This window comes from Tinamus guttatus, unplaced genomic scaffold, assembly GCF_059628265.1.
Source record: "Tinamus guttatus ecotype Peru unplaced genomic scaffold, ASM5962826v1 Tinamus_guttatus_pri_ptg000060l, whole genome shotgun sequence".
Lineage (NCBI taxonomy): Eukaryota > Metazoa > Chordata > Aves > Tinamiformes > Tinamidae > Tinamus > Tinamus guttatus.
This window is the reverse complement of record NW_028288594.1, coordinates 3,882,202-4,122,535: the sequence shown is the minus strand read 5'-3', so window position 1 is coordinate 4,122,535 and position 240,334 is coordinate 3,882,202. Positions and strand designations below refer to the sequence as shown.

Here is a 240,334-nt window from a genome sequence, read left to right as displayed (position 1 = left end):
CAGCAGACAGACTGCACTGCACTGGGAGTGAATGGGAAATAGTCATCAGATGGCCCCAGCCAAAACTGAGGCAAATCAGAGAAGATAACAGACAAGTGAGGTGCTTTCCTTACTATTCAGGACAAATTAGTCATATCCCTAAATTTAATACTCTCTCCCTTTCCTCTTGGTAAAGGCAACCTTTTGGTTCTACAGCAGACAGGGACATATTTGCACAAAGGGAGCTTTGGTCACTCACGAGCTCTCTTGGAATCCTCCCAGGTACTGGAGGTGGGGTCCAAATGCTCTGCCTGCTGTGTAGTGCAAGCAAAATCCCTAAATATCTTGGCATTTGTTACTTTTAATAGCCAAGACAGAGCAATTACCAAACCTTATTAACTGTCATTCCATGCTTCTGCTACGTTTGACCTCTCACAAAATATGTGATAAAACTGCTGTCTCTAGGTGACCAGTTAGTCCCTCTTTGGTCTCTTCAGCACATTTCTTCACAAAAAAGAAGACCTACAACCCACATGTCCTATAATCTTAGCAACAACAAACTCCAGACCCTTCACTAACTTAAAAACATTCATCCCTACCAAACCTGCCTTGAGGGTGCTTGGTGTTTACCTAAAAAGTAAAGGTGCTTTCCACGCTCAAAAGATTAATAGCTAAGACAGCTAATGTAGCTAACAGCTGAACAGTTTAAACACAAAGAGTTTCTATATACAATCACTTCTTGCTTTGCTCCAATAAATACAAGGAAAAAAAAATGCCTTACCTCATGTTCCCTGCTCCACTTGAGCATCCTCCGAGTGTGAAGCTGCCTTCCCTGAGTGCACAACAGCCCTCACACGATGGCTCAGCTTTCCACTATGTCTCAGAGAGCCTCTCTGCTTGGCGTCAGCTGCCTTCCCCTTGCCAGCCCCCGGCTGAGCCCCCTCTGTAAAGGCACACCGTTGCCTTGCTTCTCCTAACTCAGGTTTCCAAACGCTCCAAATCCACCTGGTATTTCAGGTGTCCGTGTTTCAGAGATTAACGCCTTGACTCCTGCCTTTCTTTACAAGCTCTCCACTCTCCACATGCTCTCTTCTGTAGAGAATTTTAAGAAAACTGTCCTAAAATGCCATTTTTCAAAAGTCCTATTCTTCCCAAGGAGAACAGTAATAGTCCTTAATAAGCAGCTAGGCTATTTATAGCAATGGTGACTTTATGTCTATCTCTAGTACAATGAGGCAGTCCACATGAGACATCGGAACAGAGGCTGTTCATAAAAATCAAAACTGCAATTCATATGCTGTATATGAATAATGATTTAAGTAACCACTTTCTTCCCTCATTCCAGAGAGCAGAAATAAGGGCACTGTTAGCAAAGGACACAGCACAAAGCCAAGCCAAAGCCAGCAACAGCAAGAAGGCAAGATCAGCTGACACTGCCAACAAGCAAGAGTCAGTATCAACAGGTTGTGAGTCAGAAGAGCAATGTACGAACCTCATCTAATGTCCCAGTACATCTAGATTATATTGCTCTTGTGTGCTGGAAATTGAAGGAGCACAGTAAGAAATAGGAAAACAAGGAGAAAGAAGGCAGGAATGAGACTGGAGACCTACCCTGGGGTCAGAGACAGAGGCAAAGCAGAAAGGCCTGAAGAGGAACAAAAGGGCATTTCTAGGAGCTGCAACACAAGCAGCAGTAACCAAGCAACATATGGACACACCACAGGACAGGCAGCCACCCTTCATCCTGACTGGAGACCTCTCATTTTCCCCTCTACCACAAAGAGGGATAAAAACACCACCCTGTCTCTACACTAAGGAGGTAACACCCACCTCAAATACCCTCACCCTTCTCCATCTCCCCATCACCAGGCACTTGGCCACAGGCACACAGGTGGGTGGGTAACGGGGCCTGCATTAGCCCCACCTGGCTGACACCACCAGGACACTTTGTCACAGCCAAAACATGTTATATGGGTCTTCCTCCCTTCCTGCCTTAGGGGAGATAGCAGTGCTGGAGGGGTCCTATTTGCCTGGTGCTTGTGCATGGTGTTCCAGGGTGGGATTTTTTTTTTAACATTGATGTTTGAATGACTTCTGCAAAGAAGTGGGGAGTTGTGGGAAGTGTTTTAGAGGGGAGGGAAATTGGGAAAAATAACAAAGAGGAAAGTTCTAAGGAACTGGGCACAAGCGCAGCAGGAATTCAGCAGAACAATACAAAGGTGAAGGCAGGAGTAATGAATAACAGAGTAAGAGTGGAGTCCATTAGAAGTGGATAGAAGAGCCACCAAAGGACAAATTTTGCAGAGGAGGAACAGGAAAACATGTTACCCCCTATAAGCCTGCATCATGGCTTTTTATTGTAGCAGTTATTGACGTGTCCCTGGGACCTCATTAAGGAGTGAATCGCTTATGAGTGCAGAAGCGCTCAGAGGACTCAGATGTGGCAGGAGGCAGCATGGCTCCCCAGGTCCTGAGGACCTGGGCCATGGCAGCGTGGTGGCACCTTGCTGCGCAGCTCCTCCCTGCCCGTTGCGCCGTTACTCAGAGGCCGTGAGTCACCAGGAGCCTCAGCAAGTGTGTGGGTGGCCGGGCAGCATGCCCACCACGGTCCTGCACTAAGGTGTCCAGGAGTGACAGGAGTGGAGGCTCCGCGCCTCTGCCCTGTGGGAGCACTCCCTCAACAGCACAGAGCTACGCATGGTCGCAGCCACATGAGTCTGCGTGACAGGACCCGGGTGTCGGGTGCTGCGGCAAGCGGGAACAGGAGTTGCTTTTAGCCCAGGAGCGCGTCTCCTTTCACGCACTCACCACTTAAATATAACCAGGAATCTGGCACGCTCCTGCCCACGCTTGCACAACATTCAGCCTTACATCTACAGTTTTGCTTGGAAAGTCACTGGGCATTAAATAAAGCAACTTTCAGAACAGACAAGTGTGCTTTCTGACCTGTGCAGCTGCTAAAGAGAAATCTGGTAAATGCTATACAGTTGATTTGCACTTTGACTTCACTGAAAACTAAGGTTGTCAGAATTGGTCTCCTGCACCAGAACAGGACACGAATAATAGCAAAATAACTTATATATATACATATACATGTATGTATATGTACGTATCTGTATAAAAATACACACACATATACACACATGTATAGACATATATACATGTATAGACATATACAATGTTTATATTTATATTTAAACTGTGAAACATTAGGAAATTTATTAGGTGTCTTTGAAAATCAAATTTAAGGGCATACAGAATGTAATTTCTTCCCAAGTACAACTCTGCAAATCTCCTTTCACTAGAATGTTTCTAGCTACGTTTTAGCACATGATTTTTTTAGTAATGTTTTGATGTTAGAATAGGTATTGAAACCCTGGTAACCTGGGATGCTAGACACATTCTAGGGAGAACAGAATATCCACAGTTCTCATTAGTATTCAGAGGGGGCATAAATTTGTGCAGTTCAGGCTGACAGTACCTTATTATGATGCTTATATTTTCTGCCTCAAATTAATATAAATATTGTTGCGGATGATAACCATGAGCTTTATTTGTTGCTGGCACACATCTGGCAAGCACTCAACACAGATGAGTTTATTCCACAGACATAGCAATAAATTTTTGGTGAACACCATGTACAGATGTTGCTAAGGAAGGGACAGTGAGACAGACTGAACGCATGATGAAGTCTGTTTGTAAACAGAAGCACAGAGGGCACGGACTGAGGAGGGATTTGCATGGTGCTATAGGAGAGAATATGCTTCATTTCTAGTCTTTGGTGAATGGACTCTTAGGCCATGTGGGAGAAACTCAGGTACCTTTTAGTATATGCTTCTGATCAGGCTCAATGTCATGAATCATTATTTGGAACAACGTCTAATATATGTAGTTTTATTTTATTATTCATGTGCTTGAGTGAAAAGTAATGTAGTGTAATAATCTCAGAGTATTAATAGGGAAGATTTAGATAAATCAAACTCTAGTTTTCCTAATTGTTTAGCAGTTAACTATTTTACAATGCATCGAGTGATTACAGGTGTTGTGTGGGACTGAATTTTAGCAGATGCCACAGATCATTTCATCGCAAGTTAACAATTGCATTTTTCAAACATCCTTAAGGCAGTAACATATCTTAAAGAGCCAGAATGCGTTTAGGCTGTATAAATGGACTATGACCTAATTCATTTCATTTTTTTTAAGATATTAAAGTGATGCATAGTTACAGCAACCCTGACAAACAGATAAAACTGCAATTTCAAACATACTATTTTCATAGCCAAATCAATTTCTGCAAAAGCAACAAAGGACATGACAGTAAACCTTTCATGTTCATTACACAAATTATCAAAGGAAATGAACATTCACAAACTTACTTGTATTTCAGAACGAAATACATTCTCTTTTGCAGTTGTCTGTAACGAATATGCAATTATTTATAAATACATTTTAAATTCATAAACTGTGTGTGCTTTTTGGATACCTAATTGCAAATTACAGCAATAATAAGAACAGACCCAGACTTTGTGCTATCTTTTAGGCGTGCGTTGTACCGCTTACGGTTCAGGACAGACATTTCAAATCAGAAAATGCTGAATACATTACCAAAGTCACTGACACAAAATTCTGCTAGGCATATCATTTATCACTGTTGTGTTAAAAAAAGAGATTCCTGACATTCTGGTATTAAGAAACCAGAAGTAATAGTTTTAATTTTCCTCTGCAACTTAAAAATGAACACATATGATAGAGCACACAGTTTAGAAGACTATGAAGAAAGTGCCCTATTGAATGACAGACTGTCTAGTTGATTTACATGAAATACCAAGTGCTTGTATGAGAAAAGGTTAAAATTAGATTGACGAGCAAATGTGCTACCAGACTGCTGGCTGACAAATGGCAAAGTTATGCCAACGTATTACTTATTCTGGAGGCGCTCAAGAAGTAAGCAGGAGGATAGTAATTCATGTGCTAGAATACATTCACATTTAGCATAAACAAAGAGTGTGCAGGGTCTACAACAGGGACATATTAGATATATGTAATTTATGTCAACAAATAAATTAGTGATACAGTTTGATTCCTAGATATGGAATTTGAAGTACTCATGTCTTTCTAAGTCAAGAATAGGTTGTTGTACTATCGTTCAAGTTAGTTCACGATAATGCCCTGCTGAATGACTACATTGTTCTTCCCATAAAGTGACTACTGAGGCCAAATCCTCTTTCCACCTAACAATTGGACCATGCAAATGCAGATTAGTCATATAACTTCAAACAGCAGCCTTTAGATGATAGCCTGATTGCTTCTCAGTCACTCACTGTAAAAAGTAGTCTAGTCAAGCAGTGGTAACTCCTTTGTTCTTCCTCCTTTCTGTTAAACAAATTCTGCTGATCTATGGAATCAGCTATATCAAGGCTAGTTAATTAAGAAGTGCTAATTAACCTTTTTTTATTATTATTATTATCTTGCCCAAACAAAGGCACTTTGGATCTTAAAAGTGAACAAGGTCTGAAAATAAAATTCTAAGGGAGCAAGGTGCTCAAATCAATATATTAGCAATGCAGGCTATAAGCTTTACTGATTAGCAGCTGGATAATGGGGATTACCAGTCAGATGTGTCTCAATTTTGCTTCTTAACTGAGAATGCAATACTGAAAGAAATGGAAGCACATTATTGAAGGCTGCTACTTTTAACTCATTCTCCATGACTTAATTAGTTCCTGCTTAAAATGTATTTTTTATTTGTCACTAATATAATCTGCATAATGCCCATAACCTGTTACAGATCCATGCAAGCTGTTATTTTATCCAGCAGACAATACTGGATCTTTCTCCCTCTGGAACTAATGGAAATACTACAGCTCATTCCTGTGGGATTACAGGTTGGCTGTAGTGTGAATTTTTCAATGGGAATTTACACAGTAGGCAGCATGGGCTTGATCCTGCCCTTCACAGGGACAACCTTTTGACATTCTGTTAATACAAGCTACCCTAAAGCCTTAACAGTCCTAAACCCATTTGCCAAAACGTTTCCTTAGGGAAAAGAAAAATCTTATTCCCTTTCAAATGGCCAAAACAGACCACATGGTAGGGGAGGGAGCCAGTTGTCCCCATTAGTCATCACCCTGTCAGAATGACTGGCAGTCAGTAGACTTCAGACTTGCTTAAAAAGCTAGAACGGGTGCAGACCTTCCTAAGCATGGACTGGAGCGACACCATTCACCCCCCTGACCCTCAGTGTTGCCTTAAAATCTGGTCCAATAATTTATGCCAGGCTTTTAATATGTCTGTTAGATTGTTATTCTTCAGAAACTACTGTCAAGGAACAGGGGTAAAGAAAAAAAACATTCAAGGTTTGAATTGCATCAAGGTCTCCTCCTAAGGTCTCCTATAATTCTTGCAAATGATTGATGACCAGGAATAGGCAAGAACAATTTGTTACTAACTAAAATAATCCAATAGAGTGCAAAATAGCCTCTGTAAAAAGAGTAAGTAGCAATTGCTGGAAAAATCTATGCTTTTTAAAGCTATGCTTTGTGGAATGGAATTTACCATCAGAGCCTTCAAAAGGAGCTGTTGGAATCAGTTATTATAGTAGGTATTGGGCTAGATTCAGATCTCGTGCAAACAGCTGTAGCTCTCACAAGTATGATCACACTAACAGGCTGGTTTCAGTCCTTTAGGCGAAAGAGAGGCAGAAAGTGAGAGACGCTGACAGAGCATCTGCTGGTTAGATCAAAAAAAAGTCTGTCTTGTTGGCAGAGCTATTGTCCTTTGGTCACACCAATCCTAATTTGAGTCCTGCTTGCAGCAGCACTTGAAACCTGTGACAAACACAGTCATGCTTATACTGAGGTGGATGCCAAAAGAGATAATGACATGTAAGCAATACTGCAAAGAATGAACCACAAAAAACAGTGTCAGGTCTAAAATCTCCTTTTTTTTTTTTTTTCCCCGGATTTTTGTCGTTTTTTCCCCAGTCCTCACTCAATATAAAAAGCAATCCTCAAAAATTACAAACACACGCCTGGACCAGATCCCTGCCCAGAAATTCAGGTTTGTGTCAGATACTGTTTAGCCTAAAGGTAAGCATGTGCAAAACAGAGAATATTTTGTATTTCAACGAGGTACAGTCATTTGTATTTGTTATTCATGAATGTCAATGAACTGTCCTATTTTGGGTCTTTTATTGTGCCTGATGCAGCAATATGGCTTGGTCTAGAAGTGATTGATCTCATTCTTATCAAGACTGACAAAAACACCAGCAGAGATTAACTGATACTTCTTGCTGAAAACATCTAAGAATAAGATTGTGTAGGTCAAAAAATCGTGGGTCTCACGCTGAGCCTTAATGCTGCCGTATAAGGCAGAGTCACAGGTGTATACAACTGTCAGAAAAGTGGATGCAAGCTGCTTTCTCTTGACAAAAGGGATGCTGAAAATGGATTCACAGACTTGAGGTGCTAATGTCCGGGATGGATTATTGTCAGTTTAGCCATTAGAGTCAAACTGTACTGCAGATGATGACAAGGAAGCTGCCCCCCTCACCTTCCTAATTCTAGTACGAATCTGGACAAACATGTAAGAATTCATCTTTGCTGACTGCTGGAAGGTCTTCTTGAGTGAACTTTGCAAAAATGAGCAGCTTTTCCTGTTTAGCCCCACATATTTTGCATAGTTTTGTTCTGTGGTGTAGGTGCCTCATTTGGCCCACAGTATCCCAATATATTTTATGAGCTTTATTTCTTTCCAGTGAAGATGTTGACTTTACACTATATTTTGAATGAATGGATTTTTAAATCGTCTTAGCTATTGGGATGATGAAATAAAGTAATTTTAAAAGGATGCTCCCGAGAGTATATGGAAATAGACTGGCTTTGAATTAATAGGAAAAAGGTTTCTAGGTCTGGTCTGGGTTGAATCTTTCGATTTTTTGCCTGGCTTCTCCAGAACAGCCTTGCCGTTTCGAGCCCGTTGTGGTGATGCTGGTATCTGCCACGTAGAAGCTATTTGCTGTTTATTTATTTGCTATTTGCTGCCTAGAGCAATTTTCTTTGTGGTTTTGATTAGATATTTTTTCTTCCTTTTTTTTCTTTTTTTTTTCCTGCTGCAGTGAAAGACACCCTTATGTATTTAATTTCCCACTAGAAAATTACAGCTTTTCTTTCTGTGATAAAGACAAACCCTTTCTTGGCTGGTGATGAATAAAAATACATTACTGGAACTGTAAGTTCCTGTGTCTTGCAATGGCCGAGTAAGGTTTTATTTTTAATAATAGATAACTATAAATACGTCATAATTAAACACTGTGAACGGGGAGTTCACCTTTCTTATTATTTCATTTCATAACGAAGATGCCCTCTGGTGGCTGCAGGGATGAGATGTTACTTCATGTCTTAGGCATGAGCAGCAGCACCGGCATAGATGTTGGGGGGGTCTCCCCAGGCTACTCCCTTGACTCCACTAGTAGTCAAAGGCAGATGCTGTGGGGAGAGACTGAGATCAAGGCCAGCACAGAGGGGTCCTCTGAGCCCAGGGCTCTGTACCACCCTCATACACCTGTGGGAGTCCTGCTTTTTTTAGGAGATTCCCAAGGGTTGGGTTCATTGATAAGACTCCTGCCCAGTGTTGCTGAGCAAATTAATTGCAGCCTTTAAGCAGAGCAAGCATGCACACTGCGAAGCTGATGACATGATCACCATCTGGAATAGATGAGCCTCGCATACCCTTACTGTAATACACGCAGTGGTATGTTTTGCCCTGAATTGTTTTCCCAGAGATGACTGGTTAGTTTCATCTGCAAAATATTTTCAGGAGAGGAATTCCTGGAACTGCTTGACTCATTTTTTTATAACTGAAACCTGGATTTTCTTCTACACTTCGGTAACAAAAAAATTGCCTTAACATTCAAGGTAAAGTTTTGCTATTTCCAGAGACATTACAGTGCAGATACAGCTCACTCTCAAATACAAATATAATTTACTAAGATGCAACTTAAAAAACAAAGGCATAACACGGGCTTGCTTTTTGAGATTTTATTTAATGCAAAATTACTTCCCTTGCTGAATTTTGTTCAGCAATTTCTGTGTTCTAGAACACACAGAAGAGTGACTTTGTACAGGGAACAACGTGCTTGCTACTACACAGATCCCGCAACTTGCTTATGAGCTGACTCCCTCCTACTCACATGTGAACCATCTTCCTATCGACAGCTGGAACTCGTTGAAGTATGGAAAGTGAGCAGAGCATGGCTGAAGGAAGTCATGAACTTAAGACACACACACAGCTGGTGATTTCTTGAACATTTTTTTCTTCCAGGCTAGCTTGGCCCCTCCTAAAGCTGTTTAAAAGTGATTTTCATTCTCTCCTGGCAAAGAATAGCAACATTTGGAGCTCTTTGACTACCCACTCCTCTGATTGCACTTGAATAATGTTTCTTTACGCAGGCAAGAGCTGGAGTATGTAGCCCTCCCTCTCTGTAGCCCCTGCTACAAGCCTCCCTCCCACTCCTAGGGGTTCAGCAGCCTGTGTACCAAGGATGCAAAGGCCAGGTCTGATATGGTCCAGCTGTGTAACCTTGACTCAGACTGCTGAGAAAGAACTGTGAGAAAATCTGTAGGGAGATAAGAAAGGTAAAGTTACAGACAGAGGTAGAGCTGTTGAGATTGCTAAAGGCTCAAGGATTCGAGAGGGAAAGCAACAACAGGGGAAGGTATAAAACTACAAGGAAGAAAAAGGCAGGGCTAGTTGGGAATTGTGGAGTTTGTAGGTTGGGGCAAGGTGTCGGTGTTGGTGTTACTGGAGCCTGCTGGAAGAGGGAAACTTGGCAGCACTGAGGGTCCGTTTGAGGGAGCTGCGGGACTGACTCCCCTCCTGCTTGGCCAGCAAAGATGCTTCGATACCGCGCTGGGATGGTGAGCGCACTAATGCTTAACCTAATAGCTCATGAAATCCTCCCTTAGTCAATAAATATCTGCTTTATACTCCTAGTCGTGTATATCCTGCTTACAGATTATCTTTGAGCCTGGCTGAAGATGATTGAACAAACTGACAGAAAGGAAAGGCTGTTAATGAATACCAGTAAATACACTTTGATACTATCTCCATTTGCTAGAATCCCAATAGAATTAGCAGAGTATTTTCCTATCAGTAGAAAAGTATTTTCCATTCCGGAGAGGCTGAAGCATGCAAAGGAAAAGTCATTTCCTATTGCTGCTTGCTAAGAGTTAAAAATATTTGTCAAAAACATCCTATTTAATGGAAAAATTTCTACCTTCTTTTGATTTTTTTTTTAAATTCCATTACCTTTTAGTGATTTCCAAGTGTTGCTTGCAAACATCAACCCTAAATGTGACAGTTCCAGGAATTGGCAAAAATTTCTACTACAAGTGACTTCCTTAGCAATAGAGTTGTACTTACAGAAATAATTCTCCAAAATCTTTTTCTCTCAGTAACCCAACCATAATGCTCTCTAAAACAATAAAGCTACTTGCTGAGCTGTCTGAACAAGCTGATCTGAACACCTGTAGTGTGCATGTGGGAAGTCTTTAGGGTGTCACATACCTTCACTTTTTAAATTCTTAAAAATCACTTTCCATCCCAGTGAAGTTGTTGAAAGAAATCAAATTAATTGGCTGAAGGCAGACTGATGAAATACAGCAGAATTCAGAACAGCATTGCTGTAGGTATCAAGTGAAGGGATACTGCTGAGAAAGGCAAGATGAATAACGCAGAGTTACAGCCTGCATGCTGACAAGTCTGTCTTTTCTTCTGTGGCAGGAAAAAAATCCAATAGTATTTTCCTGTGATGTGATTTCTTCTTTATTAGAGAAATGGGTTTCTCTAATACACAGGTTTCTCACATGGTAGATGTGGTTAGAGCTGTCTTGAAAAGGAAAGACTTACTCATTCTGCATACAGGCTTTTACAAACTCCCTCTGGTCACTCTGCATTGTAAATCTTTGCTGTTCTGACATCAGTTTGGCTTTTCTTAGGAGTTGGAGGAGAACTTGCCAAACAGAATAGGTTTTGTATATTCTAACCCTTATTCTGGATAAAATTAATGGACTAACTGTGAAAGCCAAAAACTTCAGCTTTGTTTGGGTTAATCAGTGCCAGAATTTGCTGGCTAGGAAATGACACAGATGATCTCCCACAGTTGAAAGACTATGTCAGCATTGCAAGTGTCTGGAAGGTAACAGCGTACATATCTTAAGTGCCATCAAATAACACATTTGGCTTTCACAATAAAACATTGCTGGACAGGATCGGATTGAATATCTTATTCCAAAGCATGTGAAGGTTTTCAAATACTTTTGGAATGGTTGATCAAAGCAAAAGGAACAAGTGCAGTGAAGTGTGCATGTGAGAAGTAAGAGCATCAAACTCACATAAGTATTCCGGCACGTAAGATGGATTTCTCAAGATGATCTGAGCTGTTCCTGCAGAAAGCGAGGGGCACAGTTTGGTTTATCATCCAGTTTGTCTTTTATGGTGGAGGTATCTGAACATGACAGAACTTCAAGAGAGATGAGAACAGCCCTTTTACTGAGAAAATCTGCCAGAGGACCAGGAAAGTGCTTTAGGCTACTTTGACTTACTGCACAATTAATGTAGACAGATATATGCAAGCAGTCCTGAGCTCAACTTCGCTAAGCTGCAGTCATTGCCTTGCTTGCAATTTACTGTATCTGTCTGGTTAAATTAATTTAGAAATTAGGGTGAGCTAAAATAGTATTTTGTAATCACTGACAACCAAGGAATAATAAGGCAACAATAAAGTTGCATAAAATATTTACACTAGTTTAAAATTCTTACAATATGATAGTTATCATTATTTGCTAGTATGTAAAACATTTTATTAACAGCATCTTTACAAGTAGGCTTTAAAACAAAACAAACTGCATGCTCAAGAGTGGAATCAAGGTTTGAACAAGCCAGCTGGTAATAAATAAGTTTTATTGTATGTCATAAAGTATACTGCACAAAGACATTATATTACTGCAGGTTGGCTGATAGAAATGATACACATAACCTTATTATACCTGGCAAAAGGTACTAATCTCTAAGTATTCATTCTTATCAAATATATTTGGCATTATGTTAAGAAAACTAAGTTTATCAAAACACTAATTAGAAAAGCAAATAGATAGCAAAAAGCCCTTCTAATTTGCGTTATGTTACAATTTTATTATATGTTGATTATGTAAGGTATTATTCATACTTAATTCAAAGACTTAATTTGAGATTATTTCAGTATGACAATGGAGGACAGGAATAACATAAAACTCTAAAAATTGTCTATCGATTTTCTCATCTGTTGCATTCCATAAAAGCAACATACAGAGGCAGTGTTTCAATTACCACAAAATTGTAAAATGGTGTTTTCACTTACAGGCATCCAAATGTGATTTAGTAGCACACAGCATAATCTCTTGTCTTCATTAATATAGAAAAACATTGCTGCAGACATCATTACTGCAGAAGCAAATGTAAACCAAGACTTTCCTTGCCTCTCTCTTCCGTTTCACTACCTCCCCATGGGTGTCCCATAGCAAATCAGGACCTGTCCCCAATCTGAGTTAACAGATGCTGCATTGCAGGGCATGTGAGTGCCTAAGCATTTAGCTGATATTTGCCCGACTTGTTTTCTAAGCCTTGTTCTGGGCAGGGCAGTCCTTTATCTGATACACAGCATCAATGATCTTGCCAAAAAGGATAATAAAATCAGAGCAGATTATCTTTAGAGAATCCAGGTGTTTAGGGAGTGCAGCTGGAAGATGAACACTCTGGATAACTCTGAATTCCAGTGTAATATTGCTGCTGCTCTTCAGGGTTGGGTATTTCCCTATAGCTAGGGAGACTAAAGCACTTCCATGCAGCTCTTCAGTGCTAGCAATTACCAAAATGCCCCTGCACCTCCACCCGTATTTCCAAAAAAACTAAACCTGCTTTTACAGCTACAAGGTTTTGGGCTTGGTTATATGCAGCTCTTGGGGAGGGCTGAAACAGGGAAGACTAGAGCTCTTGTGTTCAAATCTGATATGTTTGAGGGTATGTTTTTCATAAGTATTTTCCTTTGTCTGAAGTTTGCCTGAAAGAATAAGTGACTTATAATGTTGTCTGAAATAATTAAAATTTCATTTTAATGAAAGACAGAAGTGGGGGGAAAAAGACGGACGGTAAAGCAGAAAGCAGCTCTGAGCACTTCAAAATGAACATGTAAGTTTTATCATAACCGGTTTAGGGCTTTCCCCAGTGAAGGAATAACTGAAGAAAAAAGACAATGCATTTTCCTTTTTTTGGATCTTTTTTATTCAAAAGTTTTCAAAGAAATAAAACAGAAAAAAGCTAACAATCTAATCAAATTTACAGTTCAAAAATGTCTTTTGGCGTTTAACAACAAGTCCTAGGAAACAAAACTACAGAGTTATCTTGAACCGGACAAATAAGTTACCACTGGCAAGTTTGTGGCACTAGTAAAACAAAAATAAAAAATTAACTCTCTTGATCATATAGATATCTCTATGAAAATCTTTTTTTTTTCAATCTGTACAAAAGGTCTTTCTTCATAAATTAATTTTTTATAATTTAATGGCTGTCTACTATGTGATGTTTAAGTAACTGATTATTTCTTTATGTACAGAGGTTAAATTTCCCAAATCTTACCCAGACAATGAGTATGGCACTTAGTTCAGACATTTCTGGCAGCAGCTCTTCCCTCCCTCTAGCACAGCTATCATACTGCAGTTTTGACTAATGCAGAAATATCAAGTAGTGAGAGATCTAGGCTTGGAATACCACCAGATCCAGGAAAGGTGCTGCGGGAAGTCTGGACTTTTACAAAGCAGTAATATTCCAGGGAGCATAGAACCAATAATACCACAACTTTTTTAAAAAAGAAAAAACAAAAACACATCTCTTATGACTATGTATTTCACTAGAATCTACACTTCTCAGAGCAGCAATTTACTTTTGAAACTATGAAATGTCACCGACATCTATACTCCAATACTCACACAAAATTTAAAAACTAAAAAATACTTGAAAGAAACAACTGCTTAGCCCTAGCTCCTGAGCTAGGATGATTTGGTCTGTGGAAACAGGGAGGGCCAGCAACCTGTCCCAATACAAAAGGAAATAAACTTTGAGGTAGATAACTGATCATATACAGCTGACCAGAGAAGTACACAGTTTTGGAAGACAACTTAATTTATCATTTGATTTAAAACATATGCAATTGTAATAAAGAGCTTTATTAGCAGTGAATTATCTAATATGTGAAGTACAAATAACTGTGTATTTATGAATCAGGAATTTCATAGTTTCAAAACTGGTTTTCTTTACACTTAACACTTGTAGTGATGATGTAAAGTGTGGCACTGCTTGGATCCAAGTCTTCCTTCATGCTTTTGTGTCCATACATCAATTAAAATTATAAAACCTAAATGCAAATGTACAAAAAAGGCACATTCTCCTAACCGCAAACTGGTCCGGCAAAAATAAAGAGTACAGAAGACGTAATGCTGAGACAAATCAGAATTATTGGTTACTGGCTCTTTGTTCTTTGGTAAAGTTACCTTTTAAAAGTGCCAAGTCTTTTTATTTTTATTCACCTACTATAGAGAGCTAGTACCCAATCAATCATGCTTCTACTTACATCTCAGCTTATGTTTGAAAACGAGTCCTTTAGCTTTTGCCATTTTGCTGCAATAGCAACTTTTCTGTTTGCTAAGTCTCAGCACAATCCTCATTCTAAAGCACTATCATTAGTATAAAGGAAGGACAAAAACATTCGGTGATATCCCCTCCCCAAACTCCCTATTCTACCCAGGCTAAAACTAGAACATCAAGTTAGTTTCTGAAAAAAAGGCAAAAAAAGATTTTACATTGCATCATACAGCAGAGTTCCTAAATCATTCAAACTACCAGAGGGAACTATTGGCATATGGCCTTACAAACAATTTATCCTATTAAAATTTCCCCAGTCAGAAAATGTGTTTCACACAAAACATTTTTCCCCCTCTTGCATTTCACTACCTTACATATTATGTGAAAAAATCATTAAAAACACTTACTACACATTAAAAAAGCCAAATTTTCAGCAATTTTTATTGACTACCTTTAAAAGCCCTATGCTGCTGTTTTACAAGGCATAATAGACCAGCTCATTTGGTCAAAGCATTCTATACCATTAGTTTGGACTACTTACTGAAACAGCTACAGCATTGAAAGATTTAAGGCAAATTGGAATTTATAGAAAAAGATAAGACACTTCACACTACATTAAAAGAAAAACAGAAAGCTAAAAGACCAGACACTATAACTGCAACACTGCACTAAAGCAACACTCACACACTGCAAGCACAGAATATCGTCTTAGATGTTTTACTATTTTAAACTTCAGAAAATCCATTTCATACAATTAAAAAAAATAACAAAAAAAACAAAAACTGAAAGAAATAAACAAAATAAAAATAAACCAAAACACAAATTCCGTCATGCACGTGAATAAGTCTTCGTGGTCATCTGTGCATACCCAGAAATTTGAATTTTCTTTTTTTTTTTTTTTTTTGCGCCATAACACTTGATAAAATTTTTTTTTTTTTACTAAAATAAACCTGTTCATGGGAACAGCTACTAGATGAATTTAAGGTTTTTTTATGCACCTTATAGAACTTATAGCAAAAATAGTTTTAGTTGATTTCATTATAAATAACATTTTCAAGAACCTGTGCAAAACTGTCAATAATTCCTAAAGCACAATTGATCAGTAAAATCCATGATTGTTTCAGCCTTCGCACCCTTCTCCAGGCCAGGTCAACACTTGACATCTGTAACATAAAAAGGTCAGAGCTAGAGGAGAGTTACAATTGCATTTGCTTTTCTATCTAATGTAGCTGTCCATAAACTAAATCATTTCCTGTTTTAGACAGCTGTGAGAAAAGTAAGTGAATATAAGTATAAATTTGAGAAGGAAACTGAGGCGGCCAACCATCCCCAGGTGGTTGGCACTTTCCAGGATAAGCCTCTGCTAGAACAGAGTCTTCTGTTGTATTTTCCCGCTTTATCTCTAGTACATGTTCAGCATGCAGAATTCCCACTTAGGAGCAGTGAGACTGCATTCAAAGCCATAAGTGTTGTTTTCTTCTGATTGACCTAAACTAGACAAGTGTGTGAGCTTAGTCCTGTTGCATCTCCAAGGCTTTTAATCTCTGCAAAAGGCACACATGTTTGTTTTGGTGCAGTCCTAGGCAGGCTGTGTGCAAGTTATGACAGCGATGCAAAGGCAGACAGTGTGCCTCTGTGACAGTTAATATTTAACAGCAAATCAGGGCTCATTAAGTTTGAAAGAAAGCTTTTCATTTTACTTTGTATGACAAAGGAGAAGCATTGCTAACGAAAAAAGTCAATTTTTGAATCTCTGAAAGTGAGACAAAATCTGTTATTTTCAAGTTTGTACATTTCTCTAGATTATGGCCAAACAAATATAACAGTGCTTTTTGAAGTCCTTCTATTTTTGCATATTAGCAGCATTTTGAAAAGAGCTAAAAGATTATTAAATTGACCTGCTAAAGTAAAGAACCAGTAGGTTTTTCTGATTGACTGCATCAGCTTGTGTGAATGTGGTTGCTGTCATTTACCACTTACTAATGGCAACAGGGACACTAACTTTTAATAGGACATTCTCCAAAGCACTGTGTGAACATTTAGAAGCATCAGTTTGACAACAGTAACAAAGGCACAACAATTAGGAGACTGTAGCATGCCCTGTATTTAGGGCAAGGAATAACTGCATGCCAATTTCCTGCCCTTCACCTGTCTTTAAAATGGCAAGTACCAACATGTTCTATGGACAAAAATACCAAATGCCATACTCCGAGACTGAAATCAGTTGAGTAATATTAACCTTCCCCATGTGTCCTCTCCCTCTACTGTAGCCATTGCTTATAGAACTCATTGGCTCCTATTGCATGTAAGTACAAGTAACACTGCTTCTGCAAAGGGTGAAATGCAGAGAGGCTTACAAAAAGTGCACAGAGGTGCTCACAGAGCTCAGCATGCTACAGAGAATAGATTTATAAAACATGTCTCTGACGGCAACACATTTCATCCTTTCAAGAGACCAAATACTTTCCCTTCTGCCTGGCCCTGGTCTATGGGGAAGATCCTCACGCACTGGTAGAGGCAGGATGCGGAGAAGACATGAAGGATTCTGCTCCCCCGTCTACCACAGATAGCACTGGTAAGCAGGTTCTACACGCCCAGAGAGGACTTAAGGCAAAGCAAAGGATTCCTTGGAAACTGATCGACTCCAGCCTTGGCTGCTTGATTGACTCCCTTATATATATGCCTTGGCTTAGGGAACATGCAGAAGCCATTATTTTTATGCTTGGATATGGAGAAAAGTCTGTAACTTTGCTTTCTCCCTATGCTAGAAAAAAAAAAAGTGGAGATGTGGGCTTTCTGCAGATGCCAGCATTTGGTCAGACTAAAATAATAAATACAGGTCATATGTTGTGCTATGCAGGCTGTGCCATCAGTTGAATGTACAAAGTTTCCTGACTGGTTTGTTTCTATCTTTATATTCTTGAACATATAAGTTCTTATCTCAATACTGGGGAGGAGAGCAATGTTATCAAATAACACACTTGACCTACAAAACCAAAGATAATAGCAAAATGTGTGTATTGTTAGATCTATGTATTTAGAGAGAGAACCATATAAACAGAAATTCCAAGCACATAACCGTTTATGATTTTTGAGTATCTAATAAATGCATTCCATGGGAATTGTGGGAAAACACTTCTGTAAAGGCCTCTATGCAGCAGGGAAAGCATAGTATTGCATCCAAATGGAATTTTTCATAATAATGTCTTAAAAAATTTTGATAAAAATTTATGCAGTAAATTTGCCTGGGTTACAAAGTACCCAGACAAAGATTGAGTTAGAGAAGAACTAAATTTCAGAATTGAAAATAGAATGATTTGGTTAGCACGAACAATATTTTCAGACTGCTAGTCTACAGAAAGCAAAATAGTGCATGAACAGACAGAGTTTCAGTAAAAATAATGAATGCCTGGTCAGGAAAGGCCATGCAAACAGAAACACAGGAACTTTGCATTAGGAAAGTAAATAAATAAGTCTGGAATCGGTTCCAATGTGAGACTAGAATTAAAAATGGACAGAATTCTGAACCAGATTGCTGCTTCCTAGAATGAAGGATGAACAAGGGCATCTTAAGGAGAAATGTTCTGCAAGTATTTCTCACCTCCTTTCCCACAGTCTCAATAGCAATGACAAAGTGTTTCCAAACCCTGCATATTACACAGGACCAGAGAATATAAATATGTGTAATTCCTTTTATCATTGTGATTATAGCTTTTTCAACCAATTCACTTTGATTCTCATGTGCAACCAAATAAAATAGGTTATAATTCAGTTATGCAGTTATGCTATAGAGAAATTAATACTACATTATTACTTGTAATTCATTAACTCTCTTCTGGAACTCATTTTTTCCTGACTTCTAACTCTGGCCAAATTCAAACTAACTTCAGTGTCTGGCCCCAGCTATTACCCATGTTATTTATATGACATAAATAACATGTTTCTAAAGAGAGTACTGTAAATTATGAAATAAAATATCTTTAAATTCACATCTTTTGCATAACAGGACCAGCTCCTACCTCACAGTTACTTATTTGGCTGATATGTATATGGAGAATGGTCACTGGATGTCTCCACTGTAACCTGCTGTTGACCACTGGCTTCCTGCAATGTAGATTAAAAAAGACCAAAAAAAAAAAAAAAAAGAGAGAGAGAGACAAAATCAGGGAGCATTATCTGCAATTTGTATTTTCACGTAATTAGTGTTTTCCAAATCTAAGGCCTTTCTAAGATTTGTCAGGTGAGGTATTCCAGATTTGAGTCATCAGCTTGGCAACGAATTATGTTTAAGTAAATAGAGAAACAAAATGATCAAACACTATTTCTTCAGCTGTTTTGATGATAATTACAAGCTTCAGTATTATAGAAATACATAACCAAAATGAGCAAATAAATGCTAGTGTATTTCCTATCTGCAACTGCAAACCAGCCTCTTGTTCTCACAAGCAGTGAATATTTTCTATACGTATAAACACTGTCTCAGTACTGTGGTGTGATCAGCATTATACAACACAATGAATTTTAGTTGGGACTTTGCACATGAACCCTCAGAAAGCAGGAAATTAATTCAGCTGATAGTGCTCTGAAGAACAGTACAATCAGTTAATTCCTGCAAGTTTTTTTCTGACCCGCATGGGGAGATGCATAATATGAACCAAGCAAGTTCTGACATTTCTGTAAAAATAGATTTTGAAATGAATAACATCATTTATGGGCCATGGCAGAGACAGTCTAGCACTCATTCTGAATAAAAAGGATGCAGCGTGCCTTATCCAACTCCACTATTAAAGGAGTACGACCAAGAAAAAGCTACAGGGTAACAAACATTAGACAAACTACTGTCAAGCATTCAATTAGGCTCTCCAGTTGGACTCCTAGAGGGGTCTATTAAGAAATAGGTATAGTACCCTGAGATCCCAGCGTAAAATCAGGATTCTTTCCAAAGAGTTACAATCATGGTCTGTTACTGGAAAAGTCTGTCCACAGGAAAACTAAACAAAAGACCAAAACTACAGTTCATCCTGTCATTTTTTCTATTGGAAGTTACATTTAACAAAATTCAAAGCTAGACTGAGCTATACTTTGCATAAATGCATGTCATTTTTTGATATAAGCTAGCTATTTCTCCTGAAAATGATGACATCAACATGGTCTTAACACACATTGCATTCACAGGTCAGATGTTAGGCTTTACTGATACTTTTTCCTAGCAAAAACTATCATATTCATGACTCTTATTTCTGTGTTTCATAATGTATACTGACCTCAACAGGAACCGCTGCTGTCTGAACATGTGTATACTGGGGTATGTAGGCTCCTTGCATAGCTGTTGTGGCTGGCATGTACTAAAGAGACAGATATTTCATTACAGTGAGTTAAAGCTCAATGTAAATTTAAGTGCATTCAAAATACATCAGAACCCATCATGATATTTTTAATAGGTATCATTTTTTTCCCTAATGCAATAAACACACGAATAAGCTTTCTCTCTCCAAAATCAATAGCCGTTTCAGAAAGATGTTTCATATAGTGTTATTACAGAATATAAATTAGACTTTCAAACACAAGGAAAAGGATTTTTCTGTCTGTTAATTCCATTGTTTCTGTTTTTAAAAATACTATATGCTCAGAAAAGAAGAATCTTTCAGTTTAGAAGCTAGCCATATTCTTCTGCTCTAGCTTCTGTTCCACCACACTATGCATAGCTTTCAGCAACGCTTATCCTCTGATTTCTTCAAGAGTAAAAACAATTATTTTTTTTCAGCCCAGTTCCAGAGTTACTTCCTAGATTCTTTTCATTTCCTTTAACCTATTTTATTAACTCTTAATTTCCCATCTCTGGGCAGTTTATAGATTGAATACAAGCTATTGAACACAGTCATTTGATTCATATATGGAGACAGTATTTAAGACTTTATTGGATGGAAAAAAATAAAAAAATAATTAAAAAAAGGACTTTTTACCATTAAGCTATACATACATACTGTGATCTACATGCAATATTTTCCACTTGCATAAGTTATATTTTGTATTAAATTGCTACATACTGTTCCAGTACTGCCTAAAGAAAGATGACTCATCTGCTGTGTCAGGGGGCTTATCATGGAAGCAGGCTGTAGTGACATAGTGTGGTCCATGGAGGGAGTCAGTACAGCACCCTATTAAGAGAGAGGAAGGAAGAAAAGGTTAGGCAATATTCAGACTTTAATTATACTTGTGATTTGAGAATTTAAGTATGAGCTTTCCCTCCAAGAGGATATACCGCAAGAATTCTCCTTAAGCCAAGGCACTCAAGAACACTATCAGTCTTAGGCATTGGACTCCATTACCAAACTGTGTAAGCCCATCTGCTTGGGTAAATACTGCACTGACTTCCTCCTGATCATGCAACCGCTACATAGTTCGTTAGTAGACACCCACTGAAAACACTTTAAAAAACATCACGTTAAGCAGGTGCTAATTTGAAAGTAAAAATTTGCACATTAGCAGGTAGAGAGTCACTTAGCTTAAGCTTTGTAATCTCAGGCTTTAAGAAGAAATGTATGTTTCTTATCTTTAAGAATATGAATATTTGTGATGAGGGAATTCTACCTGCACATATGCTATATTCACACTCAAGACAGAGCTACCCTACCTTATGGCTGGTTTCAAATTTTACAAGAGTGGGTTACCAGAACTTTGTAAAAAGATTTGTTTTTTATCAAAATGCTAGCTACCATTTTGGTCTTTCTAACACATTTGTAACACTTTATTCTTTTTATTTGTCTTAAAGAGTAGATGCAGAATTTTTAAGCACTTCAGATTGCTAAACATGCAGAGCACAGTCTTAAAGTTTTTAGGGTTATCTAAAATGAAAGGCTTTCAACAGAACTCATTTTACCAATCATGTTCTGCAAAAACACATTTTCAAACTCATCATATATATTGTCATACTTGCAGAAGTGTTGATTAAAATTGATGGAGGTTTGAAGCTAACAGAAATAATTGCAGCTTATTGAAAACCAGTGTTTTGAATCAATAACCATTCCTTAAAAAGGAGAGGAGAAAAAAAAAAAAAAAAAAAAACTACAGAATGTAGTTGGAAAAACAACCACGTGACCAGGGTAGATGAAATGAGTCATAAGCACATCAAACACTAAAAGAATTTCCTGTCTGTAGACTGCAGCCTTCTCTGCAAAGCAAATGAGTAAGACAGGCCTTTTCACAGGCCAAAACTCAAGTCAGGAATCTAGATCTTTACTTTCAGGTATGAAATAATCTCATACTCTGTATCTGTGAAATTAATATGCCATACAGCATTATAGCATATTTATGGGCATCACAGCATAATTTGCAAGATGTTTCTATGAAAATCAGTGTTGACAGCGAACAAAATTAAAATCAGTTGTGTTTAGCAGTAAAAACAAAAATACAACAAATATGTATGTGAGAGGGTGCTCAGATTCAGTACCACCTTCTCTTCATGGACAGAAAGAAAATGTTCTGCCAAGAAGATTTACATTCTATAATCTGCATGGAGAGGTTAATTAAAGTCAAGCCAATATCCTTTCTTTATCTGGAAACAGACTTGTTTGTTAGCTACAGTGGTGCATATATTAAAATGCTTGTCATTATTTACAATGCTCATAACCAAGAAACCTAGTAATTCTCAGGTATAGTGGTAACTCAATTGACAAATGAAGTAGATGAAAAGGAAAATACGATTATAGACGAGAATACTTGTCAGTCTGGTATAAAGATGTTCCAGCCAAAGTGTAGGGAGACTACCATTACTCCTGAGTGTGGAAGCCACAAGTTATGCAGGTTTTCTTAAGTGGGTGTCCATAATGCCATTTATACCATATATCCTTCTGGCTTTCATAAGTCATCTGATATGAACTGTTCTAGACCCATACTAATATGCTAATAATTATATATATACTTTTTATTTCAGCTGTTGTTCCAAACACAGTATGTAATATATTTGTATTTGCAGAGTTTGTTTTTTTTTTTCTTTTTTCCCATTTTTTTCCCAAATAAACTGGGGCCCCAATTTAAGTTAAAATCTTTGTTTGCCTTTTCTTTTTGATCCATGGTTTAATCATCATGATGTAATTATCAAAAGTCTAGAAGTGCAAACTGGGTGCACTAATTGGGTGCAAACTGATCTATTTTCTGCTGTTTAAAATATGTAAAGTGTTTATACAAGCAGTAACACAATGATGAGGAAGCATAAAAACTTACAGGGTGCTGCATTATATATGGTTGAGGCTGCATCCAAGAAGGACTCTGAACCTAGAACAAAATTGGCAATTTATTTTTCATTTTAATCATTTCTTTTGTGAATACTCCAACTGAAATACTGTAGCATTTTAGTAAATCATATTAATAAGCCCCTTTCCTTGTTTACTTGTTTTCTATTGAAACTGGTCACCGTGGAACCACACTGATTTATATGATTTGTTTTTTATCGTATCTGTATCTGGAGGAGTACCATCAGAAACAAAACTTGGAGACAAGGTATTATTACATGTACCTTTCACAGCAGTACCCTACGGTTCCTAAAGCAGGTCTCAGAAAATTTATCAACTATATCCAGAGGGTTCAAATGAACAAAAGTGACAGATTTCTGGCTCATTGAAAAGAGAGGCACCTATCTGTCTTTGAAATTCCCTTGGTAAAAAAGTAATTAGGGGCAACATATATAGCATGATTTGCCTCTTGAGATTAGAATTTTAAAAATTACTAGATTTGCAAAAGAAACAAAAATCCCAGGAATTCTGCTGTATTCTTGCTACAAGCGTACTGATAGGACTCAGGAGAATTGCAAAGTGTTATTCCCAAAGTACAGAGAGAGGAAGAGCTCCAAGTTCATTCCTCCTCTCACAGTCAACATGTTTTCTCTGAAAAAAAAAAGAAAAAAGAAAGAAAAAAAAAAGAAAAGGGTTGCCTAAGTACTTACTTAAATTGAGGCAGGATGCCTAACTTTGTATGACAAGATAAATTAAAAAGATTGAAAGATACACTAATAGGTTATATGGTTATCTTTGTTTGAAAGAGATGGTGTAACAGCTCTTTGAAAAATTGTGCTGTACAAAATATTAAAGCTCAGATGGAAATGTTCCATCTCCTGTAGGTGCTGTATGTGTTGGACAAGGCAGGACAAGGCAGGACCTACCCTGTGCCTGCAGAACAGACTCATTACTGCTGCCAGATGTTTAACACCTCGTAGATGCCTCCACCATCGTTCCCAGAGTCCTGTGAACGGCACCAGTAGACAGACCTTGACAATCAAGGTATTTTCTGCAAGAAGGAAATACTTCTTCCCTCCTTTTGGAACTGCCTTTCAAACGAGATTTCTTTTTTCTTTTTCACTCAGAAAAAGAATAGCAGTTGGGAGTTCAAAATGGGATTGTTAAAAAAAAAAAAATTAAAAAAAAAAGGGGGGGGGATGGGGGTGGGGGGAGCTTTAACCCTCCCTTCCCCCAGGCAAAAGCTTAATGGCAAAAATACTGGTACAGCCTGACTAAAGCCTTGGCTAATCTACTTCTACCATGATAGTAACTGGCTTAGTATTGTCACCTGGGTACATAGGAGCTGCAGAAACAAACACTAGCCTAGACTTTATTAAATTTATTTACATTTACTAAGCATAAATCTAGGAACAGGTTATACCGTGCCTTAAAGAAGACAAAATAAATCACGCTCATGATCCATGCTGTTGTGTAGATGACAATGCTGCAAGTTTCAATCAGAACAGATCAGTAATGAAGATGTGACTAATGCTCAAATGGTGAAACTGCTGGCCAAGAACCTCCTCCCTCTCTGATGTTGAATATTTCATTTGATTTGAAAATCAAATGTTTGATTTTTATTTCCTATTACTGTGACACATAAAGCCTTGCGATGTTAGTAACACCAACTTCAACAATTCCATGATATATAAGTTCCATGATATATAAGTTAAAACACTGCTAACAACATTTTTGGAAACATGTAATATTGTGGCCTACATATTTCGATTAACTCAAAATTGGTTCTGTGCTCATAAGCAATGTGTTTCCAAGCCAACTTCCAACTTTTACTTGTTGTCTGAATATTTGACAGTCTAAATGGATTCATAATTTATATGTTAATAAAGAATAGCAGTACTGGAATATTTTTCCAGGTAAGAACTTCCTGTATTTTTTGTAATATTAATGTACAAAGCAAAATAAGACTATACTCTGAAAAATATAGTTCAAGCACTGTCTGCAGACAACACACATTTTGCTGCATAAGTCACCTCCAAGAATAATATAAATTAATTCAGGTGCCCTTTACACCAGAGTACCCTTTTTCACATTCCGCCTAATACTTTTTTCACACAAGAAATTATTAGACTTCCAAACTAATATTAAACAATTTTTCATTGTTCTCACCTGGAATGAGAAATTTCATGGAAATTTCAGTGTTGACCAAATTTCTCACAGTGTTGCTTATTTGTCATCTACATGCAAATGATTTTCACCTTCATAAGGCAGGAATCTTAGCACTTCCTTCTTACCAAAAAACAAAAAGCCTCCTCTCTTCCTCCTCCTGAGTACAGCAGTAAAAACTTTCAACATTTAATTGTTTATGATTACTTGCTATCTGACCTGAATCACTGATATTTACTCTGTCCATGTGTAAAATGCCCAGAATAAGCAATCATTCAGCTTACCTTGTGACAACTGGCATGTTTCAAGTACTATTTACTATGCGTACACTCAAGACTGCAAAATCAGTTACATTAAATGCAAGTTATTTGAAATGTGCAATGACCTAAAATTGAGCATACCTAAGAGATTTATACCAAAGTGCAAAAACATTTTATATTATTTCTCAAAATGTTGAATTCTTTGGCAATCTCCTGTAGTGGGAGGCCCAACACGAGGCATATTAAAATGAAGAAAGATTCCTGCTCTGAAAGATTTCAGTCAGGCCCTACGAACTCAAAATGTGTACGATGAATGCTCTAATTTTTGTCCATAATAAAGTAAATTTTGAATTAAAAATGAATATCTAGATTGCCAAATGCTTTACTCCTAATGTAAAAATACTGAATTTGAATGCTAATTTAATTTCAAGTCTGAACTCTCTTTTAAATTCCCTATATTTCTATATTCTTAGTACACCTACATAATATGTTATTCCTGGGATTTTTTTTTGCACTGAAATAACCTGGGGAAAACTCCAAAAACTATTGAATTTGAAATAGAATTCAGTTAATTCACGAAGGGTTTAGATAAAGAAGTGTTATCTTAAAGATGTATTATTACTGTATAAAGAATTCTACCAAGAGGAAAAAAAATCATACATGCAGAACTGGCTATAAATACCTTAGGCATCACCACAAATTAGAGACTTCCTTTCACAAGACACTATATATCTCATTAAATTCCTGTGCTTCTTGAAACAAGCACCCTTTTAGGAGCCTGTGAGACTTTCACTTTTATGCTTTTGTGCTGACATGATTTAGATGTTTCTGCATTAAAAAAATAGCATTTTTGCAGAATTCATAAACTTAGATGTAGCAATTAATCATTTCAGTTATTAAGTGCTAAATACAAACCTGGTATGTGGAAACCGGAGAAGCAATATATGGCGTAATAGATGTTTGAGTGATCATTCTGTTTGCTGTAATACTATAGGGTGATGGATAAAATCTAGAAGATACAGAAATATTTATTAAATGCCAGATATAATAGTTCATCTGCCATAATGCAAAGGACTGTTCTAGTGTGCCATTATTTCACATACCCATTTTGCAAAGCAGCTGTGGTTGGATCATAAGTGAGTGTCATTCCAGCCTAAAAAAGAAAAAAAGAAAGAAAAAAAAAAAGAAAAGTGGAAATAAAAAGTTGAAAAAAAATAATTTCACTTCTCTTACTCTTTCTTTAGTTGTATTACTTTTAACTAAAATTTCATCTAGAGATAGCTTATTATTCTACAGGGAAAGTTAATCAACAGAAAAAAATTACTTAGTGAAGAGAGTCAGTGATGTTGACTAGGAATACAAGTTTCCAAGTTCCAGTATGAAGAAACAAATGCATCCATGATGTAACCAGCTTTGAGAACGTGTGTGTTTGTGAGAGGCTGGGCATGAACATGATTATATTAGGGTGTTGCCTATAACATATTAACTATAAAAATGAATGGGGAGTGCCATTTTTCAGAAGACACGTGAATTCTGTTGTCTTAAATATAAGAAGTGTCTAGACTTGCTTACCACAGTAAATGTATAAAAGCATTACTTTGAACATTAAGGTTTTAAAAAAACAACTGTGGCATTGTTCCTATAGAAAAAAAAATACTGCACTGCATTTGTATACTGTTTAAATCTTATAAAGCATCACCAATTCAGTGTTGCATAAACAAAAGGATTACTACATGTAAATAAAATACTGGCTTCTGTTCTGACTATGAAAGATATACTTCAGGTATATTCCTGACCAATTTGCAGGAGATTTGCTTTAATTAAGTAGGATTTAGTCTTTCCATTTTTATCTTTTTTTTTTTTTTTAAAGACACAGTTGTACAGATTTGCAAACTGTCAGGTAAGAGTTTCTGGTACATACTTAATATGCCAAAGGGCCAAGCCAAGAAGTCTCAGTACTTATCATTTTCATAAGTATTCATTACTATACACCCACACTAAAGCTTGAAGGGAGGACTTACAAGTCTCACCTCGCCTTCTCTGTGCCATGCTCTTCCATTTTGTATATATTTATTCTGATTCTGTCTCTTTTTCTGTCCTCCATCTGCAAACTTGCACAATAAAGGTTCTGCAGGAACTGAGAAGAAAGAAGGAATATTATTTGAGGTAGTCTTTTACATACAAATGTTCAGCATACCAAATGAGGTTTTTTTTTTTTTTTAATTTGTATTCCTAATAATACAGTTAAATAACACAGGGCATCAATGACTGTTCTGCACAGAACAGAAATAGCTGCCACATACACAGTGAACACCAAGAATGTCTTATATGTCTGATTTTAAAGTACCACTCTAAAACCTGTTGGAAAGAAACATGACCTGAATATCCTGCCTGTATATCTGTTGTTCTATGGATTAATGAGACTGTTATTTCAGTGCTGAGCTTTGCCTTTTAGGAGGAACATCTAAAGAAGGTGGAGAATAAATCTGGCAAAAGGGCTTTAGTATGTTTTTGAATTTTCCCTTGGAGTTTCAGTAATATCCCAAAACATCAACTGCTCTGCTCATCCAGAATAGACAGAACTGGCACACTACTTCCCTCCACTTAACTCTGATCTGGAAGGTAGGCCCTTTATCTCCTACCACATCCTACACATATTTCCATTCCCTTTTTATATCTGATTTATAAAGAACACACTATAAAACCAGAAATTCTTCAAGACTTTTCTTTTACCTTGTTATTTGCATCGTGTCATGAAATGGGATCACTATATATTCTTTCCAAGATTTTGCCTAATGTAATCCTGACCATGACTTCAATTTCTAATGTCAAAATTCAAGCAACCAGAAGGAAAAATTTGCAGAGTATTTTTCCCTATTACTAGCTTAAATTATAATAGTTTAAGTATCTACGGCCGAAGCTCCGCCAACCCACACCCTCCCTAATCACAGGGTGGAAGCACTGTTGTGACTTGGATGCAGATGGGTCTCTGCCAGTAATTCCTGACACATGAGCTGTCTAAGCTTTTGCATGGCACTCCTCTAGTCTTTCTCAAGTCAGGAACACCTGAATGCGGCAAGACTGGAGCTGAAAACATACACATTTCCAAGTGCATATTAAACACATGGGATTAGGAAGAAAAAGAAAACAAAACAAAGCAACAACCAGGAGTAAAATAGTAGCATATCTATATCATGCACCAAAATCTTCAGAATAGCACTAAGTATTAGAAACCTCGGGAGACTGATAACATGGCAAAGCGCCCTGCCTTTTAAATTATCAGCAGAAATCTGACATCGCTGATACTGATCCACTCATCACTGGTTTTGGCTGGCATATAAAAAAATACTAGTTCCAGCTCTGCTGGGAAAACACCTACTTCATACATGCTACATTTCTTAACAGTCTTCTGTATGAATGGGCTTGGAGAGAGAACTTGGAGGTGGGCCCTAGACTTGTCTCCCAATATTGACCACACATCTGTCAGGGACGTGCACAGCTGTTACTGCTGCTGTTATTTGATAGCCAAATAACCTTATAATTGCTGAGAATCAGGCTTGAGTACTAAACATGGCAACAAAATTAACTTAAATGGAGTACCTTACACAGAGGGTTAATTAAACTCCTATACTCAGAAAATAACTAAGGAAAGTTTAGGGAAAGTTTTGGAAAAATAATGGAGACCTATGAAACAGTGGAGTAAACCTACCAAAAATAACAGCATTACAAGGCAGAAACTGGAGAACATTATTTTGAGTCTTGATTTTACTTGACAAGAAGAAAAAAATATATAAAGCAAAAAGGGAAATTTGATATCCAAATATTTAAGTAACTACCTAAAATGAAAAAAAAAGCTACTCTCCAAATTGTGTATTTATCTTTCGTTAATTATGACTTATTTCAAATAATCTGTGGGAAGAAGATGCAACTTCCAAAATACATAGTATAACATTTGGATTATGTCAGAAGTAATTGGCTTGAAAATGGCATTTAAAGGTATTACAAAATCAGATGGCTAGAATCATGTTAAGCATTTTCTATTACAGCACTCACAGGTAGTAAATACTTTAAATAGAGTTGTATTATGGTTTCATTAAAAACCACCATCGAGAGTTGTACAGAACTTTTTTGAAAGAGTTACTGTGGGCTTACATTTTCCACCATTGTCTCAACATAAAGATAATTTGTTTTAAAAAGTCAGAGCAAGCCTGTTCAACTGCTTGGATAAAACGATTGAGAAAAAAATCTAGAATCTTTTAAATAACAAACCATCTTCTGTGGTGCACTGGAAACACTCTCCTAGCAAGTTTAAAAAGCAGGAAACATGGAAGAAAAATTAACCCCCATGTATTGACTGTGTATATACAATATCTACTATCTGCAGTAATGAAAAACAACACGCATCAGTTTGTGATCTGCCATAAGTTTGTGCTCCCTGTTACTGAACACACATCTGGTCATGGACCTCCTGCATTTCTGACCTTCCAGCTTCTCTTGCTTGTATCTGTGGCTCTAAATGAAGCCAAGTGCTGGGGAGCTTCCAGCTCGCATCAAAGTCTCCGCAAGGCCACATCACAGGGTGAGCTGTCTGGCACTCCATTGCCACGTCCCTGCTCCCCATCCAAACACCAAGGGTGAGCGCTGCCTGCATTCAAAAGCCTACCTCTGATTTTTGACTGTTCTTTCATGCTTGTGACCTGAGTACAACTACGTTTCATTGTACTGAGAACACAACAACTGATAGCCATCAGGGAGAGGTTCAGAAGAAGGAGATAAAACATGGGAGTTGAACACGATCTCTCGGATCCCCCTCCCACTGAAGAAGGAACGTAGCCCTTACTATATTCAAATTTACGGCTGAAATTCAGATCAGCTTTCCTCATCTTTTTCCACAACTACTTATTTCTGTCTTGCATATACAAATGTATATGTTGGATAGATAAAAAACAAACAAACAAAAACTCAACAAATCCTACAGACCAGCCAAGGAATCTTTTTTTATGGTCCAGGAAGGAAGGGAGAGTCATTTTTATTGTGGAACTGTTGGACGTGTGCAGGCCCAGTGAGGCAGGGGACCATTAATCACTCAACGATTTGCCTGGATGTACGAGGCAGAGGGAGGCTCAGTACAGCAGTCCTGAGCCCTAGTTAGGAGAGAATAATAACGCAACTGATTTAAAAGGCTACATTTCACAGTGGTTTTATACTTCTACAGCTACGACAACATGTTGAAAATGCCCACTCTACTGACGTTTAACGCAAACCAACAAAACCCCTTAGTGGTATGTAGACGTCTGTCCAGCTACTGCCACCAAGGTTCTCTATCTGTGCTCCCTTCGGGGGCTTGCAACCAATTCAGTGTTTTAAAACTTGACTGTAAAGCGCTGAGCATCTCCACTTTTTCTGGATCATCCTCCTCTAAAGCTAATGTTTTAACAGAAGAAAGATGTATGTGATGTTAATCTAGAGAGTAAAACGACAGGCTTTGACAGGAACGTAAATAATTCCCTGCTGTAGGCACACACACCCATATTGTACACACATGTACAGCAGGATTCAGTCTTGGTTTGCTTGTGTTTATCCAAATACATAATGAATGATGCTGTGAAATACAAGAACAAAACTGATGTTCCTGTATTGGATTGAATGTTTGGATTCTGGACTCTCTGTGGCTAATTTCACCAACGTTTCATAGTCTCTGCTTTTAATATATTCATATGACAAAATTGTTTAAAATAGTATTCTTCTAATCAGTTTTCAGCTAAACTGCGTCTTTTAGTGATTTTCATTGTCTATTTCTGAATGACAAAGCATACAGTACTGATGAAAGTGACATTAAAACATCACTTTAATGATCCAACAAGCCTGTATGGCTAGAAGCTTTTGCCAAAAGCTCTGCAGATTAAAGAAGTTATGCAACCCAAGATCTCAAGTATCAGTAGTTATACATGTTTAAAGAGAAACAAAATAATTTCTCCTCACCATCCTAGTCCTCAGTTAAATGCATTGCTCAGGGTTACATTTCATTAATAATTTTAAGGGTGTCATAGGAGTACACTTTAAGTAGCTGAAAGGAGGATTATTTTTTCTGTTCCAACATTTCTCGTTATAAATAAGCAGCAGTTGTGAGCAGTCTTGAGAATTAAAGCACTGGGAACTTCAGATTTTTGATTTAATGGTTAAAATCTTGGCTCTGCTGACGTCAATGAAGCAATAAGGACTAACACAAACACTTTGACCTCTTGGTACCCTTTAGGTTTTCAAACTGTAGTTCATGGTTAATTTCTAAAGGGTCTGTGAAAAAGACTAAGAGAAGCTAGCTCACTGCCCAGAGGTTTAAATTCACTATACAGTGTTCGGTAGTGCTGGACCCTTTTTATAGGTTAGCAGATAGCACAGGCTCAGAAACGACAGTCACAGGATAGCTATTTCATTTTCATTCCTCTTCTGTAGTAGATGTCCAAGAGAAGAATCATTTCAACCAGCAGTGTCTACTGCAGCTAGTACCTCTTTCTAATCTACAGAGCAGAGGGGCATGGCTCTCACAAGGGCCTTTAGTTTCTTCACAGAAACAGAATCAGTGATCAGTCTTTGCTGCAAGTGGGAAGAGAAGGGTGAGTCATGTATAAACTACCACTATTGGGTCATCACCATAACCCACAAGTATTACAGCAAAAGTAAAAAGGCTACAGGATGCTCAGCCAAAATGCTCTCTACTTTGCACCTATTGAAATGAAAAAACCACAGAAGTTATTTTTCACTAAACTAAGTATGACAGAATCCATAAAACTTTTATAACAGGCATAAAAGCTTTCATAGCTTTGTAACTTCTATATCATTTATTTTAAAGGTAAAATGCTGCAAGACAAATACCCTTATTTTTCCCACACATTGGGGCTTTTTGCTCCCCAAAATCTTGGAGAGTCCTCATATATTCTACAGTACAATTGCTAATGCCACTTCAATTTCTTTATGTTCTTCTTTTTCTCATTTTTTCTCCTTGTTACTTTTTAAATTTCCTTACACATTAATTGTTTATGTAATTATTCTCATGTATTATCATGTAGCCACAAATAACTGTGATAGGGAGGAAGATGCCTTTCATGACTTTACCCAGCAAGTCATTTACACAATTGCTACGAGTCCAACCCAAAATATAATCATAGTGAACATGACATGAATTTTTAATGGGAGGGAGCCTAAGTATACTCTTTTGTCCTCACTGCCCATGCTCCATGTACTGGCTCCTTACACCAGCCTCTGCTTCCTCCAATTCACCTCATGAGGTTCATATTTCACAAGACAATTGAAAAGCTTTAAATATCAACCTATTCAGTAAAGACAATAGTTTTTCAAAGAGAAAAGCGAAACTAAATGCAAATGTTATTTCAAGATTATAAAAGTAATGCATTATTATTATTTTATAATTATTAATATTACTATTATTAAAAACCATGCAGCTAAAAAGGGTAGGAAATACAAAAATCAAAGTTTTGAGAGAAACAAACAAAATGTTGTATTCCACATAACAAAATCAGCATTAAAATAACTTCCATAACAAAACACAAAACCCAGGACTAGAACAAACAGTGAAACTAATATACTGTTCCTACAAGTTTCAGGATTACACTAAGTTGCAGAGGGTTTGGTATTGCTCTCCGAGCTAACCTTCTTTTTGCAGATTGAAAACAAACAAGGACCCATTAATTTTTGAATATATTTTTCATTAGGCTAATATGGAGTGTGGAAATAAAGTCCGAGTAGCTTGGCACATCTGGGTTCAGTTTCATCAACACTCAGGGCAAGCCATCCGTTACTCAAAAATTCAACAACTGGCAGATTTGTGAATCCTGCGTGCTGCCTTAGCCCTCCCAGGTTCCTAGAATGTGGGAACTGTTCTCTGTTGTCACACTTCCCAGGTTTTACCTGGGTTTTCTATAACTCTGTTTAACCCCTTCTTCCATTTAAATCCCAACTTTGTTAAAATAACAAAGCTGCATTACGAAAGCATGTTTTTGTTAAACAGATGTTCTTTCTCCCACACCTATTTCATTACAAGCCCTTCTCTCCTACCCTCCTCATCCTGATAACAATGTTTTCATAGCCAGCTCCCTTTGCTGATTTTAGCCAAGTTTCTAGGACACAATGTTTCGATTTAAGCACAGTTCCATTTCTACGGTTTTACTTTGCACGTATTTGAAATTGCTCCTCTATAGCCCCAAAAGATGCTAATCTATTTCAAAACATTCTCCCAGCCTTTGTTTATGCAAGCGCTTTCCAACTACCTCCCCTTTCTGCATGCAGGTAGCCTAACATTGCAGTTGCCTCATGCCTCTGCCCCAGCGCCTGGCAGCCTGCAGGGTCTTATCATGCACAAACCGTAGGCTCCTGCAAGGCTGTGTTGCTGGAAACATGCCTGCTCTGGGCTGAGTGATTCCCGCGAGCACCAGAAAGACCATGGCAAGGCAGGTCCACAGCCCGGGCTCTCCAAAGCACAACTCAGGCTGTAAGCAATACAAGAAAACCAAGGGTCTTTAATGAACTCATTCCTCACAACAACTCCATGCGCCCACTCATTTGTGTAATGCACAGTATAATGCAGAGGTGTTTTTTTAGCCTCATGGAGGGTGCGACTCATCTCATTTAACTGACTTTCAGACATTTAGGGTTATCTGTTTCTGAGCTACTCATCTAGACGCTCTCTGTAACCGCTGGTGAGAGATAGCTACCTTCAGACATGATTCATCCCCTTCTAAGACAGCTGTCGGCAGATACATTGGTGGCCAGAGGTGTGTGCGTCTTTACATTTTTTATACAGAGAGTCTAGATGACTGCTTCGACGTGGGTAGGTAGGCATTAAAAGGTAAAGTCAGGGAGGAGGATTACGCCCAGACATCCTGCTTTATTTTCACCTTTGGGACATTCACCAGTTCTGGGTAAATTACTTTTACTTTAGTTTCTTTCCTGCACACTTTCTGCAGAAATTATTCTTGTAATTCCGCACAGCAATTTGTTATTTTTACCTGCTAGAACCTGATAATACAATGGTGTAAGACCAGCCTCAGCAACAGCCGATCAATGACAGAGCAAGAGCAGCCACGACGCGCCTGGCAGCTTGCTCACCGAGGCTGGGGTAATGCACAGGTGGGAACACAAATTAGTAAAAAAAACATTAATAGGAGCTTCTGTTACAGTTTTTTTTTACTGTCTCTAATTGAATTTGAACCCCTATATGTTAATTTGGGCTCTTGGTTTCCCCATACTTTTTACTTGCAATTATGTCTAGGGCATAAAAACACTAAAAAATAATCACCAAGGGTGGATCACAGCACAAGCAGCATTCAGTGGAAATCATTCCATGATCTCCTTACCCCTAAAGGGATTTTCCATCTCATAAAAACAGAGATTGCTAAATACATGAAATAGGAAAATAAATGCCACAGTCTCTATCTATAACATTCAAAGTTTTAACTAAATAATCACAGTCTCAGCAATCCATCCCAGTTCAAGGGAACTGCAAGAGCCAAGGAAGTCAAAGCCCTGTGTTAGATTAGCGCGGGTGAAGGGAGTGGTTTCCTGCGCTCTGAAGCTGCCTTCGATCCCTGCCGCAGCCCGGAGCGGCCTTCCAGGGACACGGCAGCATGCCGTTTGAACAAAACGGGCTACATTCTTTTCTGCCTGCTGATTGCTGCTTTTCTTTTCCTACGTTTTTTGGGTCGGGGATCTGACTACGGAGAACGTGTCACCAGTGGGATAAAGATGGCTTCAGTAAACACATCAATTATGTACACTGCAAAATTCCCACTTGAGATTCTTAATAGTTACCAAAAGAGGCCTGGATTCGTTGGCATGTATTCTTCGCTTGTTTGCTATCCTTTCTATTCTCTATTTTACTCTGCTGCTCTGAATTTCTTTTCCTGACTTTTGAGGGTTTCTAGGACATGCTTTTTGTCTCTTAAGAATAGTGCTGACAAAATGGGCAAACTGATAAGGAGGTGGTGCAGTGACAAAATTGCACTATGAAGTGTCTCTTTCTTTTGCCTAGCACATTTCTAGAATCAGCATTCTTTATCTATCTCTTTTCATCTTCCCAAAGAACCTCAAAGTCTATTTAGTCATGAGAGCAAAATATCCCAAAGAACAAAAGGTCTGACATAAAGGCTGCCGCAGAATCTAATTTGCCATTTTCAAAAGGATACTGGAAAAATAATCAGTAGATGGCAAAAGTGTCTTTTATTTTCCACTTTTTTTTTTTTTTTTTTTAAAGAGAGTTGTCTGTGGACAATCAGCCAAATTCTGTTCTGATGCATATTCAACAAATACTTGTCTCCTGACTTCAACTGGGATTATGTGTGATGTACATTTGTGCATAGCTGTCTTAAAGCAGCTGAACTTGTGCAGGGGGGTCAGACTAGATGATCTCAAAGGTCCCTTCCAACCTTAACCAATCTGTGATTCTGGGTGAACTGCTTGTCCATTTCCTAGAGGAGAATAGCACTAGAGTCCTAGAAAAGATTCACTGTTGGAAAACAATATACTGTATTCCAAAGGAGCAAGTGTTACTATCATCCAACATGACAACTCAATTTTAATAAACCTACCTTGGAATGAGAAGTCAGGCACAACAATCAGCATGACAGGCTTTCACTATATATATAGGCAGTAACCCATCCACACATTGTTACAAATATATACAACATACCAGAAACTCCTGCTGGTGTCTTTATGAATTTTCCATTAAAGTGGGCAATCACTGCTTCACATTTCTCTGTTGATTCCATCCTATGAAAATAAAGAATAATTTACATATATTAAGTGCTGATCTAGATTCCATGCTTACAATTTTTTAGCACATTTCTTGCTTTATATTTCTTCACCTTTGCACCTTGCTTTTCCTTGTGCAAGCAATAGATGTTTTTAAGAACACACAACTTCAAAAAAGCAAAATTAAACTGCATGAACTTTTTACGCAATCCAAGGCCAAAGTCAATACCAATCTGCAAATACAGTACTCATTTATTTAAAGACTAGGTAGAGGATAATTTGCACAGCTGTATTTCAAAGTCCTATGCGGTCCTGAAGAAAGCAGAAAAAAATGATACATAGTCACTCATAATTCAATCCTTGGCTTCTGTGACACATAGCAAAAATGCTAATGCCAAGTTGATAGAGGATTCTGAAGTATCTGTAAGATATGAAAGCAATAAACTGAAGCATAAACCTGCCTGACTACCCAAACTGCCTTTGTAGCTTTTAATTTATATCTTACACAATCACAACTAAAATATCACAGCTAAGTGATGCAACCGTTCCTTATTTTATCATCTCTGCGTTAACTTTAAACAGCAGTTGCTAACTGAGTAGCTGTGATGGCTTCCAAGAACCTATCCAGCATCCTGGACAGGTTAGTACACTTATCAAAACTTGGCTTAATGGATAGGTGAAGCACTATTGAACTGCGTGAACAACTACCACCCTCAGCTGACTGTGGCTACGCAGGCGACGGCTGCATCCTTGCCGTGCCACAGAATAACTTCCAGCTAAGACTAAACTGGAACTCCTGACCGGAAGAAAAACAAAACAAAAAAACTTATTTTGAAAGATCTGTATTTTACAGCTCTCTGCAAAATGATGTTTTTATAATGATAACACTAACACAGATTTTCTTTTCATGCGCTCATGAGTTTCTATAATGCAGATCCACAAATTAGACCCAATGAGCTCAGCAGCAAAGAAGCTATTCTAAAAAGGAACAAGTCTTGGCACTTTTTAATTCTGATAGGGGCTTTTCTGCACAGGCCCCAGACAGCAAGCTAAATCAGCAAAATGGCAGACTGACCGGGACGTGTGGGATTTGAATCAAAGAAATTATTTTTTCCTCTTTCTCTCAAAATAATGTAATATAGCCTCAGACTCAAGACTGGACTTGATAAAATATACTACCCCTTATTAACCTAATAAAATGCTCCTGAAGGCAAGAAACGAAAATCTATATTTCATGTCTGCATGTTTCATGGACGATCTTAACTAACTTTCATACAACAATGTTCCAATATCTGTCTTGCAGAAGAGCAGGAGTAGGTATCATATTAATAGCTTATTCTAAAAAGAATAGTAGTATGATACAGACTCAAGACTGGATACAACAAACTGATCTTTTTTGCTTTTACAGAGAATTTATCAACTCTCTGGGCCGAACAGGAATAAAGCTTTCCTAAAAATTGCTCATTCCAGGAAGAGTCAGTAAGCAAGTCTGGGAGTAGGTGGGGGGAAGAGAAGGGGAAGAGAGAGAGAGAGAGAGTGTGTAAGTTTGTAATGTCTACAGAATTTTAGGCTCAGTTGCTACTGGACTCTATCCTTCCTAGCACCAAAAAGTGAATGCTGCATTTGAGTGAAAACAGCAGCCTTTTCAAAATTAGTAAATATAACATGTGGGTATATACTCACTTTGTAAGTCATTCAAATACATATGCACAGTTGAGGAGCTAACACTCAAATATTTGTACATATAGTCACATAAAAATAAAAACTACATGTATATGAATGAAATAAAAATGCCAAATTAACCTTTCACCAAAAGTACTGCAAACATTTATTATTTATTTAAATGGAAGAGGAAGAAATCTGGGTAGAAATCAAGCTCACTACTTTTGTAGTCTTAAATAATTAAAGACATATCTTCGTACTGCTTCTAATTTTATTCCTTTATTGTGTTTCTTTGTCTCCCAAGCAAATAAATGATTTTGAGGAAAAAAAAAAATCGCAGTCCTGTGAACTTCCCATAGCCAACTCACAGTGAAATCAATCCCTAAAATTTTTGGCTTCATTGGGAGATATAATTTGTTCAGTTTTTCTTTGTGCACTATTTTTAGATTTTTTTTTTTTTTTTTTTTTGCAAAAACAGAGCTACAGTCATATTGACTGAGTATCTAAATTACTGGAACTCGATCATTGGCAGAGATTCTATAAAATATTTTTGAGAATCTCAAATCTGAATTGCTCAAAGCATGTCTCTATTTTTGATATTAGAAATATCCAAACTAAATTTGATTATTGTGCCATTCAAGGTTTAAAACAGGACTTAATCAGACATGACAAAATATTAAAAATATGCAGAAAAAGCCTTTGGTGAAGAAACCCCAGAGCAAAGCTGATATTAACTAGAGAATAGGTAGACTTGCATGGATAGTGTATTTGGGAGATGTCTATTTGTTTATGGAAGACACTTTTTCATTGATTTTGGAGAAACACTCGACTGAGCTGTACAATATTTTAAGGTGAGATTTACTGTGAATGAATAAAAATATTTTCATTCCCAAATGCCAACATGTTAATGGGCCAGAAAATTCAAAGGACTTATGTTTGAAGAGTGACGATGAGCTGATTTTCTTAGAAGAACTAAGGAAATTAAAAGTTCTTCCTTATGGTCATCTGTCTGCAATTCAAGCCTCAAAAGCCAGAAATGCCACAGCAGATGTTTCTTCCTCTCCTTGGGAAAGTTAATTCCCCCATGTGCATTGTACACATTTAGCAAAAAATAAAAATCAGTTAACCCAGCCTTAACTGGTGGCATGGGCGATGGGCTTGAATCCCAGCTACAGATTTAGACCATGATGAAGCCCTGCATGACTCTTGCCTACTCATTCAGGGACAGAGGAGAAAAGAGAAATACAATGAAGTAGGGGAAGCTGTGGAGAGAGAACTCTTAACCTAGATGGTTTTTCAATAAGAGTAATAAATTCAGATTTAGCCATATAAGTCAGCTGGGACACAGCCATATTAACTTCAGTAAAGGACAAATTAACAAAGCCCTGCTGGTATCTCTATTTAGATCCCTTTTTCTTTAAAATATTGGTCACTTTCTATAATTTCTGGATGAAATTCTTGGTAAGTTTTTTTTGTTGTTTATTTTTCTGTTTTAATAAAGAGCACATTCTTCTATTAAAAAGTGGAAAAAAACAGCATGGCTAATGACACTGAAGTACCTTGCAAAGCCAACTCCACGGCTTGTCCCACTTGAATCACGCAGTATCCTCGTAGATATAACCTGCCCAAACGGTTTAAGCATGTTCTCGAGCTCCTGCTCATCCATTGAAAGTGGCAAATTGGAAATGTATAAGTTAGTTGGGTCTTGCTCTTGTTGCTGAAACAGAATTAAAAACAACTGTTATTGTTTCAGCTTTATATATTGGAAAGGCATTTTGAGCACAAAGGAAAGCAAGCATTACACAACTCCTGCATTTTGACTTCCCAGACCCCTTTCTAAGGGGCTGCGATTCCCTACTATTAGCAGTCTCCATCTTCTGTCGTCGTTCACAGCCTTCCAAGCAGAAGTTCTCCTCTTCCTTATACACTCTGACCAATTACATTAAGTGGAGAAAATCAGGAATATTTAACCAACTTATATACTACAACTTTATGCCTTGTTTTTTTTTCCTGAAAAGAAGAAAAGCAACACAAAGGAAAGAACTTAACAGGCTGCAAACATAACACTGATAGAAAAAGAGCTAAAAGAAAAGATGGATGTAAATTAGAGAAAAAACTGGAATGCAAATATGAAAATAATAGGGAAAAAGGAGAAAATGCATTTAAAAGTATGTACATTGCCAAAATATTACCATAAGAATAGGTTGATATAGAAGAATAGGCAAAAGTATGTGGGACACCATTTCTTCTCCTACACATGAATATTTTTGATTTTCATCCAACTTTTATAGAACGTATTGAGACAAAACAAAAACCTTCCAAAAACTTTCGCTAGTAACAGACAAAAACACAAAGGAACAGAGCCAGCAGATGAGTGATCTTATTAGATGCTGAGACAAATGTAGCAAAACCTTTGTAATTCCTCTAACCATATATCTAGGCATTTTTTTGTGATCCGTGTATTTAACAAGAAACCCCATCCTTGACCCAGGAAATGCTTCTGTTGAGATTAGTCATTTCCAGTGTTTTTCTCTGGATTCTCCAGCTCTAATTTGGGATGCACCGCAGACACCTCTCTTCTCCTGCTAATTGTTAACTATATTCTCTGTTGATACATCTTAAACTACAAAAATTATCCAGCTTGGCCCTATCATTGTGCAAAATACTGATGACTATCAGCATAGACCCTGTATAGATCTAAGTCTCTGCAGGATGCACTAAACTCTAGAGGAAAACTTTTCTCATGTTATGTACTGAAACAAGTCAAATTTTGTTGGCATAGTCCTCAGTATATTTTCTTTCCGCACAAGAGGGCTAACTTTATTCAGAAAACAAATACAAACCACAACCCTTTCCACTGGGATCAAAGCATACATTAAAGAGATTACAGCTATATAACTGGTGATATTCTTTTATGCAAATTAGACATCAATTTGTCCTTAAATTACTCTTATATTAATAATATCCCAGTATCTTCTGTAGCATATTGTGCAATTCTATAATTTTCTATCCTAGATATCACCTTCTGGTTGTTGCTGGTTTTTGCTAGCAGCAAGGGGGCTCCCTTAGGCACAGGATGAAATTCTCACATTCCCAAAGAGACTGAAGCCAAAAACATTCAAGTAAATTGTATTTTGTGTGTGCTTAAGGCTCTTCCCTATTTGCTTTTTCACAGTCTCACATGCAGCTAGAAAGGGCTGATGTCTTGAAGTTTCCTGTCTTTTTTTTTTTTTTTAAGAAATTTCAATATCAAAGGATATAGTATATTCAGTATAAAAGGGAAACATTCTCAGCAACCCGTTCTTCATGTGCACACAATGCCACTGATACAGTGGTAACTGCTAGCCACACTCCATTCCCCTACACCTTGGGAAACACAACCTTTCCCCAGGTGCGGTCCTGCTCAGGCCCTTTCAAGTTCCTTAGCAATGGTGTCTGACTGCTGCACATTTTCCTACACAGTTACCCAATGTGAGGCCAATCAGAGCGCAACATGAAGAAAATACAGTTTTAGGAAAAACAATAAATAAAATTTTAAAAAATCCTCCCCAATACTGAATCCACACAATGCACAGAGAAGTTTGGGCTTTCAGTTATCTTAGAACATCTAATTTCTCCTTCAAATTAGAAAAAATAAGCAGAAAAATAAGATGAGAAAATAGCTTCACTGAGAGCCCAGATTCAACACTCCTTGCTGGAGAGTGTTAATCCATGAGAGTAAAGGCTCTATGTTACAATAACTACATTTTTGACATACAGTTCATATTTTCTTAGCTAGGAATCTGAGGAAAATAAAACAGCTTTAATGTTTTTAGAATTGATTTGTTACTTAGATTATGTTTGACAATTCCATTTGGTATCTTTAGATATGTAGGCTTGGTTTCTTTTTTTAATGTTATCAGCAAAAGTTTTACTGGTAATTTTAGATAAGGGCACATCACAAAATTACATTTCTAGCTATACATTTTAAACTTATTTTTCTGAAATTTAAAGCAGACTTTAAAAATTTAGTATTTTTTAAATTTTATCAAAAACTGTAAAATATACTGCACACAAGTATGCTAAGATTTCTCCAAGAAAACTAAAAAGCAGCATGCAAGTAGGTAACTAGGCCCTTACAATATTTTAATCTACTTTGCTAATATTTTTATTCTATAATAATATGAAGCCTAAATTGTATTTTTAAAATGTTCTCATTAAGAAAGCCTGACAAGGTTTGGAAAGATGAAAAAAATAAATGACATCCTGTTCACACCAATAAAAAATGAATTTACATGCAAAAAAGAAAAGCTTACATGCAGAAACAAGGAAAAGAAATTCACTTTAGATGCAGAATAGCAAGGGAGGAAACTTTATTTGGATAACCGTGGAGATCAGATTTCCCTTGTCTGGGGTTTCTGTTCCAACCTGTGGCACTACCACATTCCCATTATACATGAGGTGTATTTGGGACAGGAGACCACAGGTCTTCATAGCAGAAAGGGATGGAAAAGTTGATTGGGATTCACTATGAGACACAAAGGTTTTCCTCCATACTCTCTGAGGAACATAATTCTTGTGCCTACCACCTCTCAAGAGAGAAGCCACAAATTCATGTTATCAGAAAAAGAGACAGCAAAGCTCAAGTCTTTAGAGTATCAGCAACATTAGCACTAGCCAATTTGGAAGTTCCTTTGGGAACGGGGGAAGGAAAAAAATGAGAGACAACAGCATCTGAGGAAATTGCTCTCTTTAAGGAAATTGCTTTTCTGAACAGAAAATACATTGTGAAAGAGAAATTTGAGGATTGTTTCCCATGATACAATCGTTACTTTGCATTAGTAACTCGATTGGATTTCCGTCAGGCGAGTGCTGAATGGGTGACCGGACAGGATTTAGCTCTGGCCCCTGCTTTCTTGACACTTTCTCTATGGCAGCGTATTACGACCAGAATACTCCCAGGAATTCAGTTATTTCTGCTTTTGACAGAAATTTTCAACAGAAAATACGGACCACAGTGGAAATAGGGAACTTGAAGTTATTTCTGCATACATCTATAGCCAGAAGCAGTAAATAGAGGGATAGGTATAGGAATAGTAAAGAGAGATAATAGGAGAGGAAGGGCAAAAAGAAGGGCAAAGGATCAGGTTACCACTGGCAATTTCGGGAATGCTTGTTGAGATTTCATTCCTTTGTAATTCTCCCAGAACAAAATAGTTTAGATGCCAACAAACACATTCCAAAGCATGCAAAGATTATATCTACACTGCAGATGTTTAGGTAGTGCCCCAAACCCTTGGGCACTGGCAGCAGCTCAACCATAAGAAGAAACAGATCAGGATAGATTAATTTAATCATTTCTTCATTTTGTAGGAAAAAAAAAGACTACTTCTGTTTCCCAAGTTAGTTGCTTTACAATGCTAAGATAATGTTGTTAGTAGAGTACACCTATTGCCCAATAAAGACAAAACTAGCACATACTTGGAATTTTAGAGAGTTTGGCAGTGGAAAAAAAATGCCTAGTAAAACAGGCAAAACATCCCCTTGCCTGCTCCTTTATTACTTATGACATCAGGCAGCCTCTATCATCTCCATTAGATTATTAATCCTTAAAGCAGTGATTTGGGTAGGCTCTGAGAGATTCTAAGATTCTAACATGCAAGTAATTTACTTCTTCTTGGAACACACTAGATTTCCAAGCTGACTTCCAAATGGCAATCACAGTTAGGACTCCCCGTCCATCTTTGTCCTGTCTTGCACAAAAGGCACTGTACAAACAGATGTTTGCTTTTATGTAAAGTTTTGGCACTGAAAATGGCTGAACAGTTAAAAATTCAGGAAGTTAGGAAAAAGAAACTTTTCAATTTGTCCCTATTCCTCTCTCTGGCAAACAGCAATTTAATACATTAACTTCTGTGACTTCCTTCCTTACTGAGAGCAATCTCCTCATAGTTTGGTTTGCATAATTATTGCAGCTCTGTTTCAGAAGGGAAAATTAATTCCTTTGATATAAGTTTCTATTTTGTAATAAAGCAAGTGAGTGAGACTGTATCAAAAATATCTCCCAACATGAACAACTTGCCTGTAAGATTGTAAAAATTCTAAATGCACTCCACGGTAGATTTTTCTGTGTTTAAAATCCCATGAACCCATGTAAACTGTTCAATTAAACTGCTCATATAGAGTGTTCTTAAATTTTATTTAAGAAATCCTAAATTCCTTTAAATTATTTGGATCATTTTATGGGAATAATTTAAAAAAATCCAAAAAACTAAAGTCAGTGGAAAGATTCAGGCTAAAAAAGAAAAAGAAAAAGAAAATTTAGATTATTGAACTACTGACATTTCTTCCCTCCCCTCCCCCCAACCTTTTTTTGTTTGTTTTGTTTCTCATCTAACTAATCTGGGAAAACTGTTTAATTTGAGAGCCTGCATATTATCTTTGCATCTAGGATCTCCTCAGTTTCCATGACCTTCAGCAGATGCTGGAAGTGCTCAGGACTTTGCAGGTTATGGGCAAATATCAGGGAATTTTTGGGCTAAAGTAAGTATTTGTACTACTGAGGCAACGAGGAAGTCTTAGTTTTAGCAATTCATGTGAGCAATTTTCTCTTCGTCTTTTCTCACCAAACACCTTTCTTTGCTTGTCCAGAACTTCTCCACCTGGACACAATAAAAGAGCCGTTCAGAGCAGCGCTCCCTCATGTTATTGCACTTCCTGTTCCTTAAAAGTGCTGACATCACTAACTTAATAATCTGAATAGAAGATGCAATATTTCCCCTAAAAGGGATACGAATAATCAATTGGTAACATTCATTTCAGTGGAAAAGTGGCAATCGGGAGTCCTACGTAACATGAAATGCTCTACCAGCATCTGAAAGAAATTAACAGAAACCTCCCTGTGCGTGTGGAACCGTTCCTAAAATTCAAGCAAGAAACTTGGCAAAATGATAAGACATCTGTTTTCTCTTGCTCTGTAGAAGGTCACAGTTAACAGATAGCCATTCAGAAACATGTGATGAGGCACTGCTCACAGCATGGAAGATCCTCTGGCTGATAGGGATGGAATTAAATGCTTGTCTGCTTTCATATAGACACTATTTTAAAATAGTGTCTCCCTGAAATATGGCTGTTTTAGCCACAGTTTAAGACTGGCTGACCAGGGGTTGTTAACAAAGCAATTCAGTGGAAAAATCACTACCATAATCACCACTTGTTGCCAGAAGCCTCAAAATACCATATATGATTAATAAGCTAAACATTTTAATTCATTTTCTTAGGCTCATCTGTATTATAAAGAAGACTAAGAATCATTTAAAAGGAATTGTAAACCATATAAAAAGATTTAACTAAAATAAGCATGATGTTCAAGTTGGCAATCGGAGTATCAATGCAATCACACCCTTCTTTTATTCCTTGGCATTCTCACCTGCTCGTTACTACGAGGGCCCAGAAGTGCAGCTGTGGAGTTGTAATGTTGTCCACAGGTGACACCATTTTCAAGAGAAAATGCAGAGTTCACACCAAGGCATAATAGGGCATGCTACCCTTGCCTGGAAAGCCACAGCATTGCTTAGCAACTGAGATAAGACTTCTGTGGGCTGAAGCTGTGTACACAAGGGAAGTGGTTGTTAACTGTCTTATTTTATGCAAATGTAATTCCTGCAAAAATGGTCATTTAGCCCTCAGGTAAGCAAAGTTTGGCTTACCTTCAATTTATTGTATAACGAATTCTAAGAACTTGGTTTTGCAGCAGTATGCACTACTGCAATGATCTGCAACATGCAGTTTTAAAATAACCATCTTCTAGCTTTGTTATAGCTAATTAAAAAGTATGTATGAAAATGAAGGAAAAATGATTAACTTTTTAAAATATTTTACCACAGTTGTATCAAAACACTTAATGCTATTAACTACAAAAAGAACCACAAACTGGGTAAAAAAGAAAACTTTCAAGATAGTTTCTAAAAACTGCTGCAAAAAAAAAAAATTGTTTGAGTTAACTCCTGTTTGCCTATCATCTGTTCTTTGGCATTCAGAAGCCCAGATGCAGAATAAAAAAATATTGCAATATGCCTACCTTCTCTAGTTAGATTAAGTGTGCTAGCTACCATGGTAACCTAAAATCATTTACTTACTTTACTCTGTAGGAATGAAATCTAGTTTAATTCTCCAGGAGGTTGCCACAGTGAAGACAAGTAAAAAAGCAATGCATTGTTGAAAGTCATAGAAGTTAGCTGTTTCTCAGAGTTGCTAACCTCGTCATGTTCTTCAGCCTTCAGTACCTTATGTTTAAAAGAGATGGAACAGCCCTGACTTCTGCTAAGTTGTAGACCTTCCCCTCCCCAAAAAAACTTCCCTCCCATGCAATTCAGACTTGTGTCATAGTGCGACAGTTCATCTCTCCCAAATACATTTGAAGAAAAGGGTTGTCTATAATAACTTTAGAATATGAAAAATGCTCCTGCAATGGACTTAACTGGAAAGATAATGGGAGTGCTTCACAGTTCTGCCTTCCCAACCATCAGTAACATATAAAGAATGCAAGTTTAAAACATTTCTGATTCTAGAGGATCAATCTTTCTGAACCCAAACAAGAGTCTAATATTTAAAATAAAGTTAATAAGTTTAATAGTTGATCTACAGCTTTGGAAGCCAATAGATTGCTCCAGAACTCAGTCTGAATTGGGGAGTAATCGTTGTAGGTTGGTAAAACGCACTTTGCAGTGTTATCACAAACATCCCTTGATGCAACTTGCATGAGAAACAGTTCTAAAGACATTCATAATTTTGTGCACAAGCCTGAAGGTGGTGAAAATATTTTGTGAATTGTTAATATAAGATTCAGCACAAGAAGTAGGAATATATTTAATTGCTACAGCCCAAGTAGATGACTATTTTGAAAGGGAGAAAAGTACTGTGAATATTATGTCCTAAGTCCTAAAGAACAAAGTGCTACTGTGGAAAAATCTTTGAACAGATAAACAATGAGTCTTCCCCCAAAAATGCACACTGGTACATAGAACAACATTCCTTGGCTCAAAATAATGTCCACAGATCTCCAAGGCAGGGAATTATTTTTATGGGTTCTATTATAAATAGCATACATTTACTAAAGTTTTCATGGAGAAAAAAAAAAAAGAAATAAAAAGGCAACGCAAATGGTAAAAGAATGAATATCATTTGTTTAAACTGTAAATGGTCTGTCACTGACAAACTTACAGCATAGTTAAGTGGTGCCTAGACTAGAAATAAAAAAAAAAATCACGAACAGAGAAAGGAGGAGCAGAGGAGGAGTTGGGAAAGAAGCCAAAGTCTTCAAAAACATAAAAGCTGGAGGATCAGGCTCATTGAGCCTTCTGCAATTGCATTGGATTTGGGTGTTAAGTCACTTTAAAATGAGGGCACCCTGCCAGTTTTAAAGCTGGGACTGAAATACACTTGTGAGAGCACTGGACGTGTGCTCAACATGGCCTTTCTTGGGATGCCCAAAGCGCACTACAAGATCTTTACAAAAAGGAGTAACTCAGTATGCAGGACAGTTGTAAAATCTATAAGCCTTTCACTGTATTACCTTAGAAATCTGTATACTTGCTGCCATGAGCTGGCTAACAGGCCTATACAGCTGTCACCACCATGCCAAGAAGACCGAGTTAAACAGCACTCAGCCAGCTCTGAGCTCAGCCAGGTAGTCTGACTTAGATATCTCTACCTGGCAGGAAGACACCATATAGATATTCTCTACTTTGCTTTATTTACAATCATACTTCTCTTGGTTTAAATTTGCCAGATAGAAGGATGAAAAGAGATATTCTTATGCGGCTTTTTTTTTTTTTTTTTTTTTTTACCTTTTCTATTTACATATCAGTTTACACAGAGGAGTAAGAATTAAACCCAGTTTTACAGTCATCTGAAAAAGCTACTTCTGGAGCAGTGAGAAAACAACAGACCAGTACCATTCAAAAAGAGAATTTTATCTGAACATCAACTCAAACTTCTCATATTAAAATCAATGTCAAAAACTTAGGAGGATTTAAGCTACTCGTATCACCATAGCATTCAAGCTTTACCATCTCTTATATGCCCCTTAGAGAGTCTCAGTTTTTTAAGATCCCCATTCAAAATGCCAATATACAGCAGATTTCCTGTATGAAACTGGCTTCAGACAGTCAGACATTTATCTGTGCTGAACAGTGTTGAATCACAGCTATCACAGCAATTTTACCTTTGGGTGGGTGAAGGAGAGAGAAATCACTCAGACAATAAAAAACCATCCTGACAACAGAAATGACAACTTTTGTAACAGAGATAAAAAGTATTTTTTTATTGACCATACTGCTCCTACAGAAATTCATTTTATTTAAGAAACAATGTAAGGTATGACAAAATTTAAGCTCAATAAACATTGAGAAAACAGTATTTCATATCCTGCTATATGTTTTTTTAGCCCTATATCCCAGAATTATAATGAGCTGGGATTCAGGCAAAGGTTTCCAGGCACCAAATCTTTCCTCACTGCTATTTAAAATATGATTTGTTATTTTAATGGTCTTAAAGTACTGTTTCTACAAAATATTTACAACCTACAAAACAATGACTTTTTATTTTAATGGTCTCATCTTAAAATATGGTTTCTAAAAAACTCTACAAATCTACCATTTTCTACAAAATTTAAGCAATACCATAACCTCTTGAGAGTCACCTTGTGCCTAAACTCCATTGAGCCAGAAAGCTGCAATATTTAAACAGCTATAGAAGCATCAAAAAGGCATCTTTATTCTTTGTCATTCCTTAGTAAGGGAAAGCTACTGAGCAAATCTTACATCCCATTTCTCATCAAGCCATAGAAACAGAGATATTCAAAGTACATCTCTAATGAAATGACAAAGTTTAGCATGAGGCCAAGTAGAGCTTTGTAAGAACACTACTAATCTGATCTAGGAATGCATAGCTCTGCAAAACCATGTTTTTGAACTTTTCATCAATAGGTTATTATTAAAGCACTTTTCTAAGAGAAAGGACAATAAAATAATCAAATGGAGAAACATCAAGAAAAAATTAACATAAAAAAAACCACCAAAATTCAACATTCAGACTGCCATTAACTAGTTTTAAAGTAACAGTACTCTTACAAAACAAATACTTGTTCTTTCTCTACTTCATACCCTGAAACAAAGCGGTTACCAACAGAGCTCACTGCATCTCCTCATTCCTTTCCACAGCCACATAAATGCTCTGGAAAATACACCTCACAGGACGAAATGCTGGAAATGCACAAAGGAAATGGAGAAGATGGGCAATAGCCCAATATCTCCTTTTTACTTTTCAGTGAAAAAGCTTCCCCTCTCCACCAGAAGTGAGCTGAGGGCTGCTGGTAAAGTTTCCATCAGCATGAGCTGACAGAACAGCAAGCATCAGCAGGGGCATTTCAATTTAGCTGTCAACCGAAGATGCTCTTAACCAGCACAAAGCAACAACTTCTGAAGTTGCTTCAGAAGCAATCATCTTAGTAAAGTTTTCCAAATTCAAACTTCTGAAAGAGCAGGATAATTGAAGACATAACGTTTCTTGAGCAATTGTCCAGTGTTTGGCTCTTTAACTGACACTACCATCATGACAGCCCTCAGGATGTTGCCACTTCTCTGCAAAGACCCCAACTGGAACAGCCTGGCCACGATGTGGCCCAAAGCTCAGTCTCAGGCCCCAGGCCTTCCCAGTCCGCTTGACAATAGCTGAAACGTAGCAGATAAGCCTGTTTTTTTCTGGAGTTGGATGAACTTGCGAACAGCCAGCTGAGTACTGAAAGATCTTACCCGTTGGATGGAAAAGTGCACAATGCCAAGTATTTGATGTCTATCAAATAAATAACTTTACTATGTCTAATTGAAATATTTCTACTGACTAGGATTTTTTGATTATCTTGATAAAGTTCCTTAATCGCCCTATGTGAAGCTCTTGTGTGGCAACAGAAAAACTAGTTTATGGCAGTCAGATTTAGAGCACAGTTCCAACTACAAAACTTTTCCCTCAACTTCATCTGCTACCGGTTATGGGACAGCCATAGTGATGTGGGAGAAGGAGGAGCACACTTTGGAGTCACACTGCTGTGAGACACAGACAGGCGGCATAACACCATCTTCCACAACAGGTCCAGCCAATTAGTATTTCTCCTTGAGGGACGTAGTTGTACTAGCCAACAAGGGCACCCATCAGCAAGACAGCTAACTCTCTTACAAATCTTTCAGTGTGAAATTCAGGCTAAGATCACACTAAATAGTTCCTCTGTAACAAGACTGCTTTATAGACAGATGGTCACGTTCAAAAAGATAAAGGTAGTAAATACACAAATGCAGGCAGACTTCTATACAGATTCCTATGTGCAAAGAGGCTAATCTTACCAAAAGAAGTGACTTGTGATTCTCATTTTGGAGCATTCAACTGGAGATGTGGTATTTTAAAGAAAAGGAGAGTAGCACTGAAAAAAGTTCCATGCCTCAAATCAGATAGAGAAAAACCAAAGCACCCTGGCCTCCGTCACTCCTGAAATCTTTGGTATTCTTTTCTTTTGGAAATAATTCAAATACTCCTACCATGGTAAGCAGAATAACATGTTTCAGTCTAATGCAAATTTTAGATCTACTGAGTACCCTCAAGTCACCAGGCCAGATGAACACACACTGGTAGAAAACCTATAACAACTACCCAGTATTCTGATGCACATATTTAAATTAACGCCAGGAGAAAGAAATAGGAGCAATATAATCTATGGCCTCTTTTTGCCACTAACTGGTAGAGGAAAGGGCCTGGAAAAATACACTATGGAAAAATACGAAGAAACTATTTATTAGATTAATATAGAAAAGTATTAGAGCTTTTCTGTCTACAGGAGTCAAGAAGACAATTAAATCAGACAGCTAAACTTGTTCATTAGTAAAATGAGTGCACATGAGTTGCAGCCTCCCTTCTTTTGCCTCCTATTTAGATGTCATATACATAAGGTGGTGGATAGAGACTTGGAAAAATCTGGTCTATTTTTTTATTTAATTACCTAAAAAGTTAAAATAGTAATCCTGCTTTGAAGGAATGTCTTCTCATAAAACACAATATTTATTTTTTAAAATATATTAGTTATATAAAATCTCAAAACTAAAGTAAATTGAAAGGTCTTTATTAAACTATATAAAATATGACATATATTAAAAAAGAAAGCCAGTGTTTCCCAGTAAGCATGTATGTTTTTGTCATGGCTGTAATGAAACATGCATTAAGTATGAAACATATGGTTTCCATTTTGTTGCCCTGGAACCCATCCAAAGACATTTTATGTTGTTAGCTTAACTGTTCTCTTCAGCTGAGAAGCTGTGGAAAATATCTCATATGAAAAAAATCTGTACCTAATGGATAACTATAAAAGATTTTCTAAATCTGCTGCAGGCTGTGCTTTATTAAAAAAAAAAAAAAGTTTCCGAGATTACTATTTAATTACTGGATTGTTTTTTAATTAAATCTAATTTTCAAATTTAAAAAAATCCTTAGAAGATACCACAATTATATGAACAGATTATGCTTAAATCAACAGATTATGCTATATTATAAAGAATATTTTCTTTATAGTAAACAATAGTAATAAATTTACAGTGGTGTCTACGGAATTCTACTGGAATTGAGACATCTGACTATTCAGTCAGCTGTCTTATTCAAGAACCCGTTCTGGAATAAGAATCCATTCATGAATTCTTATTCGAGAATTCATGACAAAATCACTAGTCTACAAAAGTTACTTAGTCTTCTGGGTCTGCAAAACTTACTTTTTGTTGAAAGGACAATGCTCTAAAAATAACTGTTAACTAGTAACCGAACTCAGAAGCAAGAATCAGTAAAAATGAGACAAAAGGAAAGATTATATTTCTTTCCCTTTAATAATGCTTGTTTTGTCCTGATGCAGAAATAGATTGTCAAAGAGGTGACTGAAATCTCATCTATCATGAGATTTCAGATCTAAATATTTTTAGCACAAAAAAATAGCCATTTTTTTAGCACAAAATATGATAGAGAATATGAAGACAAAATTTTTGAAGACAGAAATTTTGCCATGCATGTCTAAAAATTCATCCCCAGATTGTGAGACTGCCATTCACTTTTGTCCAGAAATAAATATATTGAATTTACTCTGTGAAGCTTTTTTTAGTCTGGGTTCTTATAAATTCCTGTTAATTATTCACTTCATAAGGTCATTGACCTTATTATTGGGAAAATAATATCATGAATAAAATGAAAAATGCGAGCAGAGCAGTTTGGAAATATTACTAGACTGTGTTTCATTACCGCAGTAGTGGAGTTGATTTGGGATGCACCAGTTGAAAGCACCCATGTTGTCACCTTAATGTCTCGTGCTGCATGCGGTCTGTGCTCTCTGTAAAAGGCCTGCAATGCGAGAATTCACCTTGCCAGTGCTCTGCCAATGTATGAGCTTGCTCATCTTCAGAAGTCTTTGCAAGAATTAGCCAATTATTTAACTCACCTTTGCCATCTGCGCTTGGACTCCGCTAGCCTTTAAAGCAGAAACTGCCTTCTGAGCAGCTGCTGGGCTGTCAAAGTCTACAAAACCATAACCTGAAAAATAAAACATTGTCCATGAACAAGACGACCAGTTATAATGAAAGAGTTCACATACTACAAGCATGGGTATCTAATGCAATTTTCTTATTAGTGAAAAGAGCCGATTTGAGCTCCAAAGATCTTCATGTAGTCCCAAAGCCAGCAGCCTCCCAAAGTGCTCCAACTTGGAGCCGGTGGAAGGGGGAAGAATCAGTTTCTGTGCTCACTATCAGACTTGTGTCCAAATTCCAGTGACTGGTATGGTGCTTTGTATTAACTATGTTTCCACTCAAAGTGACTACAACATAATCAGTTTATTTTCCAGAGATCACTAAGAAAACCATAATCTCTCTTTTTTTATTTATTTATTTTTAACTAAAGTCCTAGTCCATCTTGAGTAAACAAATAAGTCTTTGAATTAGAGGCCATTTATTGAAAATTGAGATAGGAATTTTGTTTAAAAGATACAGACCTATCATAGCACAATCCAGTTTCTCATAAACTAGTTACTTCCTTGTATATACATAATAACAGCAATTAAGCTAAAAGATGAGTGAATACATAGGTCCTTTCAAATCAAGTTTTTCCTATTTAATGCCAGAATGTAGAAAATTGTCCCTAAAGCATTCTAATAATGTAAAATATTATTTTTGAATGTTAGTGTAAAAACAAATTAAATTATAATAATTTTCTATATTATACGTATCCTTTCCTAAGGCAATATATACAATAGTTTTTTGTTTTGTTTTCTCTTCAATGTCTACATTATGTTTAAAAATAAATAAATAAAATAAACAAGAAAAATAAAAGCCCTCTGGGGAAGCCAGAACCTGGAATTATTTTCTCGGATAGTAGTAGTATTGTTTCAGAATATGTCTACATGCAGGACAAAAAAGCTGTGATATATCTGAACAAGCTTAATTCACACAGAGCCACCAGAGCAGCCTTGTGCATCAGTGTCAACTTACTTAAAAGCCAAAGAAAGCACCATATTTTTCAGTGTAACATGTGGTGTTATGGAGTGTTACATATTGACATGAAACAGAGTGAATTAGCTCACATGAGCTTTGTGCTGCCAGGGCAAGACTAGCTTTGTCCGGTAGCAGAGGCTACCTACCCCACCACAGCCTGGGCTCAAGATAGATGAAGTTATATACTGAGAGCAAGGATGCCATCAAGGCTGGCATAGCCATCTTTAAGATCATATGTAAATTCAATCCCACACGGATTCAGTTTTTTCAAATCCTATGGCATGTTTTTTTGGCATGAGCCAGAGATGCTGTCAAGGTTTTGGTTATATTCCAGTTTAGAAATCTGCATTCTGCCTACTTTGGTTCCCACTGTAATTTCAGTGACATGCCCCCAACTTCCCTGTAGCCTCAGTCTGCTGCATATCATTACAAAAGACTGTGAGCTGCTGCCTTTCACCTGTGAGGTTTAAAAGTTATAAAATTGATACTGAAAAAATTATTGTGATAAATTCTGTGCTTAAGTCTTTGAAGCATCAGGATAATAACTGATATTACTGACAGAGCTATTAAAGTCTTTGGGAATTGGGGGAAGGAAGACTAAAAGTACTAATGTACTAATGAATAAAAATACTAGAAAAAGGCATCTACTCTTTCCTAGTCACATTACATGCAGGTAAAATCTGCAATACAAGCTGGAAAAAAAGCTCTCTGGAATGTTCAGAAACTGAACTTTCAGAATCAGTTTAATTGCTTGGATTGCAGTGCTGAGAGCAAACCCAGGGTCCTGCACTTCTTCCAGGTTTCCCCCAAAACTCCGACTTGATTAATGATAAACTCTCTTCTTTTGCTTCCTCCTATCAACTTTGCACTTATTCAAGCAGTCACCTGGAGTAATGTTAATCCTAATGCTAAATCACCTGACTCAAATTTTTTAGCTTTGCTTAGAAGCTAACCTCTTAATCGTAACAAAAAAAAAAAAAAAAAAAAAAAAGCCTGAAACCTGGTATTTCCAGAGTCTGCTACCACACCTTCCCCCACCACACATGTTGCTGGGATATGATCTCACTGTAATTGCAATGAGTGCTCTGGATCAGTGAACCAAACTGATGTATCCAATTTATTTAAAGGAGTTTTATTTTTTTTTCCAGCTGCAATTACTTTGGTGAAAATGAACCCCTTCTTTTCTTCCAATACATTGAATAGCATAGAACAAAACGTAATTAGAGTACTGGAACATGTAATTAAATACTGCCTTAAACTGTTCTAATTAATAGAGCTGATTTCCACAATATGTAATTTTTTCAGATGATTAGTACAGTTGAATGGTCTTCTGTAAGCTTCCCTAATTTCTGCAGGCAAAGGGGGAAAAGCTGATTTCGAGTCCATTTTCGTTTTTGAAGTAGAGGCCAACTGCCAAACAGTATTTTGTACATTAGCTTCGCTCAGGTTTGCCTGCATCGCCACTGCAAACAAATACAGTGAATATGCTGACTATGGACAAGAATAAGACTGGCTCAGGAATGAGAATTGAATAATTTCTTAAAATCACTTAAAATACACCATGAGTATATTTTAGAAAATCAGGTAAGACCCTCAAGTGAAAGTAATTTAAACGCAAACATACCTTTGCATTTGTTTGTTGTCTTATCCAAAATAGCCTTTGTGGATACAATTTTCCCATACCTAAAATGCATGCATATATATGCAAAGAAAAAAAAAGAAGAAAACATCCTGTTAGAACAGATACCAAATTCACATTGTTTTACATTCCATTACCTACATACTTTTAATAAGTTGGAATCATACGTAGACTGTATAACTGTATAACGAAAACTCATATGTGGAGAGAAGTAACAAAAAAAATACAATAATTTCATATATAATTATGCTCTGTTCTCCCTACATTACCAGTGACACAGCAGAATCACAAAATAAGCCAGAAGAAAAGTGCTTTACACAGACAAAGATATGACACTACTAAAATGCTGATACATGAAAGAAGACATGTAAGCATAAGCCTGGACTCTGCCTGTCAATATATTTACCAGATAAGGCAGACAAGAAACTGTCTTGTCTATGCTGGGCTTGCTAACTGAAATGCTACGACAAAACAACAACCATAGACATCTTTTTCCTTTCACTGACAAAACCAAAGATGAAAACCGCTATGCTGGAAGGTGACAAGTGTGAGTCAGCTAATCCCCAAAGCTGGTAAAGAATTTTCTGACCCTCCCTACCCCCTTCTATTTTTAATGGAAAATTGAAATGGAAATGAAATGGAAAATCTCAACAAAAAGAAAATTCTCTCTGTAAACTTTCAATTTTCTTTTGTAAAATGAAACAAAATGCATTCATTGTCTGTGCGATAGCTTCTGAACATCTGAAGGCACCCAGTTGCTATGCAGTCCAAAGGTGAGAGCATCCAACATCTGAGAAAGACAATCAACTTGGGAAATGAGCAAAAATCCCAGTTACTGGAATGATGGTTGTTTCTCGAATGTGGCATTAGCGTTTTGATCTCAATTTGGAGTTGCATTTATTGCTGTGGGTGAAAATTTTAAGTCTTCCTGGAAACCAAATGTTACTTTTTAGACTGTTCAAAACTAAGAGCAAGCAGCTCCCCTAGCATGTAAGTGCTTGAGGGCTGCAGATATGTAGGGAATCAGCAGCAGATTCAGAAACAGAACTTGAGACTCAAGGCTCTCACCACAACCTCCCATTTTTGCTTTTGAATTACATTTGATACAATTTGTATTCACAAAAAAGGAGTCACAACTTGGTAGTGTTTGTTTTTGTCATAAAAAACATATTAACATGTACACACAAACCCTACAGGCCAAGGGGTGAACTGGCCCAAGAATTAAAACTGAAAAAGTATTATTAACAATATTATTATCAAAAGAAAGTGAAATTTGGGAAGAGCAAGTTTTTTCCAGCCTAGTTGCTAAATTAAACTTTAATAGAAAGTTACTGAGAATCATTTTAAAATCGTATCATTTTAATATAACTAACTCAATTTCTGAAGCCCCAGCAGTCTTAACATTTCTTCAGAATAGCTGAGAAGACTAATCAAGTTAGGCTTAGTTAGTTAAAAGTGCTCAAAACTTTCTCGTAAAGCAATAATTATTCAAGGGTGAAGTCTATTTGTGAAGTATTTTCCCTCCAAAACATTTAAATACATTTTTTTTTCAGTGCAGTTACCAATCTCTGTGATGAGTTTCAAGCTCCCTCTTTGTTTCAGCAAGTTCTTGTGTAGCCTCAAATATTATAAAGGTAAATTTGCAGCAATCAAAGCCACCAGTTATTGACTTCCTTGCCTATGTGGAATTGTGAACATCTGCCTTTATATTCTAAAGATAAAACTATCTCTCTATAGCCTAAAAATGTCAAGAACCTATGAAAATTTATGTATACTTAAATATGTCATGCCAGAAGTTGTAATAAAGCAATATAGTTCCAAATAGCTGGAGTATGTGCTTCCTCATTAGTGTCAATTATTCTCCAAGTAAGTCATTCACATATAGAAAGCTGTATATTGCATAAGTTAAACCTCTGAACTTTCTCTAAAGTTTTTCTGGGTAATGTACATATCATATTTACATGTTAGGTACATGTTATAACTTTGGGAAAGGCCAGCTCTTTAGGGATAAAAACCCATAAAGCTCCAGTGTCACTTTAATCCAGTATTATATTGGTATTTTATACCTGCCATCTTTTATCAATCTCTAAGCTTTTTAAAGTGACAAGCTACATAATCTTTTGAGAAAAAGGAGAAAAAAAAAAGGGGGAGAAGGAATGATGATCTTCTCTCCAGCACTCTTGCAGGTCAAGGGTGAAGGAAGGTAAAAAATACAGCTCTGAATAACTATGTGAACAAAATGAACATGACTGTCAGGCTGCTTTTGGTGACAGAGAAATCAGGGCCTGACCCTGGACTAGGCTGGCCCACAGATGCTGACGCACACCAGCCAACGGCGCAGAACGTACGTCTGCATGTCTGTCCTTTACAACCATTTCACTGACCCTCTTCCGATGTGCAAAACGACTAGTGATTCAATTCCCTGTCCTAGATAGCACAGCTCCTGTGGAGAACCAGCTGCCATGAAAGACTGCCAAGAAATTTCAACAGTGTGAGCCTAAGAAGGATCAGAGGACCAGTTTAAGAATAGCAAGCTATTCCCATTTATTCTACAATTTTCCCTATAAATATTCTTCTAACGACAGACTTGACCAGCATGAAAAATCACCTCCTTGTTCATGCTATCATGTGGCATGATTTTGGGGGCAGATACCCTTTGCATTTCCTCAAAAGTCCTCCCTTCAAATGGCGGCAAACATGAAATTGGCTGCTTTCCTCCTGAAGTCCCTGCATTGCTGCTGAAGCAGGTTTCTGTATTCAACTGCTAGCTTGGTAGGTGAAACTGCATTCAGAAATCAATGACCTACCTAAAGGCTGTCAAAACCATGGCCTAAACTAACACACAGTACCTGCTATAGCAAGCAAGAGGAAGGGCTGTATTGTTGACTGCTTGTTCCCTCTCCTCTAAAGCAATTAAAAGAAGTATTATCAATTTAGGACTAATCTTGAGAAGTATGCTCAGAAATAGCCTATGCACCAAAAAAAAAAAAAAAAAAAAGGTATTAGAAAGTACTGCTACTTAATGAGACAGCGTTTACCTCTAACGGTTACATAAACTTTGCGCAAAAAGAGAAAGGTAACTCCAGCTACTCAGCTGTCCTAAGATGATGCCCTGCCAGGCAACATGCATATCAGAAGGGAGCAGTTTTGTTTTAGCATCTTTTCAAGTAGAAAGTTTGAAGCAAAACATCAAAAATCACATTGTTCAGGAAGATGGTCAAACCCAGTGCAACTAACCACACTGACAGATTTAAAACATCTCTGAAGCCTAATTTTGGTGCCCCATGTGATGAAAGGAAAGGGTTCTCTAAAAGACTAAGCTCATTGATCAAAACGAACCAATGTTTATTTTCCTTTCTTCGTACATTTGCTATTATAACGAACATGCTTGCAAATGTGAGGATGATAAGGTGCCATCCTTTGTCACAAGTGTGACAAGCAATGGCAACAGAGTAGCTTGAAGTCTCTGGCACGAGTGCTATTTTGAGTGCTAAAGGAACTTATCTGGGTGCAATACAGGAGGCACAATAGGAAAGGCAGCAAGAAGTTTGATTCTCATTGGAATGAGATGTTTAAATCTTTGTCTACAGATTAATGTAACATACCTCACACTACCAAGCTAACAGCGTTTCCATTTTGCAATAATTTCAAGCTGTCATTCAACTTCTATTTTGAAGGGTTTTTGTACCACCTGGCTTGCTTTGACTCACAGACTAACATGGCAAGCCTGCCTTTGCTGACACAGTCCTTGCTCTGGATGGCTGCTTTGGTCCTCCACTCTGGACTTTCCAGAACTTCATGTCGATGATTGACAGAGATTTCTCTCTGATCAACTCCAATCCAGTTGTCCTATCCTATCCCGGTCCCTTAGGGGACTGATGTCAGAACTCTTTTGCTATGTAGAAACAGTGCTGTGTATCTTCTGTGTTTATTCTAGTTTTTTTTTTTTTTTTTTTTTTTTTTTTTAATCTTAGTATTTTAATGCTCCCTTTCATGGAATGTTCTTCACTTTTAAGACCCAGAATCTCGCTGCAAAGCTGAGCATAAATTTCATAATGCACAAGTGGCTCTGGATATGTGACCTCAGTACAAGGGGGAATTGCGAAAGGAAAGAGCACTTGGCTGAACACAAAATTTCAGTAAGGACCGCTGTTCTCCCCAGGTAACCCACAGGAAATAGAGAATGAAAATTAAACAAGCTGATCCAGTCAGGAGGGCCATATAGGAGAGCAGGTTGCTGGATCTTAAAAAACTTGCAGTTGCTGAATGCATCCACATCAAACTAAAAGTTTTTTTAGACTAAGTAAATAACTAGAACAAATGGGTAAAGCAAATGGAGGAAATACTTCCAGAGTGATTAATGTATACTAATTGTAACACTAAAATAAAAAAAAAATGTGCAGGTGTAGCTATTTTGTCTGTAAATTAGCTTAAAAAGAAATATTTCTTGTTCAGACATGGCCTTACTCAAATGTATGATATAGTCAGTCTCTGCATCTTGCATGCACTCTAAATGTGCTACTTCCCTGTTTGAAAGTGAATACTACTACCCTTCAGTATCACCCTGAATACATGCATGCTACAAAACAGAACACATAATCACTTCTGAAAATCAGGAATTCGTGATTTGCAATAATTGTTTTCTCTCCCGTGCTTCAGAAAAAATGGCATTTTCAAAGTATACAAATATCCAACTCTCCTTATTGTTTTGATTTTACCTGGGGGATAAATGCTCCTAACCAAGTAAATTAGAATGAGATTATGTACTATGATGCAAAACAAATATTTTTTTTTCATCTTGCAAAATGATGGAAATTACATTTTTTTCTGCTAATGAAAAGAATTTCATTAAAATTCATTAAAAATAATTTTTGATGAGTTCTGATCTATGTACACAATACAAATCTTTGGCTTTAGTCTCTGTTCAGTAGTTACTAATCTCCTGTGCTGCAATTGTATATTCTTTGCAAGAAAGCTTCTTTCATGTCCTCTCCACCTTTAATTCTTCTTTTAAATTTTGTGTATTTTTATTTTGGATAAGAATTAGTGTAGATGTAGTCTACATCATCATTACTGATGACAGTACCAACAGAGTTACCAACATTAGCATACTATAAAGTAGTATTTCTTTGATATCAACAATCTATCCTTCAGGACCTGAAAGTTGCAATTATGCAATCCACTAAGAACAAAATAAGAAAGGCAAAATCAGATGCAAAATCAGGTATCTTATCAGTTTTTACAATTATTCATCCTTGTTTGACTTAGAAGAGCAGATATGTAGTATAATGAGTGTATAATTCTAATTTCTTAGGTATAAACAGATAGCTTCTTTTTTTTTTTTTTTTTTTTTTTCCCAAGGTGGGGACAGTATTGATTGCAATGGTTAAAAAAACACAATATTTTATGAATATATATATTTGTTATATAGTATTCTTCTTCTATGCATATGTATAGAAGCCAGGAGTTCAGAACTCTAATGAATTGTAAGAGGTATACAGGAAGAAATTAGATTTGGGAGATTATTATTACAAAATGGATATCCAATATCAACTATCCATTTTGTTTTTTTTTAAACAGTAGTTATTTCCTGGTATAGCAGAAGATGATGTGTAGGGGTAGGGAAGAAATGTATTTAGAATCAGGAAATGTTTCCTTCCTCTTGCTTTATGGAGATGCATATAATCTCTATCTATTCTTTAGCAGCTGACTGAAAGATTAGGAAAAAATAAGTTCTGCTAGCATCCTACAGCCTTTTTTGGTTTGTTTGTTTTTAGACAGGATTTTGCAAGAGTTTTTTGATTACTATGCTCATTTCTGCACAACAAAGAGATTATTTTAAAAGTGTGAGTTCAAAGAGTTCAATGCTCTTTCATTTGCCGCAGCTCTTTTAGTATCTCTAAATAGTTTAAACACTTAAGACATATTACAGCTGGCATTTGCAACAGCAATCCTAATGTGGCTTTCTAGTCTGTGATATATATCCAACTATTCCCTGCAAAGGTGTTTTCTCCATCAATCTTAAATAAAAAATAATAATAAAAAAGAGCATGTATGTTTAGGACTTTTTAATAGGTTAAGAATGTTGCAACATGTATATAGGGAATAAAGCCATTATTCTTCAGTATTATGACAATACAATCATGGTAAACAAAATCCATGAGTCCCCCCCTCTGATAGCTTTTGGAGTTGGAAGGAAAAGCTCTAATATTATTCTTTAGCAGTAACAAGTCAACTGAAGTTACTGCAAGGAGAAAAAAAAAGCATCAAAATGGAAATAATGAAAGATGAAAAATCCTGGCCATAAAATTTTGATTATAGATTTTTTGTTATTATTAATAAAGCAAATTCTGGAGTAAGAATCTCTGACTCTTGTTCTAGGCTTTGGCACATTTACAGGCATCTTTTGCATCAATCTCATCACAAAAGACTTGAATATAGCTATTTAGCAGAACTGTGATTAATAATCACCCACACTTCAGGGTGAGATTTTTCAAAGTCCTGAGGGCTGGCCTATCTTTGCTCAGCTGCAGCATGATTTTTACCACCAAAGAGTGTTTTCGTTGGAGATAAGGACACCCTGACTTCTGCTATTCCTTCCCAGCAGGATGCCATCCTTGGCCAGCATTTCAAGGGGGCCACTCATGATAGTCAGTTTTTAAAATTACATTCCTCAACCTGTGCATAACCTCAAAGCAAACAAAAAATCATGCAGCTATGATGTTCAACATGAGGATAGCAGCAAATTGCTCACCTTCATTTACTCTGCTCGTATTTAATTCCCATTTAATCCTTGACAAACTAAAGAGATATTAATGTTCAACTAGATGATAGGGAGAGATTGCAACAAAAGCCCCAGACAAAGAAAAAGGAGAAAGCAATACCATAAATTCACAGAGCAAACCTCTTGCCTTGCCAGGTACCTACAGGTTCTCTTGATTCTTATGAAAATCTGGATACCAACAGGCTGGTCCTAAATTTGCCAATTACCTACTCATTTTAGCTACAGTCAAAGTGTTTGTAACAGAAAAACCTAGGAGGAAGCTGTCACTTCCTTGAAGGAAAATACAATTTCAAGTATCAAACCCAAGACATTGATTCCAGGCAGTGTCTCTCAGAGCTGCTCTGCCATAGCCCACCCCAATTTCTGAGAATCTGACTAGTTAGCATAATCTCTGAACCATCTGCTAGGCTGCCTACCAACTCAGTAGCCTTGTTACTTTACAGTTTATAGGTTAAGCAGGATAAACAAGCCATCAGGAGCATAGAAGGATTTGCCCTTTTAACACCTTTGCCCTCTGATGTACAAGTACTGTATGAGCTTTATTTCTCCTAAACTCAGAAAAAAAAACAGTAACATGTTAATGAAAGTATCGATTCTTAAGGAAAATGAAATTGTTTATGCTTATCTTCTTTATAGTCTGTGAAATCTGCGGTTTAGCAGAGGTGTATAAATACTTCGTAGCTTATTTGAGTCTATAGTTTTAATTTTCCTATTTGACCATCTTAAGGTTCAAATGCTAAGCATTTTAAAAGATGTAAACTGTGCGGATTGAACTATGTTCAGTTTTCAAATATCAACATACATAGATACAAATCATGGTTAATATTAAAGATATTGCTTCCTGACAACATTCTACTGGGTTAAATAACCAGGTTAGTAAAAGATTTGTTTTTTCCTGAATTAAGCAGCATTGTTTCCTGAGAAAACAGTTTTAGCATATAGAAAATGAAATATGAACTGATGTGTGTAAATCATGAGTGATTTCAGAGCTGATTTACTACTATTCTACTTCTAGCGTTGTATACTGTAATCAATAAGTAGTACTCTTATACTGAAAGCATTACAGAAACTTCTCATACAAGACACCGAACTGAGGGTCATTTAACTTACAGGAATGGTTTGTGCAGCTATTCAGCAGCACTTACAGATAATCACAAACAATATATCTCAAAATTGTCATAAATCAAATAACATATGTTAAAACATTCATACAAGAAATGATCAGTAAGTACTTTATCTCTATGAAAACCAAAATGCCTACCTCTAAAAATCCTTTCTCATGAAAAAGGCTGGACTAATCCACATCATTTAGTGTCCAGTTCAGATAATAATAATAATAATAATAATAATAATAAAAAGCTACAAGCATTCATACTTAAATAAAAAGACAATTACATTTTCCACAGAAATTTGCTGCACGATGGCCATACTTATACTAACTGATGCAATGAGGAGTATACAGTTTCATATATGGGAGGGGTATACAGTTTCATACAGCTTCAAGGTGGAAGAAAAAAAATATGATTTTAAGAAAGCAAAATGGTCTCACCCTGTTGTTCTCCTGCCTTAACACTATGCAATGGACAGGAAGTGTATGCTTGGACTAAGAGTAAAGCTCTAGAAGTAAGAAAAGTATTTCGAACAGTCAAACAGACCCCATCAAAAAACTCAAAAACTGAAGCAATATGCTTTGAAAATATAAATCATAGATTCATAGTTCGTGTGGCTCACTGAAAGAATACATACAGTGAGAAGCAAGGAGTTTCAAATAAGCATGAAAGATATTTTTAAAACTCATAGTTATAATTCAATTGCAAGCAGAATACTGAAGTACCAAACAGGTTCAAATTACAAGTCTGGAATATTGTTTCTAGTAAGCTAAGCTCATGGCAGCTCTGCAGGCTTGCATATATTGATTTAGCACTGCCAGCTCGCCTAATCTGAAAATAAGGCAGCTTTTCTACATCCAGGCATAAATCTTGGCAAATTTCAGCTTCGCCAATTTTGCACAGCCCACACTAACAGCTCTAAGGAATAAAACTATAAAGACGTAAGAGAATGCAGTTCTTGTTATTCTTATAACTCATTTCTCTTCCCTGTGCTAAGCAGTACAGATCAGCTTGGGAGCATAAACTAGTCTCTAGACAGTATACCTGAAGACTGACTATTTTTCTTTTCATTCGATTCCTTTTTCATCCAAAGAAACCAAATTCACTCATTTTCAGTGCATGATACATTGCCCTTTATTTTGGCTCTGAGTGTATTTCTTCTTGTGAAAGAAGATGAAGGACAAGGAAAGAAGAAAACAACATTATTTATTACCAGTTCCCAACATCTTCCCTGCTTTGTCCTAGTGAGAACAGTATAAATCAATGATGCTATTCTAGCTACTACCCTAGTTAGTGTGAACCTACCTCCTGTGCGTACATGCATTAATGCTACCAGCCTACTTACGTGCAGGAGATTTTGGTTTTGTTTATTTTTCCTATTAATATCACTTGTAATATCACTTAATATCACATTAATATACTTGTTAACTAAAGTATTACACCCTTCAAAGTGCAAGACCACCTAAATGGACTTGAAAGCCAGGGTGTCAGAAAATGACTGACAAAGTGCAAGGACACTTTCAGCCACATCTCACTTCCCTCCAACTCTGAATTGTTTCATACAGTTGGTGTGGGAGGAACATTTTTGATATATCAAAAATATATATTATATATGCATATATACTGTCAAAAGACAAAATATATAACACAATTCTTGCACTTATCTTGCACAAAAGTTGCTTGACCACTAAAATTACACCTGTCTTTGTTTTAATGAAATATTACAGCATATCTTATATGTTTTCCTTGTGTTTTTGTAATACTAAGACAAGAGCCAAAGACCTGACCTACTGGGCACAGATACCTGCTAGGCAAATATACCTATTTGTTCTTACCTGCATCTTGCACTGATTTAAGTCTTGAAAAATGCTGATTGCTCCTCTTCTGTCTGGAGGCATAAGAGAAACAAAACCCAGAGCCCTTCCATATATTTAAATAACCTTCAGTCTCTCTGAATTGCATTTCAAAAGTGGCAGTAGTTCTTTTATGAAATATTCATAATAACATCCTGCTTTCAATAGATATTATATGCTGGAATTAACACCTCATTATGAAACAACTACAGAATTATTATTACAAGTCAAATCTTTAATTTCTGGTAACCTAATGTCACTCACCCTAAAACAGCATTAAATAGCTGAATTATTCAAAATCACTGTTAGACCTTCCAGAGTCCTTGCCCCCTTAATAACATGGCATGTGGATTTGATCCCTATTTGAATCTGCTTCTCTAGTCTCAAGACCCAGCTGTGCTGAATAGCAAATATCTCCATTTCAATAGGGAAAATGGTTGTACTAAAGTAGTTCTCTCCAGGGGTCAAAATACTTCAGAAGGGCATTTAAGTGGCTGTATGTTATTGAGCGGAAACATCAGCTCACATATTATTGATCAGAATTGTAGGGCTCTGTTGAAAAGATGTCTGCAGCAGTATTAAGTGCTGAGATAGGGACCAAGTGCGATGCATTAAAAAAATACTATCCATCTGTTGCCAAATTTTAGATACATGAGCAATCACAAGCTGTAGCACAAAATCTAAAGTGCAACCTTTGTGGCGGATGCATCAGGGTCATACGCAGTGACACTTCCTCAGTTTCACACTGCTTAAGATAGACAGTTTTTTGAATATTGATTGAAGTAAGCAGGAGACAGTTTGCTTTCTGCAGTTTTGCACAGAGAATGTAATAGATACTTATCTGGAAATTTGCTTTTGGAAGTTTAAATATACTTTTTTTTTTCTTCAAAAATACCATTAACCTGTTCCAATCTCATCATTAAAGTAGGTAGCCAAGTACAACTGAAATCGCTACACCTTCAGCCTACTTTTACTTCTGAGTTGTAAGCAGATATGCAGTCACAGCACACTGTGCATTACCGGCTTATAATGTTGAATATATGTGAACTAGCTGAAACTAATACAGTTCCCTAGACCTTCAATTCCATTAATTTTTCCTACAATGACTAAATCAAATGCCACCATGGAAGAAGTCTAGCAGCCCAGGCCGCCCTTCTGCTAGCGTGCTTGAGGAAGGGTTTGGATTGATGGGCCTAAGAGAGGCAGTTTAATACTGGCCCAACATGGCAAACCCCAAACCAGCACAAAGACATGACTCAAGACTGGCCCAACCACCTGCATGTTCCAATGGCTCTGCCTCTGCAAGCCAGGATGGCATCTGCATTAAACACGCTAGATTCAATATTGCTTAAAAGGAGCAGTCACGGCAGCTTCATGAACCCAAAGCACCAGCCATCACAAAAGGGACTATTCAAAAACACATTCTGGTATAGTGCCAGGAAAATCAATCAACCAGTGCACCAGAGAAAAGCTGGCAGATAATTTCAAAGTCAGAAGAGTTAGTTCTGTATCACACATATCATGACAACTTTTCTTGAACAGATTCAAAAACACATGCCAAAGGAGGAGTTTGTATGGCATGGTCACGCATTTCTGGGCTTAACTGACCTCTAGATGCTTTGTTTTGTTTTGTTTTGTCTGTCAATAGCCCAAGATGACTATTTCGTTGCCTGTAAGAGGACAACAGAAAGAACTTTTCTTTAAAAGAAATAATACACTGTAAGAAAGAAACCAAAATTCTACCTGAGGATGAATCCCAATGCCTACACTTAAATTTCTTTCATTTGTTAATTTCCCAAAATGAAAATTGAAATTTAACAGAAATACCTTGATATTTCTGATGAAAATTACTTGGCAGAAAGAAAATGTAGCAGATAGAACTCTTTCACAGTAAAGGATTAAAAACCCAGAGAAGCGATATCGTATCCAGTGTCAAAAAACTCTCATTAGCGAAGAGTTAAACAGTATCTAGGTCAGCCTACAGTCTTTCCTGCACACCCTCAGCACTGGATATCGGAAATGCTGTGTGGGAAGGCCAAGGAACTAAACTCACAGACCAAATGACTCAGACTGCAGCAGTTTAATGATACTTCTCTCTCTCAAATTATCCCTGGGATTAAAAGAATCCACGCCCTCAACATGAAATCAAATCATAGCAAAAGGAAGAAACCACAAATCCAGAGATCACTGGTTTAAAAAAAAAAAGAAAGAAAGAAAGAAAGAAAACGTACTATGTGGTCAGAACAGCAGAAGGTGAAGAATTTGAGCCTCAATCAGATGTCCTTCTGAAAGCCCTAGTGGGGATGAGCTCAGCAACAAGAATGTCAGAACTGTCTGCTAAAAAAATACAGGAGAGCTGTCACAGCCAAATGTTGACCTCTACAACTACAGGAAAGCAGCTTGAGGAAAACAGCCTCTTATTTCTTCCATCACTGAAGAAGTTAAACACTGTGTTGTCAGACAACTATGGAATAAACTTGACCAAAAGGAAACTAAAAGGTGCTGGAGAAAGCAGAACCAGTGACCCAGGCCCAAACAAAAATCCAGCTAAATTTCTGAAGAAAAATTAAAATTTTGGCAAATTCTGTCAGACTGAACAAAATGAAAGTTTGGAAAGGACACGAATGAAGAAAACACTGCCCGCAAATACTCCCTCCTGACTGCAAAGTTAAATTATAACAATTCACTCGCTCTGCACATAAATATTCCCTCCCTGCTCCCTTACTTAAGAAAAAGCAAAAAAGAGCATCCTAAGTATCACAAAAACAAAAAAGAGCAAAGCTGAAACACCGTAAGGGCACTAAGAAGTCAATACAGGAAATCATAAGTTGCATTCAAAGAAACAGAAACTGAGTTTGTTTCACGACAAAAATTTAACTTGAGTTGATGTGGTGAGATCTGATAAATAGCATCAGATTGTTTTTATTATTTTTATTAGTACTTTGTAAGATTGATTTTTGGTTGAATTGATAAGTGTTTTGAAAAGTTATATGTGGCATACAAACATCAATGAGATGCTTGGGCAGCAACCAGCTACCCTGGAAAGTAAATTCCCATAGCTACTCAAATTTCAGCTACAACCTTGGAGCTGTGTGAAGCCTCACTCCAGATCTACACTCCAGTAGAATTTTAAATTCTGTGCTCCATCTTTATCATTTTCTTGGGCACTTTCTGAAAGCAGGTGAAACATCAGCCTCCACCTATAGCTTGCCATAAAGAAGCTGTGTACCACAGTCTTCTATCCAGAATCCCACTGCTTACAGCTTCCTGGTGATTATATCTTGTAACAAAGGAGTAGTAAGTCCAAATAAATTATTTCCTCTAAGTAGGAGAAAAATTTGGACCTAGTGAGTTCAGAGGAAAGGCTCCGTGTAGAGAATACAAAGACTTCCTCTGGATCAATATATTTTTAAGCAGCATATACAAAGTGCACCATCTCAAATGGAGAAGACCAAAAGACCCATGACAAATTAAGTAGCAGTCCAGTGTTTCGTATTGATCAACATGAGGTCTGCTTCAGGTTTTTGCCTCAGAGCGCAATTTGTTGGTTAAATGGAAACACAGAGGGGAAAAAAAATATAAAGTTTATTCTTCTTCTCAAAAAGGAACAAGTCAAAAACTTTACCTACTCTTCCTATCTTAACAGCTTAGGCTTCTTCTGGGACCACTGAAACTTATCTGCTTTTTGTACCTTACCAGTTCAACCAAAAATCAATCATCCAAAACACTCCCTACTATCTGAATGCCAATTCCAGAGTATTAGGTGGGAAAGAGGTGATTAGTGATTAGTGCTGATTAGCTGATAGATAAGGCTGTCCCATCTTCCACTGAAAGCCATTCTTTTCAAACCATTTTACAATATTTGCAAAAATATATAATTCAGAGTGGGTTTCCCAGACTTCAAAGAGAATTAACAAGTATTTAACAGAACAAGCCATTAAGGAAATGGGTGGAAAAAGCTTTGGAATTTCTCATGGAACAAAGTTGCACACAATTCACTGGGGAAGAAACACAAGACTGAGACAGACTATTGTATATTTTTATAATGTCATAGCTGTGAGTCTTTGGAAGATCTTCAAAAAGAATCGATCCTGATTCACATCAAAATCATAAAGAGCACATTCATGCTGAGGCCATGGTATGATGACAGATTGTTTTCAGCGGCAGCACTGGCTAATGGCATCTTACTCCTACTACTTGGTATTGCAACATGAAAACCCTGTAAGCTCCTGCTGCCACTGAGAAAAGGGAACATGGAACAATACTTTCTGTCTCAATAGTTAAGATCTTTAAAGTATAGCAAATATACTTTGGCAACAAATAAGCAAGCCTTAAAAATGAAGTTAAGACAAAGCCCACCATCATTCTGCAACACAATAAAAACCATAGAGCATGAAGTGTGGGAAGCACAGGGTGTCAGATACGGGCTATCTGAAAAAAATGCCACTGGTTTACAAGCATTCCTTTTGAAATCACAGCTTTGCAAACAGCAACATGAGGAAGGAAGCAGAGATAACTGCGTCATCTCCGCTGGATAACCCACCCTGCTGATACCCTCAGGACTTTTACGAGGAAGAGATGCTCTTCTCCCTATCAAACAGATCCTCCGTCACTAAGCCTCCTTGTTCTGACCTAATGCTTTAGAGATTCCTGCTGTTGCATACGGTGCTGCTATGCGTCTGGAAGAAGGGGAAGGGGAAAAAAAGAGAGAGAGACACAGAGTAGAAAAAAGCTAGAGACCACAGAGTTTATTTGCAGTGTGTTCTTTAGTAGTATTTATATACTACATGAGTTCAGCCTTCACCAAATACTGTGAAGTCCATGCTATAAAGTGTGAAATACTAACCCTAATGCTGTCTGTTGGAGCAGCAAACACATGGCAAACTAAGAGAAATTAAGCTTGCTGTTGTCTTCGGGGCATATGTAAGCTGCCTTTTTTCCTCCCCCCCGCCCCCTTTTATTCTTCATGTTTTTGTTGATTCAAAGTGAGGAATCAAGAGATATCAGTTCCTTCATTATTTTAAATACACACTTAAATAAACAAATACCCACACACCAAACTGCAGAATTCTGTGGTTTCCAGAGTCCAAAAGCTCTCTAGTTACTACACCAGCAGTAGAGAGAGAGTCCTTCACACCAGAAATATTTTGGATCTTTTTATGTTGATGGGATAATTTCATTTGTGATATTTAGGGTTGGAAAGTAAAGAACCTTGGATTTCTCCAGTATTTGTATTATCCTTTATGAAGCAAATAATTTTGCTTGCTTTTGTATCTTCTATTAACACTGTATACTATTCTATTACTATTTTATTACTATTCTTTCTATTTTTCTATTACTACTGCATTTACACCCACATTAAAGGCAAAAAAGAAAGTCCATAAAGTTTTTTAATGACTATGCATTTGAAACATGCATAATGTGTAAAGCTAAGTGAACAATGTCCTTCTAGGCAAAAACATTCAACCACTACACTATCTTTTAGAGACAGCATGTACAATTACGATTACACAGCTTCATAAGAGATAGAAAAATATTTTAAAAGAATATGGATTTGGGGCTAATATGAGTATATTTATATCAATGAAAAAAATTCAATTAATGACAGAAATTATGAAGTAATTAAAAATAATTATTAAGTTAATATATAAGTGAAATGGCACAAAATGTCTCCCTTGGGGGATTTTTCTTATAGGAATAAATCAACAGATCTCAAGTTTTAATTCTTTTGAGAAATTCAGATTCTAATATGAAAATGAAAGGAAATGGAAAGGACATGATAGGCATACAATTAAAAATACTTTACTAAAATTGTGATCCTGTATATGATTAACTCTTACAGGCAATTTCAAATGACCATTTGTACCACTAACAGCATCTAAACAGACCCTAAATGAAATTTTTCTTTGATTTATTTCTACTTACCACAACAATATCCACATTCAAATTAAGAATTGCCTTTTTGTCCCCATTTACTGAGCAGGTATCTGAAAAGATTAGATTTTTAAATGATGAAATGTTAATTCTTCTCCTAGCAGTGCTTTAGAAATTTAATTTTCTATAGGATTCGTTTGAGTCCTGAGTAAAGCACTGTTCAAACAGAACTGAGGCAGGTGACATTTTTTGAATGTCAGAACAGGAGAGATTTTAGAAATGGTGGGAAAACAATTGAGGAGCTAGGATTATTTTATATATAAATATGTATATTATTTTTTAAGATAAACACTGATTTTTCTCTCTCTATCATCAATTACATGTTTAATTGTCTTACTTGTTCACTTACATTTGCTACTGCTTTTATTTTCCAGGTAAAATATGGATATTTGTCTGGTTTTCCTGCAATCCGATGGTGTTACTTTTTCAGCTCTAACAGTAACTTGGCATGCCTTGAAGTAGGAAAAAAAAATATTACTGCTCTCTTGAAAGGTTACTGAGAAGATGACTGATCTTCCAATGTGTCAACATCAGATGGCTCTTTTTTTCATTTTAAAGAGTTAACATTGCATAATTCGGAGCTGAGTAGAGCTAACTTTTACAAACAAGCTCAACATTTGCAAGATTTCCCAGTTGTGTGTAACTACATTAGATATTAGCCATCGGACACATGAATCTGTTTGCAAATACTGTTGCTGCTTCCTTCTCAGCACGGTACCCAGAGAGAAAGAAAAGTTTTGTGCAAGCGTGCTAGGGCAGAAACCAGTGTAGACTCTAGGCTGATTCAGCTCTGAAATGGTTTCTGACTTGGGGTTGTGTATGCGAATCTGCTGCTTCAACTGTCTGTTATTAACAGAAGGGACGGTTTCTGGCATCGGCATCATGGAACTCCCTGGAAAACCTGATTAGTTCTTTTAAACATTTACAGAAGTCCACTGACAACTAAACAAGCCCCTTCAAAACCTTCCTGGAGCACGGGTTATGCTGAAGAGCGCTCTTCGATGGCGGTAGTTTTCCAGTGCGTTTTCCTAGTGCCTCTTTTACAAGCAGCTGCGGATGAAGCATTCCTTCCCCGCCCCTCTCCTCCCTCGCCCCCACTTCCTAAAGGAAATTCCATGGGATCACCTCTCTGGGGGCCTTGCGCTGCAGCAAAGCTCTCATCTCCCAGGAGAGCTGGGGCTTGGGCAAGCAGCCGGTCCCTGCAGCTGGGACCAAAGTGCAAAGGGAGCTCCCAACTGCGCCTGTGTTCACATTTCTGGCTTTTAAAAGAGATTTTGCCGAAGGGGAATAGCTGCTTAAAATTGGGCTCTTGCCACTAAAGGAAAACTTCAGTTGCAATGTCAAAAACAATTTTATTTTGATTACATTTGAAGTTTCATCACATAACAGGAAGGACATTAAAACTATTACATTTGTTTTAAACTCAAAGCTTCTCAAGAGATTTTCTGCATCCAGAGGTTAGGACACTAAAAGGCAACTTTTTCTTAAGTTGCAGTTTTCCAATAAACACATCTCCTTAAAGAAAATCTACAAAAACATATTTTTGTGCAAAAAATACCCTGGAGTGCATTTCATTTGCGCATGAATGCAAAGCTCGTGAACCTCACTTCTGGAAATGTTTGGGAGAAGACAGAGTCTTTCCTTTACACCACATCAGACTAGGTGCTTCATAATATAATCCAGGCTGAAAGTAGTCACTAAAAAATAAATATATAAAGGAAATTACTACTTAGCCAAATATTAAACCTCCAGGCCAACTGCAGTTCCCACGGCATACCATGCAAATGCCTCAGCGTTGACTACGGGAGCCAAGCCCTAACAACAAAAAGTATTTCAGTCCTCCAATCTGATCTACATCTCTCCTGTGGAACTGGCAAAAAAGGCTTTACAAACCTGAACGCTATTTCATTTCTGCTGCAGAATAGCGTGTGTCCGCACAGGCACACAGCACTGCCACCATCAGCTACCGCCCCTGCCATAGCCATCGTCACCACTTTTCATGTACCACCTCTGAAGAGCAAAACTGGATGAGAGGGTGTAATTAAGTGAGTTTCTGGTGCAGATTGCACATACCGAGTAAAACCCATATCATTTAATGGTCCTTGAAGAAGGAATAAAGAAAAAGATGGTGCTGGTACCATATGGCGCAGAGCTGCCCAGTAAATCACTCACTGCTGAACTGCTGAAGTATCTACCTCCTCCTACAGCCACATGACAGGCAGCAAACCAGGTGTTCTTTATTTAGAGATGTTTGCAATACTACTACTAACAAAAATAAACATATACATGAACCGCATAAAGAATTGATTTGTTGGGAGTGTTCTTCCCATTATAAAAAAAGATAAGAACAATGGATGTGATCTTGCTCCAGTATAACTAGTATTAATATTCATACTGACACAAAGGGAACAGGATCTTGGACACCAATATATCTCATTTCATCATGTGATATGAAATGGTATTCCACGTAATTATGAACATTTCACTGCAGCTGGCAGACAAACCATGGAAGAGCAAAAGAAAATGGAGAATAATGGAGAAAGGTTAGAAGAGGGGGAAAAAAAATAAAAAAATAAAAAAATAAAAAAATAAAATAAAATCTCAAGATAATAGAGAGGCAGAAGAGTTAACTGCTTGGAAATCTCCAGCTCAGCTTTCTCTGACCTGCACTGCCCATTCTTAACCAAGTCTTAACCAGGAGCTACAGACCTCCCCTTAGCACGTGGACCAAACAGCAGTGACCCCCGCTCCAGTCCCTTTTCCCAGAGGTGTGCACAAGGCCATGGATAAAGCCATTTGCAAAAGCCCAGTCACTTCTGATTTCTAATAAGATACACTGAGTAAAATCAGAGGATTTTTTTTTGCTCTTCAGTGACAACAGTGATGACAGCTCCCTGCTACAGTAAATCCTGGAGCTCCAGTTCACAACTTCTCAATATGGAGTGTATCTGAAGGGAATGAGAAATGGTAGTGCAGGGAGGGGTCACAATTACACAGAGAGTGAAGAGCAGGGAAACATCACTGTGCTAATGGTTGTCACACAACTGAAGAATCTAAGTATTTTATTAAGAGCAGGCAGTTTCAGATTGAAGCATTTTGGGGGTATTCTTACCCCAAAGGTAGGGTATGCAAAGCTCTAAGGAAACTTTTCATGCTGTGTGAACAAAGTGACATTGCAGATCCAACTCAGATGTTTTAAAATGACCATTAGCCTGTCAGTGAAGCGATTTTACTTATGCATGTGTTTATTATGCTGGAGATTTAATGCTCTGCAATTACTCCTCAACCGAAAGAAAGCCTAAAGAAACACCTCCCTCTCTCCACACGATTTCCCAAGTGCCTGTGAACCAAAGCCGGCCACTACACGACTCTGTTTTAATGTTCTGGCCATCCTGGAGCAGCCCAATAGTCTGTCCGGGCAATTATATCACTAACTTTGTTACCTTAAACCAGCTGCTTTCCTAACTGTAATCCCATTAAATGCTTGCATTATAACCCTACAGCAATAATTTAAGGGAGAAGGCTTGAGTGAAACTGTCCAGAACAAAAACATATTTCAAAAAAAATATGATGTGGGCTGTGAACAGCTTGGGGCACACAGCACAAATCGAGCAAACAGCCCGGCACTGCACAACCCACAGCGGCCCAGCTTGATGATTTATGTTCGGCTCAATGTGGGAGCCCTGAGTTAAACCTCAAAGCTCGAAATCTCACCCCGGGCCTGGGGACTGTCAAGGGTGATGAAGGCTCTGCTGCAGCACCCTGGCTCAGCCATGCAGATGGTCTCTGAAGAAATTTGGCATTGTAAGGATGCCACGCTGCAGGCTACTAAGAAGTAAATCACAAGCAAGAAGAAAGTAGAAACCACTGGGCTCTCCAATCATGTGGTCTGAGTGTAAAGGTCACACACAGTGAAGTACAGCACTTAGTGGGAATCTGGAAAGCACCTAGAAAATGTGTCAAAGCAAGTTACCAACTCAAGGCTGAATCTTATAACCCCCAATCCCTAAATCCGCAATCACAGGGGCAGTCTGTAGGACTGCAGGGAAATAACTGGAACGAATTATACCTTGCAATTTCTGATCCTCAGGTACTTAGCTAAACTACAGGAAACAATTGTCCAACAACAACAAAACAGCTTAAAACATGCAAAAAGATCTCTAAATCACACATTCAAGAACAAAATGCCAGCACAACAGCTGAAGGAGGGAGGCATGGCAAGCAAGCAGAGCAAGTATCAATAGCTGCCCTGGGGGTAGGCATGGCCAAGGCTACCATCAACCCTGTACAAGTGACACTTTCCAGCCGGGCTCGCTCAAGACAGTGGGCATCCGGCAACAACACTGCACAAATTGGAAAAAATCAGTGCGAGAGAGCAAAGCAGAGCAGAAAGCGGCTGCAGAGAGCGCTCAGAGCACCACGGACACTGCCAAGGTTGGCTGCTTCCCGCAGGCTTCCCCAAACCAATCTCATCGGCTGTTCACTCCAATTTCTCCTTTTCTCTGCCTTTTTTCACCATTTCTATTTAGCTAATTTCTCCTGCATAGACTCCTCCTGGCATCTGTGGCCCACAGTGTCTGTGGCTTTGCCTGCTCTTGTATACCTAATGGAAAGCTCTTGGGGACAGAACTGACTCATACGACATCCCACAACAAGCAGAGCTCTGTTCTGAGCTGGCTGTTATGACAGTCTTGCAATAAGCAAAATACGTATCTTATTCTTCACCACACTCCTGCCTCTGGCACAACTGATATGAAGAAATCAGTTTTCCAAGCACAAAACTGGAGTAACAGGCTGGAGTTCAAATGGATTGTTCAGAAACATGTCGGCTTCATTTCCCCCACAAAAGCCAATAATGCAATAAGAAAATATCTGTGTTCCCAGGTGAGCCTTCTTAAGAAAAATATAATATGCTGTTTTAATCTTGAAGGAGAGGAGAGAGTTTCTCCAAAGAGAGCACTGTAAAAAGAACCACGCAGATGCAGGTAGAGAAAAGATTTGTAGAGACATATATTGGCAAAATTGCTCTCTTGCCAGGAAAGCACGTTTCACAAAAACAGTGAACATTTGTTAACTGCATTCATAAATACTGCACGGCTGTGCCACAACAGGAAAGCAAGCGCAACATTTTGATAATTTGGTAAGAGGTTTCTCTAATGATTCACCAAAAATAATTAATCAAAATAAAAACATTTGAAAAAAAAAACAGTCCTGCTAGCTGTTGTAAGAACTGAAGCAAACAGATTGACTTAAGCAAATAAAAGTCACTATATAACCAGACAAGAATTCTGTGGATTTATCTGCACGGTATTTAGATGGAATAAATTTTGAAAATAACATTTCTCTACAATAACCATAATTTCTTACAAGTTTTAGTACACTATATGATACAAGTCCATGTTGTCATTTGAAAGGGAAAATAAGCAAACATTTATGCTGTTTAATTCAAATGCCCTTGTCATGTGTATAATTTCACACATAATTGTTTATATTCCCTGGACAAAATAAACTTTTTCCCCTACAAGGAGAAATGACACAAGTAGCTACACATCTGAGATCACCAAAATTACATCATTTGAAGTTAGAGGGATGTCGGGGGTGCATAGGGGATGTTAAGTTCTGGAACAAATTGGGAGCTGGTAAAAATGCATTAGACGCTGTCTTCAAATTCATATGAATGAAACCAGATTTGGTAAGAGGAAAAATCTGTATAAAGGGGACGTTTCTAGGATGTGCCGCAATAATGATGTTTTTTTTTTTTTTTTTTTTTTAACTACCCAGAGTTTTAACAACCCTCTATCTTGTCTGACAACAGCCAAAGAGTTCACGAGTGAAATTCCCAAACTAAGAAACAACAGAATAACCCTTCTCCAGTCCTCAGGCGTGCTGTATAAATACCAAAGATATCAAAAGTAATGCCAGTGACCTCTTTCCAAACACCCAGTGAAACCAGTCATCTAGATCTAGCAAGACTGTTTCTGCAACACACAAAGCAGCCTTTCTGTAGCAGTTCAGTATCAGGGACTCTAGTGGGTGCTACCTTTTAGTAGGGCATGAGTCGGTATAAATCAAAATTACCCTAAAGCCTTCTAGTAAATAAAACACATTTTATATTTTAGGCAACTTCAAAGAACCAAATGAGGTATTTTAGAGATTTTGAATAAACATCATTTTTTTTTCATTATCTTCTCAGACTCCAAGATTTTATCCTTCATTTATTTTGCATTAACTCATCTTACAGAATGAAAACGAACAATGAGTTTCACTTTCTCATTTCTGATAGTTTAAAATTCTGTATTTTTTATTAGAAAACATTGCAAATAAATGTGCACAACTAAAATCAATCTGTTGATGAGCTGGTGGTATTAATTCAAAAAAATGAGACAGAAAAAGGCAAGAAGACTGCACAGTTAATTGATAACAATAAACACAGAAAATATCCGCAGTTCTCTTCAGTGACATGTTTATTTAAGATTTTTTTTTTTTAAATATAAGCATCTCAAGCAGGAAAGGATGTTCCAGGGAAGCAGCCAGATATTACTACCAGGTTCACTTACAAGAATGTCTTGCTCTCTATTTCCAGGAAGTTTAGGCAAAATTGTAGGAGGGAAAAGAAAATTGCATCTGAAATTCTCTAGAGTTTATAGAAGTGGATTACTGCTCTTCTTTGAAAAGGGAGAGAGTGCTGTCATCTCTGCCTTGCTGAAACATTAACCCAGTTGCTAAGGGGCTATGCTGGCTGTGAAGTCTAAAGCTCTTAATAGATTACCCAGGTTTTTGAAAGATCTTCCAAGCCTAAAAATCCTGGATATCTCTCTTGGTTCCTCAGCAGAAATGGAGAATTTTGATACAGGACTTCTCTCAACATTGAGGAGAGAACAATACCTTATAGAAAGGTCTGGTGATGATCCAGAAAGTGTTGTGCATTTGCTCATCTCAGAAGTACTAAGTATCTTTCTATAAACAGTATCTTTCTAGTAAAACATTCAAGAACTGTGACTTTTAAGCAGTGTATAAACAACATAATGACACACATTTTCCAGGTATTTAGCCCATATTTAAAATTAACAAAAGATATGTACTGTTTAAAAAAAAAAAAACAAAACAGCAACAACAACAGCAAAACAGAAAACATATGCTCAGTCGCATTCACAACTGTCTGAGAGCCTCCTGAGGCTCCCCAGCATCCTGGCCTTTAGCAAGTGTTCCTACATGGGTGCCAGCCCTATGGTGCCGGTGCAAATTAGCCTGAAACCAGGGTAAGCTTTGCAACACAACTTATCATTCACACTGACAGGGAGCACTTACTTGAGGAGTTGACACTGGCAGATCTATGTTAGTGGTGAACAGAGAGGGGCCTTAAAGATCCCCATCTGGGTGCTAACTTCTACCTTTTGCAATTTCAGCAGCCCCAGGAAGAAGCAGGACTTTGAGGAACCATAGCTATTTCTTCAGAAATGGGTTGTACCTGTCCACAGCTATATTTAAGGCATCCTTTGCTTCTCCGAAGGACCAAGCACAATCTCCTCTCCCTGATTTCGGCGAAAAACCCTCCTCACAGCACAGAAGGAGAGTTCTTACACAAGGATCTCCCTTTTTTTCCCCCCTCATAATCCAAACACTCCCACTGCACATCCACTATGAGTTCTTAAGGCATTATGTTGTAATCTATATTGAAGAACAGTACTTACGGTTGGCATAGTTTTACCAGGTCCTGATCAGTGGTGCTTGGAGGCAGTGCTCTGATGTACAGGTTCGTTTTACTTAATTGATCCCATCCTGAGTTGCTGCTGCTACTACTGTTGTTGTTACTGCTGGTGGTGCTGGGACTAGGAGGAGCCATCGGGTGGGCCGGTACGATGGACTGCTGCAAAGGGAAAGCGGGGCAGAGTTACCACAGAGAGCAATCGCAACAGCACCTTGTCTCAGTGCTGCTCACCCTGAGCTGCACTACGTTAAAACCGTGCATCATAGACTCGCTTTCACAGCAAGTCCAGGACAGGATGCATGGACATGTTCTAATGCGCCGAACTATCATCCTGAACACTCTCGACATGTGACAGATTCAAATTACATGTAACCTCTGCTCTGTATTACTTCTGGGATTTTTAACTCTTCATTTAGGCAACTAATGGGAAAACAAAATAAGAGATAGTGTAGCCCTACACTTTAATGGGTATGAACTAAGTTTACTTCACTAAGACAATTCCACATGTCATAAAGGAATTTTTATGGGCCTCATTAAGATTATGACATTTCTTTGATCTATCCAGAAATATAAAAATAATTGTTAAGATAGAAAGAGAGCTTAGACAGCTCTTACAGACCAGATTTTTAAAATTAATTTTGTCCCTTAGTATTATTTTCAAACTGCCGCTGATGTCGGTATTTGTAAATTATTTCAAGAAATAATTAAAGTTTCAAAAGGAAACAAGCACATAAACACTCCTATATATTCCTTAGTAATACTGTTTTTATTAAAACCTGACCCTAATGGAACTTTAAAGTGTCCTACAGAAAATTCTCAATAGAGCTGTCAATCTTTTGCCTTAACCACAGAATAACAAAACACAGCCTAGACAGCATGAAAACCAGGTCTGTGGTGTTGTAAGCGAGGACTGTTTTAATGAATACAGAGTGTTAAAGCTGCCAGTGAAAACCTATGGACTTCAAGGTTTTCACTGAGAAGTGTTTACTGCACGAAGTCCCTTTCTTGTAAGGGCCTGAGCCTTCGTGACTCAAGAAGTTGCTAGAGATGCAGTTTATGGCCCTTACAAGGATGCTGGAAAGTAGAAGAAGAAGAAGAAATATATATATATACACACACACACGGCCTTAGTGCATGAGAAAAGTGAAACTCTTCTGAAGACACATTGGGAAATGGGAACAAAATGGTGGGTGGGAGAAAAGCCCAAAGGCGGGCCTTTCATCAGATACCTCATGGCAATTACATGCTTCTCTTCTGCATTTCCCAGGAGAGGTTTGGAAATCTTGCAATATGGAATATTGCAAAGTTTACTACACAGCAGTGAAAACACCAAACTGCAACACTCAGATAAATAAAACCAATTTTGATATGTAGAAACAACATTGTTGCCCAACTGAACTGTCACCAAAAAGAGAATGAAATATATTCGTGGTCAATTAGATGTTCAAAAGTGACTATGAAAAATCTTATTTCTCTGTAGTTTTTCTAAGATGATCTTCAGAAACTTCAGCTCTCCCAAAAGATTTATACCCTGAGCTGAAACTCCACTCCTGAATTTTTTCCAGGCATGATTCAAAATGGGAAAAAGATTAAACCCTCCCTCCAGTCTGTAATGGAAACACTGACAGATTTTAACTCTCGCGGTGCAAGCCGGGCATGGGACCACGCTGCTTCCAGGAAGGGGGGGCAGGATTTTTCAGGCCGCGAGCAGCACGCAGCATCGGGTTTCAAAACATTTTCATAAAGAACGGAACAAACAGGCTGACCCAATGCTATTCTTTTCTTCAGAGAGCCTTTGGCACAGTCCTCAAAAAGGCATACAATGATCAAAAATACAGTGGTTCTGTTTAAGGTTTACAAATGAATGCTTTTCTCAGGCGCATACATACAGTCTCTATAAGAGTCAATGTAAAAAGTCCAGTCTGAACCTTAACTGGTAATTACTACTGGAGGAAAGAGCACTTCTATTCTGGTTTGCAGTATTTTTGGTTTTGTTTTTACTTCTTACAAAGCCTTGTGCCCAAAATTATTCATTTTGAGATGTCACGAGCAGAGTTGTGTAAAATCATGTCCTTGTCTTGCTCAAGGCCCAATGAGAAGGAGCACTAGCGCACGCAGACAGCAGGAGCCACAAGTCCGCCTTCCTGCACACGGTAAACACGGTGTTGGGAGGAATCTAAACTTCTGTTTAAACACAAAGATGCTCCAGTGTGAGTGGTCACATCAAATATGATGGGAATGTAAATGTGATTACAGCCACCATCTTAAGTTTACAGAGAGAGAGTTTTTGGCTGCTCCCACAGAAACTTGTACCTCTGCGTCCGCCCAAGGCTGCTTCTGCTCTGTTCTTAGCTATAACCTTCACACAAAACGTTACTGAGGGAGGCCCCTATTCTGCTCAGGGCTTTTTCTTGCACTTCCAATAGCTGCTTGGGAGCTCAATCAAGCTGAGCACGACTGCTGGAGCCTCTCTGGCAGAGCCTCCCCCGCCGGCCGCGTATGCCAAGAGAAGAGTTTTTCTGCTGGCGCAGTTGCATCACCTCCCCAAACAACATAAGCTGAGCTCGGAGCAGCGCTCCTCTGCCGGCACAGCTGCATCCACGCCTGGGGTTTTGCCAGCATAGCGATGTCAGCGAGCATGTATGAGTTCTTTCCACACCCCTGGCTGATACAGCTCTTGCTGGCAAGACTTTTAGAAGTGGAGACATGGCCAAAGTTTGGGCTTGTTTGTTTAAAAACAGCTTTCGTGAACATTAGCTGTAAACTCAATTCAGGCTTTTCAAAAAGTTTTGTTTCACAGACCATAGTCTCGGCAGCAAACTTCCATCAAAAGCAGTTCCCTAGGCATTTTTTTCATATGGACTGCACAACCACTTGCAACACTATGACATACATAAAAATAGATTTTTTTTCTTTTAAATTAAATTACAACTTCAAATTAAGTCAAATTAATAATTATTAAATTACAATTTTAAATTAAATTAAAAAATTGAAAAAGAATAGAGGAGGAATCAGTCTACATAACAGACTAACAGACCACTCTCCTTGTGACAATACTTCTTTGTTCACAGGAAATGTAATTCCCACACTAGTTTCCCATTTCTTCGTTTCTCTTCCTTCTCAGAGCTAAGCAGAAATTGGACTTTCTCCACAACAGTGTCTTCTCTTCCTATCAACTTTAACAAGCAGCTTCTAAACAAGAAAGGATGGCATTAAAATGTCATACACGATCCCTGTTGTGTGATCCCTTCATCCAAATTCGTGAGGAGCTCTCAGGCTGGTCTCCGAGACCTTCGCTCTACTAGCACCCTGTCATACTAGTAAGAAAACCACCGTTCTGTTATGAAAAGGAAATGCTCAATGAGAGAACTGTACTTGTGGAATGCCTTAAACCAAAGCAAGGTCCCTGCCAGCGTTTTCCTCTAGATGTAAAAGTTAAATACACAAATAAATATTCAAAAATGATTGGAACATATACTCATACTTACATGACCAACTTTTTATTTATTGTAAGCTATACTGTTCTTAAAGATTGGAAATGAGTCACAGAAGGATTTTGCTTGCCAAGGAAAAGAATCTTCTTTTCACCATCAACAGGAAGGGAAAAAAAATGCACAAAAATCCGAACAAAACACAACTGAACACCCCTAACCAGTGCTCTGAGCAATTCCTGGGATCCTAGGAGTTGATCCTTACCACTACCAGACTACAAAAGTCCAAGGCAACTCCAAAACAGACAATATAAACTTGGACAACCAGGGTCCCAAAACATAGCACTGCCATGACAGTGGCAAGCAATTTAAATCTCTAACTTAAATGGCACTTTAAAAGCATATTTAAGGAGTTGAATAACAGGCTAGCATTGAATTATAAGTTCCTTTGCTCAGCTAAAATTCTTGATAGGAAAGTTACTGTGATTGTCTTTTATTTTTTAAAACCGACAGAGTTATGTCTCACATATCTGCTCTTATGTTCAATCTGTAAATTACAGCAACCATTAATGATCTGATTTAGCCTGAACTACTACTTGGATCTCCTGGTAATTTCAAAATTGTGTGCCTGGTACTCACGTAGTTTATACGGACTAAGATTAAGCTTTGTATACCTGTTTAACCAGCCTGACTTTGCTTAATTTCCCAAATTTCATTGAACAGTATTTTGAAATAGCATCTTTGGTCACCGGTGTTAACACAAAAATTATAATGCATTTCTGTGCACATGTACGAAGGAGATTGTTATTTAATAACAACACACACCTGAAAAGTTTCTGGATTTAACTGGGGAGTGAAACATTTTTTATCAAGTTAGCACAAAGCATATATAATGAAAACTAGAGTTCAGGAAAATGTAAGATATCATATGTTTAGCAACTTCAGGAACAGGAGGTTGTCTGGAGTAAAACCATGGCCTGGACTGAAAGAAGAAGTCTAAATGTTAAACGGAAATGATGTCTCACTGATAAAGACAGTTGTTTTATCAACCTCTTAAATCAGCAAACACCAATGGTCAGAGCTAACCTACGCCAACAAGCAGATGGCTATAAGGGAAACGCCACTTTGAGTGTCCTACATCTATCCCATGGTTTCCACCATCACATCTGAAATGTTATGGCAGGTAATCGAATTTCTGGAGGTCTTTCCAAAGTCCAGCTCTCAATGGACAACAGTCATCCATTAGACAGAGGGAGATCTGCTGCAGCATTTACATCCCCTGCCTAAAGGTAGTTTCTCCGACTGTTGTTGTTCAGTCTGTCAGCACTTGTGGCAGAAAGACTCAGCAAGTCAGCTGCTTTCCAGGCATTTTCAGGGTAATACCAATATAAAACACAGAGAGACTCTGAAAAGATGAATCCTCAAGACTTTTGTTGAGAACTTCTTCAGGAAAAATAATCCCAGAAACTCCTTTTTCCTCCCTTAAGCCACTAACTTTAAGACTCTTAAATGAGTGAAGATCAGAGCCTTGTGATGATGCTGTAAGAGTCAGTGGGACAGTTCCAGCAGGAGCTGGTTTCCAGCATGAGGCCAGGAGTATCGATAACGCTTTTGGGTACACAGGAACTAAATCTATTGCGTTCTCTTCATTCCCCAGGCACTCAGCGACCGGAGGTGTTGGTTGGTACCACAGTTGCAACAAGCAGAGACAACTTGCTGCTGGGAAGAAGCAGGTCCTGGGGGGTGGAGACTGTTGCCATACAGAGACACTTCCTGCTTTGAAATACCACTAATCACCTGCAACCTCAGCCCAAAGATGCTCTCTGCACCTTGCACATTTTGACAAGAAAGAATTGCATTCGAAATATTTTGGCTGAAATTTAAGATAAAGATGGATTTTATGAATAAAGAAGTTGAGAATTGAGTACTCAAAAGGAAAAAAAGAAAAAAAAATCAAAAAGCTGACTAAGAGTAAGAAAAAGAAAAAACACCCATGCAAAAAAAAAAAAAAAAAAAAAAAGTCTGCTTTAATTCCATTCCTTAGCACACACATTTTGCAAGATAAATAAAGGAGGGTAATGCCCTTCATCTTGTCCCTGTGTTATGTTCAAGATAAGTAAGAACTATAAAGTTTCCAGCAAGACCCAATAAAGCACTTAATACACCTTTTATTTCCCTGAATCATTTCAGAAGCCCTCCACTAATACAAATTTTCACAGGAAGTGGCTTTATTAATACTGAAGTAGACTAGACAAAACGTAGCATAAGCCCTTAGCCACAGACGGTCTGATGCATCTTAACCTCTAGACTGTTGTGTTTGTAGCCCAGTGTTTCTCCTCACACACAGCTGTTTTCTTCCGTGTGCTCTGGGTGGTGAGGGGAAGAAAAGCCATCCTTAGCAGGACTAAATTTGGTCTCACCAGAAGGCAACAATTACTAACCATGACTAACAACAGGAGGCAGAAAACCCAACTATTTCAGCATGTTACAAAATATCAGGTACCCATATTTTCATAAGAGCATAGTTTAATTTACACATATGAAAGTTTAATACAACAGCAACTCCTAGTAAGGAAACAAATTTCCAAACCTATGCATTTTCTTCTTATGAAGCTCCCAGGAGCTCACCTACTCCATCAGGGATTTTTGAGTGCTCCACTGACTGACTTTCCTTGCCCAGGAACAAGGAAAAGGTCCTTGGTACACACACAGCTTCCAGCAACCAGAGCACAAAAATTTCCACCAAGGGAGAGCTGAGGGAGCTAAAACCCTGTTCCTTTGCAGAAACCATTAATACTTCTCCTCTAAGCTCTCTCGTCATGACACCTTTTTCACACTCAGTTTTACACCTAAATTTCCTGGACAATCCTCTGAGACATAGTACATGCTACAACACAGAATTGCAGACACATCTAAAGCAAAATGATATCAGAGTTTGGGGTTTCAAACTTTGAGTAGGCTCCAGCAATCCAAGAGTTAACCTAGGTTAAAACAGTAGAAAGTCATGATGCTGAAGTACCTGAAGAAAGAGAGCTTGATACTTAGAGCCAGTGGACCAAAAGGCATGTACGTGTTTTTGTGGTCAGCCCTTCATTGAGCAATAGACACAAGAGAATTCACTGCCAACTTCCTTCTTGACTCTAGTAAATACACAGACTTATTTCCTTCAGCAAAACAAGCCACGGATTTTGCTCAGGATGCAGAGAGAATAAAATACTGAATCCCTAGAGCATGTTAAAGTCTTTGTCCATGTCTGAGGATTCGAGTTGCAGTTGGAAGAAAACACATTCCTTTTTAGAGAGGCTTAACTCACATACTGATAGGTTTAGGCAAGGCTCTGGAAGGTAGCAAGTCCAGGATATGACAGTGAATACAAATAAGAAAAACAACTCCTCCTTCGCATTACACATCTGTTGGTAGACATTACAAGCAGAGTATAAAAAATCTTGCAATGTTCTCCAACTCAGGAAACATTAAGTCAAGATTTTTGGGGGTAGGAGAAATGCTTTAAGTTAGACTACAATTTCCTTAGCAAATTCCTTTGTCTTATAGAAGACAAGATTAGACCAAGAATGGTCAAAAGAAAGCTGGAAATCAGGTTCAGCTCATGAGCACTTCAGATGCAGCTCAGTGGACAGTACTTCTGGACTCTAGGTTTCCCAACAAGCATTTTATGCCTCAGATTAAAAGATGAGTGAAAGGCCAGAGTAGGTCATATGCTGGCCGAAAGATCCGACATCGTGGCAAGGGTCAAATTTCCAAGGGAGCCTGGGGAATGCCAGTGATGAACATACGGAGGGTTTCTTAGAGCATTGAAGGCCACAAGTATGAGTTTTATGGGGTTAAAGCCCAGAAACAGCCTTTTCACATGCCTCACTAGCAGATCAGCGCTCACAGCATTAGGAGGTTCTAAGACGCCTAGACTAAATGGTCACAGTGGTCCCATGTTAATTTTGTTCAAGTAGTCATGCAGCAGAAAACCACTTGCTTCGACCATTTAAGAACTCTAAAGAACAAGTTTTCAGGGAGTTCTACTTGATTAAAGTAGCCAAATCCCAAAACGTGAAAATAAGGTCCAGCCAAATTGTAGCTGGCATATGTAGAAATCCCACAAATAGTTTCACTTCTCTGCCAAGCATGAAATGTCTTGCTTTTTTTTTTTCTTTTTTGTTTTTTTCCCTTCTTTTTTATTTCTTGGGGCGAGCTAGGGAAGAAGAGACGAGAGAGGAGGAAACAGGGAATTTCAGAGCAGTCAGGCCTAACTTCAACTCCCAGAAATATTCTAGAAAAAAATATTAAACAATCAGTTTACAAGAACCTAGAAGATAATAAAATGACAGAAAAGCAGGCAGAATGGATCTGTCAAAAACAGATTGCATCAAACAAATCTAATTTTCTTCACTGCCAGTGTAACTAGCTCAGCAGATAACATAGAAGCATCTCTCAACTGAGACTTTTAACACTGTCTCCATGGTATTTTCATTAGCAAAATAAGGAAATAGGGTCTATGTCAGAAGTTCCCTTTTGGAGGCTCTCTGCAGCAGAGGGTGAGGTGTGGACGGGAGGGGACAGGAGCTCACGAGCTTTTCCGTTTGCGCTGTCGAGGGAGGGCAGGAAGCGGCGCAGGGGCAGCTGCATCCCCGAGCCGAGATGGGCACTCCGGCCTCCCGCCAGCCCTGCCAATCCTGCTGCCACCCAGCCTCCTGCATGTTACACACTGCTTAGCAAGTGGCATTGAAGATGACGCACTAATTCCTCAAAATAAGAAATAGCTGCCCTAACAACAATATATTCCTATCATATTATATCCTATTCCTATTTTATAAAAGAAATAAAAATTTAAAACCTTTTCCATAATCAAAAATGGCTTTCTAAAGCTGGACAAATGTAAACTATGCATTTAGGAACTTTAACACTTAACCTTGGCAGTCCAAGGAGCACTTGACCGCCAGAGAACTCACCTCGGCTTATTCAGAGAATCACTTGCATATTTGCATTATGAAGAGTGGCAGTACAGTAAAAAGTATGAGGACAACCTCTATTTCTTAAAAAAAAAAAAAAGTTTTCTTTTAAATAAAGGCTCTGCAGAAAATTCAAGTTTCATTTACCGCTGTTACGTATTCTGCTAGAACTAAAAAGAAACAAATGAGTAAGTGCTTATAAATTTTGTCTTTTAAGAAGTGTCCCTGATTTCACCAGGCACATAGATGAATGCTGCAGTTGTGGATTTCAGTCTTTGTTTTGTCTGCACAGTGCATCTCTTTTTTCAGTTATTATTTCTTAAATTTGTGTTTTTTTCCCCCCGCAAAGTCCAACTTCACCCCCTCCTCAGCTGGCTGTCCTGCCCTCCCCTCCATCCCCAGACAGCAATTACAGGACAGCAACAGCACAGCATTAAAGATGTATGTCAAAAGAAGCATCTGCTTTTTTGGCAAACTCCGCGCTGTTGGTGGCACTGGAATTATTGCTATACTGTTTGTCACAGGGTTAGACCGCAGATGGCTCTCTTGGCTGACACAGGATCTGCTATGTCATTTTCTGTTTTTTCTTTCAGATTAAAAATTAAATTGAAGAACTTGTGTCTGACTCTGTATGAGAGTCAATTCCTCTTGAGCCCCCTTTGCCCACGATTACTATGGTCTGAAAAGGCAGTACACTTCCCCAGCATAGCAGTATCATCCTAACAGTGTCTCCTCTCCTCTGTTTTAAAGAGCAGAATTCAAGCTCTTTTTTTGGCAAGGACCATCCTTCTGTTATGGCAGGGTTTAATATCTAGCACAATATGGTATATCCCAGGCTATTCCTGCCTCTCCTGCTGCGTTCTTTCAAAACTCGCAGAGGATTGTGCAGGCACCTGGCTCTGGTCCTTCTTGGTACTTTCCTAAATCTTCACCTTCATTTAACAGACTCTCCTGCCTCGCTGTGGCCAGCGCATCCAGCAGAGGAAGAGGTGGCTGACCGGAGGGCAAGGGAAGACAGCTTTGTGATACATCCTCATCAAGACTGAATCCTGACAGCCAGCAGCCCATGAACGTTTTATTTAGTGCTCTACAACATATGCTTTAGAGCACAGACCAATACTATCCATTCAATTTGTAAATGTTTTTCCTTTTCTAAAGGTCTTATGCATTTTTGTTCCATGATAGATGTTCACAAGTGTCACAAAAATCAGCAAAGAACAAGCCAGTGTAGGTGCAATGCACAAGCACAACCCAAAGTTGCTTTAACACTGGCACCAAGATGCTCCTCTTGCCTTGCCTGGCAGCTTGTTAGGTACCTAGGCCAAAAACAATTAAAGCTGCTCAAGGATAGCAGCATCTTATACCATTTTCCATGGGAAGGAATGACTTGTGAAATACGGGACAACTGAAATATGTATTTTGAGCTTCACTGCACTTCTCTATTGCTCTATTGCAAGTACTTCCATAACATTTCCATGGAATTCAATTGCATAGATTATACCAAGATTATACTTTTCATATCCTAGTCACTTTATAATTCAAAAAGTTCCTTGTGATTCTTATGTTTTGCAACATAAAATGAACCAGCATTTGAGAAAAAATGAAGTAGCTGTAATTAATACAGCTTCATGAATCAGTATACTGGACATATACAACATTCCTAGTGAGGTATTAAAGCAAGTCTTAGTTTAGGTACAACTGCCAGAAAAGCACATACCTACTGCACATACTGATAACAGTATAACTAACTCTCTATTAAAGATAATTAAAAGTAGTCCTGGTGATATTAATGTACAACACCACCATAAAACGTAAGATACATCTAACCTCAACACAAATCAACATTTACAGAAAATAGGAGAAAACAGCCTACACAAGATTCTCTCTACATTTGAAAGTTGGCTGTTAGCTCTTCTAATTTTTAATAATGATTTAGGAGAAGAATGAAGACACACAATACACACATGCACAAAAAAAAATAGAATACTTTCTTTCTCAATAAAAGCCAAAAAACAAAGTCTTTCTTTCTTTATAACTGTTATGCCAGTAAATTAAATTTACTACTTTTTCTATAAGAAATTAACAAAGTTTTTAAGAACATCTCAAAGACCACAGCCGACCACTGACATAATTTACACATAGAGGAAACTCAAGCCTTCCAACTTAACATTAACTGCAGTCCATTCAGTGTAATGATATACTAGATATTTTATCTATTTCCCAAATGTTGCAGTGCCGCCCACCAATCTAAGAACATATAATATATAAATATGCTTATATATAATATATAAATATTATTTCCAGACTTCCTACATGCCTACCTTGTATCTTTCACAGTTATTTAAAAGGGAAATGGCACTTTTACAAATCTTTTAGCACACATTGAGGTGACTATTAACTAAATAACAGCAGAAATAATTCTTAGGGTTTAACTCTTAAAACTTGCAATAGCCAATATTTTAATATTTCAGACCACCACATTCTGGACCATGTTGCTGCACCAGAGTACAGTCACACACTGAACTTCCAGTTATCTACAGCAAAAAGGTGATCTTTACAAAAAGACAAAATAAAACAAAAACACCATGGTAGAAGAAATTTACTGAACAGAAGTAGCCTAGTGTTATTAAATCAGCAATGTCGCACTTGCTAGACTAAGAGGGACATTAGTAACAACTTAAAAAAAAAATCAGATTCATTATGTAAGCAGTTGCCAACTGTATTTATATACATCTGTTTAGTTCCGCTTTTACCACTGGTTCTGCATTCATTTACACATGCTGAAAGTCTGTCCAAGAGTTTTTATAAATTTCAACATTGTATAAAACTGACAGACCAGAAAAGACAAGTGCATAATGTTGGCAAAACTTGGAACACAGGGCTTCACTATTGAGGACCAGTGAACAAACTCTGGTTTTCACACCACTCAGTTTGTTCTATTTTTTCTTTGCATTTTAATTAGACTGATTGTAGCACTTAAAAAAAAAATAAAGAAAAAAAAAAGAAAAAAAGAAAAAGGACATTCCCAAAGTTCTCCAAGGCTAGTGTCGCAATCCCCCATGCAAATCTCAGCACAGATCCCTGGCAGGTTGGCCCACAGAGCAGGTGTGATATTGAACTTGTACTGCCTGAAGATTTTGATTAACGCATCTATCAGGACACTTGATCTGTGCTGAAAACTCCAGCATGGACAAGGTGTTAGTCACAGTCTCATGAAAGGCAATGGAAGCTGCAGCACTGTACCGTAGTTTTGCTCAGACAACTTGGAAGAGCTGGGAGAGAACTGAGTGTAAGGAGACCTGGAATCCTTAGTGCCAAGGACAACTTTCTAAATTTTGGAACCAGTGGATATCTGGAAACCTTGGACATTTCACAGAGACAGCCTTGCACTGTTACAAATAGAGCTATAATAAAGCCTGTCACATCAAACCTTTCAACTCTTTTGGCCACCTGTTCACGACAGCTTATTCTATTGGCATAAAATGCCCAACTTGACACATATCCACATTTATACACAGAATCCCTCACCTCCAAAGATCAGAAGAAAGAAGGTACCATCCAAGTATTTACTTTGTTTCATTTAAGACAGTTTAAGATGTTACAGTTACATACATCCATACCTTCCTCTCATTATAAAAAGAGTCAAAAGACTTTAACATCTGTGGTTAGGACCTCTGCAAATTTGTTTTGGTAGAAAACCAAGTAAAGAACAAAGTAGACTGCTGGTGGATTGGCCTTAGAATCAGACTTGGCCTGCGTTGGCTCAGAAGAAGAACCGAAGTGCAAGGAAGGCAAGCGCTAGCCTGGGCTGTGGGGCCCCATCGCGCTGGGAACTGGATTGCCCCAGAGCCAGGCACATGATGAAAGGCAGGGGAGTTTCCCAGAGAGGAGCTCAGGACAAATGTGACCAACAACAAACCTATTGGGGGGACGGGGGAGGCTCAGGGTGCAGCTCAGCGAGGAGGTGAGGCTGGCACTGCGGCCAAAAGAAGCAGCCTTGCCCTCGCAGCCCTTCCTTTCCTCTTGCAGGGCTTGCAGGAATGGGCAGCCTCTCTGACTCACAGGAAGGAAGGAAAGAAAAAAAAAAGAAAAAAGAGTCAAAAGAAAAATGGAAGCTCAGCCTGCACCTCCTAGCATCAATGCTGACTAATCAAAGCAGCAGCAGGGCTCACTACTTATTAGAGCTCTCTTGATAATGACTGCAGAAAATACTGTATTTTCATTTTACAAATAACAATTTTCCAAAATCCTTGCGCACACACACCCTCCAAAAGCCTTGTGCACTCACACCTGTTTTATTGATCATTTCCTGTTCTTCCTGAAGTCTGGAAATTATATGCAAATACTACAAAGAGAACACCAATTTTAACACACACTTTCGAGACAAAATTTCCCTTACATTTTGCCTTCAAATTCAAAATGTAATTGTTGATTTCAACAGAGAAATAAACTTAAAATTATTTTTTGCAAAGTTCAGTGATAATTCATGCAGCTATTTTTAATTCTTCAAGACAGTGTTAAGCAGTTAAGAGGTTAGAAATTCAAGCAACTCAATATTGCTTATCTTAAAATTAAAACATTGGAGAATTCAGTGAATGACAATTAATGATTTTGATATAAAGAAACTTAGGTTTTAAGTTAAATTATAAGTGTTTAGCAACAATATACTGAGAAAATGCAGGATGATGTTCTTTGGTGCATCCTAAAAGTTGAAAGAATCAATATTCCAAAGAGCTACTGGAATGAATGTCTGTATAATGAGCCATTTTCATAGCCACTACAGATCATCAGCAGCAGCTCTGAAATGAAAATAAAATAAAACAAAGTTAAACACCACCTAGGAAGGCTTCTAGAATCACTACACAACATGAGGAATGAAAGGGCCAAGATCATCATCTACCCCTGGCTGTACGGAGGGGTGCTTAACTCAGACAGACAAAAGGTGACACCAAAATCACAGCAATCATTCGGAGGTCAGAGTCCTCAGCAGCTATGAACAGGTCAAGAAATTATAGATAAAAGCAAACACTTCACAAATATGCTCTGCCTTTAAAACATCCCAGTTAAGGAGAATCTGCCCAAAGATACCCTGTGAGTATAACATCTAAAATTTTAAGATAAACTAATCACTTGCCTCTAGTTATTACATAATTACAGTCCTGAGCAACAGCTTTCAGGCTTGCTCTATATTGTGGGCAAATCTCAATTTCAAGAAATTACTCCTTCAGCAAAAATACTCACAGCCCTGCCGCCTCTTTCTTTTTCTTTCTTTTTTTTTTTTTTTTTTTTCTTTTTTTTTAAGCATCTGTCTTTATAGCATATCAGTCTGTTGAATGTTTAACATCTATAACAAACTGACTTCCAGGATCATACAATACAACAGTCACAATAAACTGAAGGACTGTGTTACACATTTTAAGAATAAATCAAGCATTTAAGTAATGTGAAAATGTGAAATATACATGGATTAGAATATAGATAGATAAATATAGATAGATGGGAGACTTTTCAAAGGCGGGTGGGGAGGGGAGATAGAGAGTTAATCTAGCAGGAGAGATAAAGTCACAAAATATGTAGCTATCTAGATAAAACTCTGCAAAATCAAGACCATGGAAATAAATGGAATTATTCCTGATCTGAAGAATGTTTTAATAGCCGAAATACACATTTTCTGCAAACTAAACTTCTGCTTAGGAAAAAAAAAAAAAAAAGAGAGAGAGAGACTATAATTGCCAGTACACCTTTAAAGAAACCAATCTAAACAATTGGCTAAGATTACCAACAAAAATCTTTGACAGGACATTGAAATAGAGCTTCTTCATGTTAGTCCCTTATTTTCTGTACTATCCTTGAAAAAAAAAAAAAAACTTTATAAGAGTATTGGACTTTTCTAATGGCACTAGACTAGTGGCATTTCTAATATTACTCCAAGTCTAGGTGGAAAAACAACAGTAGCTCTGAGCTTTTAGTAATCTTGGAAGGATTTCACCCAAGAAGCATCATCCCAAAGAACCATCTTACAAAAAGGACACAGATGGAATGAAGATATTTCATTCAACCATCTTACATACTGGAATATAAAATCATATTTCAATAATACCAAAGCAATGACAAGAAAGTTGTTAGGGAGACGTGAATGCTGAGAGCACAACATGATCAGGCCTTCAGAGCAGGAAATTCCCAACATCTGATCACAACACAGAAAAGAATGGGTGCATGAAAAGCCAAGATGCCTTAAATAACAACTGACCCACTCTGCTGCTCTTAGTGACTTCCCAGGGACCACCCTGCCCCAACAGATCCAAGAACAGTATGTTTATTGGCAAAGCCTGGTTCAAGAGTTACCCTGATTTTGTCACTATAGCAATAAAAATATCAGCCTACCACTGAAACAATGAATGACTTCCTTAACCATTTCCATCTTGCATTAACCTCTTAGGGGCTGTGGAATATTGTAACACCCAAAGGAAGCAACTCCTAAGACATCTCAGACAACTGAAAAAACAACACACCCTTTTCTCAGGGCCACGATGCACCCTGAATTTCACTAGCATTTTTAGCCAACATAAATGCTATGTAGTAAATCACAGCTTGGTATTCTTCACCATAAATGTTGCTCTAACTTAAAAATGCTCTTTATCTCTGCAGTACCCATAGGATACTATTGTTTTCCTCCTTTAAAAGGTTATCTCCAATTCTAGAATACATAGGCAAATACATATATGTCAGAGCTGTTGTACTAAGGTACTAAAGTACTAGTTATCACTTATTTTCTCAAGTTAAATACTGCTGGAAAGCTTTTTATTAAAAGAGCTTTTATTAAAATGGGCTAAGCCTTTCTTGTAAATAGTGTATTTACAAGATACAGTTCTGGGTATTTAAGTTGCTCTTGGAATTCTGGAAAAAGTCCAGAATTAGCTTCTGCTTCTGGGGTTAGTAGCCGAGCAGTTGTATTAGATACCTTGCTTAAGTCTTTTTCCCAAATTATCCAGAACTATTTTTAAATAAGTGCAAGTCCTACTGTAATGATGATCATGTAAGCAAGTACATTAGATAGAATAATATTAATGCAATTAAAGCACCATCTGATTCTGCTGAATGTCAGTCTAACACCAACACAGGGATACACCAACTACTCATCTCAGGTTTCTCATAAGGCAGACTCAAAGGTCTCCTGATTCCCTGGCTCAATGAGCACTCATTCACATCAGTCATCTTGCCACAGCCAGCAGCACCACCGGGTAGGTAAATACTGCAGGGCACAAGCAAGAGCCTCAACATCCAGCCCCACATTTTCAGAACTCTGCTTGAATCCCTTGGCAGGAGAGACCACTACGTACTTCAAAGGACCTCCTCGTCCTGGCGGCTGCTTTTATGCTGGGCACAAGTCCGCAGAGCTGTTTGCCCAGCTCTCCTAGTGTGCAGGTTTATGTGGAGTGGGCGCTGCCCGCCCCGGCTCGCGAGAGGCACCTTCCCCATCGTGCGATGCAGCTGCACCACGTACTGACTCCATCCCTCCTCACCCGCAGCACGGCTGCAACTGGCCAGGTCAACACAACTGCCATGCTTTATGTTACTTTTACTGAAACGTAACCTTTAAGGTAGGTAGTGTAAAGTTTTGAATTAATTTGGCTACCTTAGAACAATAAAAATGCATATGTAGCAGTGCAAATGTATCAGCTTCAAGATACCAATCCCTAAAACAAGCGGCAGGCCGTGACCATCTCCCCCTGCCTCCACAGCGCACAGCCACCAGTCACCTGAGTGACTGAACATGGTCTCCTCTCTTCAACAACAGCCAGGAGAAATAATCTCAGTTACACAACTGCAGAAAGTCATTTGTATAGGGGGAAGAGAGAAAAACACCACTCTTCATCCATTATAGCATGGAAGCACAGTCTCCTTTGCAACACACCAAACACTTCTTTAGCACTAAAGAGCCCTCCAAAGCTTGAGTGGGCAATATTGCACCTCATGGTGTCCAAGAGTGCTATCGGGCTATTAGTGCTATCGAAGTGGAAAATCACAACCTATGGGCTGGTGAGAGATAGGTGATTATATTTAAGCACATTGCTTCAGAGTTTCAAGGATAACTGGATATTCTTCCACTAAAATGCAGCCACCAGCAGATTGATGGTAACACTTCAAGCTTCGGGGCAGAAGTGCCCTGTAGTTACTAACCACCACCAGCAAAGCTCCCTCTAACAGTCACCTAAACCCATATCCAAACTTCAAGTTCACTGCTCAAGCACACTTATATTTGTTTCACACAAGTACCCTGGATATCTTGAAGGGCTGAATTTTAACATCATTATGCTGTAGGATCCAGATGACAGAATATATGAGCTGCAGTTAACCTAAGGAGTTATGTCTCCCCTTTCTTGAAGCAAGGTACCATATGGCAGAGGAGATTCAGATATTGTCAGGGAAAGCAATAGAAGCTAAGAAATAAATCCCCTTCTCGTTCAGCTGAAGAAGCAGGAAACCTCCATTTAGACTAACGTGTCAAAGTATCATTGCCAACAAGAGGCACTGTCAAGAAATAGAATCAAGGGGAAAAAAAAGTCATGTAATTTAGTCACTGTAAATAAACATTTCATTCCACAAACAGGTAAAAGTCAGGCAAGACTTCAGATTTGATGTTCATCTGGCACTGCTGTTTCTGCTGTTCTTCAAACAAGGAAAATTCGGCCCGGATTGGGCTCCACAGAGCCAAGCATTATTTGTTTTCCCTCAACTTCACCCAAGTTCTACAGTCCTATCAACTAAGTAAAACCAAAATATCCACTCTATTTAGCACATCATTTTTCAAAAGCAGAATACTTTAAACAAATAAGACACAGACCAATGATTTCCTAAACTATTATGGCTTAGTGAACAATGCTGCTTTTATGAGTGCAGATTAACAATGAAATATTTTTGTTCATATTATAGATTTGAATGTATTTGCAATTATTACTTTTTACTTTGCAGCAGACCAGAGAGCCAAAGTACCATCATATTTCAGTGTCAATTCAGGGAAATAAATTTTTCAAGAGTCATAACTATATTTCTGTCCTGAAGAGCTTATCATATTTCAAAACATTTGCTAAGTAATTTTAAGCACTACATCTTAGTGCATGGGTGAGTCTATAAAATCGGTATAATTTGGCTGTACTGTTAAATCAGTTTACAAAAACTGTAATGAAGGTTAATAAATTTAAAGTGCCTTAAATAAACTAACTCAAAATGACTCAATCCTCATATATCTTGAATCTGCTTAAGGCAATCCCTTACCAATATTCAATTAGTCTAACTGAAGTTTAAAACTATTTTGTGTGTCAATACAGTCAGCTACACTGGTTTACCTACAATCTTTCAAGAAAAAAGAATAAGAAGGAAAAAAAAAAGAGCTAAATCACAGTTAGCAGCCCTCTTACCCTATGATATTTTTGTTATGTGTGTGCTTTGTGTGGGTTTTTTTTTTTTTTTTTTTTTTTTTTTTTTTAAGTTGCTGGGTTATGAGGTTTGTGCTTATTTCACACACGGCTCTCCCCAGCGTGTTCCTCCTCTCTGTTTGTAACTCATCCCTTCCCTTTCCTGTTGCATCAGGAAGCTGCAAATGCCGTGGCTTCTGCAGGGCTGTTATAATTACCGCAGCACGCTGCCATTCCGAAACGTATGCAAAGGAAGCGGCAATTACTTCAGTGAGGCTTTTGAAAGCACTGAAATGTGGTTCTGTTGGCTTTCTAGAAATCTTCGACCAACATCCTTCATCCAAGATCAAAATACCCCGTCACCTTTTCACTAGGCCTGCAACTTTATAAACCATAAAGTTTTCCCCCTAAATAAGCTGTTTTATAAATATTTCTCATGTGGAAATAGAGAAAAGCATTCGTAAGAAGCCAGAAGCAGAGCTGAGGGAAAAAGACAGTAAAAAGTTTCTATTCTCCACAGACTTCTTTTGTTACAGCCTCTCTCATAAAACAAGTAAAAATCAAGTTTAATGAAGACTTTGGAGATGCAAAATAGGCAGATGGAAACAGCCATCATTTCTTGTTAGCTACCAAGAGAAAACACAAATCAAGCTACCACTTTTTTTTTTTTTTTTTTTTTTTAAATTTACTCGTTTGCAGTAATATGCCGATATTTTAGCAGCCATGTCAAGCTCTTGGGAAAAGGTTTTTCTCCTCTCTTCCTTCCCTTCTCCTTCCCCCACTAAAGCCTCCTAGTTTAAAGGATCTAACCCTTCTGAAATGTGTTAGTTCAAGCATTTTCAGTCGAAAGTTTCAGAAAAAGAAAAAAAAAAAAGAACTCAAAACAAAACAGCAGATGTTCAAGACACAGGCTCCTATTTTCTCTTCCATATGAAGCTTCATGACAAAGATACTTTAAACAATAAAACTTCCAACTGACTAGAGGAATACTGTTTACCCTGCTAGAAATACCGAACAAAAACTTTAAATTGTTAAACACAGCAAGACAATCATATCACTGTTGATAATCTATAACATCATGTCTGACAAGATAAGGTGCTTCCTTTTATTTCTTTCATTCAAGTCTGTGCTTTAAGGATAGAAACCCACTGACAGAGCAGTTTTGCTCCCTCAAGAATAAATGAGCACTTCACAAACTGCCTTGTAAGTGCACTTAAAACAAAATAGCTGCAGCTTAACAGAAGGGCCAGGTGCTGTTAATTAACATTGTATGTAATTTAAAAGTCAACAGAGCTGGTCAGTGCACAGCAGTGATACAAAATGTTTCAACTGTTGCAATTCTGAAAGAAACACAAACTAAAGCAATTCGAAATACTTAGATGCCCAACACAAACCCTGCTTTCCCCAGCTCCCCTTGCTAGCCCTCCGGCCTCTCCCTAGCACGCTGTAAACGGGCACACGGGGCAATGCGGGGCACCCACGCCGCAGACAGGCAGTGGAGCTGCACGTTTTGAACCAGCTCATGCCAGGATCTTACAAGCGTCATGAGGTAACTTCTCACACACACACATAGGGTGGCCTGTAAGACTGTGAAATAACCCCTAGGATCACATGCTCTAAACCTACGGAAAATCTCCCATGGGAAATCTCATCTATATTTTTAGCACAAGACTGGCAGAAGTCCTGCCCATCTAACCAGCCTTAGAAACCCACTTTCATCTCCAGCCTTTAGCAAGGGCCAGCGTGAGGCCCAGCGGCTGATGTTAACAGAGCGGCAGGAAAAGATTAACCGGCAGCTTTGTACGGCAGCCCTTAAACAGGCCAAGCGCCGAATCAGTGCTAAATTCCTCACGTGCAGCTACGCCCAGTTAATCTGCTTGAAAGCAGCAAACTATGTAAATCTACTTACACTGGCGAGATAAACATTACACTCATCAAAATGTAACGAGAGCTGCGGTCGCGGGGCCAGGCTGGGAAGAGGCGCAGAGGGCACGAGGGCAGCGGGGAGGTGGGCGCTGTGCCGGCCCCCCTCCATGCCCAGGGTGCTGCAGGGCCTCCAAGGAAGCTGGGCCAGGCGCAACCGCACTGCACGGAGTGATTTAAAATCCCTAATCAAATATCTCCCCTGGCTCTGTAGATTCAAGGAGCAGATGGCTGGAGAAAGCCTAATTTCCCATTTAGGATAATTTTACAGTGCGTAGAAATATTTACTCCAGAGGAGCTCCTCCTCATTTACATGAGGATAATGGAAGTGGGAGGAGGGACAGAGACTCATCAGGTTCCCAGCACACACAAACTGAGAGCTTAAAGAGCTTGCATTGAAGCAGGATATCGTATGTCATTTCTGTTCCTTTAGCACTCCGGATGCACACGTGTATTCTTTGCATAACTCGAGTAACGTTGTTAGCAGAAATATTAGATTACGCCTACCTTTTTCAGCTATGACACACAGCCATGGCTATTTCGATAGATTACTAGTGCAGACACTGCACCGTCTTCACTCCTTAACTGGCCTTGAATTTGCATTTCAAGAAAAGCAGCAGATAAGTTGCTACCCGTTTCAGCAAAACTTGGCTTCAACATAGAGCTGGTAGGAATCTTATGCACTGGCCTGCTTGTGGTGCAGGAAACCCTGTTGAAAATATGTTCAGAGACCATATCATAGCACTCTTTCTTACAAGTGCTCTAAAACACAGCAAAAGATTAAGCACCACCCAATCAAATCTGACCTGAAACCGAGGGCGACGACTGGCTCCTACATGCCTGAGCTACACACCGAAATAGATAGAACAGATAATGAGCACAACACAAGAAGTGCAGATTCTTTTATAAAAGAAAATATAGTACTTTGAGTAAAACTGTGACCCTACTGCAGCTAACTGGAGTTTGGCCAATGTTTTAAGTGAAGCCAGAATTTCGGGTTATATTACAATGCCTTTAAAATAAGTCATGAACATATATTTTTGCCTTTAACCAACAGGCATACATCTTTTCACCATACTACCTAGCTCTAAGCTACTGGGACTTTTTATAGATGTGAAAAATAAACCAGGAAAGTGTAAAAAAATTGAGTACTCTTACACCATTCTGATATCATACATGGCACAGCACAAACACAGAGATATACAAACTCTTCAGGACATTTTAGTTTCATTTTTAAGTTATTTTACTCTCGGGTTCATAAAGTAGGTGCTGTTAAAATAGGAAGTCTAATGTCTCCTTTCACCGACATAGAATAAAATGTAACTACAGTTAAATTGTGTGAACGTGGGTAACATGGAACATGCAGAGACTTAATCCTGGCTATTTTTAATTACCAACAGAAGTTGAAAAATTAGGCTCATGACACTCTTCAGTGTTTTTTTGACACCAGTTAACCCCTGCAGGTGAGGTCTGAGTGCAAGGGAGATCAGAAAGTCAATCTTTAAATGACCTTAGCCTACATGAATGAAGTTAATAGTTTTCCATGGACTTACACAGAGAATGGCCCAGGCCGAGGCTCCTTATGTAGGAAGTGTTTGAATGCAGAATGGCTACACACTAACAAAAGAAACCTTTGGTACCCAGGGTCTTAAGACCACATAATACCCCCACATTCATTTCTTTCTCTGCCTATTGAAGGGAAGAAAAAAAAAGAAAGAAAGAAAAGAAAGACAGAAGAAAGAAAAGGGGTCTGTTTGTTTTTCCGATTCAGCCAGCCCTTTTAGCTCTTTGAATCTAAGGAGTGCACTGTGAAAAGGAGAGCATCTTATCAGCGTGCTCCAGACCAGCAGGCTACCCCGCATCCGCACACAGCCGCCTCGCCCTGGGCTGCCGCCCGCCCGCCCTGCCGGTACCGCCGGCAAAGGGCATCTGGGGAACTGGCTTCGCCTACAAAGTATGCGGGAGCCCCAGACAAGATCAGCAGCGTGGGTGTAGCCGGGGCATTTATTAAAAACAAACCCAGACCGGTGCACACAATAAGCATGTTTTATTATGTATGGACTTGAACACTTCAAGTAGCAGATAGAAAGATAACTCGGCACACTGCTATGCAGCATCTGCAGAGTGGTGCTGAGATACTGCACAAGTGATTTCTATCAAAAAGATGCTTCTATAAAATGGGGGAGGAGGGGAAAGGAAGTAGCATTTCTTGAAGCTGGAGTGAAAACTTCAAGAAAATATAACCCCCCCTCAGTATGGCACAGGTTAGTAACACAAATAGTGATTGCTCAGAGGTGTACACCAGCAGCTCAAAACTGAAACTCATTTAACCAGTATTGTTCTGAAACTCATCACCAAGGTCCCTATGTGTGTTATGAGTGAGATCCGATCTGTAGTTTCCGCCCCTAATGTCTTCTGACCCCGAGGAGAGAGAAAGAAAAATAAATAAATAAATAAAAAATAAAAAGGGCATTTTCTCCGATGCTGCTAATGGAGCACATTAAATTATTTGTTTCAGCTGCTAAAAGCGTTTTTCTTCACCTGGGAGAAGGGGAAAAAAAAAACAACTGCGAAAGTATTTTGGTGCTTTGTCAACTCAGGATCTTGTCAGTGACCTCTACTCCATTTGCCCTTTCCTATACAAACACAGCGAATATCATCTGTCGCACTTTAAAGCGTGGGATTTCTTTAGATCAAATATTCATTGAAAAATGGCCCATTTTACAGTAAACATTTCAACATTAACAGTAATGTTTTCAGGGAAAGAAGTAAAAGTGCAGCCGAGGAGGAAGCGACCCAAGAAGGCTTCAGCCCAAGTGCTTCCACTATTTTATTTTCAGCGATTAAACAAAGAAGAAGAAAAAAGCCTCTTTCAGCACAGCTCCATAGATTCGAGTGCTTCGAGCTTATCAGGGCAATCTGCCTGCCCATAAAATGTCACAGGATTTCCCTTGTGCACTTCAAGGGGGAGAGAAGGGGAAAGTCTGCAGCGCAGCCAGGGCAGAGGGATTTAGGAGGGTAACTTGAAAAATAAAAAATAAAAAAAAAAAAAGAAGAAGAAAGGCACCTTGCTCTCTCTCTTTTTTTTTTTTTTTTTTTTTTTTTTTTGGTGTGTGTGTGTGTCATTTCACGCGAAAATCCTTCAGCCCGAAGTTTCGCTTTGCAGCCCTGGTTGCGACACGGGCGCGTTTGTAACTTGTTGCCGAGCCCAGCAGGGCCGGCGGCCGCACGCGCCGCTCCGCGCCGCTAAGGTCACCCGGCCGCACCGCGGCGGCTCCGCGCAAGGTCACCGCGCAGCTCCGGGCGGCCGGGCCGGGGACAAGAGCCGCTCCGCGCAAACCCCGGCCCTCGGGAGCCAGCCCGGACTGCGAGCCGCAACTCACCGCTTAAGAAAGAAAAATGGGGAAGGGGGGAGGGGGAGCATGGAGACCCCCCCACCCCCGCTGCTCTTACCGGCTTCCGATACGGGGTGCGGCTGCCGCCCGCCGCGCTGCTGTTGCCGCTGGGGAAGATCATCGCCCCGCCTGATCCGCGGCCGCCCCGCGCGCTGGGCAGCAACTTCGGCGGGCGCCGGGCTGCGGCGCGGCGGGGCTGCGGGGCGCTGCCCGCCTCCGTGCCTGCCCGCCGCCTGCGGCGCCGCCGCCGCTCCGCGCTGCTCCGCGCCGCTCCGCGCCTAGCCCACCGCAGCCGCGCAGCCGGCCATCAACGGGCGCTCATTGACCGGCCGCTTCCCCGGCCGGTCCCACCTCCCGCCGGCCGCAACCACCGCCCAGGAGGAGGGAGCGAGAGAAGGGGCGAGCGGCGAGGCGCGGCGGGACGCGCGGAGCGGGCGCGGTGCCCGCCCCCGCCCCCAGGCTGCGCGGGCTGCGCGGGCGGCGCGTTCCCGGGGCCCCGGCGCTGCGCGGGGCGCGGCACGGAGCTGCGCGGAGGGCGGCGCGCGCCCCCGCGGCGCGCAGTGGTTGCGCCTGGGGGCGCGGCGGAATGCGCGGCACGCGGCGGGGTCGGACGCAAGTGCCGCGCGTTCCGCCGCGGGGCTCCCGGACGGGGCGGCCGCCCCGCGGAGAGCGCTGCGCGGGGGAGCAGCGCCCGCGCCCGCCCGCGGGGTAATCTGGAGAAAACGGATCGAGCAGTTTTTGTCCTCCCCCACGAAGCGCTTAGGAGTTTTGCCCGAAGCGAGGAGGAGTTTTCCTGGCGGCAGGACGTGGCTCAGGGCACTGCGTGGGCCGCATAGGGGGAGCTGGGGCTCCCCTTGCCCCTGGAGCTGCTGTGGATGTATCAGGAATGATCGTTTTTAATCCTGGTTCTTTTTTACCAGAGATGGGAATGCAGTCTAGGGGAGGGGTGCTGGGGGCGGGGTGAGCATCATCTGCTCCAGGGCTGCACTAATGCTCCAAGGCAGTACTGGGGAAGCAGAGGAAAATTCTGATTTTCTTCCCAAAGTTTGGGGCCTACGCAAGCCTAGCTGCCAGGCTATGAGGGGCGAGCCACAGGAGACAAGTCTGCAGAAGAGAGCCCCGAGTTACTCGCTGTCAGCGCTCTGTGATGTTTACATTAAACGCTCTGTGATACCTGGAATCTCGCCTTTCAGAGATGTGCAATGACACTTATGCCAAGCCTACCGAGTCTCTGACTGGTGACAGTGCAGGAGACCTTCTGGTACTGACGTGCAGCATCAGGCATCTTTTGTTTTTTTTCTTCCTCATTCTTGTCATAATGTGGCCCTAACCTCGCGCACACAGTGACAAAGGCAAACAGGTGGGAAGAAACAAGAAATTGCCAGATAGTTTAATCCCGAATGTCTGAGAAGCATCCTGCAAACGCTCTGCCAATGCCAGGATGTACAAACCCCTCTTCTGCTACTCTCAACTATAAACGATCACTAAATATTTATAGGGCCACTGCAGATCAGAGCTTGCCTGAGCACGGTCAATAGTAACAAAGTAACTACATTCTGCATAACTGTTTTCTTTCGCTTCCTTTCTCTTTCTTTCTCTTCCTTTCTCTTTCACTCTCCTTTTCTCTCTTTCTCTCTCTCTTTCTTTTGTCTTGAAATGCAACTCATTTAGTTATGCCTTGATTTGATAAAACAAGTTTCAGGGCTGCTAGTACTGGATCCAGAGCGCTGCAGTCCCATGACACCGAGTGCTGATCACTGTCACTGAGAAATGTTTCACAGAATAAGTCGGTAGTGGCAGACTTAATGCCTGATCAGGTATCGCCTGTCTGTACTACTCTTAACTTCATGCTGGATCACGGAGCATTTGTATTCCCACAGCTGGCATTAAGTTAGCACACAGGTTTAAAGCTAGGATAAATTCATATTCCCTGGGCTGCTTGAGGCAGTAGGTTCACGCACACTTTATGACAACATCAGTTCACATTGCTGTGGAAAAAGGCAAGGGCAGGGCCATTGATTCTGGGTGAAACTATTTTTTTTTCCTTCTCTGATCAAATTTTCTTGCAGATCATTTCCTTTGTCTGGTTCTGTGCTAGCCTGTGCTAGTATGGAGGAGGCAGCAGGGCAGCACAAGCAAGCAGGAGCACAAAGGTGGCTATGACTGCTTGTTTTGGCAGCATTATCAGATTATATTTGTTTTATATATTAATATACCTGTGCTTTAATTTGATAGGAATGTAACAGCATTTGTGTCTTCCCTGGAAGAAATGTGCACTACAGCAGGCAACCTGTGCCCCAATCTCATTATGCACTCACAGAAAACAAGATTTGATATGGAAATACTATCCTAAAGCAGTAGGAACAGCAACAGGAAAAGGCTATTTTTGTTGCTAAAATTTGTGTTCCCAAATGAAAAATATGAACAATATTTTCTCTATCACATTCTGGTCAGCTAAGGGGTGATGCAAAGCTTAAACTTGCTACACCACAAGAGAGGTTGGTGACTGGAGATGCATAGAATGACCATGTTTTCCCCTGTCTGGGAAAAGCTTTTTAAAAAATGGCAATCATTCCTTGCTTCCTTCCTTCTGCTCTTCCTGTCCCATCCCCCTCACCACAGGCTGGAGGGGTGGAACCACTATATGCTTGGCTGGGTTTATTCCTAGTCCCTATTGCACCCCGGAATATTGCAAAGCAGCACAGCTTCCCCGGTTCTGACACAGATTTCCCTGTGTTGGATTCAGTGTGTGACATTTCCTTCAGTTACCATTATTCCATTTTATAGCATATTTCAAAAACACATAAAATCAAATATAATGTGTAAACACAGATCACTATCACCATGCTGACACCTTCCCTAGATGAGGTATCTGCTTATTAATTTTTCTTTAAGGAAGTTGCGTTACAATATTATTTACGAAGAAAACTTGGAGGTCCTGTACTAAGTACGAATCTACCTACTGAAAATTTGTGCTTATTTTCAAATGGCTATAATAATATTTTCCCATTTTTTCTTTAATTAGGAAATAAAACTTGCAATGAGTTTATCAGGAAGACAGAGCCAGGCTATTCGCAGCAGTGCATGGCTGGAGAAAGAGACAGCAGACATAAATTTAAACAAGAGAGGTTCCAGCTGGACATCAGGACAGGCGAGATGTGCCTGGGGACGTCTTCAGGCCCAGACTGAGCAACCCAATCTGATCTCTTAGCTGACATCACTTTGAGCTGGAAGTTGGGCTAGAGAACTCCTGAGGTTTCTTCTGACCTGAATTATTTCATGCTCTTATGAAAACTCTTCTATTTTATTTTTTTCACTCCAGAACATAGGTGAAGGGATTTCTGTGTAATCCCTTTGTTTAAGCTGATAAGGCTCTATATCCAAGCATTTCCGTATATAGAGGGACTGTGACATATCAATCCAAGATTTTGATAATTTGTTCCCATAAACATTTCCTGAGATGAAAGAAGCATGCCTTGTTTGCAAATAAGAGTTCTCTGCTAGCAAACCAAAATAGAAGTATCTATGAAATTTATACAGATGTGATAATTTACATCATATTTTCAAGGACATTAAAATCAACTGTGTTATAACAAGTGTGAATAGACTTGCAGGTAAGCAGACATCTTGCTGGTTATGCTTATAAATGAGCAATTCATTTCATCCTTGAGAGAAACAGATGATCATGGGGGTCTAACAAAATTTATGTTAATTGCCCATATAAATTACGCTAATAGTTTCTTTAAATTACCCAAAGTCACTCAGAAATAATGAAAACTTGATGCACCCATGATCTGGTGCATTTTGGAGCTACAATGCTGTGCTTACATGTCCTTTGCTTTGCGCACTGTTTAGAAGTTCAGGTTTGCAGACAGGATGGGCAAATAGAGAAATAAAATTCCTCTGAAAACCTCAGCTCAACTGGAAATGCTCAAGAATCTTTCAAGAAAGATTTGTCAACCTTAACAAACTCTGTAAAACTCAGCTATGGCTTTACAAACAGTTCTACACATGGAAATTGCTGCTTTATCATCCCTATTCTAAATCAAATCCATGATTTCCCTTATTTTTCTCGAAGTTTGATTGGTGCAGTTAGCTCCCCTCAGGGCATTCTGTGCCTCTGTGGGACAGATGGTCCCTCCACCGTGGAGGTCTGCTTTAAAAGGGCAGCTTTTGTTGCAAAGTCCTACACAGAATCTATACTGAGTCTACATTGAATGTCCTGAATTTTCTTATAACCTTTCTCTCTTGCCAGGGTAAGTCAGGAAAGCGGCTTTGGGGCCTCCTGAAGACCCATTAGTGGAGGAGTTGTTGTGGGCACTTTGTTTCCCCATTTTGGCAGGACTTAAAAGACTTATCAGCTTTCCACCACCATGCTCATTTGCTTGAATATCCATCAGCTCACTGAACCCAGTCACATGTGAAAAGATACAAAACAGAGTAGGCAGGAGACTGAGCCACAACAGTGTAAAAATACTTGGAAATGCCCTAGACAAGCTAAGGAAAAAGTAAGCAGGGCTGAACTTTGAGAGATACTAAGTATTTCCCAGAAGGTGTTAATAAAGGAGTATGGAAAGCTATGGATCATACAGAAAAAAGTTTTTACTTTTAGCATTAAAATAACTATTAAGAAATGAAAACAAGAAAGGCATTTATGGTAATAACTGATAGAATAAAATAAACTTCATTACAAGGGAAGCTACTTCAGAAATAAATAACCTCCTCAGTAATTGTTTAAATATTCCAAACTAAGTACGCGTCTCATAAAAAAGAACAACCAAAAAAAAAAAAGGAAAAAAAAAGAAAAATCCCTACCTTGCTAAGTCAAAAAGAGAAGGACAGGTGAGGAAAAATGCAAAAATGTCTAAAGCACATTTTATATAAAAACCTTAGTCATTTTTTTTCCTAGAAAATGAAGATTCTAAAGAAGCTTCTGCTTCTGCAGAAGAATATGCTCTAGCAAAAACTAGGTATTACACACACAATAAGAAGCTCTTGCTTAAGCATATGGTCTTAACAGTATAAAAATTACCATAGAGATATATTCAATAATAAGAACAGGATCTTCATGACAATCAGAACCAAAATGGGAAGATAAACGATCTTTTCCAGATGTGCTGTTTCAAGTGTTGGTAACAAGCTACTGACTTATATATCTTCTAATTAGAATACAAAAAAAAAAAAAAGACTTTTTATCACTAATTATAAAATACTCATTCGGAGTCACTATTACGAATTTCTGTTGAAAACCTACGATTAGAACCCGTCAGCTTATTCTGTCTGGGAATCCCCTAACCTAAATCTCTGATTATCCTTTTTGCCTGTAATGTGGCTTTTTTTTCTTTCTTAAATCCAGCAGTTCTCTGTGAGAAAAACAACCCTGCCCTCCAAGGAGTGCTGCTCCATTTGGTGCACAGAGGACGCCTCTTCCGCTTTGGCCCTGGGCTCGTGCCTCTCAGGAAATGCTTGGACTCCTCCTATCCATTTGAGCTTGCAATTCATTCCTTCTACACTCCCTTAAATCTTCTTGCAAGGATACTTTCTAACTTTATAAATTGCACAATTATAAGTAATTGTTCTCATTCGTTCACTGATTACTAGTGTAAAAGAATACGAACATAGAGAGCAATACAGTCTATTGTCAATGCCAGTGCCAGCATTTTATATTATGGAATGCATTATTTATTCTTTGAAAGCCAAGATATTACCTTGTAGAAGTACTTGCACTGTCAAACAAACACTCCCTTCCTAAATACACTTTGTCTGGGAAGCACAAGCATGAAAGAGAATTACTGTAAGGGGCTATTCTATAACAGGAATTTAAGGAAGCTGCTCGTATTCGATAATTACAGCACAGGGCAAAATCCAATCTTGACTTATAGAATTAAGTAAAGCAATTCAGAAATATCTGAATTCTGCCTTTAGTATGATAATGTTGCCAGACATTTGTTTGAAATTACAAAGCAATCAAAATTCTGTAAACAGTTTCCAGATTATTGTAAAAGAAAATAATAAAGCCTGTCTGATATGAAAAATGTGATGACTGCCATTTTCTGCTTTATTGTTAACAATGTTCATCATTACATAGAATATACTTATGCATTAAGTGAGGTTACTTAGAAGAGCTCACTTTTTGATATACATTCTTGTCTGCATATTTTTTACATTATACATGAAAGAAATTTATGGAGCAATATGGGAAGCAAGAGAAAAATCTTTACAAGTGAACAATTCTATGCAGCTTTTTGCTTTTATTCATATATTACATATTTACATTTTGAATATCAGTATTAATAAAAGATGAAGATAAATCTGTAAATGCACAAATATTTTCCCTAAACTTCAGAATTAATATGATTCAAAGTGGGATTATATTTGCTGATGCTCATACAGAAGGGAGGCTCTTTCTATTACAGCTTATTCAATTTTCATGTGTTGGTTTTTAAAATTAGATTTTTCAGGGTATGGACTAGGCTTGAATGGTTACTTTTTTACCTTTTTTTTTCAGAATCTTAGAAATACAGAAGAAATGAAAAGATTTCTACAATTAAAGTATGTTTTAAGACTGAGAACAGGTAACAACAGTAAAAAGATAAATCCTTGCTCAGTGGTTAAAGTCAAAGGTTTGACTGAAAACCAGCCAGATATAAGTTTTATTCCTTTGTGTGTCATTGACTTGATACACAGGAGTGTGAAATAGCTTTAGCAGGATTTCTCAGTGCTTTGGATTTCTGGAAAAAATAATTTAAGACCCTTACCTTTCCTTCCACATCCTTAAAATGGGACAAACTGAAAGAAGCACACACCATAGACATTATTATCTGACATTATAACAGAAGAATGAGGAGCAGGCTGTCATGGCAGCACATGCTTTGTCCAAAATCGGTCATTATGAAAAAAGGAAAAAGGCAGAAAAAGCGAGTTAAATCTGATATGCCAAGAAGTCTGGAGTTATTGCCACTAATCCAACACCAGGCTCTCACACAAAAGCTACATGCTTGAAGAATGTTTGGGGAAAAAGTAGACCAAATGCTGCTCTGCAAACCTCTGCTGCAGAGAGGAGTCAGTGTTCCATACCGGCAGGAGAGAGGAGCCAGATTGCGGGTTGTGTGTAGTAGGTGTGCTCATATCGTATCTTGGAACAGAAACAAAAAACACGGCTCTCTCCCAACAATGTTGTTGTCCTAAGATGACTCTTCTTGCCTTTTTTTTTCCCCCCCCCCCCCCATTCCCTGCAGTGAAGCACTGTTGTATTTATTTGACAAATACTAGTGGTCAAGTAAAGAAATGACAGCTGTACCTCCTGACAAGAACTGTGCAAATTTTCTCTGTCCTCACACACATCCCTGTCAATTAACCTCATTTCTGACCTGCAAACGTCTTTAGTGCTGGAACTCCCCTGGGAACACTGACAACCCTGGACCGGTTCTGTGGTGTTGATTTATATCCTCTCAGTTGGACTGTGACAAACTCATTTCCATATAGGTTTCAAGGGGGCCTATAAATTTTATCTGTATCAAAATTATAGCCCTTACCCTCCAAGTTTGTTTTATAATCATATATAAACAGAAAGACATTTGTTTATAGGACACAATCTGATTATAATGACCTAATTTAGAGTAAGAAGGAAAGAAACGAGATCATGTGGCAGAAGTTAAGCAAATATTCAATAATGAGTCTGAATGTTATCTCATTTTCAGTATCTTTAAAATAAAACTATCTACATAAACCTTGATAGACTTGTTCCTGAGGTACACTGGTGTAGCCTGGATCTCTGACAAGCAGTATGTTTTCTACTCTTCTGTAGAAATTATCAACTTTAGCTCTCCTCAAAATGCATGTTCCCCCTTCCTCAACTTCTGAAATCACATATATCACAAGATATTTGGCATCTGCTGTAAAAGGTTCCCTGCTCCTTTCCAATACTTTATGGCCTGCACAGAGCACTCTTGGGGATGGAAGAACAATTTAGCTGCTGGCTGATGCAACCCTTCCTTTCCTGACACTATGGTGAAGGTACAAGACATGGTTGATGTATCACAGACAGTGAAAGCAGGAGCAGGACAGCAAAGCCCCATCTCCATCCACTGTACAGACATCAGCTGCAAATGGCTTGTAGCCACCACCATTCTCCTGAGCCAAAGTTGCGCCAGTCTTCATGGCTATCCAAGGTCTGTGCCTTCACCTTCCAGACTACGAATGCAGTTAACATTGCATTTTTAGCACTTGTCACTACCTTCAAAGATTTGTTTTTATTCTGAGATACATTTTATAGAACTATCCCCCAGGTAAGACTGTCTTCCCTTTGTGCTCAGTATTTGCAGTGTTCGTGCTTAATGCAATCATTTCAGTTCCTGTAATTTTACATTCAGCAATGATCTGCATATTTATGTTCAGTAATCAGTAAATTAATCAAGATGGCTAGGAACAATTTATTTCAGTGACTAAATCACTGAGTTATTTACTAATTGTTCTATGCTAAGTATCTTGGGCTGGCAGGAGCACAAATCATGGTGGGAAAATATTTCATTGCCTCATAATTAAGTTTTATATTTATTTTAGTAAATAGATTCTTCGAGGTTTTTTTTTCTCCAACAAATTCTCTCAAGTTGGATTCAAAGTATCTATCACATCCTGTGAAACCATATTTCTCAGGTCTGTTCCCTGCTGCCAATGCACATAAATCAAAGATAAAACATGCAGTGAAATCCTGGCCTTAAAAGAGTCAATAAGAGCTTTACCAAGGGGTCCCAGGTCTCACCCAGAGCTCTCAGGCTGTGCTTTTATGAACTACAGAGAGGATTTAACTGCTCAGAGAGGCTGAAAGGAAGGAAATCTTGTGCTCTGTTTCCCCTAACTGTTCAGAGCGTCACAGTTTCAAGCCCTTTCCTTGACCCTTTGGTTTTTCTATTGCTGATTCAACTCACTGACCCGATAGAAAACTCTGCATTTTCCTGCTGCCACGACAGTGACACCGAGGTGTCCAAGAGGATGGGAGTGGCGGGAGCAGGCGGACAGGGAGGACAAGAAGGGGAAGGCAGGCGGGAGGAGGTGCTGCAGTGCAGGGCCACCTCTGGGGCCTTTCTCACCAGTAACCAGTCCTGCAACCGCATCTTTCCAGCCAGATTCCAGAAAAGTGGGGACATTTTGAAGGGGTTATTGCAACAAGCAGAACCCGGGCATCTGGGGCGGATGGACCGCAGTGGAATTGGTGAGCTGCTCCGGGTAGTGCAAGAATTAGGTCAAACTTTCGCCCCTGGCTTGAACAGTCTTTGAAGTCCTTCCCTGCCTTGGCAACTCCTTGGTCTGTCTTACCCTAGGACAGCTTCTGTTGGAGCCTCTGCAGAGCCAGGATTTTCTCAGCTGTGGGATCTTCAAAAAAGAATTTTTCACTAAGCTCCCCAGGGACAAAGTCTTCTCAGTGTTTCCCTACAACTCGCTACACTTATTTCTGAGCAAAGCTGTACATCACATCCATGGAGTTCAGTGGAGTGACAGCCCAGAAGTGCGGGCCAAGGGGAGGCAGCTCTGAGGCAAAAAAGATTTCGACAAAGGATTGCAGGATCCATTTAGGACTAGTTAGTAAGAGGAAGTAGTCTGAGATTTGCATTATTTCTAGCAGTTTAGTGTGTATCTATGTGAAGGTTTGCCCTTGCATGGCCTTCCATTACCTATTTCCCAAAACAACTAAACAAGCAGCTTCCCACTTCAGGGCCCGATGCAGTCCTCATCTAATGTAATTCAGTAGTACATCAATAAAGACAACTGTGTACTATTGTAATACTGCTTCCAGCCTGAGACACAGAAAATTTACCCTTCACTATTCTAAACATAGTGGAAAAAAAATAACGTGAATGCTTGTTTACATAATTATACATTGAGTTTTGTTGTATTTCTCACTTTTATCAGTCAGGCACATTATCTTACCTGATTGGCTGAAATCTAGGCCAAAATACCATCCAATTATCTTTGGTAAAGCACCCACAAAATTATGTTTGGAGAAACAGATGGATTTTATACACCTGCAGAAAACATTACTGCAGAACACAGACTTATGTGCTCTAGAAGCTAGGAGAGGTTAATGGCTTTGAAAGGCAAACATGCTTCTTATACCTTCACTGTAATCAGTTACTTTATAGTAGACAGTCTCATTATTATAAATTGCAACTAGAGGCATTTTTGCCTTGCAAAGGAATTCATAAAAACATGTCAGATCATGTCAGCTGAGACGTTATATAAATCACATTCTACACAAAGTGAAAAAATACACTTTGCATCCAAGAAATTTCAGGTTGCTTTATGAGTAGAGCCCACTGTTTCGCAACTCAGGGAAGAATTTTTATCAGGATTATAGGCTCCATTTAAAACAAATGAAACCAAAGTTAAAACGATTCATGTTTGCATCTTCTAATCCTCTTGTTTGTTATATTTCCACTGAAATTGTTACTCCATTCCACAGAAGGGTTGTTCCTAGCACTGCCTCAGTCCCTTAAGCATAAACATAACGATATACATACATACACATATGGACTTGCATAACTGTGTCCACATAAGCAATTCAGTGATGTTACTCAGAAAAAAAAGTGTGTTCTTAAATCTAAAAAAAAAAAATCCTTCTGTGGTATTACTAATTCCAGGCAAATTAGAGGCTCTCAACACTAATTACTAACACATAAGAAAACTACTAACTTTTTTTACATTACTAGGATTTTACCTTGTTTTATGTAGCACACACTGAGTAACTTAGGAAAGAACAAACCCTTTTTCCTACAATATGAAGGCTCATGTGAGTAAATCATGTAGGGACATGATTTTGCAGGAACTGGGCCAGTGTACAAAGAAAAAGCAAGAGCTGAAAGAATCCCTTGGTAACTATATTACGTGGGCTATGCATTGGCTAAACCAAAAAATTCAGCCAAACTGCTTTACAATGGCACTGTAAGCTACTGCGAAAAGCTGTTTATTTTCCTAAAAAATTAAGTCTCTAAAATGTCACCAATGTAGACTTTTTTTTAATAAAACAAATTGCATGTTTTACTTATTTAACAAAATGTTAGTTTAAAAAAGTATTACTGTAACATTTATATTTAAAATAATACATTGATTTATAATCTAGAGTCTATAATTTAGATTTCTCAGTTACAGCTATCTTAATTGATTGAAACTAATTACTGATTTTCTATTGCATCTGTCTGATAAGATTCAAGAACTGAATTTAAACTGTGCTAGAAGCCCTTTGTTAAAATGTTAAACCGCTGGGTAATCTGCCAGTCATTAACTACCAGCTACTTCTTGATTGTCAGTGTTGATTGCCTGTTAGGCAGTTCACTCCATGATGGAAATTATTTTATGATACCAACCTACAGATCTCAGTTTGTGCTGAACTACTAAGTTGTTTCTTGCTCCTTTTAAGAACTCTAAACCATAAAATAAACATAATGAAAAGGAAAAAAGGGGAAAAAAAGGAGAAGGAAGGAAGGAAAAGGAAGGAAGGAAAAGGAAGGAAGGAAAAGAAGGAGCCATGCCTTTCCACACTGATAAAACTCCAGGCTTCAGATGATACAGAGTTTCAGATGATGCATAGTACTTAATAGTATTTACTGTACTACTCACATTATTTGGGAGCTGATCAAACTAATAAACATGGAATTTGGCAGGGTGTACTCTCCAGCCATGAGCAGATATGAGCTCCTCCTTCACTGCAAGAGCACTTCCAAGCAGATACTCCTTCCGCATGGGAGCTGATGTAAGGGATGCCTATGCCCATCACCGCCTCCCCTCTCACCTCCACTTCTTTCAGCCTTTGGAGCAGACATTACCACACTCCTTAGCTGCATGCAGCCAGCTGCTCATATGGGTGTGCTATGCAGTAAACCAATATAGTTTCAATCTACACATGCAAAATAATAAAAAAAAAGGTGGTGGTGGTTATTGCACAGTTCGGCTATAGAGAAGGGTTATAGGAGAACAGCAATCTTGGCCAGGCTTGGCCACGAAGGCAGCGACTTCTGAACCAAGCCTGACCACCAAGGGAACAGTGATTTGGAGATACTGCCTGATTTCAAAGCCTTGATCAGAGCCAAAACTGAAAGTAAAAATGCTGCTCTGAGTTTTAAGTAATAGATCATAAGGTATTTTAATTTAAAGAGACATTATCTGACAGTGTATGTCCTCATGTCTGTCTTCAAATCTCAGTTAAATTTGCAAATGAAATCATCTGTATTTAAAACCCACTAGAAGGAAAAATGGGGCTTTATATTCTTGGGTTGTAAATAAACTGATAAAGATACCTAAAGAGAAAAAAAAAAAATGATGTGTTTTATCCAGTTGAGTTTATCTGAATATGAGTGGTTTGGAGAAAAAAAAAAAAAAAAAAACAGATGCTACACATTAACAAAAAAATCTTAAGCCGACAAATTTCCTCACGTGCATGGCCAATCTTTCTTTAAAAGCTGAAATCATGGTTACAGTAACTTCCTATTCAGTCATTTCCTTAATTAAACCATTGAACTTTAATGTGAAATACAGCCATTACAAAACCAGAAAGGAATCTGAACAATAACAGATCTACTCAAATGGGCAGTGCAATAACCATAAGTGATGTAAAGGCTGCTACTTTTTGGTCTGAATAAACTATGTTGGGATTCTCAGAGATACTAAATCAAGCTTTAGGGAACTCTGCACTGCATCAAAGATGCGCTGGCCATATGACGTGATCCTGTGAATACTCAGCACAGACTTCCTTTCCTTGGTAAAAGTTATTTTAAAAAAATGTGCATTAATTTTTTGTTTCCAATATTTTTGAAGGTGATATTTTTAGTAGTACGCAGGCTAAATCACAGTCTCAAGCAGCTGCACGGCTCTCTAACTAAAGATCACCCAGACACGGGCATTTTTTGCATCGCTTCTTGTCTCCTTTCTACACCAACACCGGAGTGCCCAGAGATCCCCCAGATCAGTGTTCACACCCCAAACAGGCTCCTTGGACCGTCCCCCCTTTCACACCTTCATTTGTCTCCTGCAAAAGACCTGAACTTCCAAAGAGCCAACACCTCTGCGGGAGTTTGTCACCACTAATCAACCAGGGGCACAGACCAGTGCACCAGGGGTGGAGGTCTGTTGCCAGTGCTGCCAGCACCCCAAACTGACCCAGGAACTGCTAAAAATTTAGCAGAGGAAGAGGCAGCGGCGCAGGCCGATTCCAGGGGACTTGAGATCCCACTGCCTGCGGGTATCACAGGTGCTGCTCCATGGGGATGAGCCCTGTGCTGGTCTACCAGATCCTTAAGTAACCATCACGTTACCCTGCCGGGGTAACACTTAAACTTGAAATCTGGCTGAACAGACAGTGCTTAATTGGAAAGCGTAGGCCTTGTTGCAGAAGAAGAAAAAAAAAAAAGACAACAGTAACACAGACAGATATTCAGAGAAATGGGCCTACTGCAACTTTTATAACAAATTCCATAATATTAGCATTTTAAAGTGCCTGTTGCTTGCACTTTGATCTAGCTCCCAGACAGGGGGATTTTTTTTTTCCCATTCTCTATGCAACAGGAACAATGTTGCTTACTTCAATCCTGCAATCTGATGTACATGGGCCAACCTGAGTGCAGAGCTACTGAAATGGGTACAAGATAAAGCCGCACGGATATGGCCGCAGATTGAGCATCGGAGCTAGATACGGATGAGCTGGTACCCACCTGGCTGCACGAAGGTGCCACCCAAAGCCTCCCACCTGCACAAGGGCAGCCTGTCCCTCCACTGGGAGTGTGAATGCCCCCGAGCAGAATTCTGTGGATAAACACCTAACTGTCTTTCACAGCTGTAAATCCAACATGATGGCTCTTTTGTCCAGTTTACAGCACGCAATCTGGAACAAATCCTGATTTTCTCTGTTGCTAGGTGTTCATAAAGACCAGATGTACTGATAGCATAATAATTGAGTAATAATAGCTATAATAATATTATAAAATTCATATGCATTAGATCACATCTTAATCCTACTGGATCATACCGTGCTAACTACTCTTCTCCTGAAACTGAAGACAAAGGACGTGATATTCATGAATACATTATTATATCAGTACTGCTTTTACTTACAAACTCTATTAAGAGAAATATTTCTCAGTTGCAGTGATGAAAAAATGGTACTTGGACAATAACCCTGTCAAACATCACACTGACACACAGAGATATAGACGCTTTGTTGCTAATGAAGATACTTTATTAGAAGGAAAATAAATCTGCTTCTGCCCCAAATCTCCAAATCTATAGGGTTTTCAGGTGATGGAAGTAAGTATTGTGCTAGGTCTCAGGCCTGATTGCTTCCTGCAGGGATGGTTTTGTCATTGCGCCACCACCCCTCCCCTGTGACTTCTAAACAATCCAGGGTCACAGTGTCCTCTCTTTAATTAGTATCTCACTGCTGGAGGGAGGGGAGAATGTCAAGGAAAAAAAGAATGAGAAGACACTGTAAACAAAAGTCCTCAGGGGCATCTTAACAATTTGGACAAGGAATGGAAAAAATGCTCAGTTGCTCAGTCCTTTTGTTGGAAGTCAAAAAAAAGAAAAAAAGAAAATGGCTAGGGTGGGCCGAACTTTAATTTTAGCTATATGGATTTGGATAAACTAAAGAGAAACCATGTTAAAAAAGAAACACATTTTTTTCCCAGAAAGGTTTTATCATCCAACAGATGAGTATATAATCGACATTTTACAAGAAAGCCAACAAAAATACGTTCCAACTATAAAGCAGCTGAAGCCCTGAGGTGTACACTGCAAGAGCCATAACCAAGCTCAACTGAGGTGAAAGCAATTATTTTTATTTAGGTTAAATGAAAACTTCAATGTATATTTCTTGTTCAACAATATTTCTACCACAGTAGTTTGCTGAATTACTGTGATTTAAATCTGTATCTTTCAGAGAAAAATTCAGAAAATCTAAAAGGAAAATAAAGCAGCATATAAAGCAATGATATAAGAACCCATCCACTTTACATTTAAGCAGTTAACCTTCCCTGAAAAAACTTTAGATGACAAATGAGAAAAATAAGAAATATTACTGATGATAAAGATTGATCTTATCAAACGGGGAACTTGTGCATGTGGATATAGCATTTAAGAGTTAAAACATTTATCTTTTTATAGAAAAAAAAAGTTTTCTGAACTCGTAAGACAACACATAGGAAAAATCTTTGCATGCGTTCTGTTAGCTAATCGCAGCCACAAGCCCAGTTCTGTTACAGAACAGTTCACTCTTTTTTTAGATTTTCCAATATTTTCCCATATTTAAAAGAACTGTTTTCTGCCTACTCCTGTTATATCAAGAAGATAAACTTGATTTTTAAGCAATACTGCTGCGGAAAGCAGAGTTTATCTATCTTGAAAGTTGCCTGTGTGAGAAGTTAGAGAGTAGTTTGTCGGTCCCTGGCTAGCTATTGTAGCCCGTGGTAGGTGGCCTTCCCGCCTCTTGGAATTTCCTGCTCAAAGGTAACCCCTAAGGTTACTCATGCCATGCATAAGAGGAAAGGGAAGGGAAGAGAAATGACACACATTTCGGGGACGGGGAGCAGGGGGAAAGCCATGTGTTTTGGAAGAATCACACAGAACATAGCAGGGAAAATGAGGACCCCAAATTCAGCCTGGAGCTGGTTGTGCCCCATCCGAGCCCCTGCTGTAATCACTGCCACAAGCATGCTCAAGTCTCCATTTCTTCTACCAAAGTCATCACAGCTTTATAGAAAACAATGAAACACTAATAAGAAACATGGGGAACAGACTCTATAACCTAGTTACTATGGAACTTTTGAATCTTTTCCATGAGATTCTGATTCCAGACGACTGAATGCAGAACCGGCTTAAGAGTTTGGGCAAAATATCCACAGATGCTTAAAGACTTAAGTATCCGTAGAATTAAGTATCAGCTAAGACAGGATTTTAAGAATCACTTGAGTGCCTAGAAGATTGACTTAGCTGCTGAATACCAGTAAGGATTTAAGCACTCTGTTCCTCTCTTTGAAATTTAAATACAACCAAGTAATTTGGGCTTGTTTGTTTTCTTTACTTTAAGTCTCCGATCATGAAGATGATAGATGGATGATAAGAAATTGATAAGAATCATGTCAACATAGCAATTCTAATGTGCAGCTGATTTTGTTTGCTTTATTTAAAAAAGGCTCGGGTACCCTGAGCAGTCTAGTCACAGTAAGGTAGGTTCCAGCTTTGATGGCAAAAGTCTGGCTGGGAGTCGAGGTCAGATGGGTGGTTTAATCTACGCCACGAGAGTGACACCACTGCTCAAGGTAACTCAACCTTTTGACTGCAGTTTAAATATACGCAGAAGCTCACATTTCACTTTAAATATATATTAAAAATACAAAATACTTCCCACCCCACATTGTTAGGCCGAAGAACAGTCTGGAAAATACATATATATATATATTTAGGTATAAGAGTCATTTATATGACATAAGATGTCATTTTCTAATACTTTTTTTCTTTCTTTCCTTTTTTTTTTTTTTTCATGGCTGGTCTCATGATGCTCAGCATTCAGGCTAGGTAGCAGTGCCATTCCTCATGCCCAAGCTCCTCTCCTCCTCCACCTCACATAACCGCACCAAATGCAAAACCAAACCCAGCAAACGAATGCACTATCAGGGCGAGGGAAAATAAAAAGCACATTTGAAACGTATGAATTCTATCTTTAAAAACATTGACATTGATTAAAGATTTCCATAGTGAACAATTTGCAAGAAATTACCTCAGTGGGGTGAACGTATTTGGTTTCATAATCACAAAGTTCCCTAACTCCATGGTATTATATTCCAAGCAAGCTTGTATATTAAGTTTAATTTCACTTTTTTCAGGAAGTGATTTTACTCAAGATTGAATACAGCTGTTAGTGCAGTTCACTGCTTCAAAAATGTTTCTATGCAAACTGAAAAAAAAATAGAAAGAAATGTTTCTCTAAGAAATGCTTCACATGCTAATTCTGAAAGTACTTTGGAGAAGCCAAGCTGCATTTTCAGAAAATATTAGTGAAGAAATACAGCCTTCAAATATTTAAATATTAAAGGATGGAAGAAATGCCTGTGTAGCATTTTTGATGACTTACTTAAATTTGTCTGGTGTTCTTTTTGACTACACAAAGCCAGCCTACTTGTAGTTTTCACAAAAAGAAACATGAGGATAAATAGCCTTCACGTTTTTTTTTCAAGCATTAGTATTAAAAAGCGACTTACAGGGGGTTGTTTCATTTACTATTTCATCTCGATTCTGTTCTTTTAATATACACAGAAATGTATGCTGGCATCGAGAACAGGGCCTCTGCAGAGGAAACGCTGCCAGCTAAAAACACAGGATGTAATCGAGACCACAAGAGACACATACTCAGTTATAAATGTAACTATGCTGGAGGTATGGGAAAGAGAGAGAGAGAGAAAAAAAGAAAGTCTTATTTTTCACTGCCAGTTTTAATTGTTTCAGTGACATTCTCCCACTCTTATTTTGTGCAGATATAACGAGAAGAAAAACAATCAAATTTAATTACATTTGCAGTGAAGGTAATTTCGGGATTCAGCAGCCTAGGCAGCCCATGCCTCCTTGAGGCAACTCACCGCTTGTTTTACACACACCTCCCATGACAGGGGCATATTCCTTATAAAATATAATGTTTTCTTTAGCAGGATACTATCTGGTCAAATTAGCCCAAAACGCATATTTAGAAAAGCCACAGGAACATCCTCAATTAAAAAAATAAAAAAAGAAACCCTCACAAACTTAAAAAAGTAACAATAAGTAGATGAAGTTGTCAGACCAGTAGAAGTAAATACTACTACTCAAGCTTTCACTCGTGTTTCTGTCCCAGAGCAGCTTTGCATTAGGTCAGAGAAACAGGAAGTACAACAGACTTTCTAAAATAAATAAATAAAGAAGAAAAATGAAATAAAAGCAAAACCAATCCGTCTCTTTTCTGCAATAAAATATTTTCCGTGATGCAAATAAGAGCAAATGAGGTTTCCACAGCGCTTCCAGTTTTTAATAACAAACACCACTCAACGTCACATGGATAAGGACTTTTTTAATTCGCGTTCAATAGATGTCCCGGGCCACCCCGCCGTGGGCCAGACCGGGGAGGTCGGGGGGGAAGCGGGAAGCGCCGAGGGGGAGCCCGGGCCGCCCTTTCCTTCCGGCCGCGGGGGCAGCACGGCCGGAGAGCTCCCCCCTCCCCGGGCCGCTGCGAGCCCCGGAGGCGGCGGCGCCCGCGGCCCTCGGGGGAGCGCGGCCCGAGCTGCCCCTCGGCCGCGGTGCCCCCAGCGCCGCCGGGCCCGGTGCGAGCGGCGGGCCGAGCTGAGGCCCGCGGCGGGAGGGGGAGGCGGGGGGGCGCCTCGCACCGCGCAGCCATCTTGTGTGCAACCACTCGCAGAACGGGCAGGGGAGAAAAAGCGCAGAGGAAAAGCGCAGATGCCAGAAACACCCGCTAGAGGGAGCTCAAAAATCCCTGGGATAGGGAGACTGAAGAGCACATTCAATTAAGGAATGTACTTATTAATTTATTTATTCTAAAAGTCTGTGTATGATGCATCCAGAAGGCCACCCACCCCAGGCTCTGCTGTGTTGCGCGCTGCCGGCAGCCTCACTGCCTCCTTGCGGCACTGAGGGAAACCTTTACAGTCTGGCGCTATCGCTGTTACAGATATTTATATAAATTAATCAGTTCATTAATCAGTCCGACGCTCTTTAATAATAATGCAGAACTCAAGACTCTATCCTCAAAATACTTTCCATACATGTACGCGGAGTCTGACAGATACACATGCAGGGAGACACACACGTATGCTTGGACGTAACACATAGTATAATCACACAACCGTTTTTTCAACCCTAGAAACGCTCTCCTGCAAGATATGCTGGAACAGGGAATAAACTCAAGGCACTAGGCATTTTGCTCTGAGTTCTGTAGCCCACCTGCTCCAGAGGCGGTTCCAGTGCTCGCAGCCTTGGGATATATTTGTCGGATAACTTCCTTCCCTCCATCTGTGCCTGCACAAAGCAGTTTTTGTACTGGAGAAGAGAACTTCGCCTTTATCAAATGAACCAATAACATAGCCAGAAGTTTCTGGTTTTCCCATTAAACACTTCTCCTTAGGATATTTAGTTCCTGTAGGTAGAAGAGAGCCACTTTGCACAAAAACTTGAGATAAACATTTGAGCAATTATAAGGCACTATCCATGACAACAGACTGGATTCCATTCATATAGAGTTTGTTCCTTCATTTCCATATACACTTTTATTTAGACACCTAAGAAGCAGCACTGAAAACCATGGTATTACCCATATGCTTGAAACTCTAGAGAAAGATTGTTGAAACACTTGGAAGAACATTTATCAATTTAATCAGGTATTTATTACCTCATCCTTACAGTTTACTACTCCTCGGATACTAACCCATATACTAATTTTGTTTCAGCCAAAGGGCTACAGTACAAATAACTCCACATCGGAGGTTAATATAAAGTGGAGATGAAAGCGTACCTAAACTTCTGTGCACCTTAGCAAATAAGGACATTCATAGTAAAAGGCTCTAATGACTAATACTGTGCTAGGATGCAACAGAATTATATTCTCGTCTACTGCTGCCATTGAGTGATTCTAAACTGTACATTCATTCCCCCACAACAAAATACACTGATAATCCTGGGATCTCCTTTTAAAGCTGTTTTGCACCTATCAGTGTAAAAGGATGTATCCTTATTACAAAAATGCTACGGTTGTTCTTTATCAACTGCTATCTTTCCGTTCATATTTTCACATTTAAAAATGTTATTGAATACAGATCTAGCACTCTTTTATCCTTAGAATTTAAAATAAATTTGATGAATTTGGGCTTTTTATTAAATGCAATATTGGTTATCAAATATTGACTTTACAACAGTTCTGCTTGTAATAGTAATAGTTTTGCCTTTTGTCCCTGTAATATGCTACCTGTTTGGAATCTTGGTGTTTATGCCTTTTTTTTTTCTTTAAGTATTTGACTTATACAACATCTGAGTAACCCAATTCGATTTTCTCAAACTAGTCTTGATTTTGACCCTTTCTTTAGCTAAACATTAAAGAGTAGAACATCTACAGTATTTCAAAAATATTACTTACTATTCCAGAAAATGAAATCTATTCAAAATAAAATGCGATTGAAATGTGCAAAGAATACTTGATTGACAAGTGGTTCCAGTACTAGTTTAGACAGCATCAAGAAAGCTGCCGTGCAGAATGATGCTTCAATTCTTTTATTGACCTCAGGGTTTTGCTATGTTTATATTCAAAGATCTTCCAAATAAAGTAATTCAGTAAAGATCATCCATTAAAATTAATATTCAGAGTTAATATTCAGAACTAGGTGAATAACTGTTCTTGTGATCACTTCCAAATATAGGTTACCCCTGACTACCATCAGCTAATCATTACTGTAGCGTCTTAAGACCCCCACAGTCAGAGTGGGAGACACGTAAGATAACTTGAATGGAACAGTGAAAAGAGTTGAGAAAAAACTCAAAAACTGGAAATAATTAACACAGGTTATCATTCAGACTTACATACACACTGAAAATCAGAGTCAACAGAAAAGTATAAAAGATCCAAGATCATATATGACCAAATGAAAGCAGTGGTGATCTATTACCTTGCTAATGCTTAACTGATGCTGGTTTTAAGTGGTACAAATAAGTTAAGTGGAGATTACAAAAGGGAAACAGTGAGAGTGACAGGGAAAGTGTTATTTTCCATCTGCTTTGCTGAAGTGATCTGGCAGGCCACTATTACAAGCAGTTTCTTCACAATCACAAAACTTTGCATTAGCCCATGTATTTGCTTTGATAGATATCAATAGAAATAACCAATTTTAGAGATAACTCTTTTACTGTATCACTCTCTTCCAGATCTGGAGGCAGTGCACAGCATAAAATAATGCTGACTCTCCTGATCTATGTATAGATCCCATGCTCACTTAGTCATAAAGAGCAGAAGTTGGGTCACGGAGGAGGCGACTGATGGGAACAATTCAATACTGAATTGGAAATGGTGGCTGAACAGCAGAGAGTGATTGGATTTAAAATCCTACAGTGGCTGCTAGCCCAGACAGCTCTAGGGTGCACTTGTCTCCTCTTTGAGAAGAAAACGGTGCCTTCAGTTGCAGATACACAGCTTCCCTGAGAGGAGACAGGAGCTTAGCCCCATGCAAGCAAAAATGGTGACTTGGATCCATACAAAAAGACAACTCCAGCAGCTACCAGTTCTTTTCTCACTCTCTCTCTTTTTTTTTTTTTCTACCCTCTTAGTCTGTGTCTCCACTATCACTGAGGAGCAGAACTGGGATCCCTCTTGGGGAGGAAGAGATTGTTGCTGGAGTCAGACATGGTATTTCCTAAATTCACTGTTTTTAAATACAAAGTTCTGAAAGCCTGTTGACTGCTATTTCAAACAACAGTTTGTGTCCTCTGTCTTTGAAACGTCAGACCTCACCATGAAACTAGAAGTAGCACTGTCCTCACACAACAGCAATCAAATACAAAAGTACATGAACAGTTCAGAAAAAATAGAATATATTGTAGTAATATATGGTATACAGTAGTTCCATAAGTATGTGCTAATGAACACAACGTGTTGATATTTTACTATAAAGCATCTATTAATTCTTAATCAGTTTGCACAGTGTATAAAAAAAGCAATCATAAATTTCACTTTCCCACAAAAGATGGATCAAAGAGAGAATCATTCTAGCTAATCATTTTCCAGTCTAATTCTCTAAGCATATTTTTCTCATACACGCATATACTCTAAATAGCAATAAGAAAGAAGTTCTGCATTTGGCCTGGGCCCTCTGCTATTGAGCCACAGCCAGGTTTGCATGATATTCACATTAAACTCAAGGGTTTGCTATTTCAGTTAAATTTGGATTAAGACCTTAATCTTAAAGTTAAAACTTTAATTCACTGTGAAGTTAAACATCAAATCCCTTCCCTCCTCTCTGCTTCAAAGCTAGTTTAGTAGCTGTGGAACTGATACAATATTCCATTTTCCACAAAAGAGAAGCAGTGTTGGCATAGGAGAGCAGTGTCGCTCCCTGTGTTGCCCTGCTTCCATCCTGCTCTTGGAAGTTTGCCTTCAAAGAGCAACGAGTAGGCAATCTTTGCTTTTTATAACTCTCTGCCGAGAGTGCACGCAGGGTGACAACTGAGACAATAGCCCGTGTAACTACAGCAAATGCATAATGAGACCAGCATCTCATTTCACATTACAACAAAAAGCCATTGAATGCTGACAATTTGGTTCACTTCCTACTAGCTATGACTTCAGACAGTAAGATCAGATTGGAAATCATGCATGTTTGGGGGAAATAGAGGACTTTTTAAGCAGCTGCAAATGGAATGAGGAGGTGTCAACATCATTTATGCCTTCATAAATTACACCCTCATTCTAAATAAAATCTTAAACCTTATCAACGAGGACCCCATTTATTGGATGTAAAATAAGTGAAAACTGAAGCTTGTCTTCCTTATTCAGCAGACAGTAAATCTTTGGTAGCTTTCCAGAGAAAGCGGGAGGGACCCTAACAAGGCCTATTCTGCAGTCTATAGTTCAGCTCAGAAACCACACGACTTTTGCTGAAGTTACTTGCAAAATCCATGAAAACAAAGGCATAGAGGAGCCCACCACAGAGGCAGGAATGGATTACAAAAACTGCAATATGGTTCAATCAACCTTGCATTAGCTGGAAGAATACAAAGAATATCCCCCTATTTTCTAGAATCAGGGCATGGAAATAAGGACAGTTTTAACTATCTGAGACATTTGCTATGGAAGACAGGAGCCCAAGGAGGCTCCAGAGAATGCACTGATGACTCTGAGCTAATACGTCCCCCATTAAAGTGATGTCAGAGTTGACAATCATGCAACAACAACAAGTCTCACAAAGGTTGACCATAACCATACATCAATTTATTTCATTCCAACCTTTTTCTTATCAGATGACTGAATACAGCATTTGAAAGAATTCCTAATTTATTTTTAAATGTGCTTTTAATATCTTGAAAATGAACTGTGTCAAACAAACACATAATTCAATCTGAAACAAAATGTTTTCAACGGCTTGCTTCACTAAAAGTCTCAGTTCAGGTGAATTCTAAATGTATCTCCCACTTCTTAAATTTCAGCAACTCAAAAATGATTTATTTGGATAGATCTTATTTTATCAGATGTTTGATGCCACTGTTAGCTCCCTAACTTTAGCCCCTTGTTCCACTTTGTGAGGCACTAAAGGTACACAGCTAAAATACGGACTCTGAAAACTATTTAACACCATCTCTGCTTTAAGGGAAAACAGCCTCCTTCAAGGTGTTGCAAGGAGGCTGGCAGAGCTCCTTGGGTGAGGAAAGACTCTGCTACTGGCCTAATGTTTCTCACCCAGCAAATGCCAACATCTCCACGTCCATACACTCCATCACATGCTGCTGTGTCTTGCTTGTTCGCTTTAACCAACCACAGATATGAAACAGAAGGTGCCATGCTTTGTTTCCCTGAATCAGAAGCCTGTCAATAAATACACCAGAAAGGCTGTCCTAGGCTTTGTGAATCTGATTTTTCCCCAAGTGTAGCATGCATTGCTCATTCTGTTTTCACTTATGGACTTACCTTGGGTCCTGGTGAATCAAGATTATTCCACCAGTGAGATCTGACTGACTGGGTTGTTTTTGACTGACTGACTATGTTTTTGATGCAGTCACTAATGTTTACTCAGAAAAGGTAGCTTATTTCCAAACTTCATGATTAAACTCCATAAATTGTTCACTTTTCTCATTTCACTCATTATAAAGAAAATAAGTATCTACTTTTTTCCATACCTCGAGTAGCCTTTTGTCATGACTGTTGGCTACTTTGTAGCAAAAACTGCAAATATCCAGCATTGGAAGCCCAGGACTTTCTCCAGAAACTCCCTAATTTTAGTCCTGGTTTCACCAACCACTTTTTTCCCCACTGTACCACAAAAGTAATTTTTAAGAGTTAATTTCTGTAAATCCTCTGTACTTTTAGATTATGGTAGGGCCTGACTGGGCCATATTCTCCATGGCAATAGCATTTATGTAGCTGATGAATACCAGCTCACATTTGTATAATCCTTTTCATAAGAAATAAAGGTCTAGCTAGACAACAATCATGATTGCTCTTCTCAGACTGGCAGTACATAGACCATAGATATTTTACTTTGCAGGTCATTAGTTGCCTTCTCCAACAGTAAATGAGACTTTGCTAGAGCAAAGTTTCTTATACATTTCTTGCAGCAACAATGCTAGCATAAACATTTCCCCTGCCTTATCCTGCTTGTTCCTGGTATTCATTTTTGCTGGTTATTTTTAACCTGGACTGGTTCCCAGATCTATTTCATTATATGGCCCCTCTAGCAGCTATGCTGGCATTGTTTGTGGGGTAATGTGGGGAGAAGGAACGGCTGGAGACAAAGAGGGATGCTTGAAGTTGGTACTGCTGCAAAAGAACACATCTGAAAACACAGCTTTAGTATTACAATGAATCTTTTATGCTATAGGATGTGAATCTGAATCGAGTTGCAGACCTCAGAGCACAAATTATGAGTACTTATGTTTGTCTCCTTTAGACCCTGTCCCTTGCACCAGCTGCTTCTATTGTTACCATACAGCAAAAAACTTTGTTTGTTGACTACTGGAGAGCAGTGAATGTTCTTACTACAAGTTAGGTTTTGACAGATGAGCATTTGCAAATGTTGCTTTAGTAGTTTGAGGTATTACTGCCTCCAGGTGTCCTTTTTGCTCTTCTGCCAAAAACGACTGCGGCAGTAGCAGAGTGAGCAGAAGGAAATGCTTAAGCCTCAGCTGCTCCGAGCACAGTGTGGCATCTTCACTCAGCAACCCTTAAGTTTTTTTTTTTGCCTCATCTCCCCACTCTCACACACCATCAGGGTTGCTTTCTAGCCTTCGCCTCCTTACTATGAAAATCATTTCATTCCCACAGGACAGGGTGAGGAGGAGGCTGGAAGTTGAGCTTTCTTATGCCAGCAAAGCACTCTGTGTCTGCTCTCCTGGTCCCTTGGCAGCTGGGTCCCCTGCAACAAAATTTCCTCTTTGCTCCCAGTTAATCCCCTGTATTCATCAAGGTGGAGGCACTTTCAGTCAAGAAGGCATATTTTAGCCTACCAAGAAAATGAATCTGAGTGTGTCAAACTGCAACTGCACAAGGAGAGCAGAGGCATGGGCAGATGTCCCCTTGTTCTTTCCACTGAGAACACGGGTGAGCAGGGAAGAGTTCAGCAATGCAGGGACTGTGGGTAGCTGGGGAAAGTGCTGACTGGGTGGCCAGACTCACTGGAGTTAATTTATAAAACCTTTAAATTATTGCTTGCATTGGAGAAGTTTAGAAATGCATTTTTCTTGTGTTTTCCCATTCTTTTACTGATCCAGAATCAGAGGTTTGCGGTAAGAATTAGAAACAAAGAGGCACAGCCCATAGCTGCTTCAATGTTAACGCCATTTGTGACACATTCTGAGTCACTTTCTTCTAGCAGAAGAAAATGTCTTATGACCAGAGTTATTTGGGTGGAGACTTTAGCTAAATAAAAACTGAAAACCAGCTGATCAATGCTTTCTCTTGATGAATTTAAGTTGTAATCTTATTATGAAAATTAGCCTTAGGAATTTCCAGATGAGGACTGTTGCTAAGGATTTATATGGTCTGGCAGTTATATGCAGCAGTTTGTAATAACCCATTTCCTACTGTTGATTATATCATATTTAATACATAGTACTCCATAGATTCCTATGTTATTCATAACACTAATACAAAGTTCTCTATGGACTCTTGTATTATTTGTAAGACTTTGGGGGAAAAAATCCAAAGTTATTAAATGAGAATAGCTACAAAGAAAATGTCTTTTACGGAGAGGCTTTCTGACAATATTGATCTGAGATATGTTTCCACCAGATGCGTAAAGCAGAAAATCTTCCAGAATAAGAAATCAAAAAACAAATTATGGTTAAACAAGAGGAAACAAATAAGCCTTTTGTACAGCTGCTCTGATCAGGAGCTTACAAATCTGCTAGCAGCTCCAACTGCTGCTCCTGTAACGCCCCCTCCACCAGGAGGTTTCTATTGGCTTTTGGGCCATGGGGAGAGGATGTCTGCATAACAGGGTCAGCCCCACAGGGAGACTTCAAGCACCTAAACTAGGTATCCAGACTTCCTATATAGTCAGCACAAGAGTTAAAAAGCTCTAAAAGCAATTCTAAAATCTCACCTGCTGGGTAGAGAGCCTCCAAGATCTAGCCAAAGGATTCACCAGATACAGACTGCCAGTTTAGTCTGGAATATGGAGAAGTATCTTTTATTCCTCTTCCTGATAAAAGCCAGGCTTCTTTGCAGTTCAAATATAAGACTCATAGATTCACAGGGAAAAAAAAAAAAAGAATAAGCATAAGGCTGTCTCTTTTGATGCCCTGCAAAAGATACTCAGTGAGGAGTGGAAATATCCTTGTTCCAGTCCATGCTCATTACTTTCTATTTTCTACTATCCAGTAATTACATAATACAAAATGGTGCCCACATGTAAAATTTTCCAGGAACCCTTGCTACTGCATTTTTCCTCTTTGCTGATGGCCAAAGGATTGCAATATGCCTTTCACACTGGAAAGCCCTAATTTTGCATGTATTTCCATGGACTTTCCCATAGCTGCTCCACACAGCACCAGAAAGAACCACAGTGACAGTGCAGGACAGCCGCCTCTGGGTCTTGCTGCGCACTCGCTAGCAGCCACTTAGCTGGCACCTCAGCATGACTTTCTGGCTCAAGTTAAGTACTGCCCTTACATGGTTTCCCTTCACCTCTGAGTGCAAAGTGAATTTGTGACAGCCTAAAAAAAAAAAAAAAAAGTAAAGATACTTGCAGGTATTCCTCAGGGGTATTTCAGCAGCTGCCCGGCTGATGAAGGAACATTAGGGCAGCTGAGGAAATTTGAGAAAATTTTAATTGTCTACCAAGAACTGCAAAATATTTCCAGCTTATCCTCTGTGTGCTCTGAGGGCAGCAGGCACCAGTCTCTTTCCATATTTTTTTCTGCCGTGAAGCAGAAACTCATCACCTAGGTTGCTGGGGAAAGGGAAGAACACTCCTGCTAAATTACAGAGTAGCAAACAAAGGACGAATTGCAGTTACTCCAAGAGGAACATGCCCCAAGAAAATAAAAGAGAAGGAAAAGAAAATTAGAATTAACTTTTCTAGGCTATACTTCTCCCGTTTGGATCACACTAACAGCTCAGTTAATTTCAGAAAAAAAAAAAACTTTAGAACTTTAAAAAAAAGAACTTTAAGTCTTCACTGCATCCCTTCATTCGCCACTGAAACTTTCCCAAATGGCCACGGGCATTTCATTTTCTTTTAAACCCTTTTGCAACGTGCATCAGCACAATGCGAGAGCCGAGGACACGGGGAACGCGCGTCCATCCCCAGGCTCCAGGCCCTGGTTTCAGCAGCAGCTCCTGCCAGCTGGAGACACATTTAACATTCCCGGCATGACTTCGACGCTTCAGCCGCTTTCCCACATTCCACAGCTGGCCTCCCACCACCGCTCGGCCCACAGACACACAGCCCAGGGGCTCCTCTTCTTGCCATCGGTTCTCAAGCAGAGCTCGCTATTGAAAGCACCAGAGAATTCTGCTTCCAGTGTGGTGCTACCCTAAGGCCCAAAGGTCCCGGTGTCTCCAAAGTGCCATGATTCTGTATAAAAAGTAGTACTTTCCATTTGTTCTTCGGCTCCTCTCTGTTTTGTAAAAGGTCTGCATATCTTGGGAACCACAAAATGGTTGGGTGGCAACCCTGTAAAGTCCCAGAACAAACCCGTACTCCGATGAGTAATCCCAGCACTTTACAGCAGGGCGCATTTGGAAGGAAAGTCTTTCAGGACTGCATCCTTGGAGGTTCATTGTTAATAGCCCTTTTTGCAGACTGCAGATTCATGTTGCTTCTCAAGGACGCCACATCCATTTTTGTCTTTGTGCTTTAGTTAAAAAAGGAGGCTTGGAGTCTGGAAATGTTCTTTTCTAATACCATAATTAGTTTAATGGGTTATACTGGTTTATATTTTATGTCTACAAACTGAACTGGTTTGTACCTTTTTTATCATGCTTTTTGTTTTAAGAAACGACTACAATGAATTTCTGAGAGAATGAGTGAAAACATTTACATTTAGTAAAATAGTGAGATTTTATGGCAGCTGCTTTTCATAGCATCATAAGACAGAATTTGTCTTCAAAAAGATCAGTTCAAGCAATTTAAAAGTTAAGCATCCAGATTTTATAGGGACAATTTTATAGGGAGAGAAATCTATTGTATAACCTGCATCTGCAGCCCTCATTTATCCAAGTGCAGTCACATCAGTGGTTACAAACTGTGCAAATACAGACTGCTTGCATGAAATTAATCCTGCGCATCTGGATGTATGGGACATTAAGATCTACAAATGCACATTAGTTTTCACTGGAAGCAGTAAACAACACCAAGTGGACATGTCATTGACTTTCTGACATATCAAGTAGGACTATTAATTGCTTTGAAATAGTGTGTTTGCTTACCTGAAGTGAGCATGATGTAAATATATATCAACTATGTCTATCGAGACAATCACCATGATAGTGACACTGATTTGTGGATCAGGACAGAGGACCAAGGCAATGTCTGGGTATCATTTGTGTCATTTGAGACCTGCTCTGGAACATAAAGCACACCTAATGTTTTGTGTAGCAAAACATTGTGTAGTTTGGTATGATTTGGATTTACACATACACAGAAAATAGCTGCCCAAAGATGCAGATTAATAGTTTTATTTTATATTTTTTTATGTTTGTTCTTTATGATGTTTACTTAATATTTGTGAATGCTTTTTAAAAAAAATCAAACCACCATATTATCATTGCAACGTAAAGACATTTGGCCCACATTTTGAAATGTCAGGAAACATCCTTTTCCTTTCCTTGAAAATTTAGTCTTAAGTCAAAATTGAAAGAAAAGCATCACTTAAATATGCTATCTTCCTTTCACAGTTTAAAAATCTGAGAAACATACAAACTATTTTCTATAAATTAGTTTTGAGTTAAGTCGCTGTTTATGGGTTAACATGAGAAATAATAGCCAGGTTTAGAGGTATATTGCATAAAACAGATTTACCCGGAGAGCCTGGACAACCCTGTATCTATATAGCAATGACTGGCACCAGTACACAGATGAGCTAGCTATAAAAACATGCTATTAGCTATTACTAAAGGCATTATTAAATGTGATGCCAGTAAATGTAGATTTATATTGGAAGACATGAAAGCTTTATTAAGACAAAATTATTTACAGTTGTAAGACCTGTAGTCTAGTACAATCTTTTTACTACCTTAAAGTAAGTGTGACAATTGCAATTCTAAATGAACTAGTTATATTGGCTTTCAGAGTTTCTCTGTTCATTTGGTACGAACCTATTCAAATTGATGGCATCACCCTGGATTGAACCTGATGTAGTTAGATACCAACAGATTACCCGCAGACCATGGAGGGGCATCTAACTCTGTGTGGTGCTTCATGATCTCTGCCTTTTCAAGGTTTCAAAACAATTGAACATAAAAATTTGAGATGTCTGGCCTCTACCAAGATAAGGATATCCTATGGTTAATATTTAAATATTTTTAAGTCTATTTCATGCTGTTTTTTTAAGCTCCTGAACTCCTGGATGGAATATATTTTGATGTAAAAATATTTAAGTTCAGCATATGCCACGTTAGTTGATTAAAAACGAATCAGTGTATGTCAGCTTAAAAATTTAAGAGTTTTATCACTGTGAGAGTTGTCACTGGTCTCGCACCAGCACTTAAACCCATTTTCCAATACTCCGCTAGCTCACAGCGATCCAGCAGGGCTCTGACCTGCTGCCTGGACCTCCACTAGTTGGGAGATGCAAAGTTCCCCAGGGAGGAGCTCATGACAAACCATAGCTTTAGTTCACACTGAACAACAGCAACAAAAATGATCACTCTGTGCACTAGCAAGCAGCCTCTGCAATGCACAGCGGGTCCAAGCTGTCACAGAAGGGACTGGCAGCAGCCACGTGCCTTCAAGTTTATCATTTCCTCTTCACTCACCTCAGCCTACACATCTGAATACCAATCACACCAAGCCGCAGCCCTCTCCGGTCTCCTCCTAGCATAAGGCTGTGCACTGAGCAGGTTTTAAGATACAGTGAATTCCTCGCACAACCTACACTCTTGCTATGCATTAACATATTAATTTCACTTTGCAAGACAGCAACTTTCTTTAGATTTTCAGACCACAGAAAGAATGATATTTAAAACGCAAGAACTTAGGTACTTCAAGAACATTTTCCAATAGTTGTTAATAACATTTGCTTTTTATTAATAATCTTATTACAATGATTATATAATGAATGGTTTCTTATTATTGAATAATTAATTTTTAATATTATTTCACCAACAAAAAGCCTTCCTGATAGGACTGCTGGCAAGAGCGACATCTGACGCTGTTAGTAAACATGCAGAATTGCTTAGTTGAGTTTATGTACACAATAGTCTGCGCACCATCTCAAATTCCCCATGTAAAGTAATACTACTAGCATGCCGCTGCTTTCCAGCTGAATATCTGTCCCAACAGAAAATGGAAAGCACAAGATGCCATTTTCTCAAAACGGAAAAGAATTATTGCAGAGTAGACACCACTGAGGGACTGAGGGGTTGACAGCATAAAGGGATTATTATTTCTCTTGTTATCAGCTCTAGTATGGAATAGAATATAATTATTCTATCATAACTGTAATAAACTGCAATTTCAGACAATAGCATGAATAATATTTGGTCAATGAGCAGTAAAAACTGCTCAGTGAAAAGAACCTACAGTTAAAACATGCCAGCTTCAAGTGCCTAAATGTTACAAAAAAACATTTTATTATCTGATGAGCGAGTGTTATGATTATCTGAAATTACACAAGATTAACAGTATTCCTACAGAAAGCAGAGGTCAAGAAGTCTAAATTAGGAAAGAGAAAATTTGAAAAAAAGAGACTGTATATTTCAAGCACATCTGTTTATAATTTATTCATAACCCTTGAACTGTTCTTCATCTCCTTTGGATGCTGCTGAAAGTTCAGAGCATTTTCAAGTTTCAGAGCATACAATACAAAAATACAATTAGTGTCCATCTTTCTGCAGTGTCATCGTTACCTGCATACAACCTAGTTAATTGTCCCAGATTTAAACAACTCACACTGCATGTGTAAACTCATATCCTACAATACCTTGGACCATTTTTACCAACTATATTAACAGTTCTTCTTTAAAAATGTTCACTGCAAAAAGAAAACCTATCAATATTAATTCTGCAATATGTTAAATTAGTCCATCCTTGCAGCTCACAAATTCAGATACACATTTAAAACTCTGATGCAAGTTTACATCTAGTTATGCCCATTCCATCATTTTCACACATCCAATTTACTTCTAAGTTCCATAGGCAAAAATGTAGAGTTATAGCCTTTGATGCACTCGGACATCATGGGATAGAATTACAAATGAACGTTCTCTGTTCCTGTTTATATTAAGAGTTCCAAGAATGACGATCATATGAGTACAATGGCGGTCTTTTAGCAGTATGCTGACATGAAAGAAAAGTTCAGCTATGTTGTTTAATTGTGTATACTCCAGTGCTAGGCAACTCTCCAAACCTTACTGTAAACATTGTTTAAGGTTCGTCCAGACCAGCACGATTATGAAGCCCATGGTTTTTTATACTCAACTTTAAACAACAATTGATTTTCTTTATGTTTCTATATTCACCAGCACTGAACCACAGTTAAAGACATCATCCCAGGCTCACATTTCCCTTTTACAGGATAATGAGTTGCCTGCTAACACCCTGTTTTAATATTGTGTTTATATGGGGACATTTTCCTAGAGAGAGCAACCGGTCCTTTATTTTTTACTAACTTGGCTCTTTAGCATCGGTGAGCATATTCAGCACTACCTAACAAACGGTAACATTAAACTAATAAAAAAAGAAAGTGCATATTCAATAAATGTGTTTTTGAATGTTTTTAATTGAGCCAAAAACACTTAATATTTCCATAAGCTGTACAGTTAGACTGAAAATATCATTCATGTCCTAACAAGTAAGCATGCACATAATAAGGTAAAACTGGCACCATTAACTATAATGTGTAATCATTATGATTTTTTTTTATGTAAAAATATCTCCCAACTACAAAAATATACAGTTGAGGCCAAAAATATAGGACATTTGTGTTCCCTCAGCAGAGAGCTGTTATTAGAGCAGCAGACTGGGTGTGTGTAGGCAGACAATTATGAGACAAAGAACACTACATTCCTAAACTGCAGCTCAGTATAAGAAGAAAGTTCATTTATTGTTCAAAGGACATCATTTACTGTGTTCCAAGTTGCTATTATATGTGTGCTTCTCTATTTTATGCTCAACAAGGCAGTGAAATTTCACCAAAGAAACAGCCACTATATCTGATACAAGTGTATAGTCTTCATGTAAAAACCTTTTTAGAGGCGAGTACTGAAAGATGCACTTTCTGTAATCAGCTTTTACATTTCAATATAACAAGATAACCAATATGGTATTATTTCACTAATTCCAACTATATATCCTTAAAAAGGCATGTACAGTTCAATACAACCTTTTATCAACCTGTTTTTCATAATCAGACTAAGAGCCATGGTAAAAGAGAGGCAAATTACTTAAGACTTGACCTGCAGAGGCCAGATAACTTCAAATTTTGTAATCATGTGAGTATTCTTAGCTACATGAATTGTTCCAAATGCTGTTCCCATGATTAAGCATTTTAAGGATTGTGCCACAAAACTGATGGTCATTAAAACTGATATAAATGAAGTATTAGCAAAACAATATGTCATTTTGTTGGAACTAAGGTGTGTCTCTATATATATATGTATACATATATATGTATATTTAAATGAGTGTGTTGCTTCATTTTTTATCAGGTTCCTAACTATTCTGAGAGTATCTCTGACTAGTGAGATTTCCTTAATGGTCCTCAAGCAACAACCCTGTTGCTAGCCCTTTAGTGCTTGGATATTGAATGAAAACTTTGCAACAAAGTTTTCAAACAGGTTTATCTTAAAATTGAGAATTATCACACAAAACACTGCAGGATTTTCACGCCTTACCTCTCTCATGTGTAAGCCTTTGCAGCTGAGACAGTCATGCAACTCATGCAAGACATACCTGACCTGTGAGAAGGGCTGGCAAGTGCTACATAATATAAACTATAGCAAGCAATAAGCTAAGTCACTTTGCAAAGTACCTTGCAGTTTATCCCATACAGCAGCAAATCCACCTTCTGAGAAAATTCCTCTGACCACCCGGGCTCACATGGCATAACCTCGGGTAGAATAACAACTGTAAGAAATTGCATTTCCTTCACTATTTCCTTTCATGTCAGATAAATATCCATCTCTATCACACACAAATGGTCCTCTGCAGATTTGGCTACATCCTTAGGTTTTCCTTGCGTTGAGAAAAGGCAACATTTCCTCCCACTGCCTTCCCCACAGGGGCCGGGAAGGTCGAGGAGGGCGCTGAGGGCAGGAGGATGCATCGGGCATGGCGATGCACTGGGCGAGGAGGGCGAGCTGGACGGAGAGCAACAGGAAAAGCGAGGGATGCTGACACCACACAACATGCATCCCCATAAGGCCAAAACACAGCCTGTCTGCTCCTACAAGGACCAAGGACACTGAGAAAATGAACAGTCAAGTAATTCTTGTGGAGCCTAGATGCACTGAACAGAGATAACAAAGTTCACCAATTTACGTTTTCAGCATTTTTTAAAATAAAAAAAGCACTCCGAGAGCTTCAGTGGATGCTACCCTGTTGGCATCAATGATAATTTAGGGGTATTTTCTCCTTTCTTGCAGAAATATCTCTGAATATTTGGAAATACACTGCTTAACATTGGGAATCTTGAATTTAATTGAAGAACTTCAGTAAATGCAGGAAGTACAAATACATTTAAACACTTTATGCTCCCTAAGGAAAAAAAACATATATTGCCTGCCCAGTGTAATACTCTCTTTTATTAGGAAAATATTCCATTTCAGCTCTTTCTAACGTGTAATTTGATTGTCAATCCCTAGCTACATGTCAGTCATGGGATACATTCCAGAGTTATGAAGTATTACCTTGAGAGATTTCATGCTTCCAAGCACACAGACAGTTTCTGTCCTGGGATGCAAGTGTACACTTCTCTTTGAAGTTTACGAGAGTCACATAAGTAGAAGGTGCCAGAGACTTCACCAGAGGGTTTTTTTTTCCTGTTTATTTAGAATCAAATTCAACTATTTAAGTCCATTCCCTTCCAATTACAGAGGTATAACTGAGCAAACTGGGTATCTCATTCTAACACTCACTGTAATTAAATTAATGTGTATATGTCATTGTAAACATGAATGTTATACAACTATGTACTAATTTGTATTTTGCACTGCCACTTATTCTAAAAACCTTTCAAAATAAAATTCAGGGACCTATATAACTTTAATATTTATAATTTTCAAAAACAGACTTATCAAAAAAAAGAAAAGGGCAAAGAAACCTCATCTATGTTCTGCAAAATACCCAGGAATCCAATCTGAATCCTGCGTGCTGGCAAAATTCTCGCTTAGAAATATGAATGTGTTTACTTTCGGTATTACTGAATTTAGCCATGTAATTAAAACAATTAAAATCATTAATTATAGGACAATAAAGTCAATGAAGTTTGAGTTTACATGATGAATTTAGCACACCAAGTTTTCTTAATTAAATTCCATCTACATTTGGAAATTCACCGGAACTACTCCAAAATAATTCTGACGGGGGCATGAAGACATGTGAACATTTGTAAAGAAACAATGCCTAAAACAGTATCTTTGATTTTATTTTAAATCTGGAAGGAAGTGTCTATATGGGAACACTCAATAATTCCAGTGAAGTATTTCCTTAAAGCTTTCATTACATTTTTAATTTAGACAGTCCCTAAATCTTTGCAGCCTCAATATTCTGCATCTTTGATAACTCTTTTTTCTCTAATGTCCCAATGTATTTACCTCAGTGTCACCAGACCTTAAAGGCTCTGTCCTTAAATGTACAAGGAACTGAAGGCTTACATGTGAATAAAAATTATATCAGATTAACAGAGGGATAGTTTAAAACATACCAACATTTATAAGTAGCTCCATGAGAAGGCAAACACTTTTCAAAGTAAGAATGGCTTTTCTTATGCAGCTGGCTTTGAAAGTGGATTAAGCTCTTTTGTATAATGGCGCTCTTATTCAAGAAGAAAGCCCTGCACACTTGAAATTATTTGGGGATAATTATTCCAGAATACCTAATAAATCCTTCTACCTGGCCTTCCACCAACGCTTGCTGTGCTAGTATTGTGCACAGTGCTTGCAAAGCACTTACCACTCAAAGCTCCCTGCTGTCAGAGTAAAGCAGCTAGGTGCCAAATCCCATTCTCGGAGGATCATGGCACATGAGGGAGATGCAGGACAAGGCTCTTTGCCACAAAACACTGGGGCTTTATCAGTTTTTGAGAACTACCATCAGCAACACAAACAAAGATGAAAAAAAAAAGCAATAAAAAGCATTATTAAATCTTAACAAAATTTAAAGTATTTTATTTTGGTCAGGTATATTTACAGCTTTAGGATAGCATAGTCGAAGCATGAAATTACTATTTATTGTTTGTGCTGAATAAGTAACAAAGTCCATTTTGTGTGAGCCCATTTAGGCAGGGCTGCTGAAGTGATGCAGTAAGCAATGCATTGCACTGGCAAAACATTCTCCAGAAGGTGAAATACCTTCTTCTGGATGTGATGTCCCACTGTGGCAGAACACAACAGGCAAATCCAATTTCTGCGCTCCCTCTTTGCAAAACCATGATTTCTACCCCCTCCAATGGCTACAGCAGAAGTTGAGACTGGTTCTGGAAATTTCACAAAAACTGTGAATTGAAATTACGCAAGTGGCTCCTATCTCCCTTATAAGAACTGAAAACGTTACTCCCTGGTGCTGACCTTAGTATTTCCAAATTTTCTTTATTCCTGCCTTTCTCTCCAAGTGATCTTAACCAAAATGGAAAGCCTGGCTCTCAGCTCACTGGAGCAGTCTGGAATGGTATTTCAAGTTCAAGCAGTGTACTGGCTCAGGCTGCCGGGTAGAGACTCTATCTTATTTTCTCTCTGACACATGACCAGAAGGACATGCTTCTACAGTACATTCATACATGCATTAACACTAGATAAAAGTAAACAGGTAAGTATTCTGGGGTAGTACAAACAGCACAAATGAATAATGAAAACTTTAATATAAAAAAGCATGTTTTTATACGTGTATGTCTAAAGACAAAAAATACCTGGTTATAAACTCAATGTTTTATTCTGGCTAATGTATTATATAATTTCAACAGCACTCTGTTTCCCACACGCTTTGTAGCTAGACAAAGACCAAGACAGATGCCTTCTAAATTTTTCCTCTGCTTAGCCACTGGTGCTTGGAATAGCACCTGATATGGTAATACTGATATTCTGGCTGCTAAGCGGATTGTGTTTATTTTTTTAATATATTGTAAATTTTCTTGGATTCACAGTTGTACCAGATAAGAGAATTTCAAAGCATATAAAATACTAAAAAGAATAGTAAAATCATCACATTGCTTGTGAAGAGCATGTTCTTAAACTTACTCTAGTTTCAGTGCAGTAGACAAACAGGTGTATAGACTGCAAGAAATAAAGAAACACCGAAGCCTTCAAGTGTGAAGAGCTGAGACATGTTTATGACACCACAGGATGGCTGCAGCAGGTTAGGCACAGCGGTAAGTGCCAGATTTGTCCTGGGAGTATCTTTTGTCCTCTCCCAATCTATATCAAACAAGACCTCTCCCAGTGGTCTTGCCTGAGCGCTCATCCTGAGTCGCCCTCCTCTCTGTAAAATAACCTTTAATTCCTGATGAACTTTCCCAGTGCCCCAAAGGAGCTCTTGCAGAATAGTGCCTTCTGTCTGCTTTTGTGGGAAGCACAACTCCTCCTGGACAGCCTGGCAGCTCGAGATGTGCTCTCATGCCATGTGCTGGCATGGGGGCCACGGCCCTCCACTGAACTGTGCCTTTTCTCTTTTCTGCCTTTTTTTTTTTTTCCCCTTATCTTTTCTCTGCAGTTATTTTCCTCTTTCAAAATCAGTTTTCCTTGCATTTTCCACCTGTGCATCTTTTGTATTTTTCACTTACCTTTGCCTTTTCTCTTCAAATGTAATCTCAAACAATGATGTAAGGCTCTAGAGACAGGTCTATTACCAGCTTTGTGGGACTTTAGCCCTCTCTTGGAGATAAGCTCAATGTAGAGGGGTAAAGAAAGCACAGCTCATCAGCCACAGAGAATACCAACAACTCTGTGTGACCGTCCCTTCTGGGGCAGCTGCTCTGGGTCTTGTGGAGGCAGCAACTAACAGCAGGTAGCTCTCCCAGACATGTCACGTTCAGGAAAGTCAAGAGCACATAAAGTTACAGAAATGTAACTGTACTGCGGCTGTTCCTTTATGTTGTTGGTATCTTGATTCATCCTTTCCTTCCCTCTTTTCCAGATGCTATTCCTAAAAACACTGATTATTGAAGAGATTCTCACTAAAACTGCAGAACGGGTGTTCTTCCTAGACGTGGCTCCCAGCTTTCTGCTCCCAGAAATCAAAGTTTACTCTCCTGATATCTTTCGGGAATCAGGTAACCCAGTGTTGCCCCGACTCGTACACCATTTTTACTGGATACCCTTGATGTCAGACAGAGCCTTCTCTGCCCTGTCCCCAAGTGACCCACAGAGAGCAGCACTTGAATTCTGCTTAGGATCTACAGAAATTCAGTGGCCGGCTCCTTTAAATTGAAAAATGGAGGGCTAATGAAAACACAGGAAAACAGTACTTTTTTTTTTCCTCATTTCTAAAATGAAAATGAAAGGTAAAATTCCAGTGCATGATTTTTCTGCGCAAACTGGATTCTATGGCCATGAAAATACAGAACATGTGGAGCTTAGAAGGACTAATGTCTAAATTTATGAAAAAAACACAAAGTGCCCATTTTATGGATGGATGACTTCATTATATACAGACAGCAACCCAGGATATTTTGTAAATAATACACTCATGTACATACATACTTCACTAAATTGCCCAAGTGACCTGAAGCACAGACTATCCTACAGAGAGAACACTACACTGTAAAGTATCAAACAGCCATGATAACCAGTCAAATCAAAGAAATTAATCAACAGTGATTTTTTCTACCAATTAACAGATGAATCATGAATCTGAAGTAAAATATACATTCAATAGATATTTAAAAGCATGCATATAAGCATTAGTTTCCACTACTATAGCACAGAGATCTGCAGCATCTTCCCTAGATGATTATAGCAATCAGGCAATATGCAGCAGATTTTCAGTCAGTGAGAAAGAAGGATAAAAATTTGTGAAGATGACACTCAGATCAGTGAGGGAAAGACCCCTGCTCTTTCAAAATGTCCACTGCAGAAATGCTAAAAGCTCCATTGTTCAATATATATGTTTCTAGACTTTATATGAAAATCAGTAAGAGAAGCCATTTATTCTAGCTTTGGCAAAGTTGAATAGGGTGCAAGTAGGCATGGAAAATGGCCTGTTACATTTCATATGAGTAAATAATAAGCATCCATTATTCATTTGATCATTATTCAATTATTCATTTGACATAGAATTATAGTCTACGGTTTTAAAAGAAGGGACATGGTAGCAGATATCCTATAAGCCTCTTTTTAAAGGGCAACATGTTTTTGTGGTTTCTGAAAAGATGCATGGCTACTACATAAATGTTAGACAATGCTCCTGCTTATTCCCAGGCCCCCGACTAAATAAAAGCCCAAGATCAGCATTTAAATTTTCTGAGAGCAGAAATACCCGCTATGCACAAATATCACCTCATTTATTCACAGCCTTGTGCTTTTGTAAAAATCTTCACTTTTACTTATGTTCAGATACAGCCACCATCAAAGTAAGTATTCTAAGATAAAGAAGGAAATAAAGAAGTGTTCAGTTAGGTAGTTTTATTTCTCTGATAATGACTTTCAGTCTTTGATAATTCTGCTGAGTGAGCAACTTTCTGACCATAAGTAAGTCATCTTAAAGACAACATTATCCCATCTCAGGTACCTAAATACACAACTTGGCATCTAATCAGAAACCTAATTTTCTGAATTACTTAGGAGGCACAATCACATTATTTAGTTAGCTGTGGAAAAAAAAATAAAAACTGTCATTTGATGGGGTTAAATATGTGACAAGAAAAAGACTGGCAAGAAGTGCTAGTACAAGTAGAACAGGCTCAAGACACTGGGTGGATAGGTTTGGAAAGAAATTTACTTGAGTGACCACAGAACTGTCAATGAAAGCCAAGAGAAGCACTAAAACCCTGCCCTTCTAAACATTCATTCCTGTTCCTCCAAATGATGTCTGCTTGTAAAGAAACAAAATTTAATTTGGGGTTAATTATTCTTTATTTAATTTTTAATCCACATCCAAGACAAAATAGCTTATCCAAAAAAATCATATTTTATGCAAGAACAGGAAATGTCAACCTAAAGAAGTGATTTGGTAGAAGAATGTTACAATGTGCAGCAGTTCTGTAGCATTAGTTTTGTGCCTGGAGGAAAACAAACAGACAAACCTAATTCTTAAATTTTAAGTAGCTTAAACGGGATAAGGGAATTCACATGCTGAAGAGATTATTGCAATGTCATTTGCCTCTTTCTACAATGCATATTCTGTCAAAGAGAGAAATGGAATCTCCTCAGTATCTGTCCTTTGCAAATGCTGCATCTCTACTTACAATGATGAAATACAGAAGGAATGATAACAGATACTTCAAAGCCCCTTAATATGACGATACACTTATCAGAGTCTACTGTACAGAATCACAGATTAATTTAGGCTGGAAGAGATCCCTGGAGGTCATCAGTTTCAACTACTGCCTCTCTGGGCACCTGTTCATCTACTTGGACATAGCTTATGAGAAAAAGGGTTTTCCTCATATCTCATTAGAATTTTTTCATGTCACATCTTGTGTCCATTGTCTTGCATCCTATTGCACATCGCCTTCTATGATAAAATTACTAGATCTGTACAGAGGGGGAAAGAAATGAATCTCCTTGACCTAGACTTCAGGAAAGGTTTTTACATTGTCTCCTAGAGTATTCAAAACAGGATATTACAAGATGGGCAAGAAACCAACTGGATGGCCAGGCTCAGAGAATTGTAGTTAATAGCTCTAACTGAAGACCAGTAACAAGTGGAGCATCCTAGGGATCTACTAGAATATATGCTCTACTGAAAAGAAACTGAGAAAAATGAGCTTGTTCAAGCGAGAGAAGGTTTTTATGGTACTTTATAGCAACTTTCTGCTACCTGTGATCTATCAGAAAGGCAGTGATTTAAACTGAAACAAGAGAGGTTCAGATGGGAAATAAGGAAAAAATTGTTCACCATGAGGAGAGCCAGGCATTGGAATTAGTCGCACAAAGATGCTGCGCAGTTTCTACCCTTGGAACCTTCCAAAACCAGACTGGTAAAGCCCTGAGCAAACTGATCTGATCTTCTAGCTAACCTTACTTTGACAGAAATTTGGATTAGAGAGATCTTGAAGTTCCTTCCAACCTGATTTACCCTGTGATCCTACCTCCGTGCACCTCTGAGAAGGCTCCATCTTCTCTACATTCCTTTTCTACAGATGTAGACAGCAGCAAAAACTTCCCTTAGCCTTATCTTAATATGGACCAAAGTCATTTTCCACTGCCTCTCCTTAAATAACATGTCCCCTAGCCATGATGGTGGCCCTCCATAGCCCTTGCACCAGTATGTCAATGTCCTTCTTGTGCTGAGGAGCTTGCATTCATTGAAACTGAAGTTTGACCATTTCCTGTCAATAACTCAGCTGCATCAAAGAAACAACTGCCAATCACCATTTTTTTTTAGAACAATCCAAGAATCTGAATTCTTAGCTAACTGACCAAGTCAGAAAGAAATAAGAGGCATTCTGGAGTCTTTGATCCTGTTAAAGACATGTCTCCCCTGAGAAAATGTCCTCATTCACAATTATTGTCCTCATCTCCTTAAAAACACAATTTTAAAAACAAATGGCCACTAATCTAAAAAGCTACCTGGAGGAAACCAGAAGGTCACAAACACTACAGATGAAATTCAAAGTTTATATCATAATCCCTTCCTAAATGTGATTTTTCTTGGAGACAGAATGTTTTAGCTAGTACTTTTCCAAATGAGTCACTAACACTCTTGTCTTAATTCTGCAGCTGCCACTAATTTGAAGTGCCAGCCTTCTCCCCTCTCTCCCCAGGATGAAATAAAATATCAATGTTGCCGTATGCTGAAAATGGAAAGTTAACTGTAACATTCTGCTACAGTTAGGCCTCTCTAAGTCCCATTCCCCTCAGATTTTCTTTTCCCTCACAGACCTCTACCTACCTTAAGCCTTCTCAGCATGCATTAAGGCAACAAATTACACACTTTCTTTCACATTCATTGGTCATAAGAATAAAAGACAGCCTCAAACAATTTTTTCAAACACTTAGGGCATTGATAATTTTAAATAGTAAAATTTAAACCTTACTATACAAATTTAGATACAATTTAAAATAGTAAAAGTGAAATAATCATAGGAAAATCATGCTGTCAGTTATCGGCATTTATACAGAATTACTGCATTTTGGTAGCTTAAGAGGTACATTTTCCATTGGCTTGGATCTTTCACCATTTCTGCCAAGGACATGGAAAATCTTTATTGTATTTATTTATTTTTTTTTTAAGAGAAGGAAGCACCATGATTGTGTGGTACAAAAGTGATGCCCAAGGGGGGGCACTTTTCTCAGGAACAACTACACCCACAGCTAAGCAAATCTCAGAGTTCTTAGGAATCTCATTAGTTGCACTTCTATAAAAACATATAATGTTTGGCAGGTTTTGGATTAGTTTTTAGTCACACCGGTCTCTTGACTCAGTCCGCAGACTGATCATATGCTTGTGCCAGCATACCGGAAGGGACAGGAATGAGTTGCTGGGGGCAATAGGGAAGACAAGACTGCACTTTTTGGCCATTGTGCATACTTATGTAAAATTAAAGTGATTATGTAGCTATGCCCTGAGGGATGGAAGAGGTCACAGATACTAACACAGCCTATAAACAGCTATAGAAATTGTGTCAGCGTGTGTTGCCAAGAGACAAGCAAGGGAACTCAGTTCTTAACCTGTAGTAAAATTCACAGAGTAAAGCCCATTCCCTCTACCCCTACATGGAAGATCAATGGCTTGCACAAAAGTGGCTCTGAACATTTTGAGTGGCCCTTAGTATCAGTAAACTCTGTTTATCTAGTTGGAACAATCTTGATGCCTGTCGTCACAGGATCTGGATATACATTGAGATTACAGAAGTTCACCTGAAATATATATAATGGTTTCACCAAGTCAGAGCAATCAAGAGCAAAGGTATTCTTAAGTGCTCTGAAACGTCACAGGCTACAACCGCTCCCAAAGTTGCCATGAAGCAACTGAGCCATGGTACCTGACTATATCCTCATCCAAGCTCTCAGCCTCCCTCAATTATGAGATAAGATAATTCAGCTTAGAATTTAATGTAATTAGATTTAAAGGCAGATCTCAGTATTTACAACTGAGATTAAAAAAAATGCATGAAGTCAGATAATAATTATCACCTATTACCCACAGTAAACATGCCTTGAATGTATTGTGTGCTGGTGTTCTGACTGAAAAATGTTAAACTCGCATTTAAAAATTTTATCAGTATGTTTTTCCAACATTTTTTCATTTGTTTAACTAAGCAGATGATTTACACTGGGAATAATTACAGGATCACTATTTTGACTAGGCCATAAAACAAGCATACAAAACAACCAGAAATGAGTACGTATCATTGCACAACATATTTTTGGCTGAAGCAGAGCATTTATCTTGAAAGGATAATTTTTCAAACCAGAAATATAGTTTCATGAAAAAAAAACTAACTTTTAAGCTACTGTGTTATTAATTCTCCATTATGACTACTTGGAAGGTTGAATCTCAAATATGCAACTGCACCAAGTTGTTTTTTCCAGCTCGTTACTCTGCCTTTGTTCAAACTTCTTTATTTCTGTCACAATGAAGTACCCTTCATTAGGAGCACTAGATTAGCAGCAGCAATTGCCTTTTTGAGTAAGAGCAAAGGATCTATCATCAACAGAGATAGCAAAAAACAGTGCTTGGATTTTAAAGCAGCTTAAACATTCAGTCCAAGCTTTGTTTGGATGCACTGTGGTATATTCTAGGTATGTATCATCTGAAATGCATGGTTTTATTGAATGAAAAAAATAGAAAATAAAGCTTTAGTATGTTATTTTCCACAGGAAAATTTCAATGATTTTGCCTATATTTCCTTTGTTCCTGCAATACTCAGTGGAAACTTTGAAATTTACTCTCAGCAAGTTGAGATTGATACCCAAAATGTTATTCTCTAACTAGAAGCAAGTATTTTGAAGTGTAATTCTTCTTCTACAAATAAGTTTACAAAACTTATTTGTATTGTAACTTATTTTTACAAAAAAAAAAACCAAATAAGTAAGAATCTAAAAAGCATATGCAACTATGATTCATGAAAAAATAAAGCTATGATTGTTACTTTTGTCATAAAGATATACTTGAAATTTTTTTTTTAAGTTTTATTCACAGAAAATTAATTCCTGCCACAAACTTACAGGATACTTTTCACAACTGCCTTGGGATAATGCTTTGAAGGTAAAGAAGAAAATATGCTAGTACAAATGAGACATACTATGAAATTATGGTCTCTTACAGCTGTTGCCTACTTACTAGATGTAAATTTCAGACAGCTAGGTCACTGAAAACTGATTTGAGCAGAGTGTTGGAAAACAGCAGGTACTTAACGCCAAAGGCAAACAGCCCACTGGAGTTTTTTCATGACATGAAAAACCATATATTGGTTTATCGCTTTTATATAAAGGTAGCATTATGATGCTACCAGAGTCAAGACCTGACTCATACACCAGCCATGAAGTTCCCACTGAAACAGGGAGAAGGACCAGGGTTTTGCTGACATTTGTTAAATGAGATCAAAAATGTATGAAACACAAAAGCAGGGCATACTCCAAGGATGAGCTTAGTTTCAAACTTACAGAAATTACACAGCTAAGAATCTGTTTTTTCTGTAATTAATGATGTGGGAAAAATACTTTCTCCACCAGCATTTGCAAATTCAGTCTCTGAGTGCAAGTATGTTCATACCACTTATTCTTCAAATAAGAAATTCCTTCATTGTTTCAGTAAGGAATGAGAACCATGGCTTTTTGAAACATCCTTTTAGAAAGACTGCCCCAGAAAAAGGTCAAAATCATCATATGGATACTATTGCTGCAGCCTGACTACAGCCCCCATCTGCACAATCCACGTGCAGAGGTCGGCCAGTGCAACTATACTGTTCCTCCAGCACAGTGAAGGTTATGAATATCATGTCACTGTGAATCACCTCCAAATTAAGCACAGTCAGGATATCCAAGCATGAATCAAGTTTCTAGTGAATCAGATGTTCCCTTGAACTCAAAGGCAAAACCCACGTTGACTTCAATGAAACCAGTTTCCAAGAGGAAGCTTTAAGAAGTGTTTCTCCATTAAAGTCTCTGTACCTTCACTCAAGGAACTTATATAGTTACAACCATAATGAATGATACATTTGCCCGGGCTCTTCCTCATTGCACCAAACAATGCGGTGCTCCCCATGCGGATTCCCTGCGCTGGAACATTCCTCCAGTCACAAGTATTAACAACGTATCCAGTTACATCCTATTTCTAATGTGTATTTGCCCACTGGGCTATCTGATAGGACTTCTTAAGAGAAGCTCTGATACAGAATAATTCAAGGCAAAACAAGTATTTCAAGGCAATGATGAAAAACATTTGCAAAGCTTTGTACAACCTTTGCACACTGGTACTGAAGCTGACCTTATACATTTCTAGAAAGGCTGCAACTTTTGCAAACATAAGAACTATTCTAGGGTTCTAAAGAAGCTATTTTGAGCTCTTAGCTAGCTACCCAAAATTAAACTTAAAAAATGAAAAGGAGTCTTAACTGTGACAAGGATAGAGATTTCCCACTCAAAATGAGCTAGCTGGAACAATTACGTAAAACAACTATAGCTTTGAATTTTCATTGCAACAAAATTTGGCATGAAAGTAGAAAATTATATGAAACAAGTGAAGCTAAAAAGTCACTGGCCTCTCTTAGGTAGGTGCATCTGGATAGATGCAAACAGGCACTCACAGGTCTGGACTGGGAAGGCTGGGAGAAGAGAAAGTGAACACTCTTCATTTCTCTGATTTTTACATCCTCCAAGATTATTTTATAGAGCTGCAGGGATCACCCTATCACCGGGGATCTCCAACATTGCTTTAAAATTCATAAACTTTGCACTTCTTTCCCTTCTACAGAGTGAAACACTTTCTGAAAGAATTCTTTGGATAGTTACCCCTCTGGAGTGCCTCAAATCCTAACCTTGTGGGTATGGGACAGAACACATTCAAGGGCTAAGGAGGCTAACAGGATCAGGTAACTGTTCAGAGACAAGAAGTTTGTCTGCAGCTAAGCCCTGCTTTTCACAGCTTTCCAAGCTTAGTCCAGAGCTAGAGAGATTCAGAATTATGAACAATTAATATCTTTTCTCACTAAGAAGTTATGGAAATTATTTCTATAAAATCCTATAACCATGTACCTGCGTATCTTGTATTACTATAACTTGACTTGCCTTCCAATATGTCTGCAATATTTTGCAGACATGGTGAATGTGGAATAAATCCAATCAAACTAATTAGAATTAGTAATCATTTACTCTGAGTAAAATCAGGTCACAAGCTAGTACCATTTTTTAGAGGACAACAGATCTGCTTTGAGTATTGCATGCCATGAGTGCAAAGGCACAGGCACTCCAATAGGGTTCAACACCTTCTGCAGTAGAAGCTTCGATATCAATGTATCTAATACAATATTGAGCATATTATAATATGAATTACACTTTGTCCGATAATAAGAAAGTTTCTGATCTGCTTTGTTTAACCCTACAGTAAGTACCATCTCAACAGATTTCCTACCTACTCTACCATGAGCAAAGCGGGCTTAGGTAAAAATTTCCCATTTTCATGTTTGCTGTCATCAGCATGAAAACAAGTTTTTAACGGAGTAAAATCAGTCTTCTAAAATTCACACAAAATGTAGAGATAGTAGCCCATTCCACAGCCGTCAGGATGCTAATTCTGCAGTCATGTTACAACATAATTTAGCAAAAAGATCTCTTAAAGAGTTCATTTCTTTTAAACTGTTGTAGCCAAATACCATACAAATGAATCAGGATTCAACTATCATATCAGCATTATCTTTTACTACACAGCATTTAGGTTTTAAATAAACCATGATACCTATGGGAAATGTTACAGTTTACTAAGTCACTTTTATGTCAACAAACTTCCCTTACGATACAAAAACCTATAAATTAGACAGTTATATTTTCATATTATGGTCCAAATAAAAAAACATCGATATAGCTGGTTACCACAATTCATTTGTAATCATTCTATGGAATGTCCCTGAATTCCATTTGATATTTAGTAAAAGAAAGATAAAGCATGAAATCACTTCTATTCCTTACTTGACTAAAACACATTTCGGCCTACTGATGTATATACACATTTGAGTGTGTTTGTATGTGCTCGAGCTGTCCTGGTAGATATTATAACATTTTGCCTGGCACAGTAAAATTTTATTCTTATTCAAAGAGGTCTTTAAGCATTAGCAAAAGATATCACCTTAATTAACATTATTTTCTAAAATATTGAACTACAGAATCTATTACAAATAAAATATTAAGGAAATGAAAAACAACTGAATGGAAAGTTGAAAAGAAATAGTACAGACAAACTCTTTAGGGAAGAAATCTAAATGCTTAGAAATATCTTTGAACCAGAAAATATTTTTATGATGCTCTCTGATACACCAAACAATGTTGTCATATAGGAACTGTCATAAAACATACATTTATTGGAAGATGAAGCAAATTTAATGGATACGTCCAACATGTAATTTGCCAGAGCAAAAACTGTGGCTGCCTAGAAGATAGAGGTTTTACAAACTTCATCTTGAAGCCATTTCAAACTTTCTATTTTCAATGCCGTAATGATTTTTCACATTAAAGCCTTACACTCCATGTTTGTTTCACTCATTCATTTAAGTCCACGGATTCTCTGTTCTGTTTGGTGCTGAACTCCTTAAGCTTAGGGGGAGGGGCGCCAAATCATGGCAAATGTTTATATTCCTTCCCAGAATATATGACTGAAATGGCCTGAAGACCTCATGAATAAATGCTGGAGATTGTAACAGATAAATACAAAATCATTTTTTTTGAATGTATAAAAAATTTCTGTACCAATTAAAGTAACTGACAATATGAGACCCATTAGGAATGCATGCAACTTTTAATAAATATTTTTGAGCTCTCTCCAGGAAAAAAAAAATCCTTTTATCTCCTAATTACTGATCTGCAGTTTATCATCATATTTTGTCATTGCTTTAATTTGTACAATATGTGAAACAAAAAGTTCTAATTTCTAGATTTCTTTTATTGCCCACTGAATTTACATACCACCACTCATCACACATCCAACAAAGGCTATTCAATTCTTTTATAAATAACAAAATTTTCCCCCAAATTACTGACAAAATAAATAAATTAAACACAGGATTAGGGACCAAGCTGAAAAATATGAATTAAATTTATTTTTCTGCATGTACAGACAGGATCCATAATGAGAAGACTGCTTAGAGTACTGAATTCTACATCCTTGAATATTGAAACTTACAATTTTTGGTCCCTTTATTTATGATAAAGGGCCACCTTTTTCTTTTATTTCTCTTTTAAAAATCAACATGTCTGAGAATAGGAAACTTTCACTGAATCACCAGATACCTGATTTCACAAGTATAGGTCAAATGGCTGTGGGCTCTCTCTGCTGAAACAAAGTAAGGTAATTTCAGGCTATATAATTATATAGCAAAGACTGCTTTGAAGATATCATTGACTGTAACACAAATCAATATTAAATTATCTGTACGGGAAACACATTTTCAAAAGATGGTCCTTCAAGCTCTCTCATAGGATCATGGATTTCTAGGATCATATCCTAATAAACTGTAACGGCTTACAGTAGTTATCTCCTTCTTCAATTATTTACATGGCAAAAATGGCAAGTGGCATTGCTTTATACATACGTATATGTGTGTGTATGTGTATATATTTAATGCTATGTACTTGATTTGTAACTTGCTAATGCCCTGTAAAAATAAGCAAGATAAATGTTTCCAAAGACTTTTTTCCAACTGAGAATATTTATATAGACATGCTGAACATTAAGTGATGCAAAAGGCTACCCATTCAACTTGGTATTTTTCTTAAAAATAATTCACCAAGTATCCCTAGTTAAAGATAACTGAAGTGATTACTCTGCAGCATAACCTTTAAATAATCACAATATATTTACTCAGATGTCGATTACCCATTTGAATGAAAAATAGTTGTTTAATACCACCTACAGAGTTTTGTCATATTCCTATCAATTTCTGTCTATATGAAAGCACATTTCTAAGCCTCCTCATTTCTGACTTGTAAAACATCTCAAGACTATCACATTCAATTTATTTTTCAGCCAAACAATATAAATCACATTTCATAATATTGTAACACAGGGCAAGTTTGTGGATGAAGAGAAAGAAATTCTTGTTCTGTCATTGCTACACAGCCATGATATACCAGAAACAAAAATTATAACCTCTAAAAAAAAAGAAAAAAAAAAGTTCACACACTGAAGCCGCATTTGGGTCTGTTTTGATTTGTGTGGGGAGTAGCGCTAGTGGCTGGAGAGGCTTATGCTAAATGTTCCAGACAGCTGATGCAACCACCTCTGCATCTGCCAGTTTGCAGTGATGCTGCTAGAGCAGCGGGACTCGCTGCCCTCACTGACTCAAAGGAGAGAGGGTGGAAAAAAAAAAAAAAAAAAAGCCGGAGACAGCAGCAGCGCCACGAGAACAGCGAAAATCAATTCCCTGCAAACAACAGCCGTGCACAACGCTGAGCACCGAGAGCCGGGTCCCCAGCGTGCCTGTAATTCGGTTTGCGAGCTGCGGGGTGATGCCCGGGGCTCCGGGCGCGGAGACCCGCTGGCGCTCGAGCCGCCGCCGCCCCCGCGGTGCTGCCCCCGCCGCGGTCCCGGCGCGCCCCCGCCCCGCGGGCACAGCCTCGGCGTGGGGCCTGTCCGGGAAAGTTGGGCTCCGTTCCCCGCCTCAAAGGCGCCCATACGACGCGAAGGAGCCGGAGCGGGGCCCGCAACGCTCCGCTGCGCAGCCGAGGACGCGCTGGGGAAGGAGGAGAGACGCCGAGAGCCCCGGGGAGGAGGAGGAGGGACCGCCGGGGCCGGGTGGCGGGCGGGAAGCGGGGGGCGCGGGGGAAGGGCAGGCGGGGAGTGGGGGCGGCGGTCGCAGGGGGCGGCCCGGGGCTCCCCACCCGGCCCCCCGGGCGGGCGGGCAGGGGCCGCCGGCGCTTTGCTGGCCCCGTCGCCCGATGTAACCGGCCCGCCCCCCCCGCCGCCCCCGGCCGGGCGCCCTGGAGCGGGGCCAGCCGCGCCGCGCCGGCGGAGCCGAGCCTACCTTCGCCTGCAGATACTGGGGGTAGTAGTAGGTGGTGTACTGGGGGTACATCTGCTGTTTCCACACTTTGCCCATGAAGCTGGAAATGTAGCCTGCAGCGCAGGGACGGGGGGACACTTTGGGGGGCTCCGTCCGCCTCTCCGTGTCTCTCTCTCTCCCTGCTGCCTCCTCCTCGCTGGCTGCTGCTCCTCGGCCGAGCCCAGACCTTCCTCCTCCGCCCAAAAGCCGCAGCGGAGCGGCGGGCAGCGGGGGCAGGCGCTCGCGCTGCCTCGCCGGCAGTTCCTGCCAAGTCCCCGCCCGGCCGGGGCCGGGGCCGAGCGGCGCGGAGCGGCGCGGGCAGCGCTCGGGGCGGCGGCGGTGCCAGGCGGCGGGGCCGGCGGCCGGGGGGACGAGGGGCGGCGCTTCGTCCCGCTCGGCGCCCGGGGCAGCGGGGCGGGGGGAGCCCCGAGGGGCCGCGGAGCCGCGCGGAGGAGCCGCGCGCCGCTTTGTTACCGCCCCGCGCTTTGTGCGGCGCGGTGCAGGGCGCACGCCTCGGCGGGGAATTTGGGAAAACTCCCTTGGCTTCGCTTCCGCCTTGCGGTCCGCGGTCCATTTGGCTGCTGGAAGCACAGGGAGCTGCGGAGCTAACATCAGTTTTGCACAAGGCAGCCGCGGGAGGAGGGCAAATTCTCCGCTCCCCAGTGCATCCTTCAACCTGTACTTCTGCCAGGCGTGCTCAGTACCTCCTTCTTCAAGAGGAACCATTGCTGCTCTGCTCCAGGGGACTAGTAATTTTTTTCCACTGGAATATTTTCTCTCGCTGAAGGACAATTTCCCAAAGGTTAGAAGCAGGAACAAACAGCTGCTGTTAACTCGCAATAAAAACACTTTCCCCATATGTTTACTTCTGACAAATATCTATTTTCTACCTAAAGATAAAGTGTTCCTCAGAGTATTAAGCAGATGCTTTTCTTTGTCATGTTAATCACCCCAGGTTTTGGCCAACAACATTGTCTTTTTATTAATAAAGCATGTATATAAGGTCCACCGATCTGCTGAGTGTCTCATCGTTAATCGAGCAAAATGTGATAATAGTGGAAAAAAGGGTTAAAAAAGAACTTTGGGATTTAAAATATCCCAGCACAATAGCAGAGGCAGCTTTTGTACAATCATGCAGGCTGAGAAATGAAATGTAACTGCAGATATTCACCCAAATTCCTGCGGAGCAGGTACAAAAATGGCACTGCCGCTCACCTAGCCAGCCCCTGAGATTTCCGTACAATTTTGTGCTGTAGAGGAAATGTGTATGTGCCAGCTACACAAATTAAAAGACCAATTGTATCTTTAGGAGAAGGTTTCTTCCCCAGGAAAGATGCTTGGGAGTTTTTTTTTTTTTTCAGGTTAGCAAGTAGCTATAATGACTATGAAAAAAAAGGGTGAATTTAGGGTGTTAGATGTTAATATTTGGGGGTCCAAAAGGGTAGCTTCCAGTGGGAAAGACAAAGATTAAAGCTGGATAAAATATGAGCAAGGCAGAAACATCAGGCACTTGAGAGAGTTAAGAATGTGCATTTGGAAAAGCCAAGAAGGCTGTGGCCAAAATCAGCTGTCTGCTGTTGACTTGTACTAAAATTTATGCAGTGGAAAAAGCATACAAGAAGCAATTATATTTAAAGAATATAAGCTAAGATGCCTCCAGTATAGCATATGGTCAGAGGATAGTTGAAGTTTCTGAGCTTCACAAGGAAATGTGTTTCCACAGCCCAGATACGTGATGATATTTAGCAGTTAGAGATACCTTTAGGAACTGCCAAATTGTGGTCTGAAGTTCTTGGTTGAGCTAAAAAGTCTCTGGTGCTGGTCTCTCTTGAGCTGACAGGTGACAGGCAGTAACTTAGTCACTCAGTTGCCTGTTGAGAAAAACGGAATACGCAAGGAGAAGAAGAAATACATAGTAGTAGGTGATGGATTGATTTGGTGTGGGTTTTTTTGAGGAGGAGGAGAGAATAGGGGAGGCTTTAAAGAAAACACAGATTGTACTAAAGACAGCTAGGAACAGAAGAATGTTTTCCTAGAATCCTTCTTCATGTAAACAGCTACTGTAGTTGTCACAAGAATGTTGTGCAATCATGAATGAGGAGAGAAGCATCCAGAATACAAAAATCTCTAGGAAACAGGGAGAGGGAAAAATGTAGCCTATATCATGCCAGCATTTGCAACCGCAACAGTTTCCAGCTTGATTGTGTCAAGTTCCTGAGACCGCTCGATGGCTGCCAAGGAGAGGAGTATCATGTCCCCATGCTCCTGGAAGTGATGAAAGAAGAAATCTGGCTAAAAGCTTATTTGTTTGCAACTGTAAGTCTAAAGCTGATCTCCCAGTCCCTTTCCAGGCACCCTTTGCAATGGTAGACCTTTGCTAAACTGATTCTTTTGCTCTGAAGCTTAATCCCAAACATGATCTGTTACCGTAAGGTTGGAACAAAATGGTTGCATCTTATTTCAACTAGAATATTTTCTGATCATGGACCTACTTCTACTGGAGTATCTATTCTGATTCATGCAAAAAATAGCTGACACTTTGAGTATTGAGTATTTAGGGTATTTATGTATTGGGAAAGCATTACTGGAGAATTCTTAGGTAAAAACACTGTAATTTAACATCACTTAGGGGAATCTTGGCTTGTATCTTTTAAATATATCTTTTTAATATGTTGATTATACAGTCAGCTTAGTAATAAGAATGCAGGTTGTGCAATATTTCAGGATGGCACTGAAAGTTTAAATCAAACAACTGATTCCTTAATTTATTATAATGTTTGTCTTCAATTGCTTATTCTGTGTTCATAACAAGGATAAACAAACACTTTTCAATTAATACAGCTTATGCTGTATGGCCATACCAATTCTGGCTTTCATAACTAAATACTCATAAGGTTAAAAATCCTTTCCTCATTTAGGCAGTAGGCAAAGTATTAAGAAAGAAGGTAAACACAAAGCTGTTTTTTGAAGGTGATTGGATACCCATTAAACTAACAGACAGTCTCCTTTAAAAACTGACATCTTCTAGACCACACTAGCACAAACAGTGTGGCTCTGTCAGTGCTTCATGTTAGGGAAAACACTAAAATATAGTCTTGTGCATGGCTAGATGTCATTGACTATGGATAGAACAATATTAAATCCTATTTTTACATTATTTTCTTATCAGTTTGTCTAGCTGGGCCGGTCTAGGCAGATTGATGAAAACAGTTGGGATGTTACTGCAAAACTCTGAGAAATTCTGAGTGTGCTGCTGAGTGTGTGAACCTAGTGGAGTGTAGGAAGAGAAACCACATTTTATGAAAAGGGTACAAAATCATTTGTAGCTTTACAGATCAACTGAGACATTAGGAGTTTTACCCTAAGGCAGAGAAAGTCAAATTCAGCATAGAAGTGAAATACATTTTATCTACCTCATTCCAGGAACCAAGCAAATTACTGTATTCTGTACCAATTTGGATCTTTGCATGATTTTGGCCTGAAAGAGAGAGAGAGAGAAAGGCATCTTTAGGCTGAAGTCATTATTACTTTGACACAGTCAGGGAGATCTGAACACAGAGCAAATCACTGAATTGCCCTGTCTCTTGTTTCCCCAGTTTGCAAATTTTGTTAAATATTCACCCTCTGCTGTCCTTGGTCTTCCTGGTGCAGGCAGTCTGCAGGCAATGCAGGGCACCTGACTCATTTGATAGGAATCTGTCTCATGTAATTCACCTAAAAGTACAAGAATAAATGGTATCAATAGCAGCACATTGCTTGTACAAGCAGAGGAGCCAGGTACTGCATTCCAAATCCCTCACAAATGTAACAAGCCAAAGGGTTGTTTTATATCTCAAAAACCAATGTACCAGAGCTATGGAAAGGCCTCTATGCATAAGCTCTCAACCAACAACTCCTTGCTCTTTCCCTCACCCCTAACACACACTGTTCCAATTACTTGCAAAATCTCCTTGTTGTAATGCCACCCTTAGTCCCATCATACGGCCTTGACTGCTTTGCAACACAAATGAAAGGCTCTTCAATGCAGGTTGCAATAGGCCACCCTTGTGAACACAAAGACTAAATAAACGCCTGTTGTTAATGGGCCACCAAGATGAAAAGCACTTGATTGTTTTCATCAATTAAATCAACTCTCTAGATGCAGTGCCTATTAACCCTTTCAGCAAATTCTTAAATATTTATTTCAATAGAGTGACTACAATTCTGTATTTTTACAGTAACTCCCACAGTCTAACAATATTTTGGTGAAACACTGCTCAATGTGGCATGCCCTTGTGCGTCCTTACAGCTGAGCCACGTTCTGCACTGCTTCAGCTGCTCCCAACAGCTGCACTCAGTTGTAATTGAGTTTTGTAAAGTACACAAGGCTGCACACTATTCTAAGTGTGTCCAACTGAAGTATTTAACCAGTACTAACATATTAGTGTTTAACACAATTCCACATTCAAGCTTCCCTTCTCATGAAGCGTTAGGTGCACCAGACAATGCTCCTGCTATTGGCAAAGGACGCCCTCAAAGCATGCAGCTGGACTGCGACAAAACTTATCACCGCCAATTTAGTTACCCTGATTGCCAGCAGCGACCCTTTTTCATGTTACATAGACTTCAGAGAATTCTTTCCCACATAAACATCATATTTTCGGTTTCCTATGTTTCAATTTTCTGCTAAAACAGTCAACAGATAAAGACTATCACAAACTATCAGTAAATGTGTTTTTTTGTTTTGTTTTGCCTTTTTTTTTCATTTTTTCGTAAAAAAAAGGCATCTCCATAGAGATGTACTTTATTATATTAACTTAGAATTTAAATCCTCTTCTCTCCTCTCTGACAGCAAAAAATCAGCAGCATTCTAGGAGTATACTCACCCTACGATGATGGTAGTTAAGAATCCAACTTCTCTTCATACATTATTTATCAACATCCTCCATTCACGCAGTTCCTAACTGCCATGGCCTCCCTTTAGCAATGCTGTCTCTACTGTGCAAGCAGATAAACGAGGAAGAGGAGAGCTGTGTCCCCATAAAATATTGCCCAGTTATGATTCTTTCATTACAACATTTCCTTTTCAATTCCCTTTTTCAATTCCTTCTTCTTAGTTTCAGGGAAATATTTGCCATTCTTTTGCATCCTACATTCAACTTACAAATACAGAAGAAGAAAATATCAAGCCTGTCATGTTTTGAATGTGGTTCACTAATAATTCTATTTGGTTTCTTTCCATCAGTTAGCTGCTATCTGCAGTTGGTCCTGACTGAATTGAAACTATACATTTAAAATATATACGGGTAATTCAGTACATTTTTCTCCCATTCAAATAAAAATTAAAACAGTTTAATAACTACAGACAAGAGACATCTTGCTTCCATAGGATTTAGGAACACTTTGCAGTGTCTTTAGGTGTATCTTAAGCAAGCTCTGACTTAAAGGTGATGGATACATCCCTTAGGCCTGATCTAAATTTTCCTCCTTAGGCCCCTAAATTTCCCTGTCTATGTAATAAAACTGTTTCCAACAATGAAATGCCAGCATCCTAGTCTAAAATTGTATTTTAAATTGTATTTTTATTACAATTGTATTTTAAATGAGTTAAGCAGCTTATGAGATATCTAACAACACTTTGTCACATCTCTAGTATCACCTATTCCTCTCATCATCCACAGAAACATCTTCAGCTCCCCTGCATCCTCCTTAGCTGTGCAGAGTGTTGTACAGATTGGCTCTTTCGGAGCTATTTTAGTGCTTGCTGACCAGTAGACTGCAATCTGTCCCAAAACAGGTGAACTCCACCTGCCTCTTCCATCTCAGAGGGGACACCAAGTTTGTCACCTTTTCTCAGCTACTGCTTTTCATGAATCTTTTAGGAACTGTCTATCCATGACATCTCTGCTGCATCATGACATTTGATTGAAATTTCCCCAAAGTTTCACAGTATGTAATGAGGTAAGGGATGTAGAAGGAAATGATGAACAGGCACAATCATTGTGTAACCCTTACTTCCTTACGAAACCAGGCTGAAATGCCCAAGTCAAAGAGTATAGCCTTTTTTTTTTTTTTTTTTATCTTTCATCTTTTCAGTTATCAAGTTCAATCTTTGTTGACATCTTAAGTTAGTGATTTATTAGAACCAGAGACCAGGGCATTTTCAAAAACTTAAAAACAAATCCTTTGTCGTATGAACCAAAACCTTAAATTATGTAACTCAACAGATATCTGGCAGTACTTGATTTCCTTCTCTCTGAGAAAATGGCTTTGTCACCAAAGGATTGCTACCACATATACTTAAGCTTTGTCCACAATTTATCCTGTTTAGTTTTAGCCCAAACCTACTGTAAATGCTGGACACTCAGATATCGGACACTCAGATACACACAAATTAAAGCTTAGCATGTAATACTTTACCAGACTGAATCATTGTGTCTCTACTGCACAATTTGAAAAAGCCTTGAAGGGTTGTCACCCTTGATCTGCTCTAAAAATGGAAGCTTCCTCCTCGGCTGTGAATTCATTCCTATCTTCTAATATTCTTGTAAGGATGAAATGCCAGTTCCTTAATCAAGCTGCAGTGATTCATTCTAGCTGGTGAAGCCCCAGAGTTCCCTGCTAAAATAGCTCGCAAGTCATGGAGCACTGACTAAGCAGAATTGTGCAACTTCAGTTCTCTCTATTCAGCAAAGATAGTAACAGTAATGCTGATGAGAACTTGCAGAAATAAGAGCAAGGCCCAGCTGAGGTACCCAAGTTACATGGCATTTCTTAAGGGTTTGATGAAAAGCTCTTTCTGTTTATGAAACTGATAATTGAAAAGTGTTAACCTGGTAAGCTGAGATTCTGCTGTGTTTGTTTTGCCTGGTTTCAAGAATGCACTTTTCAATTTAAGTGCAAGACAAAACTATTATTCTTAATTAGAAAAGTTAAGGACACATGAAACTTCACCACTCATCTCCTGTCCTGTTTCTGTACTGTAATAGAGAATATTTTTCAGATTCAACTCATAACAATTTTTTTGAACCATTTTTAGAGCCCATTCAGAAATGAAATTGAGACATGGAGGGACTGTGTGACTTTACAAGATTACATAGGGCATAGACTTTGCTGGAGATTATTCAAATCTGAACATATTGATTCCAAGGATAGCACTCTAATTTTGAACCACCTTAAAGTTAAATATTTTGTGTTGCTCCTAACATAAAGGAGAGGATATATCAATAAAAGCTTTCAACTCTCACAGGCATATGTTACCAGCGCTAACATTTGGAAACCTCGTTTCCAAAACTACCAGATTCTCATTTTGTTATATTTGTTCATCTTGCAGTTGTCAGAAACATTGGGATAATAATTTATAAAAAAGTTTTCGATACATAACAGAAAGAGCTGAACATTTAAAATTATTGTCAGATGCTGTGTCTCGCAAGAACGCTTTATAAACCAATATATATTTATCTTGTTGGAAAGTTACCCAAATAAAAATGTTGTATTTCCAATTCTGGTCTCTGGGTCTATAATCCACTGAGAAACATACGAAACTCAATGATAGTAGGATACTGTCCCAGTCAAGTTCTAGGAATATTTGTTGCATCAATTTATGAATTTTGATCAATTTTTGTATAATTTGATATTTATAACACATTTCAGTTTTTACCAGGGGAGGCATAAAGGCATCAACTCACCAAAAGATATGTTCCTAGGGGACCTGATAATACAGTAAACAAACAAGCCAAGGTACGATCTGTAATCTACTCAGCTCTAGCAAAGAAGAATATTAATCATTTTGTCCCCAGAGAACATGGAGATTAGCAAGTGTTTTCTAATCCTAGCAATTACTTTTAGGATTTATCATTTTTGATATTTTTATAATGGTCAGTTTAAAATGCTGAAATTAATGCTAGGAACACACAAAGCTTTCAAATAGGTTTAAGTTTACATGCATCCTAGGCTACTTACTTTGAAAAACCTGAAGAATATGAGTGACAAAAAATGTAATGCAGAATTTTTTGGAATATATGCATGGACCAGGTTTGCTAAGCAGACATAGCAGTGTCTGCAATTCCTTCCTTCAGGAAACTGAGACCAGACTAAGAAGCAGTTCCTAATTCCTCAGAAAAAGTATTCTTCAAGAACTGTCTCTAGTTAGGTAAAAGAAAATGAAGAACTATTCAGATGGTTCCCTATCTTCTGTGCAAAAACCTCAACGTTTGATTCATAACACAGTGTACGTTCCCAGTTCTCAATATTTGAAGTATTTGGAGAAAGGGTTGAAAAAGGCTAAAACTGTCATCATAGGTGGGGTCAGGAGGACTGCTACTCACTTGTCACACTTCAAGCTGACCATGCAAAAACCCATTTGGGAAGAAAGAAGCAGCCATGCTAACACAGCGCTGCTGAGACCTGGCACACTCATCACAGCACAATGCCCTGGATGCAGCTTCGGGCTGGTGCTGGCCAGGTTGGAGCATGAATGCGTCACTACCTGCTGATGGGTAATAGTGCCACCTGCTGATGCTTGCCTTAGTGGTGTGTTTTTTACATTTTTATCTGTAAAATAGGTCCCTTTAATTCTACAGGGATTCAGGTACATAAAAACTGTGCCCAATTCAGAAATTTTATAATTAATAACAGAAAAAAAAACCTTTCCCAAATGATGCCATCATTAGCATCCATCAGGAAACATCATGTCAACAGTCTTGGCTCCAGTTTTGACAGCTGAAGGGTCCAACGCTGTGAAACTCTGGGCGCTTCAGCTGCTTGGTGACTTTGCACTGATGGAGATCACCTTCCCGTGGAGGCACACAATCATAATAGATTAAGGCCATCAACTTCATTATTTGATATTTTCAATAAATTCTTCCAGATTTTGGCTCTTTTACCTATTATGATGATAATGGTTCTATTAATTATAACTTTGAACTCCTTGCAACATGAGTTCTGTTTGTTAAATGAAGTAAAATCTGTTCCGTCTTTATTCTCTGTATTTGAAAACAAAAATATGATCTACCAAATCAAAAAGTAACTGACATTTAATTCCTGCTCAGCCTTTCTCCCTTTTCATATTTTTCTTCCATATTATTCTTTTAAATTGCCACGGTCAAGTATTGTACATTTTAGAAGTTTATTAAACTATGGATTTGCATTTTCTGACAAGGTCTGGATGCATTCCATATCTCAAAAATCAAGTTAGGTATTCAAAACATCTACAATGGAAATAAAATTACTCTGGGAGAGCTGAAAGAGTGAATAACTCAAATTAATAATCTCTAATAATATATTTACATGAGTATTTAGCAGGACAATTACAATTTTATCTTATAGCTTTTGACATATTTATGTAAGTTCTTAAACGGGTTTATAAGATTTTAGTATTTAGTATTTAGTATTTTTCATTAACAGGCAAAATTCTGTCAATTCCAGAAGAAACACAAAACAAAACTCTCTTTCCTTTTTAAATATAAATCGTAAAATAAGCAGAAAAGCACCTTATTCTTTAGATATTTTCTTTTCCAATTCTGAATACTGTGTCTTCTTTCCCGATACACAATAGGTACAAACACCAATTCAGTGGGGAATATGTGACTGTATTTATATGTGTGTATAGGTATGTTCATGGACATAAATAGACATGGGCATCTTCACCTCAGGTTTGATGTCTGACCCATAACAGCATGTCTGAAACTCCCCTCTGCCCAGACTGAGTTGGAGTTAAAATTGGAAGGCAAGTTCATATGAAGAATGCTGTTACTCGGTTTCTTGTTGAAGCAGTCTCCTCAGTTTAGTCAAAGGAAAAGATGACAGGGCTTTAACCACTGCTCCGTCTATGCAGCTCTTCGCAGACAAGACCCTAGCAATGATCCCTTCAGTCTACCCTTCAGCTTTCATATGATTCAAATTCAGAGGTCAATCTTTATGCCTCACTTTTCCCTCTATATTACACATTCAGGAAAGTGAGAGCATTGCTTTCTCATGAGAAATATTTACTTTATTGCCACAAAGTAAACATTAGACATCTTCTGACATCTAGGTTGGTTGGGCTTGGTTTGTATTTTGATGATCTGATTCTTATAAACAGTTGTTTTTAGCCAGTGTGACAGCCACTCATTAATTTTTATTCCATTGCTCTGCATAAGTCACTCTTCCTGCCTTTTTTTCTCCCCTATCCTGACCCCCCTTTCTTTCCACTTCATTCTTACTGGAATAGTTTAAATTTTTGAGGGATCAGACATATGGGGCCACATATACTTAGGTTATAAAGTTGCAAACATATAGATAACTGCAAGATATGAAAAAAAAAAAAAGTGTTAAGGCACCACTGACATCTCACAGGAGCGAGAAGAAAAGAAAAAAAAAAAGGGCAGAAGACCTGTAAAGAGTTTGATATGTATGAGTAAAGCATAAGATGATGTGAAAGATCTGGAACTCCATCCCTCTGGACTTAGACTGACAACCATGAAGAAAGAACACTGACTCCCAGCAAGTTGCAGGTTTTTAATTTACGCAGCTAGTCCAAAATTATGGAAAAACTATTTTTTTGTGTGTCACTTTGCTACTGCTCCCATGTGGTTGTGATGACTCCTCAGACTTCTATTCTCCCTCTTGGAGGCTGGTTCCTGGTACTTAGACATGAAAGGAAGGAGAAAATTACTGAGAAATAACTTGTTTTTCGAGGCAGGTTTGTCATCTGTGAACCATCTCTTTCCCTTTCCCTTAATCATGCACACAAACATAGACACCTAAATCCAAGCACTCTCAGGTGGAAATGGATTGTCATAATACTTTAAAAAGAGCACACTGAAACACTTACTTCATAAAACACTTACTATATTAAAGGAAATCAAAATATCTGCCCTAAGACAGGTTGCGCCATGATCTCACTGCAAAGTCTTGCCTCAGATTAATCCGCAAATGTTAAAAATAGATAAATTAAAAAAATAAAAAGCATAACGTTCTATTTTGCATTTCATATAACTCCCTAGGACTCATGTCAGAATGATAGTTTTAGATGCCTTGTTGATAAATGCCAATAACTCAGCACTAATATTCTCAGTAACATCCAATTCTACCAACTCATTTCTTCTTCAAAGAACTTGGTTGGGGTGCCTGATCTTTCCTCAGGGTCTATAATCACAGCTCTTGAGGCTCCTCTGATATGCATTATTTGGGCAAGCTAGGGAAAATACACAGAGTCTTTCCAAAGCTCTGGGCTTGGCAGGTCCCCTCTTACACTGGTGGAAGAATCTTACTACCGTGCTGGTCCCAGCTGACTTGCCTTCAGTCACATCCCTAGCAAGCTCAGGCTAAAATTGTGCGCAGATTCCCTAGACTGTTATTCCAAGAAATGAATCAGCACATATTGCACAAACAGGGCAGAGAAAGTGGTGAGCTGGGATTGTCCCATTGAAAGAATGAGTAAGCACAGTGCTACAGTCTGAGAGACAGGCAACAATTCAAGAGGACAAACTAGCACCATTTTACACAGTACTAATAGTAGCCAAATGTGCACCGACACACACACGCACAGAATAATAATAAATAAATAAGGAAAAAAGTTCAATTGGCATTAGCATCCAGCAGGTTCAAAAGTACTGTTGAATAGTTTTGAACAAGGAAGCCTGTGAAATTTTTTGACTGCCTTTAGTACTTCCTGGGCTTGGTGAGGCAGGAAATATTGCATAAACAATCTTTATCATGGCATTTTGGTGTTTTCAGTTTCAGTGCCAGCAAAATACATGAAGTCAAATGTCATATATACAAACCCACACTAGAAAAAGTTTTGGAAATCTCTGACTATAACGAAAGTGAAAAAATATATATAATTTAAATGTAAATCAACTTATCCTCAATTTGCAGTGTTTCTGTGTAATTACAATAGTAATACATATGAAATTATTTCTAGATAGGAAAAAAATAGAGAAATACTTGTTTAGTAAAATTTAGCAAACACATGCAACAAAACTTAGAGGAAAAAAAATGTGTTACAAGGTTCATACTAAGAAAAGCATGTAGGGAATGATAATAGAAAGTAACTAATCCATCTCCCAGCTAATTCATCATTATTTGTAGTATACTGACCATGTTTTATATAAGAAATCTCCAGAAGCACATGCAAGAAATATTATTTCCAAAAAGCTTACAGTCTAAACCAAGATAGAATAGATGGGATTAACTAGGAAGCTAAAAGGAAGGAACAAAACCAAGCCAAGTATATTCCATCTAACACTGTTTTTACTGTTTTACATTAACATGAATGCATCCATCAAAAATTTTTTTTTTGAGAGAGAAGAATAACTGTCTCCAGCTGATCATGAGGGAGGCCCATGAGTACAGGAGAGAAATGTTGACTCTTCAATGTGTTCACTTTCAAGGAAAAAGTATTCCCAGGGGACTTCCTAAGAGCAAGAGACTGAAATGATAGTCATTGTCAATGGCATCATCCTGACCAACTTGCTGGAAATTTCTTGTACAATTTAATGATAACTTATTATAACAATATCTACCACAATGGGAAACTTTCTGAACAAGGGTAAGTAATTGATGCTCTCAAGCACAAAGAAAAATTTCCATTAGAACCTGGGATACATTGTTTTTAGTATGCAACAGCAATCCAGTGATGAAAAACCTTATAGTTAACCAGTGTGGACATCCCTTCAGAGAATGGATCACAGAAATGTGTAATCATCCAGCGCCAAAAGAGCATGACTTTGAATGAATGCAAAGCCCAAAGTAACTTGAGCTGGACAGTTTGTGCGCTTGCATGTGAGCATGTAAAATATGATACTCAAAATTAAAAAAATTCTAATGCTAGTTACCACCAGTATTTTAATTCGATGGAAAAATCTCAGTTTATGAGCATAATACAGTAACAAGCTAAAAGGATGAAGCTAAACTGAGGAAAACTTCTACATTCTGAGCATGTTAGTTTTAGTATCTCTCTGGATAGGATTTAGGATCAATGAATCTTTGCTTAATCAACCATTAGCCTCACAATTACTTGGGATTTTCCAAGCATCCAGGCCTACTGAGGAATGTCTCTCCATTTCTCTGTTGGTTGCTCTACAATTACTTCCTTTGACCTTGTTAATTGATGAGCTACAAATTAGAAAAGGTTCTTTTTCTATTGAGAAGAAGCTCTAACTTTGTGCCCCTTCAACTTTTTTTTTTTTTTTATCTCTTTTTAAAGGATTACTGGCTATAGTTCTACTATGAATCCTACTGCTAGGAATTGTAATGAGATCTGTAGTGAACTAAGAACAGTAAACTGTAACCAAAGCAAGGATGGAGAAATATCTATATAGTTATTATTTTATAAATCATTAGTATATTCACACAAGAAAGATCATTTTAACTTACTTGTAGGGTAGATATTGAGACTATTAAAGACCTGAAAAATAGATGACAAGACAGGAATATCAACCAGTTCTTAAGAAATCTTTTGAGATAATGAGTAGGATAGTCTATAAATTCCGTAAGCTAGGAAAAGGAAGCAGAACAAGTATTACAGCACTTCTGAGGATGTACAAGAAAAGCCTGCAGGGTGTCAATCTGTAAGAAAAGATGATAGTAAGCAATTTTTTATAGATAGAACAGAGATGTTGCTTGACAAAAAAAAATCTTCCCACACCTGCTTTGGGCATTGAAGAATCCTGGGAAGGATTTGATTCCTCTAGAAACTTTGAAGATTTTTTTTTCCGTTCTCCCAAGGAATCACATTAAAAAAGAGAAGCTGAAAACGATTCTACTTTGATTTGTCAAAAAAGATAAGAAGCATTTTGCATGATTTTTTGTACAATTTATGATGCTATTCCATACAATCTATGACTCTCTGACAATGGGAAAATGACAGAAAGTCTTTTTATGTCTTTAAGAAACATTTCACTAAAATGAGGATTTTAACCTAACAGACACTGTGTCAGAAATGTCAATGTAAGCAGTCCACGTTCACTGAATTTGTGTCCCATTTACTCCTGGGACATTGCACTTAAGGCAGTAATCATGAAGACAAATATTAATAACCTCATAATCCAGAAAAAAAGTCAAAGGAGTCCATCTTGATTTTTGGAGAACCCTTATACTAAAAGCAAAAAACCAAAAACAACAACGAAAACCTATTGTATTGCAAGTTATACCTGTTGTATAGCAAATGAAAAAAAAAATAATGTATTTCCAATGGTTAACATTAGCATTCAGAGAAACTGCCCAAGAAAACATTGCTTATTCAAGCTCAGTATTTTTCAGCTAAGAGCAGTTACTATTAATTTATCAGCCAATAGTAAGTACTCAAATTAGGAAAGAACATTCAACCATTGAACTCTATTTCAACCAATCACCAGGACTTATTGAGCTATTTTCACCTAGTTATCATTTATGTTTCTTCTCTGTGTTGGTGCACTGCAACCATCAAAATTCCGAAAAGTTACCAAATGGACCAAAAAAATGAAAGAACAAAAAACAACTCAAAACAAACAAACAAACAACAACAACAACAGAAACAAACAGAAGAAAATACAAAAAGCCAACAAATATATACATTGATTTCCCTTCCTATGCAAACAACAGGGTCCAAGAAAATTAGTGGTTATGAACTTAAGTCACAGAAAAAGAAGAAAATTGGCTGATACCAGTTGGCTCTTTATTCACTGTTGTGGTTGCTTTTTTGCTTTCCTCCTGTATCAGAATTTCTTGCTGAGCTCTGTTTTCTCTTTATCTGTGACAAAGATTACAAAAATTTCCAGATTTATGGCCTTGCTGGACTTCAGTGTTAGGATAATTCCTTCAGCCTTGTTTTCTAGACCTTCTAATATCTTTGATGGCTATGTTTAATTTATTAACATTATCTTTTGTATTATATCAGGAGATAGATCTCCTAGATCAACAGAAACTTCAGTTCCCTTCTGCTCTGGTATTACTGAATAAATATCCACAAAAACACTTCTTTGTGCATGTGTGTTATATTTTGTACAACTTAATTTCAATTTTCAAATGTTTGAGACAGCACTTAGTCTTCTGAATCCAATTACAGAGCTTTACTTACTAGCTTGGATGGGTTTATAGTTGAATGGGAATCCTGATACTTTGGGAAAGCTATTCTCAATTTTTTATCCTAGAACCCAATCATGAAGCCAATTTTTCGACACTAATAAAACTTGGAGACTTGTTAGAAACTGCTTGGTAATACCTGAACTCTAAGAGATTAACTGATTTCCTACTGAAAGCGGCTAGAAACATTCGGCTTTGCAAATCTTTGACTTTCAAACTTTTAAAATCAAGATGTTTATTTTGAAATCAAAGAAAAAGAACTCAAAAGGATATTTTGTTCAGAACTTTTTTTGACAAAAATTCATTACAGCTTTTGTAATAAAATTTCAGAAGATATTCCCTGCACATAAAATAGGCACAGGCAATAAGCCACTAAATGTAATTTCCTTTTAAAAAGAAAAACAAAAAACAGCAAAAACCGAAGTGCTAGATAAGAATTATTTGAAAAGTAAAAGAGAAGAAAAAAACCCTACTTCTTAGCGCATAGCATTACAGTATTTATAGCAAAAATGCTATTAAAAATTCAGTGTTAATACTAAGATTATCAGCTAATATCAAAATCTATATACTACATAATTTATTTTCTTTGTGCCAACAACTGCTTTGTGTTATCAATGATAAAATCCTATTGAACAGAAAATATAGAAGCCTATTATAAAATAGAGAAGCCTGTTCGCCTCATCTAGGATAAGTGCTTCTCTCTAAAGCTGACTGGCTCAACCCTGCTTGAAATTTTCCCAGTGATCCCTCTGTTTATTTTTGTCAAGCCAAATTCCCCATTTTGTGAGACCATCTGTAAATTTTGCTGTAGCTTTTTATAGTTTGATTGTCAAAAGCTTAAATGATAAAAGCAACAGAACTTCTACCTTGGGAATCTCTTAACAAATATAATCATTAAAACTTCTTTTTTTCCTGATTCCCTTTGTTTCCCCAATAGCTACAATCAGCAATGGCACCCAGGGAGAACTGTTGAGTGACAATGGATTAAATTCAACTGCAGTATGCTAGTGTTGGACACTATTACACTGTACCTGTACTTATTAATATGAAAAAAATGTATTTACCTCACACTATTTGCATTAGTTTCTTGGCACATGTTCTCATTTCTGTAAAGAATTGTCTACACAGATATTGCATGACTGTTTGTATCTAAACACTGAATTTCCCGCCCCCCCTTTCCTATTATGCTTGTCACAAAAAGTCTCTAGCCTCAAATCAACATAAATGAGTGTGTCTGGCAGTGTGTGCATGCACAGTCACACAGCCTCATCTGTGAAACTGCAGCAATTAATTATATTTATAGTGAAATATCTGCAGAACATTTGCATGTATGAATTATGTATTGGGCAAAAAGCAGTACACTATGGTTTATGCATTTCTGTTCTCATGAGAATTCCTTTAACTGTAATGTATGCTATAAAGTAAGAGATTCTTATTAATTTCTCTATCATCTTAAAGATGAAATATCTTTTTAATTAAAGACATTCTTTTAGAATTGTTTTTTTTAAATAGATACTTATCTTGTTTTTACCCTTAAATTTCCTAATACATTATTCTTCAGTGTTTAATATATGCTTTGCTTTAATATAAAATTCCTGTAACAGATACCAGCAGAAAAACCCAAACCATCAAGGAGTGCAGGACAGAGTTTAAGGCAGTGAAGTATGCATAAAATATAAGCATGATATTATTATCCCCTTATTATGATTATTACAAAGCATAATGAGCAGTGTCAGTCTGTTATCTTATCATTTTATTATTTTGTGGATTCACCCACAAGAGTAAAATGTAAATGTATTTGCTGAGCAGTAATGAGTCAATTGGCTGGAAATCATGATAAAGAAATAATAAGGTACTATGCTGCAAAGACTATTCTTAGCTAAACTAATTGTATGCTCTGAAATTAATTAGCTGCTACAAATATGACAGGTGGCTAAGTTAGTTGTGAAAGAAAGCAGAACAGAATATTCAGAAAGTGCTTTTTTTTTTTTTTTTGGCCAAACAATTTTGGGGACAATATTTAATTAAAGTTTAATCTGCTTGAGTCTCCCCAAGAATAACTTCAGAACTTGGTTTTCCCCATAATGTCCTGAATACAGATGCAGCAAAATACAGCATTAGAGTTATCTTGAATTGTCCCTGCATATGGAATAATTAACCTCCAGTTTCAAAGTACATATATATTCTTCCAGAAAGCAATAAAAACACTTTAGACATAAGAAGAAATCAAATCAGTTGTTAAAAATCTCTAAATGAACAGTTCTCTCACAGATACCATGAATAGAGTTTATCAATAAAACATATTCTTTAGTAATCAAGTCAGAATTTACTGCAGCTCCTTCTTGACATGTAACTATTATGCATACCCCCTGTGCCTATTTCCTTTTGTAGAGCTTTGCAGCATGCAGAAAGAATCCAAACATTAAATCTGACGTAATATGAATTAACTGTGGTGCGAATATTGCTCCTAGATTGTCTCTCTGTTTACAGGGATCACAGAATTGTGACAGATTAACCTAAACCATTAAAAAAGTAATAATTATTACAGTACTTGAGAAATGCAAGAGGAGGTTGGTTTGTTACAAAAACATGGTCAGATAACCATACACTCCAGGATTCTGTAATTTATTTTGCTGTAGGACAGTACTTAGGCTGGAATTATTTTAGTTAGGGAGAAGGAGGGTGTTATATTATTCTTCAAGGTTCTGTTACAGGAAACATATTAACATTCATTGACCTTGCAGTAGTAATTTGGACTGATGAGCATCATTATATGACTGGTATATTAAAGAAGCTTATTAGAGATAGGAAGCATCCTTTGCTATTCAGAGACACTATTACCATCTGAGATGTGCCTGTCATGGCGTGCTCACATGCACGAGCCATTTGGAACAGTGGAAAAATACTAGAATAGATTGACTAAGCTACCAGGTTATTGTAGCTTACAGCTCAACTTTTTAAAAGTTGCATCACATGAAAAATTCTCACCTATACCTTACTAGTAAATAAATATCACATCTTTTCAAATTTAACCACAGAGCTACTTTCTTTTAGTAGGTGAATAAGCAGCAAAGAGTATACTGAATGAGAGACATTTGGGAGTACAGAGTCACTATCACTTCTGACCATATTGATGCTGGCCCAAAATAGATCTGTGATTGCAGTATTCTAAATAGAGAGTCACCCTGCAAGTTCTTCTTAGGAGGTGCAACACATCTCATTACCACATTTTGGAAGAAATATGCTGTTAACAGAGGATTTTCTTCTTGTTTTGAGGCCATGAATATAATTATCACTTGATAATTTACAGTGTGCCAACTGTTTTACTGCATCTAGTAAGCAATAAAGCACTATGGGCAACATGAAGTTTGTGGCACCTGCAGCTCATTAAAAGGGCACTATCAAAAACAAAATGTTTAGTTATCATGTAGTGCTTGGCTACATGTGAGCAGTGTTTAGGATCAATCTAGAGATCTCTACATAAAGTGCCAGTGGCAACACAAGATGCTAAAAAGAGTATACATTCACAACACAGACTATAGGAAGCCTTACCAATTTATGAACAAAATGATTTTTCTTCAGAAGTATATTTTCTCTGAAACTTCATAGGAAGTTATTTTTTTCTGATAGCCTTCTTTGCATTCTCTTTTGCTTCTCATGTCCTGTACATACCTCTACTAATAAAAGCATTTACTATATAAAGGCATTTAAAATGAGTCATTTCACCAGTTTAAACAGTTAAGCATGTAAAAATGAAACCACAGCTATTATTTCTTAGCAGAATTGAAGAAGTTATTCAGCTAAAACCCTTTTGGTTACCAGTTCCTTACAGTATCAGAGCTGCACAGCACAGCGTCTCCCATGTAAGCAATTGAGCATGCTTGACACAGTTGTTCCAAACACATGCAGTCCACAAATACCAGATTTGCCACATAAGCATGACAAGCACATCCATAAAAGCACACCCTGTGTGCTCCTGGATTGCCTCAGAGAGCTGAAGAAATTCAGAGCCTGCTCCTCGTTGTCCTCTTTGTTTGAGGCAAGGCACATGCCCTCAGGGAAAGGGGCTGTTCTAGGCACACAGGAGGAAAGGGATGCTCCAGGAAAGATAGATTTATAAGATGAACCATCTTCCCCAAGATCCCTTTTTGCACTCCCAGGGTGCACAAGAGGTTGTAGAATTCAAATGCAGACAGAATAGCAGGCAATGGGTAGAAGTAAAGTGGGATTCCTTCAAGCATCCTGCAAGGAATCTGATGATCAAAGCTGGGTAGCTAAATGAAAACAGGACTGAATCAATAGTAAGGCTGGCTGAGCTTGAGACAAGTTCTTAGGAAAATTAGGAAAGGACTGGAGATCAGTTATGTGGGTAGAATGACCTTAGAGATGGAACTGAGGCAAAACAGGGTTGCTTCAGTGAAAAAACTGATGGAACAGCTCAGCTAGATTTGGCAATGACCAAAAATATGCTGAGACAGCAATGACTGGGCAAGCAGGCTGGATGCTAGGCTGATTTGTAGGTGAAGGCTGAAAATGAGACCTGCAAGATAGAGACTGGGAGAGACTGAAGTTAGAGGAACAAGAAGAGGCAGAAGAACAAAACAAAACAAAAAACAGAATGAACAAACAGGAAGGAGATAGGTGCATGAGGTGCGCTGGAAGGGCATGAGACATATAGTACAGAAAAGGTTGGGAAATCATAGAGTTAGTGCCAGGAAGCAGTACCAGTGTGGAAAAGTAAGTCAGACTAGATAGAAAAGTGAAGGCTAGGACGAGAAAAAGTGAAGATTTGGATGTCAAAGTACATCAAACTGCAACAAAGAGATGGGAATAGAGAAGAAGAATTCAAGGATGTATGTATATAGTTTTTTTGTCTAGTATTCACTATAGGATGTTCCTTGCCAGGGTAAGGTATGAACTTTAAGTCTCACTGTCCCTCACTTATAAACATCGGTAAATCCTCACGCACCCTGCCGCTGCCTCTTCACTATACAGTACAGCACCCTGCTGATGGGTGCTCCACCTTAAGAAGCTGAATGGTGGTTCACAAATTTTGAATCTATAATGACTTATGTAGACAAGGAATATATTGCCCCAGGATGGATGAGAATTAATTTTTTTTTCATTCTCATTCTAAAGACCAATGAATACTTTAAAATCTGAAGATATTAAATGCACTGAAGTCAAGCAAGATGTTAGAAAATCCAGAAAAAACAGTTTCTGTGATCTTCTCTGCAATCTTAATTAATTCCTCCCGTTATTATTAAGAGATAGTGTAATACATAAATAAAGGAATCCTTAATTACATTATATTATCTTCTCCCATATATATTCCTTTTCCTGAAGTTGGTAATTATACAGAACTCTTGGATTTAAAAGTTAGATACATAAAGAGTAGACTTCTAGACTTCACAATTGCAAAAAAAAAACCCGTAAGAACAGTGAAGACACACACAAACTTCCAAGTAGGTTGGCAAAACAATTCTCAAACTCAAAACTCTTACATTCATTTTCGTATTTTGATTCTCATATATTTTGAAACTCATCAGCTTACTGCTAATAATTTTTGAATACCTGACATCTTCAATAACATATCAGTTAGACTTAAAACATGAAAAGATGGTAACAAAAAAGAAAGTTCTTAGTCTGACTCTTCACACTTTTGAGAATGCAAAAATTGTTTGAAATAAATAATGAGTAGACCTTTCACCTGAATCATAAGAAAGCTTACGCAAAGCCATTTTTTCTTCCCATGTTTTAAATTCTGATTTTTCAGTGAATGTCCCTATTTTGCACTTGAAGTTGAAGTAAAAGAACACCATTCGCTCATGAGATTTTTCCAAGTTGAATTTTAGAGTCTCAAAGGAGTTGGCTAAACTTCCAGCTCAGCTTTAAAACCTGAATCTCCAAGATCTTTTCCATTTCTCTTTTTCTGTCCTGTATTCAAGTCCTTATAGCATATCGTCCAAGATGAATAAAAATTCCATGTCTAAAACCCCACACATTTCATTTCATTATAGGGGTTCCGTTAGGTAGCAAAACCCAAGCTTATGAGTTGGAAAGGAAGGTGGTTTTACCTTTAGAGAAAAGTGAAAAAAAAAAAAAAAAGCTGCATTAAGCAGATCCTATTTAATATATGGCTGATTTTAAAGAAGGGTTGATTTCACCCAAAGTGTCTTTACAAAAAAAGATTTCAGGAACTCTTTAGGCTGCAAATCAACAAACATATGGATAAGTCAAAGGAGAAAACTGAAGAAATAATGAAATAGACGAGATCCTTTTATAGGTATAAAAAAAGCTAAAACAGCTTACAATGGAGATTGGTAGAAAGTTTTTGCCACAACTAATTGTGTGTAGCTTTTTAAAAAAATAGTATTTTGATACTGTACTGTAAGCCCTTCTGCTTTCAAGAAGACAACAATAAAACTAAAAATCTGAAGCATCTAATAACATTGATGATATTAATAAGAGTCTTAAAGTATGCTGCCAACAGACAGGTTTTTTTTTGTGATTTGCAATTGCCCATATTGAGTGAATTGTCCCGAAGCAGATAATCAGCAGTCTTCCAACTATTTTCCCTTCCCACTACCAAGAACATTGCAGTTTTGAATTAACAAGAGGCTTTAAAAAGAAGTTGGGAAGTAGAGGACACCTGTGCTTTATACAGTGTAAGCAGAAATTAATCTTTCTATGGGCTAAAGTAATCCACTATTGAATGCTTTTCTACACTTTCCACTGAGAAAGTGGTGTAGGTCTCCCTTTTCAAGATCAGGTGGTCAATTTACAGCAACATCTTTGTACTTGAGCACTTGAGTTGACACAGGCATGTAGTAGACAGCAAGTAGCAATTAGAGTTAAGTGAAAAAAAGAAGAGACCCATATTTGTTACTCATGTTTGAAAACTGATCCAATTAAAGTCTGTTAAATTGACCCATTTTACACTACGCTAAGCATGAATAGGGCTCTGGATAGAGTTTTTGGGAGTGTGCCAGAGGAGGGACCATTGAATACACACTTTTACATATGAAGTGGCAAATATCCTTTAATGGAGATGAAAGATATCAGGACAAATCTCCTTGGAAGAGTTCGAAGTATAGCCCACACCTTTATGCTGGTCAGAGAATACACTCTATAACCTCATTATACAGCATTCATGGAATGGTGCCAAACAATTCTGAATTTGTGAAAATGTATGTAAATTCTTACTTAAGATTCTTTTCTACTAATAAATTATCCTAGCCATGCTTCCTTCCATGTTTTTGTTCCTTTATCCTTCTTATAATGAAGAAAATGTAAGAAAAAAAGAAGAAAAGGAAGAGAGTAGATTGTTAATTACAGCATGCTGATTACTATGGAGACGTGTTGGCATCTACACAAAGCTGATCAATATCAGAAAATCCTTTCTGTGAATGCTTTATGTTTTTTGATTATCCTCAATATACTGGATAAAGAGTGGGCATCCCCAGACCAATATTCTTTATTTTTCCCTCAAATTTCAATGTTTTTTTCTCTTGTTCCCGCTCCCCCCTCCTCTTTTTTTTTCCAATCCCCCGCCTCACCTCATACCACTCAAAGGGAAAGGAAAAGGAACACATTAAAAAGAAAAAGGAACCCCCCCCCCCTTTTTTTTTATCCCTATATACACTGCTGAGTCAATTCTCTTTAAGCCATTGAAAGAGAAGCAATTATTACAGTAAGACCAGGCATCTTGCAAGTCCTTTAATTGCACCTGGTACAACAGATACTGTTCCACCTCCTGTAGTCCAGACCCAGCATTCAACTCAGTGAGCCAAAGTTGTGTGATTCATATATCTTCAACAGAGTTATAATGGGAATTAGTTTGTTCCAACAGACCTAGTTGTTTCATAGGAATACCACATATTTTTATCATTTTAATTAATAATCCAAGACTAGAGGCCAACTTTCAACCCTAAAGCACTTTTCATTTAACATTATTGTGAGAGCACATTTAGTGCTCTCACAATATCTCTTTTGACACAGTCCATCATCCAGATTACTGTTCTCAACTATATTTTAAAAATTGCCCAATCTCCTAAGAATGTTTTTTTTTCCCTCTTAACTGCATTTTGCAGGAGGAGATATCATATACACGCAATTTTTTCAAGTCTGCATATCACCTTTTTCTTAACCCAAAGCTATGTGAATCCCTCTCCTTTCTGGACAAGGATCAACTTTCAGAATTCTTTTTAATACTGCATCAGAGGAAGACATACTGTAGCGCTTTAAGTAAGAAAAAGACTATTCTGTTGTCACAGGAATGAACTGGGAGGGTTTGTAATGTTTGCTTCATGGCAGTAGAGAACTCTTGGGTTGGACTACAAGAAAACTAGCACTGAAAAAAGCTAATCAAAAACACAATTCAAAACAGAATGAGGTTATTTCAGCAATAGTATTTTGAAAAATTAAAAAGGAGAAGTCCAAGATCCACTAAAAAAAGAAAGAAAAAAAAAACACACACACACAGAGAAAAAAACATACAACACAAAGCAGATAGACACATGAATATACGCTTCACATCGCAAGTTGACTTTGCCTGCTTTACCTAAAGGAAACCATAACAAAAGTGGTATAAAATTAGGTAAGCATTTGCTAATATTTAGAAACCAGGATACCAAGAGACAAAACAGAAAATCTGTGTCTACATGACCAAATCTATTCAGATTTCTGTATGCCTCATTATAATAAATGAGTCTCCTTCAAGCATTTAATAGTCAGATAGCAGCACCCTTTTCTAGCCTCTTTTCTGCCTCCAAAAGAAGGAACTTTGATCGATTATGCTTTTCCACATTTTCTTGCCTGCGAGTAGGAGCGAGTGCGTTTGGAGGCTAAAGTTAGCCAAAAGCAAAAATTCTATACGGTTAATCCAAAAGAGTAGCCAGAAGGTACCACGAAGAGAAAGAGCTGCCCCCTTCTTAGAAATATGCAAGCACAAAACCTCAAACATTCCACCAAAAATGAGAAAGCAACAGCTAAAGCAATGCTCTGCAGCACAGCCTCGTGGCGGCTGCCTCACCCACGTCCCCAGGCTGCAGTCTGGGTGGGCTTCTCCTCAGAGCAGCACAGCTTGCAAAGCACTGCAAAGGCTTCACTATCTTATTATTCTCACTGTATTTTATCCACTACTGTAAATCTTTCCAAAACAATCCATCTGAATCACGTGCACAAGATAGGCAGGCATAAATGTAAAAGCTGGCAAACATTTCTGTTGCATTAGTCACTTCAATTGCATGTCTGAAAACTGTTTCGGGACGAAACCATTTTCATTGCGGTTTAGACAAACCATGTCTAAAGTCTTAAATTATGTGCCTCATGAGGAGGCCATTAAAAATCCCAGCCCCAAACACTCTTATCAGCACACCCCACTGCTGAATTTGCTCTAACTGCATACCAGCAAAAGCTACACCAGGAAAAATGCAAGAATGAGAACAGCCCAGTACATTTTTTAAACACGGAAGATTCAGAGGCAAACATTCCTTCTTCACAATCTCAGGCTGCAGTGGCACATGCCATTCCAGAGCTAATAGCTCTGAGGACGGAGTGCTGCTACCACCGATAATTGGCAGCCTGTTTGAGCGCTTGGGTACCTTAGTATTCAGCTGCCATCTAGTTACTACACAAATTGATAAAATACCCCCATGTGGTATAGCTGCAGTAACAGGAAACTCTTTTTTTTTTTTTTTTTTTTTTTTTTTTAAGAGATACAGCAGACTCCCACATGCGTTTTTCTGCCCTGCAGTTTTTGAAGGCACAAAATAGGACAGAGAACAAGAGTGAAATGCTCAGTGTCTGGAAAGCCTCTCATTTCCATCTTTGCATGCACCCAAGAGGTGAACATTGACAAGGGTTGAAGAACGTTCTTCTTGGAGTGAATGCTAATTTAAACTTTCACTGTGATCTGATATGCTTTAAAATGCAGCAAATCCCTTATTTATGAGTATAAAGGCCATGAAAGGGCTTTAGAATCTAACCCTGGGGGGCTCTTCAAGTGCATGAACCCAGTGATGTTTAACACTTGCATTTACTCTTGAACAGTTGCTTGAAAAGGGTAAAAATACCTGGTAGCTGGTCTCTTTTCTGAACAGTTGAGAAGGCTTATTGCATGAAATGAATAAAACAGTTTTTAACAAAATATTTTCTGGTGCTATAGCTATTGTTCTTTGCTATTTAGAATTCACATTTCTGGAGCATACATGATCTTGCATACATTTTTTATGACATAATCTCTCATGTAAATGCAGTTTTTGGAATACTGACAGGCCAACAAAGAAAGCTTGCTTTACTTGGGGAACAAATAACATTTCTCATCGGGTCTCATATCAAAAAAGTTATTCAATGTCTCCTTTGATTTTTGTGATTTGGCTTTTCCCAAGGAAGTCTATAATGCTGAAATGAAACATTACATAAATATACAAAGTAAAATGTATTCTAAAAGCTACAGGCAATTAAAATTGTATTTTACAATAAGTTTTGAAATACACTCCATGAAGAACAAGCATAGTAAATGAACTCTGTTAAGCCGATGCAGGGTCAGATAAGCTACCCTGAAATGAACAGTTATACTTAGAGAAATCTTGATTAGAAATCGCTCTGTTGATTTATATCTTACTTCCAAAAGTGGCGGTACTGCTGCTAGCAGCGCTACAAAAGAGCCTTTCAGAGAGCTTTGGTGATCCCTTGGGCTGATAGCAGACACCAGCGTGGCGGGTCCCCAGCAGTCTGCCTGCCTTCCTCCCATCTCCCTTGCCCGGGATTAGGGGCCAGGCTATGCTCAGTAATAAACATCTGCTGGATCTTCAACCCCACAGCTCACTAATGGAAGTACTATTTTAATTACCAGGGGTTTGGGTTTAAAATAATATGCTAAGGATCAAATGTAGAGAAAGATCTATGTGTTGGGCATACAACACATACCTGCTTTTGTCTTCTTTGCTACAATGGACAATGTTTTCTCCAGGACAGCAATAAAGGATGTTGCTGGGGCCAGTAAACTCTGAAAATGTTCCTCCCTGTATGAAGCCCCAGGGTTTGCCTGGTGACATCCTGAGCCTCCTGGTTCATGACAAACCTCAGTGTTAATTAGCACAGCATTGCTGACACTCTGACACTTCCTGAGGTTATGAGGCAGAAGTATTACCAGAGCTGCCTAGTCTCCTTAGTGCTTCCTCCTTGAGGAAGAAAAGGAAACTTATTTCTATAGCTTTATCAATATGACTAGTGAAGTCAGTATTCACTAATATTTAAGCCCAACTACTTTTCAATCCCTACTGAAGAAACTTACTAACTATGTAGGCTACCCCATTCTCAAATGGATTGCTTTCACCTGATGTTCTGCTTCACTTTTTCCATGATAATCTACAGCTGAAGTCACTGGGGGGACAGAGGACAGCTCTAAATCTCTTTGGGATCTTGAAAACTCTGTCATGCTCCCTAAAACTGGGAACATCCTCTCTTCTTCAATCCAAGACTGAAGCTAATATTCAAAACACAATATGACAGTTTTATCAGTTGAAGTGATTAGCAGAACCATCTTTTATGTTATACTTGCTAATCAGTTGAAATTATTTTTTTACCTGACATATATACATACATAATCTTACAGAAGGGAAAATATGCCAAACAAACATTGATTTTCAGTGCTGAAAAACAACACAAACATGCAAAACAAGAAAATTGTAATTCTAGATGAGATTGGTGGCCAGCAATTCAGGAGTGAATAGTGTAATGAATAAGATTTGGCTTGATAGCAGAAGAATGTTATTAACCTTGAGTGCAGTGTAGCAGGCTGACGGAGCAGCATTCTCCTGGGAGTGTCAAAGTTACTACCCCACTATTCTGCAGGTAGAGAGAAATGCATTTATGAAGGGCAATATGGATCACCTCAAGTTGTGCCAGGCGAGGTTCCAGTTAGATATCAGGAAAAAAATTCTACACAAAGAGTAGTTAAGCATTGGAACAAGCTTCCCAGGGAAACGGTGGGGTCACCATCCCTGGCAGTGTTATAGAAACATGTAGATGAGGCACTTAGGGACAAGGTTTAAAGGGTATGGTGTTGAGAAGCTTACGGTTGGATTTGATGATCTCAAGCATCTTTTCTAACCATAATGATTATGTGATTCTGTGACTGATATCAAGAGAAGACTCTGTTCATAAGACTTCTGCACCATTCAATAGATTGCACACCAAGGCATTAGCACAAACCATGAAGTGTCCAAACTGCTATGAAAATTACTACCAGCTGGTACAGGAAATATAGCTTATCCCACCCACATCTTGTCAGAAAAGGGGGAGTGTCTGTAGATATGGAAGACTTTATAATACACATTTATGATGCTTCTCTCATGAAGTCATAAAATAAACTGGGGTGATCAAAGTTGTAACACTCCAATATTTACATCTCTGTGCCAAATTTGTCATTTATTACTTCTGAGTGATAATTTATTCCTCTCTCTCAAAGTGTTGTAATAGTTAATTAACTGATATTTGTATAATTTCTTGGAAACAAAAGGCACTGTGCATAAATGAGAAATTATATTTTTCTAAAATGTCATTCTTTTAAAAATTTTCTACAGTTCCTTACTTCAGTGAGTGTAATAACTGAATTCATAATTTAGGAAACTCATTCACCACACATTTTTGTCTGTTTCACAGCTTTTTACATAGAGATGGAATTTTGCTCAATATTGTCAATGTTTATTCCATATCTACTCGCAAGGGCTAAAAAGAAACCATTTCATTCTCACTCAAATCCTTTTTACTGAAAAATATTCAAAATATTCTTTTCATTTGTCCTTTTCAAAAAAAAAAAAAAAAAGGAAAGGAAAGACAGGGATTAAAATGTGACACAGTAAAAAAGGGTAAAAAAAATAGGATATATAGCTGTATAATAATAGCTATGTATAATAGCTATATACTTAGACTCATGCAATGATAAATGAATATTTTGTCCTAATTTTCACTGGAACCCGTTACCTAATGCTGCAAACCTACATATGCAGAGGATGGATAAAACCAGGCTAGGTTTAAGGGCTGATTTCATATCAGATATGCAAATTATGCGAAAGTGACACATAGGTATAAAGGCAACATTCCTTTTTTTCACAGTGGGCTGCTTACATGAAATGTATTTGAATCTTCCTTTTATGTTTTGACAATATATCTAGTTCAGGCCACTTCTGGAAGCTGCACCTACCTATTTTTACACCTGTCATGGTAAATTATTATTTAAAAGCAAAAAATAAACACTTTGATCCTGCGAGAAATTGAAACTCTCTAAAGGCTTTTTTCTTCTTCTTCTTTTAGTTTTCTAAAACCTGCTCTGCTTAAGGCCATGGATTTCCCATCTATCTTCCAGTTGGATAATTACGTCAATGCAAACTCCTAGATTAGGTGATTCAAAACATAATTTTCACTTAAAGAGTTTACTCAGACTTCTAGTAAGGGTAAGTATGATTTTGCATGTTGGCATCATCTGATGCGGCTGCACTGCTAACTGGAATAAAAGCTAATTCCCAGTATAGACTAGACATAAGCTATTGTAGTGTAAACTCAAGTTGCTAGTAGGAATAGAAGAAGCTGGCAAAATGTTGCTCTAAACGTTGGCAAGATTTTACCAATTTATTTTGCAGGGCTACTCAGCACTCAGAATTTCATTCTATGGAATATTTCAAAGCTGCCAATGTTTTTCAGGGACCAGCTTGCAAAATCAGCTCTGAGCTTGAAGATTTATAAGCTGATACTAGGGAAACCATAACAACACACTTCTGAAGGAGCGGAATCCCATGAAACATATGACTGAAAGCAGGATGAGAAAAAAATCTGAGAGTTTCCAAATTCTATTCCCAAAGGAGGAAGTTGATCAGCCTAATATTCTGCATTTCCAGAACTAGCACAAGATCTGCTTGTTCTAAGCCTTATCCTGTAAAGCCAGAATCATGCTGAAGCCTCTGGCATATTGATTATAATTGTTTCTTATTGTACTTTTCTATATTTGTCTCACCTGCTCCTTTGCATTATGAGCTTTCTGGAGCAGATAACACTGTTCTGTGAATAATTCTCTTAATTATTACAGTGTGAATACAATAAAATAAAATGCAATTGCCAAAGGAGAGCCTGTGACTATACTGTCTAGGTATTATGATAATGCTAATGAAATAATGAGATTAATTAGATTAATAGATGCATGCATGCAGGTAAATGATTGTAAAAGGCTTCATAGAATTTTAATATAGTGTGTTCTGCCAAAATGCTTTCAGATTACATGATGTTTTGCATAGGTACCAGTACCAGCCTGAAGTTTTGTTGATTTCTTAATGTATTTTTCTAGGCTAGAAAACCAATAAATGTTATTGTGAGTGACCTTCCTATTTTAGAATGGCTCTGCCTAAAATAAAATAAAAAAAGAACATAAAAATTAAAAAAGAAAATTTCCTTAAATCTCCCCAATTTAATATATGTTGAAAGATAAAATCTGCCCAGAGACAAGCATACAGTAACAGAATATATAGTAGGTTGGAGAGCTGTTACTTGAGGTAAGAATCTCAACATAAGTGAGAGTTTAAAGGGTGAGTCTCTAATGTCTTACTTGGGATTTTTCAGTTAGGAATTTTGATTTCCAAATAGCATTTGATCCTAAACACAAGTTTTGATAACAGTACCTGTTCTACTTCATTTTTGTTAAATTTTTCCAAAATCTGACAACACACCTGGCAAAATAAACAATGCACTGAATTTGTGCTGAATTGAAGACCGAGCTAGGTCTCAAAGGGCCTTTGGAACTGAGTGTTTGAAATCGCAAAGGAAATATTTGACCATATGGAATCCGTAAGAACAGGTTTCATACTTCCATTGACTTCCACAGAAGTAATGTTCCTCGAACACAGTATGAGAGTCACTGCAAATGTGAGACATCTATGAACAGAAGATGTAGAAGAAAAATGTAGGGCATAATTCAATGACAGAATAACAACACTCAAAAGGATTAGTGATATTGTATAGCAATATTATGTGATATTTGCTATGCACTTCTCATTGCTCCTCTACCTATCTGAGCGGAAGTAAATGGAACAAACAAAGAATAAAAACCCTGCTTAAAATTTGTGGTAGAGCCATTTACTTTTTAAGATTTTCAAACACTACCTAATGCATGCAGCTCTCAAAATTTTTAGATATATAGACCAGATAGGTCACTAGGACAGGTGCATGCATGGAAAATACAATGAAATTAATAGTTGTAATGCGTCCCCCATGTTAATGTTTTGAACATTACGTTTTGAACATAATGTTTTGTTGTTTTGAACAGCTACATTCTTCTGTAATAACACTTTGTTAGAGAAGACCAAAGTCCAACAAGAGCCACCTTGCATGCACCTTTCTTGAGTCCATATCCAGCCTTGTTTTCATAGGCTAAAGCATATATTGGGCTTGAAAGAATCAATTCCTTTTTTGCCTAAGGGAGAAATCTTTTTTCTGTATAGTGAATTTCTAATTCAACAAGGGACTTAATACTGCAGTATTAACTGGATATCATCTGCACTGCATATCATCTGCTTTTTTTTTATTTTTAACATTTTTAACAGAAAGTGCTATTTAGCTGTGTCTGGACTGTTAACGCCAGTAATGGTTCAGAACAGGACTCTCTTCCTTTCTGAGTCAAACAGAGTAGATCTTACTTTTGAAATTCATTTAGCCTCTCTTTATCATTTGCTGCTCAATGAAGTTATTTGAAAACACTTGTTTATCAGTTTAGTCAGCCTGGAAAAAGATACCTTAATATTTATTTAATAAACATTGTTTTCAAGATCCTCAGGTGAGGTTGACTAGGAATGCAAAAAGTATTGCTTTTTGAGTAATTGTTATCCACAGGAGTAAGAAATTTAATTGCTAGTGCTTATGATGTACAGAAACACACTATAACATTAAATTTAAACATGCTAAAATATCTAAAATATCACATATAGTTATACAGGTGTGCAGTATTTGTGCATACAGATTTATGCCATCACAAAAGTTCATAATATATACTTTGATTCTCAGATGAATTTATTTGGCATTCATTTTCTGCTACTTCCTTTTAAGGCTGCAGCAGTGAATAGAGCTATATGGAGTTCCTACCCAAACTATATACAGGATAAAGTAGTCTATGTTGTACCAGCCAGCTATATTCCTTCAGAGACTCCACTGTAGCTGAGAACTGCTCAAGCCGTCTGTGTTACTTATTTTGCTTGGCACGATCTCCATACCTTGGAGCTGTAAGAAAGAAGAAAATAGAAAGTGGCTTCGGAACGAGCCGTGCTGATCTCACGTCTTATGGGGACACCTCAGCAAGGACTGGCTGGTTTCCTACGAGAATATTCTGTGCTGCCGTAACATGAGAAAAGGGACAAGCATCTCAATGGTTCTGAGTTGCTGATCCAAACAAGGGAAATACTGCCTTGCTGTTCATATGGATCCGATCCAACACACTTGACATTAAAGACAGTCTGCTCATTGAGTATAACAAGCATTTTGAGTAAAGCTTATACCCTTAAACTATGAGGCTCCCAATTGTCATGGGGAAACTTCTAAATCAGTTTAGCAAAGAACGCAAGCCGCAGAAATAAATATACATGCACATATACACATAACAAATGTGAAGAAGCATCTTTTTCATAACTGTGCTACCCAGGGATCAAAGCATCCTTCACACAACATGTGATTGTGCCATATTTACTATCAATTTTATCTGATACTGTGTAACTACTATGCTACCCTTCTGCTCTGCTTTAATTAACAAGGTATCTAAGCCCAAAGACTGGAATCCTAGAGTTCTTTCAAACTATATTAGGCAGCTAAAATATGAAATTAAAAGAAAACAGAGTTCCGGCCAACAGAAACAAGTGACTCATTTCCTTGTGAAAACACACAAGGTTTATGTTACTCTGGCAACGATGTTCACCATTCCAGAATAAAGTCTCTTTGCTCCCTTCAGAGCTTTTATGTATTCCTGTTACAGTGTATGTTCCACTGTGACCTAACATTGAACCAAGTTATTCAGTTATTCACAAGGGACTGTAAACTATGCTTTAATTTAGATAGTTTCTAAGTCTGCTCCTTTGACAATAAATTAATATATAAATACATGCTTTTTCACAATGAGGATTTCAGATGAGAAAAGTTGTTTCTGAAGCATATTGAAAATACGTATTGTACCAGACTTCGTTATTGTCATGGTAAAGTTGAGCTGCTGCAACTGCATTCACAGACCTCTGCAAGCAACAAACATAACACAATTCCAAAGGCTTCTTGTCATACGGAAGTTGATTAAATCACATCCTGCATGACAAAATGCAGGTTAGAAAAAAAAAAGCACCATTTATAATCTCATTGTGAAGTTAACCAGATGTTTCATGAGAACGGCAGCATAACAGGGATACAGAAATCCTGCCCTTTGGAATCACTGCTGTGGCGGGGGGAAAACAAGTTTTCTAATACAGCAGTTCTCTCTGTAGCTAAAGTTATTGTGCAGCATGACAGAAAAAATGTTCTAGTTTCAAAACAAAGTGATAACTTGGTATTTATTACTGATCTTCTTCAAGATGTTTCCATACAAGATAAGGACAGTAAATTGTTACCTAACAGAAGAGAGAGATTTTCTGCCTGAATTCTGAAGCTTTTGCCTGTGTCTTTGGAGATTTCTCTGGAGTTAAGATGGAATTCAGGGGATTTTGCTGCTAGCGTTCTTACTTTTCAGAAGCACTTTCATAGCAAACTGTGAACATTAAAAGTTCTAAAATACTGCGTAGGAAAACTCCCACAGAACACATGATGAGCAGAAATATATTACCACAAACTTTTTGTCAAGTAGCTGAACTTGAAAACCATATGTTTCAAAATGGAAGTTTATGAGGTTTATGTGCAAATAGGTGTTCAGCTAAATAACTTCATTTTCCTACCTGTATCATTTCAGTCATTCATGTACAGCTCTGATGGAAAATTTCCAAAACTTGATTTACATGAAAGTTCCCCAAAACTTGGTCGGTGTCCTCTGAGATCCAGATTTCATCCTTGCCCCTAGCAGTAGCATTGAAGTGCAAAAGAACAGGCAAAATGCCATTTTGAACCCAGACAGCTATAAAACCACCTTAATTTCTCTTCAGAGTTTCTCCAGTTCAAAACCATCAACTTAAGCTATCTTAATACAAATAAAAGTAGAATGATAAACTGAATTTGGATAAAGAGAAATGAAAATCTTGAACAGCTTTGCTTGAAAAACTATTACTTCTTCAATAAAATCTTATCCCAAATCACTGACACTTAAAATTATGGGTCTTCACATTAACTTTGAGATTGAATTCTGTGATTAAACTGTGGAACCAACTCATATTCATGACCTACTACCAAATTCAAAAATGTAGTAGAATCCAAAACACGATTACACATTTTGATCCAAGTTCTTGGCTGCAGTTCTCTCTGTTGAACATTGCTGAAGCAACATGAAGAAGATGGAAAGAAGCCTTAAAGGGGCAGCTGTAGATTCTCTGGCTGAATCAAGTTTGTTGTAGATTATTCTGTGTCACCCAGCATTCATTTTTCGAATTAAGACATGGGTCAGGAGGGGCAAGGAAGACCTCAACATGTAATTCTCAGATTTTCAGATGCTCTGTATCACATGGAAGATCTTGAGGATACATTTCTCTGCCCACTATTTATTGGGGAGAAGGACATTCTGAGTGCTGCTAAAAATATAAAGCTGCTTATATGGATAATAAAAATTGAAATTAGAGTGGCTAGATTAGATAGAATTGTACCATTTTGAGAGATGCAAATATTGCGTTCCAAAGCAAAAGCTATCTGCTGTTGAAGGTCAAGATGAAACACAAAACATCCTTTCTATAACGGTTCTTGACCAGCTCTCTCAGATATATGGAACTAGTCATTAACAGATACAGACTACATGTTTGGATAATGAAGGGATTGCAGGTCTAACTCCGTATCGCAGTTCCTCTGCTGCAGCACTTCTGATTTCACATAGTGACGCAGTGCCAACATGAAGATAAGAGAGACAGAAATATTTTGCCTTTCTTTTCATCTATAATACTTGAAACAAACAAGATTAGCAGGGATACCAAACAGAAAAGCCTGGTTTATGTAAGTGATTAAAATGAAAAAGGGTCCTTTTATACTGTAAGACCCCCACAGTATATACTATATTGTCATAAGCATTCTTGTGTATTACAAGCTATTGAGGAAGTACTACATAATCTACATTACTACATAATGCTTCAAATGCTTGTTATAAAATATGCATAAGCTGTAATTGCCTGTGAAAGCTGAATGTTGATAAGAAGAAACAATAATTGTGGGTTTGGCCTTGATCCTTAAACAGACATGTCTCACACACTAATAAAATATGGTAGCTAATACATAATACATTATTAGCTTCTGAAAAATGAAATATTTCTGCCTAGACTAAACTTACAATCTGCACCTATAGTATATAAATATTTTTAAATTGATAATTGATGGCACTCAGTTTACATGAACCTGATGCATACTGTTGACTGTCATAAATTCATGGAAATAAAAGAGTTAATTTCATCTTAAACTATCATGAGCTGCTGTTACTCTGACAGTTAGGGAACACCCTTTTCATAAGGTCTGAGCACAGAAAACAGTCCTGCGTGACTGAAGTCAGAGACAACAACAACAATCTCAGGGTGACACTTCTGGTTACAGATGGGGGTTCAGGATGATTAGCAGTAGTGTGATTAGTATTGTCTTTTTTAAAAAAAAAAAATGTTTCTGAGAGCATACATTCCAGAGTAGTAAAAGAAAGGACTGATTCTACCAATATAGTAAAAATCAGGAGACGTGTGCTATACAGCAATCGCGTCTGGCATCCGGAAACCTTTACAGTTCAACGGTTCCATGGAACACAGTTCTTGTGCTGTCAGTGGCTATGGCTAGAAAGGAAATTTCTTAGATATACCTTTGAATACGAGCAAACACTTACAACTAGTATTTATACATAAAGAGCCTGCATAGGTAGAGGAGAACAGTACTGAGATGACTCATTCATTTTGACCTGTTTTGCTGAAGAAACAAGATACTGCCTTTTTGCTGGCTAGAGGTTTTTTCCCCCAAAGCACCTGGCAGAAGTGCTGGGCAAAACTGCGATAATCAGTCCTGGAAGTCACAATTGCATGGATCAGAAATACATTGCACACAGGTCCCGCTGGCTCCCAACCACTGTTTTTTGTGAAAACACTTCAAAGGACCATTTTCACCTGTGAAAAACAGTTTTTTTTAACAGTAGTTTTTGCTCCCTGTACAAAAAACAAGGACAATGGGGAAAATATTTTCCTTTCTTTAGTTTAAATAGTTCAGAAAGATCACTATCCAAAGATTCTAAAAACATGACTCTGCTGTACAAAAAACAGTACTGTGAGAGAATGTTTGTAGTAGAAGGAATATGCACATAGAGTTTGCTTTAGGAGTGCCATAGGAGTCACAGTTATGACTTTTGGGACTTGAGTGGATTTGTTGTTAAAAGAAGCTTACTGCCAAGTGGGTAACAAAAACAACAAAAATCCCCAACATTAATTATTTGAGTAGGTCAAAAATTTTAACAATGCTTCTTTAAACCAGTTGCTGCCTCTCCATGTGTTCCAAAGCAGGAACGGCACTTAGCACATCAGTGATGGAGTAACTTAAGGAGGCGGTTTGTTCTGAGGAATAACATTAGTGCTATTAATGCTAAAGGCCTTGTGGCTCTCCCTTGGTTCTCACCATGGGTGCTGCACCTTGACTGCCTTCTGGCTTGAGAACCTGCATTTCCATCTCATGAAAACCAGAGCATGGAGCAGGTGCTCAGGGAGGTCATTGATGTCAACCTTGTCTTCCCATAGTTTCTGCAGAGCTCTGTGTTGTCAAGCAGAAATGCATAAACTGGTTTTAAACTAGCTAACCAGGAGCTAGCTAGCCAGCCAACCAGCAGTGGAGAAATACGGAGCTCTGCAGGCTAATTGCCCTTCTAAGAGGCTCTATCTTTCAGTTAGACCTCCTACACAGTCAGAGCCCATCTGTAGAGCAACTGCTGAGGGAACTATCAAGGAGCTCTGTTCACCATCCTCCATGCATGGGAGAAAGGAGATGGATGGCAAGATCTCAAAAGAACAACTCTCAGGACAGATCTTAAGCTGGTATTAACCTCCAATTTACTCCAAGTGGAGTTGTGCCACTTAACAAATCCTAGGACTGGAACTCAAGAGCACTGCCTGGATACCTTCTGTATTAAAAAAAAAAAAAAAAAAAAAAAAGTGCCTTTGTATGGGCTACTCTTAGCTACATATATCTATATATTCAGCAGGCTGCCAAGAACTGACAACAGCTTTCTGTCTGCACCCTGACAGCCTTTCTACAGTTTCTGCTCCCCTGCGATATACTGAGTAAGTGCCATCCGCTCACACTAAATAAAGGGTAAAGTGGGCTGTGAACAGGAAGAAAAGGCAGCTCTCCAGTTGTTACAATCCAAATATCCCTTCAATGCATTCTGAAATGCAGAACGTGTTCATAGCACAGACAGACAGTTAGGAAAGGTGGGCAAAGAGACTTTGAAAAAGGAAAAGACATAGAAGAAACAGCAATAGAAGAAAGGTCAAATCCAAGAGGCTGGAACACAGAAAAGGAAATAGGAAGGAAAGGAAGAAAAAGAGATGTGAGGGAACGGCAGATAAAAGAAAAATATAAAATGGTGGAGGTAATACAGGGAAACGAGATCAGAAAGAAAATGATAGAAGAAAAAAGGAGACCTGTGAAGAATGCATTTAGATTTGTAAGCGCTATGAAAAATAAAAGGCACTTAAATACTAAGTATTGTTTTATTCACACATTCTTTAATCTGAAAAATACAGTTTAAGTTGTATCAACTCGCTTTTTAGCTAGTACAGGCTCACCTGGGCTGCAGCAACAATTATCTCCTACCACGTAAACAATACCTGAGTTGTTTGACTGTTATATACCAGCTTGCCTTCAGATCACTGCAACCAGACCGAAGTTGTTTTTCAGTCATGTTTTTAAATATATTGAAAATAAACTAGCTATTTCCTAGTTGTTTTCTATTTTTTTCCCTTGCGTTTTAGTTTCTCCCAGTTCTCTTCCAATCTGTGAGAATCTGTACATTCTTCTTACAGATCCATCTGTACTTCACCAAAGTTCAATGACACTTTTGATACTATATATGACTTCCCCACACAACTTGCTTGTGCGACAAAGGTTTCAAATCTTTGTGCTATGACAGGTCTGAGTGGGGAGTGAGCTGCAAGGTAGTATATATGATCTTGGGATATAGGGAAAAAGCATGTCAGTGATCAATTCCCCATCTTATTCTTTGATTTAAACCTTAGTTCTTAAGAAGTTACAGAGGTTATATCTACAGCACTAAGTGTGTGAATTTGTGTGTAAATGACAGGCAGGTTGCCAGGAACTCAGGTAAGGGAGTTCTTAGCTTTTTAGTGATTACTACACAGGTTACCCAGAGAGCTGGCTATGGAAACAAACATAAATGTGAGGATCCACCCCCATAACTAAATATGAATTAAGCTCCTGGTCTGAGTCACAGTTTTACTTACCATAACATTGAGTTGAGTAAAACAGGCAGCAAGATTTGATGAATGCTTGCCTTTATGTTCCACAAAAAAATCTGCTGCATAAATATTTTATTTAGTTTAAATAGAAAATTCTTTAAATAATTTTTCAACTGTTCTGTTAAAACAGTATTTGGTCCATAAAACACTGACTGCACATTCAAACCTGGCTAAGCTCAACATTTGTCTTTATGTGCTTCATTTTATTTTTTCTTTAAAGGATCTTGAATTTCAGCATGAAGATGACAAAGTGCTGACATTTATATGAACATTTCATTATTATAGTTTGTGTTCAATTAAAATATATGATTGAACTTTACAAATAAAATCTCCTATTCCTTCAGCAACTCTGGTTTGTAATGGGAAGTCCAGCACACTATTTTCAACAGTTTTTTTTTTTTTTTTTTCTGTAGGGGGGATAATCAAATAAAGTCCCAGGTCAAGATGTCCATCAACTTCATAATAAGCAGAGAAAAATACAATATCTATAGATAGAATATCTATAAGATAGGATCTTGGTGTAAGAACTTAGTAAATAACATCTTTCAAATACACATTGACAACAATTTCTCATCAATTGGCTATGATTGATGAATGCTGTTTTTCTCAACTTCTCTGGGAAAACAAAAAAACATGTATACCTTAGGATTTCACTTATGGTAACTCTCACAAAGACATTAGGTGGAAAGAGTGCATATCTTTGCATTTGGAAATGTACCCTTTAGGGGATATTTTAAGAAAAATCATTGCTAGTGTTATAATAAAGCATAGAAGTATCACAATACTTGTTCTCTCCCCCTGCTGTTGGATTCCTAGAATTAATTTAACAAGATGGTAGAGCACAGTTACTGTTTTGATTGCCATTGATAAATCTAAGAATTTTTTGAGAAGACAGAATTTAATTTACTTAACAGAAGTTAAGTAAAGAAAATGTAGTAAGACAACTGTTTTGATTCCTGGTCTTCTAGACTATCACTTGGTTTGAGTGGTTCGTGCTTATTACTCTTCTCTTCAACAGAACATTATGTGAATGAAGAATGTAATTTTTTAAAAAAATATTTCTTTATGAATAGAGAATGATGACTTCTAGAGCAGTGCTTCCTAGAATCAGATAATCTTTATTCTATGTTATAGTGTGGAAAGCTGCATGCACTGAGCTGGTTATGCTTGAATAGCCTAGTTTGAGAACAGTAACCCGCTTTAAGGGGAGGATTGAGAGTGCAGGAATCAAAACTCTCCCAGGGACTGCAAAGCTCAGCAGCACAAAGACAAGACACACAGCACATCCTGGGGACAAAATATAGAATGTATTATTTAAACTTAACTTTGCCACATCATTAAAATAGGATGTGAAAAAAAAACACATAGATGTATGTAATATCAATAAGAGGATAATATCCTTATATATATATATTTACATAGACATGCACAGGTAGCCCTGTACTCAAGTGATTCAATCTGGAATAACTCCAGATAAATATAGCCAACTTGTTGACAAGATCTTTTGAGAATGTTGCCACACACTCAGGGCATGAGTCAGCTTTTCCTTTTGGATGCAGACATCCCCATATACATCTTGATTTAGATGTGGAAAGAGCCTGTAAGACTAGTGTGGCTGAAACTGGAAAAGAACAATCCTATCCAGATTTCATGTCATCCTAATGACATCCTAATCATCCTAATGTGTTTTCTAAAGAAAGGGCGAGAACCCTGTCTGAGCTGCTAAGGTCTGTAGACCTCATAGACTCAGTAGAGATAACAGAGCTTGAAGTCTTCATGCTCAAACTTACAGCACAGTAACTAAACTGACATGAACAGAATTTCAGATCAGTACAAACACGTACCATGGGACCACCATCAATGTGCCTGTTTTAAAGATCAGGTATTTCATATTTGTGTATTTTAGACTTGACAGATTATATTAAAAGACTTCAAATGTTTGTGTTTGAAACAGCTCATGAAGTTAAAGAAGCAAAAATCTAAGGTCATAATTCTCTGTTCAATTTTGATTAAAAATTGATGACCTTTTGTATTTAAAAAAGTATTTGTGCATGCTAAATATATGATGCGTAAGTGTAAAAGTCAATATGTGAGCAGTGCTTTCAGAAAAGTATACTTTCCTGAAATGGAATTTACTCCAGTAATCTAGTACATCCTATAAATAGACTTCCTCAGCTTAATCACTAATTTGCATTGGTATGGAATGCAGTATTTTACTGAGTTAAGATCAGGACTGAACACAGAATCCTGATAACATAAAAAGACAGTTTTAAAAACTAAAATTCAGAAACCCTTTACCATTTACATTAAACAATGTCAATTGAACCATTAGATAAAAGCAAGAAAATGAAAAAAGAAAGCAACATATGAATATTAACTACATCATCTTAGCTGTGAGATAGTGAGTATGTAAATGAGAGTGTTAAGAAAAATAACAATTTTCTTCTTTCAACATGTTTTCTTATCAAATGATTTTCAAGTTTTTAATTTTCAGAAAGTCTTGTAACAACGATTTTACAACATTTAGAATTCATTTAATGTTTGCTTTTCCAAAAAAAGCTAGTAAGAATATATGCACAGTTCCTTTCTTATCCTCATCACAATGTTTCCACATTGGTAAATGGTGATGAATAACAATATAAAGGATGAAACAAGAGATGACTTCGAACACAACTGAAGTATCTCCAAAGTAACAAAGGATTCAATATCTGGTGTTAGTGCACTTGATTTCTGTGATAATAAATTAGGAAAACAGGACTTTCTAGAGTGAACAGGATGCTCAAGGACAAATCATAAATATGAATACTTTAATCTACAGGCATCTGAATTAAGATGGCTGGAAATCTTTGAGTGTCTTTGAAACCCCTAATTCTCTTGGGCTTCAGGGATCTCTCAAGAATTTATGTTTTTACGTTTGTCTTTGGTCAAAAATTGTCATTTTCCAATACTTTCCCAATACTATATAAATACACTTGAATTTTAGTGTGCTTCTGTTTATTTTTCTTGCATATCCTACCATAGTTACAGTTTTACTTGCTCTATTGTATTAAAAGCAGAATGCTCACTTAGTAGCAACTTAAGAAACCCTATTGATCTCTGAAATTACTCTTCCCACACCCCCCATACATCATACCTTCAAGATACGTTCAAAATCTTTAATATAAGCTGATCGATGGGAAAAGACAGTTTCTCCCTCTAAATTAGCACAGCTTCAGGTGTTCACTAAGTTACAAACATATGGACTTTTTTTTTTTTTTTTTTACAATTCATTTTATAAACAACGAAGACTTTCTTTACCAAGGGGAAAAAATAGCAGAGTACGAAGAATCACCATTAGAGGCAAATTAATAAAGTTACACTCTGCCTACAACAGAAGGTAGGTCAAATCTCCTCTGTTTATTTAGCCGCCTCATTCCATTTCTCAGGTCACAGTAAAACGATACCAGAATCTTTACAGCTGCTATCCAAAGAGCTTCCTGCTATCGAGCAAAACGATAGTCATTTGGGCAATCCTTCATCAAAACAGACCTACCACACTTTATTTACATTACCAACCACAGGGACCATAACAACAGCCCCCGACAGAGGCAGAGATCCTCTGCCGTGTTACTCTGTAGGTTCAGCACACACAGTTTCCTTAGCTCTTTATGAGTTCTTTATATAGAGGCAAAAAAATGTATGTGCAGACTGAAAAGATCTTCTGCTGTGGAATGACTTGGCTCAGCTTTTTATTTTCCCTAAAACAGTTCTAATCTGCTGGGAACTTCCTCTGACTTGTAAATAGCTATTGGAAATATTTAGCATTCTTTGGCAAAGAAACAAAAAAAGAAAAACCTTCGGTCAGGTTTGCAAAGCACACATATACTTCTGTATGTCCCCATGGGCTGCAGACAACAAATGTAGGGTTCTGACAGCTCGTCATGAAGCTGAGGAAAGGAGTGAAAGCTTGATTCACGTACATAGGATTAAGACCAAGGACAGATATAGATCCTATTACATTTTTAAAGCAGAAAAACACAGGAAAGTGTGATACTTAATGCATAAGTTTTTTACCTGCTGCTTGGAAGAATATAATAACACGTCTCTGCTGACAATTGCATAAGATCTAATATCTACAGCCATCCAGGACAGAATATTCCCTATTTGCTACTAAGATTTTGATTTCTTTCATCCCATAAACTTAATACATTGCACACATTATCACACAACCACACTGATGGCTGTGCTATTAAAGACTTTCAAGACCTTTAGGTCTAATGCATGAGGAACCCAGACTGTTTTTTTTTTATTACAACTTAATTTAGCAAATAAAGTACTTCTTAATTCCTTCTGGCCATTACACAACTAAACTTCCTTAATTTAAAAAAAATAAAATTTAAGAAGTGATTATGCTAAAAATATTGCATAACAGTACAATGAAGAGAATGAATATAGATTCTCTACATAATCAAATTAAGCTTGTAAAACCTGCTGGTTTTGTAGCACTATTTCCATCACTTCTAATTTCCTGAGATGCAAGACTCAACTATGAAAATAATTTTAGAATCAGTGTCATAAACATCTGAAAAGTCTATTTTAAAAGTTTCTTTCAATAAAATTGCTTTACCAAATTCTTCATAGAATTTAGGATTAGAAATCCTTCATACTAGAGGAGCACAGGAAAAGTTAGGGTTTGATGGGTTTTGTGTTCTTTATCTGGATAAAATCAGCTTTAAAAAAAAATGAAAGTTTGCAGATTGTTAATGGGACCAAAGAGTATTTGGAGAATAAGCATTCACAAGGGTATTTCACTGCTCTGAGCACAAGTTTTCATGAAGTCAAAACCACCCTTTGCACTCAGCTGTCTATCTACAGTACTCGGTAACTGATGCACAGAAATACATAATTTACATCACAGGGGAATATTGCACAAAGCACTGTACTGTGCAGAAAATTATCCTTACTAGTACCTGAATTGGCTAATTCCACCAGGATTTGTAGTGGAAGGAAAACATTTTATAATTGGCCTATCTGCACCATTTTGTTAATAGCTTTGCTTTGGAAAACTAAAGTAGGAAATATTTTTTGTACTTGCACCTCCATTTTGAAAATCCCTCACTCATTCCTCTTGAAAACCCAGTTCATATATAAGAAATATAGAAAAAAAGAGTAAAGAATTTAATTTACAAGATGCCCATCTTTGTAGTTTTGACTTTAACTTTCAAGAAAAATTATATCTGCCACAAGAAGACATTTATTTAGATATGGACTGCTCCATTCAAGTCTTTCGTAAGCCTTGGAAGAGATAAACCCAAGAATAAATCAAGTTTAAAGAAAATTGGAGTTTAAGTTTAAAGAAAATTTAAGAAAAGGGAGACTATGAATGTGATTGAAGCTACTTTGCTGGCTTTGAAATTGTTTTTCTGTCTATATTCCACCTGTTAAGGATAGATGAATTGTTGAAGCTGTGACAAACTTCTTAAATTCAAACATCATTTCTCACGTAGTTTTCTTTTGTGTTTTGATGGAGATATACATTTCAAAATGTTGAGAAAATTGTGTCAATTTATATTGTAATTTCTATTAAAAATAGAAAAACCTTATATGGTTTGTTCCAGGTTCCTTAAATCAATATGCAGGCTGCGCTGTTTAATTGTTTTAACTCTCTTCATACAACAGGATTTTAAGACTCTTAATACTCTGCACCCCAATTTAGGTGATAAATATTGCACTAATGTCTTTTGATTAAAATTTGCATACAGTACACTGAAATTCATCAGCTTGGCAGATAAAGGAGGTTAAAAACAACTCCATGTAGTATAAACAATCACTTTTTTCCTCATTTCTGTACTTATCTGTATCTTCAAATACAACTGAAAGTATATACGTGCAATCTAGAAGTACAAAAATAATGTAAAAATCTTTATAAATAGAGATACTGAGACAGAAAAAATAAGTTAGATGTGATGTCACTTTATTTTGGACTTTAGAACCTGGGTCCTTGTTGTTCATAGATTCACAAGGTGAAAGCTTTCATTAACTCACAAATTCATTCTGGTTAGCATGTTTAAACATCTGTCCTCTTAGATGCTCTTAGAAACTGAGGCATTTGCAATGAAGCACAATTATAGCACATCTTTCATTTGTCAAACATGAGTTGCAGCTCTCTGGATGTTGTTACATACAACATAACAACCAAAAAGCTATTGCTAACAGTGTGACCTTCACATACCATAATACGAGTCCCAGTCAGCGCCCAACATCCTCTCCAACTCCCTCACACACCTCACCTCTTCCTTTCCAAATTCTGCTGTTGATGATTTGTCCCTTCAAACTACTGCTTCATAGGCCTGATGCAAAACTGCATGCAGTTTATGCTCAGACCTTTTTCCTAATGGTCGTATTAAGAATCTTTCCATGTGCATACAGTAGATGAATGTCCTGCCCTTTTAGAGAACTGCATACTTTTTCGGCAGAGGGACAGGATTTTGGACCAGGTCTGTCTCTCGTGCACCATTCTCCCATCAAATCATGCAGCTCTTGCCTTCCTCCTTGCATTAGTTCCTGGCTGCCGGATTAACTCCTGGAGGCCAGGGGCATCTGAGCACACTGAACTGGAACAGCATCCACTGCCAGACAGCCTTGAGAGAGGAGAACCACAAATGCTTTAAAACCTTCACTTCCTTTCTTATTTTCCAGTCCTTTGCCAGGGGCAGCTCATTTAGTCTAGGGAATCAAGCCACAGGAATCTGAAATCTATTTAAAGATACTCATTCTTGAAGGGATTATGATCCCGATTTGATCTCAACTCAAATATATTTTAAAGTTTGACTCTTGAAAGGCCCAAACCCACAGAATTTTAGATTTTATAAACAGATTACACATTAGTATCTGCTACCATAGGGTGAGTATAATGCTTTGTCTGTGTGTATAACTGACAGCCCTGCGGTGTTTCATTCACAAAGTTTGCAGTGTTTTCTGTGTCTGGAAATGGCCTTGCTTTACTTTATTTGGAGGCTAGACTTGGACTTTCAAGAGGAAAGTCCTTACAACTGCTGCCTCCCTTTCAAGCAAACTCAAAGTAGCTACTTTTCACCTTATTAGAGGTGGAAGATGATTAGGCACATTAGCTTTTTATTAGCAGAACAAGCCCACTCTTACAAGCTTGGGCTGATAATCACAAATGCTCTAGCATTTTAAATGCTCAAGCAATCATCAGGTTCATTTCTAGCAAAAAGACCAAAAATATTGTGAACACCTTGATAACTAATTTTCCTGAAGAGATTATATAAACCAATAATTTTAAAAAGATAAAAATCACTTTATATAGCGAGTGTGCATGTGTGTATATATATATATAAAATATTTCTATATATATAAAAATATATAATAGGTCAAATCATTTGGCTACTACAATTGCAACCATAACTGAGGGGTCCTGAATCTCAGTTTGATTAATCCTGAAAAAATATATTTAGTTTTGCCTATTCACAATATTCCTATTTAACATCACTGTATAATTTGAAAGCTTTTTGCTAATACAAATCTATTCATTGATAACTTCAAATTTAGAGAAGGTAGTTATCCTGCCAACTTGTAGTACTGAAAAAAAATCAAACTCTACTCTCAAAAGATTAAGTAATATGGTCTTTCTAAACAACAGTTCAACGGTTCCTAGGTTATTATGCATAGACAGGCTCTTTGATTAAATGCTTAATCTGATAGTGAAACAAAACGATGTTGACAAAACAATAGTGAAACAGTAATGACTAGCATTAAAATTAGCACAGGTTTCTAAACACGATGAAAGTTGCTTCTTTGTAACGAACAAACACCAGTTGTTTCTGAAATTTTAGACAGTTATGGAAATTAAAATTTCAAATGCAGAATATTAAAACAAAAGTTTCTTGACCTATACCTCATCAGCATTTTTGATTAGCCAGTTGACTACTAATTTCTTTTCATTATAGATGCCAATATCATAAAGCAACCATGCTCAAATGAGAGTTCATATAAGGTTATTTGAGAAGAAAGGCTCCAAAACTGGAAGTGGTTATACCTTGCATGTCTTTCTTTTCCATCTATTTCTGGTTTCTCTGATTAGTCTTTCTTTTGATATATAAAATTATTTAATTAAGTCATATATTCAGTAGTACTGAATTGGAAAGATCTTCCAAGGTGGTTGGCCTCACTGGCTACTTTCTCCAACATCCTAATTCACAGTGACTCCCTCAGAAGGCCTATATACACAACACCTACATACATACATAAAAGGAGAAAAAAGGGTGCTGGTGAGCCTGAACTTCTCTCACATTGGTCTATACCCTTCTTCTCCCCCATTTAGAAACCACATACTTCCACTTCCTCAACTTTGGAGCGAAAAAGGAAACTATGGACTTCTATGACCCATGTAACTTAATAGACAATTTCTTTTTTAATGGTTACAGGAGAACAAGCAGAAGAGGGGTGTTGCTACACCTGCAACAACTTTCCAAAACAACAAAAATAATCCCAGTATGAGTAGCAGTGCATTTGATGCAAATAACAAAGTGGAATAGTCTGTTTCTGGATTGCAATGATGGTTCAAGCCCTTCAATACAGAAATGCCAGATAAGAAACAGTAGTAATGGAAGCTGTAAAGCTGTAGTGCATACACTTTTCCCAAAGGAAAACAAAGAACATAAAGCCGAACAGGATTATCACAAGCCATTTTCTATCACAGGCAATCAGTCAAAAGCTTCATCCATTTTCAATGGATATTTCATAGGAGATGATTAGTTTTTAAAGAGAAACATGATTTGCAACATTGCAAACTTAATACACTGTTCTGTTCCAGGACATAGCCATGCAGTGTGGGGTCGCACGTAAAGCAGGAAATATTTGGCTACAGTTTCAGCCATAGGCCTTAATTCATAAATCTGATCCATGTGTGTAGACTGTTCAGTCTGGAACTTTTGTGCCAGTTGGATTCAATTGTCTCAAACTTTCACACTTTTTAAGAGAGGATATGGAAGCATGTGGTGGAATTGGGGCAGTAGGGGGAAATCGAAGCAGGAAGACACTTGGAAGGAGCAAGATGACTTGGAAGAGTTGCATAGCTGGGTTGCATAAATGCATTGAAAAGAATCAATAGGGATTAAGAGCTCTGTAGGCATCTCCTCCTCCTTCTTACCACCTCTCTGAGACTCTTTATCACATTCCCTTAGCAATCTCTGCTGTCCTTTCTTAAAAATTTCCTGTAGTGCTTGTAGGAGAGGCTGTACCAGACCAGGACCTATTGCTGCCCTTACTGAAAAGAAAGGTGAGTGAAAAATAAGAAAGCTCTGCAAAGGCGGCAGGATGGGGGCAAGAACTGCAGGACAGAGGCCCATCTCTACTTCCATCTTTCTTACCCTCTTACCAACAGCAGCAGAAAAAAAGAGAGATGCAAACAGAGAATGGATTTCCCCAGATTTCTCCAGGTATTATCAAAGCCATCAGTCTCAAATGCCACAGTTCGTTTCTAATGGCCACAATAAAAATACAAACTACTTTCTATCCCTATTATCAGTACATTTTGCCCTTAAAAATAGAGGGGCCGCAGGGAAGGTATACACAGTTGCTTCAATGATTGACACTGTAAAGAATCAATTCTAACTCCGTCATCGAGAGGAGAAAGCCCAAACTTCTAAAATTTTGCTTAACGTATGAGTTTTCTCCAGCTTCTTGCTTCCTGTAAGAACCAGTGACTTACAGTGGGTAATGTTTTTAGGCCTCTACCATTTTAAGCCTAAGCTGAGATGTACTGTGTACTAGACAAGAGATTAAACTCATATAAGACAATCAATACACAAAGATTCTCTACCTCCATCTTACCAGTGTTTTTAATACAACTGGAATAGTACAGCAGGAAGAAATGAGATCAGTGGGGCACCGACCGTTCCTCAAATACTTCCATCTTCCAATATATTATAAACATTCATACACAGAGTAAAGAAAACAAGGTACATATGCCAAGCAAGCAGTCCATAAAAATATAGCATAACTGTATGAGAATCTGACAAGGTAAAAGAATTCTGTGAGGTTTTTGTTTGTTTGTTCATTTGTTTGTTTTTCCTCTGTCAGGATTAAAACTTTTACTATTATATATAACCAACTTGGCCATAATTTGGCCAAATAGAATATTTTGGTACCTGTCTCTTGTCTGATGTATTTGGGAGTCAAAGAATGCCTGTACCCATGTACTCTACCTACTTTTCTTAACAGCTCAGTCTAATACAAGGAAGTAACACATAAAGAAAAAATAAGATGTATGCAAGATACACCCATTCAAAAAGTAGAAGGTGAAAGGATACATCTTCTACAAAATCACGTAGAAAACAGCTAGAGTATTTACCCAGAGAGACCTCGGTGCTTCTTTAACCTCAACCTTTAGCTTCTATCTTCTGGGACAGTACCTAAATCCGTAGGTTACATATGTTAAGCTAATGTAGAATACTCTGTAACGCTCCTGTTGATGATTGTATGAAAAAAAAAAAAAAATTGGGGGGCCAAAGGCAGAAAATGAGAAGGACCAAGTCAAGTAGTTTGGTTGTTCCCAAGTTTTTAAGCTACAGAGTATGGAGAGATCAAGTTCAGCTAACCCAGGTTAGATGTAAGACCATATGGTCATCCCTAAGCGGGATGGCTGTAGAGTCACTGAATCACAGCATTTCCTTTACCAGAGTGCTGGGAACTGAATAGCAGTTATGCCTCTGCTTCTTTCTTTGTTGGGTAAGTTAAATGAAGTTAACCCTCTGTCTGCTACTAAACAAGTAATACTGTCCCTGAATTCTGTCCTAAAATAACATTTTGCAAGCATATGTATACTTGTGTTTTTTTTTTTTTTTTTTTTTTTTTTTTTTAAATGCACTTGCAGCACTCTGGATACATGCTTCCTTATAGTGCCATAAAAATATCATGGTGAGCCACTGCCAAGAAAATAGTAATAGGATAATCTGTCTAATAAAGCCAGACGTTTCTTAGTTCAGCTTCAGGGAAGAAACAACTTGCCACACCAGCAGCTGAAGCACCCTGCGTCAACAAGATGGAATGCAACTTATTTCATGCTGCAGTGTGCATTAGAACAGAAATCAGGGCACAATTACTGCTTGACGTGCAGGGTTCGTCCAGGCGTAATAGCAGCACTGAGAGTGTGCTATGATGGAAAACATCTGGCCCACTTGGGTCTTCTCTTACCTAGCCAGCCTGGATTTGTCCACTGACAATAAGCCAGCTGGTCATTCCTTTCATAAACACCAGTTAAATATCTGCTGATATTCACTTAGGAAACATGCTAAATATGAGAGATCTAAGCTCTGTGCAAAGAGAAACTGTCTTCAAGAAATATTATTACCCTTTTCTAAAACAAGCCACAAAACTAACACTTTTTGCAGTGATACAGGCAATGTGGCACTGTGACGCTTTGGGCACATCATTTTTTCTAAGCCAGACGTGACAGGATATCCTTCAACAAAAGAAATTGCAATGTTTGTACAGCATTTGATTTATTTTTTCCTCCAATATCCCCACACAGGCATGAAATTTTGAAAACTTATTCTTTTGACTGATGTAAGAAGGGGACAGCTCTGTGTAGGTAAAAAGCAGATGAACAAAAGCCTATAGCAAAAAGAATGAGTTTTGAAAAAAATGAAAACCCTGCTCCAAACCAGAACAGAAAAAGAGAACCAAGAATTAGGGCCAGTTCTTTGCTGTTTTACCTTTCATTTACTTTCTTTTCAGTTACATTTTATCATCCTTCCAGGAAGTTCCCTTATTCTTCTCAAATGAAGAAACAAAAATTTGGGCATAACAATGCAAATGACAAGACAGCAGGGTTTTCCCTGTAAAATTTGGTCACTCTAAAGGAATGAAATAAGATTCTTGACACTCTGTACTTGTGTCCCACATTGGAGTGCAGATTTCTACATTTTCTACTTGTATTTTAAAATGTTACTGGAAAAAAAGAGAGCTAATAAAACTTTGGCCACTTGCCTATGATGTTAATCACTTTGTGTTACAAGTTTCCCCTAATATATTTAGTGTATTTCCCTAATTCATGAGGGCGTATGGTGTGTATATACACATATTCTGAATGCTACACGTCATTTGGCTCATGACTTAGGAAAACACGGAATATGCATAAACATAAGTTGCAATGAAGCCACATCTGGAAATCCTGTACTAAAGTGCTTCCATCAGGTGGAGCTAGAGAGGAGAAAGAAGCGTTTAGCCAAAAGCGCGCTACAAATTTGAAATAAAACAGATGTGTTTTCAGGCAGCAATGCTGTAACTTAATGTAACTTTTGGCATGACATCTGAAGTGCCAATGTGCTGTGTTATGCTTCACAGCCACCCTCGCACCACTACAGATACCGAAAGGGGCTCAGAGAATTTTCATTCTTTATTTTGATGCCTTCTTTCCTTCCCTCCTTATCACGCTTTTCCTTTTCTTTTTCAAAAAGTAGTCTCCTATCCACAGGATGAAAAGGTAAACAAACTCTTCCTTACATATACCACCATACTATAAAAACAAAGAAACACTAAGCAGAATTTTACAGCAAGCAGTCAGAAAGATATTAAGAGAATAAATTTGCCTAGACTTGCCTTATGAAGAAGTGTGGTAAAATTAATAAAAATAAGTCATTTTCAGGGTATGCATTCCATTTGCAAACATTCTTTCTAGAAGTCCTACTAGCTTCTAGTAACATTAATTCTAACATTACCAGTGACATTGGCAAAAATATATGTCGACTAAAAATAAAAGCTCACAAAACACATATATCTGAAAATGTTATTAAATAAGCAAAGCCATTCCAAAATAATTGTTAAAATCTTTTGATAAAGTCCTGGTTGAAACCATTGGTTCTCATACTGAGGGGACAAACAAACAAGAGGTTAGTTTGTAGCAGTAAAGCACTCTTTATGCAGATATTTTGAAAGGGAATCTACAACCAGTCTTAACCCCAAATAAACTGGTTATAGAGGAGAATGGAAATGTCATCAATGCAGATTAGTTGAGACAGAGAGAATATTCATTGAACTTGGAGGTTCACCTCCAAGTACTTCACGTGAGTTCCGAAGTCAAAACCTTTAGGTGACAGCAAAAGTAGTTTATAGAAACTGCCCAGGGAACAGGAAGCTATATTTCATAACTTCCATAAGTTATAAGAAAGGGGAAGAAATCTATCAAAGAGAGTAGGGCTGTATAATTTGTAAGTTAAGGAACAACACTGCAAAAATATCTGGGAAACTTGAAACCTGGAACTGAACCAGAAGCCATAAACTTACATTAAGTGATCAACTGAATATGACCTTATTATCACTGAGAGAGCTCTCTTACACACAGACAAGCCGTACATTAATTTTGGCAAAAGTAGCTACCTTACACTGCCAATGAAGGTACAGAAACTTGCTTGAAGTCTATTCCCTCAGCACATTAAAAAAAAAAAAAAAGTTTAAATTTCCGCCTTAATTAAAACAGTGCAAACAAGCGAGTCCAGAGAAACACCCATCTCAAAAGGAAGAGACAAACTTTGTAAATAAATAACAAATACACAAAATATCAGGCCAGAGTTTAATGCAATCTCTGTTGTCTGATACTATTTGGTTCTTAAAATAACATACCTGAGACTTTTAGCTTAGCATGCTGCCTAGAAATCACAACCCATCTGGAAAGTTAGGGAAAGGAAAACAAGGACAAACCCAGCTTGTATCCCTGAGAAGAAAACCTCAGCTGGAACTATGATTAGATCAAGGCACATATGGTCCTCAGCACTCACCTGCTAAATTAACTTCTTATACTCCCCTCAGTTTTATCTTTTGAAATTTCCAACCTGAAGCTTATAATGATAATGTTATGGCATGGGCCAAGTTAAATTGATGTAGTAATACCTCTCAGGGGCTGCAAAGAGCTTGAAACAGTGCAAGTGGGAGGGATGAATTACCAGCTGCTGGCTAACGATCAGTAGCACATGATGCTCTGGAAGGACTTCAGGATTACTCCCTCAGCACCAAGCTCTGACCACAGCTGCTGTGGTGGAGATGGGTTCACCCACCTGGCAGTCTAACTCTCAGCTGTCAGTAAAGATGCTTCAGAAGCTGGGAGGGTGATCTTGCTAATGTTTTTAGCTCAAGAGGTGGAAGCAGTACTAAAACTGTTCCTATAGTAGATATAGGCAGAAGAGTCTCAGGTGGAATAATATAACGAAAAAGTTGCTCTAAAGCTTCTAAACTGCCCCACGATGTGAACCAAAGCACAGTAAAGTGGAGCCAACTGAGAGATTAACTTCGAAGTGGCACTCCTCAGCTCAACTAAAATGATGAAAACATACCCTCACTGTCCATTTGAATTTATTCTGTTGCTTAAACAAAGAACAAAGTCATCAGTTATGACTCATCTGCTGAAAATAGACATTAGTCTTTCATAAATCCACCTGCTGATAATATACTGCATTAGTCTAGGGAATAATGAGGTTTTAGTGAAAAATGAAGGAGATATCATCCTGTTTCACTGTCTGGGTTCTCTCTGCATAACTGAGATACGCTATCCAGAAGAGTATTCTACCAAGATGAAACTCTTCTATATTAAGTTTCAAAACCTGAGGACTCTGAAGTTTAATAGGAAAAAAAATTACTTTCACTTTAATAAACTATGAATGGAATCATATTATCCTACAAAAAGTATGTGTAAAAAGAAACACGATAAGGTTTCTATTTTTTATTTCAAAAGCAACCTTTTAAAATCTTATTTATTTTCAGCTTGTTGTAAACATATTTCAGCAACGGGAAGATGGCAGAAGATATAACATTATAAAGTTGAGCAGTGTCTTATATATCTATGATCTTTATGGGGCACTTTTTTTCAAGAGCATCCATATTTCAGGTAGATATGTGTTCCAATTACCATGAAATGCAAGTGAAAAGCTCAAAATATAGAAATGTAATTTCTTTTTACATGATCTGAAGCAATAACTTCTCAAAAGTCCTGTTTATCATTAATATTTAACTATCCTAAAGAATTTAAGAATAAATGAAGATTTTTTAAAAATGAACCATCATTCAGAACATTTTGTATTTGGGAGAAGAATAAATCTCTACTGCTTGGCATATGGATATAATATTTAAACATTTTCACATATACTATATATCTGAAAAACAGAAATATCAGAAAAGTATTTGATGTCTATGTATGTAGAGGAATTTGATTTGTATTTTAAAATTCCAGCTCTCATTTTAAAATATTTTATACCTTTACTTTTAAACTCCTGTATGATTTAATTTCCTTAAAATAATCAAATGTACCACAAAAGACATCATTATCATTTTTTTTCCTGAAGACTCCGTGGTCTAATTTTCTCATTGGTCAAGAATAAGAAAGAGCTAATGCCCACACTGAAAACAGGGATTAAAAATCACCTTCTTCTTGCCACACATGCTTGATTTATCAAAGCAGGAGAAACATCCTCTATTGCTCCAGGAAACAACCTGACAAGTAGTGTGTTAATACAACATTATGATTTCCCACTGTCATCCTTGAGGAACATCAAATCCAGCACAAGTCAAAGCTCTAAAAAAATAGGAGCAATGGAGTTAGGATAAAAAAAAGGCAACTAACCTATTCATTACTGCTGCATTTCTATATTAGAAAAACAAACATGGGTAAAAGGTCACAGATATTGTAACCCCCGTGTAAGTGTAATATTTCCTACGTGTGTTTTCCTACATGTAGTGTATGTTGTATACATATTGCACATGTGTTGTTTTGCGGAGACAAGCTGTCGGTTTACATGGGATATATCAGCTAATCACAGCTTTGATGACAGCTTACCCTAGAATAGTTTTATTGCTCTGTTTCCCAAAGAAAAGGTAGACAGATTATATCTTATGAATTATCAAGACATAACTCAAAGCAGAATCAAGATAGAGATGATCAAGCTATGTTTAAAAATGTGATCTTCTGAAATTATATGATTACATAGCACTCACTGAAAAGTTATGGATCTAGACCTTTTAGTTTTAGTAAATGCATTATACACATAATTCCAACAGGTATAAATAAGAGGAACAAGCTGATTAGAGCATAAATGTCTTCTGAAAGAAAGTCTTGGCTATCCGGCTTGATTTGCAAATTGAAAATACAAGTATTTTTTGTTTGGTTTTGTAGTACATATATTTCATAAGATCACTGCACTAAAATCTAGAAAGCACTCTGGAAACTTTTCTTAATCTTACCTTTTTTTTTTTTTTTTTTTTCCCTCTGTTCTTATTGGAATCAACCAGACTGCATTACTGGACAGCTTTTTGTCCGTGGACTAAAGCTATGTCTCTATTTGCTCACATGATACAGATTTGCCTAGTCTTTCACTTTTTTAAAAATGCGGTTTGCCTCCTAATATACTTGATCTAATCTGTATCTTTAAAAAAGATTTGTAGCTGGTCACTGAATGTAAAATTCTGTTATTCTTTAATGGCCAGTGAAATACCAACATCATCAAATCCATTTTACGACATGGCATATAAATGCTATCTGGCAGAATCTTCATGATTTTTTAAAAGGTATTTGAAAAACATATATTTAAAATGACTTTTGCATTTTGCTTACAAATTTACATGTACTTGCTGAATTCACATTCTACTTGTTTCCCTTTGAAATTGCACTGAATCCTTATGAATTTTAGGATTAAGGATAAAGGTCTTCTGAGGGAATTTCTCTAATTCTTTTTTTCTTTCTTTCTTTCTAGGATAAGTATTTAATTTAATAATCCTTTCATATGAAGACCCATTTTAATACTATTATTTTTAAGAAATATATCTTTTTGAATGGACTTGAAATTTTTGTTTTGTAGGGCATATCACAAGTTCTGGTCTCTTTTAGAGTTGATAGGAAATGAAAACAAAAAAAAACCAGAAATTTATTATCATAGATATTTCAGAAAAATATTTTGGATTAATCTAAATAATCCATTTTGATGTGACTATGTTAAATAATTTATCCAGTAGGCAAACAAATGTAAAATTCTTAAATACTTAAAAGATTTTCTTCACTATAGGATCATAAAAACCTTTAAGTTTTCACTAAACATCTACTTCAGTCAAGTCAGTTTTCAATCAAAATATTCATCAAAATGTTCCTACTAGCATCAAATTTTGATTTAGTAATAATAATTTTATGTTTATACAGCATTCCATCCCAAAGTGGATGTTGTTTTCATTTATTAAAATTGTGCATATTTTCATAATTTAATTGTATCTTTGAGCTTGTGTTATATTTGCATTTAATATCCCTAAACGCCCACTCTAATTTCAATCTATACTTACATTCTCTTTGAAGATCAGAATTCCAAGCAATATAATTTCCCTTAGAATTATCTTGTTCCAATATCTCTCTGACAGAAGACATGTTTATCGAAATCCTATACCACTTGTCAAACCTGAGCATTTCTGTTGATTATCCTTCCAAATACAAATGCTAGCAAAACTAAGTATGCAGTCTTTACCTTTGAGAATGGCAAACACAGATCAGAAGGCTTTTCTAAGAATACAAAATACATCATTGTTATTTAATGGAGGATATCAACTTCTGTATAGAGCACAGCTGCTTCATTTCATGATAGAGTGTTTTTATTGAGTTTTTCTTTTTCTGAATAGTTACACATTTATATTCACACTATGAATTAATATTCAAGGTATGTGTAATTCCTTTTGCTCTCTTTCTCATCACAAGATATCCCTTTTTTTTGCTCTTCAAATAATTCCATTGCAAAACTAATGTGAATATTTTGGCTGCTCAGAAGAAAGTAATACAAATTACAGCATTTTGTATTTGCATCTAAGAAGTCTGTATCCTTAAAACAGTAAAGCTTGCTACCCAAAACAATTCCATATGATTCATTTCAAACTGCATATAATATTGAAAGCTACAATTTTAATTCTGTTTGAAAAATCTATGTGCAGTAAGAAAGACAGAAATTTCCACCTCAGAAAAATGATAGTTCCATCCTGATTACTGTTTTTAGTGTTGCATAATTGAAATTCACTCCTGCCATCTTCTCTTCTTTAAATTACTAAAGTCAGGAAACTTTAATGTGACTGTATACTGTGCCTTTTCTACCTTTTTTTGCTTACTTGCTGGTTTAAAGCAGTCATATCTCTGTACTTGTGAATATTCACCAAAAATTTATCAGATACTCAGAACCTTAACCATTATCAAACAGTTCCCAGTGCTGGGAGGGATCTTGGGAGATGATCTAAGTCACTGCACTATCTGTCCAAAGAGAGTGAACTCATGATATCTTCACTTTCCACAACAGAATGACATTGTTAGCTAATATTTGATAGTGATCCAAAGTAACTCCTCAGTCCTTCATATAACTGCTACCTAAATATCTGTTTCTCAGCCTTACCAATTTCCACAGTAGAATAGTCCATCATAAAATATTTTACATTTGTCCCCACTTTTTACCATTTTTTCCCACATCCATTTGTTCTAGCACATCTCAGAATTTTTGAAGATCACTTTGTTTTTCAAACTACCATAATGACTGCTTCTAACTGCAATCCTCTCCATCTCCTATTTTTCACATCAAAACTCTATTAAGAATATAGAAGAATAACTCTAGATTTACCAGATTTTGCAATTGCTTTGCACCCATATATCTATCATTGTTGCACAGGCAGTTTTCACTCTTGTGTTTCTGGGACCTTACGCACTTCACGTGTCTTTTGTCCTGAAATGAACAACAGAAACAGGCAGGTTTGAGGTTTGTTCCTCTCCTTAGCAGTGAGTTATTCATTCATTCACTATCCCTGGATTATTATTCAGAAACAAATGTACTTGTAAAAAAGACAATTAATGTTAAAAAGTAATTTGACAAGAAATGTTGGTGTTGAAATGGAAAATGCTATATGTTTTACTTCAGAAAGGAATTAAAAACAATAAAGACATGTAAACATTTAAATTTTGGGGGGCTTATTTTCTTTATGAAGTGTTACTCCAAAGTTTTATGTTAATTTTCAGAAGTGTCCCATTGAAAGACTATGATGTATATCAAATCTTCAATCACTGCAAGTTTTATCAGACTGTGGCAGTAAGCAGACTACATTTGATGCATCTGTCAAAGTATGGGTAGGCTTTCAATACTGAAGTCATCACATAAGAAAAAAAATTGCCTGGTCCTCTTTGCAGCGTATGGAAACAAAAGGTAACCAAATACTGGGAGAATTGACTATATGCTGTAATTAGCTTGTTAAAAAAAAGGACTACAAAGCCCAGACCCCACACTTTTTCTTGCATTTCTCCAGGGATGAATTATATGCTCTCAAATATGTTTCAACCTGATCTCATGCTGTTCTGGTTCTGAGCAGCTTAATTTTTTCAGCAAGGCAGCCAGGTGTGAAAACATATCATCATGTATGTATAAAATGCATAATGCATAAATATAAAAAAATGCATAAATAAAAATTGCATAAATATAAAATTTATATGCAAAAATATAAATGCATAAATATAAAAATGCATAAATATAAAATGTATAGTGTCCACTCTGGCACCTGGTGGTCTCCTGAAGACTGCATTGTTGAAAACAGTCCAAAAATACCTTGGTACAAATTTTACAGCTCCAAGATCATGCTTGCATCTTGTATCAAGTCTGGGAGCCTGGATCATGTAGCAAGCCTGCGAGAGGTCCAAGACACTCTGCAACATTACCTAATTGTCACTGATCACAAATGCCATGTATATGAACAGTTTAGATGTTTGCATAATTATTATTTATTTTTATCTTAGAAAAGATGCAAAATTTGCTAATAGCTAGTCAGCAGAACCACAAGTTCCTAGCACTGTTAGCTACATTTTTTTCTATCCTTTTCTACTTGTTTATGCACAACTTCCTATTCTTAACAGGAACAGGGGAAGCCACAACCTCTCCTAGGAACGTTCATGGAGTATGTAGCATATGCCTCACAACTACAACAAATAAAAAAAATGAGGTACTTCACACTCTGAAAACAGAGAGACATCTGCAGAATAATTTGACCTATGAATCGTGAATCTATCAAACCAATAATCTGCCTCTAGATTATATTTCTAGAAAACCAGAATACATGACAGTCTTTGCAGCATGGTGATTTTTTCCCAACCCTCTCCACAAAAAATCTGTGGATTTAAAGACCAAGAAATAGATAACAACTGGTTAAAATGACATTAGGTCTAGTCAATATTTAATATTTAAATTTAAAAATCCACTCATTGCAGAAATTTAAATACATGTACGTTCTGTCTCTTAAGATTGCTGTGTGCAGTATTGCTTGCCTGAGATTTATATAAAATATTTTAGGTAGTTATATGGGTGAGAATACTGTGATCAAGTGATATTGCTGGTTCCAATTCTTACTCTGTGAGTTAGTAACAAAGAGAATTTTCTCTCTAATTAAGAGGAGGAAAAAAAAAAGAAAAATACAAGCAAGTAAATGTTACTTAATAGTAATCTTATCTTTTTTCTTGCTCTTTTGTAGCAAGCAGATGGGAACAGCCACACAGCAGCAAAGCAGTCACATGAAGCACATTAAAATACGAGTCCTCAGAATTCTCCAAAAGCAATTGAGTTTGCAGACTCAGTTACTATGTAAACTCTATGCTTCATAAGTCATTTAAAGACTTTTTACAAGTGGCTTGTGGTTTAATCTTTTAATTCCGTTGCTCCATAAGTTTCCGTGTAGGTTCATTGAACAAGGAATTCAGGCAAAATATTTGGGGCCCTTTTTATCTAAAAGGGGTTAGAAACACAGAAATGTAGAGTATTTGAGTGACTGGAAGAGACTGTGAACTAACCTCCAAATTTGCTTCACATAAAATTCATTATCTTTCAGGGAACCGAGTATTTAAGACCGCACATTTACAACATAGCATGCTTGGCATCAGAGACCCTCCCTATCAGAGAACATCTGTGGAATGTATTCAGGCAGTTATAGTAAACATACAAATTTGTGCCACCGGGTCAAAAAAGAGCTAAGGCAAGGAGGAAATCACTTTCACATTTTGAAGACTGTTTATAGATGCTGTGCAAGGTTGTCAAAAATCTTAGATCTGTGTGCTGAAAATCTCAAAAATGTGTGCACACACAATCCTGTTATTCCAATTAGGGTTTTATCTGAGATTATAAATAAATCCAGAAATAAGTAAGCGTGGTTTAATTTAGTGTGCTGGCCTTGGCTAATGCCTTAAAGTTCATCGTATATATACCAAATAACACAGTCACCGTGGATAGAAAACATGGAGATGAGAAACTGCTACTGCGGCAGGGACTTGCCTTTGCTTAGGCTTTGGAGACAAAATGCAAAGGCTAGCAAGAAGGTACTGATAATTTCTGCCTTAAATATGATTTCTAAATGTACGTGTAAGAAATTGGTATGTTACTTGCTTGAACCTAGCATATTTTGGTCTCATTTACTAACATTTTATCTGTTAGTGTTGTAAACTCACACAAGATGATTAATAGTATGAATAAACTGTGACAGCTATCACAATTCCAATACAGTTGCATTCTATATTCCAGGGGAAAAGCCCCATTATACAAGTTTTTCTAAAAAAACCCTTAATATTAAAAATATAAGCATTAGTGTATTTTATATGAAAACATACCTTAGCTTATCCTAAATCTGTATTTGACAAAACAGCTTTGGCTAAAAATCAGAATATGACATGACATTTCTTGGATCATACTTAATTAAAATATATTAATATAGAAGTTTTATTAAGACATTAATATAAAATCTATGCTAACATAAACATTGAGATATTAAATTTTTGAACTTTTTAACCACCAGGGAACCCACAAACTCTATAGGTTATAGAGAGGAAAATACTTCCTTTTTGTCTCTTGATTTTCCAGATTTTTAATTTATGTACCATAAATATAGCTGGAGTGTTTTTAGAAACCTCTTCTCATCCTGAATACTGAGTTTGTCTAAAGCCACTGTCATCAGTGCTGTAGTGAACAGTTATGCACACCCAGCTTTGCTGTGGATACCCCACTAACTACTGAATCATTTGAAATTAGCACCAATTTATCTTCAAGAGAAAATCCAATTCATGCAAGAATTCAGAAAGTTTTCACTGCAAAGTAGTCCATGTTCCTATTTTGTTATGGCTTCTATCAGTGTGTAAGCTATGAAATGCATTTGAAGTGACTTTACATCAGGCAAGCCAATTTCATAGAGAAAGTTTCATTTGATCTTCATTTGATTTGAGTGTGGTGCAATCAGAATGTAGACTAATTATATGGAATGAGGTACCTTCCCTTAGCTCAGCTCTACATGCTCAGAGGAACAGAGAACTTACTAAGCAATTTAATTGGCAAAAGAAATGCAGAAAAGAAAAAAAAATGTAGGTCACTTTTACTTGGCATATGCTCAGGACACATGGCATATGCCTGCAGAAGTCCCAGTGACATGCAGAGGTGGATGTAGTGTGTCAAAAATAACTTTGGTTACTTACCAAACATTTCACTTGCACTTCACTTCACTTCTAGTTCACACCTTAAGAAAACTCCTCCAGGTGCACCGATGTGCCACCAGTGACTTGCCACTAGCTAGCTCGGCAGTGGTGACACACTCATTAAAGTGAAGTACGTTTCCATCCTCTCACCCAGCTCTCGAAAGGTAATATTGAGCAACGTCTTTGCAATATCCATTCAAAGACCTAAAATAATTGTACAGCACTTTAATGAGGTGTAAAATTTAAGTTTTCTCAGTCTTAGAGCCACGGTGCCTGCAGTAAGCGCATCTTGGAGTCAACAGTAATTGCTGGTTTTGCAAAATTTCTTGATGGAACATCACCTCTATTAGGTGGGGTTGATTAGTGATAGAAAAACTTTGTGTTCTAGTCACACAGTAGGGTTGAGCTGGCCAGGAGAACGTGCCCTCCTGTTTAGGGACTACTGTGCGAACTGCAGCAGAACCACAAAATGCATGGCAAGGGCAGTAACTTCTTATTTAAATTTTAAATAATTGGCTTTGTTTTAGCTCCCCTCTGTCCACCTCAAATACGGATTTTTGTCATCAAAGATAATGTCTTGCAGAGCCCAAATCCATATTATCTTTAAGTGTTCACAGCAAATAAAAATGATAGAATAGAAAAATATTTTTCTCACTGTGTCTTTCAATGAGTATTGTGAGCAACAATTCAGGACAGTTCTAAGATTGTTTCTTCTTTAGTTTAGCATATATCTTACACAATTTTAAAATGACAACTTGGTCAAATATGTTATTTGTGTGTAAGGGAAGGGGGAAGTCAGTTTTTCAACACTCCTATAGTATTCATTATCTCAGGATTGCAAAGCATTAGTCGACTTTAACCTCATTTTCTGAGTGTTAAAGTGGAAACATTGTGAGGCTTAAATTACCTGGATGAAATTTAAGTCAGTAGCAAATCCAAATCTTCTAACTCCATTTCCCAGATCAGCATATCTCCTTGCATTAAGGGCTATATGTATCAAACATGCTGACTATGTACTGCTTCATGGCTTTGAAAATTCATATAAAGTTTATGAATATATGATATAATAACTCGAGTTTAACACTGAGCTAAAAGTCCTTTCACTAAGCACTGTGATCATCTCGTTAGAAATCAGTTGTTTTCCCTTTCAGTCACCCAGAGTTGGTTGGTTGCTTTGCTAATGCATCTTTGGCACCTTTTCCTAAGTACTGAATGAGAAATTTTTCCAGCACCTTTCAGAACTACTTTTTATTAGCACTAATCTAAGCAGCTGTCTTCTAGAACACAGTCATTTCTGGATTTCCTAGTCTCTTTTGTCTTGTATATAGTACCCAACCTCTCCTCATCTGCAAGGCAAACAAAAAGCAGAGAGTTGCTTTGTGCAAAGGCACTGACCAGGGGGACTGTGAGAGCCACTGCGCAGAGCCACTGGGCAGCCTCGGAGCCAGACACTGAGCCAGTTCTGCAGCACCATGGAGCAACCACCACAGTCCTTGTCACATGCCCGTCCCCCTCACATTTCTACTCATGTTGGGAAAAATGTGCCAATGCATGCAGACAGTCCTTATGTGCTTATTAAGCATGCAAATTAAGCACGTAAGCATGTAAATTAAGCAAGTAAGTTAAGCATGGTAGTGTGTTAAAAAATGAGGCAAACGATAAATAGTTCTTGAGGAACACAGGGTTTTCAAAACAAACATTTCTGCTTATGCAGCACACATATAAGGAGTTAGCTTAAACATGAATTAGGTCTTTCAATATTATTTAAATATGTGTTTAAATACACAAAGTCTTGTGATTTTGACTATTAGCTCAGCAATGGTTGACTATTGGCACACATGGGAATTAAAAAATTTAAGAAATTGCTATTACGATTAAGTAGGAGATGATTAGCTGAAATTCTAGAACATAAGATCTCTCTGCATGTTTCAATACTTAATCAGAGAAACAAAGAGTGAAGGAACAGGTTGCAGTATTAGGCTTCAGTACATTTTCAGTGAAACCCATAGTTGCAAATATTTTTTTCATTAATTACATTCATTTAGTATTTTATGGTTTTTAAGAGCTAAAAATAGTTTTTGACTGAGATAGATTTTTGACTAAGATATCCCCCACTTTGCAGTAAGTATGTTTTTATTTTACCTTATTCAGCTGCTTTGGGAGTACATTCCTGTACATTCTCAGGAAAATTCCTATCCATCAAGTTAGTCATCAACACATGAAAATTAATTTCATGCCATGATGATAAGACTTATTTTGAAGCAAATTCTGAAAACATTTGTTTCTGGCATGGTCAAACATTTGTTTTCATGCTGTCATTTTGGCTTTGACATTAAAATCTCACACTCTTATAGAATTCGACTTCAAATATGTTTTGAATTTTTCTTGGTTATTTCTTTTAATTGAGACCTTCCTGAGAAACAGTTTGATTTCAACAGATCTGTGTTTTTCAACAACAGCTAATATATTGCCAGAACATTCTCAGCTCTGCTAAGGAGGAAGCAAAGTAGGACTGATAACACCTCTATGGGAAATTTCTTGTTTTCATTAACCATGTACCAAAATACATTTTTATATTGTTGTTCTCCTTATAACTAACTTGGCTATATGAGATAGGTAAATTGTGTGTGGGTATGAACAAAAAAAAAAAAAAAAAAAAAGGCTATAAAAAGTGAGAAATACGTTAGACTGCAGTCCCACAACAAGTTTTTAGGCAAGCTTGAACGGCACCGCTCCCTCCTTCCGGGAGCAAATGTGTGCGGGCCGCCCTCGGAAAGAGACGTCTCATTTTCTAACCCTTAAAACTACACAGAGTGAACCAGATCTGGTCATGGTTCACATAGACAACCAGTTTCTATTTAGACACACTGTGCAATTAGGGATGATGAAGCAGCAAATACTTCTGAGGAGGAGAATGGAAGTACGTCCAAATGACAACATGAAAAATTATGCAAATAAAGCATTAATGCAAATAAGCAGTTAATCTTGGTCTGCAACCTTCATGCTGAGGTTAGACCTGAATTTACATTTTTGGTGTGTACCCTAATTTTCGAAGTCCAGCATTAAGAGCTTCAGGTCAACTGATTCTAGCATTATATCTTTACCATTCATGTGACAAATTTGAGATACTTATGTGCCCAACTTTAGGCAGAGCGGGAAAGCTATATTTCAGGATGCAGGAAATAGCACTGCTGGTACAGAAGGTCACCAAATATAATCACCTCTCAATTACCAGCAGAGGATTATCTGGGTTGTGTATTAACTGTGCCACCCTGAAAGGGAACCTGTCATATGATACATTCACTAAGTGAGGTGCAGAGCTGAGATTTCTTCCCTGTCATGTGTCCCCTTGCTTCTGACCTAGCAGTAATTTCTGAGCACAGAGTATTTTCCAGTCTAAGTTATATTTCATATTTTCTTCTGATAGCTGCATTTTTGTATTGTTGAATACCACTTGACGCTGCCCTGAGCAATCAAAAGCTGAGCAGCTACCGTACAAATTTGGGAGTAATCTGAATAATGGTCAGACAACAAAATATGCCTAGACAGAATCATGGTCATCAAGATACTTCTGTATAATATCAGCTTTTAGAAACACAGCTATATATTGCTATCTAGTAGGACACGGTCACAGTTACCCATGTCAAATTAATTCCATATTCAAAAGTTCTGAAGTGCTGTTAGGCTCACAGTGAGTGCTAATATGGTTATAACTGTCTGTATGCCCCAAAGGTAAATAACATTTGTATGTGGTGCACTCACACTTTTGGGTGGCATGTTCTTACTTCTCTGTGCATAATTCTCACCACTTCAATTTTTCCCTGTAATTTGCATATGATTAAAGGGTTTCATTTCCCCTCACAATGTGTGAGCAGAACGTTAGGTAGCACAAATCAGCACAACTCTATTGACCACAAAGGAACTCTCATGATACACAGCCAAAAATTTCTTAGTATTTATTATTCTTTTTCCCTTAAGCATATAATTACAAAATATAACTTCTGAATTTGAGGTATTTAACGATGACTCATTTACTATGAGTCTTAATTAGTGGCCTTTTTTCTCTACTATGACACTAAAGTTAGATAGAAGGTGTGAATAACAAAGTCAAAACAATTGCTTCACATTAGTAACATAAGAATAAAAAATGACTTTATCATCAGATACATACCACTACCTAATGCTTACCACTTTTTTAGGACTAAAAATGAATCAAAGGAAAGAATTATGCATTTTAAGTTCATCCATAAAACTGACACATAGAAAGCTCCTAGTCTGGCACTAATGGCATTAAGAAAGCTAAAAAAAAGAAAGCTGGAAATACAACTACACATTTAAGTGTTATTAATTTTCCTATGTTGCAAATATCAATCAAGCAGACACAAACAAAAATGATATTTAGTTTGTAGAGCCATAAAACCTTTTTGCAAGTATGGACAAAGAAAGTTTAGACTGTGAACGACACTGGAAGTTCCTGAACAGTCTATGGCTTAGATATGAATTTTTAGATGCTACAAGATGTCTACAAAAGAAAATATATCAATAAAAGCTGTGTTCTCTGGCTCAGGGTAGTAAGATTTACTTAGAGCCAAAAGAAGTGTAATACTTTAACAGTATGGAAAGAATGGACTCACGTTTTTCCTCACACTGTTCGAACTGAAAATAACACAGTAATAACTAAACTAAAAAAATATATATATATATAAAATTATTTTTTTCCTACTGAGAATCTGGAGATTCTAACAAGGACAATAACTACTGACAGTTCTACACTTGTTTTCTTGTTAAAAATCAGAAGTTTTGTGCTTTAGATTAAATATCGTAGGAGCTCTGATGTAGGATGGATTAAGAAGAGGGATAAAAAAGCCATTTCTGGGCAGAAATATTATTGTACATAAATATATATGAAATATGCATATACAAATATACTTCTAATATAAAATATAAGCCATATTTCTAAAACCACAAGGCCGTTTACATGCACGTATCCTTAACGTCCAGTCTTGCAATATTGAAGTCAAAAGAAATATTGCCATTAATTTTAATGATTAGTGCATGAGACATATCTTTGCATATAGCAAAATGAAATTGCAGAGATTTTGCCTACAATATTTTGCCTGACAGCTGTACTGTCACTAAGTGTGCTTCGGAAAGACGCCTAAATACATCTAGTGTCTTCTACATTGGAACTTACCCTGGGAGCCAAGAACAGAAGTGGGTTCCATGCTGAACCTTGTCATGGAGATACTCAGCAAATGTCTTGCTGAATCAGGGAACAGGCCAATAACAAAAGATTTATTAGACAAGATCCTACAGTTACCCACATCAAAATTGCAGATTTGTATCACCATAATAGTGCATAGTATGCCTAATTTACTTTAAATATAAGTAGGATCATGTTTTATGTTTCCATTTTGTATGTTTATATGCTATGCTTTTAAATTATATGACAGAATATGCTTTATCATGTTACAGATATTATAATAAATAAAAAGATGTTCCCTTTTTTTTCCCCAATGCCTTTGTAATTATAAGATAACCAAGGAAATCATTCTGTGATTCTTGCTATTTATTTAGTCAAGATTTATTCTTAAAAAGGGCCATAAAACTCTAAAATAGTATAAAAGGAAAAGAGTGTTTTCATAAATCAAAGGTAGAAACTAATTCATACATTTCCTTCTGTTTCTAGTGTTCATGTTTTTTGCTATTGGTCAGCAGCAGAAAAGCAGGAGAGAAAAGGGCTTTTATTTTATGCCAGCACTGTTTACTTTGCAGTGGGGCTATAAGTTTTGTGGACACTGAAAATATAAAAGTGGAGTGGACTCAATGAACTGAAGAATGCAGTAGGAGGGGAGGTAAGACGAGCTGTAAAACTAATTGGTGTCCAACATGTTTTGGACTGCATTTAATTTTCTTGAGGGGAAGAGAGGTCAAGAATGGAATGAAGTCAATGAGAATAGGAATAAGAAAGTGGAAAGCAAAATGGCCAGTATTAAAAGGTCAGTGAATATCCCAGGGACAGGAAATGAACTTTAAACAAAAGTATAAGGTAGTATTTCTATCCACGTTTGGGAGTTGTTAAAATTAGTATTAAAAGAAGGAAACTTAAATAACCAGATGTTTCTTGTATGAAGGCTTGTTTTAGTCTGCTTTCAATTTATTGGAGGCCTTAGCAAGACCCAGATTTTGTCTGCTATGTAATTAGGAAATGAGTATTTCAGCACAGTGCTAATGTTATTTAAATATTTTAAAAGACTTGGATATTTTACACTGACTTACTTCCTGTTACACTTTTATAGTCTTTCTCTTGGAAGAAACCTCCATTCTGAACTGAAGCAAACTTTCCACAAACTCTAATACAGAATTATTACATACAACACAGCAGCCAGCAGGCCAATATATACCTGATACACAGATCAGCTGGCAGTCTACCTTAACAAATCTGGGCTATGTATGCATAAATTCATACATGACCTGTAAAGTCACCAGTCCAGTATATTTTAAAGTATATTACTTAGAGCATCAGCTTCTTCCACAAAGAATGATTGTTTCATTAGGAATTGTTTTCTGCCAATAAAATTTTAGCTAAAATTGAATCCAGGTCAGGTAGAGGGCATAAACTCTTTCTAGTTTAGTTGTGTGCACATCAGAAATCTTTTCCCAGTATGTTTAGGCTTTCATCCAAAGCCCACCAAACCCTATTAGTTTTAGCGTCTTCACTTTTACTTGAATGGGCTATGAATCAGGTTCTTTGTGGTCTGAAATTGGACAGTACACATTTTCTGCTCCAGAACATTTAATTTAAAATAGCCACTATTTTTACCTCTTGTGCAGCTTCACACTTACTTTTTTCCACCTCAATGCTACAATTAATTAATATTGCACCACTAATTAAGTGGTGGAATTAGAAGTTTTCTAAGAATACTTTGTAGGACAATGATCTAACAGAGGAAACACTAACCTTATAAAATGCTTTCTAGACCATATCTTCTTTTACTTGGACAAAATTTGAGGTTATAATAATAACATGATGTTATTTATAGACATCTGTGTCTTCAAGTGAAATTTTGCTTTCTTTTTCTTTCAGTGAATATCAAATCAACAGGTCTGAACCATACATTAACCTTGCAAACATAATATCAAACCTCCTATACAAACGTAAGTGACATTAGTCCTAAGAACCGGGCAACAGGTTTCCACGTTCTGTTTCCTATATGGAGTGAACTCATGGAAAGAGCTCAATGTGTGAGCAGAAAAAATTTATTGCCTTTTCTGTGTGAGACTTTTCTGATAATACCTCAAAGGGATGAAGATAGCAACAAGGAGGACATGAGGACAGTGTGGATTTATGTTTGTGTTTATAAAGCATCTTCTGATAGGCATGCTCCAGGAATTTTATAAAAGTGTTTCTTTGGAACTTTGGAGAAGGTTACCATGTAAAGATTAATACCATTCACACAGCAGTGATGTTTTAGTAATTTCTTTTTTTTTTAAGCTCGGAGGAAAGTAAAACTATTTGAATGGGAATAGGTCTGCACTAGTTTCCCTCCTGCATTTTGCAAGATAAAACTGTGGGAGGCTTAGCCTTTAGGCAGATTTCAAATAAATACTTTATAAAAGGGCAGAAGAGCAAGATATACAGCAAAAATCTGCTGAGGGATTTTGCTAAAGAGGATAAAAGGATTACAGCTAGTTAAAAAAGAAGAAAATTTGGGGAAAATATTTCCCATGTAGAAGAAAAATAGTATATGGATTTTCGGGCCTGAATTAGTAGAATTTCTTTTGATGTAGTTGTAATAGTAATAAGTTGGTCTTTGCCTTTGCCTTTTCTCTCCTCTCCATTCCTCTCCTCTCATCTCCTCTCCATATCTCCATCTCTCTTTTCGATAGAGTTAAAAGGCCCACAGAACTTCATGTAAGTGGCCAAGATGCAAGTTGTCATTTCCTTAAGGCTGCTAGAGCTTGCATCTTTCCTCAAATGTTCTATGAATTCTTTTCTTAAACCTATATGTCATGTGTTTAGACTGTTCCCACTGGCATCAAACACCCATATGGCACCAAAAATGAAAGCTGGACAGATCATTCTTTCTGGAACCTTAATGGGAGAGAAAGGTCTGGTTTTTAATTTGTGTCTTGTTTAAGAATATTGTGGATTGTTATTAACATAGTAATATATTTATATTTAAGCAAGGGAAAAACTAAGCAATATAATTTATTTTAGAAATGAAATAGATACCTGGTTACCTTGCATATGCATCTTGCCCTGTGAAGCTCCAGGAATAATCTCTGATTAATACATGAGATGTTCACAGAATGCCTGACAGAATTGGGAAGTCAAGTTTAGATGGAAACTTGGCACTGAGATATTGGCTTGTCCCTTCAAGGGGTGGGAAGGGAAAAAAAAAAGTGCATTAAACCACGTAGGCTTGCATACAAGTACATATGAGAAGACTTTTAAACTTCTTTTTTACATTAAAATAGAGAACAGTGAAATTGTAAAGATTCCATGTGTGTTCTTATAAACTGTGCTTTTCACACATCTTTTGTTAGACACATGGAATGTTAACTGAAAGGGCTTATCTTAAAAATCAGCAGGGTAGCTGGAATGCAATTTTACAAAACCTGGCCATCTTTCAACAAGAGTGGGTGGATTTTCAATGCAGCAAATGTTTGTGTATTAAAAAGTATTTGCCATGGTGACAAGGCTTGGAGAAACATCCCATTAGCCACAGACGGGAAGCCGTTGCAGATTGTTCTGATTATCCATGCCCAAAACTTAGTCTGGCTCCGTTTATATGGCATTTCCCGATTTAAAAAAAAAAAAAAAAAAATCAACATATCCCTAAAACCTGAGCAAACTGTTTGCACTTACTCGTGCTGTATTTTCTGGCTCAGATTCAATACATGATTAGATTCTTACTTTTCTGGAACTTAAAACATGTCCTTACAGCTAAGCATATGCTTAAATATTCTCCTGCACTGGGACCCGAGAGGATGTTCCTATATTTCTGCCACAGCCAGGACTTCTGTATTTTAGGATACAAAGGCTTTTAATCTATAGGTCTATAGAAAGGTGTGTAAAACAAGTCGATAAGTGTTTGTGGTGAGGAATATTGTGAGCGAGGAAGCCCTGGAGAACGCATGGGCATATTTTATATATGTGTACTAAAGTCTTATCTGCATGAACCTGGGACAACTTCATTAACTGTGGTCCCAAGTACCTCTTAGTAAGAGTTTTGTATCATGCCATCAGGGCTTCAGTATAGAAACCTGGAGCAACGTAGGACATTTATACAGGGGGCACCACCACAGTCTCACTGTCCTTGTGACACAGCTCTTCTATGCATACCACATTACAGTTTTAAAATCAGTTTGGGATGATAGAGTACTGCATCTCACTGAAAACTAGGGATCTCTCTCACTAGAGATGTAAAATTCTCATTTCTTCTTCTCTGGAGCAGCAAGATGTGGAGCTTGCGCAAGTTAAAAATGACTGTCACCTGCTACAGACATCAAAAAGAAAATAAAACCCAGCATGTTAAATAGTAGCTACTAGAAAATGCTCAATTCTATCTAAAATCAATATGTGCAATTAAAGCAGTCAAAGCAGCCCTATAAAGTGCCTACAGGGTCATTGGAGATGAGAGGGAAAAAAATTACAGGTCAAAACCAGCCTGGAATATACATAAGAGCCCAAGCCAGATGTGAACTCAATTGGTTTGATACCTCTGGCTCACATGTAATAATCAGAGACGGATTAAAACATTCCAAAAGAAGTGTGAAAATCTAGCAGTAAAAAAGCTTTAAACTCAATGGAAACTGCATGAAGCCACAATGTCTTGAAATATAATACAATGGACATTTTCACATCATATATACAGAGGTTCTCTTTTTAATATTCTCGCAGGAATTAAATTAAATAATGGGTTTAAATATTTGAAAGAATATGTATTGCCTTTTTTATTCCTTGTGGAACATTCACCCAGAGGCATAATCTGGGAAGTGTAAAATGGATCCTTTTTATTTTCAGGAACAATGTTTATAGGCAAATGATCTTTTATGTGCTGGAATGAATGACTATGCTATAAAACTAAGTATCCTAAAGAACAGTGCTTTGAAGTTATACTTGGCTGCCCAAGGTAGATGACAGACAGTGTCAGGAAAAGGGATAAAAATGCTTAAAGGTCATACTAAGGTTAAAGCAAATAGGTCACAGCAAATTAATCCTTATCATCTGACTAGCATAGAGTAAAAAAGAGAAGTGTTCAGGCTAAAATCTAATAAAATTTAGAGGAAAGATATAAAACAATTAGCTGTGTCTCTCTGAACTCCTCTTCAATTGTTTGAAATACAAGTTCCACTTCTGCATGAAAACAAATAGTTACCACTTTCAGATACTCTGCTTAGTGATTTGTGCATCCAAAAAGTGTTTTTTCATAAGAGATAAACTTAGTAGATCATTTTTGATTTCAGTATTAGTTTGGTCTGAACAAGAATTATAAGACAATTGAAAATCTTTTATTAATCTGCATATCTGTCTCTACTTATTGCTATCACTATACTTAATGGACAAAACTATGAACATACATATCTAGACCATATTTATAAGAGATACTATTTAGAAAGAGCATGAAGGAAGTATTATAAAACCAATATTTTTTATACCTTTTAATGAGCCTGATCCTCTTTTAGTGAACACTGAAAATGTGAGTTGACAGGGTTGCAAAGTCATCTGGAATGGGAGGGAACTGTCAATACCACCCTCTGTTCTGATCACACCATCCTCTACTGCTCTCCCAGACTCTCTTTAATGACCTTGGGGAAAAGGGAAAGGAATTTACTTCACAGTTTCCATCTCTGCTAGGTTTGTGGAAGGCATTTGGGACACAGTTCAAGTAATATGGGGCACAGTGAGCATCTCTTTCCTATTTTTTTCCATTCTACCTCTCAAACAACATACTCTGTGAAGTGGGAATTGCTGACTCCCTTTATTTATTTATTTATTTCAGGCATATCTGTAGCTTGGAATACTAGGATGGCAGACTTTTATCATTATGCATCTTATGATGTCCACTTAACAGAATATAACATTGAAATACCGTCCTGTGCTGAACAAACATAAAATGAAGTTCTCACTAGACATTAAATTATTCATTATTACTAAAGTCTTCATTGAGATTAATCAGAAGTGATTAACTGATGACCTCTTAAGACATGCCAAAGTCTGCAGACCTTGAAATTCAGAATATTTTTCAAGTCTAGAAGATTTTTCATTTTTTAGGCAGTAAAACAACCTAGATTTTTTAGTTGATATTGGTCAATGAGAGGAAGAGAGAGAAAATAGAATAGCAGGCACATGTAGTTGATAAAGACAAATATAAGCAGTCATAAAGATGCACAGCTAATGAAGGACATTAAAAAAAAGACATTAATATAGCAAACCATCAGTCTAATCATTTACCTGTATGCTACAATTCTTCCTCCCCAGTATTGGAGAAGTTTTCTCCAGGACTCCAGAATGAATTGACAAGGCATTTTGTTTAACTTACTTTCTAAAGCTTGTAAACATCCCATGAAAGAAAAGTTTTTACTAGCAAATATCAAATCCAAACTGGGACCTTTCAGGCATCCCTGAAATAAAAATGATCAGTTGAAGTCTATAGCAAAACTCCCACCGTTTGAAGAGGGAGCAGATTAGGTCAAGCTTTAAGTAAATATACAGCTTTCAACCCTAAACAACAGCAATTCAATCAAAACAGAAGTACTACATGTAGACTATAATATTCCTAAGTGATATTAGAATTTAATTTGTTTTTAGTAAATGACTTTACATTTATCATGTCTCTGTGATATTTTATATCTGCCAAAATAAAACTGAGCATAAGAGGCTACATACTGGGAAGTGATAACTTGTGGTGTCACATTTCAGTATATAGAGTCTTAAATATTTATGTGCAAAAGTAATTTAGCTATAAGTCTGCTTCCTGTTTTAAACCAGATGCTATTGCATAAGCTAAAAATATTTAAGAAAAAGTCTAGAATGATGAAGGACTTCATTTGTAAATGTGTTCTGTACACTGTCAAAGAAGGATCTTACGGACTTTTACAAAGCAATTGGCCAGTCTTGTGCGTGCCTCAGCCTTGATGCATAGATGTATGACCAGTTTCTGTGCATTTGCATAGTGGCATGAGAACTTTCAGTATGAAGAATGATTTGTATTTACAACAGAAATATTTCCCTGTTTTGTTGTGTTTTTATTTTGTTTTGGTTTTTTTTTTGAATTCATAATGAAAAAGGAAAGAGGAAAGGGGGTCTTCAATTTAACCATAGGGAAGAACATTTCTTGCAGCTCTCAATTCATGACAGGTGCTGAAGTAAAGAAATCTAGAAAAGAGTTAAGTGGTAAAAGATGAGTGAGAAAAAAAAAAGTTAATCATAACCAGAAAAGGGGCGCATTTTTAGAAGGTTAGGGTTTGCTATCTAATATCCTGTTAGAACAGTTTAAAGTCCTTCCTGAAAAACATAGGTCTAATTTCAAAAAGGCAAAAGTTAACCTTAGCAATCAGTAAAAATCATGCAAAATGTGACATTAAACAAAACTAAAAACACAGCTTTTTCAACCTTGTGTATTTCAACCTTCAACTGGGACAAGTATATTTTTAAATCAAAACAGCTACGACCCAAGGTCCAGAATGCATAATTAGAACCCAAGCAAACTATCTACATGAAATAAAAGCCTACACATTTTGCATTGCTCTAGACATACTCTAATGATATTTTCATTTTCATCTGCAATTAGGTGCAAAGAGAAGGAGCAAGCTGCAACTAGGGAAACCACTAATGGTACTATGACACAACCGTATTAAGGCACTGCCTGTATCAACACTGTCATTCACCCTGTGAGCTACTTTTTGTTTTTTCATCTTTGAAAACATAAGTAATTGATCTTTACAGTTTGCTATTTTTTACTTCTTGCAGCTAGTTGTGGAACTACATATTTTTGGCATGAACAGGAAGCTCCACATACACTCCTCTACACGTACAATCACAGACAGTTGTGTTACTGGGAGGAAATTGCTAGTCCTTGCAGATGGCACAAGATCTCCTCAGCTGCTCTCTACCTTGCCCGTATGTCTCAAACCAATAGTCCTGCACCTGCAGCCCTGACTGACCTAAGCCAGACCAGCGGACACATTTTCCTCCTAGAGTGTCTTACAGGCCGCCCACAGATACATGAAGTACAAGCATCCTTCAATTTCATAGAATCATAGAATGCTTAGGGTTGGAAGGGACCTCTAGAGATCATCTAGTCCAACCCCCTGCACACGCAGGGTCACCTAGAGCACGTGGCACAGGACTGCGTCCACGCGGGTTAGGAAGATCTCCAGAGAAGGAGACTCCACAACCTCTCTGGGCAGCCTGTTCCAGTGCTCTGTCACCCTCACTGTCAAAAAATTTTTCCTTAAGTTCCTGTGGAACTTTTGATGCTTCAGTTTCTGGCCGTTTCCTCTAGTTCTGTCAGTGGCCACCACTTTGACCCCACTATAGTTGCCAATCTTTCATTAAACCAGATGTCCATTGTTTAAATGTACAGAAGTAGAGCACGCATTGATCAGCAAAGGCATTTCACAAACATTTTCCATCACTGCTAGCTAACTTGCTTAAACCAAATGGTTTTCCGTGTACCAACGGTTTGATGCAGTCAGATATGCGCATGCCACTTCAACCCCTTTTTGCATGGATTCCCTCAAAAGTTTGCTCTCAAGAGGAAGATCAGAGTAAGCTCTTCACATAGTTTCATATGGAAACTTTGCTGCCATTTCTGGCCACATTTTATTTGTATACAATTCTAGAATGGCATGTTTGTTATCAACAAAACTAGTCAGACTTCATAAGTTAAACAACCTTTGAGTTTTCTGCAAGAAGTCATATATCTATACCATAAGTATCTCTAAGCAACTCACCAAATGTCCATGCTGTTACATAAAAAATTCCCCTGAAAGCCAGGGCAATTAATTCCTGGGATCTGGAAAAGATGTCAGGAATTTAGGCCTTTTTCATTCATTAGACTGAAATAAGAATTTGAAAAGTAAGACCTGCTTCAAAAAAGCATGTTGGCAAGCTAAAACTATTGCTGCACATGCTTGAATATATTGACAAGTTCACCTCTGAATCAATTTGTAAGGCTGCTCCTCTTGGCAAAGTGCTAAGAAAATCTCAGAAATCCTGAAGTCAAACATGCTTGAGTTTAGTACCACTGTGAACATTGTATTCGGGGCATGCAATATGCAATCCTCAGCAACCTGAAATCTTGGAAGCAAATTGTGTAATATGTGCCTGCCAGTACGGTGTAGTACTTATACATGTCATATAAATATGATTTATATAATTAAACTGATATAGATTTCCATCCTGGGCAAGTCTTTATAAGTTTTCTCTCCTGACAATTGTTCTCCCAAATGCTTCCTGTACATTACATTATGAAGAATTTTTATGTTTAGCACTTACAGGACATACTGTGGCAGATAAAACGCTAGTGTTCAACAGAAGTCCAGGAAAACTTTAGTTTTTTTATTCAACTACGTATTATTTCACTTCCCACAAATCCTGAAACAGCAGGCACTCCAATGCACTTATAAAGTAAAGATAGCAATTCATATATCATTTCATTTTTAAAGCATTTTTAGACAATATTCTTCCTTTCAAAAATATATGTTTTACACACAGTCTTTAGAAGTCTCAGCAGATAAATTCAGCCTACCTCATATTAGGCAACAATCTAATTCTTTCAACCAAAATAGATAATAATGGATGAAAATACACATCATTATTCCCTTTTACAAATGGAAAACCAGAGCATGGAAAGATTCAGCCAGATGCCAAAAATCACTGAGGAAATATCTGAAGACTACAGCACCTTGATATTGAAACTGAGTAAAACATTACAATAACAATGACATCTCATTTTGAACTTGTTCTGTCTTTTCAAACCAAGCACTCAATAATTATTAAGTAAATGCCTGGTCAGTAGCAGATGTGGGAGAAAGGAAAAGGGGATTATGGAGAGCAGCAGCATAAACATATGCCTTACTCAGAGCAGATGGGTAGGCATTTAGGAAGATTTTTCAATTCTGTGGCCATAATTACTTATAAAATAGTAAAAGAGTATAGCTTTTCTTGAAATTTCCAAGTTAAAAGGCATTCGCATCACTTGGTCTTTAATGCATATTGCAATCTAGTAAGCAGTAAGTCATTCATGGTAAGCATATTGCCCTTTACAAAAAAATAGAGTGTATATATAACTTTTCTAAGAAGTTATTAGAATTAATGGACATAATCATATCCAGAGGGAAGAAAATAATGTGAAAAGCTCACATGCTGGATTTGTTTTTGTTTATAGAGTATTTCCAAATTAAGATAACTTTAGTGAAATTAAATGACATCTGCACTTAAGAGGTGGTGCCTCAATTCCATGCATTTTCACTTATAGGCAGGATTCAATGACAGCTCACCACAAAATGATTCTGTGTTGAATTCAGTGCATTTCAGTGAATTCCTGAGCATACAAACTGCTGGTAAAGAACTGCTATTGAATCACCAAATGGAGGATTTTATTTTTCAGTCTTTTATGTAGGCAGCCTTCCATTAAAGACAATAGTGAGTTTATGTATTTTCGATAGTAAAAGTCATTACAACTGTCTATGTTTAATTCTATGCACATTTACCATATCTATTTTTACCATATTTCAAAGGACTGCTACAAAACAATATACCCTATAGTGAACAGACCAAACTACTTTCGAAAAAAGCATATGCATTTTAGTCAAGTTATGCAGCAGTTCTCAATATATGCCTTTGGAAAACAGAAAGTCTTCATCATAGAATATAGAGAGATTTAAACTCAAATGACACTCTTCTTTGGGTATCTAAGATTAAAATCTTGCCCTGTGTCATTGCAGATCTCAGAAACTGTGGACACTGTTTTAGTTTGTGGAAATTGGAGGAGAGGGAAGTTTGTAAAAAGATATTCTAACTACATTCACTTGAAGATCTTTTTAAGTGTACTGTAATAATTAAAGTGAACATGCTAAAGTTTATGCTTGAATTAAGAACCAAAAGATAATAGGAAGTCTTTAGTGTAAAAAAATTTAGAATTCTTGTCAGAACATTCCTAGAAACATATTAAACAAGCAAGGTCCTTGATTTGCAAAAGAGAAAAGAAAGACAGAAAGTCAAAAGCCATTATGGCCATTATGGCCAGATTCAAGAAATAAAAAAATAAAAATAAAAACAAAATAAAAACAAAATACTGAGCGGACAAGGTGAGTATATAGAGTGATTGCTATAAATGGTGAGTTTCTATCAGCCTTTAATTGCTTCCAGACAAATGTGTTACAGTATTTCCTTAAAAGAACCACAGTTTTTGAAACAAGCATTATACAAATTGTTCTTTATACAGTACAGTGAGAACTTCGTCAACTAATGTTAGCATTGATTCAGAATGAGTCAAGTATCAGTAAAGCAACCAAATATTGTTCACTTAGCCTTCAAAAAATGAAAAGTTCTTATGAAGATGAGATAAGATCAGATGGGATTAAGAAAGATACTGCCAATATATTGGTCAGTCTACAGCAGTTCCAACATACCCCAAATCCTATCTGGTTTGTAGCACTGAAATAGGAGCAGAGGGACTGTGCTGAAGTTGTTACATCCACACCTCTCCTTCTAGGTGGAGAACTGGGAGCATTCCCAATACCCCACAATTCTCTATACCCAAGAATGCTGGATGGATTTGTAATGAGAAATAATTGTATTATAGAATATCCTAATGCAAGAGGATAACCACTGGAGATTGCTTTAATAAAGCATCCGAAAAGCATAACAGCTTTTTTTTTTCTGAAATTGTCTGCTTATTACCAGGACATGGTTCAGGAAAGTGGTGGCAAATTTACTCACTGAAGGCAAATTTTTCTGTGCTTAGCAAACATGAGTGTTCGGTATCTAATATTAATGTGCAAGTGTTTAACATGCAGCAATAGCTAGAGTGACTTGCGCAGGCAGAGTTCCAACAAAAATGTATGCAGGAGCTGGGTATTTATAGGTAGGGTTAGTTTTAGGTATGCTATTGAATATGCCACAGTTCTGAAAGGTAGAGCACAAGAATGTGTTGCAAGATTTTTTTTATGTGGTTTGTTCTACGGTTAGAAATATTACCTGCTTGACTTCAATAAACATACAATACAAAGATCTACACTGGATGAGAATCTAAGTTTTGTTTCCTTTCCACTTCTGCTGCCATTTCTTCTGGAATGTTTCTTTTGTGTTTATATAAAGATGACAGGGTTTGTTTTTCCTCCAAACACGAGTTAAAGCTTGTAGAGCTGTTGTAGGAGCTCACATGGATTTCTAAGAACACTGATTGTATTACAAGAATGTTTTACTAAACTATCATCATTTTCTTTTTGAACATTTGCTGTTTCTAATCAAGTGAGTTAGTTTATTTCTGCACTCTACAAAAAGTGAGATTCTTGGGCATCACAGAGAGAGAGTTCTTCAGTCATCATTATTATGAATGGGGACATGAAATTCTTAACAGCAAGACATCTAAAAGAAACAGTGGTCTTTGGAAGAGGTCAGGGGTGAATAATAATTTTTTAAAAGTTATCTATAAAAAACATTTTAATATGCTCCAGGCCTTTCACGGTTATGATGATTCTCTGATGATACTCAGCTACTCATGGTAAATAGTGCTGTGTGCCATGAAGATGTACTCTCTCGGAGCCTACACTAACATTGCCATAAATTTTTGTTGTTGTTGTTTTCTGATTTTTTTTTCAATGTAGGAAACATAATCCTTGGCATCCTTGTGGTTTGGACTGTTAGCATGAGGCTCTAAATCCATTTTTCCTTCTAGATATACAGAAATCAAGAATTTTCAGCTACTGATCTCATCACTTACATTGAGAGGAAGGTAAATGTGTTCAATTTGACATGTACTGAGTCAGGTGGAAATGGTAACATTAGATTTGGTGTGATATGGAAAAAAAGATGTGGCCTACAGGAAGAACAATGAACACCTGGAGCACATGAGATTTTGCTGTGAACATTTGTAAGAATTGTTTACCAATTTATATGTCAAGGCAGAACTCTGAATTAGAAGTTTTAGCTTTCTAAAGTCCTCTCCAAATGCACATTTCTGTGCAGTCTCACATCTCACACAACTCGCCTCCTAGTCATATATAAAAGGAAATGGGCCAACATCATTCATTCTGAACCTACATTTTGCAGTGCAGACTTTTCTGTGGCATCATTAGGTAAGCATGTCTATGTTCCTTTAGTTCCCTGAGTTCACCAGCTTAGCTCTTATAACTTAACAGACACTTGTCAAAGTAGGACTGTGTGAGATTAACAGTCCAACACTAACTAGTCACGCTGAGTGTTTCAAATATTTTTAAGCGATGCTTTTCAGAGATGCCTGGATTCCAAGGATCAGGTAGGTATACAAAGCTTCTGTCCAGAAGGAGCAACACTTTACTCTCCTTTTTTTTAAAAAAAAAAAAAATCTTTCTCCAAATCAAGCAGTATTTTGACGTAGTTTAAAAATCAGCATTATCAATTATGTCTACTTACTGCCTATTGAATTGGATTACCACTAATGTCAGCAGAAATTGATTCTTTTTTTTTTTTACTCACGGATTTTGAGAGAAAACTGGGCATTTTTAAAAAAATTCTGCAGGACAAATGATGTCTTAAGTAAAAAACAAATTTAGAAATAGAGTATTATGAAATAGCAAGTCTATTAAAGCAACTTTGTGATAACCTGTCTACTTCCTTTAACTACCTCAGTAAAAGCTGAATTTATATTCACTTAAGCATACATGCTTTGTCCTTTAGAAAGTTACTCTATTTGGCTTTCTCAAATGTAATCAGAACTGTTCTGTGTATCCCTAATTACAAACACATTTCTTTCTCCATGCAATGTCCCTAAGCATGCAGCAAACATACTCTTGCCAAAGCTTTCTGGCATTTTCATTCCACTTAGCATCCAAATCTACAATTTTCTGTGAGAAAAGCTGTAAGAAAGACTGTAAACAGGATAATTATGTAGCAATACAGTTTTAAATGCAAGTTTTACTTGCACATTGTTTTCAATGTATTATTTTTTTTCTTTCTAATGAGTTGTGGAGTTACAATGTGATTGTCACTGAAGCACAAACAAGTTTTCTTTAAATAAAATTGCAAGAACTTTGTGACAGATTTCAAACAGAAGATATGATGAAGAGAAAGGCAAAGGTGTGCAGAATGTCACAGAAGTTATCCACAAACACTGTAATGGTTTAAGATGTGTCAATTCTGTGTGGCCTCCTCTATCTCATCCTATGGAATAGCTCTGGAAGGGAACCAACCAAACAGAAAAAAAAACAATAAAGAATGTAGCCTACTTTTCTGTGTTCTTTACAGATGCCAAAAGCATCTCTTGTTAGGAGATGAGTTTTGGAAAATATTCATAAATAAAACACATTTTCAAGATATGAGTTGAGTCACAGCTCAAATAATAATTATCACCAATTTTTTGATATTTGGAAAGACATCATCCAGTAACATGCTAAAACAGAGGAAATATTTTTGTCACAAATTTCCTGGGAGATATTTTCCACTCTGTAAAACAAACAAACAAACAAACAAACAACCTTAAACCAAAGTTAGTGAAAAACTATTGGAAGGCTTCCATATTTTCCTGTTCATTAAGAAGTTATGAACAATATTAGTTGATAGAAGAAAACTTGGTCATAACATCAGCCATTGTCCATAGAACAAAACTTACCAAAATTCATATACCATTTTAAACATTATTCATTCATCTGTCTATTAATTGTAGAGATTGAATTGAGTGAGCTTGCTTACCACTGTGTTTTCCACTCAGGGTGAGGAGATAAATATTCTCGAATATTTTTCTTTTACACTGTTAGAAGGTGTAAACCAGCTGCTTAGAAATGGTAACTGAAATTTTCAAATAATACTCTTCAGAACATATAAGACTTTGACTAAGCTGGATACAACATATGAAAACACTTGCTTTCAGTGGTAAAATTTAAAGAGGGTACCCTTTCATGGTTCTCAATAAAGAACACCTGCAAAATACCTTCAGGTGAAAAACTGTGAACAAAGTAATTCTTCCTCATAGCCCATAGAATTAAAATGACATAGACATTTTTGAGTAATATTTTTCATGCTCTTACCTGTTCTAATGCCTGGCCAATTCTCCTTGGAGCTGTGCTGATACCCATTAAAAACATCACCTTTTATTCAAGTGAGTACGTGGCCTCTGCTTTTGAAGTGATCCGGATTACATTCCCATTCCAGGCATTGAGCATCTGAAATGTTTGGTATATAACTTAATGATAAATCCTGAGTTACTGTATGGCCAGTGTGTTAGCTAATAACTGAATGAACCTTGAAGAATCAAATTATTACTGTCTTGTTTCCCAGAACTAATGATTAGTTAGTTTACTTAAGCAAGTCAGGATTATAGCCAAATTTACCAGTTTCTTCTGCTGGTAAATTCATTCTTGCATACAAATTAATTAGAATCTCTCTTTTGTTATAGGAGTATTCCCAGTCCTATCTTTCATGATGCCCATATTTACTCATTATTCATACATTTACAGCTTTAAGTTGAAATTAGTTTAGGTATTTATGTATTCTTATTAGATTATGTAACCATTGTCTATCACTGAAATGAATTCATTTCAACATTACAGTAGTATAAAACTTACCAGTAAGTGATTGTATTCATTCACATAATTTTAAATAGAACTCATTCACTTTTCTATTAATTAGAGATGTTGGTTGAGAGAGTTTACATTTTGTTATCTATTCCACTCAAAGGAAAACAAATAAAATATTGTAAACTCTCCAAGAAATTAAAAGAAAATTTATCTTGACGCAAGAGAATAAATGTCTAAATACTGTAGAGAGCGACGTAGTTTTACATATGTAGGAACCGGGTCTGGAACCACTGCAAAAATGCATGTATAAGCATGTAGCAAGGATATTTCTCTAATGTTATTCAAGTTATTATTGTTTGTAAGATGCTTGCCCACAAACCCCCAGAAAGGCAGACACGGAAAAGAGGATATCTCTCTATAAGCTGCTGGCTGCAGACAGCCACGAGCAGAATGGTAAAGATGGATATGGAACCCAGATTTGCCCTAATTCTGTCTCAATATACAAACTCTTCCTCTCTGCTTTTCTGCCAATTCCTGCATCTCAGAGAATTGTCAGGCATTTAGAGTGAAAGAATCAAATGAGAACATAAACCAGACACGAAAGCTACTATCAAAAGGCAAATGCTTACACACAAATCTTATATCACCTCTATTCAGTGTAGGCTTTTACACAATAGAAACATAAGCAGCTCTTTAAAGGACAGAAGGTACATAGAACAGACAAAATATGTTTACCTGTACTGAGTAAACTCAGCCTTTAAGATGCTATAGCTGACATGCAAGCCTTGCAAAGCCACTACGAACTCTCTCCAAACCTCACACCAGCAAGTAGGTGTCTGCAAAAGAGCCTCTGTGGTGCAGGTGCCTAATTAGTAACTTGAAGATACCTATGAAAGCTGAAGAAAGGAAAAGAGAGTTCAGGATATCTTGGTTTCTAATCCACGTTTCTGTCTCCCAATACCATGATAACAAATATGAAGTGTAAGGAGGAATAAATATTTCAACAATTGCAAGAACTATTGCTGAGCCTCTATGGCAAAAGCAGATGCAGAGCATAGCCTAATGTCTCCAGAGTTTCAAAGAGTAAGTAGAATGCATGGAATGTTCTACAAAAAAGGTGAAGATTTATGGATGTAGTTAGTTTTTAAGTGACAAAGAGAGCAGCTATTTAAAGCTTTTACTGTAGACTCAGCATTTCCATTTTAAGTCCAATTTTTATGTATCTTTATAATTCTTCAACATATAGTTTGGCCTCCATGGTGCAGAGTTGGGTTTTTGCTTGTTTTCAAAGAATGTGCTATGTAATACAAATACCTGTGCAAAACAAAAGCACTTTGTACTAATGTACAAATACTCTTAACAGAGAAACCCCTGGACGTGTTAGCTATAATGAAATAATTTATGTATCAGAGACCATTCATAAACATGGGTTAATTACATTGTATATGAAACCTGAGGAATCTAATGCATGAAAAGACAACAAAAACTTGAAAATTACTGCAGACCTGTTGAATCCGGACAGTTTTTTTTTTTTCTACTGAACACTGTTTTAGAGCTTATTACATTCTCAGTTTCCTCAGTGATACAGACAGCCTTTGACAGATGCAAGTTACATGCAACCAGATGTACTGGAAGTACATAGAACAGTTGCTTAATACTTGCAAATATTTGAACTTCTCATACTAGAACATATTTAAATTGCTTTTAGTTTAGTCTGCTTTCACGTGTGGACTGATTTTTGGGTGTGGATGCTTCAGGGAATGTCAAGTGTCTTTGTAAGAATGATGCTTTTCTTGTTGTGCCTGATTCTTCTGTTTCTTAAACTGCCTTTAACTGCAGTACTGGCAAAGGAGCGCATTCTTCGTCCCTGACCCAGAAAAGACTTATGAACATGGTTAAGTTTATGTACTGTGAGTGGCCTCATTGACTGGTGATTTAGTGCAGTGTTTCACAGACTTTTTTCACTTGAGAAGATGTAATAATACAGAACTGGCTCACTGCATCTCTAAAAAGAACAGGAACAAAAATATATGCTCTTGAAACTCATTTGGATATTCTAAAGCACAAAGGAGGTGCATAAATTTATTACTAAAACAACTGGAATGAACACAAAGTATCAAATAATACATGCATCTCATACTCTAGAAAATATAGTGTTTTGTTAAATGTATCTGCCTGCAAATTCCCTACTTCAAGGTTATCATTTGGGGAAGGAATTATTGTAATGTCTGCCTACATAACCCACAGGATAGTGCTTAAACGACACATACTGATAACTAAGTGGAATTTTACGTTGACTTTCTACTGACCACCTATACCGCACAGCAAAAGCTTTCACTGCATGTGAAAGTTTAAGTCCCTCTTCAGCCAATTTTCTACACAAAAGTAAATTGCTCGGTTTTATTGGAATAAACACTGAAGAATTGCCTGAAATAGTGTGAGGCTGAAGACTGAATTTTACAATACCTGATAATGTGATAACAGAAAAGCCAACAGCCACAAGTGATTGCAAGGCTAGCAGTACTACGCCTCTAAGTCTCCTGAAGGCAGACTTGCCACCATCCTCTAACGACACAATTGTCATATCTCTTGCACTTCTAGCAAATATCATGATTAGCAGCCACAGAAATCAGCTGCTCTTTACAAGAGCACCACATTTCCAAAGACCATGTTGTACTTCATTATTTCTCTGTTCATTCTTCTCCACCTTTGGAGGAATCGAGTGTTACCATCCGACCTATTCTGGCCAAGTCTCAGTGTTTTTTTGTTTGTTTGTTTTTTTAAAAAGTGCACTTCAGTGCTCAGAATATGATGGCAACTGGCCTGAAAACATTATTTTTAATGTCAAGTCCACAAGACGGTGCATTTCTGTGAAAATGAGTGAAGTGAGATTAAGGAGGCAAAAACCAGTGAGAAGAGGTGAGACAAACTGCAGTCTTTGCAGTATGCAAATTGGTGTTGCAGTAATTCTATAGCATTCTTACACTCTTTAATTTTTTGTGCTGTTTGCAGAAAATGTTGCTTCTTGAATAATATGTGATCATTTCTGCAACTTATTTAAAAAGTCTTTTATTATTATTTCTTTTTATTCTCTGAGATGCAATTAGTTTAAATTACAAATAGAACCTTCTTACAATATTTAAATAAAACGTTAAAAAATAATGCAAGTAATGGGAGTACGAAGAAAAAGCTTGCATGCAAACTAACACAGGAACAAGCAATTAGTGAAAAAAGTCTTTATGCAGCCCACTGATTGTCGGCCTTCCATTCTAGATGGAATTACTCTTGTGTTTCCTTTTGTTACAAAAATAAATCTTGGGAATTAACAATGTCTGTAGGAGAGGTAACTAGCAACTGGCATTTGCTTTCTATTGAAACCTCTCTCTTCCAAAGTACTTAGAGAATTTTCTTAAAATAGGAGAAAATCAGAATGTAAAGACTATATGCACTCCAGAGCAATGATATATACTTGTACAAGTATGCAATGCAAAGAAGAGTAGAATATGCATGTCCTAAAGATGGTAGAAAACCAAACATTAAGCAGACCTAACTGGTAAACCTTTTCATCATCTTGTGCTCTGCTCAGCGTTTGAGGAAGATATTCTCTATCTTGTAATGGACTAGCTTGGGCCTGTAGTATTATTCCAATTTCAGCTGGCTGCACTAAACTCTGATAAATTAGACAGCTATGCCTTTTCAGACTTCATGAGTGATCCTAGTACAGGAGTAATCCTGTACTTTCAACTCCTGCTAATAACAAAGCTTACAGGTGCTGCTGCATTATAAAAAAGTATATTCTTGCTTTTCAAATACCTACACATGCAGCTTGAAATATGAAGTGAGATAAATAATTAGGTGGTAGTTTACATGCAAAAAAAAACCACAAGCATCAGAAAAGATTTTGCGCTGCTGTAGTTCATTGCTCACTTTAAGGAATGTCATGCTGCTGGTGTGACCCTCACAGATATAAGAAAGCAAGAAGCAACATTACATAACTATTCTGGTAAAAATGAAGACTGTCATTAGAGTAGAAGGACCAAAATAGCTGCAGGTAAATAAGAAGTCTTGCTGGTGGCAATATTTTTTCTTTTCAGATGAAAAGAATTGAGAAAGTCATCAATACCTGGAAGAAGAAACAGCAGCATACTTAACTAAGCTCTGATACAAAGAGCTGGAAGAAGCCCTTAGCAATATTTGCAAAATTATAAGTATCTTAGAACTTTCTCAAGAAATGGTTGGTATGCATATGCCAGGAGAAGGGCCATTTTCTTCTCTCTCTATAAGAACAGGATGCAATAGAAAAGGAAAAAGCAGATTTTTTCTTCCCCCAAACATGAGCATCCTGATGTATTTAGCAGAGAGACTAGAGCAAGGCTAAGAACCTCCATAGAAAAAGTGACAGTGCTTGATATGAAACACATCTGTATTCACTGCAAATTGTCCTGGAGCATCAACCTAGCACAAGCACATAAGCATATCATGGCAAGCTTGCCAAATGGCATGGAGGGGCTGGTACTGCCTGTTTGTACACTTACCACAACTCCACCATACAGACCAAGTACCAGCTAAAGGTAGGAAAGAGGCATGTAATGAATTATTAGTGTGATTTTAATAAATAGCTAAGTATGGCAATTTAAAGCTTGCTAGATTCGGGAGCTATTTACTCTGTGTGTGCAGTGTCTGCTAAAGAGGATCTCATATTGAGACAGCAACTTAGGAACTATTTTTTTAACACTCATCATTAAAAATACATCTAATAGTGCTGAACAGCAACAGTGCAGCTTTTCACTGTGTCACTGAACTCATCTGGTTAAACTCTGCCAAAAGAGGTTTAGGGTGCTTTCTAAAGAGTCATTTCTGCTGTTTGGGGTCCGGAATGTTGTTCTTTACCAGAGATCTGGAATAAAATTTATCAATGTCTATATTACTGAAAAAAGTTCTGCATGTTTCACATGGCAAAGTCATGTTTAAACATAGAAATGAAAATAGTAACAATGATTTGCAACTTTCGATACTTTCCAAAACGTAAAATATCAAAATATCATGAAGAATGTCGGGAATGTTGGAGTTTCAGATTAACTCCATCATACTCCTGCTCCAACACTAGGCACCCTGCCAGTCTTGGGCCACTCTTCATAGCAAACATTTCCTACCACTTCTTCCAACTGCACCAATATAGAAAGAATACCAGATTTTTATTTCTGGAGATTCAGACTATTAGAAATAAACTTTCACACTGCCCTTACAGAAAGGATACCCCAAAAGTCACCAGTGTTTGAGTCACTAACCATCAGTATGAATATGGACCACAAATTCACCTCATAGTATAAAAAACTATAAGAAAATCAGGTTACTTAATGAAAATTTAATCTTTTCAAGCTTAGATAATTGTAAAAATGTTGCCTAATCAAAAAGGTCAGGAACAATTTGATGTTTTAAAGAAAGAGAACTCCACTCAGTGAAGAACATTGCAAGTGAGTCAGTTATGAATACTAAGGAAGTCAAATTTGTCGCATTACTTAACACAAAAAAAGGTAATCTCAGTTCTCACTAGAATTGCTCTCATTCAGGTGAAACATATAATTCTTTCCTTTTTAAAATAGGTGGCCTGATCAATCTGCAGGGGAAAAAAAAGTACAAAATCAACCTGGCAATGTATTTTACTAGATTTTCAAGGAGAATTCTAATATGTGCAGAAAGAAGGCATCATTATTCAAGTTGACAGGAAACCCCTAGATATCCCTTTTAATTAACCTTACCGGATAAAGCAGACTAGGAACAGCTTCATACTGGTGTCACAGCTCTGCCTGAATCTCTCAGGGAGCTGATATGGCAACTGAATTACTAAAATTACATTGCACCCACATTTAAAAATATTATGCCCCCCCCCAAAAAAAAATCTATCAACATGGCAACATGGCACTCAGCTTCAATATCTCCTTAAATAGAGGTAAGAACACAAAGTTTTGAAAAATCAAATAAATACAGTAGAGACACTTTCTGCCCAGTAATCTGGAATTAAGAAAATTCAAATGTTTCTTAAAAAGACTTCTGAAGGAGATGGATCAGGACTCAGGGCAAAACAAGACATTCCTAGCAGGCCTTCTCTGTGCCACTGTGCTGACTTCAGTATTCTTGACAAAGCACTGCTGATGCCAGAAGCAGAAGTAAATTGTGTAGTATTTTATCAGTTCCAAGCACTGCTGACTTATCCTCCCAGGCTGGGGATGACCAGGGCAAAATTAATAGTTCTTTTCTTTGCTTCTATAGATGTGGATGAGGCAGGAATGGTGCAGACATTAAATGTCATTCTCATGTTGCTAGAAACAAAGACATTTCTTCAGTAAAAGGAACTAATGACATGAAATAAATACCAATATTAATGCCAGGACTAGAGCAAATAGTGGCTTAAACTCAAACTTAAGCAACACCTGAATTGCAGGAGGAGAAATATTGATTAATCCAGCAGCTGCTCTTTTCTTTAACTGAAGAGATGGGCCCCTCTATCAAATAAGGCTTGTTGTTCAGAGCAACACACTGGATCAAGTGTTAATGACAAATATTCAAATATGGAAAAGGATTAAGTATGAAAAAAATATCATCTTTTGTCTTCGAGTTGCCAAGAAGAAATCCTTTTTCTCAGAGGAATCACTCTGACTCATGCAGGCAGTACTTTCAGAACAGACAAATGTTAACGTGTAATTAAAATGGAAGAAACAAAATCTCTACTTCTTAAAATGTCAGCAGCTTAGCCCTTTACCAGGGCACTTAATATGTATGTTATTGCATACTCTTCATTGGTGCTAAAGGTGATTTGGAAGCCAATTCAGGTCCCTGATCTTGCTCACTTGTTTGATTCTTGCATTACTGACAACACTCCTTCTCTATTTACAATCCAATAAGACAACTACTTTCCTCTGGCACAACACACATTACAATATACTCTGAAGAGATTTAGACCTTATTCATAGACACATTTGCTCCTGTACTTTTTCAGTTATTAACAAAACAAAAAGAAATCACTGAATAAGACCAGACAAGCCAAGGGATGAAGATTCCACGAGATTATCTTAGACACAGTTTTAGAACAGCTTTTATCTTCAATATACAAGTAATTGCTTTTGAGGACACAATGCACTGTCTCATAAGAGAAACTCTCTGGACTGTGGTACTATAGCAGTAAAGAATAGCATTTACAAGTTAATAAAAAAATCATGGAAATAGTATACAGCCTTCAGTAACAATTGTAAACTCTGCTCTGTAAGCTAACTTTATTTCTGTATCCAGGTACATCCATGATAACAGAAGAGAAAAAAAGGGTTAGGAAATCATCCAGTAAATTTTCCTTTGGGATTATTTTGCTTTGCTTGTACTAGCAATGTGGCTTGAATTGTTATTTTTAAAGTCAGAAGCTATTTTACTAACACGGCTTTATCTTTTTTTTCCCTCCTCTTCCTGGTGTTCAGCCCAATATTCCTCCCCTGAATCTATGTTATGGTGTACCTCAAAATGTTGGGTTTGGGTGATCTTCTAAGTTAGGAACTAATCCAAGCATATTTGCACTAAGTATCTGGGGGTTAGTAATGACCCACATTCCCTTGAAACTTCTGGCCTTTCACATGAGGTTTCAGGAATGACCAAAACTTTAACAGCTCTGAAGCTCAAGGAGAGAGTTTAATGTGCAAAGGCTGATGATTTTTGATTTCAACTGAAGCTAGGAATTGGACATAAATATAAAGAAATTTAAAACTAACCTGATTAATACTTTCCTAAACTTCAAAAGTGAAGTATTGACTTCTCTGTAAAACTTTTTTACTCATTTCAAGAGGCAATTTTCATTTTATTTGGAATTATGTAAACATAACCACAGAGACAATTAAGGCAAAAGGTTCCCATTCCAGTTGCAGAATCTGCCCCCTAATTTGCCATTTCCTGGAACGTTTAACTGAAATCTGTCTTCCAGGACAAAATGCACTGGCTACGTTGTGCACCACTGCCATCTTCGGTACAAAAAAGGAATTGCTTATGACAGTCATTCAGATGAAACATGTTGGAATAACTC

The 240,334-nt window shown here is 37.6% G+C and overlaps 1 protein-coding gene across 4 annotated transcripts; it reads right to left on the bottom strand.

The window, feature by feature from the left end:
- Nucleotides 1-13,312: 13,312 nt before the first annotated feature.
- Nucleotides 13,313-151,658, bottom strand: RBMS1 (RNA binding motif single stranded interacting protein 1). Of its 4 annotated transcripts, none has more exons than XM_088519488.1 (14): nucleotides 151,366-151,658; nucleotides 78,294-78,469; nucleotides 54,908-54,966; nucleotides 52,236-52,327; nucleotides 39,295-39,452; nucleotides 36,012-36,091; nucleotides 27,331-27,446; nucleotides 26,413-26,462; nucleotides 26,225-26,318; nucleotides 22,876-22,926; nucleotides 20,700-20,810; nucleotides 19,917-19,997; nucleotides 18,672-18,756; nucleotides 13,313-15,837 (listed from the first exon to the last, which is right to left on the bottom strand). In XM_088519488.1, the coding sequence occupies exons 1-13, from the start codon at nucleotides 151,438-151,440 to the stop codon at nucleotides 18,679-18,681; spliced, it is 1,221 nt and encodes a 406-aa protein (XP_088375614.1). In that variant the 5' UTR covers nucleotides 151,441-151,658; the 3' UTR covers nucleotides 13,313-15,837; nucleotides 18,672-18,678. The 4 variants fall into 4 exon arrangements, with proteins under 4 accessions (XP_088375614.1, XP_088375613.1, XP_088375615.1 ...); XM_088519487.1 differs by having other exon boundaries at nucleotides 13,313-15,815; nucleotides 151,366-151,656; XM_088519489.1 differs by having other exon boundaries at nucleotides 13,313-15,815; nucleotides 27,340-27,446; nucleotides 151,366-151,655.
- Between the last annotated feature and the right edge of the window lie 88,676 nt (nucleotides 151,659-240,334).

Coding starts and splice junctions, on each gene's coding strand:
- RBMS1 (XM_088519488.1), bottom strand. CDS start 151,440: ATGGGCAAAGTGTGGAAACAGCAGATGTACCCCCAGTACACCACCTAC. Junction 78,470..151,365: donor CCCAGTATCTGCAGGCGAAG/GTAGGCTCGGCT, acceptor TTCCCTTTGCAG/CAGTCCATCGTACCGGCCCA. Junction 27,447..36,011: donor GACACCAGCAGGAGTTTCTG/GTATGTTGTATA, acceptor CTTTCTTCTCAG/TTCCTGCAGAACCTTTATTG.